This window comes from Oenanthe melanoleuca, chromosome 1A, assembly GCF_029582105.1.
Source record: "Oenanthe melanoleuca isolate GR-GAL-2019-014 chromosome 1A, OMel1.0, whole genome shotgun sequence".
NCBI lineage: Eukaryota > Metazoa > Chordata > Aves > Passeriformes > Muscicapidae > Oenanthe > Oenanthe melanoleuca.
The window spans coordinates 68314778-68560221 of record NC_079334.1 but is presented as its reverse complement, the minus strand read 5'-3'; the positions used below and the strand labels follow the sequence as shown (position 1 = coordinate 68560221).

At 46.4% G+C, this 245444-nt stretch overlaps 15 protein-coding genes and 2 long non-coding RNA genes across 34 annotated transcripts; 10 read left to right on the top strand and 7 right to left on the bottom strand.

Annotated features, from left to right (window-relative positions):
• Window positions 1–11663: 11663 nt before the first annotated feature.
• UBE2H (ubiquitin conjugating enzyme E2 H) lies at window positions 11664–47400 on the bottom strand. Its single transcript, XM_056482326.1, has 7 exons — window positions 47114–47400; window positions 22542–22618; window positions 21954–22028; window positions 19273–19312; window positions 18957–19009; window positions 16967–17095; window positions 11664–13770 (listed from the first exon to the last, which is right to left on the bottom strand). The coding sequence occupies exons 1-7, from the start codon at window positions 47164–47166 to the stop codon at window positions 13646–13648; spliced, it is 552 nt and encodes a 183-aa protein (XP_056338301.1). The 5' UTR covers window positions 47167–47400; the 3' UTR covers window positions 11664–13645.
• On the top strand, window positions 19320–20259 carry LOC130248523 (uncharacterized). Its single transcript, XR_008839641.1, has 2 exons — window positions 19320–19686; window positions 19993–20259. It is a non-coding gene; the product is annotated as an uncharacterized LOC130248523 (long non-coding RNA).
• A 2017-nt stretch (window positions 47401–49417) lies between the features above and the next one.
• Window positions 49418–65647, bottom strand: ZC3HC1 (zinc finger C3HC-type containing 1). Of its 2 annotated transcripts, none has more exons than XM_056482319.1 (10): window positions 65491–65647; window positions 64199–64309; window positions 62674–62825; window positions 57784–57867; window positions 56955–57082; window positions 55884–56044; window positions 53958–54177; window positions 52422–52631; window positions 51099–51308; window positions 49418–49744 (listed from the first exon to the last, which is right to left on the bottom strand). In XM_056482319.1, the coding sequence occupies exons 1-10, from the start codon at window positions 65634–65636 to the stop codon at window positions 49676–49678; spliced, it is 1491 nt and encodes a 496-aa protein (XP_056338294.1). In that variant the 5' UTR covers window positions 65637–65647; the 3' UTR covers window positions 49418–49675. The 2 variants fall into 2 exon arrangements, with proteins under 2 accessions (XP_056338294.1, XP_056338295.1); XM_056482320.1 differs by having other exon boundaries at window positions 52422–52628.
• Window positions 65648–67211: 1564 nt separating this feature from the next.
• KLHDC10 (kelch domain containing 10) lies at window positions 67212–81747 on the top strand. The gene is made up of 9 exons (XM_056482325.1): window positions 67212–67368; window positions 74551–74772; window positions 75347–75501; window positions 76422–76570; window positions 77117–77201; window positions 77780–77846; window positions 78292–78339; window positions 79237–79376; window positions 80328–81747. The coding sequence occupies exons 1-9, from the start codon at window positions 67239–67241 to the stop codon at window positions 80535–80537; spliced, it is 1206 nt and encodes a 401-aa protein (XP_056338300.1). The 5' UTR covers window positions 67212–67238; the 3' UTR covers window positions 80538–81747.
• Window positions 81748–84045: 2298 nt separating this feature from the next.
• On the bottom strand, window positions 84046–90546 carry LOC130248513 (uncharacterized). Of its 2 annotated transcripts, none has more exons than XM_056482311.1 (20): window positions 90387–90546; window positions 89992–90138; window positions 89795–89916; window positions 89592–89700; window positions 89401–89517; window positions 89195–89262; window positions 89019–89117; window positions 88735–88920; window positions 88561–88663; window positions 87738–87879; window positions 87478–87661; window positions 86708–86807; window positions 86500–86618; window positions 86336–86373; window positions 86021–86133; window positions 85770–85918; window positions 85540–85634; window positions 85258–85336; window positions 84886–84994; window positions 84046–84597 (listed from the first exon to the last, which is right to left on the bottom strand). In XM_056482311.1, exons 1-20 carry the CDS (start codon window positions 90544–90546, stop codon window positions 84524–84526), a joined length of 2313 nt encoding a protein of 770 aa, XP_056338286.1. In that variant the 3' UTR covers window positions 84046–84523. The 2 variants fall into 2 exon arrangements, with proteins under 2 accessions (XP_056338286.1, XP_056338287.1); XM_056482312.1 differs by having other exon boundaries at window positions 89992–90147; window positions 90387–90473.
• A 1983-nt stretch (window positions 90547–92529) lies between these two features.
• On the bottom strand, window positions 92530–102738 carry TMEM209 (transmembrane protein 209). 4 transcript variants are annotated; one of them, XM_056482315.1, is made up of 16 exons: window positions 102634–102738; window positions 102475–102494; window positions 101309–101448; window positions 101145–101203; window positions 100392–100523; window positions 99700–99935; window positions 99406–99610; window positions 98154–98329; window positions 97869–97940; window positions 97284–97380; window positions 96333–96458; window positions 95258–95355; window positions 94281–94395; window positions 94098–94195; window positions 93704–93777; window positions 92530–93591 (listed from the first exon to the last, which is right to left on the bottom strand). In XM_056482315.1, exons 3-16 carry the CDS (start codon window positions 101443–101445, stop codon window positions 93537–93539), a joined length of 1680 nt encoding a protein of 559 aa, XP_056338290.1. In that variant the 5' UTR covers window positions 101446–101448; window positions 102475–102494; window positions 102634–102738; the 3' UTR covers window positions 92530–93536. The 4 variants fall into 4 exon arrangements, with proteins under 4 accessions (XP_056338290.1, XP_056338288.1, XP_056338292.1 ...); XM_056482313.1 differs by lacking the exon at window positions 102475–102494; XM_056482317.1 differs by lacking the exons at window positions 102475–102494; window positions 102634–102738 and adding an exon at window positions 102555–102624.
• Window positions 102739–102824: 86 nt separating this feature from the next.
• On the top strand, window positions 102825–112896 carry LOC130248518 (carboxypeptidase A2-like). 4 transcript variants are annotated; one of them, XM_056482322.1, is made up of 12 exons: window positions 102825–102876; window positions 106536–106622; window positions 107467–107548; window positions 108382–108516; window positions 108949–109044; window positions 109523–109621; window positions 109741–109842; window positions 110576–110686; window positions 110996–111086; window positions 111519–111718; window positions 112434–112518; window positions 112614–112896. In XM_056482322.1, the coding sequence occupies exons 2-12, from the start codon at window positions 106558–106560 to the stop codon at window positions 112799–112801; spliced, it is 1254 nt and encodes a 417-aa protein (XP_056338297.1). In that variant the 5' UTR covers window positions 102825–102876; window positions 106536–106557; the 3' UTR covers window positions 112802–112896. The 4 variants fall into 4 exon arrangements, with proteins under 4 accessions (XP_056338297.1, XP_056338296.1, XP_056338298.1 ...); XM_056482321.1 differs by having other exon boundaries at window positions 102828–102963; XM_056482323.1 differs by lacking the exon at window positions 102825–102876 and adding an exon at window positions 104811–104901.
• A 3140-nt stretch (window positions 112897–116036) lies between these two features.
• On the top strand, window positions 116037–121517 carry LOC130248512 (carboxypeptidase A1-like). Its single transcript, XM_056482310.1, has 11 exons — window positions 116037–116246; window positions 117776–117857; window positions 118225–118359; window positions 118525–118623; window positions 119058–119159; window positions 119403–119504; window positions 119614–119724; window positions 120159–120249; window positions 120352–120551; window positions 121122–121206; window positions 121276–121517. Exons 1-11 carry the CDS (start codon window positions 116182–116184, stop codon window positions 121461–121463), a joined length of 1260 nt encoding a protein of 419 aa, XP_056338285.1. The 5' UTR covers window positions 116037–116181; the 3' UTR covers window positions 121464–121517.
• A 681-nt stretch (window positions 121518–122198) lies between these two features.
• Window positions 122199–125889, top strand: LOC130248511 (carboxypeptidase A1-like). The gene is made up of 11 exons (XM_056482309.1): window positions 122199–122299; window positions 122453–122534; window positions 122682–122816; window positions 122893–122994; window positions 123761–123862; window positions 123961–124062; window positions 124179–124289; window positions 124770–124860; window positions 125125–125324; window positions 125443–125527; window positions 125634–125889. The coding sequence occupies exons 1-11, from the start codon at window positions 122235–122237 to the stop codon at window positions 125819–125821; spliced, it is 1263 nt and encodes a 420-aa protein (XP_056338284.1). The 5' UTR covers window positions 122199–122234; the 3' UTR covers window positions 125822–125889.
• Window positions 125890–126494: 605 nt separating this feature from the next.
• CEP41 (centrosomal protein 41) lies at window positions 126495–138232 on the bottom strand. 3 transcript variants are annotated; one of them, XM_056482305.1, is made up of 12 exons: window positions 138109–138213; window positions 137782–137845; window positions 137205–137252; window positions 134027–134088; window positions 133301–133370; window positions 132687–132813; window positions 131673–131836; window positions 130691–130758; window positions 129987–130101; window positions 129196–129411; window positions 127933–128085; window positions 126495–126739 (listed from the first exon to the last, which is right to left on the bottom strand). In XM_056482305.1, the coding sequence occupies exons 1-11, from the start codon at window positions 138139–138141 to the stop codon at window positions 127946–127948; spliced, it is 1107 nt and encodes a 368-aa protein (XP_056338280.1). In that variant the 5' UTR covers window positions 138142–138213; the 3' UTR covers window positions 126495–126739; window positions 127933–127945. The 3 variants fall into 3 exon arrangements, with proteins under 3 accessions (XP_056338280.1, XP_056338282.1, XP_056338279.1); XM_056482307.1 differs by having other exon boundaries at window positions 131673–131824; XM_056482304.1 differs by having other exon boundaries at window positions 126495–128085; window positions 138109–138232.
• A 72-nt stretch (window positions 138233–138304) lies between these two features.
• MEST (mesoderm specific transcript) lies at window positions 138305–146669 on the top strand. Its single transcript, XM_056482308.1, has 12 exons — window positions 138305–138394; window positions 139539–139693; window positions 140511–140590; window positions 140981–141058; window positions 142455–142591; window positions 142798–142856; window positions 143497–143537; window positions 143665–143735; window positions 144349–144450; window positions 144968–145044; window positions 145423–145486; window positions 145813–146669. The coding sequence occupies exons 2-12, from the start codon at window positions 139540–139542 to the stop codon at window positions 145928–145930; spliced, it is 981 nt and encodes a 326-aa protein (XP_056338283.1). The 5' UTR covers window positions 138305–138394; window position 139539; the 3' UTR covers window positions 145931–146669.
• On the bottom strand, window positions 146604–165652 carry COPG2 (COPI coat complex subunit gamma 2). The gene is made up of 24 exons (XM_056482303.1): window positions 165562–165652; window positions 164132–164184; window positions 163593–163673; window positions 163278–163349; window positions 162149–162228; window positions 161399–161474; window positions 160234–160326; window positions 159686–159772; window positions 158566–158723; window positions 157850–157983; window positions 157122–157189; window positions 156506–156694; window positions 155653–155748; window positions 154581–154824; window positions 152494–152569; window positions 151590–151693; window positions 150862–150987; window positions 150271–150333; window positions 149811–149950; window positions 149490–149661; window positions 148511–148608; window positions 148246–148384; window positions 148040–148138; window positions 146604–147023 (listed from the first exon to the last, which is right to left on the bottom strand). Exons 1-24 carry the CDS (start codon window positions 165596–165598, stop codon window positions 146893–146895), a joined length of 2616 nt encoding a protein of 871 aa, XP_056338278.1. The 5' UTR covers window positions 165599–165652; the 3' UTR covers window positions 146604–146892.
• Window positions 165653–165731: 79 nt separating this feature from the next.
• LOC130248507 (uncharacterized) lies at window positions 165732–172881 on the top strand. Its single transcript, XR_008839640.1, has 3 exons — window positions 165732–165922; window positions 169927–169990; window positions 172472–172881. It is a non-coding gene; the product is annotated as an uncharacterized LOC130248507 (long non-coding RNA).
• A 633-nt stretch (window positions 172882–173514) lies between these two features.
• On the top strand, window positions 173515–184214 carry IL15RA (interleukin 15 receptor subunit alpha). 3 transcript variants are annotated; one of them, XM_056482300.1, is made up of 8 exons: window positions 173515–173759; window positions 179991–180182; window positions 181489–181557; window positions 182471–182647; window positions 182824–182853; window positions 183172–183226; window positions 183331–183588; window positions 184128–184214. In XM_056482300.1, the coding sequence occupies exons 1-7, from the start codon at window positions 173696–173698 to the stop codon at window positions 183434–183436; spliced, it is 693 nt and encodes a 230-aa protein (XP_056338275.1). In that variant the 5' UTR covers window positions 173515–173695; the 3' UTR covers window positions 183437–183588; window positions 184128–184214. The 3 variants fall into 3 exon arrangements, with proteins under 3 accessions (XP_056338275.1, XP_056338276.1, XP_056338277.1); XM_056482301.1 differs by having other exon boundaries at window positions 183331–183598; window positions 184128–184204; XM_056482302.1 differs by having other exon boundaries at window positions 173520–173759; window positions 182474–182647.
• On the bottom strand, window positions 183974–214790 carry FBH1 (F-box DNA helicase 1). Of its 2 annotated transcripts, XM_056482298.1 has the most exons (21): window positions 214759–214790; window positions 213037–213203; window positions 211938–212437; window positions 211095–211225; window positions 210025–210154; window positions 208897–209087; window positions 207184–207279; window positions 206554–206648; window positions 205079–205247; window positions 204238–204466; window positions 202847–202934; window positions 201218–201304; window positions 198797–198933; window positions 197384–197483; window positions 195323–195444; window positions 193438–193513; window positions 191751–191948; window positions 189277–189405; window positions 187240–187346; window positions 186419–186559; window positions 183974–185693 (listed from the first exon to the last, which is right to left on the bottom strand). In XM_056482298.1, exons 2-21 carry the CDS (start codon window positions 213200–213202, stop codon window positions 185574–185576), a joined length of 3012 nt encoding a protein of 1003 aa, XP_056338273.1. In that variant the 5' UTR covers window position 213203; window positions 214759–214790; the 3' UTR covers window positions 183974–185573. The 2 variants fall into 2 exon arrangements, with proteins under 2 accessions (XP_056338273.1, XP_056338274.1); XM_056482299.1 differs by lacking the exons at window positions 213037–213203; window positions 214759–214790 and having other exon boundaries at window positions 184354–185693; window positions 211938–212005; window positions 212163–212234.
• Window positions 214791–214900: 110 nt separating this feature from the next.
• Window positions 214901–230175, top strand: ANKRD16 (ankyrin repeat domain 16). Of its 5 annotated transcripts, none has more exons than XM_056482295.1 (11): window positions 214901–214952; window positions 215594–215711; window positions 216067–216215; window positions 217841–218182; window positions 219193–219413; window positions 221923–221965; window positions 222772–222880; window positions 223691–223852; window positions 226967–227045; window positions 228155–228339; window positions 228931–229775. In XM_056482295.1, the coding sequence occupies exons 4-10, from the start codon at window positions 217851–217853 to the stop codon at window positions 228313–228315; spliced, it is 1107 nt and encodes a 368-aa protein (XP_056338270.1). In that variant the 5' UTR covers window positions 214901–214952; window positions 215594–215711; window positions 216067–216215; window positions 217841–217850; the 3' UTR covers window positions 228316–228339; window positions 228931–229775. The 5 variants fall into 5 exon arrangements, 4 of the variants coding, with proteins under 4 accessions (XP_056338270.1, XP_056338268.1, XP_056338271.1 ...); XR_008839639.1 differs by having other exon boundaries at window positions 214911–214952; window positions 228103–228339; window positions 228931–230175; XM_056482293.1 differs by having other exon boundaries at window positions 214911–214952; window positions 215831–216215; window positions 228931–229752.
• Window positions 230176–230783: 608 nt separating this feature from the next.
• On the top strand, window positions 230784–244262 carry GDI2 (GDP dissociation inhibitor 2). Its single transcript, XM_056482292.1, has 11 exons — window positions 230784–231008; window positions 237715–237822; window positions 238344–238443; window positions 238891–239025; window positions 240108–240306; window positions 240524–240655; window positions 241074–241173; window positions 241676–241847; window positions 242653–242797; window positions 242948–243002; window positions 243260–244262. The coding sequence occupies exons 1-11, from the start codon at window positions 230964–230966 to the stop codon at window positions 243413–243415; spliced, it is 1347 nt and encodes a 448-aa protein (XP_056338267.1). The 5' UTR covers window positions 230784–230963; the 3' UTR covers window positions 243416–244262.
• Window positions 244263–245444: the final 1182 nt, after the last annotated feature.

The following is a 245444-nucleotide window of genomic DNA, read 5'->3' as shown; positions in this document are numbered from 1 at the left end:
TCCTTCCAGTTAATTCCGAATTATTCACACAGCTGCAGACCCCTAAAATGTTTCAATCCCTCAAAAGATTGCAACCCCCCAGGATGATTGAAAGCCTCCCCAAAATTTGCAATTCCTCTGCATGGTTGCAAGCCCTCAGAAGGTTAAACCCCCCTGGATGGTCACAGACACCCCCAAAATTTGTAACCTCTCCTGGATGCTTTTGAAGCATCCAGGTAACTTGAATTCTCCTCCAAAACAAAATGACTGTGACCCCCCTGGGAGGTTACAAACCTCCCGGATTGCAAAACGTTCGAGAATACTCTTGTTGGCTTCAGACCCCCCAAAACTGCGACACCCCAAAAAGATAGAACTCCTGCATGGCTGCAAACCCCCAAATGGCTGCAAACCCCCCAAAATGCTGAACCACCCCCCCCCAGATCCTTCAGACCCCCAAAACTCACAACCCCCTGCGCTGCTGCAGATCCTCCAAAAGCAGGAGCCCACCCCAAGGATGCAGAGCGGCTGAGACCCCCCCAAAAACCTGCAACCCCCTGGGAGGGTGGCAAAGCCCCCCCGGCTGGCAGAGCCACCGTCCCCAGAGCGGCGGCGGAGCAGGAGCAGGAGGAGGAGGAGGAGGAGGAGGAGGAGGAGGAGGAGGAGGAGGAGGAGGAAGGCACAAAGTCTCCTTTGTGTGGCCGCAGCCGAGGCCCCAACGAGCCGGGCGGGCCCGGGATGAGCTCGGGGTGCCCCAAATCCGGGTTTGGGGGCTGAACCCCCCTCGAGGTTCGCAGCCCCACCCCTCACACCCCGTCCGGCCTCGAATTTGGGGATGAAGGTCAATTTGGCGGTGAAGGTCAATTTGGGGATGAAGGTGAGAGGGCTCGGCCATGCCCACGCTTTGGGGAGGGGTCACCGCCAGCAGGGACAGCGCTGTCCCCAACCTGCACCCAACAGCAGCACCCCAAAATCCCGGAGAAACCCCAAAAGGCGGTGGCGCTCGGCCGAGGGAAGAGAAGCCGCGGTGGGCACAGCGCTGTCCTCACCTGCGGGACCCCGCCCTGGCGCCGCCGCGCTTGGGGACACGGGGACACGGGGACACGGGGACACGGGCCAGGCCGAGCCGCCATCCTTGGCGTGACTTTGACCGCGACGGCTTCGCCTGAATCCGCGTGGCCGCGGCACCGAGCCAGGGGGGCCCGAACCCCAACTCCGGGCTGGTGACAGCCTTGGGGTGCCCCGTCTGTGGCTGTGCCCCGGCGGGGGTGGCTGTCCCCCCCGGCGGCCCGAGGCCGCTGCGGCAGCCCGGCCCCTCTGCCGCACCCGGCTCATGACGTTGGGAGCTGCCGCATTGCGGATGTTGCCCCCCCGGGGCCCCCCCGGCCCCGCTCCCCCAGCCCCCTCCGAGGCTCCTGCCCAGGGCCCGGCACCTCCAGCGTGGGGACATCGCGGTCCCCTGGCCCCCCAGACGCGTTTTTTGGGGTAAAACGCCATCGGCCCCAAAAGCCCAAAGGCCGCCGGAGTCACCTGCGGATGCTCGTGGGGCACCAAGATGGTGCTCGGGCGCTGCCGCTGCCACGGCGACCTGGTGGCTCCTGGATGTGGCCACTGCCGGTGTCCCCTCTGCCATGGGGGGCACTGGGGGGCACCTGGCCGGCGACACCCCGACACGGGTGGGGGCAGGTGGCCGCCCATGGGAATCGCCAGGTGGGGATCGGGATGGGGACAAGGACAAGGACAAGGAGGACAGAGATGGGGACGGGGACAAGGATGGGGATGAGGATGAAGAGCAGGACAAGGAGAAAGAGGAGGAGGGAGAAGGAGAAGGAGAAGGAGAAGGAGAAGGAGAAGGAGAAGGAGAAGGAGAAGGAGAAGGAGAAGGAGAAGGAGAAGGAGAAGGAGAAGGAGAAGGAGAAGGAGAAGCGCATGGCGATGGAGACACGGTCACAGATGGGGATGGAAACGGGAGAACGACAGAGACAGAAATTTGATCGGGGATACAGACGAGGATGAGGATGGGGCTTGGGATGGGGACAGGGATGGCGACAGTGACGAGGACAGTGACAGGGACAGTGACAGTGCCGGAGCCGCCGTGCGCAGCCGGGAGCCCCATTTCGGGTCAAACCGGGCGGATTTGTGCCGCAGTGCCCGAGGCTCCGGCCCTGCCCCCCCAGGGGAGCCCCCGCACCGGGCCAGGGCCCCACCCTGCCGCCCCCGACCGAGCTTCGGTGTCCCCAAGCAGGGCTGGGGACCCGCCCGAGCCCCCGAGGGTCCCTCCGCGCTCCGCAGCACCAGGGGGGCAGGGGGTGCGCACCCCGAGGGTTGGGGGGCTCGGGCAGCCCCCCAAAGCAGCGCCCCCGCCTTAAGGGGTCCCCCCCAGCCCCGCTTTCGTTAGCGGCGCTATTCGGTGACAGCGGAGCCGCCATCGGGGCTGCAGAGCGGCCACGGACCGGGGCCGGGGGGCGGGGGAGGCACCCCTGGACCCCCAAACAGCCCCCCCAGAAGCGGGGGGCAGCCGCGGCTGCGGGCGGGGGGGCTGCACCCCGAATTCGTTGTCACTAACATCGAACGCCGGGACGCGGCCGCTGCGCCGCCGCCCCGACGGCAGAAGTTTGGGGGAGCCCTGGCAGGACGGGGGGCGCGGGGAGGGGGGGGCGAGGCACGGGGGGCTCATCCCGAAGGGGTTTTGGGGGGACCCTCACGTCGAGGGAAAGCGGAGAGAGCGGGGAACGCAGGGGGCCGGGTCGTGCCGGGAGTGGGCGCGGGGGGGAAGGGAGGGTTCAAGGGGGGGTCCCCAAACCCCGGGGGGGTCCCAGCACACCCGACCCCCCCCCCGCCCCCCGGGGCCGCACTTACCTCTGCTCCGGGCGCTGCCTCGGCTCCGGGCGGGCACACCGACGGGGGGGTCACCGCGGGGCTGGGGGGACACGGAGGGACACGGGACCCCCCCTCGGCACCCCGCATCCCCGGGGGGGTCCCGCCGCCGCCCGCCGCCCCGGCGCTCGCCCAAGTGGCGGGGAGCGGCAGCGGCGGCGGCCTTAGCCCGGCCGGGAGCCCCCCCTGCGGCTCCCAATTGGCCCAGGTGCCCCGGAAGGTGGAGCCGGGCCCGGGGCGGGGATGGGGGGGGGATCCGGGGGGGGGGACGGGCTCACCTTGGGCCACCCCCCCTCCCACGCTCCGCACCCCCGGGGCCGCCCCGGCGGGGGCAGCGGCGAGCTCCGTGCGCCCCGTTCCGGAGGGGGGATGGAGGGAGGGACCCCCGAGTGCTGAGCAGGGAGCGGGGGCTCCTGAACCAGCGGAGAAACCCCCCCGCTCCTTCCCTCCATCCCTCCATCCCTCCATCCCTCCATCCCTCCATCGCTCCAGGGGCGGCGCCGCAAATCCCCGCGGCCCCGGGGCGGCACCGGCACCGGCACCGGCTCCGGCCCGGGGAAAGGCTGAGCCCCCGGCGGCGCTTCCTTCCCCTTGGGGGGGCATTTTTATAGCCGCTGCCGTCCCGCCCCGGGGCCGCCGTCGGGGCCGCTCACCGGCTGTCGGACACCGGAGCCGCGCACCTGAGCCGCCCCGCCGACAACGATCCGGTTTCCCGCTGCCTGAACTCCCCCCACATCCCCCCTCGGGGCCGGGGGGGGGAAGGAAACCGATCCCGAGCCCCCCCCGCGCCCCCCGGCACCGCAACTCGAGAGGCGCAGCTGCCGCCGCCCCGAGGGGACGGGACGGGCGGGGGATCGGGATCGGGATCGGGATCGGGATCGGGATCGGGGGGCGCGACCCCGGCTCGTGGGGTGGATCCCGGGGCTCCGCAGGGGTCCCCTCCTTGTCGCAGCCCCGCACGCCGCCCCCCATCCCGCTAAAATTATATCCCACCCCCCCAAAATTCTTGTCCCCAGTTTAAATTTTTCCTCCACTCCCCGCCCCAAAAATCCCACACAAACTCCCCCAGCGCAAAAACGCGGGTTCTGACCACTTATAAAAACATAAATACGTAAAAACATAAATATATAAAAACATAAATATATAAAAAATAAATATATAAAAACATAAATAGATATAAAAACTCAAATATACAAAAACTCAAACGCATAAAAACTCAAATATATACAAACTCAAATATAGAAACCCACAAATATAAGAGCCCATAAATCTCTCGGGGGGTCAGTGCCGCCCCCCCGCCCCCAAGCTGCGTGTGCCGCGCTGGCTCCAGCGCCGCAAACCAGCCCGACCAGTTTGGGGCCAGGCTGCCCGCTGGGACCGGGATCGGGTTGCCGCGGGGATGGAGGGTGGGAGAAGCCATCGGTGCTTCCCGGGTTTGATTTTTGGGGGGGTGGGGGTTAAACCCCCTGTGGAACAGAGCGGGGCTGGGATGGGGGCAGCCCCCCAAGAGAGATGGGGGGAGAGGGGAGGGAAGGACAGGGGAGGAGGAAAGTGATGGATCCTGGGACTGGGATGAGTTTGGGATGCTGCTCTGTGGGAGAAAGGAGGGTCCTGGGATGGTTCCCAAAACCCGGGGGCCCAGAGTGGTCCTGAAGTGTGGGGGCACCTCTGGTGGTCCCCAAGACCTGGCGTGGTCCCCACGAGCCAGGGGTGGTCCCAAGGATGGTTGGCAAGCAGGGAAGCGCCTGGGATGGCCCCAACATCCCACTGGATTCTTCCCAGGAATTCCAGGAGGGTCCTCACATAGGGAGGGAGCCAGGGTGGTCCCCAGGTGCGAGGATGGACCCCAAGAGGGTCCTGGGGACCTCAAGACACTTCTGGAGCCTCTGAGATGATCCCCAAGAAAAGAAGAACCCCAGATGGTCCCCAGAAGTCGGGATGATCCTCAAGACCCCAGGATGGTGTCCAAGAGCCTGGGATGGTCCCTGAGACCCCAAAACTGTCCCCAAGGTGGAAAGCATCCTAGAAACCAGGATAATCCCTCCCTAAAATCCTTGGGTGGTCTCCAAGAACCTGGAATGATCCCCAAGAGCTTGGGATGGTCCCTGAGTTCCCAGGATGGCCCCAGCCAAGCAGGGACCTTGGATGGTCCCCAAGACCGTGGGATGGACCCCGAACAAGGGTGGTGGTGCCCAAGGGATGATCCCAAAGCTGGGACATCCCGAGCCTGCATGGAATGGGGCTCTCAGCTCCAGGCTCATCCCTCTCCTGGCATCACCGATATTCCGGCTCCACCAAGGCGTGGCCGAAATTTCACGGGAGCCTCGTCCCGGCGTAAATCGAGCGGAGCAAACGGCCCTGTTTAAAAATTTACATCTCCTCCTTTTGTTCCTCCGCCGAATATTTAATGGGGATGGACCTGGAAGAGCCTCTGGAAAGGCGGAGGGGGTCGGGCGGGGGCTCTGCCGGGCCGGGTTTCTCCGGAGGGGGATGGAAGGGTGATGCAATATTGATGTGGAGCGATGAGGGAGAGCAGCCGAGAGCATCGGCCAGGGAACCCTCCCATGGCAAAATCCTCCCCCTTCCATGAGATCCCGGCTGAAAACGGGGTGGGAGCTCAGGGATGGGAGGGGGGAGCTTTGTTCAACCCCAGCTGGGAAGGGCAGGGATGAGATCCTGTGAGTTTGGGGGTTTTGGAAGTGCAGGGATGAGTTCCTGTGAGTTTGGGAATTGCAGGGATGAGTTCCTGTGAATTTGGGGGTTTGGAAGTGCAGGGATGAGTTCCTGTGAGTTTGGGAATTGCAGGGATGAGTTCCTGTGAATTTGGGGGTTTGGAAGGGCAGGGATGAGCTCCTGTGAGTTTGGGGCTTTTGGAAGTGCAGGGATGAGTTCCTGTGAGTTTGGGAAGTGCAGGGATGAGCTCCTGAGGATTTGGGGATTTTGGAAGTGCAGGGATGAGTTTTGTGGGTTGGGGGATTTTGGAAGGGCAGGGATGAGTTCCTGTGGGTTGGGGGATTTTGGAAGTGCAGGGATGAGCTCCTGTGGGATTGGGAAGGGCAGGGATGAGTTCCTGTGGGTTTGGAAGTGCAGGGATGAGTTCCTGTGAATTTGGGGGTTTGGAAGTGCAGGGATGAGTTTTGTGGGTTTGGGGATTTGGAAGTGTAGGGATGAGTTTTGGGGGTTTTCATCTGAAGATGTTTGATTCGGCATCACCGAGCTCAGGTGGGGATGAAAGGCGGAGTTGGGGGGAAAAAGAGCTAAAAATCGGGAAGCAGCAAAGCAGGGAAGGAGAAACCCCGGCTCCAAAAGGCTCAGAATAACCAGTTATGGGGGAAATGAGATATTTATCCCCAAACGTGCCCTGAGCTGGGAGTGCTCCCCGCAGGAGCACTGGTGGTCACCAGGAAGGTCTGGGAAGGTCCATCCTGGCTCCAGTCCGGCCATTCGGGGTCTGGATGGAGGAACAGGGATCCAAACCCTTCCCCACCCCGCTGCCCTTCCCGAGGGGTGCCGGCGGCTCGGGGGGGTCCCGGTCCCGCCTGGGGGGCAGGACAGGGCTGTGTCCCTCGGGAATGTCATGCATTAGTAATGGCCACCGATCCGCCGCCGCTGACGGCATTTCTTCCAGGCGGGAGGAACAATCCGGGCGGTAACCGGAGCCGGCCAGGGGCAGGCAGAGAGGCTCAGGTGTCCCCCAGGGGGACATCGGGGTCACCACCAGTGGCCTGGCTGGTCCTGGTGCCCGCTTGGGGCTCGGGGTGCATCCGGATGGATGCAGGATCCAGGAGATGCTTTGGATGTCCAGGGGGATGGGGAGCGGTTCTCATGGTGGAAGGTCCTGGCGTGTGGCACAGGGACAAAGCCAGGAGGGCTGGGAATGTCCCAGTGCCACCAGGAGCAGCCCCAGGAGCATCGGGCAGCGCTGGACTGTCCCCGTGTGTCACAGGGGCTGTGGGGCTGAGGGTGGCACCCAGAGACCCTTGGGGGTGGCACCAAGCACAGCCTGGTGGCAATGGCACCCGGAGGCCCTTGGGGGTGGTGATGCCACCCAGAGACCTTTGGGGTGGTGATGGCACCCAGATCTTCATGGAGGTGGCACCCAGGTCCCCACAGGGACGGCACCAAGCAGAGCCAGGTGGGAGCAGCCAGAGCCCAATGGAAGTGACACCCAAACCCCGCAGGGTTGGCACCCAAACATCACAGGGAGAGCACCCAGAGAACACCCAGATCTCCAGAGAGTCCTCGGAATTCCACGGGGATGGCACCCAGAATTCCGTGGGCTGGCACCCGAAATCCCTTAGGGATGGCACCGATGAAATGGCAGCCAGAGCCACTTTGGGGTGGCACCCGAAGCTCCGTGGGAAGGGCACCCAGAGCCCGGTGGGAGTGACACCAAAAGTCCTGCGGGAACGGCACCCAACGCTCCTGGGGACAGAGCCCAAAGCCCTGCGGTGGTAAAAGCCAGAGTCCCATGGGAACGTCACCCAGAGTCCCATGGGAATGTCACCTACAGTCCCATGAGGTGTCACCCAGAGTCCCATGGGAACGTCACCCAGAGCCCCATGAGAATGTCACCCAGAGCTCCATGGGAATGTCACCCAGAGTCCATGAGAATGTCACCTACAGTCCCATGAGAATGTCACCCAGAGTCCCATGGGAACGTCACCCAGAATCCTACGGGAATGTCACCCAGAGCTCCATGGGAATGTCACCTACAGTCCCATGAGGTGTCACCCAGAGTCCCATGGGAATGTCACCCAGAATCCTACGGGAATGTCACCCAGAGCTCCATGGGAATGTCACCTACAGTCCCATGAGGTGTCACCCAGAGTCCCATGGGAACGTCACCCAGAGTCCCATGGGAACGTCACCTAAGTCCCATGAGAATGTCACCCAGAATCCTACGGGGATGTCACCCAGAGCTCCATGGAAATGTCACCCAGAGTCCATGAGAATGTCACCTACAGTCCCATGAGGTGTCACCCAGAGTCCCATGGGAATGTCACCCAGAGCCCCATGAGAATGTCACCCAGAGTCCGTGAGGTGTCACCCCCATCCCAGGGAGCCTCAGGCTCAGGGCTTTGCCCTTTGACACCGTCACAGTCCGGGCAGGTGACACTTCTGGGTGTCCCCAGGGCAGGTGACACCTCTGGGTGCCCCCAGGAGCAGCCCTTGCCACCAGCTCTGGGTCCCTGTCCCCCCCGTGTCACCCTATCACTGACCCCCCAAACCACGGTGGCAGCAGGTGGCACTTGGGGACACAGGAGCCACGGGGGCAGCGCCAGGGGACAGGGAGGGCAGCCAGAAACGCGCCCAGTCCGAACTGGGCAGACTGGGAGGCCACTGGCGGGGCACGGGGGCCACCTGCCGGGCTGAGGGGACAGTGCCACCCGCCGGCCCGTGACAGAGGGACACTGCCGGGAGGGGGTGGCACTGTCCCCCCTGCCCGGCTCCCCCCGCAGGGAAAGGCGCAGAGCCCGGAGCGCTGGTGGCCCCCGGAGGTGGCCCGGGGACAATGTCCCAGCCAGTGGCACCCGGGCCAGCTCAGGGCGCTGGCAGCAGGTGGCACTGGCGGGACACCGCCAGCGTGTCCCCGAGCTGGGACAAACAGCCCCGAGCTGGGACAAACAGCCCCGAGCTGCGGAGGAGGAGGAGGAGGATGGGGAGGAAGGTCAGGCTCAGATTTGGGGCGGCAGCTGCAGATTTGGGGACAAGCACGTGCCAGCCATTGTCACCTGCCCCATCCCCACCCCCTGGACTGTCCCCACCCAACTCCAAAATGAGGAGTGATTACCCACAAACAGCCTCTCTGCCTAATTAGTATCCATTAACGACACATCAATTAATGACACACCCATTAATGACACACCCATTAATGACACACCTATTAACGACACATCCATTAACGACACACCCGTTAATGACACATCAATTAATGACACACCCGTTAATGACACACCCGTTAATGACACACCCATTAATGACACATCAATTAAAGACACACCCGTTAATGACACACCCGTTAATGACACATCCATTAATGACACACCTATTAATGACACATCAATTAATGACACACCCATTAATGACACATCCATTAGTGACACATCCATTAATGACACACCCATCAATGACACACCCATTAATGACACATCAATTAATGACACACCCGTTAATGACACATCCATTAATGACACACCTATTAATGACACATCCGTTAATGACACACCCATTAATGACACATCCATTAGTGACACACCCATTAATGACACATCAATTAATGACACACCCATTAATGACACATCCATTAATGACACATCCATTAATGACACACCCATTAATGACACACCCATTAATGACACATCAATTAATGACACACCCGTTAATGACACACCCATCAATGACACACCCATTAATGACACACCCATTAATGACACATCAATTAATGACACACCCATTAATGACACACCCGTTAATGACACACCCATTAATGACACATCAATTAATGACACACCCATTAATGACACATCCATTAATGACACATCCATTAATGACACACCCATTAATGACACACCCGTTAATGACACACCCATTAATGACACACCCATTAATGACACACCCGTTAATGACACACCCGTTAATGACACATCCATTAATGACACATCCATTAGTGACACATCCATTAGTGACACACCCATTAATGACACACCCGTTAATGACACACCCATTAATGACACACCCGTTAATGACACACCGTTAATGACACACCCGTTAATGACACACCCATTAATGACAGATCCATTAATGACACACCCATTAATGACACACCCATTAATGACACACCCATTAATGACAGATCCATTAATGACAGAGCTCCCGTGGCAGCCTCACCTGGGACAGCTTCCCCAGCTGCAAAGGAAAGATGGGATCTGGGAGGAATGGATGCCCCAAAATCCTAAAATTCCTAAAAATCCTAAAAATCAGCTCAGGGGCCGTGGCTGTGGTCACGGGGCATCACCTCAAGAGCTGGAAAAGGAATTTGTGAGGTTGGAAAAACCTCCAAGATCATGGATTTTCCCACCATCACCTCCAGGTGATCATTCCCAGCTGGGAAAACACCCAGGGAATTTTGGGGCTGGTCCCTGAGGATCACAGCTGCTCCTGCTCCAGGGTTTCCCTGCAAGCCCAAACACCAGCCCAGCTTTCAAGGTATATACAGATTTTATTTTTTAAAAAAACGAGAAAAAAAAGGAAAAAAAAAAAAAAAAAAGGTTTACAGTTCTTGAGTTACACACGACTATTGGAGAGGTTCTACCCAGAGCTGTGTCACTTCAATAACTACACGAGAAAAAAGAGGAGAAAAAGGAAAAATAACCAAGAGCTGATTCAACCAAAGGGCAAAACCCCCCAAAATCTCCTCAGGTCTCACCTGACAGGGGCTGAGCACAGGTGGGGAATTGTGGCTGTTTCAGGATGTGGAGGAGGGAAAAAAATAAGAAAAAGAATTTATAAATTTGTCAAAGATATCCCAACGTTCCTGATGGAGGGAAGGGGGTGGCTGGGGTGGGGTTCAGAGCTCTGCACCCCCAAAACCATCCCTGGCTGGGGTGGGGCAGAGGGCTGGGGATGTGTCCACTCAGCTTCTTCCGTGGAAAAACTCGAGGAAAAAAAGAGATTTTTTTTTTTTTTTTTTTTTTTTTGGCAGGTGTAGAAGGCAAAGGTTGTTCCCAAAGCTGTGACAAAGTTTGGCAGTGGGAATTCCCAAAGTGACTCCACCACTGTTTTGTGAAGAAGAAAAACACCAAAAAACACCCTGAAGATGATTAAAAAAAATGGAAATTCTCCAAAAAAACCTCTCTTGCTCCACCTTTTCATCATGAGGCTGCTGGAGATTTACAGATTTATATTTTGTGGGGGGAAGGAGGATTCTTTTGGGATAAAAAAGGGAGATTTGGGGTGAAACAAAAAGAGGAGGGGTGGGACAGGAGCAGAGCCCAACCCCCCTCCAGGACACTCCAAGCAGCTGCTTCTCCCTGCCAGGACAAATCCTGGGATTTGGGAATTGCTTTTCCTGGGATTTGGGAATTGCTTTTCCTGGGATTTGGGAATTGCTTTTCCCTGGGATTTGGGAATTGCCTTTTCCTGGCATTTGCCCATGAATCCATCCTGTTGTGTCTCACACATCCAGCTGTGCTTCCCCAATTTTTTTTTTTTTTTTTTTTTTTTTTTTTTTTTTTTTGGGAATCCCAGCTCAGTGTTTCTCATATTTTGATACCCTAAATCCATGTGGGGTGAATAATGTAGACAAAAAAAAAAAAAAACAAACCCTGCAAGGGAAGGGGGATGAGGGAATTAGAACACTATTTTTATACAATATTGAAAAAATACAAATTTTTATTGTGATTTTTTTTTTTGGTTGCCTTTTTTTTTTTGTCCTGTTTTTTTTTTTTTTTTTTACCCTCGTTTTTTGAAGCTTTTTAAACTGAAATCACCACCCAGCACTGGACTCTACTCCTAAGTAGCACCTACAAGTAAAGGTTTATAGCACAAGCAAAAAACTGCCAGGGCAGCAGGAAAAGCGAGTTCAAAGTGGCCCCTCCCTCCCCAAATTAATGAGCAAACAACGTGCTAGATAAGAGTTAATTACATCATTACATGTTAAATAATTAATATTACCCTCCAACAAGCCACAAATTGCTAGATAGAGAACTTCAGCACAGAACTAGCCACAGCCCTACACCACTGCTGGAAAAGGATGGGGGGGAAAAAAAAGGAGAAAAAAAAAATAAATCTTTGCTTCGTGCCCAGAATTAACAGAAAGGAAATCCAAGGTAGGTTTTTATTAAGGAAAATCATGCCAAAGCCAAGTGGGACTTGATGGAGTTTTGTTTTTTTGGTGTTTTCTCCCTCCCTCCTCCCCCTCAAAAGCAACAGAAAGGAAAGAAACTGATTGTGCTTCATGAATGGAGATGGGATGGGATGTCCCAGCCCCAAGTGGGTGGGAAGGAAAAGGAACAAACCCCAAGAGTTCTGGGAAAATGACAAATGTACCAGTCTGACATTCAAAACTCTGCTTCAGAGTTGCTCAGGGTGGGTTGATTTTTTTTTTTTTTCTTTTCCTGCATCACAAATGAAAAGATTTTGTCCAAACCCCTCTGCAAAATCCCCAAAAGAAAACAGCAGGTAACATTCAGCTTTAAAAATCCATCTCAGTTTGAATCTCTGATGCACAATTATCCCAATTCAAGTATCCCAGCATCCCAAGGAGACATTTACTCATCAGATTTCCAGGAACAACAGCCAAAAAAAAAAAAAAAAAAAAAAAAAAGAAAAATCTCTCAGCTTGCTGCAAGACACCAGGAGAAATCCAACATTCCAATTCCCAAACATCCTGGAGGAAAAAAAAATCAAAACAAAACAAAAAAAACCAAACCAACCAACAAAAACCCAGAGTGAATTCATTTGCTTCCTCAGTTGGTGCTTTTTAGGCTTTTTTTCTTTTTTTTTTTTTATTCAGTTCAAATTTTGTGTGTGTGTTGTTTTTTTTTGTTTGTTTGTTTTCTAGATCATATTTTCAACTCTTCAGGAATTTTTGTTCTCTAGATCATATTCTTAACCCTTAAGGAATTTTTATCCTTTTGTACACACACAAGCAGATGAAAACCAAAGTGGTGCAGAAGGGGAGGAGGAAAGAAAGATTTTAAAAATAAAATAAAATTTAAAAAAAAAAGAAGAAAATGAAAATCAGTGCTGATGGATCCATGGATCTGAAGCTCTGGTGAGGCAAATCCATCTGGTCAGAGAGAATTCCCAGGACACACAGAGAGTGTTTGTCAGCTCTGAACCAGATTTCCAGCAAAAGAGGGAGGAGGAAAGAAAGAAAAATAAAAAATAATAATAATATAATTAATAATAATAATAATAATAAAGCCAACTGGAAGCCATTGGAGGTTCCAAAGTGGGACAGAGAAGAGTTTGAATGTTTGAATTTTGAATTCCAGGTGCTCAGGGATCCCAGTGGCTCCAACCTTCCAGCAAGGGAACAGCTCCTGATGCACAGCAGGGCAGGAACAGCATCCAACTTCTCCAAACTTCTCCAAACTTCTCCAGACTTCTCCAGACTCCCCAGGAATGCAGCAGTGCAGGAGGAGTCCACAGCAGAACTGAAATTCTCACTCTCCAGATCTGGTGCTCCCAGCAGCTCCACTCATTTCCATTTGTTCTTTACTTAAATCTCATTTTTTTTTCTTTTCAAACACAGCCTAGAGGAGCCCCTTCCATCCCTACACAGCTCTAGCACCCCCAAGGTTTTAAATTCCACCATCCCAGCTGGAAACCTCCATCCAACAGCAAATCCCTCTTTTTTTTTTTTTCTGCTCTGTTTGGATTTTTGTTTGTTTTCTCTCTTTTTTCTTTTTTTTTTTTTTTTTTTTTTTTTTTTGTTATTATTCCCTCCCTCCCAGGGCAGCACACAAAAAAAAAAAAAAAAAAATCTCAATGCATGCATCCAGGCTGCATATTGCTACCAGAATGGAATGTTGGGAATACTCTAAATGCACCTTGGGACACAAAAAAAAAAAAAAAAAAAAAAAAAAAAAGAAATTGGGAAATGACTGAGAAAAATCAAGATTCTAAAGGGTGATATATATATATGTATATATATATATCAATGCTATAATTCATAAAAACCTTGTTTAGTAATAAAAAAAATTGCTTTGTTTAAATATGAATATTATAGTCTGCTTCTCATGGTTAGGAAATTAGAGTGTCTCTGAAAAGCAGGTGGCCTCTACTACAACTCCATGTCCTGAGCCTCATCTTCAGAGAAGTCAGACATGGAGCTCTCAGAGGAGCTGTCCCCAGTGCCTTCTTCCTGCTCCTTTAGTGCTTCTTCTGTTGCATATTTCTGGATGTATTCTGCAGAAGGAAAAAAAAATAAAAAAAAAAAAAATTAGGGTAGGTGGTTGATAGTTGTGGGAGGTTGGGTTATAGGATGGTGGAGGAATAGGGAAATTATTTAGGATAAAATAGTGAAATATAGTGAAATACAATATATATTAGTAAAATTAATATAATATAATATAATATAATATAATATAATATAATATAATATAATATAATATAATATAATATAATATAATATAATATAATATAATATAATATAATATAATATAATATAATATAATATAATATAATATATATTATTAAATATTCTCATATAATATATTATTATATATTATATTATATATTAATATATAATATAATAACATATAATTACATAAGAATATTTATATAAAATACTACTATCTAATAATATATACTATAATAATATATAATATAATGATATATTATATATTGTAATATAGTGAAATATCATCATGAATAAAAATAACTAAGGGAAATATCTTCATGAATAAAAATACTACAATTATTAACAATTACCACTGATAAACCATAGAAATTTTCCATGATCCCATTGCCTGTGGCTGCCTGATCCTTGGGAATGTTCCAGGACAGGGTTTGCAGCTCCCTGGGGCAGTGGAAGTTTCCCTGGATGGTTTTTAAGGTCCCTCCCAACCCAAATAATTCCAAAATTCTGTGACACATCCCTGAGGTGGCTGCTCCCTTCCTTTTTTTATTTTTTTGGGAAGGTTTAACCCAGGAAAAGTGAAATTCTTTCCATGCTGAGTGTTGCACTGATTGGGATTTGCATTGGGATTTTCAGTCCATTGAGGTAAAAATAAATAGAATAGAATAGAATAGAATAGAATAGAATAGAATAGAATAGAATAGAATAGAATAGAATAGAATAGAATAGAATAGAATAGAATAGAATAGAATAGAATAGAATAGAATAGAATAGAATAGAATAGAATAGAATGTAAAATAAAATATAAAATATAAAATATAAAATATAAAATATAAAATATAAAATATAAAATATAAAATATAAAATATAAAATAGAAAATAGAAAATAGAAAATATAATAGAATTGAATAAAATAATACAAAATAAAATAATATATAAAATAAAATAAAAAATGTAAAATATAAAATAAATAAATAAAAAATAAAATAAATAAATAAAAATAAAATAAAATAAAATAAAATAAAATAAAATAAAATAAAATAAAATAAAATAAAATAAAATAAAATAAAATAAAATAAAATAAAATAAAATATTGAGAAAGAATCTCCCACAGAAGGGTGCTCAGGAAGGGGAACCATCAAGACACCAATTCCTGCCAGGAAAACATCACTGGGTTCATCTGTGAAGAAGAGCAATTCCAAATTTTGGGCCCTTTCCCCAAACCCCCACATCACACAAAAATTCCCTGTGCTCTGAATGGCAAAACCAGAGGAGAAATAAATAATAAATAAATAAATAAATCATAAATAAATCATAAATAAATCATAAATAAATCATAAATAAATAAATAAACCCCTTGAGGGTTCCCCTTCCTGAGCACCCTTCTGTGGGACAAGCTTTCTCAATATTTTATTTTATTTTATTTTATTTTATTTTATTTTATTTTATTTTATTTTATTTTATTTTATTTTATTTTATTTTATTTTATTTTATTTTATTTTATTTTATTTTTTATTATACTTTATTTTACTTTTTTTTTTTTTAATTATTTCATTTATCCCTGAGTTTCCCAGAGCACAGGATCCACAGCAACCTGAACATGTCCAAGGTTCTTTTTTTCAATTTAGCTCCATCCCATCCTGGTCAGGCAATCCTGGCAAGAGCTGCTGGATTTCTGGATTTCTGGATTTACAGAATGTGCTCCAAGCACCTCAAACTTTATCCCAAGGGATTTCCTGAGAGCTTCCCTGGGCTGAAATCACTTTTTCTGCCTTTTTTCCAAGGATATTTTTGGGTTTTGAGCAGTTTCAGTGCTGGCACTGGAGATTTTATCTGACAAATCTTTTTTTTTTTTTTTTTTTTTCCTGGTATGAAAAAGCAGGGAATGGATTTTGGGATGCTGAGCAGGGCAGATCTGCAGGGAAGTTCCCACAATCCTGAATAATTCACAATTTAAATCAGATTTTGAGAGTTCTACCCTCAAAAATTGGGGATTTCACACCAGGAGAGTGACTCCAGGTTGAAGCACTCCTGGGTGATGTGGCAGAGCTGATCCCAGTACAGAACTCAGCTCCCTAAAAACTCCTCTCAAATCCAAATTTCCCACCAGGAGATGAAATGTGGGTTGTGTTCACTGGATCAGAGGAGAAATAAATTCCATAGGAAAGGGCCCTGCTGATTTTAGGCAAATCTAAAGAACAATTCCTCATTTTTTATCCCAATTCTTCTGTTTCCAAGACTAAATCAGTTTGTGTCTCACTCACCAATTCTATTTATCCAAAATATTTACCCAAAGTATTCTGGGATCCTTCCCTGACCCCAAGGAGGTTCTGCCCCTGTTTTCTCCTCCAAAGCTCCTGAACCCCTTTGGTCCTTTAGCTGAAATTCCTGCAATTCTTCCTTCCCCTCATCTTCCAGTCTTTATTAATTTTTAAAAATTAATTATTAATTTCCCTGCAGCTTCCAGGCATGGATTTAGGAAGTAGCAAGGAAGGATTATTTGGCATTTTCCACAATTCCTGCTCTGGCACAGTGCAAAACCACCTCATCACCAATCCCTTGATTGCTGTTCTCACAACTTTCCAGCAAATCCTTTTTTATCCACTGGCTGTTTAAGATTGGAATTTTTCCTGGTTTTTTTTGGGTTTTTTTTGTTTTTGTTTTTGTCACATACTTTTTCTTCCTTGTTTAACTTCAACACCCTAAAAAAATTCACCACAGGAATAATTCCCTTTGTGGAAAAATGGCAAAGCTGATCTCCCCCAACAAATCCATGCTGTGATCTTCATCCTTGTATTATATGAGGAATTCAGGAATTTTTCTTCCAGATAATTTCTCCCATCTCCCAAAATCCCACTGAACCTTTCCCATTTTAAGCTCTGCTGGTGATTTTTAACCCAGCAGCACCTCACCCTTCCTTATATTTGAAACTAAAAAGGGGGAAAAAACAAACAAAAACCCAAATGTGCAGCCAAGAGCCATCATGGGGATGGGACCCCAGTAATTGTGTTAATTAGGGCTCACCTTTAATTTTCTGTTTGTACTCTTCTGGTCGGTGGAGGTACATGGCTGCAGCATCTCCATTTAGAGGATCTATAGGATTGGGATAAGCCAGCAGCTGGGGCAGGAAGGACTCAAATATATTGGTGAGATCTGCAAGGCAAACAGAATGTTGGTGTTCATGTCCCCAGAGGCACAGCCATCCCAAAAAAAAAAATAAAATCCTGGAACAGCCAGACAGGGAAATGCACTGAGAATCTGGGAATGAGGTGAGATAAAGGGAATAAAAACAAAAATAAAAACAGCAGCTCCTCACAAACTCATCCCTGCACATAAATGCTGATATAAGCAAGGAAGGGGATGGAATTTTTCTGGTTTTTAATCAGGAAAAACTCCAAATTGCTGAATCCTTTACCTCTTCCAGTCTCTATTTAAATGGAAGGTTCCTTGCCCATGGAGCTCAGTCTCTGAGGTGCTTCCAACCCCAAACAATCCATGAAAGCTCCCAGAGCTTTCCATAATCTAATTAATCAATGAATGAATTAAACCAGCACTGCTCCAACTCCCACCAATCCAGGGAATGTGCAGAGCACCAAATAATCCCCACAGGAAACCTCCTGCAAGGGGGAAATGCACTGAGAATCTGGGAATGAGGTGAGATAAAGGGAATAAAAACAAAAATAAAAATACCAGCTCCTCACAAACTCATCCCTGCACATAAATGCTGATATAAGCAAAGAAGGGGATGGAATTATTCTGATTTTTAATCAGGAAAAACTCCAAATTGCTGAATTCTTTAACTCTTCCAGTCTCTACTTAAATTGGTTTCCACTGCATGGATCAGAATTAGGGAATCCCAGCCCAGGATCCACCACAGCAGCAGTTTGGTCACCTCAAGCTGTTCCTTCTCTTGGAAAAAAGTTTTTTTCCAGGTTGAAAAGAAAAAAGGGAAAAAAAAAAAAATCCCATTCCAGAGTCATGACCAAGGTGATGAATTCAACCAGATCCTGGAGCCCTCAACTTCCAAAAAAATTCACCAAAAAAGGGGATGGAGCCACAGAATTCAAACTCCAGCACTGATGTGTGATGCTCAGGTTTGTCCTGGCTGGGGATGGAACACAACAGAACCTGGAAAAATGATTTTAATCCAAAAAAAAAATCCCAAAAACCAGAAGGAATGCTCTGTATGGAAGAGGCAGAGGCAGCTGGAATTTTCAAGGATGGATTCAGGCACGAAGTTGATTTTAATTTGTACAATTTGGGCTGTGTCTCTTCACTTGGCTCCTAAAAAATGATTTTTTTTCTTGAAGGACCCTTTTCTCAAAGCCCCAAATCTCTGCAGGAATTCCACACCTTCCCTAAGGAAGGAGCAGGAATTGAAGCACCAGGTCCTCAGGAATTTTTTGGGGTGGATATTCCAGGTTTAAAGCTCTGCTTGAAAGGGATTATTCCAAATTTTCCATCCCCTTGTGCCACAGAGGGAAAAGCAAAGCCCTGGAGGTGGAGCTGGAATTTTGGATTTGGTGATTCTGGAGGGAATTCTGCCATCCCAGAGTCCCCCTGCAGCTCCAAGGCAGGAGCAAAAAAACTGGAATTATTTATTTTTGTGTGGAAAAGTGGCAATGCTGTGATCCTCATCCCTCCACCACATGGGAATTCCAGCTAAAATCACTTTTCCAGGGAAAAACCTGAAGATTTGGTGTCCACATCCCCCTGAATTTCTTCCACAACTGGAATATCTGAAATTCCCATTTTTCAGCTGTCAATTTGAACAATTCCAGCTTTGCCTAAATTCCATTTTAAGTTGATCTGTTTACTCTAAAAATCAGATTTTGAACCAGAAATGACCACTCTGCAGCATCAGAGGTAATATCACTTCCTAACCTGTAAAAAATGTAATTTTTCTCAAGATCTTGGCTCAGGGAGGAGTTTCAAAATCAGTAAAAATCCCAAAAAAAACTCCAAAGAAATCCCAAAAATCATCTGTAATGCAGAGGAAAAAAGCCCAACTCACCATAGAGAGCTGTCCAAGTCTGATTGATTACATCTAGACATACAGTTCCTGACCTGGAACACATGGAAAAAATGGAATTAACACTGAAAAACACTCTGGGAATTGAAAAAAATCCTCCCCACCCCCTTCCCTAAGGTTTGGGATAAGCCCTGATTTATTTTTATTTATGGATTTTAACCTCTCAATCTTCCCAAGAAGAAATAAATTGGAATTTTACTGCCATGGAAGCACAGGCAGCTCCACATAATTGAAAAATTGGAGGAATATTTGGAATTTTGTTGGATTTAATCCAAAGGTGAAGGAAGGATTCACTCACGCTTCATCAATGTTGGGATGGAAGATTTTATTCATGAATCCTGCAAGGACAAACAGAGGGAAATTAGCAGAAAAAAAATTAAAAAAACAAACAGGCTGGGTCAGGAATGAGAAAATTTTCATTTCCATCATTTCCAGATGGAATTTTTATCAGGAATATCCATTTAATCCCTGAAATTTTCCACTTCCACCTCTAAAAAAATCAGATATTTCCAGAGGAAATTTCTTCTCCATGTTACCCAGAGCTCAGGCTGGGTTAAAATTGGGAAAATTCTTTTTTTCCATCATTTCCAGATTATTTTTTTTATCAGGAATGTCCATTTATGGGCTCTATAATCACTGAAATTCCTCTAAAAATCAGAGATTCCTACAGGAAATTTCTTCCCTCTGAATTCCTGTGTTACCCAGAGCTCAGGTGGGTCAGGAATGGGAAAATTCTGATTTCCATCATTTTTAAATGAATTTTTATCAGGAATGTCCATTTAATCCCTAAAATTTTCCACTTCCACCTCTAAAAAAATCAGATATTTCCAGAGGAAATTTATTCCCTGTGTTACTAAGATCTCAGACTGGGTTAGAATTGGGAAAATTCTTTTTTCCATCATTTCCAGATTATTTTTTTCATCAGTAATGTCCATTTATGGGCTCTATAATCACTGAAATCTCTCAAAAATCAGATATTTCCAGAGGAAATTTCTTCTCTGTGTTATCCAGAGCTCAGGCTGGGTCAGGAATGGGAAATTTCTCATTTTTGTCATTTCCAGATGATTTTTTTATCAGGAATATTAATTTATGGACTCCATAAAAATCCCTGAAATCTTCAAATTCTATATCTAAAAATCAGAGATTTCCACAGGAAATTTCTTCCCTGTGTTACCCAGAGCTCAGGCTGGGTTAGAATTGGGAAAATTCTTTTTTCCATCATTTCCAGATTATTTTTTTCATCAAGAATGTCCATTTATGGGCTCCATAATCACTGAAATCTTTCCCTAGAAATTCCTGTGTTATCCAGAGCTCAGGCTGGGTCAGGAATGGGAAATTTCTGATTTCCATCATTTTTAAATGAATTCTTTATCAGGAATGTCCATTTAATCCCTAAAGTTTTCCACTTCCACCTCTAAAAAAATCAGATATTTCCAGAGGAAATTTCTTCCCTGTGTTATCCAGAGCTCAGGCTGGGTCAGGAATGAGAAAATTTTCATTTCCATCATTTCTAGATGAATTTTTTATCAGCAATGTCCAGACCAGAGATAATCAGGATGGCCCAGGAGGTTTCACCCAGCTCTGGCTGTCCCAGATAAGATGGGCTGGGCCAGAAAAAAAAAAAGAAAAAGAGAATAAAAAAAGGAAAATAAACCCTCCTGGGAGCTTTCCTGAGTCCCAGCATTTTCCTTGGAGCTTTCCCAGCTTTTCCAGAGATTATGGGAAGGAAAAAAGAGATTTTGGAGCAAGAGGGAAGAGTTTGAGAAAAAAAAAAAAAGGATTTTTCAGCAAGAGGAAGATTTTGAGAAGGAAAAAAGGGATTTTCCAGTAAAAGGCAGTTTTTTGGGGAGGAAAAAAGGAGGTTTCAGAAAGAGCTTGAAGAGAAAAAAAGGGATTTTGCAGAAAGAGGAAGATTTTGGGAAGGAAAAAAAGGGGATTTTTCAAAAAGAGGAAGATTTTGGGAAGGAAAAAAGGGATTTTGCAGCAAGAGGCAGTTTTTTGGGAAGGAAAAATGCAAATTGTAAAAGTGAAGTCACAAAAGAACTTGATTCTTCTCTTATAAAAAAAAAACCTAGAGCCAAAACAAAAAGAAACTTCTCTCTCTAAAGGCAATGAAAATAATTATTTAAGTAAAAAAACTAACTAAAGTGTCTCTGTATATTGCTGTGGGGGAGGAGGAAATAATCTAAAAATCTTATTCCAAAAATTTCTTATTTTTTCTCTGTGTTGTTAATAAATTTCCTCTTTATACCCTTTTAAGTTTTAGGCCTGCCTTGTTTTCACTCCTAAATCCTTTCTCAAAAAGAAATTGAGTATATTAAAATTAGCAATTAAATAATTAAATTAAATTCAGACACACCCAGACATCTGAGGTGGTTCCTGCTCCCCAAGGATGGACCCAAGCTAAAAATCATTTCCTAATTCAATTTCCTATTGCTCTCCAAGGTGAAACTAGCCTGACCAGCATTTTTTTTTTTTTTTGTGATAAATTCATTCTTTTCAGTTTTTCCACAAATTTATTCCCTGCTCCAAGAGGGTGGAAGTGGAAATTCTTTTTCAGTGGAAGAACTGCCACTCACTTTTGGACAGAAGACCCCAAAAGTTGGGTTCACCCCAAGAACTTTGCTCCACCATCCCACTATAAATGGAGTTTTATTAAAAACCCCCATAAGGAATAAAGATTTAATTGATCAACACACAAATATGCAGCCAGACCCCACTCCCAGCTCCTCCTTTTTCCAAAATCAGAGGATTTTAATGGAAAATGAGTGTTTGTTACCTGTAGATGGGGATTTGAAGGGTTCACCCCACCCCAAGAACTTTGCTCCATCACTCCACAATAAATGGAGTTTTATTAAAAAACCCCACATGGAATAAAGATTTAATTGACCAACACACAAATGTGCAGCCAGACCCCACTCCCAGCTCCTCCTCCTGCCAAAATCAGAGGATTTGAATGGAAAAATGAGTATTTGTTACCTATAGATGGGGATTTGAAGGGGTATTTGTCAGGAAGGTCGACTCTAACTTTCCATACTCCACCTTCATATGGTGCTGCAAGGGAGGGAAAGCAGGAATTAGACACTCCAGAGCATAAACACAACTCCAACATTTAGGAAAATACACATTTACATCTCTGGAATAACACACAGAGCAAAGCACCCACAGCAAAAACCTTTTTCTTCTCTGCCTCACATGATTTGAAGTGATCCTAGAAAGGATCTTGGCACAAAAATCAAAATTAAAAACTGATTAAAAACTGATTAAAAACAGGCACTTTGAGATCATCTCCTTATCTTTGGGGATGGGGCTAAATTAAGGTGGAAAAGCCATTTTAATGACAAAATCCACTGAAATTCCCACAGTTGATGAAAGTTTTGCCAGGTCAGGAAAGTTTAGGGATGCTGAAGGAGTTTTCCAGAGGGATGGAAGGAAATTCCCTGGATTTTTATCCATCCTCTTTAGATCTGCTCATCTCTTCCCCTCTGGAAAGGCATTTCCTCACTCCCACAAGCCAGTTTTTTGTTGGTTTTTTTGTTTTTTTTTTTTTTTTTGTCCCAAACTTACTTCCTTGTGGTCCATAAAACTTGACGACAAATTCATTGAGTCCTCCTAAGATGGTGACCTCGTGTTTGCTCTCAATCCTGAGGCAGCAAGTCAAGGAAAAATCTTCAATCCAGGAAACAAAACTCATTCACTCAAAGCCCCTGGACACAAATATCCAAAATATCCTGAGCCCCACAGAGAATTTCAGTGTCCTGCCACATCTAAGTGACCACAGCATCACAATGATGGTGGGAAAAGCCAATTTTTCACCCAAAACTGCCCTGAGGAATTTTGGGATGAATCCTCAGTTTTCCATGGTGTAAACTCAGATTTGGGAGATCACTAATATTGCTCTGAGTCCCTGCTTTGATAAATTCCATTTTCCCCTCCCACAGCTCCCATGGAAATCGTGGCAATCTCACATTAATTTGACTTGCAAGACCAAAAAAACTCCAAAAAAAAACAACAAAAAAAAGTCTTGGGAGAAACAGCATGAAAAGAACAACAGAAGAATCAAAGGGCTTCAGAAGAAGGGAACACAAAGGGAAAGGCAGGAAATTTTTATTCCAAGACCATTAGTGGTGGTGTTTCAATGCTGAAGCTTGATAAGGAATTCTGCTGTAAATCAGGATTAATGGATTGGGAATAAATCCTACAGCAATTTTCATCAGTGGTCTGGGTGAGAATTACAAGGGAAGCAGGAGAAAATCAAAGGTTTGTTCCCACCTGAATTTCAGCTGTTATCATTTCAGGGAAGGGGACATGGAATATTTCACAGAAAATCCTTCACATCACAGCAGGGGATGTTCCAGATTTTTTTTCATTATTTTTCACTCAGGTGGAAAAGTTTTCCTGCTTCCATGGCACCAAGTTTGCCCAGGATTGCAGGAATTCCACTTGGATCTTGAAATATTCTGAAATATTCCAAACCCACCAGGAACAGAGAATCCTCACCTCAGACCCCTGATTTTAAATCACAACCTATAAAATTTTTGGATTTCACCAAGGGCTGTGTGAGGCTCCTGAATCCCAACCTGCCAACTCCACACCTCAGTTTTTGTGAGGAGATCCATCAGGATTTTTTGCAATTCCTCAAGTATTTAACTCTCAGATTTTCCCCCAGTGTCAGCTCCAGAATGGTTTTAGGGAAAAGTTTATAGTTGTTTGTTTTGGAATTTTCTTGGTTCAGCACAAGCTGCTCTGCCCTAAAATTCCCCAGCAAGGAGTTTGCTGCACCCAGCTCACAAAGGGCAGATAAATATATAAATATAAAATATAAAATAAATAAAATATAAAATAAATAAAATATAAAATATAAAACAAATAAAATATAAAATAAATAAAATATAAAATATAAAATAAATAAAATATAAAATATAAAATATAAAATATAAAATATAAAATATATTATTCCATGGTCCTGCTGTGTACAATGATGGCCCAGAAAATGTTTAATTCTGGAGGATTTTCACACTCACAGCAGCTTCATGGATCAGGTTAAACACAAATGATTTTACTTTGGACTAAATCAAGTCCTGCTTTTTAATAAAATCCAGCTCTCCCAGCCTGATCCTGAGCAGGATGCTCCTCAGCTCCCTGAATTAATGCCAACTGTAAATTAAAGCTGAGTTTTCCACACTCAGACTCAATCCTGGTGTTGCCAAATTCAAAAAAATATTCAGGAGCCACCCACACAGGGCCACAACTTAACATTGTCCCTGTTGTGGCAAAGACCTAAATTCCTACAAATAAAAAAATAAAATAAAATAAAATAAAATAAAGTAATAAAATAAAATTATAAAATAAAAAAATAAAATAAAAATAAAATAAAATAAAATAAAATAAAATAAAATAAAATAAAATAAAATAAAATAAAATAAAATAAAATAGTAAATAAATCAGTGAATTAATTAGGATCATGAAAGGGAGAAATATTTGGATGAAAGTTTTGGAAACAACCATGTGGTTTATTGACACAATAGCAGAAATTCTTCCCTGTGAGACCCTGGCACAAGTTGCCAGAGCAGCCTCTGGATCCCTGGGAGTGTCCAGGGTTGGACACTGGGGCTGGGAGCAGCTGGGACAGTGGGAGGTGTCCCTGCCCATGGTTTGGGTTGGAACTAAATAATTTTTAAGGTCCCTTCCCACCCAAACCATTCCTGACTCCCTAACTGAGGAGAGACTGAAAATAAAGTGAATTTCAGCAACAAAACCTTTGCATCAACACAGGGGAAATCTCTGCAAGTGCATTGGCAGAAATGAATTCACCTTTTTGCTTGAAATGAGAATTCCAGGTTTTCACCACATTGGGGTGAAACATCTGCCCTCTGCCTCCTCCACCAAGGAAATGTGAAATCTTGGAATGCCACTAAAAACCAGCTGAGAACTCCTGGGAGAACTGCATGGAGCTGGAACAGAAAGAACATTTCCACCCTCTCAGCTTTTTCCATCTCCAGAAACTCTTCAGGGCAGGAAACAGAGGCTGGAATGTGGGAATCCAGGAATGTGAGGGAGAGCTCCAGGACTCTGCATCCCACAGAGTGTCCCAGCAGAAGGGACTGGAGAGCCTGGAGCAGTGAAATTCCCAGAGGGAATCCCAGAGAAAGCTCCACCACAATTCCCAGTGATGAACACAGGCTCTGATCCAATTCTTCTCTCAGCTCAGGCAAAATTTTACCCAAATCCCAGAGGAATTCTGTCCCAAACCTGCCAGGAATTCATCAGCAGCAGCAATCCAGGATTTGTCTGCAGACCCACAGTCCTGAAGGAGCCCAGCTGTGCTGAGGGCACCTGGAATGTCCCCTCCTGCATCCAGGTTCTGGTGATGGATCCTGCAGACATTCCAAGGAATGAAGAATTGCCAGGAATGAGGAATTCCATCCTAGGAATCAAGAATTCCATCCCAAGACTGAGGAATTCCATCCCAAAAATGGGGAATTCCATCCCAGGAATGAGGAATTCCAGCAAGGAATGAAGAATTCCACCCCAGGAATGAAGAATTCCATCCAAGGACTGAGGAATTCCACCCCAGGAATCAGGAATTCCATGCCAGGAATGAGGAATTCCACCCCAGGAATCAGGAATTCCATGCCAGGACTGAGGAATTCCATCCCAGGAATGAAGAATTCCATCCCAGGAACGAAGAATTCCATCCAAGGACTGAGGAATTCCACCCCAGGAATCAGGAATTCCACCAAGGAATGAAGAATTCCATCCCAGGAATTCAGGAATTCATCCCACTTCACCCAGAATTTTTTGGGAAGACAATTTTGGAAGATCATTTTTTTGGACCTTCTAATCCACCCCATCCAGCCCAATCTCTCTGTACCCACATTCTCCCTCAGTGCTCTTCTCATCAGTCAAATTCACAAAAAAAAAAAAAAAAAAAAACCAAGAAATTAATGGATAAAGACAAATTTTACCATTCCTGATTCCAGGGAAAAATTAAGGGAAAAAAGAAAAACCTGGATACCAGCCAGATTTTTAAATTCAAAAGCCACAGAAATGAGGAGTCCTGAGGACCTGAAGATAAATTATCTCAGGATTATAAAGAGAATTTTAACACTGGTAAATACTGGGAATATTGAGATGATGCTATGGAAACTTAATTTTAAATATCAGCTTGAAGGGCTGCTAGGAGATATCCAAGGGAATTTTTCAGGTTCCAGGAATTTTTCAGGTTCCCAACTCCCTGCTGGGATCAAGGCTCTGCTTTCAGGGCTGAACTCATCAGAATAAAAAGCAATTTGAAGCATTTTGGTTTTTCTACATCAGGACAAAATCCCCACAAAACCTTTAAAATCTGAACTGTGAGGAACTGCCCATCAGAAAAAAAAGTGGCCACTGTGGATTTTGCCTGTTCTAGAATCAAATTCCCATTTCCTCATCCTCATGCAGGGCCACCCACCACTGCAGGGCTGGATTTCCCCTGCAGCAATAAAAAAAAAAAAAAAAAAAAAAAAAAAAAAAAAATTGTTAGGATTTGACTTCACACCCAGATGTCCCCAAATCCCAGATGAACATCATGGCCTACAGATGGTCTGTCTGTTCACAGGGTTGAGTGGCTTTTTCCTGGCAAACACTTAACTTAAAAAAAAAAAAATCTTTTCATTAAGTTTTTATAAAATTAACATTAGTTACAAGCTTGTGAAAACGAGTTTTCCAGCTAAAAATATTCAGTGAGCAACACAAGTGGCCGAGAGCAGCCCTGAGCCACAGAGGAGCAGAAAATTGGAATGAAAAATAAAAATAAAGTTGTGGATTTATCTGGGGGTTAGAAGTGAAGTGAGAGATGGGTCATGATGAGGAATTAAGTAATTTTTAAGGATCTCTGTAATTTCCTCTCTTATTTAGACATTTATCTGCAGGTGAAGAACACCACCAGAGAAATCATCCTGAATTTGTAGGAAAATAAACACCACACATGAATATATTTAAAAATTAAAAGAAGAAATCATCCAGCTCTGCCACCTAAGCAGAGAACCTGCCTCTGAGCAAATAAATCACTGTATTTTGTGATTTATAAAAGGTAATTTAAAAATGAGATTAACACTCAGCCAGCTGATTTTTTTTTTCCCATTGTGAAGAGCTTCCCACCACCTGCTCTATGGAAATTGGAGGTGTCAGAGGTGTGAATCCTTCTGAAGCCTTTGCAGCAACACCAATTACCATCCTGAGTGCAACTGATGGTTATTCATGTTTATTTTCTTGCAGAGGCAGATGAGCAACACCAGCCTGAGGATTTACTGAGCTCCAGGTGCGTGGGCAGCAAAGGGCAAGTTCAGCTCAGCCCCTCCCTGCCTCCAAGCCTCTGCAAGCTGCTTTGCCTCCTCCAAAATCCCTTTTCCTGCTACAACATCCCCAGGTGCACCTGAAACCACAGCCAGCACCAGGGGGTGATGCTTTAAGGAATATTTATCCTTATTTTCCCTTTATCCATATTTTCCATTTATCCCTATTTTCCCTTTATCCATATTTTTCATTTATCCCTATTTTCCCTTTATCTCTATTTTCCTCTTATCCCTATTTTCTATTTATCCCTATTTTCCCCTTATCCATATTTTCTCCTTATCCCTATTTTCCCTTTACCCATATTTTCCATTTATCCATATTTTCCCCTTACCCATATTTTCCATTTATCCCTATTTTTCCTTTAACCATATTTTTCCTTTAACCATATTTTCCCTTTATCCCTATTTTCTCCTTATCCCTATTTTCCCTTTATTCCTATTCTCCCCTTATCCCTATTTTCTCCAATTCCCTGCCCATTACTCACATTTCACTTCCCTCAGGCTCCTCCAGCCCTGCAAGACTTTTAGAAATCAAAAATGTTATTAAAAAAAAAAAAAAAAAGTGATTTCTTGGAGCAGCAAGAGGTGGATTCTTAGCACCTGATTTGTTGCAAACTTCTTGAGAACTCCAGGCTAAAATTATTCCAATATTAAAATCCATGGGTTTTCCTCAAGCCAGGATTGCTCCTGGCCACAGGGCACCCTCAGAGTTTCTGGACAAGGGATGGAGGGACAGGACACAGGGAATGGCTTCAGATTGGGGAATGGGAGATTGGGGAAGGAATTTGGGAAGGAATTCCTGGAATTCCCAGCTGTGGCTGCCCCTGGATCCCTGGAAACATCCATGGAAATATCCCTGGGAGGGCCTGGAGCACCTGGGACAGTGGGAGCTGTCCCTGCTCATCATCTTTAAGGTCCCTCCCAATCCACACCAGTCTGGGATTCCCTGACTCTGAACTGGGACTTTTCCAGGAGTGCCACAGCTCTGAAAGGCACAAAACTGATTTAAATCCTACAGAGGACAGAAAAAGGACAGCAAAGCACTCCTGGAAAGCTCAAACACCTTTCCCTTGGCTCTCCTGATCCCTGTGACCCTCAGCACTGAGGGGGTTTCACTCCTTGCAGGACATCACCAGCTCTGTTTGCTGCCAAAACCCCCCTGGAAAAACAGGAATTGTGAATTAATAACTGAACAGCAGCCTGTGCCTGCCTGCTGAGTTTTTCTTTTACTGCACACAAGAGTTTCCTTGTTGGAAATGCAGCTTTGCTTGGGGAAAAAAACCCTTCCTGGACACTTCTCTACCAGGTTTCACCTGCCTGAGGCAAGAAATCACCCAAGAAAAAGAATTCTTCAATTATTCCACATTCTTCAATTATTCTCCCAATTTCACATGAGGATGGTAAATTCTCCTCCTTGGTCACCACTGATCCCATTAAAAGGAACTTCCCTGGGAACCAAAAGGCACCTTTGGGATGAAAATGGGGATTTGGGGAGAAGGAAATGCTGTTCCAGCAAAGTTTCCAGCCTGCCTTGCTTTCTCTGGAGCTCCTGATTTCCACCTGGCTGATTTCCACCCACCTTTGTGCCAAGAAATCTGAGTAATAAGGAGAAGGTAGAAGGAAAAATCAGCTTTTCCCTGGAGACACTTTGCAGAGCAGCTGGCTGCTGTGAAGCCAGCACAAATCAAGTCAGCATTTTCCTCCACTTCAACCTCAAAATCTGGTTTTCCTTCCCCAGAAACACCACAGGAAGATGAGGTGCATCCCATTCCATGCTGGATGGAGCAGAACTGCACTTTTCCTACAAAAAATAAATCAATTCACTGCCCTCCTCAACTCTCTGTGGCTCCTTTAAAAAGTTTCAACTTGAGAGAAAAAAAAAAGAAAGTACATGTTGGATGTATTTATCCATGGAAATGAGCTGGGGAAGGGGCTCAGCCTGGAGAAAAGGGGGATCAGAGATTGTGGCTCTGCACAAGTCCCTGACAGGAGAGGACAGCCCCAGGGAACAGGAACAGGAGGAGAGGGAACAGCCTCAGGCTGGGCCAGGGCAGGTTTAGATTGGATTTTGAGAAAATTCCTTCATGGAAAAGGTTGTAAAACCCTGGTGGACTCCCCATTCCCATTTCAAAGCCCTGTGGATGTGGCACTTGGGGACAGAGTCAGTGGTGGCCTTGGCACTGCTGGGAAAGGTTGGACTGGATGATCTCAGAGGGTTTTTCCAACTCAAATGATTCCATGATCCTGGTATTTTATATTTTCTATTTTGTATTAGAGAAAACAGATTGGAACAGACTTGTCCAGAAGTGTGTTCACCTTCCACAGGATGGGCCAATACTGAACTGCAGTGGTGGCACCAGCAATTCCCTCCATGAAACCAGGACCCTGAGTCCTGGCAGGGACATGCATTAATCAGGGTGAGAAGTTGGCACAGGAATTTTAAAGGGGACTGGGTTTGATGTGAGTTGGAATAAAATTGGGATGAATAAAGCTGAAGTGATGCTCCTGTGTGTGACCACAGTGACAGAGCCACCTCCACAAGATTTCCTAAAATCTCAGGAAAAGCCAAACAGCAATCTAATTAAAGCAACTGTCAATGAGCAAACTCTAAATGGATCCCATTTCTCTGGGATAACTGGAGAGGCAAAAACATCCCAAAAATTTGACTCTGACCTGATGCCTGAGCTTCCCAGGAGAATTCAGAGAGAGTTGGAAACAATCAGAATCCCCACTCTGAGTTTCAGCTGGATCCAGCAGCACTGAGGATGAACTGGAGTCGTTCTGGTGGCCACACATCTGTCCCTGAGCTGAAGCACCACACTGAATGTTTGCATCACTCCAAGCTCCCACCCAGAGAAGTTGTTTCCATGGAGATGGGACAACCTGGTGGAATTGAGTGTTTCATGAACAAATAATCAACTTCTCAAAGCAGCCAGAAATTTCAAGTGTGTTTTCAGAGAAATAGCAGAAGGAGAAAATACAATCTTTGCTCTTTTTTTTTATTTTTTTTTTCCTAGGTGTGCTGGTAACGGTTCATTTCCTCTTTGGGAGAATTCTAGAAGTGCTGAAACCCTTGTGAAAGAGTTGTGAAACCACAGGGCTGAGAGTGACCCAAACCTGGGTAGATCTGACACCAAGACCAAGATTTAAGTGTATTTTGGGGCTGGGCCTCATCACATGATTTACAAGAAGGCAGCAGGTCTGTTAAAAGCAGATTTGATATATTCAAATACTTCTTCATTTTAGTCTTCAGGGGGAAAAAAAAGTATTATTTTAAGATGTGGCCTTTTCCCTTAAGGGGAGTTTGGTTTCTGTAGGTTTTACTGAAATGTTTTTTTTCTAGGTTTTACTGAAATGCTTTTTTTGCTCACAGAAACCTCCAGAGTCATTCAGAAACTGCCTCAGAGCACCTCAGCAATGGTGACATGAACCCCAAAGGGACAAACATCCATCTCCTCCTGCTGGAAAACCCTTGGGATGAGATGCTGGCACTCAAAGAGCTGAGCTTTGGCAAGAGCTTATTTAGGGGGAGGAAAAAAAAAATAAACCTAAAATTATGCCAAGGTCTTGATTTTAAACAAGATAAAAGAGTTTTGTGGCAGGAAGGAGAAAGTGTCAAAGGAAATGTTTGAACTTTAAAAATAATAATAAATAATAAAAATAATAAAATAAGCTTAAATTTAGTTTTGGCACAGAGCAGGTCCAGTTCTGGAGGCAGATTCCACATCCTCTCTTTGCCTCCAGAAGATGCTGAATTGGGCAGAACTGAGGAAGAAGATGCTGATTTCTAACCCTGACTTCAGGAAGTGTGAGACAGGCAATCCTGAGAACTGCTTTAATGAACACTCCATGCTGGGATGCTTCAAGAAAAATCAGGTCTGGGAGAGGCTCCCCACAAAGAAACTGAACCTTGAGCTGCCAAATCATCACAAGGAGGAGGAAACACTTCTACTCTTCCAAAATCCTGCTCAGGAGCAGAATCCTGGGGGATTTTTGTTGTCCTGCTCCCCAAGCCAATACCAAGGAAAATAGAATTTTTTCCAGTGTGAGGTTGTTTTGCAGAGTTCCAACCCCACTAGAAATTCTCAGGGATGCATTTCCTGATCCCACTTTTTTTAAACCATGGTTTTCAGAACTGAGACAGCACCAACTGCTTGAGATTCCAGCCTGGGCAAGCTGGGCTTAGCTCTAAACCAGACTCAGAGCTCTCAGGAATGGACAGTGGCAGTGAAAATGAAGCTCACAAAGCTGCTGCAGCTTTCATTCATCAATTATTGGCTTTTGTGCTTAAAATCCAAACTCCCAGCAGGGAGCTGCCTCTCACCCAGGTGTTTCCTGCTCCAACCACAGCAGCAGTAAGGTCTCCCAAAGGTATTTTGGGGGGATTTGTTCCCTGAAGAAGAAAGAACAACTGATATCTCAGAGAATCATAAAATTTGGGTGGGAAGGGATTTCCAAACCACCCAGTGCCACCTTCCACTGTCCCAGAGTGCTCCAAGCTCCATCCAACCTGGTCCTGAATAATTCCAGGGATCCAGAGGCCAATGTTTCACCATCCTCACAGTGAAGAATTTCTCCCTAAAATTTAATCTAAACTTCTCCTCTCCAGTTTTAGGCTATTCCCAGCTGTTTGTTCCAGCCAGAAGCTCCTGCAGTTCTGAGCTTTCCTGGATCTTTCCTGCCAATCCTCAAAGAAAAGAGCTTTAAAACAAATCTCCAAACCCACTGGGATTTCTCCAGCATGGGTGGAAGAAATAAAAGCCAACTGAATGTGGAAATTAGGCTTGAGATTAGTGCAATTCCTTCAGCCTAAAGTAACACAGAGGAAAATCCTGGTTTGGCCTCACTGGAGATTCCCCACCATCCAGTCTGAAGGAACACACAGAGAAGCTCAAACAGCTACAGGTGTTTTTTTTCAGGGTGAATCATTCCTGAGGCACCTGGGGATTTTTTGTTCCTTTCAAAATACTATTAAAATGATAAATAATAAAATATATTTTCAAGGATAAGTGGAAATTTTGCTCTCCTGATTCTCAGGTGCAGCAGAGAAGGCACAGAGCAGCTTAAAAATCAGGATGAACATCAAGCCTTTGCAAGGGGCTTGCACCCAAAATTCTTCGAGTGCTGAGGCAACACCCACACTTTGGAAACATTTGAAACCCATTTGCAGCCCTGGTCAGGATGTGCCTTTCACAGATCCTTCCCAAACCCCACAGGATGGGATTTGTTCCCTTCTCTCCCTGCCAGAACTTCCAGAGGGATCAGATTTGCTTCTCCCCTCCTTGGCTCTGTTCAAAGTGTTTTAAAGGAGCAGCACTGGCAGGATTTACACACAATTTCACTGGGTTTTGAGCACAGATTCCAAACCTGAATCACAGGCCTGATGAAGTTACAATAACCACAATTTCCCTGTTTTCTCTCACACCAAAGCAGAAAAACCCCAAGTGATTTAGGAACAAGCTCCCTGGTTACACACAGCTGAAATTTATACAATTTTCCTTCTTTCCAGGTCACCTGCAACATAAAAACCCCACAAAGCCACAGACCAGGAAAGTGCAGGCCAGTGTTGCTCCAGGAAAAGGTGCAGGAGTTTCCTGCAGCAATCCAAGATGCCACTGTCACAGCTATTAAATCAATTATCCTCCTCATCCTTCCAAAGGAATGAGGGCAGTGGGGCACTGTGGCTTCCCCAGTGCATCCCATAAACACATCCAAACATCCCAGGGCTGATTTTTGTCCATTTCTATTTAAATGGTCCCATTCATAAATTTCTTCATTTAATAATAAATTTATTCACTTAATAAATAAATTTGAGTTTATCACTCAGCTTTCTGCCAAGTCAGATGGGATTCCACTGCATGGATCAGTGCTGAGAAAATACAAATACACAATTTCCTAGGTTGGGTCAGTACAAGGAGTTCCCACCCATCAAGCCATTAATTGGAAAAGTGGAATCACAGGCTGGTCTGGGTTGGAAAGGACTTTCAAACCATCCATTTCCACCTAGAGGGACACCTTCCACTACTCCAGGTTGCTCCAAGCTCAACCCAACTCTGCTTTAAATGTCAATTAAAAAGACTGACAAGTGGCAGTTAATCACCAAACCACCTGCAAAAAGTTCACTTTTTTTTTTCCCCATTAGTTTTTCTCTGGAGTTCACTGGGTAAGTGGCAATTGTGTGTGAAAAGTTTATTATAACACAACAAACCTATTTTAGAGAATCAGATAATCTTTAAGGTTCCTACCACCCCAAATTTGGTGATTAAAAAAAAGTTCATTTAATCACCAAACTTAAAATTTTCCTTCTTTCCAGGTCACCTGCAACATAAAAAACCCCACAAAGCCACAGACCAGGAAAGTGCAGGCCAGTGTTGCTCCAGGAAAAGGTGCAGGAGTTTCCTGCATGCAGAAATTCCTGCAGCAATCCAACAAGCCACTGTCACAGCTATTAAATCAATTATCCTCCTCATCCTTCCAAAGGAATGAGCTGGGGCAACACCAAAGCCAGGAGTGGAGGGTGCCCAAATCTCAGGACAGCTGTCATGCTGAAGGCAGGCATGGTAAACAACTATTTTTTAATTTTTTTTCAATGGTTTTCAGGTTTTGGAAACTTCCTTTGCTCAGCAGCTGCAGCAGAAGGAAAATGTTCAGGCTGTTCTCAAGCACTGGGGATTTCTCTGACTATGGGAAGCCTCTGATGTCAGTGTTTCCCAGGAAGGGAGGGATGAAAATCATGGTTTGGGTGGGAAGAGACCTTAAAGCTCATCCACATCCCTGGGCAGGGACCTCCCATCCAGCCTGGCCTGGGACACTCCCAGGGATCTCTGGGAATTCCTGCCCAGCCAGAATTCCCTCTCAATATCCCATCTAAAACTCCCCTCTCTGTTTATGGCCATTCCTGTCCCTCCAGCCCCTTCCAAACCCCTCTCCCTCCTTTTTTTAATGTTCATTAAAGCCATTTTGGCACAGGTGACACCACCACAACCAGAGGAGAGGAAAAAGGGGATTTTGTTTTACAACAAGAGCAGAGGGTGTTGGTAAAACACAGGAACACAGAACACAAAGTCCAGGCAGATTTCTCCAAAACAAGCTCCAAGATGCAGAGGTGGGAGGGCTGCAGAAGGATTGGGACATTTCCCTGGAGAGTCTGGAAGCTCTTGGAAATAAAGTTTCCTACCCTGAAGCACCAAATCCACTTGGAGAGGGAAACCAGGACAGAGGGGTGAGTTTGTATCTGCTGGAATCAGATCCACACTCCTGATCCAGTTCTAGCACATCTGCTCTGCCTTAATTATCCCACTTCCCTCCCTAATGAGAGAAAGGCAGAGCCCAGGGGAGCCTCACAAATCAGCCATCCCTAAATTTATGTCCTCGTGTTTTGCAGGAAGAAAAACTCACCTGGAGGTTTCCTGCAGGAATAACAATACCTGGAGGTTTGTTATGTGGATTAAATAGAAAAAAAAATTTAAAAAATACCAGCAATCAATTTAAAATGGAAGTTGAGCTTAGGGTTCTGGAATACACCCCACACTGTCAGGATAAATGGTGGTGTCAGGACATTTAGGCTGAGCTTTGGAGTGAAGGCAGAGCTTTCTCATAATTAGTTAAATTCAGCTGAAACAGAAGATTCCTTGACATCATCTCTTTGAATCACCATTATAGAAGAGACAAAGGAACACCACTGCCACTGCACTAAAAACTAATTAACAGTTTGGTCGTTAGCAGGTGCAGCTGCCTGAAAAGTGGGATTTTGTCACCGAGTTTGAAGTGTCTCCTCCTTCAGAGAGGAGCTGATAAAAAGCCCCTGAGTTTTCCCCAGCACAGAACAAAAACCCTGGAGCCGACCTCTGCCAGATGCTCTGAATTCCAGGTGACCTCCCAGAGCCAGCCAGGCTTTCAAAGACACACATTTATCACAGCCTTCTTAAATAAATCAGAATTAAGCAGCCTTGACACACTTGAAGCTGTTTTGGAGGACAATATTACTAATCCACCCAAAAAAAAAAAAAAAAAAAAATCCAACCCCAATTAACCAGTGTGCTGCTGCAAAGAACCAGCATCCTGCAACAACCAAGGAAATTAAAATAAAGACAGCTTGGAATTACAGAACCAGCACACTGCTCCCAGCAATTTTCCCTTGTGCTGCCACAGTGACTTGTTTTCCTTCCATTTACTCATCTCTGCCATTTGACAATTTTAGCAGAGATTTGGGGCTTGGGAAGGAAAAAAAAAAAAAAAAATAGAAAAAGTGGGAATGTTCCTTATTTGAGATAAATTTAAAGGATAATGAGAAAAGTGGTTTTCTCCCTTTACCTCAAGCTGTCCCCACCCTAAACCTAAATCTTCCAGTTCAGCAAGCCACAGGTTTCATACACAAAAATGGGACAGGATTCTCCTCTTGGGACTCAAACCCCTCATCCAAAAAGCAGCTCCATGTCCTGCTCCTCCTCCCTGCAATTCCTCACCCAGGAACTTCCCCAGCCAAGCTCAGCCCTGTGGGATTAGAAGGAAACAGGGATTTCAGCAGAGGCAGGGCTGGCTGTAGGGCACAGCCCAGATGCTCCAGAAATAGGGACAGGGGCAGGAATTTTGGATATAAAACCTCCCTCTTCTGGCTCACAGGCTAAATTTAGTCCAGCCTGGTAATGACCTAAAAACCAGCTGATGTGGGTTTCTGTGGCAGCTCCAGCCACTTCCTGAGAGAGGGATGTGCACGTGGCAAAGCCCTGCTGCCTCCTGGCTGACTTCAGGAGACCCAAAATGGGAAATGTGGGCATTTATTTCATACCTGGACACAAAGGATCTGCTTCTGATCCATGCTGTATCCTGAAAGGATTAGGGGAATGTTCCTCACTCTTTTTCAGGGGTTATTTTGCTGTTTGAAGCACCTTGAAAAAGAATATCAAAGTCTTCAGCATCCCACTTTTTCCTGGAAAAAAGTTTTATTTCCTGCCCCTGGAAATAAAACAAAATCTGCAGAGGATTATGGAGCTCTCCCATCCCAGGTTTCCAAGCCTGAAGAAAACCAGCAAGAGAAAATCATACACAGAATATCTTGAAATGCCTTAAGGACACTGAACTTTGGGTGGCAACAGAGAAATCTGTGACTCTGGAAGCCACCAAGAGCCACAGAGTACAATTTAAACTACTCAGTCTGGAAAAAAAAAATCCAGAACTCTTTAAAAAAAGCCATTAATGCATCTCCTGAGCCTGCAGAATCCTGTTATATCCCAGCCACACTGAGCAGGAAGCCCCTGCAAAAAGATGAAATCCAAAAAGAAGCAAACTACAGCAAATTCAACATTTATCAGCACAGGACTAAAATTTGCCTCTACCAAGACAGAGAAGCTGGTTCAGATCAAAGCAGGCAGTTATTATGGAATTTTGGGGTGGAAGGATTTATCTGATTGCCTACAACAGGTTTGTTGTGTTGTAACAAACTTTTCACACACAATTGCCACTTATCCAACCAACTCCAGAGAAAAATTAAAGGGAAAAAAAGCCCCACATTGGAGAATGTTGGGAAGAGGCACCAAGAGAATCCCTGCACAAACCCCTCAAACCCATTTCTTGCTACATTTAAACAGTGTAACAAGCAAATTTTTGCTTAGAGCTCAGTCTTTTCCAAGCAATGTTGCTAAATGAGGAAAAATTCTGCTTTTTTTTCCCCAGAGAATTGATACTTTAAAAGCTCAGGCAGTTTGGGACCACACCTGAGGAGCTGCAGGAGTCAAGGTGTGAGTGCAGAATTCCCAAACACATCCCTGTGCTCCACAACCTATTCCCTGAAAGTGGAAAATGGAGTTTAGCACCAGGAGGGGCAGATGGTTTAAATGCAGGGCTTTGCAGATTTCCTGATTTCAGAGCAAAAGCAGAATTGTGGCAAATATTGAAATGCAAACTAGAGGTTCCTGCTCATCAGCTCACTTGGAGGGGATTTTTGCTTCATCTGGCAAGGATTTGACTTCAAGCAGTGACCAGTGACTCAAGCAGGGCTCAGTTTAACTGATTTGGGATTCCATGTGGGAATATTTCTTCAGTCCTGCCAAACTGGGGGGGTTTGAGGCATTTCCCAGCCCTGTCACTGGTTTGGGTTTTCCCCACGTGTAAAACACACTGGTTTTACCTCCAGCCCAGTTTGCAGAACGTGGTTATTTATTTTCTGGGGAATTTTTGCTCCAAACCAGGCAAACATTTAAAATTATCTTTTCATGGCAACACCAAACAAAACACAAAATAATAAAAATGGATTCTGAGTAAGGTGCAGCTTTCTCAGCATTGTGAGCATGACAAAATCTGTTTAAATCCAAGAGCCTGGAGCTTTAGAGGAGGCACAGGAGTTGAAAAAAGTGTGGAGCAGCTCCAGGGTGAGTTAACACCTCCTCACATACCTTCCCTTTCAAGGAACACAGGCTCTGCTCTGACTTAGCAGGATCTGATTTCTGACATCCCAACTTTTCAACCCAGACCCTTCTCAGGGCACATTCTCCTGTTGGGATCTGAGCTTTCTCCAATATCCAGGCACAGATTCCTCCCCTGAGCCAGGAGGATTCAGTTACAACGATGTTAAACAAAGCACTGATCATTCAGCTTCCTTATTTCCACTGCTTCCCTCAATTCAACACTGACACAGCCTCCAAAGGAAAAAAGAATAAACAGTGGGAAACAAAAAGTAGGAGCAGCAGGGAAGAAATCAGTGTAACCACGCTGAGTCACCTCAGAGATGTGACATTCCCAGGATAACTGCAAGGACTGTTCCTTTATTTCTGCCCTGGTGACTCTGGAATTGAGGATTCCCAAATGCTGGAGTCAGTGAGTCAGGGGTCTCTGAATTCTGAGAGAAATCAGAGTGCAGGGATTGAGTAAGTTTTAGAGCGAGTTCTGATGTTTCTAGTAAGTAAAAGGTTTCAAATGCCACAGTAGCAGAAGGTTGCAACATACTGATATCCAAATTTTTAAAAAAGAAAAGAGGGGGAAACATCAGAACTCACTCTAAGACTTATTCAATCCCTGCACTCTGATTTCTCTTTCAAGAATTCAGAGAGACCCAAACACCCAAGCAAAGCCATTCCCAGACCTAAAATCAATCCAAACAAAGTCCCTGCTGGTTTCTAAACCTGATTTTGTGTTTAGAGAGCTCCTAAAATTCAGCAGCAGAGCCAAGGGGGGTGTGGGTCCTTCAGAAAGGATCCCAGTGCTGCTGAGCCATGGGCACAACATGAGCTCAGCAGCAAAGCAGCCAGGCCATTGTGAGCTCTAAAACCTGCCTGGCTGCCATGTGAAACCAGGGCCAGCCCTGTTGGCTTGGGAGATCTGAGGGGGAAGGTCACCCAGTCTGAATTAATGGCATCAGACACAAGAAAAACAAAACCAGTTCCAGTTGCCTTCAGCAGAAAAGGAGAGGGTGACAGAGCAGTGGCTTCCCCTGATGGAGCAGCTTTCACTGGGTTCAGCAGCAGGGAGAAACTTCTCCCTGTTCCCAAAAAGGAAGGAAAATCAGGGAAATGAAAGGATAATTTAAAAAAAATATTTAGATTATAAAGGATTTTCCCTGAATAAATCAGTTTGGGAAGAGCCAGGAGCCAAAGGCAAGTTTTGGGCTCTGTCTCTCACTCATTCCATGTTCTTGCTGTCCAGGCAAGTGTGGGATTCCCATCCCTGGGAACTCCTGGGACAGTGGGAGGTGTCCGTGCCATGGTCTGGGTGGGAATAGATGAAATTTAAGGTCCTTCCCACCCAAAACACCCCATGATTCCATCTTCTGCTCCTCTCAGTGCAGACCTCCTTAAATTATGTTTTAAAAAGCCATCAACTCCACTCCCCAAATGCATTTGAAAGCTAAACCTGGTCCTTCTCAAACTGAAAAAAAAAAAAATTCTGGCTTCACACCACTCACACTCCACTGAGCAAGGCTTAAAGGAGCAGCTTCATTTCATAAAAACAAGAAGAGTTTTAACCCTTCAACCATGGCCATGCTGGTGACCCAAGAGCTTCAGAGCCCAGTTTTAAAAGAACATTTTGATTTAGAAACTCCTTTAAGAGCAAAATGATTTTCAATTTCTGCTCAGCCAAGGCAGGGCTGTGTTCTCATGCAGCTTTCCTGCTCAGAAATGGGGTTGTCTCCTCGGACACAGCCTCAGAGCAGGCCTGGACCTGCCAGCACTGAGACAAAACAAAGCACCACAGCCCACAAAAAGAGAAAAAAAAAAATTGCCAGCGTGGTTAAGTTAATAATTTATCAATCTTTTCAACTTTGCATCCATTAATCTACCACGGTGGAGGTTAATCCAGGACACTCAGGCTCAGTATCACACACTGGTTTTTACTTTTTCAGGGGTTATGCTTGGTAAAAAATCTAAAATCTGTTTTGTTTTATCAAAATCCTGGATTTGACAGCCTTAAAGTCGATTTCAAAGCCACTCCTGGATTCTTCCTCCCTCAATCCCATTCCTTCATTATGCAGGGCACCACCTCAGCCCTGTGCTTGCCTCCCATTCCCACAGCCTGTCCCAAACCAGCCTTTAGAAAAAAAAAATAAAAAATCCACACACCAGTGCCTAGAAACAATCAGCTGTGACACTGAGAAGGCAGCCAGGAACTGCACAGCTCTAATTTCCACCCCAAGTGTCCCCTGCCACTGCTCAAAGGCAGGTAAAAGCCCCCTGGAATTTGGCAAATAATGCAAAATTTATTTAATCATCAGCTGTCAGCTTTTCACCTCAACCTTTCACAGGGAATGACACAAAGCCTCCAGGGTGAAGCTCCTCTAAAAGGCAGCAACTGTCATAAATGTAGACTTTCCCCAAAGAAAACATGAACAAATTCAAACCATTCATTTTTAAGGAAATAACAGCAAAAAAAAAAACAAACTAAAAAACACCCAAACAATTAAATCCAGAGACTGCAAAACCTTTCAGAATAATCCATCCAGACACTCTGTTTGTACAATCCCTGAACAAAAATATTATTTTATGCAGTTTTCTTGTAGTGATTCCAAGGAAAGCATGTACAGGGAGATGCAGCAATTTCTGGAAAGCAGCACTTGACCCTTAAAAAAAAAAAATCCAGAATGGCTCCATCCTTTCCTCAGGCTGAGTCACAAATATCTGGGAGTCTCCATCACCCCCAGGATGTCCAACCCTGCTCTGTAATTCCCACTTTAAAGAGATAAAAGTGGATTCACTGATGTGCAACACCTCATGCCAAGAGATTTGGGAGTGCTTTGGCATCTCCTGGAAGGCTGCATCAGTTTATTCCAGGGCATCTGAAGTGATTTAAGATTAGAGGATGGGCTCTTGGAAACTGCAAAATAAAACAGTGGCCAAGTCCTGCATTCAGAATCATTACTGGATATACAAGAAGCAGCAAAACCACTTTGCAAGAGATTAAATCCATCCTCAATCTCAGATCTCTGAGCATCCCAAGGAGGTGGGGAAAAAAAAAAAATAATTAAAAATTAAAAAATTAAAAAAACCAAAGCAAATCCCAGCCAGGAGCTCATGCAGAGGCTCCTGCTGGAATCCAGTGGAAGGTGGGATGATCCTTCAGTCACGAGAGCTCTGTTTTGGTGAGGAAAAAAACAAAGAGCTGGGGCTGTGTGTTCATGATTCCAGAAATACATGGACAAAACCCACAGGGGAAAGGAGGCAGTGAAAGGAGGAAAGCTGAATGCACACAGCAAGACACACAATGGGCTCTGATACACACACCCACATCTATAATTCACATTTTATATTAAAAAAAAAAGTTATTCAGCGGTTTTTTTCTGTCAGAATAAAGTCCAGGACAGCAGGAAAATTCAGGGAATTCTGCCTCAGTGTGGGATCACCTCTGACTTGAGCAGACAGTGAAAACAGGAGGAATTTGGCTGGGAAACTGCTCCATATGGGAGCCTGTTGATAGACCTTTCTCCTGTTTGTTTTCTTCTTTTTTCCCCCCTAAATTTCAAGTCCTAATAGACTTTTCCTCCTTTTTATTTCCTTGGGTTTTATTCCCAAACTGAAAGTCTTGATAGCTTTGTTTTCATTTTTTTTTCCTTAAATTTCAAGGTTTGATAGATTTTCCCCCTTTTTGTTTTCTTCTTTTTTTTTTTTTTTCCCTAAATTTCAAGAAAATAAACAGGGGAAAAGTCTAGCAAGGCTTTTAATCTAGGAAAAAACATCCAAGGAAATAAAGAGAGGGGGGAAAGTCAATCAGGACTTGAAATTTAGGAATAAAACCCAAGGAAATAAAGGGGGAAAAGTCTATCAAGACTTGAAATTTAGGAAACAAAAATAAGAAAACAAAAAGGGAAAAAAATCTATCAAGACTTAAAATTTAGGGAAAAAAAAAGAAGAAAACAAAGAAGGGAAAATCAGCTACCAAGACTTGAAATTTAGGGGAAAAAAAAGAAGAAAACAAAGATGGAGAAAAATCTATCAAAACTTGAAATTTAGGGAAAAAAAAAAAAAAAGAAAAAAAAAAAGAAAATAAAGCTATCAAGACTTTCAGTTTAGGAATAAAACCCAAGGAAACAAAAAGGGGGAAAATTATATCAAGAATTTCAGTTTAGGAAAAACCCAAGGAAATAAAGAGGAAGAAAAGTCTATCAGGACTTGAAATTTAGGGGGGGGAAAAAAGAAGAAAACTAACAGGGAAAAGGTCTATCAAGGCTTTTAATTTAGATATAAAACCCAAGGAAACAAAAAGGGGGAAAAGTCTTATCAAGACTTTAAATTTAGGGGGAAAAAAAGAAGAAAAAGGGGAAAAAAATCTACCAAGACTTTAAGATTAGGGAGAAAAAAGAAGAAAACAAAGAGGGGAAAAGTCTATCAGGACTTGAAATTTAGAAAGGAAATTTCCAGGGAAACAAAGGGAAAAAAAAAAAAAAATCTATCAAAACTTTCAGTTCAAGCACTTCTTTGCTTTTTCTTCCCCCAGGACACAGGGCAGGGAATCTCCTGCAATGATTTGGGTGTGAGCTCTCAGAAAAATCTTCCAGGATTTCCTCCCTCAACTTCCAGACTGTCTGCTCCTCCTGCTCCAGGAATTAAGGGTGAGTTTGGAGGAAAAACTTATTAAAAAAACCCAAAATATTAAAAAAACCCAACCACCATTTAATGCCATGGATGATGGGCAGGACCAGGCAGAAAACTTCCCATGAAGATTAAATAGAATTTTCCCCTGGTAAATGAAACTATGCAGGGCCTCACTGAGGGACATCTGCTTTATCCAAAATATTGGGACCTGCAGGATGGGGAGCTCAGCTCTGAGCTCCCATTATCAGCTCCTGCTGCTGAGAAATGCTGAGCACGTGGGAGTCACTCTGGGAGATGTTTCCAAAAGCTCACCAGGATTGTAAAATAGTCGTGCTGACACTTAAAAACAATCCCCTACTACAAATCCAGCACAGCTTCCCAGGGAAAGCCAGGAAAAACAGCTGGCACAACCTCCAGCACCCAGGACATCATTAAACAGGGAATGTCTGGTTTTTTTCTGAAATCTCCTGTTCACTTTTGGGGTTTTGAAACTGTTACCACAAAGAAAACACCTCTAGAATTTGTTTAATCAGTATTTAGTGCTCTAATGCCACTTCAGAACTGGGAGTCTGGGAAGCATCATCTTGTCAGACTACTCAGTATTCCAAAAATCTCTGCTCTGAGTCTAGGGAATGAGATGGGGAAATAATGAAAATTACCCATATTTTTATTATTTTAGGCAGGGCTGGGATGTCAGGCTCCAAGCAGCCCTAAGCACAGTCTGAACTCCATGACCATGGCAATTCCATGATTAAACAGGTGCACTTGGGCTTTCAGGTCTGCTCCCAAATCCTCCCCAATCCAACTGACAAGGCAACAAAAGGAAAATGGAATTCCAGCTCCAGCCAATTTTTTGGGGGGGAAAAAAAAGGGAAATGGAATTCCAGCTCCAGCCAATTTTTGGGGGGAAAAAAAAATCCGGCCACCAGTAAACAGACTGAATTCTGCTCTAAAAGTAGCAAGATGATACCCTTGGAAGTTGTCATTTAGACAACAAAGATTATTTATTTCCCTCCAGTTGGTTTGGTTTGGGCAGAGATTTATGGATTTCGAGTTCTCCTCAAGACAGGCACCACCTCCCAAGCCACATTTACCTGATTTGATTTATAAGCCACCACCTGTGCCAGCATTTCTGGGGAAAAGGGGGGCTCTCCCACTTCTGCTGCCACATCTTTTGTGCATTTTGAAGCATCACCACACGATTCCCCTCATCCCTGGAGAGCTCATTAAAAAACCAGAGCCCCAGAAGTGGAGCAGAAAGAAACGTAGCATGACACTTGAAAAAAAATTTACATTCAAAGTTTCCAGAAATATCCATCCTTTAAAGTAAAACAAAACCCTAAGAAAACAACAAAGCCCCACCAAAACCCTACCAAAACAAGACATTCCAGTGCACACGCTCTTCCCTGGGGACAGGCCAAAGAGAACAAAGCCACGTGATGCCATTGCTCAACGCTGCTCTTGGAAGGTGTTCAAGTGGGATGATAAGTGCAGGGTAAGCCTAGAATGACCAGAAAAAGGAATTTATCCCAAATGTAAACTCTGTCCTAGCCTTTGCCTCGACGGAGCAAACACGGTGGGGGAGCTCTGAGGTTACAAAATGCTCTGCAGGTAAACTAAGGAGATTTGTACTTTTGTTCTCCTTGACTCAGGACAAGCCTAAAATTAGCAGGGAGTGCAACACACTGTGAGTTACAGTCCCAAACCCCCAGCTCTGCAAACTGGGCAGCACAGGGACATTCAAACAAAGCTGCCCACTATTTATAATTCCTTTCAGGCACAAAACAGGGTGACGCTTCCCTTTACCAGCTTAAAAATAGAGCTCGGGGACTACAAACCCAGCCAGCAGCGTTGCTCCACAAAAGGAGGAAAATAAATCAGCACTAAATAAACTAAGTAAACTGCCGTGGAACAATGAAGCCTGGGGCTGGAAGGGGAAGCAGGGCTGCGGTTTGGGGGGATGCGGGTGCTGGGGTGGGTCCCCCAGGGTGTAAACAGCCTGGCAGGGGCTCCCCATCAGCTGCAGCCTCGCTCCGCCCCGGGCCCGGTTTCCGGGTAGTAACAGAGCAGCCAATCCGTGGAGTTGGGAGAGATCGAGGCCTTTCCCCTGCAAACACGGCTGCGAGGCTGGCACTCGCCCCAAAACTGGGGGGGACACAAAGGGGAGCCCCCAGTCTGGTGTTCTCAGGGGGGGAGATACCCGGAGAGGCCGGTATGGGGTCTGGGGGTTTCCCAGTGGGATAACCCTGTGATTCCAGGCCACTGGGGAGCACACAGCCTTCCTGCAAAAACCCTACTCTGAAAGGTCACAGGTTACTCAGGAAACTTTGGCTGGAGCCCCCCAAAACGGGGATTTATGATCAATTATTACAGATTATGATTCTCTTTTCCAGCCTCAGCACCACAAACCCAGTCAGAGGGAGACAATGAGTGCCGGGAGTTGGAGCAGGAGATTATTAAACATCAGTTCCAGAGCTCTGCCCTTCCTGCAGCCCCACGGAGAGAGAGCAGCCACCTCTCCCCTCCCCTCCTCACAACGAGGCATCCACAAAAGGACACGGACGTGTTAGGATTGAAAATAGGAATCATAAAAAGACCTTGCTCGGCTCCTAAACCTGTCAGAGCAGGAGAAGGCAGGAGTGTTATTCACCCTGCTCGGTGCCCCCTCCCCACTGGGAAAGGTAGCCCTTGGCAGGCCATAAATCCACACTATTATTCTCTGTTGGAGACGTGGAAAGGGGATGAAAAGGGAAACAGTAATGAAAATGGCAGCAAAAAAAAAAAAAAAACAAACCCAAACAAAAACCCTACACGGCAACAAAACCCTGAAAGCCCCAGGAGGAGCACATTCCTTCAGAGTCCCTTCTCCTCTGGCCACCACCGAGACCTTGCTGGCTGCCACGTCTCAAAGGAGACGCTGATGATTTGAGATCCAGAGGGGGAGATTCCCCAGGGAAGCGTCTGGGGAGCCGGGGCCTAGCGAGCTGCTCACCCCGGGCGAGTCAGGCAGACAAACAAAAAAAGGCTGGGGAGGGAGGGAGGGAGCGAGGGAGGAGTGGTGAGGAGTCATCTGACACATCCAACTTCCTAAGTTTGTTGTCCGCAGGAGACCGACTGCTCTAACCCTCACCCCTCGGAAAACAAGGAAAAAAACGGAGCCGACAACAAGGGCTTTGCTTTTGGAAAAGCCATTTTGTCAGGGGGCAGAAAGAACAGAGCAGGAAACTCCCCAAGCACCGAGAGGAATCCCAGATATTCGGGGATTTCTACCTACCCAGCTCCTAGAAACACACTTCGCAGGGAAAAACCTGCTCTTTGTCCTCCAAAATGCTGCGATCGCTGGAGAAGCCGGCAAGGAACCGAACAAAAAAGGGAAAGAAAGAAAGAAAGGAAAGAAAAAAAAAAAAAAAAAAGGAAAAGAGAGGGGGAGGGGAAAGGGAAACAGAGCAGCAGCCGATCAGGTCGGGCCCTGTCAGGCCCAGAGGTGTTTTCAGGGTATCCCTAAGAAAGGTTTTCCCCCCTCACTAAACAGCTGGAATTCCCGACCCTCCTCCCGGTGCGATTAAGCATCGATCGCAATTGGCGGAGTCTGACATGTGTGTAACTTTAAACCCCCGGATAAAAATAGCTCCGATTCGAGCACCATCAGGACTCATTTCCTATTTGCTTCAAAACAGGGCGAAAAATACACCGAGAGCAGCTTTGTGGGGAGAAAGGCGCTGGGCGAACGTCAGACAAGTTTCCTTCGATAAGCCACAAACAGGAGCGCTGCTGCTGCTCCTCCCTCCTCCCCCCCTTCCAAAAAAACACCACCAAATCCTGATAAGTTTGTTTATCTCTCTCTGGGAACTAAATCAGACTCGTTCCTCGACCCCTGGGCACCTCCAGGGCAGAGCCACCAGCCCCAAATCCTGCTGAGAGAGGTTCAGGCGACAGATCCGAGAAACATTTCATCCACTTTTGTCATTCCTACCCTTTCCCGGCTCACACCGCCACCTTGTAAACAAAAACTATTAATAAAACAATCCTAGAACCCAATTCCCAATGGTATTTTTCAACGCCACCCACTCTCCAGACAGAGAGAAAAAAAAAAAAAAAAAAAAAAAAAAAAAGGGATTCACCGCCCCATAAAGGGCCAGGAATAAAAACAAGGAGGAAAAATATAAACAGATCTATGAAGGAAGAAAGGCAAAAATAAAAAGTAATAAAGCCTAACCAAACCTGGAGGGTTACATAAACCTCTTGGGAGACAGGCTTGGGCCCTGATGCCCTTCACCCACCCCTGGGTCTGTCGAACCAGACCCCGAGGGACCCCCCCGTCCTCCCCAAAAAATTAAATCCCTAAGCCGGCACCAGAAGCTTCGTGAACCGCGGGGTGAAATGGGGGAATAAATAATCATAATAAACCCCACAAAAGCCTTTCTTTGGGCTGTGCCTGCTGGAACTGCTCTCCCCAAAGAGGCAAAAGGGGGGTGCGGGGCACCCAGATTGGGGGGGCATCACCAAGGGGGGGGTCTGCGGAGACACCCCCAGCGCCACAGAGGGGGATAAACCCCAAAATACAGCCCAAAGGGGGGGTTAGGCCTCCCCTGGTGGGCAGGGGGGGCAGATCCGACCCCCAGCTCCGGGGAGAGGCCGAGGGGCTGCGAATGGGGGGATTTGGGGCGGGGGGGGTCCCCGGTGCCCCCCGCCCTCCCAACCCCTCTGCAGGCCCGGCCGTGGGGGGGCAAGGGGGGAATCCTCGTCCCCCGTGGGCCCGGGAAAAGGGGGGGCACGACAAGGATACAGCTTGACCACGTCGGTGTCCATCCGCCTCTTGCCCGGGCTGGGGGACGACATGGTGGCCGCGGCCGCCCCCGGGGCTCCGGGCGGGCTGTCAGCGCCGCCGCCGCGGGCCGGGGCCGCCCGGCGCCGAGAGGAGCGGGGGAGCGCCGGGCCGCGAGGCGCTGGGACCCGCCGCTGTCGCTGTCGCCGCTCCTGTCGCCGCTGTCGCCGCTGTCGCCGACAGGGCCCCCCCCCCGCGCCGCTCGCGCTCCCTCAGCCGCTCCGGCCGCCTCTGCCCCAGCCTCTCTCTGGACCCCTGACGTCACCCGCGGTGACGTCACCGCCCCGCGGCGCTGCCATTGGCCGCGCCCTCAACGCTCCGCCGGCCCCGAGGCACGCCGGGAGTTGTAGTTCCGCGCGGGGGAGGTGGAAGGGCGAAATGATTGATGGGCAGCGGGTTCGAGGCCGCGCTGGGGCCGCAAATTCCAGTTCTTCCTTTTCCAATGTTTCCCGCAATTCCCCGTATTCCTTGTGTCTCCACGGCTTCTGACACTCCTCTTATCCCCCTTTTGCCTATTCCCACCATGGCCTTTTCCCATTCCCATCAGGATCAGGGAACCACCCCAGAGAATATGGATTTAGCCCATGGCCATCCTGTCCAATCCAAGCAGGAATGTGGCAGCAGGAGTCACCATTCCGGATTTCCTCTGTGACAGTGGTAAAACATTTCCTGGTGCCTCAGTTTACCCACCTGAGTGATGACAGCACTAATGGGTGTCACCCAAACCTCCCCACCCCACATTCCTGACCCCATCATCATCCCATAAATCTGCCCTGCTGTTTCCTGCCCCTGTGGAGAGGAGACACAGCCAAAGAATCCCAAAAAACTCCTCCATTTAATGTCCCAACATGCCCTGAGCCTGGCAGGGGCAGGAGGTGACAGCACCTGAGGGGACTCAAACCCACACCCCACATTCCAGGAGGGAATTTGGCATATTTGACCAGAGCAGCTGGAAAATTTGGGATAGAGAATCCTGTATTTCCCAGGCCACAGTATTCCCTGACTGGTTCCAAGCAGATGGGAGAACTGGACAGGGAAAATTAGGATTTTACCATCATTTCTTGGAATGCTTATATTCCATTTTTTTTGCAACAGGGATTATTCCAGGATATCAGGGAGTACAAACAGCACCCTGCTCCTTTCTGGGATACCTTAAGGCCACTCTTACAGCACCCAAACTTTGGAATGTGGGTGCTGAGGGAATTTTGGGGATCCTCTGAGCATTCTCCAGTGTGGAAATTGGGATGGAGGGGCTGTGGCTGGCCTTTCCCTCCTTGGAATGGGAATTTCATCCTCCCAGGATTGGGTGCATCCCATGATTCAACAGAGCAAAATGGAGATGTGGGGGAGATCCAGGAGAATCCATGGATAGGGAATGCAGGGAGTCATAGGAAATTGCTGGAAACCACTGGAAATGGGCAAGCAAAGTTCCAGGGAGCTGTAAGGAATGGGGAACCATGGGGGGCTGTGGGTCCAGGCAGCTGGAAAAGGGGCTCTTCCATCCCAGGCACTTCCCAGGACTGGGGGTATCCCCATCTCCACCCAGCAGGGCCATGGGGTGAAGCAGCCCCTCATTAGGGCCCCCTAATTAGAACCCCCTTAGGAAAGGAAGGGAATCCCCCCAAATTCAGGCCCTGCTGCTTCCTGTGGCACTCCTGCCCCAGAGGGCAGTACCCCAAAATGGTGGATCCCAGGAGAAACCCCAAGTTTTGGGGTTCAGGGAGAGCTGGGATCAGCCCTGCCCAAGGCATTCCCAGGCACAGGGCAGCCAGAATCCCAAAATCCACCCAAGGGGATGGGACAGATGAAACCTGAGAGCTGGGGCTGAGGAAATGGAGGCAGGAAATCCTTTCCCCCCAAAAAAATAAATAAAAAAGGAATGACAAATCCCTGTCATTCACAGACCTGCAGTGAAGTTGTGCCAGGCTGTGTGTGGAACCTCAGCCCTTCCCAAAGCTCCTTCCCCAATATCCTCAAGGATGCAGATGGCACCACTCCCTTCCCAAGCAGCCCAATGGATGGAAACTCATTTTTCCCCAGGTTTTGGCTCCAACCTGGGGGATTTATCACCCCAAACTGGCTATCAGCCAGAGGATTGAGACAATGCAAAAATGCCCAGAACAGGAGACAATAAAATGTGGAATGGGAAACAGGGAGGCAGCCAGGTGTTGATCCCATAATGAGCATCCCAATGAGCAGCTACACCTCCTCCTGCCCTGGGGGAAAAAAAAAAAGCACCAAGCCAGCAAGCAGGAAAAAGAAAAAAACAATAAAACTGAAATGTTTATTCCCACCTGGTGTCCCTTCCAGCTGGACACCACGGGGGTGACGAGGGGACAGTGCCACCCCACGTGTCCCTGGCACATCCCTCAGAGCTGAGGGACACAGCAGCAGTTGGTGAAGGCAGGAGAAGGTGATCCAGTGTGGTCAGGGCTCTGTTTGAGCAGAACTTCCTCAGATCCTCTTCCTGCTGCAGCAACCACAGAGAGGTTTGGCTCTCTCATGATGTCCCCATGCTGCTGCTCAGGAGGAATCCAGGCTCTCCCACTGCCTGAAAATTCTGAACACCTTGCAGGATTTCTCTGAGAGACTCTGGAAGAGATGGGGACAGAGACAGCCAGAGGTCAGGGTGCTGGAGAAGGAGCTGCAGCTGCCACAGGCAAAGGGCAGGAGGGAAACTGCAGCAAAAAAAATCATCCAAAATATCCCAGCTGGATGGGGACAGCAGTTTGTTCCTTGTTTTCATGATCCCAAATTGCTAGCTGGAGGGCAAAATAAGGAGACTGCAAGCAAGAAGCAGGAAGGGATCACAAAAAGCAGGAAAATACCCCAAAAAGCAAAAAGGGACTCCAAAAAAAGCAAAAAGGGACTCCAAAAATGCAGGAAAGGAGCTCAAGAAGCAGGAAAGGAGCCCGAAAAGTAGAAAGAGACCCCAAAAAGCAGGAAGGAACTGCAAAGGCAGAAAGAGACTCCAAAAATCAGGAAGGGACCACAAAAAACAGAAAGGGATCCCAAAAAGCAGGTAAGGAGTCCAAAAAGCAGGAAGGGATCCCAAGAAGCAGGAAGGGATTCCAAAAGCAGAAAAGGGCTCCAAAAAGCAGGAAGGGACCCCAAAAAGCAAAAAGGAACCCCAAAAAGCAGGAAGGAACCCCAAAAAGCAAAAAGGAACCCTAAAAAGCAAAAAGGAACCCCAAAAAGCAAAAAGAGACCTCAAAAAGCAGAAAGGATCTCAAGGGGCAGGAAAGGGACTCCAAAAAGCAGGAAGGGACCCCAAAAAGCAGGAAGGGACCCCAAGCATCCCCTGCTCCAGCTGGGTCTGGTGTCTCTGACTTGTGACTGGTCCTGCTGGACCATCTGGAGCTTCCCTGGCACATGGCAGAATCAGAAAATCATGGAATGGTTTGGGTTGGAAGAGACCTTAAAGATTTCAGTTCCAACCCCCTGCTGTGGGCAGGGACACCTCCCACTAGAAGGGACCTGCTGGGGACACAAATGACAGAAACCCCCAGGACAAATCCTGAAACAGGAATGCTCCAAGCAGGAAGGAGCTGGCAGGAGGAATCCAAGTGGATAATGAGATCCAGGGAGGCAGCAGCTGCTCCACAGCTACACAGGGAGGGAGTTGTGGCCTCAGCTCTGCTCCCCTGGCTTGGCAAACGTGGCAATCCAAGAGCCTGGAGCCAGGAATTGGGATGGCTGCAGAGAGGAGTTCTGGGGACACGGAATGAAACTGGATCTTGGGCAGTGCCAAGCTCAGGGATGTTATTTATAGCTGCCCTCCAGCAGCTCCAGCACAGCCTGGCCTTGGATGGAGCCAGAGCTCAGGATCTGCAGCTTGGTCCTTGTCACCTGCCTGAGCTCATGTTCATCCCAAACAAAGCCCACCCAGCCCAAATTTTTGCTGCCTGGACAAGCAGCATTAAGGTTTGGGATACCCCAGGCTCACCACTGGCTCTGTTTCAGGCACTGTGTCACATTTTTGGATGCCAAGGAGCCTCTTCAGCACCACTTCCCATCCTGGCTCGGCCTTGCCAGGCTCCTTCTCTGTCTGGGATGCAGAATCCTGCAGGGACTCCTCTCCCTCCCCAGTGCTGACCCAGGGACACCAGTCCCGGTGCTGGGAGCTGGGGTGAAAGAAGCTCCTCGAGGAAGTGTCCTGCAAGTGAGGAGGTGACAGAGAAGGGACACAACAATGGGATCTCAGCCCTGAGCTGGTTACAGGGTGTCTTGGGCTGCAATACAGGATGTGCCCAGCAATGTGAATTCTGTCCCCATCTGTTGCAGTGCCCCTGATCTCCTGGCACACATTATCTGCTCATGGGCCATCTTTAAACCAGCTGGGCAATCATCTTTATCTTTCCCACAGCCCATCCTCCCTCCAGGAGATATCTCCTGTTCATGGCCATTGAGTCCCAGGGCATGACTGATAAAATTCCATCATCCCACTGGGAGATGCTCCAGCCAGGGGAGGAGCCAAGCCTTTCCTACCCAGATAAAAACTGACATTTTGGACACCAAGGCACCTTCTTTCCACTGCATTCCAGAGGAAAACCAGACCTTTGCACATCATCCCTGCACCTTCAGAGGAAAACTACACCTTTCCAGAGGACTGTTTTGGCTTGCAAAGCAGGATGTGACCAGCAGTGTGTATTTTATCACCTTTTTAACCAGGTGGAGCAGTGATCTTTATCTCTGTGGGAGACATCTTCTGTTAATGGGGCAGGTGTTAAAACCAGGTAGGACAGTTTTCTTTATCTTTTCCACAAACTATCCTCATTCCACGAGATATCTCCTTTTAATGGCCATTGAGTCCCAGGGCATGACTGATAAAATTACATCATTCCATTCTATAGACCCTTCTACATCATCCCTGCACCTTCAGAGGAAACTGCACCTTCTCCAGGAGCACTGCTCCAGCTGAACCACATCTGCCCCTGCAGGAGGATGCAGCCACCATTGAATGGGACTGTGCCAACACCCTGACTGACTGACGGGTGTCAGCTTGGATTCTGACTCTGGCAGGGGTTGGGATTGTTCTGTGTAATACTGCATTTCTATTTTAATTTTCCTAGTAAAGAACTGTTATTCCTAATTCTCATCTCTCTGCCTGAGAGCCCCTTAATTTCAAAATGATAATAATTTGGAGGAAGGGGGTTCAAAGATAACCTCAAAGAGAAGTTTTCTGCCTTTCTTGTCAGACACCTGTCCTTCACACCAGGACACCAAGGAACTCACCAGAGGGCTGAGGAGCACTGTGTGGGTGACTCACCGAGCTGCTGGAGGAGCAGAGCCGCGCCCGCTTGGCCCTGCGCACGGGACTCGATGGCACCTCCATGGTGTCCCCTTGTCCCATGCTCCTGGTGACAGGGCGGCTCCTCAGGGCAGGGCTGCTCACATCCAGCTCACCCCTGTCCATGGAGCTGGGGGAATCCCAGCCCCTGGGGCGGGACACGGCTGGGGATGGGCTCTTCTCGTGCTGCTGAGGGGGAAATCAGGGATTCATTAATGCTCACCTGAAACACTCATCTTAGAAAATTCAGATTTTAGTTAGCTTGCTAAAAATAATTAAAAGTTAGATTTTAGAAAGGAATAGTTATCTGAAACTTAAATAATTGGTTGTCTGGCATTTTATGTTTGCTCAGCTGGGCTTGCAATGGGAAAAGATGAAACTAGTGAGCAGACCCAAAGGAACATAAACAATGCAACCAGAAATTCATTCTTTGAAAAACTGGACTGTCCCCAGAAATCATTTGTATTTGAGAGTTTAGGGTGAGGAAGACTCACCTTACTTCCTCCTTTTAAGACCCCTCCCCACAAAAATGACCCCAGACTTAATTTAAGAAGTCAATCAGTGCTTAATATCTATTCAAGCTAATTACCATAGGAAGGAGGGGATAGGAGGGGCTGTTATTATCAATATGTATTTATTTGAATCTTTTGTCAATAAATAGACTCTGTGATCACCTGTGATTTTGCAGTGTGTATCAGAGGATTACCTTACAAAAGCATTCACTTTGTAACTGTAAATTGTTAGAGAGTCTTCTGTCTGTCACAGTTGAGTATCTGTGTTAGACCAATACTCTTATTTTGGTAAATCACACCAAGGGGGTCTTGGTCAGCTCCAACCCTCCTTGGCCATCCCACAGGAGCCCTTCCCACCACAAGGATGTGTCCACTGGATTTGGATGAGGACAGCTCAGGATTTGGAGCACCTGGAGTTGGCTAAGTGTGTTGGAATCCTGGATAGTGAGAATTTTAGACTTTCTGTGCTGACAGGCACAGACCTACAAGAAAACACTGCTTTTAACCTGGAGAAGGCTTCCAAAATGGAACGACAGAACTAAAATCACTGGTGTGCAGTTTGAATAGAAGTGTGTAATATCACAGCGTGAAAAATTTAGAATTTGGGGGTTTAGAATATAGCAATATATAAAAAGAAAGATGGAGGTTTTAGGGTGGAGGTTTCTTTCTTCTTCACCTTCTCCTTCATGGGTCTAGGTGGGATTTTGTTAAATTGGATAAAAAGTGCTGCACTGTGGGTCATGGGTGTTTGGTCATTGAGTCAAAAGTAAAAATAATTGGGCAGTTTAAGTTTAAAAGACCTTGTAACAGGAGAGATAGGTAACATTTCACCATTTTTAGCTTGTTGGCTAAACTCTAACACGGATAAGAATGAATAAACATCTGAGTCCAAACACAAAAATACCATCTCTAGAGCTTTTAATCCCGACTCTGGCAAGAAGAAGAAAAGAAAATAAAACCCAATCCAAGTGTCCCTGCACCACCCAGCCGTGCCAGGAGGTACCTGCTCGGATGCTGGGTCCTGGCTCCGTGTCAGCATCCTGCGTGGGGACGTGGGGACGGGCGGGAAGCGCTCGGGAGCGGCTGGGGCGGAGCTGCTGGAGCTGCAGGAATCCAGCTCAGGGCCTGCAGCAGATTCCAGCTGCTGGAAACCCCACAGCCCCACCCTGCGCATGCAGCGGGAGCAGGTGATCACCGGCAGGTTCATGGAGCCGGAGGCGGCGCTGCGGGGACGGAGACAAGGCGTGGGTCACCATGGTATCCTTACGGGATCACCATGGGATCGTCATGGGATCATCATGGGATCGTCACGGGATCATCACGAGATCGTCACGGGTTCATCACGGGATCCTCATGGGATCGTCACGGGATCACCATGGGATTGTCACGGGATCCTCAGGAATCCTTATTGGATCCTCATGTGATACTCATGGAATCTTCACGGGATCACCATGAGATTGTCACGGGATCATCACGGGATCCTCATGGGATCGTCACGGGATCCTCGTGGGATCACCACGGGATCGTCACAGGATCATCACATGATCCTCATGGGATCATCATGGAAACCTTACAGGATCCTTGTAGGATCCTCATGGGATCCCCATGGAATCCTCAGGGGATCGTCACAGGATCCTCGTGGGATCCTCGTGGGATCCTCAGGAATCCTCAAGTGATTGTCACAGGATCACCATGGAATCCTCAGGAATCCTCATGGGATCACCACTGAATCCTTATGGTATCCTCACAAGATCCCCATGGAATCCTCATAGGTATCCTCACAGGATCCCCATGGAATCCTCATGGAACCGTTATGGGATCCTCACAGAATCCTCATGGGATTCGCAGGAATCATCATGGGATCCTCATGGAATCCTCATGAAACCCTCGTGGGGTCCTCATGGGATCCTTATGGAATCCCCATGGGATCCTCAGGAATCCTCATGGGATCCCCATGGAATCCTTATGGGATCCTCAAGGGATCCTAATGGAATCCTCATTAAATTCTCAGGAATCCTCACAGGATCCTCATAGAATCCCAGGATGGGTTGGGAGGGATCTTAAAAATCATCTCATTCCAATCCCTCACAGTTAGGGACACCTCCCACTATCCCAAGGAAAGGATTTTAGGAAAAGGCTGGATCTTAGGAAAAGGTTGGATCTTAGGAAAAGGCTGGATCTTAGGCAAAGGCTGCTCCAAGCCCAATCCAACCCAGTCTTGGACACTTTCAGGGATGATGAAAGTCAGGAAAGGTGATCAGGGATAAGTCTGGGCTTGGAAAAGTCAGGGGAAAAATTCCATTAAACTCCTTCTAGGATTAAAACTGGCTCAGTTGCTTTTTGCCTTGCCAAGAGGGGAAAAGAAGGGAAAAGAGGGGAAAAGAGGGGAAAAGAGGGAAAAATGTGGTGAAATAAGGGATGCAGGAATGTAATGGAATAGTGTGAAAATAGTTAAATAAGGGAAGCAGGATGCTAGTGAAAAAGAGGGAAAATGGGAAAATAATGACACAAAAAAGAGGAAAATAGGAAAAAAAATCAGGTAGGCAGAAGCATGGTTAAAAAAATGGAAATTAGGAAAAAAAAACACACAAAGGAAGTAGGAGAGTAGTAAAAAAGGGAAAATAAAACCAGGTAGGCAGAGGCATGGTAAAAAAGAGAGAAAATGGGAAAATACTGCAGGAGAGTAGTAAATAAGGGAAAATAAAATCAGGTAGGCAGAAGCATGGTGAAAAAGAGGGGAAACAGGAAAACAGTAAAATAAGGGAAGTGAGAGTGTTGTGAAAAAGAGGGAAAACACCAAAAATAGTGAAAAAAGGGATAGTGAACATTGCACAGGAGGAACACTGCACATCCCTCCAGCCTCCCACAGGTTTCATGGCAAGCCCAGAGCAAGGGGGACATTCCAGGCCTCCCCTGCAGCCCTGCCCACCTGCAGGTCCAGCCACACAGTGCCAGGATACAGGCAGGAACCTGCACCTGCAGGATTTCTGTGGAAATCTTCCCAGGAGTCTTTTCTCCCTCTGTTCCTTTGTGCTCCAGCTCCTCCTCGATGAGCTGGAGGAGCCGAGTGATCCTTTCCTCTGTCAGGGACTGTGGAGCACAGGGATAAATTAATTGGTTTTTACTCCCAAATAATGGAGAAAAATCCTTTTTTCACCTCCTAGAATTGCATTGTCCAGCTCCAGTTAATAGGGAAAAATCTCTCACAGCAGTCCTCCTTCCCTCTGGCTCCCCATTCCATGAAATCTGCCCCTTTCCCCAAGCAGTGGAACAGGTTCCTGCTGTGGTTTGGGGAGTCTCTTTGGGATTTCTGAGCTCAGCCAGCCCTAAACCAGCCCTAAACCAGCCCTAAACCAGCCTGTGCTTGTGCTGAATGGATGAAGATTCCCTGGATCCCACACAGCTCCTGGCTGCCCAGAGCCATCTGTTCCCTGGCCAAGGAGTGTCCAGCAAGCCAGACTTGGCTGCAGCACAGCAAAGCCAGGACAGTCCCTACAGGGTGACAATTCCACACTTGTTCCTGGCTTTTCCTGATTTTCCCTCCTGCCTGTGGAGCTGCTTCACCTGCCCAGGCCTCTGCCCACACCTCAGGTCCAGGCCAGCCCCAGATTCCTGGCTCCAGATGTGTGGCATCCCAGCTAAAAGGAAGATCCACGGGCTGCCACTTCTCATGGAATACTTGGAGCTGCCAAGGAGAGATCCCAAAGGAATCTGTGGGATCCCAAATCCCCTCTCCCAGGCACCACAGAACAGCCTGGACACTGGGAAAGGTCCAGAGTGGGAACCACACACACTTCCCAGCTGATGAGCCATCCCAAACTCCTCTTTACATGTTTCCCTGGTGGCAATTCCACACATGAGGAATGTCCAAGGGAAAAAAACTAGATGGGAGTACATCACTCACACACACACAGAGGTTGAAATTCCTGATTTTGGGTGCACCCAGGATCCTCCCAGAAGCCTGGAAAGCTCCAGATTTTGGGAGCAGGAGGGAACTCACCATGTTTTTCAGATCTTCTGGTCTGAGGGAGGGCAGCTGCAGCTCCAGCTGGCACAGGCTCTGGAAACGATCCAGGAAATCCTGGAGGAGAACTCTGGGCTCATCCACCAGCAGCCTGGCAAAGCGATCTGGGGAGAAAAAAAAAATGTGCTCAGCATTCCCAACCCCTCCTCACCCCACAGGGAAAGGCAGCACAGCAGCCCAGCCAGGGTCTGCACCTAAATGCAGCTTTAGGAAAATTTAGGAAAAGGCTGGACTTCTGGAAAGGCTGGATTTTAGGAAAAGGTTGGATTTTAGGAAGAGGTTGGATTTTAGGAAAAAGTTGGATTTTAGGAAAAAGTTGGATTTTAGGAAGAGGTTGGATTTTAGGAAGAGGTAAGAATTTAATTTAAAGTTTGGATTTCTGGAAAGACTCAATTTCAGGAAAAGATTGGATTTCAGGAAAAGGCTAGATTTTAGGAAAGATTGGATTTTAGGAAAAGGCTGAATTTTGGGAGAAGGTGGGATTTTAGGAAGAGATAGGATTATAGGAAAGGTTGGGTTTTGGGAGAAGGTGGGATTTGAGGAAAAGGCCTGATTTTAGGAACAGGAGGGATTGGAGGAAAAGGTTGGATTTTAGGAAGAGGCTAGATTTTAGGAAAAGGCTCTTCCCTCATAGGGAACATAAATGCAGTTATAGGATAAAAGGGAATGACCTTAAGGTGAAAGAGATTTTTTATTTGCTTTCCTGTTGTATTTCACCATTCCCACTGGGAAAAGGATGTGATGACAGGAATAACAATGGAAAGAGGGAAAAATTGAGAATAATGCAGGAATGTGAGGCACCCACCTGGGCAGGGGCTGTCTGGCCAGAAGCAGAACTTCTCATGGGCAGTGCTCAGGGCCCTCCTGAGCTCCTCACAGCGCTCCTTGTCTGCAGGGAAATAAAAACAGGGAATGGGCAGGAAAAGCAAGGCAGGATGGGAGAATTTCCCTTGGATGCTGCCTGAAAATTCACTTCAGTCCTTTCCCCCTTCCCACCAAGAGGAATTCCAGGAACAGCAAATGTCACCTCAGCAGTCCCACCTGCTCACAGCCAAAATCCTCCCCATTCCCAGGCACAGGAGCTCCCAAAGGATAAAAAAAAAAAAAATCTGACATTTAATTTCACTTTTTCAGAACCTAATCGTTTCTTTCCCAGGTTTTTTTTTTTTTTTTATGCTTTCTTCCCAATCTTTTGATTATTTTAGATTTTCCTAACCTGGTGTGATTTCCAATGGAATAATTAGGCCAAGGTTTATTTAACAGAGATAATCTGAATAAACAGGGAATGTTGATACTGAGTGACCCAAAAGGAAAGGCTCAGTATTGCCATGAGCCACATGGCACCTGGCAGGGATGTGAACAGGGTGTTTCACTTCCAGGGGAACTGCAGCCAGGAAAATTGAGAAGTGGGGATGACATTTCCTTGTGGGATAATAAGGAGTTTATTAATTAAATCTCACAATGTAATTTCTGCCTGAATAGCCTTAGTGAGCAGCAACCACCACACCAGAAACGTTCAGTGGAGGATCAGGGAAGCAGATCCAAGAATTGGGAAAGAAAAGTTTTAAAAGAGAATTTTTAAAAAGGATTTTCAGATCCTTAAATGCATCCAGAGGGCAACAAGGCTGGAGAAATGGCTGGAAAACCTGGAAAGAGGCTGAGAGCCTTGGGATTGTTTGGAGAAAAGGAGGATGAGGGGTGAATTCTGCACCTTTCTGAGAAGGGAAGTGCTGAGCTCTTCACCCTGGAATCCTGTGGCAGGACTGGCACAGAATTCCAGCATGGGAATGGCTCAGAGCTGCACCAGGGGAGGCTCAGGCTCAACATCAGGAATTATTTCTCTACCAAGATCATCCAATTCTGGAATATTCCCAATGCTCCAAGACTGAAAGTGTTTCAGATGGTTTTGGATAATCCCCTTGGTCTGATTTAAGGTTTGGAACCTCACTGTGGTTTCCCAGTCCTTAAAGGATGGGTACAGAGAGGATGGAGGGTCTCCTTTCCATGAGAGGACAAGGAGCAGAGGGGACAGGGTGTGCTGGGAGAGGTTTTATCCCAGTATAAAGAAAGACATTTTTTACAGTAAGAATTCCATCATTCCATAGACACCATCATTCCTTAGAACCATCATTCCCTGGGATCATCATTCCCTGAGATCATCATTTCTTGAACACAATTCATTGGAACCATCATTCCCTGAAAACATAATTCCTTTCCTTGGAACCATCCTTTCCTGGGGCTATAATTCCCTGGGACCATTATTCCTTGGAACCATCATTCCTTAGGACCATTAATCCTTGAAAACATAATTCCCTGAGACCATCATTTCCTAAAACCATCACTCCTTGGAACTATCACTCCCTGAGATCATCATTCCCTGAAACCATTGTTCCCTGAGATCATAATTCCCTAGGACCATCATTCCCTGAAAACATAATTCCTTGGAACCATCATTCCCTGAAAACATAACTCCTTTCCTTGGGGCTACCACTTCTTGAGATCATCATTCCTTAGAACCACCATTCCCTGAGATCATCATTCCCTGAAACCATCACTCCTTAGGACCATCATTCCTTGGAACAATAATTCCCTGGGATCATCATTCCCTGAAACCATCATTCCCTGAGATCCTCTTTCCCTGAAAACAATTCCTTAGAACCACCATTCCCTGTGATCATCATTCCCTGAGATCATCATTCCTTGGAACCATCATTCCCTGGGATCATCATTCCCTTAAACCATCATCCCTTAGGGCCATCATTCCCTGAGATCATCATTCCTTGGGGCCAGAATTCCATGAGATCATAATTCCTTTCCTTGGAACCATCATTCCCTGAGGCTATCATTCCTTGAGATCATCATTCCCTGAAAACATCATTCCCTTAAACCATCATTCCTTGGAACCATCATTCCCTGTGATCATCATTCACTGAGATCATCATTCCTTGGGGCCATAATTCCCTGAAAATATAATTCCTTTCCTTGGAACAATCATTCCCTGAAACCATCACTCCTTGGAACCACCATTCCCTGAGATCATCATTCCCTGGGACCATCATTCCCTGAAAACAATTCCTTGGAACCATCATTCCTTGGAACCACCATTCCCTGGGACCATTCCTGGGACCTGCAGCTTTAAGATCCCTCCCAACTCTCTCCCTGCAACCCCACCACCCCTCCCAGCTGGAACTCCCCTACCCCAACCCACCTCCAACAACAAACCAGGACTGCTTATCCCATTCCCCCAAACCCAACATCCATTCCAGGATTTTGAGACAAAAATTTCCAGGATTTTGGGGCCAGAATTCCTGGGGTTTTGGGGCAGGAATTCCCAGGGTTAGGGTCTTAAAATTCCAAGGATTTTTGGGCTGAAATTCCCAGAGTTTTCAGGATGGAATTCTGAGAGTTCTAAGTTTGGAGTTCCCAGGATTTTGGGGCAGGAATTCCCCGATTTTGGGGCTGAAATTCCCAGACACCCCAAACCTTGGCTGTTTCCCAAGACACCCCAAACCCCCAACCACCCCTGGAAATCCCGAAATCCCAAAACCCCAAAAACCTGCAATCCCAAAACCCCGAAACCCCAAAATCCCGCAATCCCGAAATCCTGCAATCCCAAAACCCTGAAATCCTGCAATCCCAAAACCCTGAAATCCTGCAATCCCGCAGTCCCAAAATCCCAAAATCCTGCAATCCTGAAATCCCAAAACCCCGAAATCTTGCAATCCCGAAACCCTGCAATCCCAAAAACCCAAAACCCCAAAACCGTGAAATCCCACAATCCCAAAATCCCAAAACCCCAAAATCCTGAAATCCCGCAATCCCAAAACCCCGAAATCCAAAAATCCCAAAGCCCCGAAACCCCAAAACCCCGAAATCTCAAAATCCCGCAATCCCAAAACCCCAAAATTCCGCAATCCCAAAACACCGAAATCCCAATATCCCAAAATGCCAAAACCCCAAAATCCTGCAAGCCCAAAACCCCAAAATACCAAAATCCCAAAATCTCGAAATCCTGAAATACCAAAACCCCAAAACCCCAAAACCCCAGAATCCCCAAATCCTGCAATCCCAAAACCCCGAAATCCCAAAATCCCCAAATCCTGCAATCCCAAAATCCCAAAACCCCGAAATCCTAAAATCCCGAAATCTCACAATTCCAAAACCCCGAAACCCTGAAATTCCAAAACCCCAAAACCCCAAAACCCCAGAATCCCCAAATCCTGCAATCCCAAAACCCCGAAATCCCAAAACCCCAAAATCCCCAAATCCTGCAGTCCCAAAACCCCGAAATCCCACAATCCCCAAATCCTGCAATCCCAAAACCCCGAAACCCCAAAATCCCAAAAACCTGCAAGCCCAAAATAACCAAAATCCTGAAATATCGAAATCCTGAAATCCCAAAACCCCCAAACCCCAAAATCTCGAAATCCTGAAATCCCAAAACCCCGCAATCCCAAATCCCGAAATCCTGAAATCCCCAAATCCCGCAATCCCAAAACCCCAAAATCCTGAAATCCCACAATCCCAAAACCCCACAATCCCAAAACCCTGAATCCTGCAATCCCAAAACGCCGAAATCCCAATATCCCAAAACGCCGAAATCCCAATATCCCAAAATCCCCAAATCCCGCAATCCCAAAACCCCAAAATCCCCAAATCCCAAAATCCTGCAAGCCAAAAATACCAAAATCCCGCAATCCCAAAACGCCGAAATCCCAATATCCCAAAATGCCAAAACCCCCAAATCCCAAAACCCCCAAATCCTGCAATCCCAAAACCCCAAAATCCCCAAATCCTGCAATCCCAAAACCCCGAAATCCCAAAATCCCCAAATCCTACAATCCCAAAATCCCAAAACCCCGAAATCCTAAAATCTCGAAATCTCACAATCCCAAAACCCTGAAACCCTGAAATTCCAAAACCCCAAAACCCCACAATCCCCAAATCCTGCAATCCCAAAACCCCGAAATCCCAAAACCCCAAAACCCCAAAATCCCCAAATCCTGCAGTCCCAAAACCCCGAAATCCCACAATCCCCAAATCCTGCAATCCCAAAACCCCGAAACCCCAAAATCCCAAAAACCTGCAAGCCCAAAATAACCAAAATCCTGAAATATCGAAATCCTGAAATCCCAAAACCCCCAAACCCCAAAATCTCGAAATCCTGAAATCCCAAAACCCCGCAATCCCAAAACCCCAAAATCCCGAAATCCTGAAATCCCCAAATCCTGCAATCCCAAAACCCCAAAATCCTGAAATCCCACAATCCCAAAACCCCGAATCCTGCAATCCCAAAACGCCGAAATCCCAATATCCCAAAACCTCCAAATCCCAAAATCCCAAAACCCCGAAATCCCAAAATCCCAAAACCCCGAAATCCCAAAATCCCAAAACCCCAAAACCCCAAACCCCCAAAAACCTGCAATCCCAAAACCCCAAAATACCAAAATCCCAAAATCTCGAAATCCTGAAATCCCAAAACCCCAAAATCCCAAAATCCCCAAATCCTGCAATCCCAAAACCCCAAAATCCCAAAATCCCCAAATCCTGCAATCCCGAAATCCCAAAACCCCGAAACCCTGAAATTCCAAAACCCCAAAACCCCAAAATCCCCAAATCCTGCAATCCCAAAACCCCAAAACCCCAAACCCCCCAAATCCTGCAATCCCAAAACCCCAACCCCGACCCCACTCACAGTTGCTGAGGTCGAAGGCCAGCTGCAGGCTCACGCACAGATGTGCCTGGCAGCTGGAGCACCGCAGCATGTCACACTCCACGTTCTGCCAGCCGAACCGGGCGCACACCAGCGGCGACAGCGACGGCGGCTTCCCCGCCCACTTCAGCGGGTCCCGGCGTCAAGGAGAAACTCCCGGCAGTTTTTTTGGGGTGGGGAAAGCTCTGAGAGCGGGATGTGGTTTCTTCAGGAGGGGAAACAAAGGGGCAGGACACAGGGGATGGCTGGAGCTGTGCCAGGGGAGTGTAGGTAAAAGCGGGATTTAAGGAGAAAGTGGGATTTTTGGAAAATGCTGGAATTTAGGAAAGATTGGGTTTTTAGGAAGAGGGTGGATTTTATAAGGTGGGATTTTAAGAATAGGCTGGATCTTGGGAAAAGGTCGGATTTCAGGAAAAGGTTGGATTATAGGAAAAGTATGGATTATATGAAAAGGTGGGATTTTAGAAAAAGGTTGGATTTTAGGAAGAGGTTGGACTTTAGGAAATGGTTGGATTTTAAGAACAGGCTGGATTTCAGGAAAAGACTGGGTTATCAGAAAAGGTGGGATTTTGGAAAATGCTGGATTGGTTTTAGGAACAAGTGGGATTTGAGGAAAAGGTTGGATTTTAAGAAGAGACTGGATTTTGGGAAAAGGCTGGATTTTAGGATGAGGTTGGGTTTCAGGAAAACATGGGATTTTAGGAAAAGGCTGGATTTTAGGAAAAGGTTGGATTTTAGAAAAAGGTTGGATTTTAGGAAAAGGCTGGGTTATCAGAAAAGGTGGGATTTTGGAAAATGCTGGATTTTAGGAAAAGGGTGGAATTTAAGAAAAGGCCTGGTTTTAGGAACATGTGGGATTTGAGGAAAAGGCTGGATTTTAAGAAGAGGCTGGATTTCAGGAAGAGGTTGGATTTTAGAAAGAGGTTGAATTTTAGGAAAAAGTTGGATTTCAGGAAAAGGTAAGAATCTCATTAAAAAGTTAGATTTCTAGAAAGACTGGATTTTAGGAAAAGATGGGATTTCAGGAAAAGGCCAGATTTTAGGAAAGACTGGATTTTAGGAAAAGGTTGGATTTCAGGAGAAGATGGGATTTTAGCAGAAGGTGGGATTTGAGGAAAAGATTGGATTTTAAGGAGAGGCTGGATTTTGGGAAAAGGTTACATTTCAGGAAAAAGTTGCATTTTAGGAAGAGGCTGGATTTTAGGAAGAGGCTGGAATTCTGGAAAGGCTGGATTTCTGAAAAAGGCTGGAATTTTAGGAAAAGGCTGGATTTCAGGAAGAGGTGGGATTCTAGAAAAAGGTTGGATTTTAGGAAAAGGCTCTTCCCCCAGAGGGTGCTGAGTAACTCAGCATTCCCCTGGCAAAGCTCCAGGTGCATTTGCACACCTTTTAGGGACAGGGCAGAATTTTGGGATGTCTGTGCAAGGCCAGAAATTGGACCAATGATCCCTGTGGATCCCTTTCCCCACAATTCCAAGGTGGAATTCCCAGCATCCCAAAGGATATGGTGAATGTTTCCACTCTGCTGAAATAAGCTTCCCTGCTGGCAGACTCCAAGGACAGAGCCTCCATTTGGGAAGGTCCATTAGCTTGCTCTGAGCAGTCAGATGTGTCTTTCCTAAAAGGGAAAAAAAAAAAAAAAAAAAAAAAAAAAAGCACAGAGTACTTCCTAATCCACTACTCCTCAGGTTTCTCCTGACATGGATTTTCTCCAGAGCCCCCCATTCCCAACTTTTCATTAATTCCTAATAAAACAATGAGTGAATAAAATGCCAAGGGCACCTTGAATTGCAGTGAACTTTCCAAATGAGCCAAAATTCAGGTGTGGTTGGGACAAGAGAGCCTCTGAGACACCCCCAAAGCTCAGCCCCCATTGCTCCCAGTGCCTCCCAGTCTCCCCAGTAACCCCTGGCACTCCCAGTGCCCCACCGAGGTGTGACCAGTGTGATCAGCACGTGGCCAGTTAAGGACATGGGGATTTGACAGGTCACTTCACTGGGCTGCCCCCAGTATCATCCCAGTGCACTCCCAGTGTCCCCAGTATCCTCCCGGTGCCCTCCCAGTGTCCCCAGTGCCCTCCCAGCGCCCCACAATCTATTCCCACTGCTGCTTGCTTGTCCTTCCAGTATTCCCAGTGCCCCACAGTCTCTCCAGTATTCCCAGCTCCCCACAGTCACTCCAGTATTCCCAGTGCCCGAGTCCCCCCAGTATACCCAGCTCCCCACAGTCACTCCAGTATTCCCAGTGCCCCCGAGTCTCTCCAGTATTCCCAGTGCCCCCGAGTCACTCCAGTATTCCCAGTGCCCCTGAGTCTCTCCAGTATCCCCAGTGCCCGAGTCTCTCCAGTATTCCCAGTGCCCCCAAGTCTCTCCAGTATTCCCAGTGCCCCCGAGTCACTCCAGTATTCCCAGTGCCCCTGAGTCTCTCCAGTATTCCCAGTGCCTGAGTCTCTCCAATATTCCCAGTGCCCCCAAGTCTCTCCAGTATTCCCAGTGCCCCCGAGTCTCTCCAGTATCCCCAGTGCCCGAGTCTCTCCAGTATTCCCAGTGCCCCCCAATCCCACCAGTGCTCCCTCCCAGCACCCCCAGTTCCCAGTGCTCCCCAGTCGCTCCCAGCTCTCTTTTCCCGTTATCCTTCCCCAATAAAAACTCCCAGCACCTCCCAATCCCCTCCAGCTGCAAATCCTCCCAAATAACCCCGAGGGGTCCCCAGTCCCCTCACGAGCCCCCAGTCCCCCCTCCCCTCACACAGCCGGGCCTGTCCCGGTCCCAGCGCGCCCCTCCCGCCGCTGTCCCTCACCCGCCGGGCCCGGGCCCCTCGGTGGCGATGCCGCCATCGATGAGATCGCGGATCTGCCGGGGGGTGACGGGGGGCGGCCGCCCGCGGTTCCCCCCTGAGGCCGAGGCCGCCGCCGCCATCGCTCCCCCGCCGCTGGGCGCCGCCATCTTGGCCCCGCCCACCCGTCACGGCCCCGGGGTTTATAAATGAGAAATAAAACTTGATATTTACGGGATTAGCTGAAGGGGGTTCTTTCTAACCCCCAGGTGCTCTATAGGCTCCTACTTGTCGGGTAATCTTAAATAAGTAAAGCAGCTAATAGTTAAAAAGGTTATTTATTACACACATCTTATTACAAAGCACATCAGTCTCAAAAGGCAACAGCAAAAGCAATGGCAAAGCAGCAGCAATAGGCGAATGGCTGGAAGCCAGAATGGCTAAAAACAAGTGGCTAAAAGCAACAACTCTCCCAATCCATACTGTTATATAGGATTTCTCCAACAAGCTAAGATGCAAACTCAGACCACCACTCTTTAACCTATTAGAATTCCAGTTTCTTAGCTCACCAGGTTACATATAGAACTATGCATACACTCCATCGTGTTCTGTCTAAGAAATGTCAGCAATATTCTCACTATAACTCTATTATGTCTAAGTCCTGTCTACAGCTGTGGGCCTGGAGCCTCTGCTGAAGATATCAGTGTGTTTGCAACCTTCACTATAACACTCACTGCTACTGTGGCATTTGAGACCTTTTACTTGCTAAAAACATCAGAACTCACTCTAAGATTTATTCAATCCCTACACTCTGATTACTCAAACCCCTGACTCACTGACTCCAACAGATATTCAGCAAAATTTAGATTGCTTTATTTTATATAGACAGAGCAAGCAGCGCTGGGAAAAACGTGAGGGGTCACCGCCCACTCCACACTTCCACCGAACTTGGTTTGCAGCTCTCTTTTTATAGGATGGTTTTCTTTGTAGTCATCAATAATTGTTATTGTTTTGGTGTAGTAATTATGCAATGTAAGCAGTGGTGGTCAAAGAAACTTCCAAACTTCCGTGGGACAGATCTTCGGACAATTGGTCATGGAACCATCTGCTCTTGGTAGACAAAAAACAGAACAAGTGGGAAGTCTGATCTTTAGCAGAGAGTTTGTGATTGATCACACACAAAGGCAGGAAATCTGATTCTGCAAAAAAACCTTTCAGACTGTGAAAACCCCCCCCCCTTTTTTTTTTTTTTTTTTCTTTTACAAACTGGTATACAATATTCAATATACAAAATTCATAACAGGGGGATTTAAACAGAATGGGTTTAATCATATATTTCCCTTTATCTATGTCCATGTTATTTTCTTTTTTTAAGCATTCTGGTTCATACAAACTCCAAAACTTCGATGATTAACACAAATCGCTTATCAATTATCACAAGGGGAAACGCGGCCCCGCACCAACGTTCCGCTCGCTGCGCGTGGGTCGTTCATAACCTCCCGCAACACCCGCACGGCCTCTGGAAGGTCGCGGAGGGATCCTCCTGAAAACCCCCGCGAATGTCGCCGTGAGTGTCGCCGGGAATGTCGCCGCGAATGTCCCCACACCTCCCGCTCTCGGCGCTCTATTGCTCTAGCTTAGCTCTCCCACCAGCGGCGCCTCACCGCTGCCTCCCCCCACCTGCCAACAAGGCCGCAGCTGATAGGCCGCGCCGGAAGAAGCTCGCCGCTGATTGGCGGATCGCGCCCGGTCCCTCAGGCAGCGGACGGGCCATGTCGGCGGCGGCCGCGGCCCGGGACGGGCTCGGGGAGGGAGCGGGCGGCGCCCTGGGAGGCGGCGATGGCGGCGGGACGGGGATCCTGAACCGCTTCGTGCAGCTGCCGGGCAGGCCGCGGGCGGCGGGTGAGTGGCGATGACCCCGACGCCAAGGCCCAGAAGGGATTTGGGAGCGGGGCAGCTCCGAGCCTGAGGGGTCTGGGAGCAAAGCATCGCCATCCCAGGGGGACCGGGATCGGGGCACCCCCATTTCCATGGTCCTGAAGGATTCAGGTTCGGGGACCGGGACAGCGCCGTCCCCAAGGTCCTGAGGGTTCTGGACTGGGCACCCCCACCCTGAGGATCAGGGACTGGGGCAGGTCCATTCCCTGTGGTTGGGAATTAGCTATTCCTACAGTGTTGGGGACCGGGGCACCCCCATTTCTAAGCTCCTGAGGGATTCGGGCACCCCCGGATCTGGAGGTCGAGGAGGGGACAGCGCTGTCCCCAAGGTCTTGAGGGGTTCTGGACTGGGCACCCCCATCCTGGAGGATCAGGGACTGGGATAGATCCATTCCCTGTGATTGGGAATCAGCTATTCCCACAGTGTTGGGGACCTGGACACCCCCATTCCTGGGGGTCCCTTAATTTGGACATCCCATCCCCATTCTCCAGAGAGGTTGGGTCACCCCATCCACAGTGTCCCAGGTGTGTGAGACTGGGACAGGGACACCCAGTTGTCCCTGGTTCTGGGACATTCCCAGAGGGAGCTGGGGTACCCCAACAGGCTGGGAATGATGGGGTCACCCTGTCCCCAAAGTTTGGGAATGCTGTGAAGAGGAATGGGGTGTTCCCATCCCAATGGTCCTGGGATATAGAACCTGGAATCAGGGATGGAGGGGAGCAGTTATCCTTTAAAAATGGATTTAGGGTCACTCCCTCCTATAGCCTGGTGGATAGCAGCTCTTCCATGCCCATTCCAGTGTTTTCCAGGTTTGGGGAGATGCTTGGATGCCCCCCCAAGGGCTTTTCATCCCCATGGATCCCCACAGGGATCAGCCCCATTTCAGTCACCCTGGAATAATCCCTGGTGATCCCCCTTCTCTGCAGTCCCAGTGTATTGGGGTTTTCTGGGACATCCCCACAATCCTGGGAAGGGAGATCCAAGGGTAGGGATGTGATATCACCTTAGTTCCCTGGGAAAAGTGTTTCTTTTCCACCTCTCTATTAGCAAGGTTGGATGCTGAAGGGTTTCTGGATATTTGGGTCACCCCAACAACTCTTGGATATTCCTGGAGGAGGCTGAGGTTACCCCAGGATCACAGGATTCCCACTTGGTGTGGCAATATCCCTTTTTTCCTTATCTCTGTCATTCCTCATGACCTTGAGCTGGATATCCCAGGATCAGAAATCCTTTCCCTCCATTCATGTGGGACATGAAGCCCCTCACCCCTCAGGGATGGGAGCAGCAACAGCAGCTGGGAAGGGCTTTTCAATCCATGTTCCCATCCCTGAAACCTGGATCAGCCTTCCAGCCTCTCCCAGAATTTGCTGAGTGGCTCCACACCTTCTATTTTTGGGCAAATGCTCAGCCACGTTTCCTTCCTTCTGTGGAAAGTCCCTTTTTTGGCAACACAGGTCCCTTCCTGAAGATTCTCTTCCCCTTCCTGAGTTTTAATCCTTGGCTGGAGCAGATTGGAAGTGCATCCTCCTGATCCTGCATGGATTCTGGACCTGCACAGGAACCACCCCTGTCCAGCTCAGCCTTGGCACTCAAACCAGCCTAAACAAACCTCAAACTCCTGGAAAAATCCTGGATTGATGGATTTTTCTCCCACTTTGACACCTGTTAAGATCCTATTTATAGAATTCCAGCAGCAGCCCTTACATAACCATTGAGAGGGGAATTTTTTCCCCCCTCATTCCATTTTCTCCAACCAGATTTGTTCTCAAGCTCCCAATTCTCTTCCAGAGTTTCCAGGGTTTTTTTCTTATTCTTAGCTCCCAGTTCTCCTCCAGACTTGTCTGGTTTTATTCCTCACCTCTCAGTTTTCCTGCAGAATTTCCAGGTTTTCTTTTCTTACTTCCCAGTTCTCTTCCAGTTTCCAGGTTTTTTTTCTTAGCTCCCAGTTCTCCTCCAGACTTGTCAAGTTTCATTCCTCACCTCCCAGTTTTCTTGCAGAATTTCCAGGTTTTCTTGTCTTACTTCCCAATTCTCTTTCAAGGTTTTCAGTTACCTTCTAAATTTTCTTCCAAACTTTTCAGATTTCGTTTCTTACTCCCAATTCTCTTCCAGAGTTTCCATTTTCCCCATGCTGTTCCATACCCTGGTGTTTGTAAGATTTGGCAAGATGAAAAAAAAAGTCAAACACAGGTGGTTTGTGGTTTTTTCTTCTTTTCCTGTCCACATTTTTCAGTGTTTCCATCAGACTCCTGGGATTAAGGGAATTGGAACAATCTGGACACTTAAATGGACTTTTTGCCTCTCCTGGCTCAGCATTCCTGCTCTTGCCTTCAGCTGTAATTTTCCCAGTCACAGAAGGGTTTGGGATTTTTTTATGGAGATAATTTTTAATATATATTAAAAAAGAGCAGAAATTCCAAATATCCCAAATCCCTTTGTGTCATGGAGAATTTTGTGTTTGTGTGATTTCTTAATTAATGGGATAACATTCCTGCTCAGGCTGGAGGAGTGTGAAGTGTACCAAAGACAAAATTCCAAGTGCAGCAGCTGGAATGACATCCCAAGAGTCCAGCACAGGGACATTGAGAGGGAGAGATGGCATCTACCCAGTGCCCCTGGAATTCTGTGTCCAGTTCTGGGCTTCAAGAAATTCACAGCCAGGCTGGAGAGGATCCAAAGGAGATGGAGTGGAATGATCCTTAAGCTCCTTTCCAAGCCTGGAATTCCATTCCATGATTCCATGAGAAGAGAAGGCTCGGGGGGAACCTCACTGGGGTTTTCCAGTCCTTAAAGGATGGATACAAAGAGAACAGAGGGTCTCCCTTCACATGGAGAGGATGAGGAGCAGTGAGGACAGGGAGGGTTCATCCCAGTGGGAAAAAGACATTTTTTCCAGTGAGAACCACCATTCCCTGAAACCACCATTCCCTGGGATGTGGTGGAATCCCTGGAGGGTTTCAGGATTTGGCTGCTCAAGGTGTTGAACAACCTCATCCTTTTCCCACAAGACATTTTACCAGATGATCTTCCCAGTTCTATGGTTTTCATCCTCCAGAATTCCTTTATTTTCTTTTACGCTTCTTGGGAACAAACAACCTGAGGATCACTCAGTTTTAGTGGTGTAAAATCCTTTAAAATATTATTTTGGAATATGGTTTTGGAAATAAAAAGACATTGATCCAAACCCAGGAGCTCTCCCAGGATGATCCATTCAGGAAACACTGCTCTGGAGGTCTCAGGAATATCTGGAAATCTCTTGGCTAACCTGCAGCTTCTGTTTGGATGGATCTTGTGGCTTCTCCTGATTTCCCTCAGCCCTTTGGAGCCCCTTGACCCCTCTACAGCTGGGAATTTTTCCTCTTGGGAATTTTTCCATTTGGGAATTTCTCAGGTGTGGGCAGCCTGCCCAGGAAGGGAAGTGTGGGATCTGCAGAGGCTGAGCACAGCTGGGATGAACAAATAGGTTTTAAACCTCACTCTCAGCCATGCTTTCCCAGCCCTGCTTATCCAAACATTCCTGAGGGGCTCCAATTACACAAGTTCCAAACTTACTTTGTCCAGCTGTTGTGGAAAAGATGAAACTTTGAAGATGGGAGTCAAAGTCAATATTGACTTGTCTTGTTCTTGGGTTCAGCCCTTGACCTAAATGCCCTTCAGGATTCCTGCAGGAAAAAAGGAAAGGGAGAGATTGAATCCTGCTGTTGTGGATGTTGAAAAACCAGGCAGGAGGAAAAATAATACCAAAAGCATCTTTAGAAAGCTTTAAAAAGCAGAGAAAAGGACACGTGGGATATTCAGCAGGGATGTGGCACTTGGAACAGAGGAGGATCCAAAACCATGTTGGATTTGTTGGTTTTACACCCTGTAGTTATTCCATTTATATTTCTAAAATTAGGGCTTAGAGTAGAAGTTCTGCTGCTGGTGGTGATGCTGGTGTAACACACACCTCATGGGATGGGCTTGCACTGGGATTTGTGGGATGGAAATCATGGATTGATGGGAAGAGCCAGCATTGTTTGGGATTGGTGCTGTTCCTTTTCCTGTTATCCTGACAGGAAGAACTTTAAGATACTCAAAGTGCTGCAGATAAACCTGGGCTGGATATTGGGATTAAATTAGGGGGAAAAAAGGGAGCTGATAAAGGAGTGTAGAATTGTGGGATGGTTTGGGTGGGAAGGGATCTCAAAGCCCATCCAGTGTCACCCCTGCCATGTTTAGGGACACCTCCCACTGTCCCAAAGTGCCCCAAGCCCATCCAGCCTGGCCCTGGACATTTCCAGGGATCCAGGGGCAGCCACAGCTTCTCTGGGAAGCTTGTTCAGTGCTCCATCATTCTCAAAGTGGAAGTTTTTCCTCATATCCAGCTGGAATTTCCTGTGTTTCACTTCATGTCCATTGTCCCTTCTCCTGTCACTCAGCAGTCTGGCCCCGTTCCTCTCCACACCCACCCTTGAGATATAAATTGATTTATCTGGGGTTTCTGACAGTCTTAACAAAAAGGATGGTTTCAGGAGGCTCAAAACAACTTGATATTCATAGAATCATGGAATTGTTCAAGTTGGAAAAAGTCTCAGACCAGTGAGCCCAACCTTTCCCAGCACTGCCAAGGCCACCACTGACTCTGTCCCCAGGTGCCACATCCACAGGGCTTTGAAATCCCTGCAGGGATGGGGACTCCACCACTGCCAAGGGTTTCACAACCTTTTCCATGAAGGAATTTTCCCAAAATCCAATCTAAACCTCCCCTGGCCCAGCCTGAGGCCATTCCGTCTCTTCCTGTCCCTGGAGCAGAGCCTGACCTGGGGCTGTCCCTGGTCCCCCTTTTCTCCTGTGTCACATCTGGAAACACTTTCCTGTTTCATGTCCTAATTCCAGCTCCTTCTGGAGAGTTTAATTAGGAATAGCTTGGAATTGTCAGTGCAGCAGCTCCTCAGAGCTCCAGGAGTGAATCACTGCTGAAGAGGGAATTTAGCAGGGTGTTGGCAGCACAGTGCCCAGCCAGCCACTTGCTGTCCCATGCCTCAGCCCTTAATTAGGACTTTTCCTTAATTATGTCCCTGTTGTGATGTTTCAGCCTGGAATCACTGAATCCATTGGCTTGGAAAAGCCCTCCCAGACCATCCAGTCCAAGCTGTCCCCAAAGCCCTGAGTGCCACATCCAGGAATTCCTTGGACACCTCCAGGGATGAGGACTCCAAACCTCCCCTTCCAATGTTTAATAATTCTTTCCATGAGGAAATTCCTGCTGAGAATTTCCTGCTGAAATGTTCAACCTGAGCCTCCCCTGGCACAGCTTGAGGCTGTTTCCTCTCATCCTCTTGTTAAATTTCATTCTGATTGTAGAACTTACTCCCTGAAAATTTTACTTTTCCCATTTTTGCCCTCAGGATTAAAGAAAAGGAGTCTCCTTGTAAATTCACCTTCCCATCCTTCCTTCCTGCTTCTTTCTGGAATCTTAAAATAGGAAACAGGTGCTTCCCAGATTATATCCATCCATCCATCCATCCATCCATCCATCCATCCATCCATTTTAAAGCCATTTTTAATAATTTTACAACCTCTTCCCCACATACCTTGTACATCCTGCTGCTTTCCATGTCCAGCATCAAGGATTTCACAGCAGGACTTGGTGAATTTTAACTTTTCACAGGGATGGGGCCTTGCTGTGTTTCACTGAGCTTTGGCTGTTTTGGGGTTCAGCTCTGAGAAAATGGGTTTTGCTCAAATCCTGGGATTTTTTTTAGATGGAATTTTCCCATCTAAAAGTTACCTTTATTTTATTTGCTTTATATAAAACTCAGCCTTGTTCTCCTCTTTTCCCTCTGGAAAATTTTCATGGCAAGTGTTAGAACTAGAGAGAAATAAAACCTATATTTAATATAATATCTGAACTCCTAATTCCTTAACACCTTTTAAATTAGGACATTGAATATCCCCCTGTTCTGTGCCCCTAAATCCATTTCCCCCCTACAGATTTTTCCCTTAATTCCTTAGCTTCCTTCCTTTTTTTTTTCCAGCCAATGCTTATTAGTTTTCTAAGTGGGAATTGCTGCAAGACACAATTATTCCTGGAAACACCCCAAATCTGTCAAAACTTTGTCTGAACCTTGGACAGCAGCTTAATTTTGGACCAGAGTTGGACATGATTAAGCAAAGCTGCTTGTGCTCAGCTCAAGTTCATTATTTGGTCTGGACAAATAATTTATTTCACTTTTCCTGTAGGAAAAATGCTTTATGCTTCATTTTTTTGGGTTTTTTTTTTTTTTTTCATTGTTGGATTCACTGCTGGTAATTATAACAGAAGCAACCATGCTGGGTCCTAATTAGATGCTTTCCTGGCTCCTTTTCCATCCTAAAATCCATAAAAAGTCTGTGGGAGCAGGTGGGAGGTGAAGGTCACTGATTTGTTTGGGTTTATTTTGCTCACTTTTCAGCCAAGACCTCAATTTCTGTTGTCCAGGAATATTATTGGGTAGGTTTTCCTCGACTGAATCCATCTTTTTTTTTTTTTTTTTTTTTTTTTTTTTTTTTTTTTTTTTTCCTAAGTCTACTCCAGTTGAGAGCTGAGCTGGAATTGTGCTCCCTGCTTTTTATTTCCATTGAGTTTTAGGGGTGAGATTTTTGGGAATCTCAGCTGGATTCTCTGCTCCTGCCCAGAGCAGCAGATACCTTTATTTAGGAGCAGATTTTCCCTGTTCTGTCAGACCTATGACACTTAAAATTTAGTGACAAAATCATCTTGAGATCCAAGGAACAAAAAGGGAAATCACAGAGAGAGGAGGGAAAGCAAATCCTTAATTTTCTTCTCTATTGAACATTATTTTTCTGTACTGTTTGTATTTAAATACAAACATTTGGCATTTTTCTGAATGAGATTTGCCAAACAGAATGAAAAAAGAGAGATTTTATCAAGTACATCAGGAACTGTTGTGGAAAGATTCCACAACAATCCAGGAGTGAGATGGTGACACACAGATTGTTTCTTTTTCCAGTTTCCACTTTGTCCTTTCCTCCTGCTGCACAGGCACTGCTCTGTAAATTCCCTGTGGATTCAATACATCCCATGGGTGGATTTCTGACCCTGACACACACCCTGAGCTCTTGTGGAGCTGTTTTTAATTTTTTTTCTCTTTTTTCTCCTGCAGGCCACCGGTGCCCCCCGGCCAGGAGCGGCCATCGCTGCGTGGCCGACAATTCCAACCTCTATGTCTTTGGGGGCTACAATCCTGACTATGATGAGTCTGGAGGGCCAGAAAATGAGGATTACCCCCTCTTCAGGGAGCTCTGGAGGTACAACTTTGCCACAGACACCTGGCACCAGATGGGCACCGAGGGCTACATGCCCAGGGAACTGGCCTCCATGTCACGTACGTATGGAAATCCAACTCCTTGGGTGCCTACTCCTGGAGCTATTTTAATCCTTGGCTATTTTAATCTGGAAATCTGGATCCTGTTTTTCCAAGTATTTGGGTTGAGTAGGGTTTTTTTTTTCCTGAGGTTGGGTTGGGTTTGGGATTTTTCTTTCCCGTTTTGCTCGGTTGAGGTGGAGAGAAAGAAGAAAAAAATGGGGAAGCAAAAGGTGTTTTCCAGGTGTTTTACCTTGCTGGCTGTGCTTTCAGCAGGGTGCAGACATCTCAAAGCTTCCAAAAATAGCTGTCTTTGTTCACTTTTCAAAGCAGACCTTTGGTTACCATGGTTTTAGGGATCTTTTCTCTTTTAGAGCCTCTCAAAGCAGGGAATTTGAACAACACTGAGCACTGCTGTCCCCAGAGCATGGAAACATGGAATGGTTTGGGTTGGGCTTAAAAATCATCCAGTTCCATGCCATGGGCAGGGACACCTTCCCTAGAGCAGCTTGCTCCAAGCCTGGAAAAACCATTCTGTTCTGATCTCACAGCAATGAGCATCCCTGTTTTCCCTCCCTCTCTCTCTTTCTCCCAGTTGTTTTACATGGCAACAACCTCCTGGTGTTTGGGGGCACTGGGATCCCCTTTGGAGAGAGCAATGGCAACGATGTCCACGTGTGCAACGTCAAGTACAAGAGATGGGCTCTGCTCAGCTGCCGTGGCAAAAAGCCCAACCGCATCTACGGCCAGGTGGGGAGCTCAGGGCAGCCCTGAGGGGCTCCCTCAGGGCTCAGAGCACCAAAATCTTCTCTGCTCCTCGCCAGAGTTGTTGTTTCTGTGTAACAGCACAAAAAAAAGCAGGTGTTCTTAGTAAAGAAATAAAGCAGCCATGGTTCTTTGAGATTTCAGAGAAAATCCGAGTTAGAATTTGTTCACTTTGCTGAAGGGTGGAAGGAAATGCTGGTTTGTATTTCCTAGGAGTGTTAATTGTGCCAATAAAAGTAAGGCAGGAGCTGGGAGATGCTTCCAGTCCAGCAGCAGGATTTGGCAGATTTGGCAGCCTCTGAGTTGAGAACTTGGGCAAAGCTGAGAGCAAGGCAGGACTGGGAGCTGGGGCTTAAAATCCCTGTAGCTGAATGAAAAGAATCTGATTTAAGGAGAAGGTTGGGTAGTCAAAAACCTTCAAACCCCAAAACTCAAAATGAAAAAGTGATTTAAGGAGTAGTGTGTAGTCAAAACTTTCAAAACCTAAAACTCAAAATGGAAATTTGTAGGATTCATTTATGTTAGAATTACAATTTCAATGAAGTGGGTTAACGAGGTGGACAAAGAAATGGATTCACCCTCACAGCAGGACTGGGAGCTGGGGCTTAAAATCCCTGCAGCTTAATGAAAGTAATCTGATTTAAGGAGTAGGTTGATAGTCAAAAACCTTCAAACCCCAAAACTCAAAATGAAAAATTATCAAAACTTTCTGAACCTAAAACTCAAAATGAAAATGTGTAGGGTTCCTTTATATTAGAATTACTTTCCATAAAGTGGATGAAGGAGGTGGACAAAATGGATTCACCCTCACATCAGGACTGAACTTTTTTGCTTTGGAAGAGCAGGAATTCCCTTTTTTCCAGCCCCAGCTGTGCCAAGTCCTTTCTGACTGGTTTCTCTGGCAGGCCATGGCCATCATCAATGGGTGTCTGTATGTGTTTGGAGGAACCACTGGCTACATTTACAGCACTGACCTGCACAAGCTGGACCTCAACACCCGGGAGTGGATCCAGCTGAAGCCAAACAACATGTCCTGTGACATGCCAGAGGAGAGGTGAGCAGCCTCAGGGAGCTTTTTTTGGGAGGCAGGGAAGGGGAAGCTTTGGGGTACCTTGCTCTGGTTGGAATTTCCAGCCTTCCTTTGCCTGGGAGTTGTTGTGGCATGGGGAGAATGGATTTTGTTTGCTCTCATCAGTGGTTTGGTGTGCAAGTGAGAAGAGGGAATTGGGAATAGGAGAATTTCAGAATGGTTTGGGCTCATAGGAATCTTAAAATAAATCCACTTCCACCCCCCTGGACACTTTCCACTATCCCAGGTTGCTCCAAGCCCTGTCCAGCCTGGCCTTGGACACTTCTACTTTAAAAGGAGATGGAATATTGATAATATTCACTAATCCTTGCATTTAATTATGTAATAATTGCTCTGCAATCAGAAAATGCCTTTCAGATTTCTGAGCACAGGAAAACTTCCACATCTGCTGAATACTCCCAGCCTGATGCAGCAGAGCCAGGAGTTTCTGCTCAAATCCTTGGAATTTGATGGTGATTTCCAGAAGGTTTTTTTGTTGTTGCTAATTTTGGTGTTGCTTTGCACCTTCAGGTACAGACATGAAATTGCTCATGATGGTCAACGGATTTATATCCTGGGAGGTGGAACTTCCTGGACAGCTTATTCCTTGGATAAGGTGAGGCATTTGGAACCCTGGACAGGAGATTTTCCACACTGAGGAGCAACCAGCACAGCCTCCTCATCTAGCTTTGCCTGGAGAGCCTGATAAAAAAAAAATTTTAAAAAAAATTAAAAGAGATATTTGGGAGCAGATTGTTCTATTTCTGTAAAACCTGGATTTGCCACACAATGTCCTGGTGATGAATCTGTGGTCACTTTAAATAGTGCTCTGCTTCCAAAAAAGTGGAGTCTGCAGCACTTAATGTGACATTTTATCTCTCCACTGTCCCATTTTTCTTCCTGTGTGCAGCAGCAGGAAGGTATTTCTAAATCCTTCTGAGAACAAGAGGGTGTGGATTTTAATTGGTCCAGCTCTTTTAAAAAGCATATTCTTTTCTTTTTTTCAGCTGTAGGGCTGAAATAGCAAAAGCTGGGATGGAGCTTGGAAGGTGATTTTAGACCTGCTTAGTCACTGGCTGGGATCAGCTATTTTTGGGTTTGCACTTAATGAAAAAAACGGATTTATTTCTAGAGGGTCAGAGCCTGTGGCTGCACCATCCTGGAGGATCTCATGGCTCCTCTTTTTCCCTCCAGATCCATGCCTACAACCTGGAAACCAACACCTGGGAGGAGATTACCACAAAACCTCACGAGAAAGTTGGTGAGTTGGGAATTTCCCTTCTTTCCCTGTCAACCAGAGTGGCCAAGGTGCTTGAAGGTGCAGTTTTCTTGTTCAATGTGTGACTTTATGCTGGAATTTGAGATCCTGCTTGTGCTTCAGCACAAAGGAATTTGGCTTCCCTCTCTCCCTGCTTGGGAAAGGTGTCAGTCAGGATCCAGGTCATCCCTGCTCCCTTTGGGCATTCCCTGGAATCTCACATCTTGCTTTTCACCAAGCCACAGTTGGAAAACAAAATTCCAGCATTTTTCTTCCTTCCTTGGAGAGGAATTAGGAATCAAACCTGAAACCTGCTTAAAATGACACCTTTTATACCTGGGATTGCAGGAAAGCAGAGCCTCTTAAAAATTAAACTCAGTGGTTAAATCACCACTTGCACAAGCATTTTAAAACAATTATTGCTGATATTTAAATTTATTCTCCCCAGGCTTCCCAGCAGCCAGAAGATGCCACAGCTGTGTGCAGATAAAAAATGGTAAGATTTGCCTCTGGAAAATTGGTGTGTCTTGTACAACCTGAAGGGGCTCCAGGAGAGCTGCAGAGGGACTGGGGACAAGGGATGGAGGGACAGGACCCAGGGAATTGGGAAAGGGGAGACTGGGGAATTAGGAATTGCTGGCTGGGCTGGAATTGCCAGAGAATCCCTGGATCCCTGCAATGTCCCAGGAAGGATTGGAGCAGCCTGGGATGTGGGAGGTGTCCCTGCAATGAGCTCTGAGCTCCCTTCCCAGCCAGGGCAGCCCAGGATTCTGGGATTCAGGACACTCAGAATCCATCCAGAGGGATTTTGATGGACAGTGGGCATGGAAAAGAGAGGAAAAGGGAAGGGAGAGCCTTGATGGTTCCCTGAGATTGCAAGTGAAGGCCCTGGATCCATCAATTCCTTGGAGAGGAGATGGATCCAATGTGAGGTTGTGGAGAGCTGGGAATTGGCAGCTGGAGAAGGGAAGGATCCAGGGAGAGCTTCCAGCACATTGCAGGGCCTGGAGGGGCTGCAGGAGAGCTGGAGAGGGACTGGGGACAAGGGATGGAGGGACAGCACACAGGGAATGGCTTCAGACTGGAAAAGGGGAGATTGGGGAAGGAATTCCTGACTGGAATTGCCAGAGAATCCCTGGACCCCTGCAATGTCCCAGGCCCTGGGACAGTGGGAGGTGTCCCTGCCCATTGAGCTGGAACTGGATGGGCTTTGGGCTCCCTTCCACCCAGACCAGTCTGGGAATCTCTAAGTGACCTCTGCTTTGTGATGGGCCTGATCTGGGAGATCCTGAGAGCCTTTGTTGAGTGACTGATCCCAAAGCTGTGTGGGGAGGGGATCCCTGTCCTGTCCCCCCATGGTTCCTGGCACCTCCCCACTCCTCCTCTCTTGCAGACGTGTTTGTGTGTGGAGGCTACAATGGAGAGGTGATCCTGGGAGATGTTTGGAAGCTGAACCTCCAAACTTTCCAGTGGGTCAAGCTCCCAGCTGCAATGCCAGAGCCTGTGTATTTCCACTGTGCTGCTGTCACCCCAGTAAGTGACTCCTTTTGTTCCTTCATCCAAGCACTCTGACCTTGGTGACATTCCCAAAGAAGTGATGCACCAAATTTTGGGAAGCTCTTCCTCCTGCTGCTGTTTGAAAATCCACACCATGGGTTTTGCTTTCTGAAAGAAATGATACAGAATTTGAGCTTTTAAATTCTATGTGGGAACAGCAGTAAAAGGGAAAAAAAGAATCACAAATACTCCCAGAGTAAAGTGATTTTATCCTGAGAACAGCTTGAGGATAAAGATTACATGAGGTTGTTTCCATCCCTTTGGAATGCTGGTATTGCCAGAGCTTTTGGCCATAAGTAGAAGGCTGGAAACCTAGGATTGATAATAAGGCAGCAAGAAATGCCTTTGGTAGTGCCTTCACCTCCTTCAGCTCATCTCCTTAGGGCAGAGATCACATTCCTTGATGTCACTTATTTGGGGAATGTTATAAAAGCTGCTTTTCCTGGGAAGCCTGATAAAGGTGTTTCCCAGGCAGCTCAGTGACTGCCTGGACAGCAGGAATGCCCTTTCTTTGCCAGCATATGGGAAAAAAAAAAACAGCAGCTCAGCAGCTGAGGTTTTCCCATCTCTCTGTGTTCCTGTCATCTCTGGAGCAGGGTTGTGCTGAGCCAAGGGAATGCAGGATCTCTGTGTGAGGTGGGTGTAGTTTAAAAATACATTCTTTTCAGCTTTATCAACAGTTTGCCACACTCCTAAAATGGGTTTCTTGGGATAGAAATCACCTAAAATTCAGAGCAGAGCACACTGAGGTGGTGGATGTGTGGTGTAGGATGAGACATGGCTCCTCCAGCAGTGATTCCTGCCTTGATTCAGAGGATCCCAGAGTGAAGGCCTGATGCAGGGACAGCTCTGCTGAAGGGTTTGAGGTGGCAATTCCTTCTTTTGCTGCCTCTATAACCCCTGTCCCCCTTTGTTTTCCCCACCCAGGCTGGCTGCATGTACGTCCATGGAGGGGTGGTCAACATCCACGAAAACAAACGGACTGGCTCCCTGTTCAAAATGTGGCTGGTGGTGCCCAGCCTGCTGGAACTGTGCTGGGAGAAGCTTCTGGAATCTTTCCCTCACCTAGCAACTCTGGCCAGATCCCAGCTTTTGCACCTTGGACTGACACAGGGACTCGTGGAGAGACTAAAATAAGAACATCTCCCACTTGTGTCCAAGACTCACCACAGTGAAGAATTCCCCCTCCCACCACCCCCCTATTTATGGATTCCATGGATGGTCTTGCTAAGAACATGGAGGAACCTGCCCAAGGCCTTACTCTGCAAATACATCAATGCCTTTCCAGACATTGTTACTTTTAGTCATTGGAAAAAAAAACCAAAACAAATCCCCTTTTTATTTATGGAGCTAAGTTACATCACTAATCCAAAAGTATTTTCTGAGACTAAGCAGCCAACCAGCAACCTGTCATCAGCACAATGCTTGCAAATTAATTGGGGAGCTTAATGAGCTACTGAATGTGCTTCACCTTGGTATTTCCACCCTTGTATCCAACGAGGAACATGCAGAACCACCACCAAACCTGTTCTTTGGCTTTGGATAACCTCCCACCCAGCTGAGCTCCCCTTCTCCAAACCCACCCAGTTCCTCCAGCCCTGCATGTTTTCCATGGAATGTTCCCATCCCTGAGCTCTGGAGACGGCTGGAACGTCCCCCCTGCAGCTTCCCTGGTGCACTGTCTGTGTTTTCTCCCCTTTCCACACTGAAAGCTTTGCTTGGAAAAGTGGGAAAAAGTTGCTACTTAAGGGACTGCTGTGTAGTTTACTGGGGGTGGGGGAGGGAAGAGGTTTTACTGAGGGTTTTTGAACGTTTTCAGCTCACTTTGCACCCAGAATGAGCTACAGCAAACCCTTAAAGTTCAGAGTTCTTTGAACCTGTTTAACCAAGCCATGGTTCTCTGCATCTCCCAGCTTTTGGTTTTCCTTCCTCCCACACATGCCAAATTCCCTTTTTCTTGTTGTTTCATGTTGCCCTGAGGTTAGGAAATGTTTAAAGGTGATTTGGGGAGTGGCTTTGTGGATTGCTCAGCATCCAAAAAAGGGGAAAGGGAACATCTCTGCCTCCTGCTGGGAACAGGGATTGTCTCTGCACAGGAAGGGGTGGCTCTGCTCCTCTTGTGCTCTCTACACTGAATTTATTTAAGTGGCCACTGAACTCTCAGCAGCTCCAGGCATGAGGTTTGTGCAAAATCCTTTTCAGTTGGAGCCCATTTTTAAGTGCCTTTTGTTTTTAAAATCAGCTTTTCCCAATGCTTTTCTCTTCATCAAAGGCAGAGGTTACACTCTGGGGTTTTAGTTTCTTTTCAAAAGATTGCATTTATGTTTAAATAAACCATAGCATTGTCTTCATGTTGTTAATCCAAAGGTGCTGCCTGCTGGAGTCACTGCCCCCACTTAAGGAACCCAGATTTTGCTCACAATTAAGCTTTCCCTGGTCTTGGGAATATTTTCCTCTTTCCCCAGCTCCAGTTGCTGCTTTTCTTCCCCCCAAGGCTCAGAAAACAAAGGCTGGGCATCACAGCTGAGGCTTTCTCAGGTGCTTGGACCACAGGAACTGCTGGGAGCTCTGCTGTCTCCATCCCCTACATTGAACCTTCACAGGAATTGTGCATTTCAACCCCTGGCTGCTGAATCCAGAGCCTGCTGGCAGCTGTGGACAGGGCAGGGTCCCCTGCTCCATCATTTCTCCAGCTTCTTCCATCCCAAACTCTGAGCCTGAATATCCACACTTCTATCTTTGCCTTTTGGACCTTGGTCATCCCTGTGCTGGTTTTTGTCTCACCTGCTTTAAAGAGCATCTTCCTCATCTCCAAGGTGATACTGGATCCATCCAAGCCTGGATCTCTGAGGTTCTTAGGTTTTCCTTACTGGGAAATCTCTGGAGCTCTCTCTGAGGTTGTCACAAAACCTTTCTCAATGATTTTGGAGCAGTCTTAGGACTCTGGAAAGGTCTCAGAAAATTGGAAGTTGGTCCCAATTTTCAAGGGACAACGTTGGAAACCACAGGGCTGTCAGTCTCACTTCAGTGCCTGCTAAAATCCTGGAAAAGATTATTCTGGGAAGCATTGGAAAAAACCAACACAGACATCAATCACAGCCAGCACAGCTTCAGGAGAGGGAAGTCCTGGCTTGGCCACCCTGATTTGCTGCTACAACAGCACAACCCACCTGGATGATCCAGAAAAGGCAGGAGATGGAATCCTCAGACTTCAGCAAAGTGCATCCAGGACAGGCTGGGGAGCAGCCTGGGGCTGCTGGGTGATGGGAAGCTGGATCTGAGTCAGCAGTGCCCAGGAGGGACATCTCAGTGGGGACAGCAGTGACAGCAGCAAGGGAGGGCATTGTCCTGCTGTGAACAGGCCCCCCAGGGAATGGGCACAGCCCCAGGGCTGCAGGAATCAGGGTGGGGTTGTTGGATCCCTGTGGATCCCTCCACCCCCAGCCCACAGGAGCTGGGAAAGCATCACCAAGAAAACCACAAAGCTCCAACAACTTCATTTTGGGCTGATAAAACCCATACAAGCACCACCACTGATGGATTTCCAGGGGTCTTTCCCATTTCATTGGCTGCTCATGAGGGACTCTGGAGATCTTTGGAGAATGCTCTTCCTAAAAAATATATATTTGGTTTAATCACTGAGCTCACAGCTCCTGCTGAGAGGGGCTTTAATTGCTGCTGGGCTACTGCCTGTGGGTAAAAGCCTTAATTATAAGATATTATTAAAAGATAGATATTATTAGATTATAATTAAATTTAAGGGAGAGGGAAAGGATCTGCATCCAGCATGTGCAGCAAGCAATGGAGAGGGGATAAGAGCATCCACAGTGCTGCCTGGGATGGGGACAGGATGGAAGGAGACAGGAAAAGCAGCTCAGAACAGAATTCCTGAGCATCCCTCACCCCAGGAGAGCTGGTTTATTTAATCTCAGTAAAATGATGGCACTGAGCAGGTTCTTTACAGCTTCTGCTCTCCCATCCCCATCCCTTTTCCATCCTTCCCTGTCCTGCCATCAGCAACTCCAGCTACTCACCCAGCAAAGCTCCCAAATGTCCCAAGACTAATGACAGCAGGATTGTCTGTGCTGATGCCTCACTAGGAAAACAAAAAGGCTTAATAAAGCAGCTTCATTAATCCCTAACGAGCTGCTGCCTTCCCAGGCTGCTTCCTGCCTGCTCAGGGCTGTCCATCCTTTCAGAGCCCAACATTCCTGTGCCAGCATTCCCTGGTTTTCATGTGAAGGACATCCCAATGGGACAGGGGAGGGGAAAGAGGCACCAGAGCCTCCTTGCCTGTGTTAATGGAGCTGTCAGTGTTTTGCTTTAGGGCTGTTTTTGTTTTTAAAGATAATAAATCAATCCAAGCCCCAGCTTTGTCCTCTCACCACATCCACCAGCATTTCCCTGCGTGGAGGGAGATGTCCATAGGGTGGGACAGGTTGGGGACAACACCAGGAGCATCCCTGACCCTTCTCTCAGTCTGGTACAGACCTCAAAGGCAGGAGGAGCAAGGACAGGCAGACAAGCAGGCTGGAATGAGCTGGAGCTTTGGGAGGCTCACAGAAAACTGGAGCCACAGCCACCCCTGTGGCTCTGTCCCTGGGATGAGGTGACAGAGGGGCCCAGGCTGGAGACCAAGGCTTATTTAAGGAGAAACAAACTTGTTTCTGATTTGTACAAAACTGCTTTAATGACAAAACAGCTGAAAATACCTTTGGGTGCATTTCTGGTGCCATCAAACATCCCATGTGCAATTCCCAAGGTTGGGAGGATGAGGAATTTCTCAGGCACCTTCTCCCAGTGCAGCACATCCCCAGGGACGGGTCTGTCCTCCAGACACACCAAAATCCCCTTCAAGACCCTCCACTGAGGACAGTTTTCCTTCCAGCCACTCAAGTGTGGGCTGGAGATGCCTCTGTGACGTGCTCTGGCAGTGAGGCTCCTCACGTTGGGAGCAATTCCATTGCCACCACCCTTGTGCCACACAGGGGGAGCCCAGCAGCAGCTTCAAGGAAACTGCACTTCCAGACTGGAGCCAGCCCAGCCGAGTCCCTGAGACACTGGAAAAGGTCTTGATGGGTGCTGAGCCCAACAAAGGGGCTGGAGAAAGGAGAATCCAAACCTCAGCAGCCACTGGGCGAGGGGGCGAAGAAATACACGGCCAGCAGGATGAAGTAAACCATCACCAGCACCGTGCCTGGGGACAGAGAGGGGTGGGGGGAGTTACTCCCTGGAACAAGGAGGGTCTGGATGAGCCCCCTCTAGAGGGCTTGTCCATGAAAAGGGAGTTAAAAACCTTTTAAAGGGGGAAATGGAGTGATCCCCCTTGGAGCTGCTGCAGGGAACAGCTCCAAGATGAACCCCAGCATCACTCAGGTCACACACACCCCAACAGGCAGATGGACCCAGGGATGGTCCCAGGAGCCCCCCATCCCTCATCCCAGGGAATACAGGGATACTCCAGGTCCCTGTGGGAGGTGGTCACCTTGGAAATAGTCACATTTGCCATCCATGAAGATGTAGTTCATGAGCACCACGCTGAACATGCTGGCGTAGACGTGGAGGTCACTGAAGACCAGAGTGAAGTTTGTTGGCTGCAAGGAAGAGGATTTCGGGTTTATGGCAAATCAGGACAACCCCACACTGGCTCTGTCTGGGGACTTGTGTGTCACCCCCTAAATGTCACCCCCTAAACCCCCTGTCAGGTGTCCCCAGGGTGGGGACAGCACAGGAGACATCAGACCTCTCTTCCCCTGCACTGAGCCGAAGGGAAGGGCAGCTGTGTCCTTTCCATGTCCCACAGACACCGTGTCCCCAACCCTCAGGAGGTCCCCAGGGCTGTCCTGGGGCTACTCACATAGAAGATGGTGAAGAGCACCAGGATGGGGATCTGGAGCATGCAGACCTGCACAGCAATGCAATTCCCAATCTCGATGCTGGGGAGGAAGGACAACTCACTGGGTCAGTCTCTGGGTGAGAAAATTCCAATCCACACAGCCCACCCCAGTTCTGGCAGCATTTTTTGGGTGACTAAGCCTCCTTAAGGACAAGCTGACACACAATCTGACCCAGCCCATTGTGGGCACCAAGGCACAGGGTACAGGAACCACCCCAAAACTCATCCTTGCAGCCAGCTCACCTCAAGCTCAGATTGTTCTGCAGGGCAAACTGGATGCCATTGACAATCTCTGGCAGCTCAGGCACCATTGCCAGCACGGTGACACCGATGAAGTACTGCAGGGAAGAGGTGACATCAACCTGTGCAGAGCATCTCAAAATCTTTTACCCCACACACACAGTGCTTTTGGGGTTCCAACAGCAGCCAGGGCAGGTCTCCATCCCTGGAGGGCACAGCCAGAGGCAGCTCACCTGTGAGATGGTGGAGTTGGTGAGGATGGGGCTGATGTGCTCGGTGGCCAGGTCAGCACAGGCTGACATGCAGAGGGTGGAGAGCAGGAGGATGAGCAGGGCCCGCCAGCGGGACCAGTGCACCACGGCACTGTGGTGGTGGCCAGGCACTGGGGAGAGAGCAGAGCTGTGTGGGACACTGCAGAGCAGTGACAAGAGCCAGCCCTGCAGGCAGGACATCTGGGGACGCTCGCTGGGTGAGTGACACTCACTGTGACAGTCGCTGATGTGGATGTCGTAGATGTGTGTGTGGGTTTTGAGGGTGAAGAAGAGCCCGATGAGGTAGGCAGCAGGGAGCAGGATGGACACTGTGTACACCAGGGGTCTGTGGGACACAGGTGACACCGTCAGTGCCACCAGGGGCTGGCAGGGACACCCCAGGGAATTCCCCTGGGGATGGAGGGGATGGGGTGCTGGATCATTGGGGTGGAGAGGGGTTTGGGAGGGATATGTGGGAACACAACCAAACCCAAGAGATGCCACCCCAATTTGGGGACAGCTCTGTCCCCCCTGCCATGGACACTCACTGGACGTGGCTGTAGTAGAGGGTGCCATTGTTGTCCATCTGCAGAGAGAGCACCTGTCACCAGGGACACAGGGACAAGGGACAGCCCCACTGCCACCACCCAGCATGAGAGCCAGGGGGGCTCAGAGCATCCCCCACCCCAAACCTGCCCTGTCTCCCACTCACCAGGTCAAAGAGACAGTTGTGGCACAGGTAGTGGCCCAGCGGGTTCTGGGTGACGTTGTGGCACTCGCCGCACACCAGCTTCCCGTACACCTTGGAGAAGAGTGTCGGGGCAAAGACACCTGCAGGGACAGCACATGGAGCACACACCCACCCTGAGGGACCCCCAGACCTGGGGGACACCTTGGGGACACCCCTGTCCCCAACTCACCTCCCACAGAGAGGAAGAGCAGGGCCGAGCTGACGCCGGCAGAGCGGCTGTTGAAGCGCTGCTCCTGGTGCCGGATGCCCCCAATCACCATGCACAGACCCTTGGGGACAGGGAAAACCCCCCAAAATATCCCCCATCAGTGCTTTGCTCACAGTGATTTACCAAAATAAGAGTGTTGGTCTAACACTGATACTCCACTGTGACAGACAAAAGACTCTCTAACAATTTAAAGTTAGAAAGTGAATGGTTTTTATGAGGTAATCCTCTAATACACACTGCAAAATCACAGAGTCTATTTCTTAGCAAAGGATTCAAACAAATATATATTCATAATAACAGCCCCTCCCATCCCCTGCTTCTTATGGTAATTAGCTTGAATAGCTATTAAGCATTGATTGACTTCTTAAATTAAGTCTGGGGTTGTATTTGTGGAGAGGGGTCTTAAAAGGAGGAAGTAAGGTGAGTCTTCCTCATCCTAAAATCTTGACCTTTTCTATCAATGACAATACAAATGATTTCTGGGGAGAGTCCAGTTTTTCAAAGGATAAGTTTCTGGTTGCATTGTCTATGTACCTTTGGATCTGCTCACTAGTTTCATCTTTTCCCATTGCAAGCCCAAAATGCCAGACAGCCAATTATTTAAGTATCAGATAACTACCCCCTTCTAAAATCTAACATTTAATTCTTTTCAGCAAGGTAACTAAAACCCTAATTTTCCAAGCTCAGTGTTTCACCAGCACCCTCCCATCCCTCAGTGCCACCCATCTCACCGGCACGAAGAGGACACAGCCCACCAGGGTCCCTGTCAGCGCTGACTTGACCACCTCGGCGTAGCAGCGGTTGCCCTCGCGCGAGCCCTTGATCAGCGCCGTGATGTAGAAGGTGAGCTCGGTGATGGAGCCGAACGTGGCGTTCACCACCGCCCCCACCGCGAAGTTACTCTGGGCTGAGATGCTGGAGAGGAGAATCAAAGGTGTCACAGCACGGCTGGAGTGTCCCCACTCACCCCCAGGTGTCCCACCCCGCTCACCTGGCGATGGCCATGCCGATGTAGTAGGAGAGGGGCATGATGGAGAGCAGGGCCAAGGTGAACTTCACAGCAGAGCCTGTCAGGTGGTTGGGGCTGTCCACATAGCCCAGCACCAGCGTCACCAGCACCAGGGGCAGCAGGTCTGGGGTGCCCAGTCAAGGACACAACAGAGTGGGGGTGGATTTGGGGTCACTCCCCATCATCCCACCCCTGTGGGAGCCTGGGGGTGGACAGTGGTCAGGACAAACTCAGGCACTCTCTGTATTCTGGTCTTGAAGTTTGCAGTTTATTGCACTGGGTGTGGATGAAAAGGGCTGAGCTGGGAGCTGCCAGCTGCAGCTCAGAGCAGGGCAGAAAGAGAGTGGAGGGGGGTAGGAGTTCTGAGAGATAAGAGAGGGAAGCAAGAGAATGAAGCAAGAGAGCTAAGAGAAGGATTTTCCCATTTACAACACAATAAATCTCCTTCTCTGTTGAATATTCTGATTCCCACTAACCAATCTAATACAAGATACAAATTCTCTAATATTTACATACAACCTATAGGAATGGCTACATTACCATGTTTTACTGCTTTCTTACCTCTAAACCTTATCTTGGACCCTTCCTGTCACACCTGGAGAGGGTCTCTGCTGCTCTCTGGTATTTGCAGCAACTGGTGTCATCTTAACAAAGGGAGAAGATCTTCAAGCATCCACATTGCTGCTCTCAGCCACTCAGTTTTCATTTCAATCTCACTTATGGTTTCCATATTCTCAAAGTCTTTTGCTAGGCACTCACATTTATAAGGTTTTCCTGATTCATCCCCCCATCTCCAGAAGGATACTGACAGCGAAGACGTTGATGCCATCCACGGCGTATTTGTAGTAGTAAGGGTTGGCAGCTCGGTAGCAGCAGAGAATCACCTCCCCCTCCAGAGGCACCTCTGTCTGCAGGGGGACACGGGGGTCACCCCCATCCCAGCCCCCCAGCAGGGTCTGTCCCCCCCCCAGTCACGCACCCGGCCGAGGCGGCGCACGAGCAGGCGGCGCGGGGGCAGCAGCAGCAGGCGGGCGGCGGCGCGGCCGCTCAGCTTGGCCACGGGGATCAGCACGATGAGCAGCCAGGCGGTGACACACACCAGCCCGTGGGCCAGCGCCAGCAGGGGGTAGCCCAGGCACAGCCACACTGCAGTGCTGGCGTGGTGCTGTCAACGAGAGTCACCTTCAGGGGCTGAGCCCGTGGGCACCTTCCCCTGCGGGCTGGGGGCTCCGGGGGTGGTCAGCAGTCCAGCACGGGGCTCACCCAGTGTCCAGTGCCCAGCCAGCGGCGTGGTGTGGGACCCCCCAGCAGGGCTGAGCTCTCCCCCGTGCCAGCATCACACACCTGATGGGATTTGGGGACCTGGGGAGAGGGAGGATGTCAGGGGGTGCATAGAGCACCCCACACCCCCCAGAGGATTCCCAAGGCACCACCCTTACCTCCACTTTCTGGATCACTTTGCCAAAGGGCCAGAGGAAATACCCGGCCAGCTGCCAGCAGAGCCGCCCTGTGGGGACACAGCCATCAGTGTCCCTTCAGCTACAGGGACATCCCGTGGAGAAGGGAGCCAGGAGCCCCCCACGCCCATCAGCACAGCCCTGAGCTCATCCAGCCCTCACACGGGGGTCCCACACTTGGAACTCACCATAAGGAGCCCCCATGACACTGAGGAACATCACAGCAGCCACCAGGACGTAGAGGAGTGAGAGCCACCAGCCGAAGAGCAGCAGGTAAAGGACATTGCCACACGTCAGTGTGGAGCCTGCAGGAGGGGAGGCACCAGCTGGGACCAAATCCACACTGCCACCACCCAGGGCTGTCCCCAAGGCCACCCACCTCCAGAGGCTCGGATGACATTGAGGTCAGAGTAGAGCTCCTTAACTATCTCGGATCGATCCTCCCAGGGCCGTGCTGTCACGTGGCTCTTCCATTTCTTGAAGCCAAACTTCAGAGAGAGGAGATTTTTTGGTTTTTTTCGGGATGAGTGAAGAGAAAGAAAATTAAAACCCATGACAGCACCCATGGGTGCCCCCACCCACCTTGTAGTTGTTGGAGAGCTTGTTGGCCTCCACGGCGTTCTCGGCCGTCAGGGTGGTTTTCAGCACGCAGCTCTCGCACACCTCCTCCGAGTGCTGCTGGCAGCAGGACGGGGTGGACGCGGCTGCGGGTGACACGCGGGGTCACGGCAGGTGTGGGACCCCCGGACCCGCATCCAGCCCATCCCACAGCCACATACCTGGGGGGACGCGGGGCCGGTGCAGGTGGCAGCCCAGCTCGCCCAGCTCGCCGTGCACGTTGTTGATGGCAGCGCAGTGCCGCTCGCAGAGGGAGCCCCGGCGGGGGCCGTCACTGTCACCGCGGGAATCCCGGACCTTGGGGACATCTGCGGGGGCTGTGGGGGTCACACTGGGGCCATATCCCCGTTCCCTGTGGGGTGTCACGGTCCCCAAACCCCACAGGAGGGACACAGAGCGGTACCCAAGGGATGCTCAGGAGGGGAGACCCCACCTGGGGGGAAACCCCGCTCGGTGCCCGGTGTGCGGGTCGGGAAGGTGCGACCCGGTGGTGCCCAGGGATGGGGGAACCCCTCTGGTGCCCCCCAGCCCCAGAGACCACCCACCCCCAGCTCACCGGGCGTGTCCTGCGCGCAGCAGCGGCGGCGGCGCCCGGGCTCGCTGTCAGTGGCCATGGCGAGAGCAGCAGGTGCGGGGCCGGTGGTCCCGGCCCGGCCCGGCCCGCCGGAATTTAACGGGCGGGGCCGGACATGCGCGCCCCCGGGAGCCACCCCCATCCCGGCGGGAGGGGCCGGGCCGGGCCGGGCCGGGGGGGATGCACCTGGGAACGGGGCGAGAATGGGGGGCGCGGGGACCGGGATGTGCGGGGATCGGGATGTGCGGGGGGACCGGGATGTGCCGGGGATCGGGATGTGCGGGGATCGGGATGTGCGGGGATCGGGATGTGCGGGGATCGGGATGTGCCAGGATCGGGACGCGCGGGGATCGGGATGTGCGGGGATCGGGACGCGTGGGGATCGGGATGTGCGGGGATCGGGATGTGCGGGGATCGGGATGTGCGGGGGGATCGGGACGCGCGGGGATCGGGGTGAGCGGGGATCGGGATGTGAGCGGGGATCGGGATGAGCAGGTGAAAGGATGCAGAGATTGGGGTGTACGGAGACCACGGTGCAGGGTGGAACGGGGTGCAGAGAGAGCGCGGTGTTTGGGGGTGCAGAGAGACCAGGGTGCGCGGGGTTTTGGGGTGCAGAGAGACCGGGGTGTAACGGGTGCAGAGAGAGTGGGGTGCACAGAGTTTTGGGGTGCAGAGAGAGTGGGGTGCAGAGAGACTCAAGTGCACAGAGTTTTGGGGTGCAGAGAGAGCGGGGTGCAAGGTATGTGGGTGCACACAGGTGAGAGGGTGCAGATATTGGGGTGCCGGGGGACCAAGGGGCACAGGGATATCGGGGTGCCCGGGAATTGGGGTGCACAGGGGTAGGAATGAACAGGATCTGGGGTGTGCCAGGTATTGGGGTGCAGGGGGATGTGGGGTGCAGAGTTAGGGCCTGCAAGAACAGGAGTGTGTGATGTATTGGGGTACACGGGGAGCAGGGGGTGTGCAGTGTTGGGGTGCACAGGGAGGGGGTGCAGGGGGAGCAGGGGTGTGCAGTGTTGGGGTGCACAGGAAGCAGGGGGTGTGCAGTGTTGGGGTGCACAGGGAGGGGGTGCAGGGGGTGTGCTGCAGAATGGGAGCAGGAATGGGGTGCACTGGGAGGAACTGGGGTGCACAGGGTGTCAGGGGCACCAGCACTGGGGTACAGGAATGTGGGGTCTGTGCTGGGAGTGGGGTGCAGAGTGCAGGATGTGTGATGTACTGGGGTGCACAGGGACTGACTGGGGTGCACAGAGAGTGGGGTTTGTGATGTATTGGGGTGCACAGGGAGCAGGGTGTGTGATCTCTTGGGGTGTGTGATGTATTGGGGTGCACAGGGACTGACTGGGGTGCACAGAGTGGGGTGTGTGATGTATTGGGGTGCACAGGGAGCAGGGTGCACCAGGGGCTGAGAGTGTGAGGTATTGGGGTGCACAGGGAATGAGGGGTGTGATGCAGAGTATTGGGGTACAGAGGAACTGGGATGTGTGAGGTATTGGGGTGCACAGGGACTGAGGTGTGTGATTTATTGGGGTGTGTTGATATATTGGGGTGCATAGGGACAAGGGTGTGGGAGGTATTGGGGTACAGAGGGACTGAGGAGTGTCATTTATTGAGGTGTGTGAGGTACTGGGGTGTGTGATTTACTGGGGTGTGATATTGGGGTGCACAGAGACTGGGGTGTGATGCAGAGTATTGGGGTACAGAAGGACTGAGGGGTGTGATCTGTTGGGGTGTGTGAGGTATTGGGGTGCACTGGGACTGGGGTGTATGATTTATTGGGGTGTGTGATCTCTTGGGGTGCACAAGGATCCATCTGGGGGCTGTGTGGGAAGAGGCTGTGCAGGATCCTGGGGGTTCTGGGCACCCCAAAAACCTGCAGGGCCCTGGGGTGCAGAGCCCAAGGTGCCCTATGGGATGGGCTCCTCCTGAGGATCCCCATTTTTGGTGAAAAACAGATTTCTGCACTTCAAGTTTTTAGAAACCAACAGCTCACAGGGCTGTGCAGTCCTTGAAGGGGGGAGTTTTGGGGTAAAACCCAACTAAATCTGGATCTTGAACTTTTCTCTTTGTACAGGGATGGATGTGGTGATGCTGAATGCCAAGAAAAACCCCAAAAAGTCTTGGATAAAACAAACTCATTTAATGCAAGAACTAAATGAGCCAGCTTGTTGCCAGTTTTTTGGGAAAACCCAGGTCCCCCAGGGAAGAGAGACAATCACCAAAACCAGTCAGCTCACACCAAAATCCCAAAAATCCCTCTTTCCCTCCCCTCAGTAAAAAATACAGTACAATGATTCCATGTGCTTATGGTTCTATTTACACTTCTAAAATACTCCTTTACCAGAATTTACAACAAATTCTTCCCCTACCCCTCAGAGAAATCTGTCAAATATTGATTGATCCTTTCTTTGAAGCAAACCCAAGTGCTTGTACCAAAAAAGGTACATTCCCAAAAACCTGTGGGTGTGTCCAGCCTGAATTCCCACCAAGGTGCATAAAGCTCCCAATTAGGTGGTGATTAGTGAACAATTAAATTCCAATTTAGGCAGGTGAGAGGTGGGGGCAGTGAAGGAACCCCTAAAAGGGGAGGCCACACTGGTTTTGTACAAAATAATAAAAATAAAAATTGAAAATAACATAAATATTCATATTTGCTGAACTCAGCAAGACAAACATGGTTTTGGCCTTCCTTTTAAACTGCAGGGGTCAGAAATCACAATTACACCAATAATCAGGGAGAAAATGAATTGGTTTTTATCATGCAGAATAAAGTGAAGCAAAACTGAGTCTGAGCTTCCAAACTTGGAATTTCTTGGATCCTGAAGTTGTCCAGGTTGTTTTATCCTTCCAGGTGCTCACAGCTGTGCACAGCCTTGGGGAGGCTCAAAGGAGGTTTGGTTTGGTTTAGTCTGAGATCAGTAAAGCTCAGTTTAAACAGCACTGGTTGAGGTGAGGAGCAGGAAAGAGAAAATTCCTGCCTGGAGTTCATTCCCACAGTGAAATATTCTGTGTAATGCCTTGACAAAATCCAGACTGGAATAATCACAGGCACTTCCTCCTTGTGTCCACAGAGCTGAGTTTTAATGATGCTGTTTTGTGGAAATCCATGTTGTCCTGCAGAGCTGAGTCCCATTACTCCCCAAAGATCCACAGGACGTTGACTCCTGATAAACCCAGATTTACACGCCTGCAAAAAAGGGATCAGGGTTAGATTTTTTTATTTATTTGATTTTAAAACCATTAATTATCACCCCACTGTGGTGGTTTTGGTCTGACACCATTCCTCATGGGATACCTACCCCAACATCCCAGATTCCTTTGTCTTTATGATGTACAGGAACATCAGCAAGGTGTGGAACATGTTGTTCCTGCCCTGGAGCCACAGAAAGAAACAAGGATTGAAAATCAAAATAATCAAAATCTCAGACTTTTCCTAGTTTGGAGTTCCCCTTGGAGTGACAGTGACATCACCCACCAGGGATTGTGACTTGAGGTTTTACAATCAAATGGCAGAAAATTAAGAAGAGGAAGGAACTCCTGTCTCCTGAACAGACACCACAGGTATTACCCAGCAGCAGAGTGCTGGGCAAAGACCAAGCTGTGTAAATGGACCAAAAATGTGTTTAGGGTTTAAAAAGACCCCAGAGCAGCCCAGGAAATGATTCTGAGAGCAGGAGGAGCACAAAGCTGTACCTTGGGCAGGCTGTAGACGTGGCACTCATAGATCAGCTCATAGTGGGGTGGGTTGATGCTGCTCTGGTAGATGCAGAACACGTTTTCATTGGAAGTGTCTGAATTAAAAATGAATTAAAAACAACCTTTCAGAGGTGCTGCTGTGATCTCAAAAGAAAAGAGCAGCTCCAGGGCAGCCCATACCTGGTTTATCTGGAGTCTGGATGAAGTGCTGGGAGGTGAAGGTTTTGCCATCAGGATATTTGGGGTGAGGAGGGAGTCTGGAGTCCAGGTAAGTGCAGAACACGTGCATCAGGATCTGGGCAAACACAAGCAAACCTCATGGAATGGCCCCAAAACAGCAGCTTCCTCCCATGATCCCAGCAGTTAATCCCAGAATTGATAATCTGTGATTACAATGCTGTTTTAGGAACAGCTTCATACCTAAATCTCAATTTCAGGTTTGGCTGAGAACAGCAAAGGAGCTCAAAAACCAGCTCTGCCCACCCCAAACCCAGCAAGGAAACTTCTCCCTTTCCCTCATGAAAACCACTGGAAAAATCTGGGCTGGTCACAAGTCTTAGGAATGCCAAAATTGTGAAATAAAGTCTTAGGATGAGCATCCAAAAAACCAGGGACCAGCCTGAGTTATGTGGGTAACATCAGAAATTATCTGTGATCTGGTGCTTTCTGTGCTCCTTATACCCAACAGGAGCTGTTTGACAGGTAAAAATGGAAGATTTGCTGGAAAAAAATGCCACAAATCTTAAAAAATCTGGGATGCTCACAGCATTGTATTACCCACAATTAACAAAAATGTGAATTTGTTTATTTTTTCTTTTTATTAATAGCCTCAAATTAACATCCAAATTAATATCCATTATTAGTTAATATTAAATAATTAATAGCCAAACTTCTTTATTTGCATTTTCGAGCTGTTCCTGTTTACCAGGACACTCAGAGCTGCTCCACAGCTGGAAATTCCAAATACTTAACCACGTTCCCAAAGAGAAAAATCAAATCCTATTTCAAGGTCGATTTTCTACTTGCAGCAATGGAATCTCTTGAATTAACCAGCAGCAAAGCTGCAAAGCTCCATTTTCTGATTTTTCCCATGTTGCTTAAAGACTCCCTGGCTGCTCCCTGCAATTCCCATCCCCAGATCCAAAGTGGGAACTCACTGAGGAGTCGGTGGGAAGGTCTGTGTCCCATTTCCTGCCCTTGAAATCCCCTCCTCCATTCCAGCGGAAGGAGCTCATGCAGCCCCCCTGGGAAAGCTCTGCAAACAACAATTTGTCATTTTTGGGGGGCTGGAAGTGCATCTAGGTGTAGAAAATGGGGAAAATTCAGAAGATGTTGGTAAAAGGGGTGGTTACAGGATGATTTTTGTGCACCCTGAGCAGGCAGGAGGAAATCGTGGCATGGTTTGGATTGGAGGGTGTCAAAGGGTTAATTGCACCACTTAATTAGTGGTTGTTGCTTTTTAATTTTTTTGTTTCGTTTTTACTTAAAGATTAGAAATATGAAGAACAATTTTAGTGTTTGGATTTGGTTGTTTATTAGATTGTATTTAAAGTACAGAGAGTTTTGCAACACTTCAAGCTACCAGCTAAAAGTGAGCAAAATGGAAATTAATTTAGCTAATTACAAGGTCTTTTAAAGCTAAATAGTTCAATAAAGAACATTTATATTATTTATATTTTTGACCTAATAACTAAACACTTGTGACCTGTATTGCAGCATTATTTAACCAAAAGCAAAATGAAACTGAATTTAGCTGGTTACAGGGTCTTTTAGAGTTAAAGAGTTCAATAAAGAACATTTATATTATTTATATTTTTGATCTAATAACTAAACACTTCTGACCAAAAACTACTACTTGAAATCATGAAGAAGGAGGAAAAAGAAAGAGACAATGCTCAAGAACTTCAATTTTGTTCTGTATCTATTACTATATTTTAAAAACCCATGTGAAATCAATCATGTGAAATCACACACTTCTATTCTAATTACACACTTGTGGTTTTAACTCTATTTCTCAAATTTGGAAGCTTTTTCTAAGGTCTCAAGTCAAAGCAGTGTTCTGCTGGGTTCAGTGCCAAAAAATACAGAAAGTTCAGAACTGCCAGGTTTGTGGGATGCAACAGGAGGGAAACTGAGGATTATCCAGGGTGCTCCAAGCCTGGCCTTGGATCTTTCCAGGGTAAAGAAATTCACTGCAGCATGGAAATGTTTGCAAATCACAACAGCACCAACCTCTGATCCTTTCCACCAAATATTCCTGGTTTGGGGTGAGATCCAGGTACTGCACCAGGGCATTGAGGGTGGGGATGAGTGGAGCTTTCACCAGGGCTGCCTGTTTGAGGCTGCTGATGCTGGCTTCTGCAACACACAACTCAACTCAGCCACGGGAAAAAGAAACAAACTCAGGCACTACAAAGTAACCAGAGCTCCTTCACATCAGCTACAAGGAACCAGCAGGAGTTTAAGGGATGTGGGAAAGAAACAAAGAGGAAATAAAGCAGCTTCTGATGGTTTTAAAGCAGTTTGTAACAGTAGCTTTGGAGGAAACACTCTAAGAACAACCCAAAAAGAGGATTTCATTAAAGGCAGCACATCAAATGCACTTCTCAGTTAATTTGAAACAACAGGAGAAGCAGCTGCTACAAAATCCTAACTTGACATAAAAAACAACATCAGCATTTTAAAAAATCAGACACAATTAAAAAAAACCCAATTCTTTCAGAAAATGGGTGATTTGAAGGAAGAACTCATCAGTGCAGACATTTCTGGGATACACTGAGAATTTACAGCACATCTGTCTTTGAAATTATTTCTGACTGATTAAACATCAATTACTATTAATGATAATTTGAGCTGTAAAATTAAATTTATGGAGAGAAAAAAGAGGCATTTAAGAATTTTACCCAATTATCCAAGCACTCATATTTATAGATATGATAGATGTCTATATCATATTATTGTAATAGATATTGATAGAAGTATTAAACATTCATATTTATAGATATTATAGATGTCTACATCATATTATTATGATAGATATTTATAGAAGTATTATGGAAAACCTTCCCAGCTAAACAAAATGCAGGAGGTGGAACAAAAGACAACACCACCAAAACAAAAATATTCCCAGCCCTGATTTATGTAGCAGCCATTCCAAGGGAATTGCCAGGCTGCTGATCCCACCTCCAATCTGCAGCTCAGGACAGCCCATCCTCCTCAGCTGAGTGCTCACAGATTCCATCTCCTCCACAAGTGGCACCAGAATGGTGTCATTGATCCACTAGGATGGAAAAAGGGGAAAAGTCAAGCTCAGAAGCAACAGGAATGTTTAATCAACCTGAATAAATGTTTGTTAAACAGGAATGTTTAATAAATCCCTCAATAAAACCTGCAATCATCCCCACCACAACCACAAAGCAGTTCAACAGAAACACTGAATCCAATCAAGGAGGGAAATAATTTAATTTAATTATCAAGCCAGGCAGAATTTAAGCTTTAACAGCTCCTGAAAATGCAATGTATGGGAGTTGGGAAAACTGATCTGCAGCAGGTAAAGCTTTTCTGGACAATGAGGAAAGGGGATTATGAACCACAGCCCTCCATGGATGCAGTTTGATGGATCCCTCCCCAGGATATCAGGGAGGTGATAAATTTGTGGGATTTGTGTGTGACAGACCCCAACCCCCAGACAGGAACTGCAATACCTCCCCCATCCCAGGCACAGAGGATTTTCCCACTCCACCTGGAATTCCTCAGGGAGGGACTTACATTCCTGAATTTGGCTGTCCAGGAATCCATGTGATCCAGGAGCTGCCTGTTCATTGTCACCCGTGCCCAAACCTGTGGAAAAGTTAATTAAATCCATGAGAACATCACAGAAACCAGAGGTTTTATGGTCTGTGACAATTCCTGTAAAAATTCCTTGCAAAACAAAGGAGTTGGCTGAATGCTTCAGCCCCACACTCCTGACACAGCTCAAATCCAAACCTTTGCACAAAGGTACATTTTAAAATCCCATTTCTCAATCTTGACCAATTTTTCTGTGGAATTTACCTCTTCTGCAGCCTGTTTGGAGCTGAGATCAGCCTCATCCTTGTGTGCAGAAGGAGCCTGGGACCTGCAGGCCAGCTGGTACTGGAATTTCCTCAGGATCTGGGCATGGTCTGCCATAGAGCGGCTGTAGTTCCAAAAAGTTGGGCTGCTGGAGGGAGAGCTGGAATCTGAGCTCCCTGAAAAGATTAATTCATTAAGAAGTTAAGTTCAATTATTGCCAAGTAATTCTGGAACAAACAGCACAGGGACAACAAGTCAGTGTGTGTGAATACACTGAAGTCACTCTGCAGAAACACTGGATTCACCCTTATCTGGATTTTCTCAATCCAGGAGAAAAATTTACTGGGTGTAGCTCATCCCCTCAATCCTTATCTGGATTGTCCCAGTCCAAGACAAAAACTTATTGGGTGTAGCTCATCCCCTTTTATCCTTATCTGGATTGTCCCAGTCCAAGACAAAAATTTACTGGGTGTAGCTCATCCCCTTTTATCCTTATCTGGATTGTCCCAGTCCAGGACAAAAATTTATTGGATTCAGCCCCTTTATCTGAAACCACCTGGACAAAATCCCCCTCTTATCAGGTGATCTTATCTCAGCCTATTACAGTCAACAATTACAGAGATAATCCATCAGCATTCCCGTGCTTAAATCCTGTTCCAAGGAATAACTGGAGGAAGGAGAAACAATGGGGTTCTACCTCACACCCCAATTCCCCACTAGGAACAAGATTTCCAAACTCACAGGTGATCCATAAATTTTTTTTTTTTGTTTTGTTTTTTTTTTTTTTACTGCTACTTCTCCCATCACAAAAACCAGTATTGGATAAAACCAACACCTCTTCCCTTCCAAGCTTTTCCCAGCAAATCAAAGTCTAATCTGGAACAGAGACCAGGCAGGGCAAAAGGAATAAAAAGGGGAATTTATTGGAAGGATTCACCTTGGGCAGTGCAAGAGGGGATGCATGCAAATCAAATCCAAGATGGATCCTGGTCATGAGTTTTTCACTTTTATAAGTTTTGGTTCATTATATCTTGGGGTTAATTATCCAACCAGAGACCCAGGTTATGGAGTCTCAGCCCCCTGAATTGCCCCCTTTTGGGTACCAGTTGTCCCTGATTCTCTAGCTAGGAAGGAATTGTTTGGTCACTACCCTGTGAAGAGACCTCACTAACACCCAATATGAAGTTTCAGAGTAGCACACGAGATTCTGAATAATATAAAAGCTAAAAGCCAGGGCCTGAGCCCAGTTTACCCAGCTGAACTCTGTGCTGCTTCTCCTCCTCATTCCTCAGGAAGGAGTCCAGGGATTTGACATCAGTGATGCACTCATCTTTGTAGGTGGAATTGTTATACCGAATGGGGGAGAACCTGTAGTGAGACCTCATCCCACTGCTGTCCACAGGCCCCACACTCATGGAATAGGGAGATCCATTGGGAGAGTGGCTGAAGCTGGAAACCTTGGGAGAAAACAAGAAAAAATTAAGTTTTTTTTTTTTCAATTTTACAAGGCTCAAGCTGTCCATTTAGGATGTGTCCTATCCATTACCTTGCTGTAGCTGCTGGGTGAGTAAGTGACAGAGGGGCTGTGAGAGGGGCTGGCCCCTGCCAGAGCCTGCAGCTGGGGGCTGTAGCCACTCAGGCAGCCCCCAGAGAATTTGGGGCTGGCACTGGGCGAGCGGGAGGGGCTGTAGCTCAGCACACACTGGCCCTGGATGGGTGGGGAGGGGGTCAGGGACAGCACTCTCTTGGCTGCTGGCTCCCGTGGAGGGGTGATCTGCACAGCTGCAAGGAAAGCACAGGCAGGGTTACAAGTGGGGATGCAGCAGCCCCAAATTGCCCTTAAACACATATCTGTGTTATTTAGGGCAATTTTTGATGATCACTGAAAACCTGATCCTTACAAAACTCAGATAAAACTGAGATCTGTGACCCCCAACTCAGAATAAACCCCATGGGAGGCTTCTCTAATATTCCATCAGCTTTTCTATTGAACCCACAGTTCCCATCTCTACCACACTAATTAATGTCTCAATTATCTAAAACACAATCAGTTCCACCTCAAATGGACATAAATTAAACCACAGAATGAGGAACAACATTGAGCCCAGATCCTGCACCAGACAACCCAGCTCAGCTCAGAGCTCTTGTAAAATCAGGTAATTCAGAATAAAGAATCCAGAACTGGAGAAACAACAACAAAAACCATGAAAAAGATAAAAAAGAGGGTTTATTCCCCACCTGTCCTGCGCAGCCAGCCCATGATCTGCTGGCTGGGACTCGTGACCAGGCTGGTTGGTGCTGCTGTGTAGGTGAAGTATCTCCAAAAATCAAACAGGGCATTGAGGCTGAACAGGGCTGCCAGGGCAAATTCTGCAAGAAACACATGAGTTTCTGTCATTGAGCAAAAATTACATTATTTGCAAAAGCAGGCTAGGTCTGCTAAAAAAGGTCATTATTAGTGCTACCAGTTGGGGAGGTATCTAAGATTTCTTCACTTTTCAGGCAAAAGAATTGGACATAATTTTTCTCATTGTTGAAATTAGTTTATACATTTTAAAATGGAATTGTTATTTTTCAAAAAGGAAATATAATGATTTTTGTTTCTTTCCAACCTGTTTGACATAGCTTATAGTCTCCTCCTCTGAAACCAACTTGAATTGTTGTAAAACACCCCCCACACCCAGAGCACAACACAGCAGGAAAATAAACCTAAGGCTTTCTGAAGCCTTCATCCACTCATTAACAAAGATCTCACAAATTAGATAAGTCCTTCCAGCCCTTTTATCATAGAGAAAAAGCTGTTAACACTTCTTATCTGCCACTAAAAAGGTGATATTCCTGCAGTTTCAAGGGAGATCACAGAAAGCAAAACAAAGTTTTGGTTTAAAACTCAAACAGGAAAAAAACAACCTGCCTTAAAAACGATCTCCCAGCGATAAAAATGAGTGAAAAACAACAATGAAATTTGATTTAAATGCTGCAACGACTCACCAATGTACCAGAGTGGAAAGCAGCTGATGTTGTAATACGTGCTTAGGAGTTTCCCAGTCCTAAAAAGCAAAACAGGAAAGGAGAATTGAGCAAAAATTTCATCCTGGGGGATATCTGGGGCTCCACACAGTGGAATCTTTGCTGGTTTGGAACAATTCACTTACATTTCAGTGTAGATCATGCCTGCTACAGATATATTGAGCAGCCCCCAGGCCAGCACCACCTTCCTGCTCTCAGCCTGCTTCCTCATCTTCACAGCCAGGTCGATGAGGGAGGTGTCTGGACTCTTGTTTGGTGTCATTGTCTGTGAGAACAGAGGGAAAAATCTGTGAATTTTTACTCAGCAGGAAGATTCTCAGCCTGAGGAACAGCATCCATCTTCTCCCTCATTTTTGAATAATAATATAATTAAAAAGGAGGAGGGAAAGCTCCTGCCTCCTCCAGGCAGGACCAGCGTTTTTATCAAAAATTCTCACTTATTTCAGTAGGTAACAGAGAATTTCCTGTCATATGAAACCCACCGATTTTATTTCCTCCTTTATGCCCAGTAACACCTAATCTGAAAGAAATAACTCTGTCACAGGCAGGCAGCCCTCACATATCCCCCAGATCTCAATCCCCTCCCCAAACTTCTCCTCTCCCTTCCTCAAACCTCACCTTTCCTCCACGCCAAAGGTCTCACCTTCCTCACCACAAACCTCTCTGATCCCCCTCCTCAAATTTAACCTCTCCTGCTCCTCAAACTTCTCTTTCCCCGCCCCAAACCTCTGCTCCTCCCAATCCTCGAACCTCACTTCGCCCCTCCTCATGTTTCATCTCTTCACCGTCCTCCTCCCCAAATCTCTCTGCTCACCTTTCCCAAACCTCATCGGTCTCCCTCCCTTCGCCCCTCCACCTCCCTCTCCAAATTTCACCGCTGCTCCTCCCCAAACCTCCGCTCTCCCCGTCCCCAGATCTCCCCTCACCTCTCTCCAGATCTCCCTTCAACTCTCCTCTCACATCACTCCAAATCTCCCCTCACATCTCCCTTTACCTCTCTCCAGATCTCCCCTCACATCTCCCCTTACCTCTCTCCAGATCTCCCCTCATCTCTTCCCAGATCTCTCCTCACATCTCCCTAGATTTCACCTCACCTCTCCCCAGATCTCCCCTTACATCTCCCCAGATCTCCCCTCACATTTCCCCAAATCTCCCCTCACCTCTCTCCAGATCTCCTCTCACCTCTCTCTAGACCTGTCCCGCTCTCCCCAGATCTCTCCTCACATCTCCCTAGATTTCACCCCACCTCTCCCCAAAGTCTCCCCTCACCTCTCCCCAGATCTCCCCTCACCTCTCTCAGGATCCGCCCCGCTCTCTCCTCAGCCCGGGCTCTTTTCCCCTTTTCCCGCCCGGTGTCTCCGCTCCCCTCACCGCTCTCCGGATCCGCCCCGCTCTCCCCTCAGCCCGGGCTCTTTTCCCTTTTCCCGCCCGGTGTCCCCGCTCCCCTCACCTCTCTCCTCAGCCCGGGCTCTTTTCCCCTTTTCCCGCCCGGTGTCTCCGCTCCCCTCACGCCGCCGGGGCCCGGAGCTCTGTGCGCATGCGCGGGCGCTTGAGTCGCGTCACCAGGCGCGCGCCGGGGGCGGGGCGAAGGGGCGGGGCTCGCGCGCGGGTTTTGGCGGGAATGCGTGGGGGCGCCGCCATGTTGGGGGGGGGCGGAGGAGCCCTCACGGGGACGCGTTTCGCGCTGTTTTCGGTATTTTTTTAAACTTATCTTTATACTTAAATTATTTAATTACACGTTGCCATGTGTGTCAGAGCAGCACGTTGCCACAGTCAGCAGGTAAAATTTTAAGGAATTTTAGGTCGATTTGCGTGCTGTACAAATGTAGTTTAATCTTTCTATGTAGATTTAACTTCCTATTTCTGTGCAAGCACAATTTCATATTTCTGTACAAGTGTCACTGAAACCCTGAGGATAAATAAGACTCCTAACACTACCTTTTAAAAAATATTAGCAAGTCTGATATTTATTCTTGGACAAGGTTTGTGTGTGTGGCTGGCAAAGTTCAGGCCTCCACATGAGCCCCAATATAAAACTTTTTCACTTTTTAATATTTTAACAAGCAAAGGCACAATCCTCTTCATTATTTAGTATTGCGTTCCCTATTAATTTCCTCACTTTTTATACTGATCTGGTCCAAATTATTTACTCATTTTGTTATCTTTTTCTCAGACATGGAGTCTCCTACCTTTAAACCTTAATTTCCCCTAATTTTCTGATTACTTCAATACTCTTGAAGTGCCATAAATTTAACATCCCCAAATTCTTTGGGTCTGTTCATTGAAGTTTGTCAGGTTTAGATTTAACAAACTTAATTGATGATTTAATAATCAAAGTTATAATAAAAGTCTGTTGGTAAGCTTTACTAGTGCTGGTTAAAAGTGATCACTGCTCATAAATAACTAAAATGACCAATTAAAAATGAGTTAGGAAAGTGATTTCATTTCCAAAACATGCAGAACTTCAAATCTTTTTAGAGGTGTAACTTCATATTTCTGCTTTGAAATGGAAAGAGTTTTCTGTCTGATGATAACTTTTCAAATTTGAAGGTCTTGATTTTTAATTTAAGGAAAACTGAGTTGGAAATATGTGGCTCCATTGCAACCAGGGTCATTACACTGACATAAACATCAAAAATATGGGTCCTGCTCCCAAAATTAATTCTAAGTGTACAAATGGTAAACCACATACTGAAATCCCTGCTCATTCCTTATCCAGGGCATTTCCAAGGGGAACTAGGGACGTAGAGGCAATCCATTATTTACAGAAATAATAGTTCCCTCATCAGTAATCCAAAATAAATTGGTGCTATAGCAAATGAACTCTGAATATCCAGGAGATGAGTTGCCAGTGGAGCCCTTTGCCATGTCAATGAAATATTTCTATCCAAAGGTGAAAAGTTTTTTTTTGAGTCCCAGGGCATGACTGATAAAATTCCATCATCCCACTGGGAGATGCTCCAGCCAGGGGAGGAGCCAAGCCTTTCCTACCCAGATAAAAACTGACATTTTGGACACCAAGGGACCTTCTTTCCACTGCATTCCAGAGGAAAACCAGACCTTTGCACATCATCCCTGCACCTTCAGAGGAAACTGCACCTTCTCCAGGAGCACTGCTCCAGCTGAACCACATCTGCCCCTGCAGGAGGATGCAGCCACCATGGAATGGGACTGTGCCAACACCCTGACTGACTGACAGGTGTCAGCTTGGATTCTGACTCTGGCAGGGGTTGGGATTGTTCTGTGTAATACTGCATTTCTATTTTAATGTTCCTAGTAAAGAACTGTTATTCCTAATTCCCATCTCTTTGCCTGAGAGCTCCTTAATTTCAAAATGATAATAATTTGGAGGGAGGGGTTTTACATTCTCCATTTCAAAGAGAAGCTCCTGCCTTTATTGGCAGACTCCTGTCCTTCTCAGCAGGACACTCAAGTGTCCCCAGGTGCTGCTGACTCACAGGGTGACTCCACAGCCCCAGCAGGGAGTGTGGAGAGCACGTCCCACCCTGCAGGACAGCCCTGCCTGCCCTCACCCACGCACCCTCCACCCACCCTGCAATGCATTTAAGCTCAGCCCAGTTGTTTGTGGGGCTTGCTTGAGCTGCAGTGGGTTCAGGGGGGGTTTGGAGCTGTGCTTGGTGACATCCTGGGAGCTGTCTGAGGACCTGCACCTGCTCTGCTCCTCTTGGTTGGATCCCTTGGGGCTCTGCTGCTTGTGGTGAGGTCCCTTCTCCCACCTTTGCCTCCCTGCTGCTCCCCTTTTGGGATCAGCACCGTGGATGTTTTCAGCCTCTTGAAATCTTTGATTGGTTTGGGTGGGAAGGGACCTCAAAGATCACCCAGTTCCAACCCTCCCATTGTCCCAGGTGCTCCCAACATTTCCTTGGACATTCCAGGGATCCAGGGGCAGCCACAGCTCCTCTGGGAATTCCAGGCCAGCCAGGAATTCCTCCCCAATATCCCTGTGGCAGTGGGAAGCCACTCCCTATATCCTGTCCCTCTGTGCCTTTCCCAAATTCCAGCTCCTTGGAGCCCCTTCAGCCCCTGGAATGTGCTGGAAGCCCTCCAGACCTTTCCTAGACCCTTCAGGACCTCCTGGCTCCAGCAGGAGGTCATTGCTGGGGTCCCTGCAGCCCCCAGGGGATGAGGAGTGAGCCGAGGTTTGATTTGGGTGCAGCTCCTGAAATGCAGTGGGTGGAGGATGATGCTGGTCAGGCACTCAGAGCTGGTTGGGATACTTTGGATCCTGACGTCAGGTTTGGCAGGGTTTCTTGGCAGCCCTTAAATCCATGTGGGATGTAGCATGAGTAATGAAACCAGCTCTAATTTTACCCTAGATTAAATCCCTCCTTCCTGTTTTTCAAAGAGTGACCTGTGGCAGGTGCTGTGGACAGTCAGCTGATTCCTTATGAAATATTGGAGTCTGGAAGCCACAGGTGGGATTTGCTTCCACCAGAGCTGCTGTAGCTCCAGAAGCAGCAGAAATTCCTGTGATGGTTCCTGTCTCTTGGGACAAATTTTTGTTATTTGGTTTAGGTTGAGGGAGTGGAGAACTTTTGGTTAAACTCCTGGTGCCCCCAAGACACAGCAGTTACAAAATGACTCAACCCTCCAGACCAAAGCAGGACTAATCCCTGCCTGGAGCTCCCTTTGTTCCCAAAAACATGAGACAAAGAACTTGCCTGCAACTGTGAACACAACTCCTGTAGGGTGGGAATGGAGCTGAGAGGAGACTCCTCAGGAAGGTGCTGACAAATGCTGAGTGATACAGCTGAGATCTTTATTAAAACTTTCCTCTGGGAATTCCTTTCCTGCTTCTCCTGAGGTGGATTGAGCAGCTGAGCATGTGACAGCAGGGTCAGCTCCAGGCTTTCCCTCAGAAACATTTTGGTTTAGATAAACAAAAAGTTTATCCAGCACTTTACCTGAATTGTGGGACAGCCACAGCTGGGTGTTCCCATGGGAGATTATTCCCAAAACTCAGGAGTCTGCTCTCCCTCCTGAATAACAACCACTTAAATATCCTTTGGAACAAAAAATGGACAACTGGAAATGCCCCTGACCAAGAGCAGAGCTGGGATGAGTTCTGTTTGTCCCTGTTCTCCCCTGCCCTGAAAAACGTGTGAAAGGACACTCACATTTTTGTGGTCAGAGCATTGGGATCGACTCCTCCCCCGCCCTGGCTTGGATGTGTCAGTGGAAAATATTTTTTTGGAGGTGAAATCGGCCTCTTGTCTGCTGGTGGCCTTGAGGGCTGTGATAAATGTGAGAATTTGATCACATGGAGCGATAGGTTCTATCAGATGGGTTTTATCTGAAAACTGAAGCTCTGTATAAATTCCCCTTTGCCAGCCCCAGCTGAACTTCCAGAACCATGAAGCTGCTCTTGATCTTCAGCGCCCTCATCGGGGCTTCCCTGTGCCTGGAGACCTTCGTGGGGTGAGTGACGTTTTTGTGGAAAACCTTTCATTTAAGTTGTTGTTTTTCATGGTCTCAACTTCACCAAATCTGCTCGGGGCACATTTTTTTGGGTTTTGTGGCTGGTTGTTTTTGTTGCTTTGCTGCTCAGCTGTTTGAGGGAACATCTGTTTACTTCTGTTTGGGATTTCTAAGGAGAAGGGTCCAGCTGTGGAGTTGAGATCCTCAGTTCCTCAATTCCTGTTCATCCAAGGCTTGGATTTGGCTGGAGCTGAACCTCAGTGCAAAAGCAGAAAGTTCACCACTTTCCCTTTTCCCCCTCCCAAGTTTCTTATTTCTCTTCCTTCCTCCTCTTTATGCCTTTCTAAGCATTTCAAATCCTGATTTCCAACCATTAAATTCTAAAGGTTTGTCTTTGTATTGCATTGCAAAAATTATCCCGCGGGGTATTTCCTAACAGCCTCACCGATAATTTTAATAATGAAAGATTATAAAATCCTACTGGATAAATCCAGAGGTGCAGTGAGTGAGCACTAGATTCCAGTGAATAATTCTATGTATGAAGTTTTAAGGATTAAGAACAAAAAATAATGTCCCAAAACTCAGGGATTTATAAAGCTAGGAGGGGCCATTTTGATGATTTAATCCTGAAGTGAATCTCGTGAATCCATTCCTCAGCAGCTGTGGTTAATTCACAGCAGAATCCAAACCCTGTGATTTAAAACTCATCCACATTGTTGGTTGAACTCTTGGGTGACACCAAATCAAGTGATTAAATGAGCCATTAACACACAATTAACACTGAATTAACGATCTCGGGAACAAACCAGTTCACCCAGGTTCTGAAAACACCGATTTATTGCAGGCACCAGGTTCTCCGAATCAAGACCAAAAATGAGGAGGAGGTGAAGCAGCTGCAGCTTTTGGAATCGCTGGAACACCTGGAGGTGGGTCATGGCCACAGAGGCATTTTGGAACAATTCACACCGGGCAGGATTTGGGATTTGCATCTCATTCACAACACGGTGTGAATCTGCACCCCATCACCCTGGGGCAGCTGCCATAAATAAGTTTATTTTCTCAACACTTCAAATTTCACCTGCAAGTTCAAATACCCGCTCAGTGTTCAGAACTGATAAATTTTTCTTATTGGTTTTACATCATATTTAATTGTTAGATTTTAATCTTAGTGTTGAAAAACTTGTTTTCCCAGTGGGAATGGCAATGTTTTATCTCCCAGAGTTATGGAAGGAATTTATTAGCCTACAGTGTAAAATTCCAGGTTGTTACTGTTTCTTATTGCCATTGGTGAGAAGTTTTAACATCACTTTTTTAAATCACTGGCTTAAAAAAATATTATATGAATAATTTAGAAATTAAAATTTAGAAAAGTCCTACCAAAGGAGAGATAAAAGGAGAAATAAAAACAATGGGTTTCATGTTACCTAAGACTGGAATATGGAGTTTTTTCTTGAAATTGTTTCTAGTAAAAGGGAGAATAATAAAATAATCATCAGAGACAACTAAAATTTCCTCTTATTTTTGTGACCAAAGCCTAGAAGTCAATGAAAAAACTGACTCAAGGCCCTTGGAATTTGTTATTTTATTGAGTTTATCAACAGAACTGATATAAGGTTGTGGTGAGGGCACAGAGAACATTCCAGGGCTCTTCTCTGCAGGGGATGTTGGATTTGGGAGAAATCAGCATTTCTAAAACCCTGCAAGAGCTGTTTGCAGGATGCCTTCCCCAAACCAAACCCATTTTCCTGTTTGTCTCCAGCTGGATTTCTGGATCAACCCCTCTGCCCCTGCCCTGCCCGTGGATGTGAGGATTCCTGCTGCCAGTGTCCAGTCAGTGAAAGCCTTCCTGGAGTCCCAGGGCATTGAGTATTCCATCCTGATCGAGGACCTGCAGGTGGGCAGTGCCACTGGCACTGATTCCTCACATCTTTGGAAACACTGATTGACAATTTGGCCTCATTCCCACTTTTCCATGCTCTGTTTTCCCTGGGATCCTCCCCTTACTTTTGTACGTTCTGGATTATTCCTCCAAGACAATCCATGGATTGCTGTAGGTGTTCTTTGAGTAGTGACATCAATAAACTCCACAGGGCTCTTCTGACAACCCCTGAGGAATCACACCTGGATTTTTTGGGAATACAAACAATGAAGTTACTCATCATTCAGTAAACTGATAAAAATCACTCACTTGGGCACTAATCTGACATTTCCTCATGAGCAGTAATCCCCAAAAAGCATCTAAACCAGCATTAACTCACTGCTTTTGCATTTATTTCTCTTTCAGCAAGTGAAGCAGACACTTCTCACCATTTGAATGTTATTTTAGGATGTTCTGGATAAAGAAAAGCAGGACATGGCTGAGAGTACCCAAAGGCAGCGTGGCGCCGGCTTCGATTTTGGTGCTTACCACACTCTGGATGATGTGAGTACCTCAGGGGAAGAGTATTCTGATTTTTTTCTGATATTTTTGCATGCTGTCTTCAATTCAACATCCTGTATTAAGACCTAAAATATCCTTGCAGCTTTTGCTGGCATGTGGGTTTGTTTTTTGCAATATTAATTTTGTGCTCGAAGCAATCAGCCAGCGCTGTCCCTGACAGTGTTGATTGAAATTCCAGAAACTCTCCTGTCAAAAAAAAAAAAAAAAAACAACAAAAAAAACCCAAAAAACCAACAACCCTGTCCTTCAGAAGAAAGAGAAATTAAAGGGATATTGAAATTGGGAAATAAAGAATTTTTTGCCCAGAAAAGCTGTGGCTTCCTCATCTTGGGAGTGTCCAAGGCCAGGTTGGAGAAACCTGGGATAGTGGAAGGTGTGTGGGAATCAGCCCATGACTCTCTGGAAGGAGTGGCAGAACACATAAATATGATTTTAATGTCCTTGTGTCCCTTCATTTCAGATTAATGAAGAGCTGGACCACCTTGCATCCGAGTACAGCTTCGTGGAAAAGATCCAGATCGGGGAATCCTACGAGAAGCGACCTCTGTACGTCCTGAAGGTAACAACAAAAACCACGGGCTGTGTGCATGGGGATGCATGACAGCACAGCCCAGAGCATATTCTGGGCTGTCCTTGGCTGGGAGGGGCCAGGTTTGAGTGCTCTGTTTCTGGTTGCAGTTCAGCACCGGAGGCTCCCGCCGCCCGGCCATCTGGCTCGACGCCGGCATCCATTCGCGCGAGTGGGTGACGCAGGCCAGCGCTCTCTGGATCGCCAACAAGGTTCCTGCAAGGGATCCACCTCTGCTTCTCTTGCCAATGCTCCCTGGTATTTCTGACAATATCATCCCTCAGAGTGTTTAAATTCACCTCCCACTGAGGTGACTCCCTGAGGATGTGGCAGCTGGAATTGGAAAACTCGGTCCTGTCACAACAGACACATGTAGTGGTTCAGGTGGAATTGGTACACAAATAAGGTTATTTTGCTGCTTTAAGCTACACAGAAAAATGCAGTGGGGTTTGTTTCCTTCCATAAAATGCCCAGATTTCCAGCTGTCTATAAATGAGGATTTAAATCCTGCTGGAAATGATAGAGAAGTCACAGGATCACAGAATAAGGGTCCAACTCCTGGCCCTGCACAGAACCGTCCCCAGGAGCCACCCTGTGCCTGAGAGTGTTGTCCAAAAGCTCCTTGGGCTCTGTCAGTGCAGCACAGTTGAGAATTCCCAACCTGGCTATTCCATCTCAGCCTTGGCCTGTCCTCTGGGACAGGGAGGAGAAAATTGTTGTCTTCTCCCATTTTATTCTAAAGACCTCCTGTTTTCAGAATAAAACAATAAACCAGATTCACTGCTCACTCCATGTATAACAAGGAACAGTTATGGCCAGCAGATAATGGATGTTCCTTGTTTCCCTGCCCCAAAATCCAGCCTTTCCTCTGTCCCAAACAATGAGGGGATGAACATTTGGGAAGGAATTGCTCTGCTAAGCAGGGTGTGCTCTGTCTCTGCCTAGATTGCCTCTGACTATGGAACAGATGATTCCATCACCTCCCTCCTGGACAAGATGGATCTTTTCCTGCTGCCAGTCGCCAACCCTGATGGATTTGTGTACACTCACACCACGGTGGGTCAGCTCAGGGACATTCCTGGCTCTTCCAAGGAAATAATAAACATGAGGGAAGTGGGCTCTGAAAGTCTGAATGCTGTGAGAGGAGTTACCAAAGAGTTGGGCAGACCAAGATCCTCATTATTTGTCTAAGCCATCCCAACCCCCTGTTTTAGTAAATACATTTAATTTTTGACTCTTGGCAGTTCTGATATACACTTGGGATCATTCCTAGGATCAGTCCCTCATAGGTGGGAGTTTTCTGGGGAGCAGCTGTGGTGCCAGCAGCTCACTTTGCTCCATTTTGGAAACATTTCTCTGTTGTAGAATCGCATGTGGAGGAAAACCCGCTCCAAGATTCCCGGCAGCGTCTGCGTCGGAGTGGATCCCAACAGGAACTGGGATGCAGGTTTTGGAGGTAGGGATAAACTTCTGGCTTCTGGATCCTGGTACACAGAACCAGCAACTGCCTTTAAAAAGGGGATTAATCACCCTGAGCACAGGAGGAGGCAGCATCATGGAATTATGGAATCACAGAATGGTTTGGGTTGGAAGGACCCAAAATATTATTTAGTTTCACTCCATGCCATGGGCAAAGACACCTTCCTCTATCCCAGGTTGTTCCAAGCCACAGAATACCCCCAGGAATGGGGATTCCTGAGTTTTCTGGACAATCTGTTCCAGGTTGCATTGTCTCAAAGCACCTCCCATGAACATTCCCACTGTCACTGCTGTTTGAGCACTTATCAGCATTTACGGCCTTGCTTTGGCTGCAGCCCAGCTTAGTGTGTCTGCCCTGACTCCCAGGAATTCCACTCCTCACAGGTTTGTTCCCTCCTTGCTCCACCAGGTCCTGGAGCCAGTAACAACCCCTGCTCCGAGTCCTACCACGGGCCCAGCGCCAACTCCGAGGTGGAAGTGAAATCTGTTGTTGACTTCATCAAGAATCATGGAAACTTCAAGGCCTTCCTGACCCTCCACAGTTACTCCCAGCTCCTGATGTATCCCTATGGATACAAATGCACCAGGCCAGATGATTATGCTGAGCTGGTGAGACACAAGGACTTGGCTTTCCCTTCTTCTCTTCTGTCCAGCTGCCTTTCTGTACTTCCCATACTCTTCCCTAACCACAGCTGGAATAATATCTCTGAGGCAATCACAACCAGAATTCCAATGGGAAAGACCTCTGGAGGTCTCTGTTCTAACCCTGTGCTGAAAGGGCTTTGGAGTCAGAGCCAATTTCAGTCTGAGTTTGGATTAATTGTTTTGATATTTCTAAAGAAGAATTCCACAGCTTTTTTCAAGCTCATCCCAAAGTTTCCTGAATCTCTTTGTCCTAATACCCAATCTACCCTGTGGCAATTTGCTGCCTTTTTCCCCCTTCACAAAGAACTCAGCTCTGTTTTCCATCCAACCCCCATTATTCAGTTGAAATGAGCACAAAGTTGACCTTGGAGTCTTGGAAATTTGAGTGGTCCTCACCCCCACCCCCCTACATTCTATGCCCCCTTCTCAGCCTCATTCCCTGGAATTTTGGAGTCTTGGGAATTTCTGGTATCTCTTGAGCCAGTGAGAGAAACACTGGATGAGCACTGACAGAACCTGCTGAAGTTACCTCACCTGCAGTGGCACCTCCCAAAATCCTGTGGCTGCTCTTGGTGTGAATCATCTCCACAGCAGTTTGGAGATTTCTGGTGAAATCCCAATGTTCAATCTCAGGAAGTGTGGCTGCTTCTTGACCTTCCCTTCATCTCCTCCCCTGCAGGAATCTCTGGGAAGAGCTGCTGCCAGTTCCATCCGCTCCCTCTACGGCACCACCTTCCAAGTGGGCACCATCTGCAAAACCATCTGTGAGTATTTGGCCCCTCAGAGCTTTTAGGGGCTGTCCCTAACACCAATCCCTGTCCTCCCCTCAGGGTCTGCATCATCTCCTTTTCCCTTCCAGACCAAGCCAGTGGAGGCAGCATTGACTGGAGCTATGACAATGGCATCAAATACTCCTTTGCCTTCGAGCTGCGGGACACGGGGCGCTACGGCTTCCTGCTGCCTGCCAACCAGATCCTGCCTGCAGCCAAGGAGACCTGGCTGGGCCTCAAGAGGATCATGGAGCACGTCAGGGACAAGTCCTCCTGAGAGCTGGGCTGGAGTTTCTGCTGCAGCAGCTCTTGAATCCTCCCTGCTGGCTGCAGTGATGGGAATGGCTGAATAAACCCCCTGTGCACCCCCTCTATGGTGTTTGATGTGTTCCTGGTCCTTGTGTGTGACACATCCCCCAGGAGATTTTGGGACACCTCCCACTGCCCCAGGTGCTCCCAGCCCCAATGTCCAACCTTGGGCATTGCAGGGATCCAGGGATTCTCTGGCAATTCCAGCCCAGCCAGCAATTCCTAATTCCCAAATCTCCCCTTTCCCAATTCCCTGTGTCCTGTCCCTCCATCCCTTGTCCCCAGTCCCTCTCCAGCTCTCCTGGATTCCCTGGAAGTTTTCCCTGGATCCTTCTCCAGGCTGAAGGGGCTGGTGCAGAGGGCCTGGTGTTAACCAGCATAATCCAGGCTATGGAACTGATTAAAGTAATTTAATTTCCCTTAATGAGCCTCAGGGCCCTGCCAGGCCCCCGACCACTGCCCTCAAATGTACACCCCCATACATCTGGCTGCCCCTTTTCTCCCTCCCACCCATTCCCCATGGGTGTGGTTGGAGGGAAGATGGAGATGGGAGGAGACACCTCAGGAGCCCCTGTTCCACTGTTAATCCTGCAAATTTCTTGGGGATTAAGAGCAAAGAGCTCAGGAGGCCCTGAAGGATCAGAGATTAGCACTGGCTGTTGCTGCTGTGGTGATTATCGAGTCTAACAGGTTTATCTTGGTGTCTTGTGACCCCCCAGCAGCTGGTGAGTTACTCACCCTGGGGAGCCTGGCAGGAGAGCAAACAGCACTGATGTGGCCGATAAAAACCGATAAAACCCTGCGGGGTGGAAAAGGGGAAGGCACAGAAGTGCCACAGGGGGCTGGGTTTGGGTTAGAAGCTGTTGGTTTGGAAAGCAAACCCATGCTCGTGGCAGTGTCCCTGTCCCCTCTGTTCATGGCTTTATCCAGAGGTACCTGCTTCCTAAACTGACCAGCTTTCCAAAATCCCATCCTCTGCCCCCTGATTAAAAACCACTGATGGTAAATCCCAGGGACAGGGCACACAGGTGGCTCTTGGAGCTGGATGAGCTCTTGCCAGAGCCTGAGGAGCCTTGATGGGAATGTGGAACTGTGACCTTGTCCTGGCTTGGAAATTCATTCCAACCATCCAGGGCTTGAGGTTCCCTGTGCCCTCCTCTTGAAGTGCCTCTGTGAGGAGAGCTCATCCAGGTGTGGGGCCCTGACTCCAGAGATTTGGGGTCAGAGCAGTGGATGCCACCCAGAGGAACAGGAGGGTTGTGCCATGGTGGGAGATGGGCTGGAGATGACACAGTGACCTTCCCATGCCAAGGAAGGAGACAATTGAGGAAACAGAGCCAAGCTCTTCACCACACAGAGTGATGGGAGAGACACCAGCATCAGCTGGAAGGGGGAGAGCCAGGAGGGACATCAGGAAATGCTTTTCTCACCAGCAGAAGCAGCAGGACCTGGTGCCAGTGGGGCTGTGCAGCCTCCATCTCTGGAGGACTCCAAGATCCAGCAGGGAGGGAGCTGGTGGGTGCCCAGAGCTGACCATGCTTCACCCAGGTCAGACATGTCTTGGGCTGCAATACAGGATGTGGCCAGCAATGTGAATTCTGTCCCCATCTGTTAAACCAGCTGAGGCAGTGACCCTGATCTCCTGGCACACATTATCTGCTCATGGGCCATCTTTAAACCAGCTGGGCAATCATCTTTATCTTTCCCACAGCCCATCCTCCCTCCAGGAGATATCTCCTGTTCATGGCCAGTGAGTCCCAGGGCATGACTGATAAAATTCCATCATCCCACTGGGAGATGCTCCAGCCAGGGGAGGAGCCAAGCCTTTCCTACCCAGATAAAAACTGACATTTTGGACACCAAGGCACCTTCTTCCCACTGCATTCCAGAGGAAAACCAGACCTTTGCACATCATCCCTGCACCTTCAGAGGAAACTGCACCTTCTCCAGGAGCACTGCTCCAGCTGAACCACATCTGCCCCTGCAGGAGGATGCAGCCACCATTGAATGGGACTGTGCCAACACCCTGACTGACTGACGGGTGTCAGCTTGGATTCTGACTCTGGCAGGGTTTGGGATTGTTCTGTGTAATACTGCATTTCTATTTTAATGTTCCTAGTAAAGAAGTGTTATTCCTAATTCCCATCTCTTTGCCTGAGAGCCCCTTAATTTCAAAATGATAATAATTTCCATTTGAAACAGAAGCTTCTGCCTTTATTGGCAGACAAGTGTCCTTCAAACCAGGACAGATTTAGACCTCCCATGGTCCCTTCCCACCTCAACCACACTCGAGGAGGATCCTGAAACCAGCTCTGTTCCACAAACCTCAACAGACCCCAGCACCTTCCCCACGGCACCTCCTGCTCTGGGTGCAGCCAGAATCCCCAGATTTAGTGGAGAAAACCACGGCCAGAGGGTGTCAGCTGTACAAACCTGCCCTGGGAGGTGCTGCCAGCCTGGGAACACAGCCCAGACCCTGGAGCATCCCTGACAAGCACGGTGGGAGCTCGGGGCAGCACAGATAAGGCCCAACAAAGGCCCTGCTGTAACCTGCAGAACAAAGACTCTGCTTTAACTGGGGAACAAAGACACCTCTGACAAACTGACCTCCTGGGATAGCCCCAGCTGCTCCAGAGCCACTGCTCACACTGAAAACACAAAAATAATTCATTTTCTACCCCAAAATGAGCCTTTCTCTCTGAGCATTACCCCAGGTGAACGTCCTTGTGCACCTCTGAGCTCCACAACCTCCATCAGCTTTGAAGTGAGATTTCATCCACCATCAAGTGGCCTCACTGCTGGGAATGGTTTGATGAATAATTTGAATAATATATTTTACATTTTATATATTTATATATAGATACATGGATGCATAAGCCAATTAATCATAACTACGTCTACGTTTAAACGCTTGCTTTTTCTGTGAGTGACTTTGTAGTAGCTTGCATTACACACACATTACTAATCATAATTATGATTGACTTACTCATAGCAATGTGCAGTGAAGAAATCCGTGGGAACAAAGAGGTGTTTCCTTGTGGTTTTGGGGCTGCTGTGCCCACGCCATCCCATGGGCTGGGAGCCGCCTGTACCCGCAGCAGCTCGGAGCTGGGAGCGGGGCCACTCAGCCAGGACCCGCTCACCGAGGAAGACGTTATCAGATCCTCCCTAATTTGGCTGCTCTCGTGTTGACTTTGCCAAATAAAGCAAACATTTGGGCTGGGAGCCCTTCCTGCCGGCGCTGCTCGGCGCTGCGACGCCGCGGGGACGGCGAGCGGCTCCGGGAGGGACCCGAGCACCGAGGGGGTTCTGTCCATCCTCGGGGTTCTGGTTCTGCTCCCAGCCACCATGGAGACCCTCCTGGTGTTCCTCACCCTCCTGGGGGTCACCAGCACCCAGCAGCTCTTCGTGGGGTGAGTCCTGCTGGATCGGGGGTGGTGGGAGCATGGCTGGGATGGGGATCCAGCTCCGCCATCGGGTGACATCCCAAAGGATGGAAACCCCACAGGGGATTTTCTCAGCTAGGAAAGGGTTGGTTTCACCCCAGGTTTGGAGCATGCAGCAGGTGGAAATGGGGGAATGCTGGACCCCGAGGGCATTGCTCCAAGCTTTGCCAGGCTGTGGAGTCCCAGAGGATTTGGGATGGCTATGGAGCCATCCAAAGATTGCTGGGAATGAAAATCCAAGGATTTCTGGGAATGACAGACCAGGATTGCTGGGAATAAAACCAAAGGATTTCTGGGAATAATAGCCAAGGATTACTGGGAATAAAACTCAAAGATTGCTGGGAATAACAGCCAGGGATTGCTGGCAATAAAACTCAAGGATTGATGAGAATAAAACCCAAGAACTGTCAGGAATAAAACCCAAGGATTACTGGGAATAACAGCCAGGGATTGCTGGGAATAAAACCCAAGGATTGCTGGGAATAAAACTCAAGGATTGCTGGGAATAACAGCCAAGGATTTATGGGAATAAAACTCAAGGATTTATGGGAATTACAGCCAAGGATTTCTGGGAATAATACGCCGTGGGAAAGAGCAAGATGTGACTGGAGAAGGGGCCCTGTGGAGGGAGGGCAGCATTTTTTCCAGGATGAACATCCTGCTTGTAGCTCCTGGAGATCAGAACAGCAGAGCCAGTGCAGGAATGAGGCTGAAAAGGGGCCATGGGATGCAGGGGGGTGGGGGTGAGGACCACCCAAAACTCCCAAAGATTTCAATCCATTTCCAGAAAGGTCTGAATGACTGGACTGACAATTGGAAAGTGAGAATTCCATGTTCAGAGTAGGGAAAAATCTATCCATAAAAATGTACCCCCAGGATGTTGGACATGCCACCAGCATGAAAGGGATCCAAGCTTGTCCAGGGAATGTCAGAGCTGCCCCCTGATTTTGGCAAAAATCACAAGGACTTAATGCCTGCCTGAATCCCCCAGACATTTCCTAATGGGCAAATGGAAATTGTTATCACCCTGGGGAGGTGGTTAAACTGATAAAGGAGGAGTTCAGAGGATGAAAGGTGGGAAAGGGGAAAGGTGAAGGAATTTTGTGCCATTTTGGGAGGGGCTTGAAGCACTGCCCAACAGGAGAGGCTGGAGGATTGATCTGAGCTGACAAAACCTCTGTCCCATAGAACATTTCCTCCTCTGCAGGGGCTGTGCCTGTCCTTGGGCAGCCCAGCCAGACTAAATCAAGAATAAATCCCTAGACAGAGAACAGATCCATGTGAGATATTCCCCAGAATATCAGCAGCTGATCAAACAAGGCTGATCATCATCTAAAGCTCCCCAGCATTTACTCTTTGCCATCATGGCTGCTCTGAACCTGCTTTTTTTTTTTCTTTCAACACCAACAATTGATGCATTTTCCAACCCTCTGAGATGGTGTGGAGCCTCCCCCCAGGCTGAGTCCCCTCCCTGTGACCCCTGTGCCTCCCTGCAGGGACCAGGTCCTGCGTGTCACCGCCAGGAATGAGGAGCAGATCTCCCTGCTGGGGGTGCTGGGGGAGCAGGAGGAGCTGCAGGTGAGCTCTGAGGGGTCCTGAGGTCACAGACCTGGTGAATCCAGGCCTCCCTCCATCCCTTTTCCTCCCCATTTTGGAGATGTTTCATTTAGAACCATGTCAATATCAATTTAACCTGGGGTTTCTTGAGCTCAGAGCTCCTGTTTGGTGTGAACTGGGAACACCCCACAAATACTCCCAACAACTTGGGCTGAAGTATTTCTGTAGGTCCCTATCCAGACATTCATCTGTGGCCCAAAATTTGTCCAAAAACCTTTTTAGGTTCTTCATGGAAACTCCTGTGAGACCCCTGGGGAGCTCAGTGGGTGAGCACCAGCACAGGATGGGGCTGAGTTCTCTCCCTTTCAGCCCAAATTCTTCTTCCCAGGTGGATTTTTGGCGTCACCCCAACAGCCCTGGCCACCCCGTGGACCTGCGGGTGCCCTTCCTCAGCCTCCAGGGAGTCAAAAAATTCCTGGGTTTCCACAATTTTTCCTACAGCATCATGATTGAGGATGTGCAGGTAATAGCTATGATGGGATCAGGATAAGCTCCTGCAGCTCAACCCTGAGAGAAAGTCCAAAAAGTTGGAAATCAAGAAATGGAAGAAAAATCCAATGCCCTGCTCCTTTCAGCCCGTCTGATTTGGGGGGTTTTGGGTTTGATTTTTTTTTTGCCTCCTGACCAGGAATTACTGGATGAAGAAAAGGAAAGCATGAGGAGGTCTAGGAGGATAAAGAGAAGCTCCAGGATGTTCGATTTTGCCTCCTACCACACCATAGATGAGGTACCTTCCTCTGCAGAGCATTGGCTTTGTCCTGCTGGGGTCACTTCCATGTGGGGAAGGTCGTGGTGGGTTCTTGAGCCTCTTTGGGACACTTTTCTCCTCCTTGCTTGAGCTTTTAGCTGAGATGGGAGACTGGGAAACCTTCCACATCCAGCCTGGAATCTCCCAAGCCTGTGGAAGACATTTTCAGCTTCACTGTGGGGGTGCCTGGAGCCCAGTTTGGGCCTGCTGGGGGCTGTGATGGTGTTGAGAGCTTTTCCCCTCACCATTCATTCTGCTTTCCCAAAAACCTTGTGATGTGCTCACACAGAGCTCCAACCACCTCGTGTTCTCCAGGGAAGCATGAGGTCTTCGCCAGGGAGGCTTTTGTTGCATCCAGTGCTGGATACCCTCAACCAGGCTGAGCCTCATGACCCAGCAGCTCCTTTTTCCAGATCTATGACTGGATGGATGTGCTGGTGGAGGATCATCCCAGCCTCGTCAGCAAGATCCAGATCGGGCAGAGCTACGAGGACAGACCCCTGTACGTGCTGAAGGTGGGTCCTGCCTGGAAAATCCCCCCTCAGGATGAGAACTTGTGCCAAGGGAGATTCTGGGGGGACAGCAGCAGGAATTTCTCCATGGGAAGGGTGGGCAGGAGGTGCCCAGCGAGGATTGGAGTCCCCGTTTCTGGAGGTGTCCAAGGGCTGTGGGATGGGGACAAGGTGGGGATGGGGCACAGCTGGGATGGGATGATGCTGGAGGGTTTTTCCAGCCTCAGTGATCTGTGATTTGCACAGTTCAGCACCGGGGGACGGAACCGCCCGGCCGTCTGGCTGGACACCGGCATCCACGCGCGGGAATGGATCACCCACGCCACCGGCGTCTGGACGGCCAACAAGGTGACATTGGGGTCACCTGGGGTGTGGGACCCCGATTCTCACCCTGCATCCATCCCAGCCCTCATCTCTGAGGGGCACTGGGGCAGCTGCTGCTCCTCTGCACGCACAGATCGCCACAGAATACGGGCAGGACCCCTCTGTGACAGCCATCCTGGACAGCATGGACATCTTCCTGGAGATTGTCACCAACCCCGACGGCTTTGCCTTCACCCACAGCTCCGTGAGGGCGGGGACATCGCGGGGGGAACTTGTCCCCAAGCATGGCTCTCTGTGGTTTTTGGGTCCCAGGAGCGGAGATCACTGCTTGGGCAGGGTTGGGATTCCCAGGGTGGATCTTGTCCCAGTGCTGTCCCCAAACACATCTGTCCATGGTTTTTGGGTTCCATGAGTGGAGATCTCTGGAGATGCTTGGGCAGAGGTTGGGATTCCCAGTGGATCTCATTCCAGCACTGTCCCCTACCATGGCTGGTTTTTGGGTCCCATGAGTGGAGATCACTGCTTGGGAAGGGGATGGGATTCCCAGGGGATCTCGTCCCAGTGTTGTCCCCAACCACAGCTGTCCATGGTTTTTGAGTCCCATGAATGGACTCTGCTCCCTTGGGCAGGAGTTGGGATTCCCATCCCTGCTCTGCTCTCCTCTCCATGTGCTCCTAGAACCGCCTGTGGCGCAAGACCAGGTCCATCAACGCTGGATCCCGCTGTGTCGGAGTGGATCCCAACAGGAATTGGGACGCTGGGTTTGGAGGTGAGACCTCAGCCACCAAAAAACATCAAAACTTTCAGCTAGAGGAGAACCCAGGGATGGAAACCCTGAGGGATCCTCTCTGGATCTCCTCCCCTGCTCCAGGTGCTGGCTCCAGCAGCAATCCCTGCTCTGAGACCTATCGTGGTCCTCACGCCCACTCCGAGAGGGAAGTGAGAGCCGTCGTGGATTTCATCCGCGCCCACGGCAACGTCAAATCCGTCATCTCCATCCACAGCTACTCCCAGATGCTGCTCTTCCCCTATGGATACAGGAGGGAACCCACTCCTGACCACCAGGAATTGGTGAGATGGCCCCAAAACCAGCTGGGAAAATCAATCAGAGCATCCCATGAGCTTCCCTGCTCCTCTCGTTAAGATACAATCCAAATATTGAACCCCTGCACCTGGGTCCTGGTGGAGGGTGGCTGTGAGATGGACCTCAAATATCAAAAATTAAAGGTTTTTTGGGAAAATCTAGAGAAGGGATGGGGAATGATGAGCTTTAGATCCCCCTGCCTTTGATCCATCAGATCCCACCACTTTTGGTGGTTCCTTTGCAGAATGAACTGGATGGACCTCAGACATGAAAATTAAGATTTTTTGGGAAATCCAAGAGCAGAAAGGATTGGGATTGATGAGCTTTAGATCCCCCTGCCTTTGATCCATCAGATCCCACCACTCTCATTACATACAACCCAAATATTGAACCCCTGCACCTGGGTCCTGGTGGAGGGTGGCTGTGAGATGGACCTCAAATACCAAAATTAAGTTTTTTTTGGGAAAATCTAGACAGGAAGGATGGGGAATGATGAGCTCTAGATCCCCCTGCCTTTGATCCATCAAATCCCACCACTTTTGGTGGTTCCTTTGCAGAATGAACTGGCCAAGAAGGCTGTGAGTGACTTGGCCGCCGTGTTCGGGACAAAATACAGCTACGGCAGCATCGCCACCACCATCTGTGAGTGTCCCTCCCTCATCCCCTCAATCCCTGGGGAATGGGCTCCCAGCTGAGCTCCTCTCCCTGCAGACATGGCAGGAGGCACCACCATCGACTGGGCCTACGACAACGGGGTGAAATATTCCTTCAGCTTGGAGCTGAGGGACTCGGGGCGTTACGGATTCCTCCTGCCCAGCTCCCAGATCGTCCCCACCGCCACCGAGACGTGGCCAGCGCTCCTGGACATCATGGTGCACGTCCTGGAGCATCCATACTGACCCCAACACCCCCCACAGCATTCCCTCCTCTCAATAAATCCTCCTGGAGATTCAGTGCTGTCAGCCACCCTTGTTTCTTTCATGCTAAACTCTCAAAAAAAGGGTGGAAAAGGACTCACAGCCTTGCAGGTGTTGATTTTCACCTTGTGACTTTGGCTCAAAGTCCTCATCCTTTGGAGCTAACAGACAGCAAGGGATAAAATGGTTTTTTGGGCAAATAACACCAAATCTGTGGGGTTTTGACCAGTTTTGCTTCATCCTTCCCTGGGGGGCTACGAGGAGTGACATGGGGCACCCCCAGGGCCATTGCTGGGTGCAAGGTGCTCCCAGGCATTTGCTGTTTATCTTTGGCTCCTGGGACAACTGCCACCTGCTCTGACCTGGGCCAAGCTTTACACCACTTTCCTCAGCCAAATTTCAAACCATTTCCCCACCACTGTGGTTTAAGGATCCAGATCACCAAGTGAAAATCTGCATTTTGAGCATTCTCACCCCAAATTGATCCTTTCCTTCCTCTCAGCCAGTGCTGGGGGCTGTGGGATTTTGGCACCTCCTTGCTGGCAGCTGACTCACCACGGTCCCAGCAGGTTCCTGGGACAGGTTTGGCTGGGACTGGGACGGGGACAGCGCGGTCTGACCTTGGCTGGTGGCAGCCAGAGCCTTCCCAGGGCCCTGGGAAAAGGGACAGCTGGAGGGGCCGGGCTGGGGCCACCACCCCATGGGATTTAAGAGGCCCCAGGGCACTGCTGGGATGTGAGACCAGCTCTGACCATGAGGCTCCCCGTGCTCCTGGCTGCCCTGGTGGCAGTGGCCACCTGCACCGAGACCTTTGTTGGGTAGGGGGACTGGGATGGGGCTGGTGGCATTGGGTGGGGATGAGGAGCTGGTTCAGTTTGAGGGGGCACAGGGAGAAGCTCAGGGGGAATCCCTGAGGGGATTAGGCTGGACTAACAGGGCTGGAGCTCGTCCCACATCTCCCAACCCCACAGGCACCAAGTGCTGCGTGTGCTCCCCCAGAGCGATGAGGAGCTGCAGAAGGTGCAGGAGCTGCAGGAGCTGGAGCATCTGCAGGTACTGGCTGTGGAGGTGGATTCTGGGGACACCCCCCAGCCCCCAGCACAGTAGGGATGGGGCTGGATGTAGGAATATGGATGAAAAGCAGGACAGACTGCTGCTGAGGCAGGATCTGACCCTTTGTCTCCATTTTTCTCCACCCAGCTGGATTTCTGGCTGGCTCCCCGTGGGCTTGGGCTGCCCGTGGACATCCGTGTGCCCTTCCCCAGCCTGCAGGCGGTCAAAGCCCACCTGGAGGCTGCTGGGGTCTCCTATTCCATCATGATCGAGGATGTGCAGGTCAGTGGTGGCACAGGGGAGAGGGGGTGCCACCCAGTGGGAATGAGGCTCATCCCAGCCCTGGCTCATCCCCCAGGCCCTGCTGGATGAGGAGAGGATGGAGATGCTCCGCAGCAGCCGCCAGCTGCCGCTCAACACCAACACCTTCAACTACGAGGCCTACCACACCATAGACGAGGTGGGAAAGCACAATGTTGGAGTCAGTGGGTCAGGGGTCTCTGAATTCTTCAGAGAGAAATCAGAGTGAAGGGATTGAATAAGTCTTAGAGTGAGTTCTGATGTTTTTAGTAAGTAAAAGGTCTGGATTCCACAGTACTAGCTTGTGTTCTAGTGAAGGTTGCAAACACACTGATATCTTCAGCAGAGGCTCCAGGCCCACAGCTGTAGACAGTGCTTAGACATAATAGAGCTTTAGTAAGAATATTGCTGACATTTCTTAGACAGAACACGATAGAGTGTATGTGTAGTTCCATAGGTAACCTGGTGTGCTAAGAAACTAGAATTCTAATAGGTTAAAGAATGGTGGTCTGAGTTTGCATCTTAGCTTGTTGGAGAAATCCTATATAACAGTATGGATTGGGAGAGTTGTTGCTTTTAGCCATTGCTGCTTTTAGCCATTCTGGCTTCTAACTATTTGCTTATTGCTGCTGCTTTTGCCATTGCTTGCTATTGCTGTTTGCTGTTGCCTTTTGAGACTGATGTGCTTTGTAATAAGATGTGCTTTGTAATAAATAACCTTTTTAACTATTAGCTGCTTTGCTTATTTAAGATTACCTGACAAGTAAGAGCCTAAGAGCTCCGGAGTTTGGTGCCTAAGAGCACCTGGGGGTCAGAAAGAAGCCCCACATCTGATGCCACAGCACAAGATTTGGGGCATTTTGGTAGGAAATTTGCTCTTGGGAAGAATGTGAGCTAGGAGTGACCCCCACATCCCTCATTCCCAGATCTACAATTTCATGGACATGCTGGTGGCCGAGAACCCCAACCTGGTGAGCAAGCTGGAGATCGGCCGCTCGACTGAGAATCGTCCCCTCTACGTGCTCAAGGTGAGGATTTGGGGATTGTGGAGGAGAAATCTGGGGATTTCCAGAAGGGAAAGTGGTGATGGGGACAAAGCCAACCCTGCTCCTCTCTGCTCTCCCAGTTCAGCACAGGGGGCACGAAGCGCCCGGCCGTGTGGATCGACACCGGGATCCACTCCCGCGAGTGGGTGACACAGGCCAGCGGGGTCTGGTTTGCCAAGAAGGTAAAACACATCCCAAAAGGGCCACCCAGTCCTCTGGTGCTCTCCCAGGAGCTCTGGGATGCAGCTGGGTGATCCCACAGGGAGGACAGGCAGCCCCAAACCTCCGTCCTCTCTAGATTGTCGAGGATCACGCGAATAATGAAGGTGTGGCCTCCATCCTGGAGACCATGGACATCTTCCTGGAGATTGTCACCAACCCAGACGGCTTTGCCTTCACCCAGACCACGGTACTGCCCTGCATTTCCTCCCCCTGCTTCCTACAGCCGTGCTGGGTGGGGCTGGGGAACAGCATTTGGGGTGATGGATCCAATCTGAGGTTCTGGAGAGCTGGGAATTGGCAGCTGGAGAAGGGAAGGATCCAGGGAAAACTTCCAGCACATTCCAGGGCCTGGAGGGGCTCCAGGAGAGCTGGAGAGGGACTGGGGACAAGGGATGGAGGGACAGGACACAGAGAATTGGGAAAGGGGAGATTTGGGAAGGAATTCCTGGCTGGGCTGGAATTGCCAGAGAATCCCTGGAATGTCCAAGGCCAGGCTGGACATTGGGGCTGGGAGCAGCTGGGACAGTGGGAGGGCTGGAACTGGATGATTCTTTTGGGGTGTTTCATACCCCTGAGAGGGCAAAGCCTCCTCATCCATAGGATGGGAAGGGGACAAAGGGGACAGCAGGAGCCCTGGGCACCAGCTGAGGTGACTCTGCCCTTGCAGAACCGCATGTGGCGCAAGACCAGGTCCAAGTACTCGGGCAACCTCTGCGTGGGAGTGGACCCCAACCGCAACTGGGACGCAGGTTTTGGAGGTCAGAGCTGTCCCCTTCAGCTGGAGAGTGGAAACGCTCCCCAGGGGCGAGGCTCCAAAGCTGTTTCTGGCTCCAAGATCCATTGATGTCCCCTTGGGAAGAGGTGGGATTTGAGGGTTTGGGTTCCACTTTGATGTCCCCCAGTGACAAATCAAAGTCACCACACAAATCTCTAGGAGGAGCCCCAAGAACATTCCTTGAGGAACTGAGGGGTGAGAAAAACCCCAAATTCCCACTGTGTTCTCACCAGCCTTTTGTCCACAGAGGCTGGAGCCAGCTCCAGCTCCTGCTCAGAGACGTACCACGGACCCTACGCCAACTCGGAGCCCGAGGTGAAATCCATCGTGGATTTTGTCAAGAGCCATGGCAACATCAAGGCTTTTGTGTCCATCCACAGCTACTCCCAGCTCCTGCTCTACCCCTATGGCTACACCTACACTGCAGTGCCAGACCAGCAGGAACTGGTGAGACCCCTGTGCTTTGAGGGGTTGGATTCTGACATCTTTCTGTACCCCAAAAAAGCTGTGTCCCACAGGTTTTTCATTTCTTTGGCTCATTTTTCTCTTTTGTCTGTATTCCCAGCATGAGGTTTCTGCCAAGGCTGTGGCAGCTCTGTCCTCTCTGTATGGCACCCAGTACAAGTATGGCAGCATCATCACCACCATCTGTAAGTGCAAAAAAAATCCCAAACCCATCCCTCACACCAATACCCCACAGAATTCCTGTCCAAAGACATCAAGGCTCTGAACCCCTGCTGTTTTTGACTCCCTCAGACAGAGCTAGTGGAGGAACCATTGACTGGACCTACAACCAGGGGATTAAATATTCCTTCACCTTTGAGCTGAGGGACACGGGGCGTTACGGGTTCCTGCTGCCCGCCAAACAAATCGTTCCCACTGCTGAGGAGACCTGGCTGGCACTGAAGGTCATCATGGAGCACACCAGGGACAACTTGTACTGAGCTGCAGCAGCTGGAGAGGAGGAAGAAGGCAAGCAATGAATAAATAAATGGCAAGAAGGATGAGAAAAGCCTTGTGGTTGTTCTCTCTTTTTCTGAAATCGGGTGGAAAAGTCATTTCGGAGCTGGAGTTGGTGCCAGGACAAGCAGGGTGTGCTGGGGCAGTGGTGTGGAAAAGGAATTAATGGAAAGGGTATGAAAATAGCAAGGACAAAAAGGAAGGAAGGTGGTGGTTTTGCTTTTGCTCTGGCAGAGGATGGAAAGGGAATTGGGGTCTGGGACATGAGGTCAGCAGGATTTATTGGGGATCCAGGAGAGCTGGAGAGGGACTGGGGACAAGGGATGGAGGGACAGGGTACAGGGAATGGCTTCAGATTGGAAAAGGGAAGATTTGGGAAGGAATTCCTGGCTGGAATGGAATTGCCAGAGCAGCTGTGGCTGCCCCTGGATCCCTGGAATGTCCAAGGCCAGGCTGGAGCACCCTGAGATAAGTGAAGGTGTCCAAGAGTTGGAATTTGCTGGGCTTTAAGGTCCCTTCCCACCCAAACCTTTCTGGTTTTGGGATCTCTCCTCACCTGCTGCCATCCCTAGGGAATGGGGAGCTGAGCACTCCCAGCTTTTCCAGGCTCTCCACAGCTCTCAAAGCTGCAAAACAAAAAGTCACCCGAGCAGATGCTGTATTTTATATTTTATTAAATTAAACAATTTAACCTCTCAGCCTCTGCCGAGTTTGACTCTGCTCCAAACAACACCAAGAGTCCAAATCCACACAAATCCATCGAGATGGTGGGAAAGTACATCCAGTCCTTGCTTTGATTCCTTGGATTTGGAGGATTTCAAACAGCTCAGGCCAGTTTTGTTTTGCCAGGAGGTTTTCACGCAGCACAGAGCAGCCAGGGATTCTGGATCTGTCTCCCACAGCTGGATAGCAAAATCAGGATTTTAGCCAATGCAATGACAATTCCAAGAGCTCATGGAGCTGGAAAAATCTACTCCCACAGCAGCAGGGCCTTATCAGACTGATCCTGCCAGTCCTGCAATCAGCATTGTCTGATTTCACACTCAGAGACACAATAAATGACAAACGTGCTCAGAGATGTGGAGTCCTAAGGTGCCAAACTGGAAATTATGTGCCATTTCTCCTACTTTTTGTCTTTTCACCAGAATGATCCCCAAATCATCAGTGAGTTTTGGGATGTGTTGAAGATTGTCAGCTTCCAAAAGGGGGAAAAAAACACTGAATCCAGAAATACACACAAACCCCACAAGACCACGATAAACAAAGCAGGAGCAGGCACAGCAGTGCCAGACAGAAAAACTGGAAAGCAGAATCTGTCCAAAATCACCTCCAAAGTGTCCCAGATCAGGAAAATCAGAGGATTCCCAGGTTATCCAGAAGCACCAATTTGAAGAAAACTGTGCTACTCATTTTCCAGAAAACCTTCACCCTGTTCAGCTCCACATTCCAGGTCCCTGCTGGGTTTTAGGGATCCTGGTGAGGCAATAGCAGCAAATTTTCCTTCAGCCACCCTAAAGAAGCTTCTAAAAAACCTCTGGCAAAGGAGTCACTGGGAAAAAAAAATTCCAGTTATTCTCCTCCAGTTCATCTTGAAAAAGACACAATTATTCACAAAGTGTCCACAAGCAAGCACGACTCACAGCACCAATAAAAAACATCTTCATTACAAATACTTCTGTTCATTATCATAATTTATTTTAAAAAAACCACAAAAAACCCTTCCAGGATTTTCTCTCACTTTTGGCAAGATGCTGAATGCCTTTATCTCTGCTAAAACCACCAAAGTTTGTCTGTGAGCACAATCTGTGGCCTCTTCACTCTCACAGCTCCAGGCACAGCCTGGGAATGCTACAGACACAAAATTCTTCAGCTGGACTAAAAACATTGTGGAACAGTTTCTACTGGTCCCAGTTTTCTCCCTCCCCTACAAAACCAGTTCTATCTCCTCTGTCCTGCCCTGCTCCTCAAGTGATCATGTAGGAAACATCATTGCACTGCCCAGCCTTACCCCAGCTGCCAATTCTCACCATGGCTGCTTTTCCCTGCCGATTCCTAAAACCACAAAGGGGCTGCACTGCCCAGCATTCCCAAAAACCTGGATTACTCCTTTATTTCCACGGCCTGTTCTGGATGCTGGTCCTGCTTTGGGAGCGGCTGCTCAGGGATCCCAGGGTGCCAGCAGTGCTGGGGTGGCTCCTCACAGATGAGAGTCTGGAATTGTGGCCTGAACCACCCTGGGTAAGGCGGCCTGTGGGACAAAAAAAATACCCCAAAATCAGAAATTGGCTGTGCATAAAGTGTGGCTGCCCCATCCCTGGACTGTGTTGGGTTGATGTGGCCAGCAATGTGAATTCTGTCCCCATCTGTTAACCCAGCTGGGGCAGTGACCCTGATCTCCTGGCACACATTATCTGCTCATGGGCCAACTTTAAACCAGCTGGGCAATCATCTTTATCTTTCCCACAGCCCATCCTCCCTCCAGGAGATATCTCCTGTTAATGGCCAGTGAGTCCCAGGGCATGACTGATAAAATTCCATCATCCCACTGGGAGATGCTCCAGCCAGGGGAGGAGCCAAGCCTTTCCTACCCAGATAAAAACTGACATTTTGGACACCAAGGAACCTTCTTCCCACTGCATTCCAGAGGAAAACCAGACCTTTGCACATCATCCCTGCACCTTCAGAGGAAACTGCACCTTCTCCAGGAGCACTGCTCCAGCTGAACCACATCTGCCACTGCAGGAGGATGCAGCCACCATTGAATGGGACTGTGCCAACACCCTGACTGACTGACGGGTGTCAGCTTGGATTCTGACTCTGGCAGGGTTTGGGATTGTTCTGTGTAATACTGCATTTCTATTTTAATGTTCCTAGTAAAGAACTGTTATTCCTAATTCCCATCTCTCTGCCTGAGAGCCCCTTAATTTCAAAATGATAATAATTTGGAGGGAGGGGGTTTACATTCTCCATTTCAAAGAGAAGCTTCTGCCTTTCTTGGCAGATACCTGTCCTTCACACCAGGAGTGTCCAAAGCCAGGATGGATGGGTTTGGAGCAGCCTGGGATAGGTGAAAGTGTCCCTGCCCATGGAGTTTTAAGGTGTCTTCCCGCTCAACCATTCCATGATTCCACAATGAGGTTGAAGCACATTCTGACAATGCCTTAGAATTTTAGCTTTTATATTTTCCAAATGCATGATTCTAATTTCCATATAAAGTGTTAGTTAACTTCATCTGCCCTTAATTAAATATATTTAATTCTATCAAAGGCCTTTCATTAAATATATCCCCATTTATAATTTTAACTTTGTCTGCCCTCTGTTTCTAGGCAAGCCCAAGAAGGCATCACTGGACTCTTACTGGCAGTGTCTGAAGGAATCTGCTCCTCAGCCAAGTAATGCCTTAACTTCTGCAGATCATCAGCAGAAAACCTCCATTTGTTCTCTGCAGGGGTGGGGGGCAGCCTGGGAGCTGTTTTCCTGCGGGCAGTGCCCGTGGGAGCTGGCACCTGGCAGGACACGGGCAGGGTGCCCGTGATCAAACCCTCTGGGATCTTCTGGGCCAGCACCTTGAGGCCTGCAGGGACACAGAGCAGCTGTTATTGCAGCTGGAGGGGTCAAGAGGGAGCAGTTTGGGGGAGGAGCATGGAGAGGGAGGTACAAAAAGTTTGGATGGAGAGACGTGGGAATTCTGTCCCCCTGTGCTGGGCTCAGGTGAGATCCCACATGGAATCCAACTCTGGGAATAAGAGCAGGAGGATGTGGAGCTGCTGAAGGGGTGGCACTGGAACTGCTTCCAGCACATTCCAGGGCTCCAGGAGGGGCTCCAGGAGAGCTGGAGAGGGACTGGGGACAAGGGATGGAGGGACAGGACACAGGGAATGGCCTCAGACTGGGAAAGGGGAGATTGGGGTGGGATCTTGCAAAGGAATTCCTTGCTGGCCTGGAATTCCCAGAGAATCCCTGGAATGTCCAAGGCCAGCTGGACAGGGCTGGGAGCAATCTGGGAATGCTGGAACTGGACAATTCTCCAATTTCCTTCCAACCCAAACCATCCCACGATTCCACAACCCAGATCTTTCCCACCTCCAGCTGCTCCCCACCCTCCTTTTCCCCAGGAGGGTTTTGGGGATCTCTCCCAGCCCCACCTACCCCCAGAGAGCATGAAGAGGTTCTCAAAGCCCCTCTCACACATGGTGGTGGCTGCCTGGCTCGCCAGGCGCTCGTCGTTGTCGTACACGATGATGATTTTCCCATGGGCATTTTTCTGCCATGGCAACTGTTAAGGAGTCACTGCTGAACTTAAAAAGAAGATATTGAAACATTTTAGGAAGAAAAAGAGATAATTTGGGAAGGACTGGAGAGGGAAAGGCTCCATACTTGGCTTGCCAGCATCCAGCAGGAATGTTCTCCCTGTGGAATTCTCAGTGGGACAGACACAGCTGAATTCCCACTGGATCCAGCATTGCTTGAAGACTGGGAATTGTGACAGCCTCCTTGTTTACAACCTCCTCTGAGAATCAACAGCCTGGGAATGAGCAGCCTAATCCCACTTAATAATCCTCTGTCTGTCCCCAATCCCATCAAGGTGCTGACAGGAAGCCAAAGGATTTGATGGATGCATCAGTGCCCAAGTCTGGCTTGGCCTTCCAGCAGCCAAAATCCTGGGAAATGCCAAATCCAGGAGTCAGAAGGAGCTTTGAGGAAGCAGAATTCAGCACCTGATGGAGGCAGAGGAGCTGGAACTCCACCTCCTGTCCCACCTTTTTTTGAGATCCCTAATTCTACTTGGATAAGCTCCAGCTGATTTTGGGAGCCCCCACCAACATCCCCTCATGTTTCCATGGAAAGGATACATATTCCAGAATATTATTTGTGTATGGATTCATGGTTCTGGATAAGGTTGCAATAGGGTAGGAATAAGCTGCAAAAGGAAAAAAAAAGGGGAAAGTCATCCAGAGGTTGAACACCAACAGCCTGGGATACAACAGCCTTGAGAACCCACTGAGGATGGGACTGAATCAGCTCAGGGCCCTCATCCCTTCCCAGGCAGGAGGGATGTGCTGGGTGAGCACTGAGAACACCCACTGATGTCCCAGCTGGGGATAAAATGCAGCTGAAATCCATGCCCAGGTGCCTGTGGCATTGTGGCTGCTTGTTGGAAACAGAGAATTTTAGATTTTCTGTGCTGACAGGCACTGACCCCTAAGAAAACACAGCTTTTGACCTGAGGCTGGGGAAAGCTTCTAAAATTAAATGACAGAACTGGGATTATGTGTGTGTAGTTTGAATAGAAGTGTGTGATATCACAGGGTGGAAAACTTAGAATTTAAGATTTTATAATACAGTAATATACAGAGAGCAAGATGGAGATTTTGACCTTCTTCTTCATGGTCAAGGTGAGATTTTGTAACTGGACAGAAAAATTCACATTTCAGACCACAGGTGGTTGATTATTGGGTTGAAAGTAAAAATCATTTAGGTGTCATTTCTTAACTGGACAATTTGTCCTTAAAAGACTTTGTGGAGAGAGAGAGACACACATCTCCATTTTTAGTTTGTTAGCTTGAAGTGCTGTAGCACTCACTGTAACATAGATAAAAATTAATGAACATCTGAGACAAGAACTAATGAAAATCTGAGATAAGATCTAATGAACATCAGAGTCCGAACTAGAAATACTGTCTCGAGTATTTAATCCCAACCTTGGCAAAAACAAAATAAAAATAAAAATAATAAATTAAAAAATAAAAATAAATAAAAATTAACTAAAAAGTAAAAATAATTAAAAAAAAATTAAAATAATAAAAATAAAAATAAAAAGCAATGTTTTCTCACCCCCCACGATGTGGCACTGCTCGTAGGCGTCGCGGTCCCGCACGTCCAGCAGCAGGAAGGGGCAGTCAGGGTAAGGCCTCTCCCTGGCCTGGCTGTCCTCTCTCCTTGGAGAATCCTTCTCAATGTCCAGCTCCCCAACCCCACTGATCACACTGCAAAGGGAACTGCAGGTTAAGGAATGTTTTTGTGTCTCTCCATCAGCTCCAAGGTTGGGATAAAGATTCTTCTTCCAGCACTATCCTGGGATCCCTTCATGTGGTGGGTTTGGAATTGTTCTCAATCCCAGAATGGTTTGGGTGGGAAGGGGCCTAAAAGATCTCATTTCACCCCCAGCCATGGGCAGGGACACCTCCCACTGTCCCAGGCTGCTCCAAGCCCTGTCCAACCTTGGACACTTCCAGGGATCCAGGGGCAGCCCCATTTTTCCTGGGAATGGGTATGGGTATTCTATTCTATTCTATTCTATTCTATTCTATTCTATTCTATTCTATTCTATTCTATTCTATTCTATTCTATTCTATTCTATTCTATTCTATTCTATTCTATTCTATTCTATTCTATTCTATTCTATTCTATTCCTATTTCTATTCTATTCCTATTTCTATTCTATTCCATTCCATTCCCAGCCAGGAATTCCTTCCCAATATCCCTGTGTCACTTTGAGGCCATTCCCTGTGTCCTGTCCCCCACATCCATACAATAACAAAAGCATCACCAACAGGAATGCACTGAGTTGACCACAGCACTGTGTTATCCCCAGAATTCTGCAATGTGCCATCCCAAAAACACATTTCCTTGTCAGACCATCATCAGGTAACAATGTTGTGTTGCTGCCTCCACCCAAACCCAACAGGAAATCCTGCCAATCCTCTCCCTCTCACCTACAAACCCAGCCTTTAACAATGAGAAATCCAGCAGAAAACCACTTAGCAGCAATTTAAAAAACCAGCAGCTGGGCTCAAAGAATCAGCTGCTAAGACAAGACAGGAAGAAAATGAAGTTTTTTTGAGGCACCTCTGCAGGGTGGAGCGTGTGGATTCCCCAGCTCCAGAGTTGTTCAGGAACAGGACAGGGCTGGGTGTCCCCTCAGGGCTCCCTTTGCCATTTGTCCCCTCTGCACTGTCACCTGCAGCATCAGCATCTGGGGAGAGAAGAGGGCAGAGGAGTTAAGGAGCTGCAGGAGGTAAACAAGCAGGTTTTAAGGGCAGCTTCTATTCTTGGAAAGAAAAGTGTGACAGCTTTATCTTCATCCTCTTAACAAAGAGAATTTACCCAGAGCTTCCTATTTAAAATAATAAAGAGAATTTATCCAGAGCCTCTTATTTAAAATAAGAGAATTTATCCAGAGCCTCCTATTTAAAATAATAAAGATAATTTACCCAGAGCCTGATATTTGAAATAATAAAGAGCCAACAGATTTTTTAGGGCTTGACATCTCATTTGAAAAAGTCAATAAAATAGAATTTTTGTTGTGGGTGATGTTACTACAAATCTGTCAGCATGAGGATTTTCCTACCTGAAAACACTTGGGGTTTTTTTTAGGAGTGTTTCTATTGCCTGCCTGGTGAAATTTTATTTTTCCTCCCTTGGCAGTGACCCCCAGCTCTTCCCTTTTTCCCTTTTGTCACCTGGCAGCCTGTGCAGCTCCTCATTTGTCACTTCTAAGGTTTCATTGGACAGAGAGGCGACCTGGAGAACCTGCAGGGCACAAAACCACAGAGACACTGATCCCCAGACCACAGCAGGATCAGCTCCAGGAAAACAATCCAGGGGAAAAAAAATCCCAAGTTTGTAGAATCCAACATCTCCAAGTTTAACCTTTCCTTTCCTTCCCTCCTCAGAAGACAATTTGGGGTTTTTTTTTCCTAGTTTGAAGCAGTTTTCTTGAAATATCTCTGTTTCCTGATCAATTTTTCACTTATTTAAATATTATGATTCACTGCTTTTAAATAAAATAATCACAGAAAGCCTTGAAATCCCAACTGCCCACCTTCTGCAGTTAAACCTGGGCTCAGGGAGGGCTTCAGGCTGTGACAGCTTGACACAAAAATTCACATTTAGTGCTGTTTTACACAGCTTTTTTCTCTTGCAAGATGCTTGAAGATCCTTTTAAGTTAATGGACAAATAAAATAAGGAATAAATTTAAAATATGGAGTCACCACAAACTTTAATTTGTAATTAAAGGCATTTGGCCACTGTGCAAATGAATGATTTGGTTTTCTTAAAGGCAGAGAGAAGCCAAGACAGAATAATTACAACTAAAGCTAAATAATTAGAGAGGAATTTTTATTCTAGGAAAATTTTTTTCTGCTCTTGGAAGATTTTGGAGGGCAGAGAAGGGATCTGTACATACCAATTGAGCAAAAGTTGTCACCTTCAGCCTTTTAAACAGCTCATCCTTTTTATACCTGTAATCTTCAAAAACAAAACAAGGGACAATGTAAATTTTCAGTTTATTCCCAGGTTTTTTTAGGCACCAGGTCATGGCTTAAACCCAGCAGCCAGGCAGGAATTCAGGTTTGTGCTGAAGGATGAGAGCAGCAAACCTGGAGATTTTGTAAAATGCCAGTTATAAAGAGAGGGTTTGATTAACAGTTATAAAGAGAAATTTTAATTAATACCAGTTACAAAGAGAGATCTTGTCCAGGTATGATGAAGTGGAGGAGGCAGATTTAATTGCTTTTAGACTCAAATATGAATTTATGTTTTCCATGGTGCTGGGGCAGGAAGCAGTTCAGGAATTTTCCCCTTTCCCTGCAGAGTTTTGGAGTCACAAACTCCTTAAACCAAAAGATCCATTTACCTTAATTTTTAATTTGCATAAATTACAGCAGAACCATGTATTTGCCAATACCAAGCAACTCAGGTTGCACCTTAATTTAAAAAAATCCAAGATTTTATACTTTATCAGACAATTAAATTCTGATTTCTTTAATATGGATCTCTCAAGAAACAGAGAGCTGACACAAGAAACTGGACTAATTGAGTCTTAATGGGTAATTAACACAAGAAACTGGACTAATTGAATCCTAATCCTGAAAACAAGCTTAGGGAGGAAGAAAACTGAGCAGGGCTGTTGGCAAAGATCCAGAGCAGAGATTCCCAGAGCCAAGAGATAGGAGCTGATCCCATCCAGATCCTGGAGGTGCAGAGGAAGGGAAAAACCTCCTGGAGACAAAAACCTGGAATGAAAGAAAAACCTCCTGGAGTGAAAGAAAAGGTGTGAAGAGGGAGGGAGAAACCAGGATGGGTATCAGGAGGAACATCTTGCTATGGAATAATCTCTCCTGTCCTTTGGGAAATGCAGGGCTGGTCCCTCTCCAGAACAATGGAGCACAGGATCTTTGGCAAATCCACTCAGTTCAAGGATTTTAAATCCTCTAAAACCATCTGTTGAATGCTCCTTTAGCTCAGGGGAGATGAGGGAGAAGGGGGAAGGGTTCCTGAGCACATTCCTGCAGTCACCTCACCAAAAAAAAAAAAATTCCCCGTGGGACTGGTTTATGGAAATTCTCAAGCTGTGTTTAGAGAGCCATGAGAATGCTGGAGGCCAAGATATTCAGAGTTCCTAAATTCTCATCCTACACTAAATAATTTAGATTAGGCTGCAAAACAAGCACCTCACAAGTTGTCCTAGAAAAAAAAGAAGCCCTTCCAAAATATTCACATTCAAACCATGGGGCTGAAAGCACAGGAGGTGAAAAAACAGGATTGGAGGATGAGGTGCAGAAATTGAATTTCAGGATGTCAGTCAACTGGGAAATAATCCTCGTGGTTCTTGCAAAACCACCTGGGTTCAAGCTGAGGTTGTTAAATCCCCCTTTAACTCCAAAAAAATCCAGCAACAATTATCTCCTGTAATTATTTCCCTTTTCACCTGCTCAAGGATTAAAATTGCCCAGCCAAGAGCCTTTCTGTCATGGCAAATAAACTTCATTTAGAAGGAGAAATAAAAGCAGCAAAGCTTGGGAAGTGCTGGATGGATAAAAACAGTGGTGAGGCAGAACTGCTGTCAAAAAATGGGATGGCTCCTTCCCACCTCAAATCAGGATTTTTTATCCCAAAAAAACCCTCTTTGCCCTAGATCTTGTCTTTACCACCCAAAATTCCATCCCAGAGAGCTCAGAATTGCTGCTCCCAGCTCCAAAACCAGCCCCACGTACCCGGCCCGGTCCTGGCGGATCCGTTGGAATTTTCTGACATGGTTCTGCTTGGAATGATTCTGTTTTCCAAGGATGGGCTTTGGAGAGGAGGGAAATGAGCAGAGAGAGGGAAGAGACTCCTGTGTGTCCTCAAGTCAATCCTCCAAAGGATGGATCATGGTGGGTGCAGCTCTTTAATTTTTGATGGCGTGGATTTAAATCTCTCTCGGGTTACATAAGGGACAGAGAGGTGCCTGTGCTGGGGATTTCAATCTGCATCCAAAGGGTGTCATCTATCCCTGAGAAACCAAGGGGGACAAGTTTCCTCCACTCCCTGGGAACACAACGTGGCCATTCAGCACAGAATGAGAAAAGTTCCTCCCTCCCAATAAAAAAAAAAAAAAAAAGAGGGAATAAAAGAAGTGCATGGAACAGATCCGTGGTGAGATTGGAAACCCACCTGAGGCACAGAAAAAAAAAAAAAAAAAAATCAAGATTTTCAACAGAAATAAAAAGCAAAGCAGTGTCCAGCACTGAAATCTCAGTCAACAGAGCATTTTGGAAAGCTCAAGGTCATTCCTCTTTTCATTTTCCTCCCAAAAGACCTGCAGTGTTTGGGAAAAAAAAAACCCAACCCAACAAACAAACCACAAACAAAAGCCTGTTTTGCACAAATAAATTCCCGTGACCTGCCTCACAAAGTGGGGCTGAGAACTAAACCTGAAGGTTTCAAACCTTAATTAATCCTCATTAATGGAGGTTTCTGTTCAATTCAGGTTTTTTTGTTTGCCTCTATAAATGGAGCTTTGAGGTGGAAGAGTTTTCTTGGCTCCTTGTGTGAGAATAGTCTGGGAATAAAGTCATAAATCATTGGTTTTATTGGGGAAAAAATATTTGAAAAGCCTGGTTTTGGTGAGAAAAATAGAGAAATAAAAATAATTTAGGACTTCATTAGCCTGAACAACCTAAAGTTTCCAAAATACCAGAGTTTAGTGCTGGTGAAATCTATGGAAACACAAGGAATGAACTTGGTTTTTTCCTGTCTTGGAGTATTGATAGAAATCTAAATTGATAGGAATTTAAATTAAATAAAGATAACAGATAAATTGATAGGAATTTAAGTTATATAAAGATAAAAGAGCTGAAGTTGTGACCGAAAAGTGAAATAAAGTCTCAGAAATGATCCATTAATCTTCCCAGATGAGTCTAGCCTGGATTTCTTAGCTCAGAGAACTTCCAATAACAAAATCCAATAACAAAACTGCACAAAGAAGGATCTGGAAGATTTCCTGCTCGGATTCTTAAATTAAATCTGTGGAGATTTCCAAGGAAAACCTGCTGGAATTCATCTCCTGCTCTTTGAGTTTTGAACCATCCCCAGGTACTCACTTCTTTTGATCTCTTCCAATTTTTCCATGTATTTTGACAAACTATTTCCTGTAACAACAACAAAAAAAATCAATTTATTACAATTATTTATTTCAATAAGTCCATGGACAGGAATTCCAAGATCAGTAATTTCTATGGAAACCACCACAACAGTGCTGACCCAGTTTAAATCTATTTAACTTCCAAATTCTTTTTTAAAAAAAGTAGAAAAAAATAAACAAATTTTAAGACAACAGAAGTTAAGCATGTGGTCATCTACACATAGAGCATTTAATCTCAATTTTCAGAGGGTGAACACTGGTGTGTGAAGATAAATATACATAAATATATTTAAAAATATATAAATACACATAAATATGTATAAATCGTGCTTGTTTAAATTCCAGCTTTGAAGGAAAATTTTTAGGAAATTTTTATAAGCTGCAAACATTTGGTGAGACAAATCATAAGCACAATAAGGATTCTGCAGTGATAGGATAAATTAGCTCAGGGCAGAGGTAATTAAGATATTAATTATATTTTTTCTGTCATCCTACAGCCATTTTGGGTGGTTTTACCCCACAATAATTTCACTTACCAGTATCCAGACGAGTTTTTATATGTTGATACTTGGGATTCGAGGGGATTCGCCGGGTGAGAAGCTGTTTCAAAACCAAAAGACGAGAAGGCAAAATTTTAAAAAATAAAATTAAAAAAAAAAAGCGCAGAAAAATGATCAGAAAATGCGATTTGAAGGGGTCTTGAATCCCCATCTGGCTATTAAACCCCGCTGATTGAAAGCCTCAAAAGGAGAATTTCTCCTCACGCGGAGCTCTCCCAGCTCCGGGAGCTGCACCAACCATCCCCCCCGGCTCTGCCCCGTGGTTCCCGGAGGATGTTCAGAAGGAAAAGCCCCTCACGGCACCTGAGGGTCGCCGAAGCCGCCCCGAGCCGACATCTCCCCTCACGGCGGCCGGCCCGCTCCGCCCGTCCCTCACGCGCCCACCCCGCAACTACGCCCGCCGCCATTGGCCGCCCCCCGCGGCCTCAGCCAATCAGAGGCGGCGCCGCGGGGAGCGCGCGCGTTGCCAGGCAACGGGAGGGACGCGGCGGGCGGGAAACAGCTGCGCATGCGCAGGGAGGAGGCCACGCCCCCTCCCTCAGCGCAGAGCGCGATGGCGGCGCGCGCCCGCGGCAGCACCTGAGCGCAGGTGAGAGCGGCGCGCGCGCGGCCGCGGACACGCCCCGGCTCCTCTTCCCTCCCCCCGCCGGCTCCGCCCCCCCGCCCTGAGGGAGGGGCGTGGTCTGTGGGTTTGTTTGTGGGCGGGGCTTAATGGGGTGTGGTATTGGGGCGTGGCTTTGGTGGGTGTGTCCCCTCAGGTGGGTGTGTCCCCTTCCTTTGACTTCCGTTGGCTCCCTGAGCCACGTTGGGGTCGTGACCTCTCAGACCCCAATAAGCTTCTGACCCCCCCCAATGACCCCATAACCCCCCCAATGACCCCATAACCCCCTCAGGCCTCCCAGTTAGCCCATGGCCCCACTGACCACCCCTAATGACCCCATAACCTTCCCAGTGACCTCATAACCCCATGGACTCTCCATGGGGTCATGCCCCCCAAGAACCCCCTTTCACAACCCCCCTTCAGACCCCATATGATCCACATCCCCCTTCTACCACCTCCCAATCACCCCATGGTCCCCCTCAAACCCTAAATGGCCCCACAATCCCCCTGAACCCCAAAGAGGATCCTTATTCCCCCTCAAACCCCAAATTGTCCCACAATCCCTTTGTACAGGTTATAGGAATGGGGGAGTTTTGGGGACCTGTAGTTATAGGAATAGGGGAGTTTTGGGGATATGCAGGTATGGGAATGGGGGAGTTTTGGGGACATGGGAGGGGTTATGGGAATGGGACAGTTTTGGGGACATTCTTGGAATGAGGGAGTTTTGGGGACATGCAGTAATAGGAATGGAGGAGTTTTGGGGACAGGGAAAGTTTTATAGGAATGGGACAGTTTTGGGGACATGGAGGTGAGTTTAGAAATGGGGGCGTTTTGGGGACATGGAAAGGTTTCTAGGAACAGGGCAGTTTTGGGGACATGGGAAGGTTTGTAGGAACAGGGCAGTTTTGGGGACATGGAAAGTTTAATAGGAACATGGCAGTTTTGGGAACATGGGAAGGTTTCTAGGAACAGGGCAGTTTTGGGGACATGCAGGTTATAGGAATGGGACAGTTTTAGGGACATGGGAAGGTTTCTAGGAACAGGGCAGTTTTGGGGACACAGAGCTGGGTTTTGGGGCTCTGTGCAGCCCTGTGGGGGCAGGAATTGGGGTGATGTGTGGCTGTGCCCCCAGGATGAAGGAGTGGTGGCTGCAGGTGGGGCTGCTGGGCGTGCCCCTCCTGGCCGTGTACCTGCACATCCCCACCCCACAGCTCTCCCCAGCCCTGCGCTCCTGGAAATCCTCTGGCAGCTTCTTCACCTACAAGGACCTCAACATCTTCTACAGAGGTGACACAAGGGTGGGGACACTCCTAAAACTGGGCAAGGGGGGCACACATCCCTCCTGGATTTTGTCGTCCTGGATCTGGCAGGGATGGATCAGAACATTTCACTGGGAAAAATTGGGGGAAAATTGGTTCTTGTACCTTGGTGGAAGGATCCCAAGAGCCTCTGATGGAAGCATGGAAAAGACACTGGAAACCTTTTTTGCAGCAGCACAGAGGCTGCTGGAATTAATTTGGGCTAATTAAATCCCTTGATTGATCACCAAATCACAGTGATCAATCACGGATTGATCACGGTGAGGTTTCCAAAGGGGAGCTGCAGGGGGAATCAAACCCATCCTTGGTTGTAGGATGGATTCCTAGTGGAATGATCTGCAATTCCTGTCCTAGAAGGGAGGAATTTTGGGAAAAGCTGCCTCTGAGGTGTCATGTTCTCCCCAGAGGCTGCTGGAATTAATTTGGGTAATTAAATCTCTTTATTGATCACAGAGATGGTTTCTGAAGGGAAGCTGCAGTGGGAATCAAACCCATCCTTGGTTTTAGGGCAGATTCCCAGTGGGATAAGCAATGATTCCTGTGCTAAAAGGGATGAATTTTGGGAAGAGCTCACTCTGAGGTGTCCTCCCCACAGGCTGCTGGAATTAATTTAGGATAATTAAATCCCTTGATTGATCACGTGTGGTTTCCAAAGGGAAGCTGCAATGGGAATCAAACCCATCTTTGGTTTTTGGGTGGATTCCCAGTGGGATGAGCAGCAATTCCCACCCTAGAAGGGAGGAATTTTGGGAAGAGCTGCCTCTGAGGTGTCCTGTTCTCCCCAGATTCCAGTGGTGCCGTGGGCAGTTCTGATGTCGTGGTGCTCCTGCACGGCTTCCCAACATCCAGCTATGACTGGAGCAAGGTGAGGGGCTGGAATGTGACAGCAAATCCCAGGATTTTCAGCTCCTGGGGATGAGCAGGCCATGCTCCAGAGGAGAATTCCTGATTTCTGCTGGAGCTGCACCTTGTTTCCTTTCCCAGTGTGAAATCTTTCCACATTCCACAGTCCAGGAAAACAGCCACAACTATTCCTTGGCTTTTTTAGGGGGGGTGGTCTGGATTTATTGGGAAATTTTGGCCTCCTGCTGTTTTCTTGGAGCAGGAATGTTCTCCTGGGATGGTGGGGAGGAGCACATCCATCCATGGCTGCTCACCACTGCCGATGTTTCCATTCTCTGCTCCCTCTGGATGCTCTTAAAATGCATTTTAATACAATTTAATGCATTTTTTAATGCATTTCTCCTCTTCCCAGATCTGGGAAGGGCTGACCCAGCGCTTTCACCGGGTGATTGCCCTGGATTTCCTGGGATTTGGATTCAGTGACAAGCCTGTGAGTACCTGCCATGAGGATTTTCAGGGTTGCTTTCAGCCCAGCACTCCAGAAAATTGTTTTTTTTGCTATCCAGGAGACAAATTGGTTTTTCTCCCCCCATTTAGCTCTGGAAAAGGGATAGGTCGTTACAACAGTGGAAGGAATTGGGGAAGGTTTGTGCTGGAGCTGGGTTTGATGGGACTCCAAAATGCACCTTGGAGCATGGACGGTGCTCCCACGTGGAACATCCCAACCACTGAGTCCAGGCTCACAAGCTGTTCCTTTCCATGTTCCCAATTCCCACATTCCTTCTCTGATGTGGATGATACAACTGTCCCTGAAAAGGGCCCCTGGGATTTTGTGAAACCTTTCATGAGAGATGCTCCCCCTCCCTACCAAAACCCCTGTTATCATTTAGGATTTCTATTGGTCTTTACTAAATGATTGGTCTTTTCTCACCTAGAATCTTAAAGTAATTGGATAGTTCTCAACTTATAATTTTACTGATTAGAATTTCAATCCCCCTAAAACCTATAAAAACCCCTTGCTATGCTATGTAACTGGATTTTGCTGGTAGAACCCTTTGAAGAAGTAAATCTACCTTCAGAATCTCTACAGCATCTCCTGAAGTCTCATTCCTTGCTGGCTGAGAAGCTGAATTCTGCCTCAGGGGCTCCTGGAGCTATCCAGACCCCACAGCAGCCCAAAGCTAGAACTACCCTAGCCCAGGCAGCTACACCCTTGGGGTGTTTATTCTGGGATCTACTGGCTCAGGCTCTCACTGGTGAAACACTAATCTTAGAAAATTAGGATTTTAGTCACCTTGCTGAAAATAATTAAAAGTTAGAAGTTAGAAGGGAGTAGTTATGTGAAACTTAAATAATTGATTGTCTGTCATTTTATGTTTGCTCAGCTGTGCTTACAATGGGAAAAGATGAAACTAGTGAGCAGATCCAAAGAAACATAAACAATGCAACCAGAAATTAATTCTTTGAAAGACTGGACTATCCCCAGAAATCATTTGTATTGTCATTGATAGAAAAGTTTGAGAATTTAGGGTGAGGAAGACTCACCTTAATTCCTCCTTTTAAGACCCCTCCCTACGAAAACAACCCCAGACTTAATTTAAGAAGTCAATCAATGCTTAATAGCTATTCAAGCTAATTACCATAGGAAGTGGGGATGGGAGGGGCTGTTATAATCAATCTGTATTTGCTTGAATCCTTTGCTAATAAATAGACTCTGTGATCACCTGTGATTTTGCAGTGTGTATCAGAGGATTACCTCACAAAAGCATTCACTTTCTAACTTTAAATTGTTAGAGAGTCTTCTGTCTGTCACAGTTGAGTATCAGTGATAGACCAATACTCAGTATTTTGGTAAATCACTTGGGACCCCTCTCCCCCTTTTGCAGAGGCCCCATGGCTACTCCATCTTCGAGCAGGCCACCATCGTGGAGGGGCTGCTGCGACACCTCGGGCTGCGGCACCAGAGGATCAACCTGCTGTCCCACGACTACGGGGACACGGTGGCCCAGGAGCTGCTGCACAGGTCCCTGCCACCCCTCCTGCCCTCTGATTTCCAGCAGATAAGTGGAAGGATGTGGCTCAGAATCCCCTTTCCTTGTGCCTGAGGTTTCCATCTGTCCAGTTCCCAAAGGAAATGGAGATGATCTGACACAGTTTTATCCTGCTCGGTCGTTTCCTGCAGCCTGGAGAGGTTGGGTTGTGTTTCAGCTTCTTCTCTGCTGTCCCCAGGTATGAGCACAATCAAACTGGGAGCATCCTGATCAACAGCCTCTGTTTGTCCAATGGAGGTAAGGATTGGGATGGGATCTATGGGATTGAGATCCATAGGATGGGATCCATGGGATGGGATGGGATCCATGGGATAGGAGTCTTGGGAGAGGATCCATGCGATGAGACCCAGGGGGTAGGGATCCATAGGATGGGATCCCATAGAGGTGGGATCCATGGGATGGGGATCTATGAGATGTGATCCATGAGATGGGAATCCGTGGGATGGGATAGGATCCATGGGATAGGTATCCAGGGGATGGGATCCATGGGATGGGGATCTATGAGATGTGATCCATGAGATGGGATCCATGGGATGGGAATCCATGGGATGGGATGGGATGGGATGGGATGGGATGGGATGGGATGGGATGGGATAGGATCCATGGGATGGGAATCCATGGGATGGGATGGGATAGGATCCATGGGATAGGTATCCAGGGGATGTGATCCATGGGATGGGAATCCATGGGATGAGTTGGCCTTCCCACCTCCAGCACCCAAATCCCAAGGGTTGCAATCAAGGAGCTGTAATTAACCAGGAGCATCACTCCTAGGGCTCCCTGGGCCACTTTCATGGCACCATGAAGGGGGGGACAAACTGGGAGATGTGGCACAGAACAATTCCAGCCTTACAGCTCCATTTTTCTGTCCTTCCAGGGATTTTTCCAGAAACTCACTACCCCCACTTCACCCAGACGGTGAGCTGCTCCTCTCTCTGGCCAATAAACACCCTTGGGGAGGCTCTGAGGGTGGGACAAGCCCTCCATGGATTTATCTGTGTCCCATGCTGAGCTGTGCTCTCTCCTTCCTTCCTTTCTTCCCCAGCTCCTCAAGGATGGGGGGTTGCTGTCCCCCATCATCCTGCGCCTCATCAACTTCTTCTTCTTCTCTGGAGGGTGAGTTGGGTGCTGGGCACAATCCAGACAGATGTGAACCAAGTGGGAAATGCAGGAATTATCAGGAATTCTTGGCTGGGAGGGTGGGGAGACCCTGGAATAGAATTCCCAGAGAATTCCCTGGAAGTGTCCAAGGCTGGGTTGGAGCAACCCTGGATAGTGTTAGTGAATGATCTTTAAATTCCCTTCCATTCCATGATTCCATAAATCAGGGATTTGGCAGGGAGCAATTCCCTGGCACTGTCCCCAGGGAGGTGGGACTGACCTCTGGACCATTCCCTCTCCACACTGGCCAAGCATTTCAATTTAATAATAAACCAAACTTTGCCCTGGACACCAAAATCCTCCTCTGCCACAGCTGTTGGAATTACACATTTCAGAGGCAACAAAACCCCTGCACAATCAGGTTTTATATTTCTAGCAGTGTTAAAAACCCTTTTTTTCACCCCCAAAAAAGCCCTTTGAGGCCATCTCCATTTATTTGGGGGGACATCTCAGCACTTGGAGTTTTGCTGTGGAAACTGGAAGTGCTGGAATTTTTCACCCTTGAGTAGCTTTGAGTGGTTCCCTGACACAGCTGCTGTTGTGTTTCTCCAAATTGCATTTTTTCCAGGCTTGGGGCAGTTTTTGGGCCCTACACTCAGCCCTCCCAGGCAGAATTTTGGGATATGTGGACAGCAGTGAGGAATAACGACGGGAATCTCGTTATGGACAGGTACCTCAGCATGAATTCCTGCATGAGCTGCTGCTCTGAGCTTCCCAGCCTCTCCACAACTTCTTCTGGAGTCTGGGGTCAACATTACATCCCAAAAAACAGCTGGGGGTGATGCTGGAGCAGGGATTCTCTGGATGATGCAGGGAAATCTGAGATGTGGAACCTGGGGATTTTTTTTTTTAAATCCAGGGCTTGGATTTGGGGGAATTTTGGTACTGAGTGAAGCTCAACCTGTAGCAGATATTTGTCCCAGCAGAGATTTGCTCTGGATTTGAAACTTCTGGGCCATTCCCAGAAGTCCCAATGCCAAATTTTCAGCTTGGGAATTTTGGAAGGACATGTTTCTTCCAGTTTGTGGCTTTTAAGAGGATCTTGGGCTGGTGGGGTTGAGTTCAGTTCCTTGTCTCCCTGAGCCCAGGGGTGATGGTTTGGTGCAGGAGATGCTGATCCCACCTGGATCTCATTTTATCCACACACCCCCAGGAGCAAATTCCATTTCAAATAACTTTTCCTTCAGTGTTTTACAGTACATAAACCAGAGAAAGAAGCACAGAGAGCGCTGGGTTGGGGCTTTGATGTCTACCTCAGTCCCATGTGAGTAGGAATCCATTCCTTTCCTGCTTGGGATTTTTGGGAATTACCCCCCTCCCTTCCAGAGGCTCCTTCCACTCATCAACCTATGGTTATTCTGAGCTCCACTCCAGGTTTTCAGCACAGATAACATTCCCTGGTTCACAGCTGGTTCTCCAAGTGCTGCTCCAGGGGGAAGCTGAGGAGCTTTTCAAGCCCAAAAAGTTGCAAGCAGGGAAAAATTCGGGGGTTGGAGGCTGAACTTGACTCCATTCAGAGCTGTTCAGTGCTCCACTGGAAGCTTCCCAAGCTTTGTGTGAGGAGGGAAGAATCCTTGAGGATGTTCTAATTAATGAATCCATTAATTTATGGAGAGAAAAGCTGTCTGTGCTTCCCTTGCAGTGCATCTCATCTATGGGCCCCTGGACCCTGTGAATCCACACCCAGAGTTCCTCCAGCTTTACAGGTAAGACAAAAGTGGGAATGTGCATTCCTTCATTCCAAGGGATTTTTACCTGGTTATTCCTTCAATTCCATCCTCACAGAGGCTGTTTTTAATTCCCACTGTCACCTGCACAGCCAGAGCAGTTTGAAAATGGGTTCTGTATTTTAAGAACCAAAATCAGGATTTTCAGTCCATCCCATGATCCATTTTAAAACCACACAGGGAAGATTTGTGATTTCCTCCTCCAAACTAACCTGGGTCAGATGGAGATGCTCCAGTTTTTTTTTTTTTATCCCAAAAAATGGGCTGTGCAAGAGGGCTGAGTCTGCCTTGCTCTGTTTTTCCAGGAAGGTGCTTCCCATGTCCACAGTGTCTGTGCTGGATGATCACATCAGCCACTATCCCCAGCTGGAGGATCCCACAGGATTTCTGAATGCCTACCTGAACTTCATCAACTCCTTCTGAGCTGCTACAGCTCAGTTCTCACTCTTTTTTTTCAGAGTCAGGCTTTGGGGGCAGGAAAAAACCATGGATTTTTCTCTTCACACCCTCATCCTGGGCTGCCAAACTGAGTGAAATCCTTGGAGAATTGGAAAAATGAGGGGAAAAGCAGGATGCTGGCAGCTCCTCCAGCCCTGCACTCCCCTTCTTGCTCAGTTTAACTCTCTAAATAGAGAGGCAGAGGTTTAAATTAACATTAAATCAGAATTTCTTACTTCCTTCATCACCCTGAGTTGGGAAGAATCAACCAGAAGTTCCCTTATAAAATCCCTCCATCCCCCTCCCTCCCCAGTTTTCCATATGGGATTTTTCCCAGTTTAACCCAGGAAAAGGCTGCCCTGAGCTTTGATTATTATTACCTGACAAAGTTCAGAGAATTGAATCTGCCTCAAGAGATGGAGTTTAATCTCTCTCTGTACATTGATTTTTCTGTGTGGAAGAAGAGACAGTCACAAAAATGTTGCAAATTTGGAGGTTTGAGGTGATTTTTAATTGTTTATGTTGGGAATTTAATAGCATCCCTTTAGCAATAAGGGATTTTTGCTTAATAAACAGCCACTATGGGCTATTTTTTTCTGTACTGGAGCAGACAGAATTAGAACAAAAAAAAATTATATTTTATTAACAGTGATTCATATGAATTCCACCACTTGAACCAGTGTTTATTTTCTGTTAATAAAAAGCAATTTTGACAAAAATCTGATTCTGTTTTCTCCTATCTTTTATCTTCCCTGCTTGAGATAAGTTAGGTGGGAACAATGAGGGAAAGGACATGGGAATGGCTCAGCCACTAATGGAACATCATACAAAAGATTTTTTTTCCCAAATTGAGGAATAAAAACTACATGCAGAAGAACAGCAAAAATAAAAAAAAAAAAAAAAAAAAAAAAAAAGGAGGAATTGCAGGAATTGCAGAGCTGGAAGTCTCAGCCCACAGAAGCCAGGATGACATCGACGGACGTCTCGTCCTTGCTCCTGACTGTCACCTGCATGGTGACACCGTCCCCAAGGGCCAGCCTGGACCTGACCAGCACGTCACTGCCACCTCTGTACACACCTGGGACAAAGCAACAGGGACAGCTCACTCTGGAGAGGCTCAGGGATCCAGGACAGGTTCAGTTTTTGCTCAAACCCCATGGAATGCTCCAGGGTGGGAAGCTGGGAAAGGCCCTGGGGGTGCTGTGACAGCAGCTGGATGTGAATCCAGATGTGCCCAGCTGGATTTCAGCAGGAATGGAGTGGCCAGCAGGATCAGGGAAGTGACTGTCCCCTGTGCTGGGCACTGCTGAGGGAACACCTGGAATTTGGGGTCAGTTCTGAGCTCCTCAGCTCAGGAAAGACATGGAGGGGATGGAGAGTGGCCAGGGATGGAGCTGGGAAGGGTTTGGGGGAGCTGGGAAGGGGCTCAGCCTGGAGAAAAGGGGGATCAGGGGGAGCTTGTGGCTCTGCACAAGTCCCTGCCAGGAGGGGACAGCCCCAGGGAACAGGGACAGGAGGAGAGGGAACAGCCTCAGGCTGGGCCAGGGTGGATTTTGAGAAAATTCCTTCATGGAAAAGGTTGTAAAACCCTGAGCAATGGTGGAGTCCCCATCCCTGCAGGGATTTAAAGCTCTGTGGATGTGGCATTTGGGGACAGGGGCAGTGCTGGGAATGGTTGGACTCTCTCAGAGGGCTTTTCCAACCTGAACAATCCCACAATTCTAGAAGTTGTGGGTGCTGCAGGGTGACTCAGGATGTGACTTCAGCAGCAGAAACTTGAGAACAAGGCACTGCCAGAATCAACCTGCTGAAATAAGCTCAGGCAAGGGATTTCATGATGCAATTTCTGCTCTGGAAGTTCTCAGATCAGAGTCTCCACCATTCCCACAGAGGAATTGCCCCATTCTAAGAGCTTGGCCTGAGCACATCCAAGGCAGAGGTCTCCAAGTTAGGACCAGCTGCATTCAACACACCAGGTCACTTCAGAGAAAAAAAACCTCCCAGAATAAAGCAGGATCTCCTAAACTATTTATCCTCATTTAGAAAAATCTGTGTGGACATGGGAACATGAAATTCAGCAGCAGGAACACTTACCAGCCAAATAGAGGGTGTGAGAATTTTTGTTTTCTGGCACTTTATCTGACCTCTCACAGGGCTGCATGCCCAGGAACTTGATGATGTTATTGACAGCTTCTGCATTCAGAGATTGAAGAAGGAAATTATTCCAGGTAATGATTTATCACACTGAATAAAAGCCCAGTGTGGCAGGTGGGTGATCAATAAATGAGTGATGATCTCACCATCCAGGGTTTTGATGGAACTGAGTGCAAAGGTTTCTTCTTTCTCAAAATCATCTCCCACCTCTTCCCAGGCAGCTGAAAAGTTGGGTTTTAAAACCTTCTGGAGATGATCAGACACTGTCACCTCCAAATCTTCCAACTGGGAGAAAAATTAAAAAAAAAAAGGAAATTTTCAGGCCAGTTATCAAGTTAAGAAAACTTGATCCAATGGCCACATTGATCCCAAATTAGTGATAAGGGAATAGAGGAGAAATTCTGGACTCACCACATACTCATCCTCATACCCATCCTCTTCTGGCACCCCTGTGTTGGGGTCACAGTCCCTCACTGTGAACTTCATGGTGCAGCTGAAGGTACAAGTGACTGGGAAGAGAGAGAAATCCTGAATAATTGGGGAAGATTCCTCTGCTGGAGCTCTCTCTTCCCAAAAAACAGACTGAAATTCCCATCAGTTTTACCCCAGGAATACAGATGTGGCTGGGACACACACTTTAATATCATTTTTCCCTTTGATTTTAAAATAAAGGCCAAAGCATGAGCTCAGTAAGAAATCACTGATTGCAAATGAAATCCAGCAGTAGCCACCAGGAAAAATTCCACAAGGATTTCTGACAAATGGAATATGATCCAAACTCACAATTCAGCAAATTCAGATTAGTTCTAATCTTCCCTGGTATTAAAATAACTTAAAAATCCACTTCACTGGTAAGTCACATTAAATAACTGCAAACCCAGTGGTGTTTAAGTGAGACTAAAAAAGGAAAGGGAAGTTTCATGTCCAACAAAACCTTATTTTATAGTAGTTTCAGATTCTCTAAAGAAAGGAAAATTTAATTAGTCCATTAAATAAAGCCTCAAATTAGGAATATTTTTATTCTATTTTATTAGGAATATATTTATACCATTTTATTTATTTTTATTCTATTATATTTTTGTTTTATTGGCTCTGTTCTTGAACACTACAAACATTCATGCTTTTAAATGTGTCCATTTCATTGATTCCAGGCAATAAACCCAAGTTTCCATGACCTGCATACTCTGCAATCTTCTTTACCACCCCATTTTTAATCATCCAACACCAATGATCATTTCTAAGGATTATTTTGCTAAAAATAAAAATAAGAATGATTTTTGTGACACACAGAAAAGAAACAACCAAGGATTTGAGGATGAACCAAACCCCACATCCCCAACTCTTGGAGCTCCCCCAGACTTTAATTTGAGGGATTTTTGGGATTTCTCACCTGCAGTGGGGTCATCCTGAGGGATCCTGACCAGGGTGTAGCACATTCCAGGCTGGTTGTAGGCCAGGCTGGGAGCTGGGATGCAGCAAATCACATCATAAGCATCTGCTGGCTCCATCTGCACTGTGACTCTCTCCAGGAGCTGATCATTCAAGGTGTTTGTGCAATCAAACTGCAGCAGCAAACAGGGAAAAGGACTTGGAAACATTTCCTCATCCAGAGGGTTTTTTTTTCTCCTCAAATCAGCTAAAAATTCTCCATGGCATGCAGCAATTTTTCAGTCCAAATCCTGCTTTGGGAAAAAGGGGTGGATTCCCTCACCTGGAAAACAATGTGGTTTGGGAAGATGTGTTTGATGCAGCGAACAAAATATTCTGTTTCTGCTTCTGTGAGCTGCACTGGCTCTGAGGACTTGAACAAAGGACCCAGGCCCTTAAATTCTGGGATGGCTGCCAGTTGTTCTGTGCAGGAAGGAAAAAAAGATCAACAGGGACAGGCTCTGATCCTGCCATCATCACAACACTTCAGAGAATCCCAGAATGGTTTGGATTAAGGATAATTCAGTTCCACACCCTGGACACTTTCCACTGTCCCAGGGTGCTCCAAGTTTGGTCTTGGACACTCCAGGGATTCTCTGGCAATTCCAGCCCAGCCAGGCATTCCTTCCCAAATCTCCCCTTTCCCAATCTGAAGCCATTCCCTGTGTCCTGTCCCTCCATCCCTTGTCTCCAGTCCCTCTCCAGCTCTACTGGAATTCTGGACAGCCACTGATCTCTCCTACCTTGAAATATATCCTGGCGTGAAGGAGCCACTTTCTCAGGTTTGCTGGTCACCAGGGCAATCTCTGTGGAGAAAAAAAAAAAAAAAAAAAAAGCAAAGATTTTGTGCTCTGTCTCAACTAAACCATGCATGAGGTTTAAATGCCATTAAATCTCCACTAAATATTCCCTATATTGTGCTCCCTATATGTTTCACACACTCTGCTGCAAACACTGCCAGCCTGGCTCCTCACACACTGATTTTTTATTTTTTATTTTTGATTGAAAGTAGAAGAAATAAGTCTAAGTTATGAGGAATAAACCACTTAGTCCTTGAAGAGCCAGCAATAAAAATAAAAGGAGGAGAAGGGAGACAAAAGAACCCAACCCAAAGTTGGTTGTGCTAAGTGAAGATGTTCAAGAATTGTGCAAGGACATGGAAGGAAGCCAGAAAAGTGACTGACAGCTCCTGGAATGGCCTTTTCCCAAAGGTTGTGAACCAATAAATTGTGACTATGCACAGGCTTGTCCTTGCTAATGAGATCAGCAGAACAAGAGCAGCCCTGAGGCTCTGAGCTTTGCCTCCAGCCCATTTCCATGAGCCTGGGAGTTACCTGCTTTCTGTTCAAAGACTGGGGCTGTAGCCAGGGGAACTGTTTTCATGTCAAAGGGTTTCTCTGAAGGTTCCAGTGTATATTGATGCAGAGCTTTCTCCATCCCAGGAACAGAGACTGTCAGCCCTGCAGAGGAGAAAAGCAGAAAAATTCAGTTTTAAGAGCTGATACACAGGAAATAGAACAGACAAAGCAGAAAAAAAAAAGCTGCTCTGAAGAGGACATGAAATTGCCAAGACTAAATAGCTCACTCCCAAGAATTTTACAAGGATTAATTAATCCTCTGCTCAGTTTCAATCACAGACATAAAATGGTTTTATAACCAACCCTCATCTTCATTTCAGATTGGAAAAGATGGAGCTAAAAATGAAGAAATTTGTGTCAAGTGAAGGAAAAGCCAATGAGAAAAGCCCAGCTCATACTGTTGGCTCCAGTTCCCAGGCTCAGGCTGCCCAGGGCTCCCCAGACTCAGGCTGCCCAGAGTCCCCCAGATCCAGACTGTTTAGAATTCCCAGATTCAGACTGCCTGGAACTCCCAGATCCAGACTGTTTAGAATCCCAGAGCAGCTGTGGCTGGCCCTGGATCCCTGAGAGCGTCCAAGACCAGGCTGGACAGACTCAGGTTGCTCAATCTGCCACTCTCAGCACAAGCACTTGACAGAGAGGTGCTAAGGCCAGAAAAACCATGTGAATGAAGAGCTCAGAGTGGTTTCCTTTCTCTCACTGACCATTAAAAATGTAGGCAGCATTCAGGGCCAGCTGTCTCTGCTGCAGCACATTCAGGTAGAACGTTGCCCTGTCCCGGACTTCGTCGTCGCTGTCCATCATGCACCTTTTTGGGGACAAAAGGACAAGGTCAGCCAGCTCTGGGCATCAAAGAACTGAGCTAAAAATGGCACTGACAAAACTGGCTTTGATACTGCAGTGACAGAGATTTTCAAATTGTGTAAAAATGTGTTTGTACAAGAAGGGAGTTGGTTTAATTTCAATTAAATCATTAACGCCACATGTCTTAACAAGAAACGTGAACCTGTGACATGGGAACACCCAACTCTGGGAACACAAATGTTATTTATAAGTAACCTGCACAGGAATTTTTTTGCATCAAGGGGTGATAAAAAAAGTTCACATGCAGAAAAGCTCTGACTTTTTATATGGGCAGATACCAATAGGACAAGGAAGAATAACTTTAAATTAAAAGATATTTAGGTTGGATGTGAGGAACAAATTCTGTCTGTGAGAATGAAGAGGCCTTGGCAGTTGTGGCTGGAAGATCCAAGGCCAGGTTGGATGGGGTTTAGAGAAACCTGGGCCAGTGGAAGGAGCCCCTGCCATGGCCAGGGTGGCACTGGATGGGATTTAAGGTCCTTCCAGCCCAAAGCAGTCACTGACTCAGTGATTTATCACCCCTTGAGCAATGTTCTCAGCCCAAATTACCATCACATGTTTCCATGACTAATACAATCCCTCACTTCCTTGTGATCCTTCCTTCCTCCAGCAGTGCAGGAAAGGTGGGAGAAGCATTTTCCAACTCCCCAAACTGGGATTGACAACTTCAGCCTGGTGTGACCTTGCTGTTTCCAGGGAATCAGAATTTCCAGGGATCACATTTCCTGTGTCACCCCCACTCACCTCTGCAGCAGCACCAGGATGCTGGGGAGCAGATTCTCATTCTGTGCCCCAAACTTTGCCAAAGCACTGACAGCAGCTGCAGAGAGAATAGGGAGGTGTCAGAGGACCCCAAATTCTGCACAAACAGCCCTGAATTCTCAATTTACACATTTCTCATTTCTACACCATAAACCTTTCAGTGATATGGAGAGACTAAACTATTCCTGCACTTCCACATGGAAATAGTTTTGTGATCAAGGCTCTGAAAATCTCTTCTGAGAGAGTTCTCCACCAGACATTTGTTGGAGCTCTGTGGAATATTCCAGCTGTTGGCATTTCTGCCACTTGCAGCAGCTCCCACACAGATAAATCTGTTTTCCACACAAGAATCCAGTGGTGACCAGGGCCAGGCTACACCCAGAGGCTCAGCTGAGGGGTTTGAGCTCCCTGCAAACTCCCCAAAATAATTAAATTTCAGCTTGGCAGCAGCTTGGAGACAATCCCCACCCAGAAAGAAGAGGAAGCAGTTTCAGGAAGTAGAAAGTTATGACAGTGACATTAAACAGGGAAGTCACAGTGTCCTCTCCTTGTGTGTCACACCTTGAATTCCAGCAGCCATTCAGAACCAATCTATGACTTATGTTCTGAAGCAGGAGGTCAAGATGATCTGAGGATAAAAAAACCCTCAGGATAAAACCACATCCACAGCTCTGCACAGGGGCTGGGGAGTAACCATCACTCCCCACACTACAAACCCAGATTCAGCCTGGGAATTCCAGCAGAGCTCAGCCTGATGCCATTTTGGTTTTGCCTTTTTTCTTGGAACCTTATAGTTTTGTTGGGTTTTTTTGGTTGGTTTTTGGTTTTTTTTTCTTTGCATATATATTTGTAGCTCTATGGTTTATTATATTAGTGGCTAAGGGTTTTTTATTAATTTTCCATGACCTTTCTCTAAGTAAAAAGACAAAACAAATTCTAGAATGTCAAGCCTCAGAGAATACAAAACTCCAATGCTATCTTGATTTTTTTGGGAACCAAGGTTAAGAACAACTCTTTGAAATACATTTTTAAGAACAAAACACAAGGAGAAGACTCCAGAAAAAAGACTTGACCTGGTGGAAAATTGCATCACCAATCGTTGTCTTAGGTTGCAATGCAAGATCTAACCAGTTCTGGGATTCACCCACTTCTGTTTGAATTCTGAATATTGTGTTGACAGTTTTGTTAACTTTTTGGTGGATATATTGAAGTAGATAAGGTATAGATAATATAATTATTATGGTGATAATTAGTGTATATATATATTTATTTTATTTTTTATAATGGTGTGAGACTTAGTTTTAGTTTTTTTTTTTTATTGACTATAATTTTTTTTGAAGTGTGGATTCTATCGCCAGATGTTAAAACCAGGTGGAGCAGTGATCCTTATCTCTTCCATGACCCATCCCTCATAACTTAGGAGGAATATCCTCTGTTAATGGGCCAGTTGTTAAAACCAGGTGGGACAGTTTTCTTTATCTTTCCCACAGCCCATCCTCCCTCCAGGAGATATCTCCTGTTCATGGCCAGTGAGTCCCAGGGCATGACTGATAAAATTCCACCATCCCACTGGGAGATGCTCCAGCCAGGGGAGGAGCCAAGCCTTTCCTACCCAGATAAAAACTGACATTTTGGACACCAAGGCACCTTCTTTCCACTGCATTCCAGAGGAAAGCCAGACCTTTCCACATCATCCCTGCACCTTCAGAGGAAACTGCACCTTCTCCAGGAGCACTGCTCCAGCTGAACCACATCTGCCCCTGCAGGAGGATGCAGCCACCATTGAATGGGACTGTGCCAACACCCTGACTGACTGACGGGTGACAGCTTGGATTCTGACTCTGGCAGGGTTGGGATTGTTCTGTGTAATACTGCATTTCTATTTTAATGTTCCTAGTAAAGAACTGTTATTCCTAATTCCCATCTCTTTGCCTGAGAGCCCCTTAATTTCAAAATGATAATAATTTGGAGGGAGGGGGTTTACATTCTCTATTTCAAAGAGAGGCTCCTGCCTTCATTGGCAGACACCTGTCCCTGACAGCAGGACACAGGCCTGGAGCTGCACTCACCAGCCCTGACAGCCTCGTTCTCCAGCACCACCCTGTTGAAGATGAAGCGGATGTACTTGGAGGGGGAAGGGGTCCTGGGCCCCTCCTTGCCCAGCAGGTGCAGGATTTTGGTGGCCAGCACGGTGTGCTCGCAGTCCTCGATGAACTCGCACAGGTGAGCCAAGCCTGACTCTTTGCTCTCGGGGTTCTCCTCGATGATGCTGATGATGCAATCCACAATGGCTCTCTTGTACTCAAAGCCACCCTGGCAAAAGGAAATTAGGGACAGTGAGGCTCTGGAGCAATGCCTGCCTCACACTTCAGTGATTGCTTCCCATGGAGAAAACAACCATGGGGGTACAAAAAAGACAGGGCATTCCCAGCCCCCTGAGCATCCTCAGCTCCAATGATGCCTCAGGATTTTAGCTTTTATATTTTTCAGATCTCTTAACTCCAAAATGTGTCTTCACATTTTGGTCACACCAAATAATCCCTCTAGGCCTGATATTAAAGGACACCCCAGTACAAATAAAAGTGACTTGGGGTATATGACTTCATTACCTGAACTTGAAATTGGTGGATTAACCCCTGGTATGTAAATAGACCAAACTTATAACTGTCTGAAAAAATTGTGTCTTGGGTGTAGCCTCTGGAAGGCTTCTGGTGTGATGCCTTAAGTTTTAGCTTTTTTATTTCCACATTCTGCACTGTATTAGTATAGAACTCTGAATTTCATATAAAATATTAGGAAGTTCTCCCCACAGCTCAGTCAGACAAAACAATTCTTTTCTGGCCCTACAACCAAGGACACTGTTACAGCTTTGGGTATAAAAAGTGTAATTTATACAAAAAGTGAAAACATTGAGTTGAAGAGAGCAATCTGGGAGGATGGGATTTCATCACCTGGAGCTGGAATTGGACAATTAACCCCATATTAAACCTCATAAAAATGTGAAACTCGTGACTCAGGGTCCATCTTGGGTGTAGCCTCTTTCAGGCTCTTGTACTGCCCAAGGTGAATAATCTGAAGGCATTTTAATAAATTCCCACTTATGTGCCCAAAATCCCTCCCCAGAGCGAGTGCCACACGTACATCATCCCTGAGCATGTTGGAGAGGAAGGTCATCATCACACTGTGCTTCCTAGGGTACTTCTGGCACAGGGCACTGATGGCCTGCACCACCACAACCTGCAAAAAACACAGAGGGATGTGGCTCATGGCATTATTGCTCAGGAAAAAAAACAGGTTTCTATCTCAGGTTGTCACCTTGATTGATTAAATTTCATGTACAAAGATAAAAATCAGGTGGATACTCAGTGTGGAACAGCTTTGTGCAAGAGTGTTACAAGGGCTCTGCTAAAAAGATTGGATGGAAAAAGATTTAGGATGGAATGTGTTAACTCACAGGCCTCCCCTCCTCCTTCCCAGGCATGATCATGATGCAATCTTAACTGTCAAGTTCTGTTTTTAAAACTCTTTGCAATTTCAAACTTGTCTAATACTTGCTTTTCTCATAAAAACAAGGACTTAAGATTACTTTAAGCAGACTGATTTTGCAGAGCTGTGCTCCTCATGGTACAACTGAACCAATTAATTAGTCACTATAAAACTTACAAATTAGGTAAAAGTTTATAATTAACAGAGTTTTCTAATAATGTATCAAGACTCGAAAAGAACACTTAAAATCCTTCTTCCTCTCTAAAACAACCAGAAATACAGGATATTGCACAGGAGGCAGCAATCCAACAAATTATTTTTTTTTTCCCTTTCTTGGAGTGGTGGGAGGAAAGCACACAGGATATTTAAGCTGGAAAACACTTTCTGAACTTTACCCTGCCACACTAAACCACTGAAACATTAACAGAAAAAGTTCATAAATAAAATAACAACCAAGAATGGTAGAAAAACCTGCAGCTGGAAAGAGCAGAGGCCTCCAATGGCACACCTTAAACTCATCTGAGATTTCTGACACGAAGGAGGAGATCTGTTTCATCAGCCTGTCCACACTGCTCTCACTGCCTGTCTTCAGCAGGGTGGTGATGGCCAGGGTGGCAATGCTCCTGTTGGAGTCTGTGATGAGGTTTTCCAGGTCCAGGTTGCAGGCAGTGACTGCAGATGGATGTTTCATGGCTACCTGCAAGGAATGCAATTCCAAAATTATGTGGGAGCATCTTGCAGATCAAAGCATTAGATGCAGTCAGAGCTCAGGGGTTTAGATTGCAGCATTTTAAATGAATTTTAAGTTGTGGGTTTGACAATCATAAATTTTTGTGCAGTTCTGAAATCAGAACATTTCCTTCATGTGGATTTTGTAATATTAAATATCCACAGATTATCAAACTACAGCTTGTTATATCCCTGTGCTCCAGAAATGAGCAATCACAGCCAGAATGCAGGAAACATTTCTGTCCCACCAGCAGATCTGGTGTGGAAAAGCCAATTCTCCAGCATATAATTCCAAATGAAGTCATCACTCTGCTTGAGGTAACACATCACTAGGCACTGTTGGCTGGCTCTGATCTCAGAAAATGAAGCTTTTTGGGAGGTTTTGATGCACTCACTTTATTGAGGGTCCGGACGGCTGCGTAGCGTAGGACAGGTTTGGGAGAACTGCAGAAAAGCTGCAACACTGGGGGAAAAAAAAACAACCAAAAAACAAAAATAGATATAAAGCAAAGATATGGCCTCTTTCAAAGACAAGGAATAAAGTCTAAATCTCCATTCAACTACACACTGCTAAAGATTCATGCAGTTCTATGCATAATTTATCAGGAGTTTCACACAGGTTAGAAGGAAACTCCTGGTTTTATCCCATTACCAAGAACAGGGGATTGGCATGATTGCCTCTACATTCCAGTTCTATATTCCAAGTGGAGGAAATTTTTCCCAGTTTTTGATGGTTGTTTCATCCCTGGGAATGTCCAAGGCCAGGTTGGAGCACCCTGGGATAGTGGGAGGTGTCCCTCCTGATGGAACTGAATGATCTTTAAGGTCTCTTCCAACCCAGAATTCCCTCCCATCCCAAATTCCTGCAGCTGGATGAAGACAAGCACCACCTCATGCCACCTCTAAACCATCATGTAAATGGTTTTATCTAAAAACCATTTATCTAAACCTCTGGATGAAAAAGGGAAAAGGGATCTCATCCAAAAGCCCTTAAACTTAGGATTAAAAGGCTTTTAACCCTAAGTTGTCTGAAAATTCAGAGTTTGGGAATTCTAATTCTGCTGGATTTTCTTTAAATGTCTTTATTTCAGCTGTTTCAGGGGTACAAAGGGCTGTGACCAACCTGAGACAGCAGGTGCCAGCTCCCTGGCAGTGCAGTTTGGCAGGTGGATGATGGCAGAGGCAGCCTCATAAATCACCATCTCGTGCTTGTTCCTCAGGCAGCTCTCAATGAAGTCAAACAGGGGACTTTCATGGCTAAAAATACAAAACCACCAGGATTTTAGGCTAGAAAAACCCTTTAAGATCAAGTCCAAGATTTTCATGGCTACAACACAGAATCCCAGGATTTTAGGCTGGAAAAACCCCTTAAGATCAAGTCCAAGACTTTGAAGGCTACAAACACAACAATCCCAGGACCTCTTAGGCTGGAAAAACCCCTTAAGATCAAGTCCAAGATTTTCATGGCTACAACACAGAATCCCAGGATTTTAGGCTGGAAAAACCCCTTAAGATCAAGTCCAAGATTTTGATGGCTACAAACACAACACTCCCAGGATTCTAGGGTGGAAAAACCCTTAAAGATCAAATCCAAGTTTTTCATGGCTAGAAACACAACAATTCCAGGATTTTAGGCTGGAAAACCTCATTGAGATCAAGTCCAAGATTTCATGGCTATGAGTACAGAATCCCAAGATCTTAGATTGGAAAAACCCCTTAAGATCAAATCCAAGACTTTCATGGCTACAAGCACTCCAGTTCTGTCTCTCTGATTTCCACAATGCTGCTGTTCCCAAACTTTAATTAATTATTGTGATTTAAACCCTGCCTGTTCCTTACCCCTCTTCAGATTCCTTGAGCAGTTTGCTGGCAATCCTGATCAGCATGCAGTAGGCAAATTGGGATTTCAGGCCAGATTTGGTGAATTTATTCAGCATCTTGGAGACAGCCAGGCGGTCGTTTTTCCTAAGGTGATAGAGCAGCCCCAAAGCATGATACTATGGGATGGGAAACAGAGGGGCAGGCACTGAGTACAGCTGCAAAATCCACATTAAAACATCAAAAGAAGGGTAATTATTGCTGTTTCCTGGCAGAAATACCTTCTAACCTCAACTGAGACCAGCTGCAAAGATCTGCAACATTTCTTTGCCCTTTCTGTGCACTCTCAACTATTCCTGAAGATCCAAAGAGCCACAAAGTTAATTTATTTCCTTTTTTTTTTTTTTTCCCAAAAATATCATAACTTCAAAGGTTTCAGCTTTGCACAGACCTGAAATGACAGCTGACCTCACAAAAATCCTTGAGGCCTTTTTGATGGAGTATTTCTAGTTCCTTGCTAAGTTATTTTGGGGTTTTTTTCCCCCATAAAACTGATTTACTGCAAGGCTTCATGAAGCTGCTAAGTGGGCAAGAACAAAGCTGATTTTAGAGAATCTTTCTGATCATGTGTCTGCAACAGAATAATTCCATATTCTGAACAGATAAAGTAATTTCATTTCCACAAAAGAAATCTCTGGAATATCTGTGCAAAAAATTTCCTCTTGTGGAGATCTTACTGATATTTGGGTTCATCTTTTGCATCTGGCAAATTTTTTGAAAGCCAAGGGATGCTCATTAGGAGGCAATGAGACAATTTCCCAAGTGTTTTGAGCACTCAGATTGAAATCTCTTCTGCAAGAATCCCTGGGGGACAGGCAGCAGCATCCCACCTACCAGAAATTTAGCAGGAAAAAGGGAAGAGAACTCCAGAGCAAGCTCTTAATTAACAATCTTGTGTTGCCATCATGGAAAAATTCATTAATTTTTTTGAAACTGTCAAGTTGTTTCCCACAAATCACAATTCTTACTTTTAAAACACTAAAGAAAAAGAAGATTTTTTTTTTCTGAAGCTTCCTTAAAACTCCCAGAATGCCACTAAGCCCCTCCCAGCATTTTTGGGAACAGCCACCCTCAAACACACCTGTACCATGATGTTGTCACTGGAAGCTGCTTCCTGAGCTTCATTAATCCACCTTTTGACCACATCATAGCTGATCTTCATCATGTGCTGCAAAAAAATTGAGATTGGAGACAAGCTCTTTATCCTACAGCTCTATAAACTGTGGATTCCCTTCTATCTCAGTCCCAAATTATTCCACTTCTAGTCATAAAAATATTAACTAATGGGATTTTCCCAGCTTTTTCTCCCAAAAAAAGGGAGAGGAAATCAGAGTGGATGCCTTCATTTAGTTTTCATGCTATTAGCAGAAATAATCCTGAATTGCAGTTTCAGCAGGTGATTTCATGGCCCCTTCCCCAGATAAATTCATGTTTTACACTGCAGAAATATGAGCATTTTGCACTAGAAATTATTATGCATAATGTACCCAAATGTTAGGAATTTGAGGAGAGAAAGGAAATTCTGCTTTATTCTTATTTTCCAGAGACATCTCTGAGAAAAACCAAAACAGAGTGGACACCTTGCCAGCCTGATAAAAGAGCAGATTTACAAAAATCTGCTTTACTTACCAAGGAAGACACTAGAGCAGAGCTGGACACACTGGGGACTTTGTCCACAATGGCCTGTTTCATGTACCTCTCAATGGCCTGGAGCATGGTACCCTGGGGAGGGGAAAACAGGGAAAAAGGGACAGGGGGATGCTTTAGAGGAAGAGCAGAAAAACAGCAGGAGGAAAAAATCCATGTGCAAAGGACACTCAGCAAAAATCTGGAGTTAATTCTGCAAGGTGAGGTTTGAGCTGCCTGGTTCTGAAGGGTCAGTGACAAAGTCAGCAGCAGAGAAATCCCAGATGGAAATTGGAGCTCCCAAACATTCCAACTGCACATTCCCAGTGTCCAGCTTCACACAGCTGCTGGAAATTGCACAGGACACCGATCAGAGCAATCCCAGATAGAAACTGGAGCTCCTAAATTGCACATTCCCAGTGTCCAGCCCCCCAGAGCTCCTGGAAACTGCAGAGGGCATGGAGCAGAGCAATCCCAGATGGAAACTGGGGTTTCCAAATCTTTCAAGTGCACAGTCCCAGTGCTCCAGTCTCACAGAGCTCCCAGAAATTGAATAGGACATTGAATGGAGCAATCCCAGATAGAAACTGGAGCTCCTAAATTGCACATTCCCAGTGTCTAGCCCCACAGAGCTCCTGGAAATTGCTGAGGTCATGGAGCAGAGCAATCCCAGATAGAAATTGGAGCTCCTAAACATTCCCACTGCACATTCCCAGTGCTCCAGCCCCACAAAGCTCCTGGAAATTGCAGAGGGCACTGATCAGAGCAACCCCAGATGGAAACTGGAGTTTCCAAATCTTTCAAGTGCACAGTCCCAGTGCTCCAGTCTCACAGAGCTCCCAGAAATTGAATAGGACATTGAATGGAGCAATCCCAGATAGAAACTGGAGTTCCTAAATTGCACTTTCCCAGAACTCCTGCCCCACAGAACTGCTGGAAATTGCACAGGGCACTGATCAGAGCAACCCCAGATAGAAACTGGAGCTCCTAAATTGCACGTTCCCAGAGCTCCTGCCCTACAGAGACCATGGAAATTGCACAGGGCATGCAGCAGCCCTCCATAAAGCAGCAGTTCCACCACTGCTATAAAATGCATGCTGCAAGAGAGCAGATTTGGGGTTTTCCCCCACTCACCCCTGTCCCACAGACTGACCCCATGTGTACTCACATCAGTGATCCTGCACAGAGCTCGGATGGCAGGGCCTCGATACACATCCTCCTTGCCTGTCATGTCTTTGGTCAAACTGAAACCACCAAAAACATCCTCTTAGCACCTCTGCCTTTAGGTGACATTCACCTCATTTAGCTGCTGCAGCTCTGGTTAGGAACACCTTTGTGATAATCAGCTTAATTTGAGTTATCAGCATCAAAATCTGGGGAAATACAGAGCTAGAAAATGCACATTTTGTATTGCTTTGCCATGGTTTGTTTAGCTCATTCTCCTGCTTGGTGGTGTTGCTTGTCCCACATGGAATTTTCATTTAGAAATAGAGACCAAAGTTCAGTTTGGATTATTTTATATTTTTCTAAAGCTGTTCAGCAATCCAATAACAGGTCCAATTTTTGCTCTTGCAACAGCTGCAACGTCTATTTTTGTAGTGAAAAAAATGGAGAGTTCAGTTGAGAGAATGAACTGGGCTTTGCTCTGATTTTTTTAAATTGTGAGAAAGCAAAGCCACAGCCTAAATTCTGCTAAAACAAGAATTAAAAAACCAGAGAAAACAAAGTAACAACTACTTGATAAACCGAATTCTCTCACAGAGTGGCAAGAAAATAACATTTCAGAGGGGGGCACATACAGTGTATCACAGAACTGCTGTATCCTTCTAAAACCTCAACACTGTAGCAGCTCAAACAAACCCAGGGAGCTGCAGCCCCTTTTGCAAAGGCTGATCCCGGGTCCTGGAGGGTGTCCCACCTGCTGGTGACAATGATGACATCCTCAGAGATATTGGCCATCTCTTTGATTGTGAAGTAACACATTCTTCTGAGGGTTTGCTGTGGAAATGTGGTGCAAAAAAAGATGAAAATTGATGGTAATTAGAAGTTTTAAAAGAGAAAACATAAAAATAAAATATTACACTTTAAAAGAGAAAGAAGCTTTTAAATAAAACACATTCTCTTCAAATCAAAGTTAACACTTTCTTTTCAATTCAAAGTGTAAAACTACATTTGATAAGAGTCAAACTCCCTAATATCAAACAAATCAAAAGACATCAATATTCTGTAAAATGATAAAAACTAATACAAAAATCCATGTTAATTATCAAAGAAGTGATGCAGCACACTCAGAAATCGCCCAAAATTATCAGTTAAAAGCTTTGAAAATAATTTTGTTATTGTAAAAAATAATAGAAACACATGTGGAGTGTTGACATTAAGTCTTTGAAAACAATTAACTTTATATTTTAAAAATTCCTCTACTTTGCAAAATGTGGATATGAGAAACATTCCAAACCCTCTGCATTTCCAAAAATGTTATTACATCTTTGAACAGCTACCCCTTCCTTGGAGAAATCTCTAACAAGCAAACCCTTTTTAATTAAAATTAATGAGCCCCAACACATGAAACACACTCAGAGTCTGCAGAAGAGATCACAGAAGGATTTTACATTCTGCTGAGCCCAAAGCTGAATTCCCAAATTCAATTCCCAAATCATTCTATGATTTTTAGGGCATTTGACTCAATGCTGATCCATGTTCTAAGGAACAGCAGCCTTTGATCTGCAGGCAATTTTAAAATTCTATTTTGAATTAAGCAGATGGTGATTTACAAGTGGAAGCAACAACCATCAAGTGATTTGTAAATTAAGGCTTTGTCATTATCCCCACTTTTACAGCTTTAATTAACTCAGAACCCACCTCCACCCCCAGCCCAACCCACAGAATAACCACGTGTTATTATTCAGCCCTTTATTTCTAAAGCAGGAATTGCCTCCAGAGCTCCTCCTGTGCACTGTTTGCCTCCCACATCCCAAAATCCAAGGGTTTGGCAGCTCCTGCAAGCCCAGACAGCAGCAGGGAGAGGTAAAGCACCAGCTCCTTACATCATTAGACTGAAACAATCTGGTCATGGCAAAAAAAGCTTCTGTGGCTTCTGTGGTTCCAAAATGTTCACCCTGGAATGAGCAGAGAGGAAAACCAGGAATTATCCACCTCCTTTTTCTAATGCCCACCCACACATCAGGAATCTAGATTTTTTTCTGTAAGAAACCATATTTTCCTCCTTTCCTTCCCAAGCAATCCACAATTATCCCCACTCTAAATGCCCTCCATAAGGATGGAATTTTCCCAAGGAATTTTCCTTTTTATTCCAAAAAAAAATTATTCATTCTGGATGGAGAGAAATCCTAAAAAGTTACCTGGTTCAGCAGGTACAGGATCTTGGTAAGGATGTGAAGGCATCTTCGTGGGTTTATTGGGGTCTCATTGAAGAGCCGTGCCTGGAAATCAAACAGAAATTCTCCTTAAAATATTCCCAACAAGAATTAATTCTCTTTCAACAATAAAATTAAAAGAATCTGTTTCCAGCCATGCAGCTGGTAATTTTTATTTGTATTAAATATGTGTCTCAGAGAATGTGTTCTTGCATCTTTAGTTTGCAGCCATCTGACAAAAAAAGCACAAGCAACTCAATTTGCCATCTGGAACTAGCAAAAATGCCTCAAAATAAAATATTTTTTTTCTTCAGGAAGAGCCCCCTGAGATGCCACATGTCCATATGGAAGGCAGGAGCCACATGTCATCTAATTACCCTAAAAAACCCTTCATTAACTGTCGATTAAAGTAATTTATTTACACTCTCTGTGATTTTCATCCACATTTCCCCACAATGGTTCTGCAACTCTTCCTGGAGGAAAAGTTAATTAATTATACAGCATTACCCTATGATTATTCCTACCTCCTGAAGCACAGCACTCTTCTCCAGATGCTGGAAAGGATTGGAGCCACTACCTGAGGAAAGAGAGATCTCTCAGCTGAGGAACTCCTCCCACACCCCAAAAAGTCTGAACATGCAGGAACTGCCCCAAAATTGCACCAAACCACCTCAAAACAGTGACATTCCTCTTTGAATAACTGCTGGTGGCCATCAACAGCTTTGAATCCACTTTAAGTTGTATGTTCAGAGTTATAAAAAGAATAAAGGTTAAAAAAAATAGGAAGAAGAAAATAGCTTGATACTTAATTTGTCTTTATATAAAACTATTTCCTTTTTCTACTTCCCTAATCCACTTATTTTCAGACCTTCAAGCACTGAAGGCATCAACACAAGAGCTGATCAGGATGTGGAACAGAGCTGAAATAATTTTTCACACACACAAATCCCTCCCCAGCCTCACTTCTGCCCCTGATCCTCTCCTCCCAAGCAAGAATCCCTCATTCCCAGCTCATTCATTCCTCAGCTCTCACACCTTAAGCAGAAAGAAATTGAAAATGAGACAAACTCAACCCTAGCTGGGCAAATTTGGAGCTCAGAGGAGCAGCACAGAAAATTCCAGTATTGTAGGGAACATGGATTTAACTTCCAGACTTTTGGAAGAGATTTTCCAGGGATAACTCCCATTATCCCAAGATGTTCCAAGCCTCATCCAACCCGATCTTGGACATTTCCAGGGATCCAGGAGCAGCCTCAGCTTCTCTGGACACCAAGATTTTATCCCCCTTGGGTGCTGCTGAGCACTGGGAGATGGGGCCAGAGGTTGCCTAAATTCCCTGTTGGGAATTCCAGATGTGCAGGCAGAGAAGGTGTGGAAAGGCTTCTCTGAAAGTTTATTTTCTTTATATGTATCACACCGTTCAGGTAGTGATATAAATAGAAATACACGTAAACAATTATCCTTTTTTTTGAGGGATAAAACATGTGCACTGAGCAGAGATGGGGATAAAATCCTCTCTAAAAATCAAACAGAGCCCAGTTCCTTTGGATTTGTCACCATAAGTGGGAAATACTTTGGCAATCAGTCCTTACAGCTGAAGCACAAATTCCCCACGAGCTGCGAGAGGTGAGAGACCGCAGATCCAAGGAACGGCTTGGGCTGGAAGGAGGTTTAAGGATCATTTTATCATCTTAAACTATCCCAGCTTTGCTCTAAAGTGGCCTTGGACACTTTCAGGTCTGCAGAAGTCAGAGTTTCACTGGGAATTCCATCCCAGCCCCTCCTCACCTCAGCATCCCCTCATGATCCCCTCAGCGTCTGTCACCACAGCGTCCCCTCAGCTCCCTCACCGCCACCCCGCGTTCACCTCAGCGCCCCCTCACCTCAAAGCCCGCTGTCACCTCACCCCCTCCTCTTCCCAAAACCCTTCCCCTCACCCCCAGCCCCCTCGTACCGGACTCCTCGTCCTTTTTATCGAACTTCTTGATCATGGCGGCCCCGCTCCCGCTCCCTCCGAGCGCCGCCGCCTCAGCCGCCCCGCCGGAAGCCCCGCCCCCGCCCGGATCTCCGCCCTCTGACTGGACAGAGGAGCTGTCAATCAACCCCAGCGCCTTCCGCCTCGCTGAGGGCGGGCGGCTCTTAAAGGAGCCGCGCCGTTATTTTGTGAGGGGAGTGAAGCTGCGCTGGCGGACAGGGAAAAATAAAGAGATAAATAATCCATCCGAGTTTCTGGAGAAGAAATGGGAACTCTCACATGGAATTTATGTGGGATTCAAGTGACAATCTCACCCTCTGAGGCCTTTGACAAAACTGAGGTAAGTCACAAGTAGCTTCTATGTAACTTATGTAACTCACATTTAACATTTTGCAGACCAAACATTGAGCGCCCCTGTACAAAAAACAAATTAATTCCAATGTAACTCATATGCTAACAAGTTAACTTTCACTTAACTTTCCAGAAAAAAAACCACTTGAACTCACTGGCAAAGATTCCCATTAATCTCCCATGTAATTCATGTGTAGCCCACACATAACTCCCATGTAAATCTCATAATACACAAACCATTGAGCACCTTGGCAAAAAAATAAATTAATTCTCATGTAACTCACATTTTAACAAGGTTACTTTCACATAACTCTCCAGACAAAATAATCATTTGAACCCAATGGCAAAACAAAAGGATTCCCATTAATCTCCCACGTAACTCATGTGTAACTTGTAAATAACTCTCATTTAACTCTCCAGACAAAACAACCATTTAAACCCATTACATTTTAAAAAAAGGGTTTTTAAAAAAGGCAATAAAATAGGATTCCCATTAATCTCCCAAGTAACCCCCACATGTAAATCCTAAATAATTCCCATGTAACTCATGTGTAACTCAAACATAACTCCCATGTAAATCTCATAACACACAAACCATTGAGCCTTGTGGAAAAAAAACTAAATTAATTCCCATGTAACTCATATTTTAACAAGTTAATTTTCACTTAACTCTCCAGACAAAACAATCATTTGAACCCAATGGCAAAACAAAAGGATTCCCATTAATCTCCCATGTAACCCATGTGCAACTTGTAAGTAACTCTCATGTAACTCTCCAGACAAAACAACCATTTAAACCCATTACATTTTAAAAAAAGAGTTTTTAAAAAAGGCAAAAAAATAGGATTCCCATTAATCTCCCAAATAACCCCCACATGTAAATCCCAAGTAACTCCCAAGTAATTCCCATGTAATTCATGTATAACTTGGAAGGAACTTACAAGTATCTCTCATGTAACTCTCCAGACAAAACAACCATTTAAACCCATTAAATTTAAAAAAAGTATTTTTAAAAGAGACAAAAAAAGGACTCCCATTAATCTCCCAAGTAACTCCAATGTAATTAATGTATAACTTGCAAGGAACTCACAAATTACTCTCATGTAACTCTCCAGACAAAACAACCATTTAAACCCATTAAATAAAAAAAAAAAAAAAAAAATTAAAGGAGTCCCATTAATCTCCCAAGTAACTCCCATGTAATTCATGTGTAACTCTCATAACACCTCAACTATTTGAGCTCCTTGGCAAAAAAAAACCAAACCAAACAAAACCTAGCAGCAGTGACCTTGGAGAGGCTGCAGCACAAAACCACCACCACATTTTTAAAGGATTTTCTTTCCAAAGCTGATTTTTCACCGTATTTTAGGCACCTGATGATGAAAAACTGTTGAATTCCACCCCAATTTCCCTGCTTTTAATCCATGATCCAGGGAGTTGCAAAATCTCCTGAGGTAATTAAATTTTTAAACTAAATTCTGGCTCTTTGCTGTGCTGCTGAGGCATGTTTAAGAGCCCAGACAAGAATTTTGGGCAGGACACCAAGAGCAGAGTGACCTTTCCTGCTCCAGTGGGAATGTATCCAACCCTGACACAATTCCCTTTTCCTGAATAATTAGGAAATAAATTAAGATAAACTCATTGGTTTCCAGTGAAGTTATGAATGAGTTCATTCAGTGCCTTCCCTCCTCCAACAGAGTGGGAAAAAAAAAAAAAAAACAAAAAAAAAAAAACAACCTCAAATTGTCAAAGGATTATTTCAAATTTCTGATTTCCCTTCAGCATTTTTGGAGTCTCTAGTCCAGAGAATCATCTGGACTATACTGAGAGATTTAAAAACTTTTAACAAAAGGCTGAGACACTCTTCCCTTCTTTTTCCAAAACCTGAGTGACAGGAAAATTCAGAGCAAACTGGGTTGTTTTTTTTTTCCACTGGAAAATTGGAATTGATTTGTCCCAATTCCCTGATATCACCCTTGTTTCCATGGAATTGTGGATTTGTGCCTTCTGAGGGGAAAAATTCCAGTGGTTTTTGCTTGGAGCAGAGGGAAAGGAAAAGGTTTTATCTTACTCCCCTAAACACCAACAAATTTCTGAAACAAGGAGGGTACAGGATGGGTTTATTTCCTAAAATAAAATGTGTCATATAACATATAAAGTATAAAATATAAAAATATATTATTATTATTATATTACACATTATATAATATTACATATTATAGTTCACATATATTTTACATAATAAACTCAATTATATATTATTTTATACATTATTATTGTACATATTATATATAACATGTATGCATCATTATAATATATAATATATATTATACATTACAATATATGACATTATTATGTTTATTCTGTTGCTTAGTATATTCTAAATTATTTTATTATTTATATAATTATTTTATTCGATAGTATTATATACTAATATATTATATATTATGTAGTATGCATAACATTAGATATATTACAAAATGCAATATATAATATAATAAAATATATTTAATAGACTGTATAGTATATTATAGATTATTTTAATTCATACAGTTATATAAGAAATTGTTATATATTACATGTTATATGATTTATATACTGCATTATATAATATTAATTACATATATATATATATTAATTGCTCTCTCAAATAATTTTAATAAACTCTGGGGGCAACTTTTTATCTCATGTTTATCCCCTGAATCCTCTGCTGAAGAACTTTTAATGACAAATTATTCTTTTATTATTTTAATTACTCTCTCCAAATTCCTAGGGGAATATTTGGTTTTTTTCAAATTTTTCTTTAAGCTTATATTCAAGATTCCTAACTCATCATAATTCACAGCTGTTGACAGCAGAGCCAAGTGGAATTTGACAATTATTAACTTCAAAGATCAACTTGACAAAAGTAAAAGTTTCTCCACCTGGCTGGAATTTTTTATAGAAGGGAAAAAGAAACAAACCTTAAGTGCTGGACTTTTATTTATTCCTAGAAAGTGAGGGTGGAGAGAGCCATACAAAACTTCCTTCTCACCCTCAGGGAATACAAAAATGTGTGAGCAGAATTTATTTTGTTTCAGACAAACCCTCTGGGAATGTTATTTGAAAAAGAGAATTCCAGCTGGAATTTTCACCACCTCACATTTTGTCACTGCTCTTCCCTCCTAGAACAACATCAAATAATTGATCTGCATTCAATAAAAACTTGTGAGCAAAACCTGCTCGTTGTTTTTGGGAAAAGGCTGATTCTCACATCCAAGAACTGAAAGTCCCCAGATCAGCAGTTGAGACCTAAAGAAACCTCTGTGGCCAGAAACCCCCGGGTGCTTTCAGGGGTGCTTCCCCATCCCACAAAAAATGAGCTGAATTTCCAAAAAAAAGAGCTGAAGTTCCAAAAAATTTCCCCTGGAGATCCCCTGAGCTGAGCACAGCCCACCCTGCTGCTCCTCAGCTGTAAGGTCACTCTTCCATCACCCCAGGATGCAGAAATTTCCCTTGGAAAGTTCTGGAAAACATGGAATTTCTGCAGCTTGAGGCCATAAATGCAGCAGTGGCTCATTCCTGCACCTGGGTGTTCTGTTGGGCAGCAAAGAACAACAATTCTTATCTATTCTGCCAAATTCCAGCCAAAATAAGACATTTTTGTCTGTAAAATTGTAGCAAGTGTTACATGTGATGTGTTTTAGCTTTTATGAGAAAATTACTTTGACTACACTGGATCTCTTCCTCCTCCTTTTTCTCCCATTTCTTCTCCTTCTCCTCCCCCCATTTCTTCCTTTTCTTCTCATTTTTCTTCCTTTTCTCCTCCTCTTTTTTCTTCTCCTCCTTCTTCCTTTTCTCCTTCTACTCCTCCTCCTTTTTCTTCCTCTTCTCCTCCCATCACAGGCACTCCAAATTTTCATCATCCCCATAACACAAAATGTTACCACTGGAATTTTTTCCCCCCTTTCTCCATCCCTCTTAATTTCCAGGGCAATATTTTGACTTTTCCAGGTGTCAGCACCGCTTTTGGACAGAGTCCAGGCCCAGCAACTGCTTCTTGCTGGATTAATAACAGGTAATTAAAATGAAAGTAATTAATTTGATAGGAAATCATCCCAGGCTGCCAACCTGAGCTTTACAAATTGTGTCTTGGAACCATTTTTACTCAGCACCTAATTAATGGAATTAGCAGGGATGAAGCACAGTCCCAAATACTCCTGGGAGGATCAACTCACATCCTGAGCTGGTTTTATGTGCAGGAACCTGGGAGAGCTGATAAGAAATGAAGTCATTCCAGGTTAAATCCTCAAAGGAAAACAAAAGCTGAGTAATTACTGGAGTTTGGACTGTTGTGCTCCTTCAGGCAGAGTTTTGGTTTCTGTTTGCTGGAAAATGAATGCACAGGAATGTTTTTGTCCTGGAAGGAGATGGATCCTCATCCCCAGTGCCAGTGTCTTTGGACACTGAACTGATCTCTAGTCCTGACTTAAAATCCAGCTTTTCTTAGCTAAAAATCTCCAGTTCAAGAGATTTTCATGAGCTACATCCAAGGAGAAACCCAGAACTCCTCAACCACTTGCACTTGTGGTGGTGCTTCCCCTTCCTTGGAGCTGCTCTGGTGCCTCAGGAATTCCCACCTGGATGGTGAAATGTCCCTTGACCAAACCAGGAACTTGTGCATGGAAATAGTGACAGAAATTATCCATATCAAGAGTCTCAGTTGTCTGAGCAAGGTGAGGAACAAGGGATCCTTTGTTCCATGAAGCTCTTGGAATAAAACCTTCTGGAATCAGCCCAGGTGGAAAAGTGCCACTGTTAGTAGAGCTCTGAAAAAAAACCCCTCCAGTAATTCCCAGTTCAAATTGTGGCCAGGGTGGAAACTACTTGATGATTTCTGGGAAGTCATGGAGTCAGAGAAGGGCATGGAAATTATCTAATGGATCACCCAGTGTCACCCCTGCCATGGCAGGGACACCTCCCACTGTCCCAGCTGCTCCCAGCCCCAGTGTCCAGCCTGGCCTGGGACATTGCAGGGACCCAGGGATTCTCTGGCAATTCCAGCCCAGCCAGGAATGCCTTCCCAATCTCCCCTTTCCCAATTCCCTGTGTCCTGTCCCTCCATCCCTTGTCCCCAGTCCCTCTCCAGCTCTCCTGCAGCCCCTCCAGGCCCTGCAATGTGCTGGAAGCTCTCCCTGGATCCTTCCCTTCTCCAGCTGCCAATTCCCAGCTCTCCACAACCTCCCATTGGATCCATCTCCTCTCCAAGGAATTGATGGATCCAGGGCCTTCACTTGCAATCTCAGGGAACCATCAAGGTTCTCCCTTTCCCTTCCCCAGATGTAAGTGGTGTATGAATGGATTTAAATCCCTTCCAGCTAGTATAGGATGAATGTTTCCACCTGAGGTCTGTAATTAAATGGGTTGTAATTGGAGCTAACCCTATCCAAGTGAATGTTGTTAGTCAATCACTAAGTGCTGCTAAAATCTTTTGTGTCCTCAGCCTTTTGATCCCTCTCCAAATCAGCCTGTCATGGAAAATTCCCTGTCTGACCATCCTCAAGCTGCTCTGGAACTTCCTGAGCTGGGAATGAATCTCCTTCCCAGCTCCACCTCACACCCACAGGGTCACACCAGGTCTCTCCAATGTCTCAATCCTTAAAATAATTTAATCTCAGTGTGATAATTAAATAGTAAAGTAACAGCTTGAGCTGGTGCCTCTCAGGAGACAAAGATACACGGGATTTTCACACCCTCATGGAAAACCTGGATTCCTCAGCTCCTGCCATGGCTCTGAGTGTCCCTGTCCCTTTGCTGCTCAGTGCCAGCTCATGTCCTCTTGTCACCACCCAGAGCTACACCAGCACTGAGTATTCCTCAACAGCCAGCCATTCCCTAGCTCTGATTTTTCATGGAAAAGCTCGAGGATTTTCACAGCAAAGTGTTGCAAATGTGCCATTCCCAGGGATCACAACCCTCCAGTCTGACCTGTTAAACTCTCACCCACTTGTGCTTATCTTCTGCAAGATTAGCAGCTGCAGAGTTCATTTGCATCAGCAGCACCAAAATCCTCACCTGCAAATTCAGGACACGATTGGATTTTTTACAGCTTTTGAAGGAATTCATGACAAGAAAGGCAAAGTCTTCCCAGACTGAATTTTATTTACCAAAACCCGAGATTTTGCATAAAATCACTCAGCTCTTGCATAAACTGCTATGAACCCTGCCCTGCTGATTGTTTTTCATAACTGTCATCATGAGGGATCCCAGCCCATCCAGAGTACAAGCCCAGCTGTCACCTGGAATCTGGGATAGCCCTGAGCTGGAGTGGAACTCCTGCAGCATTTTCACCTGCAATGTTTCTGTGCATCTCCTGGCTCTCCAGGCTCACAAATACATTTGGCTTGGTCCAATGTTTGTCACTTCTACTTCAAGGAGGATTAATTGAGGTTAATTCTCTTTCCAGGATGGCAGAGGGAGAATTTGTTCACCTCTCATGCAGCTTTGGTGATTGGCCATGAAATGTTATCCAAGTAATCCTTTGCTTTCACTTTTCTAGGCATGAGGAGCTGTTTGCTGATGGTCACTGCCAAAATAAAACCATGTGAAAATAAACAGAGGCTACAAGCAAGGAGCTGAGTTGGAGAGGATTTGTTGTGAGCAGGATCTGTGGCATCTGAGTCCTGGAAATATTTTGGGATGGAGCTCAACCACAGGATCTTGGTTAGATCATAGCTTGTTTTCCAGCTTTGAGGTTTGTGTGGGGACCTGAATGTTCCAGCTCCAGCACTGGGATTCCTGCATCCCCAGCACATGGAATTCCCCCAGACCCATGCCAGGCAGAGGAGGGAGGAGCTGCATTTCCCCAGGACACCACGATTCCCACGAATACCACATTCCCCCGGGCAGGATTGCATCCCTTCCCAAGATATTGTATCCCAAGAGTACCACCACCCTCCTGGGTGTTTCATGACCCCTGATATCACATCCCCCCAGGCAATGCTTTCTCCATAGACATCCCATCCCCTCTCCCCCACCCCCAACATCACAAACACAAATATTTCACCCTTTGCCCCTCAGGGGATCTCACATCCCGTGGATGCATCTCCCCACTCGCCGAGAATCGCGTCCCTCTTTAGGTACCAAATTCCACAAAATTCACACCCTCCCCTCTCCCTCAGGCTTTGCATTCCCATCTATTCCATCCCTTCAGCTATTGCATCCCACCCGGTATTGCACCCCCACCCTCCCGGTATTCCATGTTCCAGATATCTCACCCTCCCGGGAATCTCTTCATCCCCCCGGGCATCTCATCAGATCCCCGGACAATGAATCCCCCTCATCCCCCCGTATTTCATCCCTTTCCGGGTATTGGAATTCCCCTCGGGTACCGAATCTCCCCTGGCATCGCCATCTCCACTCGCCGCTCCTGGACACCGAATCCCTCCCGGCATTGCCACCCCCGCTTGCCACTCCTGGACACCGAATTTCCCTCGGGTATCGAATCCCCCCTGGCACTGCCACCCCACTCGCCGCTCCTGGACACCGAATTCCCCTCGGGTACCGAATTTCCCCCGGCATCTCCACCCCGCCCGCTCCTCCCGGACCCCGCATCCGCCCGCTGTCCCTGGCTCCCCATCCCGCCAGGGCGGCGCGTCCCTGCCGGTGGCCCCGGCTCGAAAGCGAAAGTGAAAACAGCTCGAGCCACACCGGGACAGCGACAGCGGCCGGGAATCGCCACGGAGCTGCCGCCGGAGCCCGGAGCTGGCCCCGGGCCGCTCCCATGGCGGGGCCGCTGCTCTGCGCTACCATCGCTCTCCTGCTGCTCCGCGCCGCCGCCGACACCGGTAAGCGGGGCTGTCCCGGGCTCGCCACCGGCTTCTCCGAGCCCTCCCCGGGGAGTTCACACCCTCCCCGAGATCTCTACACCTTCCCCGGGGTGCCCACACCCTCCCCGGGGTGGCCCCTCTGTCCTCACCCCGCTCTCCGGGATGCCCGCTCCCCTTCCTGGGTTACCCACGCCACTCTCTGAGGTGCCCGAGCCTCCTCTCGGGGTGCCCGCTCCGTCCCGAAGCTGCTGGCTCTGTTTATCCCGGATACCGGTGCTATTCCCCGGGATGCCGCTGCTACTTCCCGGGATACTCGCTCTGCTTCCTGACGAGCCAGCTCCGCTCCCAGGTGAGCCCGCTGGACTTCCGCAGGGAATGACTCCACTCCCCGAGGTTTCCAGGCTCTCACTGGGGTGCCCGCACTATCCCTGGGGTGCCCACGCCATCCCTAAATTGTACCCAAGGTACTCGCTCTGCTCCCCGGGTGCCAACCCCCGGGATGCCTGCTCTGTTCCTGGGATGCTCACTACCCTCCCTGGGCTACCCACGCTATTCCCCGGGCTACTCAAACTCCACGTTGCTCCCGGGATGCCCACATTGTACCTGAGGTGGCCATGCCATCTCCAAGGTTTTTGCTCTGGTCCTTAAGATGCTTTCTCTGCTTCCTTGGATACTTGCTCTGCACCTTGGGATGCCCATGCTACTCGCTGGGGTAGCCAAGCCCCCACTAGAGGTGCCCAGGCTGCTCCCCAGGGTGCCCATGCCATCCCTGGGGTGTCCATGCCATCCCTGGGGTGCCCAAGCCTGGACTAGAGGTGCCCAGGCAGGTCTCCAGGGTGTCCATGCCATCCCTGGAGTGTCCATGCCATCCCTGGGGTGTCCATGTTTCTCCCTGAGATGTCCAGTCTGCTTCCCTGGGATGGCCATGCTACTCTCTGGGGTACCCAGTCCCCCACTAGAGGTGCCCAGGCTGCTCCCCAGAGTGTCCATGCCATCCCTGGGGTGCCCATGCTGCTCCCTGGGACATCCACTACACTTCTCTGGGTTCCCAGGCTACTGCCTGGGGTACCCAAGCCCCCACTTGAGGTGCCCAAGCAGCTCTCCAGGGTGCCCATGCCAACCCTGGTGTGTCCATGCCATCCCTTATGTGCCCACTCTGCTCCCTGCATTCCCAAACCCCTCCCTGGGTGTCCCCTCAGACTGCCCAGGCTGCAGCCCCGTGTTCCTTGGGTACCCACCTCACTCCTGGCTTTCCCACACCACTCCTCACAGTGTCCAGGAAGGCTGGGGGTGGATTTTAGGATCTGTGGGATGGATCCATGGAGCTGCATCACTGTGGGATTGCAGCTGGATGTGCTCTGTGGGTGTTCCATGCACTGGGAGTTGTCCATGGCAGCTGAGCCTGGTTACATCATTGTCTGGCCTCTCCAGAAGTCCAAAATCCTGGAATCACTGGACCATGACAGTTAAAAAAAAAAAACAAACACTTTAAAAGTCACTGAATCCAACAATTAACCCAGCACTGCCAAGGCCACCACTGACCTCCCCAGGTGCCACATCCACAGGACTTGGAATCCCTCCAGGAATGGGGAGTTCAATCCTGCTGCTGAATTTCATGTTCCCATGTCCACACAGATTTTTCTAAATGAGGATAAATAGTTTAGGAGACCCTGCTGTTATTTTGGGAGTTTTTTCTCTGTAGAAAGAGGTTTTTTTTTTTCTCTGAAGTGTCCTAACTCGGAGACCTCTGCCTTGGATGTGCTCAGGCCAAGCTCTTGGAATGGGGCATTCCACTGTGGGAATGGTGGAGACTGATCTGAGAACTTCCAGAGCAGAAATTGCATCATGAAATCCCTTGCCTGAGCTTATCTCAGCAGGTTGATTCTGGCAAGTTTCTGCTGCTGAAGGCACATCCTGAGTCACCCTGCAGCACTCACAACTTCTTCTAGAATTGGAATTGTTCAGGTTGGAAAAGCCCTCTGAGGTCAGAGAGTGCAACCATTCCCAGCACTGCCAAGGCCACCACTGTGTCCTGGTTTAAGGCAAATTTGGGAGGAATCTTCCAAAGGAATCCCTCTAGGAAACAGATTCAAGCATCCCCTCCCCCTACTGGCTGGGGAAAGGATTTCCTTGGAGAAAAGTGGATAAAACCCCATTTATTTAACAAGCAAAGTATTCACAAGCATAAACAAAAAAAAAATATATTAAGCAATAAAACCTCTTGCTGTTCTGAAGAGATGGCAAATTCAGAAAAATCCTTTTTGTGGGGTGTAGCTGGGCTCAGTCTCTTATCAGTCCCTCCCATGCTGGAAAATGAATGCCCAGGCCCTGCTGGGTGTGAGCTCTTGGCATTTTTTTGGGTTTTCAACACAGGACAGACTAAAACCAGTTCCAAGAAAAATAAAAGTCACAGATTGGAAACTTCTCTGCCTCAGCTACAAAGTTAAAAGCAAAGGAGAGTTCTCTCTTTGGGAAAAGCTTTGAGAAAAAATCTCATCACAGCTCAAATATTGGAAATATCCCTTGATTCATCTTCACACTGGAAGCAGCAAGACTGTTAGGAAATGTTCAATTCACTGAAAATGTGGGAATCTGTGAAATAATGCTGGAAGGGAACACAGAGTTTTGGTGCCTGCTCTTCTCCAAGCTCCTGTGTGCTCCTGAACTCCTGGAAAATGAATTTATCCCTATTTAAAAAGGGATGATGGGAATGGCATCATCATTTACAGGACTGTAAAATTATCCTGGGTGACAAAAATAAGCCAGAAGAAGCCATGTGCTGGGCAGACATGAGCCCTGAGTTCAGGAATGAGCTAAAAATAGCCTTCCTTGCAGTCTGACCACCCATCCCAGGCCTCCAAACAGCATTCCAGGCAGCAGTGCTGCACCAGGATCAGTTTGGGGCAAACCCTGTGGGTTTAGGGGATGTTAGGGAAAATGAACAATATTTATTTCTTTTAGTTCACTTGATGCATAATGTGGGATGTGCAGCTGCATCCCACCCTCTCCTGCTTTCCATCTTTTTGAGTTAAAGCATGGAAGTTTTATTAATTTCTGTGATTTTGGCATTCCTTTACCGATTTTTCCTTCATCCAGATTTGTGAGATTCCTCTTTTCTCCAGTTTTTTTTTTTTTTTTTTTGTTTATGGCTTTTAAATTTTGATCAGGAACCCCCCACCTCTCTAGGTCTTTTCTCAATAATTTTTTAAGGAGAACAGCCAAGTTTTTCCTGGTGTGGATTCTCCAGTGTCCAGCTGTGGTTTTTTTGGACATGGGATGACATCACATGGGATCATCCTGGCTGTGCTCCATGTTCTGCTTCCCAGGTTGCTGGAATGAGCTCATCCTCCAAAACCAGCATTGTTGGAATCACTGGTGCAGAAAGACCAGAAAAATCCAACTAAAAATCCATGGAAATGCAAAATCCATGGCTATTGGGCACATTTCCAGCCAGATGTTTAATCCCAGCAGGATGCAGAAGGAAATAAAGCAGCTGGAGGTGTTTTCCTGGCAGCTCCTTTGGGAGGTTGGCCAAGGATGGGATGAGTCTTTGAGCACCTGGGATGATCCATTCATGAGAAATTCCAACTCACTGCTGAGGGATAAAAGTCTAAATCCTGCATCTCCAGCTGATTGCTCCTCTTTCTCCCCTTGGAATGATTTTTCACATCAAACAAGCTGAAATCTATGGATGGCACAAAACACCATCATGATCCCAGAGAGTGGCACTGCTGGGATCTTGTTTGAACAACTTGGATGTTTTTTGGAAGAAGATATTCCAACCAACTGGAAAAAAAAACCTCTTTGGAAGGACTGGGATGAGGAGAACAGGTTTAAAAGCTCCAGAGCTCACAGATCCCTGGTTTTCATGGATATTTCTGGTGTTCCTGGCTGGATTTCCTGCTGTGCTCCCTTGGGATGAGTGGCTGGAATTAGCACCAGGAGGGTTTTTCATTCACTGAAGGCACAGTTCCAGCTCTGCTGACTCGTGAGGCTGTTGTGTAACATCCCCAGTGGTGTTTCCTTGAATCCCAGTTCCAGGAACTGCTGATTCCAGGAATTTTACCCAAATCTTGAGAGGAGACAAAGAGCTGCTGTGCTCAGCACGTGTAACTCCTGTCCTCTGGTCACACTGGCCAGGATCACACCTGGATCCACCCAGGCACTGAAACAGAGCAAATTCCCCCTGGGATGCTCTGGGGATGCACCACAGATTGGGGCAGGAGTTTCTGAGGCTTGGGATTTTTATCTCTGCATGTTTTGGGGATTTTTATCTCTGCATGTTTTGGCTGCTGTGGGAGCACCTCATGCTCCTGTCCCCACTGCTGCTGTGCCACTGTCCCCATCCCATCCTGCTCCCATTCCCACTGTCCCCCTCTCATCCTGCTCCCATTCCCACTGTTCCCAATTCCCCATCCTGCTCCCATTCCCACTGTCCCCATCCCATCCTGCTCCCATTCCCACTGTTCCCAATTCCCCATCCTGCTCCCATTCCCACTGTTCCCAATTCCCCATCCTGCTCCCATCCCCTCCATTTCCATCCCTATCATGGTCCCATTCCCACTGTTCCCATCCCCATCCTGTTCTCATCCCTGCTGCCACCACACTCCTGTCCCTGGTGGCTGCTGCCCCTATCACCAGCATGTTCCCATCCCTGTGTGCTGCTGTCCCCACTGCCATGGCATTCCCATTCCCATTCCCATTCCCATTCCCATTCCCATTCCCATTCCCACTCCCACTGCTCTTCCATCTCTATTGGATGATCCCAGCCCAGCTGTGTGTTCCTCCTGCCTGGACTCTGCTCCATCCCAGCTAGACATCATTGCACCCATGCCAGGCATCAATTCATCCATCCTGCCATGCTATCCCTGCTTCCCATCCCAGATCTCCATCCTTCCACCCTATCCCTGCATCCCATCCCAAATCTCCCTCCTTCCATCCATCCCATCCCAGTTTTCCATCACTCCATCCCATCCCATCCCATCCCATCCCATCCCATCCCATCCCATCCCATCCCATCCCATCCCATCCCATCCCATCCCATCCCATCCCATCCCATCCCATCCCATCCCATCCCATCCCTATTTTGTGTTATTCCCACATCTGTCCATCTCTCCCACTGGGATACAGGATCTTCCAGCAGCCAGGATCCTGGATAAGCCATTCCCACACCACCACAGGGATCCAGGTGCTGGCACAGTTTTGGAGAAACCAGGAAATTTTGGCCCTGGGAAATTTCACCACTCTGGTACAGACCCCAGCTCATCCTGAGGCCGAAGGGGAAGCAGGAGCTGCTTTGGGGAAAAGCAAATCCACAACTCAAAATCCATCCCTGTCCCACTGCCTGGGATATTTGGATTTCAGCTGCCACCTTCCAGAGGGGGGGAAAAACCCTGGGAAGTGGCAGGAGGACTCAGCAGCAGCTGGAATTCTTCATGTCCAGCTGTGCAATGAGTGGAGAAGGACGGGGGTGGCGAGTGCAGCTGGAATTCAGCAGCTGGGGGCAGATGCAGCCACTGCAAGGGGATGGAATTCCATAAAAATTCCCTGCTGGCTGCAGGAGCTGCTACAAGTGACCACAAACACACTGGAAGCAAAGATTTCCTTTTCTCCAGCCTCTGGAGGAGCTGCTACAAAAACCCCAAATTTAATCCTAAAAACGCTGGGATTATTTCCCCTTTCTCCATTCCCTGTGTCAGGCAAGGAATCTCTTTATTTTTGCAGGATGGGTGAATCCCTACATCCACCCCTAGGCAGGATTTTCTGGAATCATGGAAAGGTTTAGGTCCTTTTATTTTTGCAGGATGGATGAATCCCTACACTCACTCCTAGGCAGGATTTTCTGGAATCATGGAAAAGTTTAGGTTGGAAGGGAATTTAGGGATCACCATGAGGTGGCAGGGACACCTCCCACTATCCCAGTGGACATTTTTTGTACAATATTTTCTTGTTTTCATCCTTTAAGCTCAACTCTCCAAAAATTGCTGCCCATACCACCATTCCACATGCATGATTTACTGGACTTAGTCTGAGGGTCATCTGTTAAGTATGGTTGTTATTTGGTTGGCTTTATCCTCTGCAATGCAATGTTTTTGTGTAGGAAAACCAAACTTTTGCTGCTTGGCAACCTTAAATCTTATTTATTTATGACTACTCCATTCTAACTGGTGTTGGGATGAGGAGCTAGAGCTGGATCTCGCTGTTGTGATCCCGTATTTTATATTTTATTTTTTGCTTTTCCCATCGCAGCTCACTGCAGCCCCCCCAAGGCCGTGGCCAACGCCCACATCGACGCCGGGAACCGCACGGAGCTCAACTCCCGCCTGCGCTACTCCTGCAACCCCGGCTACAAGCGCAGAGCCGGCACCTCCAGCCTCATCCAGTGCGTGCTCTGGAACGGCTCCGAGCCCCGCTGGACCCAGCCCACCCTCCAGTGCATCCGTGAGTCCTCACCGGCAATCTGGGAGCTGGGACACCTCTGGAAATGGAGGTGGGGATGTGGGAGCCTTTGTGGGGGACGGTGGTAAGGACAAAATCAGACATTCTCTGTATTCTGGTTAGAAGTTTGCAGTTTATTGCATCGGGTGTGGGTGAAAAGGGCTGAGCTGGGAGCTGCCAGCTGCAGCTCAGAGCAGGGCAGAAAGAGTTGAGAGGGTAGGAGTTCTGAGAGATAAGAGAGGGAAGCAAGAGAACAATTTTCCCATTTACAACACAATAAATCTTCTCTGTTGAATATTCTAATTCCCACTAACCAATCTAATACAAGACACAAATTCTCTAATATTTACATACAACCTATAGGAATCATTACATTACCATGTTTTACTGCTTTCTTATCTCTAAACCTTATCTCAGGCCCTTCCTGTCACACCTGGAGAGGGTCTCTGCTGCTCTCTGGTATTTGCAGCAACTGGTGTCATCTTAACAAAGGGAGAAGATCTTCAAGCATCCACATTGCTGCTCTCAGCCACTCAGTCAAACACTGCTTTCATTTCACTCTCACTTATGGTTTCCATATTCCCAAAATCTTTTGCTGGGCACTCATATTTATAAGGTTTTCCTGATTCATCCTTCCCAACATGGGGAAAAAACGCGAGTGCAAAAAACACCCCCAAAAAATTTCTGTTTCTTCCAAAAGAATCAGAAATGGCAGGGGGAAATCACAGAATTTTATCTGTGGAATTTCTAATGGTGATGTCTGTGGGTTAGGAAAACAAAAGTTTACAGTCTCACATCCCTCAGTGCTCCCAGACCTGGGGCAGGAAGTGAAAACCTGGGAGAGGAATTTATTGCTGAGGATGGAACACCAGGAATGCAGAATTCATAAATCACAAAGAGACTTTGCATAAATCAGAGATGCCCAGTCTGGGAAAACATAAATATTAATATTAATATTAATATTAATATTAATATTAATATTAATATTAATATTAATATTAATATTAATATTAATGTTAATGTTAATATTAATATTAAATAAAATTGATTAATTAGGATAATTTAAAAGGGACAAATTATTAATCAGTAGAAGACAGAATGGTAATTAATAACTCAAAGCCAATAAACATTAGTAAAAAAGGAATTAAAATGTAAAAATTCTTAAAATTTGACAACGAACTTCTAAAATTTGTGGGATTTCCCCCAGACCTCAATGTTGGATAAAGTAATTTTGACTCTCTAACTTACCAAACCAAGTGGAGAGTTCATTTCCCAGCTGATGGTGTCTCCCTGTTGTGTTTTCCCAAAGGAGATCCGGCTCTTTCCTGGGAAACCCCCGGCCCGGAGCTGCCACACACGGAGAGCACGACCCAGAGGGGTGAGGAACAGGACTGGGGTTGGGTTTGGAGCTGCCATGGCACAATCACAGCTCCAGGGTGTGGGAACCACAGTGTTCCCATGCTGGGATCAGATTCACCCCATGGGTGAAATCCCAGTGGTCTTGTCCTGGTGTGAAGGACAGGTGTCTGCCAATACAGGCAGGAGCTTCTCTTGGAAATGGAGAATGTAAACCCCCTAAATCCAAATTATTATCATTTTGAAATTAAGGGGCTCTCAGGCAAAGAGATGGGAATTAGGAATAACAGTTCTTTTCTAGGAAAATTAAACTAGAAATGCAGTATTACACAGAACAATCCCAAACCCTGCCAGAGTCAGAATCCAAGCTGACACCCGTCAGTCAGTCAGGGTGTTGGCACAGTCCCATTCAATGGTGGCTGCATCCTCCTGCAGGGGCAGATGTGGCTCAGCTGGAGCAGTGCTCCTGGAGAAGGTGCAGTTTCCTCTGAAGGTGCAGGGATGATGTGCAAAGGTCTGGTTTTCCTCTGGAATGCAGTGGAAAGAAGGTCCCTTGGTGTCCAAAATGTCAGTTTTTATCTGGGTAGGAAAGGCTTGGCTCCTCCCCTGGCTGGAGCATCTCCCAGTGGGATGATGGAATTTTATCAGTCATGGCCTGGGACTCAGTGGCCATGAACAGGAGATATCTCCTGGAGGGAGGATGGGCTGTGGGAAGATAAAGATGATTGCCCAGCTGGTTTAAAGATGGCCCATGAGCAGATAATGTGTGCCAGGAGATCAGGGGCACTGCCCCAGCTGGTTTAACAGATGGGGACAGAATTCACATTGCTGTCACATCAACCCAACACAGTTCTGCAGCTGTTGTATGAGGGCACAGAAATACCAGCACTGCCTTTGGATTTGGGGAATTTAAAGATCTCCCGTTGTTTTCCCAGCAGGTGCCAGCCCCAATTCCAGCCCCTCTCCAGCTTCCAGCCAGCCACCTGTGCCAGCAGCACCTGATGTGTCCCCAGACACAGCCAGGCCACCAGAGATGGTCCCAACCCCAGACACGTCCTGGCTGGGAGAGGGGACGCCCCCGCCGCCCATCCCCCCCACGGATCATGCTGCAGGTTGGGCCAGTTCCCCAGGGAATACAAACCTCCCCTGGGGCTTCTTTCATCCACAAAGGCTCTTCTGCTTTTCCAAGGGAATTTTTCCTTCTCTCCACCCTTTTTAGTGAGGCTCCTCCCAGCATCCCTTTCCTACCTTTGCAGCTCAAAATTTCCTTTTTTCTCCTCTTTTCCAGTTTCCATCCAGGCCATGGCTTCTTCCATTGGTAAGCTGGGGGAAAAAAACTTACTTGGGAAACAGGGTGTTATTTTATTTTTTTAAGTTTAAAATCCCTTTTGGGGGCTGTGGGAGTTTTATTCCATGGGAATAAATTCCAATGGGAATGCCACTGTGTGGGGGGAAGGATTCAGCACCCAAATTTCTTCCTGGAAAGAAGAATTCCCAATTCCCTCCTTCCAGGGGTGGGGAGGGCACTTTGTGGTGGTGCCTGGAGTGGTTCTGGCTCCTTGTGGAGCTGTTTTGGTGGAATTTATCAGGAATTCATGGGTTGGGAGATGCTCCTCACTCTGTGTCCCTCCCACAGGACTCCTGGTGCTGCTGGCCACTGGAATTACAGCTGCCTGCTGCTGGAGGAGGAGGTAAGTGCCATCAAAACCAAGCCCCAGGAATGAGTTTTCCAAAACTTCTGTGCTTTCCAAAGAAAAACCCCGGAATGCCACTGATGCTCCTTTTGCCCCCACAGGTGCAGCAGGCAGGGCTACATGGTGACAGAGACAGACATTCCCATGGGGGCTCTTCCCTCTGGGAATGAGGAGGTGGCTCCTGCTGTCATTGTCCCCACGGGCTGAGCACCCACCCTGGGGCCACCTGGGGCACCCACCATCCCCAGGGATGCTGGAGATGGAATTCTGGATGCTCCCCTGAGCACAGGGAGCAGCCAGGGAGGTGGGGCTGCTCTTCCCAGCCTGAACACGGATGATTCCCAGGGATGATCCCAAAGGTAGGTGCAGGTGGGTGCCCTGCACTGGGAGCTGGGATTTGGGGGAATTGGCCCTGGGGATGCTGCTGGTGGGCAGGGAGGGGGTTGGGATGCTGGGATGGGGTTTGGGATGAAGCTGAGCTGCCCTGCCCCAGGTAATTCCCATTCCCTGTCCAGGAGCACAGATAGAGTTGGAGTAGCTGGATAAATCCCATCCCTTTCCCAGCTTTGTACCAAATCCCAGAAAATGTTTGGAGAGGGATCCAGCCAGGAATCCCCCCCACATCATCATCCCTTTTCATGTTTTGTCCACAAATTGCCCCAAAACCCAGAAAATGTTTGGAGAGCACCCAGCCAAGCATCCCCCCACATCCTCATCCTCTTTCTGGCTTTGTCCAGAAATTGACCCAAATCCCAGAAAATGTTTGGAGAGGGACCCAGCCAATCATTTCCTCACATCCTCATCCCTTTCCCAGCTTTTTCCCCAATCCCAGAAAATGTTTGGAGAATGACCCAGCCAAGCCTTTCCACATCCTCATCCCTGCCCTGCTCTCTTCCAGGCACTGAGCCAGAGGTGCTGGGACCCTCCCAGGCTCACACACAGCTCAGGGATCCTTTGGAAGCACTTCCAGCACTGATCCCAGCTCTGGATCCAGTCTCTCCACAGACACCATCAGGGACCAAAATACACAATTTAGGGAATATTTTCCTGTGTATGTTTTCCCTTTATCCATTAGCAGGTTTTCTCCACTTGTTTCTTTACACTCCAGAAAAGGCAGCACTCTATTTTTATGTATAAATAAATATATTTTATATAGAAAATAACAGAGCAGTGATTCTTTAACTGGATGTCTCAGGGAAGGACTGGATTGGGATGAATCCATTCCCACTGGACAGCACAGAAATGAAGGGTTCATTCCCATCCCCCAGAGGTGTTGGCACAGTGGCAGCTGCCAGTTCTCAAAAAGCTTGGGAAGCAGTAGGGATCCAAATTCCACGGAATTCCTTCTCCTGGCTGCTCTTGTCCTGTTGGTGTCTCTGATCTGGGCTGATCCAATTCACTCCTGGCTTTGTGGTTCCACCCAGATCCAAGAATTTGGGGGAATTCCCACAAGGGAATACATTCCTGGAGTCAAAAGTGCAGCTCCATGAATGGGAAAAAAACAGGATGCCTGAGATTCCTGCAGCAGGCACAGCCCACAGCTCCAGGCAGTGTCCAATCCCCTTCCTGCAACCACTTTCAGTTTTGATTTCCTGTGGAAAACAGCTCTGGAATTGTGGCATGAGGCAGGGTGATCCACCTGAGCATTCCCAGGAGAGCTGGGAAATAAAGGATATTTAAGGGCAGGGAAGAGACACAAAGGAAGTGCTCAGGCTTTTTTTGGCTACAAATTTAATTTTAGGATTGGAAATCCCTCTCCAGTTTGTCCCTGAGTTGGGCTGAAACCAAAGCAAAGGAATTTTCCTGCTGCTGCCTCATTTCTTCCCTCCTGGTTGGCTGCAGGGAGAAGGGAAAGAGTCCAGGGAAATCCCTTGGCTGCAAGGATGGAAAATTAATTCTCTGGGAGAGATTTATGATTTCCTTCCATGGCTGGGCAGGAACACTTCATTTCCAAGACATAAACTTCCTCTGGATACTTTCCAGCATTGTGCTTCCTCTTCTTCCAGTGGATCAGAGGGGGAATGCTCCAAAATGAATCCTGTTCTGTCTGATCCCATTGCTAAAGTGCAGATCCCTCTGGATATCCCATCCCCAGCTCCTGGAGGATGAGGCAGGGCTGGAGGAAAGGAATCACAGAATTCCCAGGAATTTCCTCTGGAGCTGGGAACATCCTGCTCTGAAATCCACCTGGAATTTGGAGCTGGGCTGAAATCCTGCCCCAACATCTGCCTGATTTTAGAGCTGGGCTGAAATCCTGCTCCACCATCTGCCTGATTTTGCTGCTGGGATGTGCAAGAGGATTTTTCCCACAGCCAGGATGGCTCTGGGAAGCTGGAGGGCTCTGCTAGAGCTGGATGTGCTCTTCCTTGATTGCTGGGACAGAGATGAGTGGAGTCAGGCAGCCAAAGAACTGCTGGGTGCAAGCCTGGCACAGGAATCCCCCTGGATCCTGGCTGCCATCGCTCTGTGGGAGGAATAAAGGAGATTTCAGGGAGGAGGAAGCTGCAGGAACACAACCTTGGCTTCCCAGCTCTGCCACAACCCAGGGAAGGGAGCCATGATGTGCCCAAAGCAAGGAAATCCCACACAGAATCATGGAATGGCTGGAAAAGCTCTGTAAGGACACCCATGTCCCCAGGTGCCACATGCACAGGGCTCTGAAATCCCTCCAGGAATGGGAATTCCACCCCTGCCTTGGGCAGCCCAATGCTTGGATACCTTTTCCCTGAAGGAATTTTCCCCAAAATCCAGCCTCAAGCTCCCCTGGCACAGCCTGAGGCTGTTCCCTCTTGTCCTGGACGTGGAGCTCCACAGGTTCCTGGTGTTCCCTACAGAGCTCAGCCTTCCCAGCAGCCTCTGGAGAAGGATCCAGGTGGCACCAAACCCAAACCTGCCCCAAAAGTTGGATTTTCACTGGGGCCAGGGCTGCTGTGCCAATCCCACAGAGGATCTGAGACAGCAAAACCCCAAAGCTGGATCCATCTGAGGTCTCAGATGGGCTGTTCAGGATTGAGGGGATCTGTGGGAAGTGATCTGGAATCACCCTTGGAATTCACCCCTGGTTGTGAGCACAAGGAAATGGATGGGGAGCTGAGATCCCTGCTCAGAACAGGACTGGAATGGCTTGGGAACCCAAACCAAACCCCAAACCCCAAATCCCAAACCCCAAATCCCAGGGAAGTGACATACATGAGTCAATGGGAGCTTCTTCACCACCAGCCCAAAGGTGAATTCCAGGGAATTTGCACATCCTGACACACAACAAGTGACAGCAGCTCTGTTCTTGTCCTTCCCAGCCTCACTCAGCAGCTCCACCCGCAGGAAACGCTCCTAGGAAACAAAAAAGGGAATTTCATCCCTCAGAGGGAGCTGAGGCAAAATGATGGTTGTTCCATAAATTTTTTTAACACCTAAGGAAGTGACTTGGAGCATGATGGGATTTAAGGAAGGAACAAAATCACAAATTTCTGGTGAGGAAAAAGCTCCAGCAGAAATGAAGGGAAGAAGGGAAAGGGAATAAAGGCAAAGGAAATGGAATAAAGGAAAGGGAATGGAATAAAGGAAAGGAAATGGAATAAAGGAAAGGAAATGGAATAAAGGAAAGGAAATGGAATAAAGGAAAGGGAATGGAATAAAGGAAAGGGAATGGAATAAAGGAAAGGGAATGGAATAAAGGAAAGGAAATGGAATAAAGGAAAGGAAATGGAATAAAGGAAAGGAAATGGAATAAAGGAAGAGCTGGAAGGTCCTGAAGGCAGAGAAAATGAAACCTCCACACCTCCAAGGAGATAAAACCCCAGGATCTGTGGAAAACAACACCCAAATGCAAGAACTATGGAAAAACCCCACTGCAATCCTGTGTCTTCCTACTGGAATGTCTGATGGAGCAGCAAAATGCAGGAATCAAAGTGATTCCTTGTGATTCTCACTAGGAGTGCTCCATGGCAGGAATCCCAGGATCAGGATGGAATTTGGGATCATGACCCCACAGCAGGGATGGTTTCACTCACTCCAGCCAGAGTCAGGAGGTTTTCCAGGGATCTGGACAGCAGCAGGCACCTCTTGGCTCTGGTCACAGCCACATAGAGCAGGTTCCACTCATCCTCAGCACTCCTGCCTGCAGGGAGCAGAGACAATCTGAAACACTCATCTTAGACAATCTGGATTTTAGTTACCTTGCTGAAAATAATTAGAAGTTAGAAGTTAGAAGGGAGCAGTTATGTGAAACTTAAATAATTGGTTGTCTGGCATTTTATGTTTGCTCAGCTGTGCTTAAAATAGGAAAAGATGAAACTAGTGAGCAGATCCAAAGGAACATAAACAATGCAACCAGAAATTCATTCTTTGAAAAATTAGACTGTCCCCAGAAATCATTTGTATTTGAGAGTTTAGGGTGAGGAAGACTCACCTTACTTCCTCCTTTTAAGACCCCTCCCCACAAAAACCACCCCAGACTTAATTTAAGAAGTCAATCAATGCTTAATAGCTATTCAAGCTAATTACCATAGGAAGTGGGGATGGGAGGGGCTGTTATTACCAATATATATTTGTTTGAATCCTTTGTCAATAAATAGGTTTTGTGACCACCTGTGATTTTGCAGTGTGTATTAGAGGATTACCTCACATAAACATTCACTTTCTAACTTTAAATTGTTAGAGAGCCTTTTGTCCCTCACAGTTGAGTATCAGTGTTAGACCAACACTCTTATTTTGGTAAATCAAATCCATGGATTTAGGGATCAGGGATCAGCAGCTCTGTGCTCCTTCAATGTTGCACCAGCTTGGGTGAGGCTTAGAGATTGTGGGAAGTGTCCATGCCCATGGAATTGGGTGGGATTTAAAGTCCCTTCAAAGCCAAACCATGCCAGGATTCCAGTTTTGGAAGGGCAGTGAGGGTTTCTCTGGAAAAGCAGGAATTTGTAACTCCCTCCAGGCAAAGGCAGGACTCTGAACATGCCCAGAGAAAATTCCTGGTTTCCAGTTTGAAGCCCTGGATTCCCTTTGCTCACTGGGAGAACAGGGAAGCAGAGAATTCCCAAAGCTGGATTGGCCTTTGCTGCCACACAGCTCCAAGCTTGGCTGCAGGAATATTTATGGAATGGGAAAATCCTTAGGGTTGGAAAAGGTGTGCAGGAAAATGAGGAGGGAGAAGCTGGTTTAATGGGAAAAATCACTTTTTGTACCTATTTTAGAGCCCCTAAAAACAAGGAGGGCTCTAAAAATAGGTACAAAATAACAATATGTACTTGACCTTTTTTTCCTTATTCTGTTTGGACACAAGATTCTGGAATCATGGAATTATTTAGGTTGGGAAAGCTTCCAAGACATGGAATCCAATCATTCCCAGCACTGCCAAGGCCACCCATGTCCCCAAGTGCCACATCCACAGGGTTTGTAATTCCTTCAGGAATGGAGATCCCTGCACAGTTCTAATGCCTGACAACCTTCTCCATGGAGAGATTTTCCCTAAAATCCAATCAAATCTCCCCTAGCACAGCTTGAGGGTAAAAATGGGATCAGAAATGAGATCAGGGAATGCTGAGCTGCTCCAGAGCTGGAATTGCCTCTGGGCACAAGAGTGGGATGAGCCTTCCACACAAATCCCACTGGGAATGGCTTTATCCCACTCCTCTCCTTGCTTGGATGGGATTATTGCAGCCAGGGAAAAATTTTGGTTGGAAAAGATTTTCTAGGATGGAATCCAACCATTCCCATGTCCCCAAGTGTCACATCCACAGGGCTTGAAATCCCTGCAGGGATGGGGACTCCACCCCTGCCCTGGGCCCATTCCAGAGTTCCACAGCCCTTTCCAGGATGGAATTTCCCTAAAATCCAACCCAAACCTGCCCTGGCCCAGCCTGAGGCTGTTCCCTCTCCTCCTGTCCCTGGCAGCAGAGCCCAAATCCCTCCAAGAATTCAGGGATTGTGCAGAGCCACAAGCTCCCCCTGATCCCCCTTTTCTCCAGGCTGAGCCCCTTCCCCAGCTTTTCCACGTTTTCCAGCCCCTTCCCCACTTTCTTTCCCACTTTTTGGAGCTGTCTCCTCACCCAGAGCCACGTTCATCCTCCTCAGCAGAGCCCCAGTGACAGGAGAAGGGATTTGCACAAAATCATCAGAGACACAGACAGTGTCAAATTCCAGGCCCTTGGCTTGGTGCACGGTGCCCATGAGGAAATCTGGGAAAAACCAAGAGAAAGGATCAGTCTTGGCAGCAATAATGGGATTTTTTGTTTTGTTTCATTTCATTCTGCATCCATTCTCCCAAATTTAAATCAGGTTCATTTTCCAAACATCTCATCCCAGGCATCCCATCCTGGAAAAAATCTGGGATTGTTTTCCAATCATCTCATGCTAAAGAAAATCCAGGATGAGATAATTGGAAAACAATCCAAATTTTCTCTTGGGATGAGATGATTGGAAAATGATTCCAGATTTTTCCAGGATGAGGAGATTGGAAAATCATCCCAATTTTTCCCAGGATGAGATAATTGGAAACAATCCTGGATTTTTTCCAGGATGAGGTGATTAGAAAATTATCCACATTTTTTCTAGGATGAGATAATTGGAAAACAATCCAAATTTTCTCCTGGGATGAGATGATTGGAAAATTATCCTGATTTTTTCCAGGATGAAGAGATTGGAAAACAATTCTTGAATTTTTCCAGGATGAGGTGATTAGAAAATTACCCAAATTTTTTCTAGGATGAGATAATTGGAAAACAATCCCAATTTTCTCCTGGGATGAGATGACTGGAAAATTATCCTGATTTTTTTTCAGGATGAGATGATTGATGTTGGGGTTAAATTGTTGGTTGGATGGTTGCTGGACAGACTCAGGAACTCTCTATTTTCTGTTTTTTAGGTTTGTAGTTTATTATAAAGGTGTGGGTGTAAGAGAGAGTGTAGAGCATGGAGAGTAAGAGATAAGAGATAAGAGCAAGGGGGTGAGAGAGAGAGCACAATTTCCCATTTACAATACAATAACTATTCTTCTATGATGAATATTCTAATTTCCAATAACCAATCTAATACAATATACTAATTTCCTAATATTTGCAACCTATAGGAATCACTAAATTCCCATGTTTTCTGGCTTTCTTATCTGTAACCCTTATCTCCAAACCTTTCCTGCCAGGCTGGGGACAGGATGTCTGTTGGTTCTTTGCTATTTGTGGCATTTGGTATCATCTAAACAAAGGAAGAGGCCTCAAACCTTCACATGATTGTTTTCAGCATCTATGTTAAATTATTCCAACATCTCTATTTCATCTCTTGTTTCAGAACTACTTGCCAGGCACTCAGAAGATTTTTCTATTCCCTCCCCAACAGATTGAAAACAATCCTGGATTTTTTCCAGGGTGAGGGAACTGCAAAATCATCCCAATTTTTTCCAGGAGGAGATGATTGGAAAATGATCCCAGATTTTCTCCAGGATGAGGTGATTGGAAAATAATCCAAATTTTTCCAGGATAAGATGATTGGAAAACAATCCTGGATTTTTTCCAGGATGAGAAGATCAGAAACCAATCCCAAATTTTTTTCCAGGATAAGATGATTGGAAAATTATCCCAATTTTTCCAGGATGATGCGATTAGAACATTAACCAAAATTTTTCTAGGATGAGATAATTGGAAAACAATCCAAATTTTCTCCTGGGATGAGATGATTGGAAAATTATCCCAGATTTTTCCAGGATAAAGAGATTGGAAAACAATCCCAGATTTTTTCCAGGATATGAGGACTAAAAAATGATCCTGATTTTTTTTTTTTGGATGAGATGATTGGAAAACAATCCAGGATTTTCCCCAGGATGAGATGATTGAAAAACAAACGTGGATTTTCTCTAGGCTAAGAAAATCAGAAAACCTGATTTTCTGATTTCTTCCAGTATGAGATGACTGCAAACAATCCAGGATTTTTCCAGGATGAGGAGATTGGAAAATTATCCCAATTTTTCCCAGGATGAGATGACTGGAAAACAATCCCAATTTTTTCCTGGGATGGGATGAGATGATTGGAAAACAATCGTGGATTTTTCCCAGGGTGAGATGATTGGAAAATTATTCCAATTTTCACCTGAGATGAGATGATTGGAAAACAATCAAGGATTTTTCCAGGATGAGATGATAGGAAAATGATCCTAATTTTTTTCCAGGATGAGATGATTAGAAATTTACCCAAATTTTTTCTAGGATGAGACGACTGAAAAACAATCCTGGATTTTTCCAAGATGAGGAGATTGGAAAATGATCCCAATTTTTCCCAGGATGAGATAACTGGAAAACAACCCCAATTTTTTCCTGGGATGAGATGACTGGAAAACAATCCTGGATTTTTCCAGGATGAGATGATAGGAAAATTATCCTAATTTTTTCCAGGATGAGGTGATTAGAAAATTACCCAATTTTTTTTCTAGGATGAGACGATTGAAAAACAATCCGGGATTTTTCCCAGGCTAAGAAAACCAGAAAACCACTCTGATTTTTCCCAGTTTCAGATTTTTTCCAGGCTGTCCCCTCACCTGCCAGCCCCTCCTGGCCCACGTGGCAGCTCTGGATCCTGCTCAGCAGCTGGGGGATGCTGTCCCTGTGCCTCTCCACGATGCAGATTTTCCCCTGCAGGTCTCTGTCGTCCACGCGCAGCGCGAATTCCTTCAGCCCCTCAAACCCTTCAGATTCCTCCCACTTCTTAATAAAAGAATCCTCAATCTCCAGATTTGCTGCCAGGAAGGAAAAAAAAAAATTTAATTTAATTTTCATTAAAAGTTTTTCCATGTTGTGTCATTTCCCAGGTGGCGAAGGGATTTTGCGCGTAAAAATTGGGAATAATTGTTGGTGTAATTTAATTTTTTGGGTTTTTTTTGTTTATCATAAAGAACTCAACTGGTGCTGTTGGATTTTAAAGGAATGGTTTTTGTCCTGAATTTTATCAGGGATTTTATCCTGGTTTTTATAATGGATTTTATTCTGTATTTTAAAGGAAATCCTGAATTTTAAATGAAATCCTGAATTTTATCCTGAGTTTTATTCCATATTTTAAAGGAAACCCTGAATTTTGCCCTGAGTTTTTTTCCCTGTTTTAAAGGAAATCCTGATGGAAATCCTGAATCTTTTTCCTGAATCTTTATCCTGAATTTTTATCCTGAATTTTTATGACATATTTTAAAGGAAATCCTAAATTTTTATCCTGATTTTTATTCCATGTTTTAAAGGAAATAGTGAATTTTTATCCTGATTTTTACTCCATGTTTTAAAGGAAATCCTAAATTTTCATCCTGATTTTTACTCCATGTTTTAAAAGAAATCCTGAATTTTTATCCTGATTTTTACTCCATGTTTTAAAAGAAATCCTGAACTTTTATCCTGATTTTTACTCTATATTTTAAAGGAAATCCTGATTGAAATCCTCAATTTTATCCTGAATTTTACCCCATATTTTAAAGGAAATCCTGAATTTTATCTGGAATTTTATCCTGACTTTTAAAAGAAATAATGAATTTTTATGCTAATTTTGCCCTAGATTTTATTCCATATTTTAAAGGAAACCCTAATTTTATTCTGAATTTTATTCCATATTTTAAAGAAAATTTGGAATTTTATCCTGAATTTGAAAGGAAATCCGGAATTTTATCCTGAATTTTAACCTGAATTTCATTCCATATTTTAAAGCAAATCCTGACTGAAATCCTGAATTTTAAAGGAAATCCTGAATTTAATCATGAATTTTAACCTGAATTTTATCCTGCATTTCATTCCATATTCTAAAGGAAATCCTGATTTTTTTAATCCTGATTTTTATTTCATATTTTAAAGGAAATCCTGAACTTTAATCCATATTTTAAAGAAAATCCTGATTGAAATCCTGAATTTAAAAGAAAATAATTAATTTTATCCTGAATTTTTGTCTTGAATTTTAAAGGAAATCCTGAATTTTAACCTGATTTTTATTCTGAATTTTATTCCATATTTGAAAGGAAATCCTGAATTTTATCCTGAATTTTAAAGAAAATCCTGAATTTTATCCTGAATTTTATTCCATATTTTAAAGGAAATTTTTTAAAAGGAGCTTTACACCCAAAACAATCCAGGGAAAGCTGAAGATTAATTTTATATTTCCTAATTAATTTTTCAATTTATGATTCAAAAGGGTTTTGATTTCCAGGAAAACCTAAAAAATTCTGGAAAAAAGAAGGAGAAAGGAATACTTACAATTTTTCCTGACCTCTGCAGGTTGGCTCAGCTTCCAAATGTCCAAAATTTTGCTCAGGCCAAATCTCCCCAGCCCCTGAAATAAATAAAAAAAAAAAGTATTTTAATAATAAATTAAATTAAATTAAATTACATTTTATTAAATTAAATTACATTAAATTAAAAAAAATAAGATAAAATAAGAATAAGATAAAACAAGATAAAATAAGACAAAATAAGAATTTTCTTCTTAATACAATAATTTTAGTATTAATTCATTTAATCTTTAATTTAATTTAAATCTTACTAATTTTAATAAATTAAGACTCCTATTACAAAATAAAATAAATTTATTTATTTATAAGATGAAATAAAAATAAAAAAAGGCAAAATAAGACAAAATCAAATAAGAAAAATAAAATAAGACAAATAAAATAAGAAAAATAAAATAATACTTAATTTTTATATAATAATAAATAATAATAATTTATATAATAATAAATAATAATAAAATATATAATATTTTAATTTAAAAAAATATTATTTAATTTATTGCACTCATAAATTCAATTTATTCTAATCTGCAGAAGATTTCCATTCCTGAGCAATCCAAGCCCTCCTTGAATTAGAATTTGGGTAAAAATTTGAAATATCAGCCTGAAATTCCCCAGGATGAGGCTCCAATCCTGCTAAAATTCCCAAAATCTGGTTCCAAACCTCCTTCCCTGCCCCATCCCTGAGAAAAATGGGACAAATTATCCTAAATTTGGGATAAATCATTATAAAAATGGGATAAATCATCCTAAAATTGGGAAAAAATATCCTAAAAATGGGATAAATTATCCTAAAAATGGGAAAAAAAATATTATAAAATGGGAGAAATGATCCTCAAATTGGGATAAATGATCCTAAAATTGGGATAAATTATCCTAAAAATGGGAAAAATTATTATAAATGGGAAAAATAATCATAAAATTGGGATAAATTATCCTAAAAATGGGATGAGGCCTGCACAGATTGGAACATAATGGCATCTCTGGGCACAAAAAATTCCAGTTTTTTTCCTGAAAATTCCTGTTTTTTCCTGGAATATTCATTGAAAACCTCAGAACAACTTGTTCCATTCTTCTTTCACAGCCTCATCCCTCATAAAAATGGGATAAATTATCATAAAAATGGGACAAATTATCAAAAAAATATTTGATGAGGCCTGCACGGGTTGGAGCATAACGGCATCTCTGGGCATAAAAATTTCCTGTTTTTTCCTGAAAATTCCTGTTTTTTCTAAAAAATTCCTGTTTTTTCCCCTGGAATATTTATTTTAGAAACTTGGAACAACTTGTTCCATTCCTCCTTCATTGCCTCATCCCTCATAAAACCAGAAAAAATGATCCTAAAAATGGGATGAGGCCTGCATGGTTTCGAGCATAATGGCATCTCTGGGCACAAAAAATTCCTGTTTTTTTCCTGAAATTCCTGTTTTTTTCTGGAATATTCATTTAAGACCTCAGAAAAACTTGTTCCATCCCTCTTTCTCTGCCCCACCCCTCATAAAAATGGGATAAATTAGCCTTAAAATGGGAGAAATTATCATAAAAAATTGATGAGGCCTGCATGCTTTGGAGCACAATGGCATCTCTAGGCATAAAAATTTCCTGTTTTTTCCTGAAAATTCCTGTTTTTTTCTGGAATATTCATTGAAAACCTCAGAACAACTTGTTCCATTCCATTTTCATTGCCCTATTCCTCATAAAAATGGGATAAATTATCCTAAAAATTTGATGAGGCCTGCACGGGTTGGAGAATAACGGCATCTCTGGGCACAAAAAATTCCTGTTTTTTCCTGAAAATTCCTGTTTTTATCTGGAATAATGCTTGAAATCCTTGGAATTGGAGTGGGCCTCACCCCAATGATGTGGATTTTGGCAGGGGGGTCTCTCCCAGAGAGTTCCACGGCGTCCTCAAACACGTTCAGGTTGCTGCGGGACAGCAGAGCCACCGTGCCCAGCCGGGCGCCCCCCACGTGGCCTGCAGGAGAAACTCATTCCCAGTTAGCCAGGAAACATCCCAGTTAGCCATGGAAATTCCCAGTTAGCCAGGACATTGCCAGGAAACATCCCAGTTAGCCATGGAAATTCCCAGTTAGCCAGGGACATTGCCAGGAAACATCCCAGTTAGCCATGGAAATTCCCAGTTAGCCAGGACATTGACAGGAAACATCCCAGTTAGCCATGGAAATTCCCAGTTAGCCAGGACATTGCCAGGAAACATCCCAGTTAGCCATGGAAATTCCCAGTTAGCCAGGGACATTGCCAGGAAACATCCCAGTTAGCCATGGAAATTCCCAGTTAGCCAGGACATTGACAGGAAACATCCCAGTTAGCCATGGAAATTCCCAGTTAGCCAGGGACATTGCCAGGAAACATCCCAGTTAGCCATGGAAATTCCCAGTTATCCATGGACATTCCCAGGAGAAATTCCCAGTTATCCACAGCCATTCCCAGTAAGAATTCCCACTTATCCATGGATATTCCCAGGAGAAATTCCCAGTTATCCACAGCCATTCCCAGCAGAAATATTCCAGTTATCCACAGCTATTCCCAGTTATCCACGGCCATTCCCAGCTAAAATTCCCAGTAATCCATGGATATTCCCAGGAAAAATTTCCAGTTAGCCATGGAAATTCCCAGTTATCCATGGACATTCCCAGGAGAAATTCCCAGTTATCCACAGCTATTCCCAGTTATCCACGGCCATTCCCAGTTAAAAAATTCCCAGTAATCCATGGCCATTCCCAGGAGAAATTCCCAGTAATCCATGGCCATTCCCAGTTCCACTGCCATTCCCAGAAGGAATTCCCATATCCACGGCCATTTCCAGTAATCCATGGTCATTCCCAGAAGGAATTCCCAATTATCCATGGCCACTCCCTGTTATCCATGGCCATTCCCAGGAGAAATTCCCAGTTATCCATGGACATTCCCAGTTATCCATGGACATTCCCAGCAGAAATTCCCATTTATCCACAGCTATTCCCAGGAAAAATTCCCGGTTTTCCACAGCTATTCCCAGGAAAAATTCCCATTTATCCACAGCTATTCCCAGGAGAAATTCCCATTTATCCACAGCTATTCCCAGGAAAAATTCCCGGTTTTCCACAGCTATTCCCAGGAAAAATTCCCATTTATCCACAGCCATTCCCAGGAAAAATTCCCATTTATCCACGGCCATTCCCAGGAAAAATTCCCATTTATCCACAGCTATTCCCAGGAAAAATTCCCAGTTATCCATGGCCATTCCCAGGAAAAATTCCCAGTTATCCACGGCTATTCCCAGGAAAAATTCCCAGTTATCCACGGCTATTCCCAGGAAAAATTCCCATTTATCCATGGCCATTCCCAGGAAAAATTCCCATTTATCCACGGCTATTCCCAGGAAAAATTCCCATTTATCCATGGCTATTCCCAGGAAAAATTCCCAGTTATCCACGGCTATTCCCAGGAAAAATTCCCATTTATCCATGGCTATTCCCAGGAAAAATTCCCAGTTATCCATGGCCATTCCCAGGAAAAGTTCCCATTTATCCACAGCTATTCCCAGGAAAAATTCCCATTTATCCATGGCCATTCCCAGGAAAAATTCCAAGTTATCCATGGACATTCCCAGTTATCCATGGCCATTCCCAGCAGAAATTCCCAGTTATCCACAGACATTCCCAGCAGAAATTCCCAGTTATCCATGGCCATTCCCAGGAAAAATTCCAAGTTATCCATGGACATTCCCAGTTATCCACTGCTATTCCCAGGAGAAATTCCCATTTATCCACAGCCAAGAACTCCCAGCAGGAATTCCCAGTTACCCTTATCATTAATCCCCATAACTAATGAACCAATCCAGATTTCCATCCCAAACCTGGGATGGCAATTTTTTTGGGAATTTTTTTTGGGAATTCCCATTCCCAGCTCACCATGCTGGCTCCCTCCCAGCAGGGTTTTCCCCCGGATCCCTTTGCACACATCCAGGATGGTGGATCCCACGTAGGCGATCTCGGGCCCGAAGCGGAAACTCTGCTCGGAAAAAAAATCCCAAAATCAGCAGCAAAATATTTGGAATCTACAAAAAATATTTCCTCTGTATGGAATTATGGGGTTGCCAGCTATATTCTGGATAATTTTTTCATAGAAAAAATAGCAAAGTTCTGTCAAAATATTCCTGGATATTCTGGTTGGTCTTAAAACCTTCTGGAGAATTTTTCTCTTGGAAAAAGGGAAAAAAAAAGTCCCTCCAAAATATTCCCAGAAATCCCAGTGATCCTTAAATCCAAATGATGTGACTCAAACCAACCTCCTGGAGAACTTTTCTCTTGGAAAAGGCACCAAAAATCCCCAAAATATTTCCATAAATCCTGGTTGTTCTTTAAACCATCTGGAGAACTTTTCTCGTGGAAAAAGGATCCAAAATCCTTCCAAAATATTCCAAATTATCCTTAAATCTAAATTATGTGATTCACACCAACCTTCTGGACAAATTTTCTCATTGAAAAAGAAAAAAACTCCCTCCAAAATATTCCTGGAAATCCTGGTTGTTCTTCTAAAGAACATTTCTCTTTGGAAAAAGGATCCAAATCCCTCCAAAATATTCCTGAAAATCCTGATTAGTCTTAAAACCTTCTGGAGAATTTTTCTCTTGGGAAAAAATCTCTCCAAAATATTCCTGGAAATCCTGGTTGTCCTTTAAACTTTCTGGAGAATTTTTCTCTCGGGAAAAAAAATCTCTCCAAAATATTGCTGGAAATCCTGGTTGTCCTTTAAACTTTCTGGAGAATTTTTCTCTTGGAAAAAGGATCCAAAATCCTTCCAAAATATTCCTGGAAATCTTCTGGAGAACTTTTCTCTTGGAAAAAGGAAAAAAAAAAATCCCTCCAAAATATTCCAAATTATCCTTAAATCCAAATTATTTGATTCCCACCAACCTCCTAGACAAATTTTCTATTGGAAAAGGCACCAAAAATATTCCTGGAAATTTTGGTTGTCCTTAAAACTTTCTGGAGAACTTTTCTTTTGGAAAAAGGGAAAAAAATATCCCTCCAAAATATTCCTGGAAATCTTCTGGAGAACTTTTCTCTTGGAAAAAGGATCCAAAACCCTCCAAAATATTCCTGGGAATCTTCTGGAGAATTTTTCTCTTGGAAAAAGGATCCAAAACCCTCCAAAATATTCCTGGAAATCCTGATTGGTCTTAAAACCTTCTGGAGAATTTTTCTCCATCCTAAATCCCAATTTTCCCAGGCCAGGATGGGATCACTGCACTAAACCTCACAATTCCAAATTTCCCAAATTTCCCAAATTTCCCAGTTTTCCAGGATTTGGGATTTTCTCACCTGGGTCAGGAAGAACAGGTGGGTGTGGGGCAGCAGGTGCAGGGTGTTCACAGCCCCCCTGAAGGTGTAAATTTGTTGGTGAGGGTCCCCCACCAGCATCTTCCCACATCTCTGGGATTGCACAATGTCCACAATGGCTGGGAGAGGAGAAAAAATAATAAATTGGATTGTTGGGAAAAAAAAAAAAAAAAAAATTGGGTTATTGTAATAAAAAAAAAAAAAATTAAATTGGATCGTTGGGAAAAAAAACCGAAACATTTGGTTACTGTAAAAAAAAAAATTAAATTGGATTGTTGGGAAAAAAAATAAAAATTAAAAATTGGGTTATTGTAATAAAAAAAAAAATTAAATTGGATTGTTGGGAAAAAAAAACCAAAACATTTGGTTACTGTAAAAAAAAAAAATAAATTAAATTGGACTGTTGGGAAAAAAAATAAAAATTAAAAATTGGGTTATTGTAATAAAATAAAAAAAATTAAATTGGATTGTTGGGAAAAAAAAACCAAAACATTTGGTTACTGTAAAAAAAAAAATTAAATTGGATTGTTGGGAAAAAAAAATTTAAAAATTGGGTTATTGTAATAAAATAAAAAAAAATTAAATTGGATTGTTGGGAAAAAAAATAAAAATTAAAACTTGGGTTATTGTAATAAAATAAAAAAAAATTAAATTGGATAGTTGGGAAAAAAAATTAAAAATTGGGTTATTGTAATTAAAAAAATAAATTAAATTGGATTGTTGGGAAAAAAAAATTAAAAATTGGGTTACTGTAATAAAATAAAAAAAAATTAAATTGGATTGTTGGGAAAAAAAATAAAAATTAAAACTTGGGTTATTGTAATAAAATAAAAAAAAATTAAATTGGATTGTTGGGAAAAAAAAATTAAAAATTGGGTTATTGTAATTAAAAAAATAAATTAAATTGGATTGTTGGGAAAAAAAAAATTAAAAATTGGGTTACTGTAAAAAAAAAAAAAAATTAAATTGGATTGTTGGGAAAAAAAATTTAAAAATTGGATTATTGTAAAAAAAAAAAATTAAATTGGATTGGTGTAGAAAAAATTGGATTGTTGTGAAAAAATTAGAAGTGAGGCTGTTGTTAAAAAATTTAAAATAGGATTGTTGTAAAAAAGTTGGATTATTGTAAAAAAAATGGATTATTGTAACAAAAATTGGATTACTGTAACAAAAATGGGATTATTGTAACAAAATTTAAAGTGAGGTTACTGTTTAAAAAAATAAAAATTGGATTTTAGAAAAGAATTGGATAATTGTAAAAAAGTTGGATTATTGTGAAAAAATTAAAAGTGAGGTTATTGTTAAAAAAATTAAAATTGGATTGTTGTAAAAAAATTGGATTATTGTAAAAAAAATTTAAAAATTAGGTTGTTGTAAAAAAATTGGATTGTTGTAAAAAAATATTGGATTGTTGTAAAAAAATTGGATTATTGTAAAAAAAAAGAAAAAGATTGGATTGTTGTAAAAAAAATGAGTTATTGTGAAAAAATTAAAAGTGAGATTATTGTTTAAAAAAATTTAAAATTGGATTGTTGTAAAAAAATTGGATTATTGTAAAAAAAAAGAAAAGATTGGATTGGTGTAAAAAAATTGGATTATTGTAAAAAAAATTTAAAAATTAGGTTGTTGTAAAAAAATTGGATTGTTGTAAAAAAATATTGGATTGTTGTAAAAAAATTGGATTATTGTAAAAAAAAGAAAAAGATTGGATTGTTGTAAAAAAAATGAGTTATTGTGAAAAAATTAAAAGTGAGATTATTGTTTAAAAAAATTCAAAATTGGATTGTTGTAAAAAAATTGGATTATTGTAAAAAAAAGAAAAGATTGGATTGGTGTAAAAAAAATTGGATTATTGTAAAAAAAATTTAAAAATTAGGTTGTTGTAAAAAAATTGGATTGTTGTAAAAAAATTGGATTGTTGTAAAAAAATTGGATTATTGTAAAAAAAAGAAAAAGATTGGATTGTTGTAAAAAAAATGAGTTATTGTGAAAAAATTAAAAGTGAGATTATTGTTTAAAAAAATTCAAAATTGGATTGTTGTAAAAAAATTGGATTATTGTGAAAAATTTTAAAATAGGATTGTTGTAAAAAAATTAAAAATTGGATTGTTGCAAAAAATTGGAATATTGTAAAAAAATTAAAAATTGGGTTGTTGTAAAAAAATTGGATTATTGTAAAAGAATTAAAAATTAGATTCTTGTTTAAAAAAATTTTAAATTGGATTGTTGTAAAAAATTGGATTATTGTAAAATATTGGATTATTGTTAAAAAAATTTTAAAAATTGGATTATTGTAAATAAAAAAAATTATATTATTGTAAAAATTGGATTATTGTAAAGAAATTAAAACTGGATTATTGTAAAAAGAAATTTAAAAAATTGAATTATGTAAAACAAACTCACCTGGAGTGCAATCCTGGGCTTCATCCACAAAAATGGCATCAAACCCTGAGAGCTGGGGCTTGCTGAGCTGCCAAAGCTTTAAATATCCTGTGAAAAAAATCAGAAATTTTAGGGAGAAAGGAATTTTGAAATCAAATCCTTTTTATTTTTTTTTTAATTTTTAAAATAAAAATATTCTAATTTTTAGAGTATTAAATATATTAACTGTAAATAAAAAAATACAAATTTAAAATTAAATATATTTTAAATATTAATATATATTAACTTTAAATTAAAAATGTAAAATTAAAGTTAAGTATATTTTAATTTTTAAACTATTAAATATGTTAACTGTAAATAAAAAATATAAAATTAAAATTAAGTATATTTTAAATATTAAATATATTAACTATACATTTAAAAATAGAAAATAAAGTTAAATATATTTTATATTATTATTAAATACATTAACTATAAATTTAAAAATAGAAAATTAAATTTAAATATATTTTAATATTTTAAATATTAAATATATTAACAGTAAATATTTAATTTTAATTTCGTATTTTTAAATATTTTAATATTTTTAGTATTAAATATATTAACTATAATTTTAAAAATAGAATATAAAGTTAAATACATTTTAGTATTTTAAATATTAAATATATTAACTATAAATTTAAAAATAGAAAATAAAGTTAAATATATTTTATATTTTTAATATTAAATATATTAACTTTAAATTTAAAAATACAAAATTAAATTTAAATATATTTTAATATTTCTGGCCTCACTTCCTGCTTGGATTTTCCAGGTTTGGAAAGATTGCAAAAAAAAAAAGAAAAAATTTCTGGCTGCCTTGGCAGAACAAATGTGATGATTTCAAATTTTGTAATGGTCACAGAAAATTCCAGGAAAATGCCAAAAATAGTCCGAAGAAATCCAGGAAAATTAAAAAAAAATTTTGAAAAAATTCCTGGAAGATGCAAAAAAAAAAATTCCAAAAAAAGTCCATAAAAATGCCCAAAAAATTTCAAAAAATATAAAAAAATGCCAGGGGAAAAAAAATAAACCAAAAAAGAAAAAAAAAAAACCCAAACCAAAAAAAAATCCAAAAATTTTCCAGGAAAATGCCAAAAAGATAATAATTTAAAAAAAAGTAAAAAAAAATTAAAACCAAAAGAAAAATACATGAAAAAAATTTTAAAAAGTCCAAACAAATTCCAGTTAAATGCCAAAAAAATTGTAAAAAAAATCCAAAAAAATTCCCCAAAAAATTCCAGGAAGATGCAAAAAAAAATTAAAAAAAAAAAAAAAAAATCCAGTAAAATGCCCAAAAAAAAAAAAAAAAAAAAAAAAAAAAAAAAAAAAAAAAAAAAAAAAAAAAAAAAAAAAAAAAAATAATAATAATAATAATAATAATAATAAATTGAAAAATCAAAAAAAAATCCAGGAATTTTTTTTTAAAAAATCCAAAAAATAATCCAGGAAAATCCCAAACAAAACCCAAAAAAAAAAAAAAAAAATCCAGAAAAATTCCAAAAAGTAATTTCTCTCTTTCTGGATGCTCAGGCAGAGCAGGAATAATAAATCCACTGATTTTTCCAGCCCAAATCCCATTTTTCCCAAGGATTTTCCAGCTTTTTTTACCATCACAAGTCATCTTGTATCTCCTCTCTGCATCTCCATCCAGCTTCTTCATGTTGTGCCAGATCTCTCTGGCCTCTTCCACACTGATCTGAAATGGGGAAAAATTGGGAATAAAATTATGGAATAAAAAATAAAATAATGGAATAAAAAATAAAATCATGGAATAGAAATAAAAACCTGGAATAGAAATAAAATCCTGGAATAGAAATAAAATCCTGGAAAGGGACTCAAAGCTCATCCAGTCCCATCCCATCCATGGCAGGGACATTTTCATCTAAAAATTCCCCAATTTTTGATTCCTCTTCCCAATATTTTTATTCTTCCTCCCAGTCTTTGATTTCTCCTCCTAATTTTTGATTCTTCCTCCCAATTTCTTATTCCTCCTCCCAAACTTTTGATTCCTCCTCTCAATTTCTGATTCTTCCTCCTAATTTTTTATTCCTCCTCCCAATATTTTAATTCCTATTCCTAATTTTTGATTCCTCCTCCCAGTCTTTGATTCCTGCTCCCAGTCTTTGGATTCCTCTTCCCAAGATTTTGATTCACCCTCCCAATTCTTGATTCCTCCTCCCAAACTTTTGATTCCTCCTCCCAATATTTTTATTTGTCCTCTCAATCTTTGATTCTTCCTCCCAGTCTTTGGATTCCTCCTCCCAATATTTTTGAATTTTACTCCCAATCTTTGATTCCTCCTCCCAAAATTTTGATTCTTCCTCCCAGTCTTTGATTCCTTCTCCAAAACTTTTGATTCCTCCTTCCATTATTTTTATTTCTCCTCCCAATCTTTTGATTCCTCCTCTCAATTTCTGATTCTCCCTCTAATTCTTCCTCCCAATTTCTGATTCCTCTTTATCATTGATTCCTCCTCCCAATTTCTGATTCTTCCTCCTAATTTTTGAATCCTCCTCCTCATCTTTGATTCTTCCTCCCAGTCTTTGATTCCTTCTCCCAATATTTTGATTCCCCCTCTCAATTTCTGATTACTCCTCCTAATTTTTCATTCCTTCTATCAATATTTTGATTCCTTTTCCCAATCTTTGATTCATCCTTCCAAGATTTTGATTCCTCCTCCCAACCCTTTTATTCCTCCTCCCACTCTTTGATTCTTCCTCTCAATCTTAGATTCCTTCTCCCCCCAATCTTTTGATTCCTCCTCCTAATTTTTGATTCCTCCTCCCAAACTTTTAATTCCTCCTCCCAATTCCTTTGGAGTGTTGCTTCCCTCTGCAAGGGGGATGAACACAAATTATTTATAAAATCCTGAAATGGTTTGGGTTGGAAAAAACCTCAAAGCCCACCCAGTGCCACCCCATCCATGAGCAGGGACATTTCCCACTATCCCAGAGTTCTCCAAACCCAAAAATTCCAGAGGCTCCATCCCAAAAACTCACTCTCTTTTCCTCTCTGCTCATGAGCTCCATCTGCCCATTGCTGTTTTTGAACCACAGGGGTGTGTGCTCCTCACAGATCTCCTCATCTGAGGAGGAAAAGAAATTTTCCAAGGTCTGGGACACCATTTTCCCTCTTATAAACAGGGATTGGCCTTTCCTGTTCTGGAGGAGGAAGCTGATGGAATAAACTGACAGCTTGGAGAAGTTCAGCTTGCCTTTGTCTTTGTAGCTGTGCCAGAGATGATAAAAAGACAAAAAAAACATGTTAAACCACACAGAAATCAATTTCTTTGGTGCACTATCCCTGGAAAAAAACTTGGATTTATATCTCAATTCACCCTAATAATGGAATACCTTTAAATCTGCACAGATTTGTCCTGGTGGAAGCACAGATTTGCTGATTTTCTGCATTTTAGTGATGGAAAATTTGGCTTGTCTCTGAAATTCCAGAGTGTTTGCAGAGCCAGGGAATGGCATTTCCCTCTTTTTTCAGGTCATGGCTCATTTTCCTTCCTATCTCCAGCTTAAATGGGCCAGAATTGGACAGAAACTGGATCATTAAAACAGCTCAGCATGAGAAAATGGAGCAGGAAAAGCAGCACCTGGAGCAGTTGTAGCATTCCAGTGGAAATGGGAAGTGGGGAAACCTCATTCCCAGTGGATTTCCACCTCCCTGGGAGGAGCTCCTTGGCTTTGAGCTGCTCCCAGGGATGCTAAAACCATAAATCACAAATTAGAAATCATAAATTACAAATTTCCCCTCATTATTTTTGCTGCCTCAAAACTTTCCTTTCCTCATCCTTCCCCTGCTTCCACCAAGGAATTTGAATTCCTCACTCACTGTCTCCCAATGCTTCCAAAAGCCAAGGAGTGGAAGGTCTTGCATGTGACATTCCTTGGAAAAACCTTTTTGCCTTTCTCTGCTGCAGCTTTGTTAAAAGTCAGGTACAGGAATTTCAGCTCCTGGAATTTCTCTGCATACTTGACCAAGGTTGAGGTTTTCCCTGTGCCTGGAGAGGAGAGGAAAATAAGGAATAAAATATCCACAGTTAGGAATTAATTATTCCACGTATTTATATTTTTATTTAAACCTCCCTCTCCTGCTGTCCCAACTCCAATATTCCACTTCATTCCTGATTTCAGAGAATCAGGGAATGATTTAGGTTGGAAAATTTCTTTTAAGGTCAAGCCCAACCATTCCCAGCATTTCCAAGGTCATCCATGTCCCCAAGTGCCACATGCACAGGGTTTTGAAATCCCTGCAGCAATGGGGATTTATCCAGCTGTGCCAGGGCTGGATGAACCTTTGCATGGAGCAATTTTCCCAAATCCAACCTAAACCTTCCCTGGCACAGCTTCAGGAACTTCCCACTCCAGCCTGGGTCCCTTTTTCTATGGGGTCAGTCCCTTAGGAATTTTTCTAGTGTGGATTCCTTTTCCATCTGGTCAGTCCTTCAGGAACTGCTCCAGCCTGGATCCCTTTTCCATGGGGTCACTACTTCAGGAATTTCTCCCTTTTCCATGGGCTCAGTCCTTCAGGAACACATTTGCTCCACCCTGAATTCCTGGTTTTTTCCAAGCTGTTCCACCCTGGATCTCTTTTTAAATGGGCTCATTCCTTCAGGATTAGGCTCTTCCAGCCTGGATCCTTTTTCCATGGGGTCACTACTTCAGGAATTGCTCCCTTTTTCCATGGGGTCACTTCTTCAGGAACACATTTGCTCCAGCCTGGATCCCTTTTTTTTTCCAAGCTGCTCCAGCCTGGATCCCTTTTCCATGGGGTCACTACTTCAGGAACTGCTCCCTTTTTCCATGGGGCCAGTCCTGCAGGATCAGTCTCTTCCAGCCTGGATCTCTTTTCCATGGGCTCAGTCCTTCAGGAACACATTTGCTGCAGCCTGGATCCTTTTTCCATTGGGTCAGTCCTTTAGGAACAGATTTCCTCCAGCCTGGATCCCTTTTTTTTTCCAAGCTGCTCCACCCTGGATCCCTTTTTAAATGGGGTCAGTCCCTCAGGAATTTCTCCCTTTTTCCATGGGCTCAATCCCTCAGGAACTGCTCCTCCAGGGAATCCCCCCTCCTGGAGCATCTCCTCCTCCTTTCCCAACCTCAGGATCTGCAGGGCTGTTCCACATTTTCTCACTCCTCCCTCCCCTGTTTTTATTCTGCCTCAATTTTTGGCAGATTTTCCCTTAAATTTGTTATCCCAGAGGCATAAATTGGGATCTTCCAATCCCTTGGGGGATCAAGGAGGGAAGGAACAGATTTGGAATTGTCCAAAATTGTCATTTTTCCAACATTTTTTTGGGCTCTTACCTGCAAATGCCATGATTTTCACTGTTTGGCCAGGTTCAATTTTGTGATTCAAAATCCTCTGCTGTTCATGGGTCAGTTTGACATCAGCCCCTCCACTAAACACAGGGAAAAAATTTCAATCAACAAGTGGGAAAGGAATGAATCCTTTAAAAATCCCTGAAATAAATCCTCCCACATAAAACAAATTAACAGGGAAACCAGGGATTGATTGATCCCATCCAATTTTGGGAGCAACTTGGGAAAAGGGGAAAAACATGGAATAAGAAAACATTAGAGATAAAATAAAAAAATCTTGGAGAAGATTTTTTAAGGGAATATAGGAAAATATCACACACAAACAAAGGAAAATATCTTTTTAAGGGAATTAAGCTGTGTTTTAAGAATTAATTTGGCACTTTAAGCTCATTAAAACCAGTTTTATCTTTGCTAGACCTCAGTGATGGATGAATTTATCCCATTCCCTTTCTCCAAGTGAGGATAAGGAATTAAATGACTCAATCCAGCAGCAGAAAAGGAATCAAGTTTGGATTTTTAGAGGCCAGGGAGGTGTTTTATTCCTAATTGATTGGGAGAGCTGGGAATGTTCTCCTGAAGAAAGGGAACATTCCCTCAGGACACTGCTTGGATCACCTGGAACTCAAATTCACCCTTCCCTCTTCCAGAGGCTGCACAATTCCAGAGGCATTTTCCATCAGAGACAAACAGTAAAAAATATTGTAGTGAATCCTGAAAAAAAAAAAAAAAAGAAAGATAAATGAGAAATCATTAGTTACAAATGAAACCTCTGCAGCCACTTAAACACCAGAAATATCTTGGATAATTAAAAAAAGGAAAAAACCTCAAGCTCTGCAGGGAATTATGAATAATTTAAAATGTTGTTTTAAAGGAAGAGCAAAAAGGTTGTTTGGTTTTAATTTTGTTAACAACAACTGGTTTAAAATTAACCTGGATTCTCCAGCAGGGTTTTCCCACTGTGGTTTTCCCTCTTTTAGGGAAGTTTTGTTCCGTTTTTCCCCACAGATTTTGTGTCTCTCATCATGATTTGGACCCTCAGACTCATTAATTACTGCAAACAGGCAGCAGGCAATTCCTGCAGGACACATTTTCTCCTCATTCCCACTTTTGAGGAATTCCCACTTTTTGTGTCCAAGGAGATGGAAATTCTAAAATTTTGACCTGGATCACAGCTCTTGCTGCTGCCCAAGGCTTTCTGCAGGTTAATTAATTTTCCCAGTAATTATAAATCATTAACATTCCCAACACACATCCCAATTTCTCTCAGGAAGGAGGGGATGAACCTTTCCCTGTCCCACAGCCTCCAGAGCCATCTCATCCCTGCCTGTTTTCACTTCCCACTCCAGCTCCTCCCCAATTTTCTCCCAAGAAGGATTTTCCTGTGTCCTTCATCCTTATCCTCACTGCAATGCTGAAGGAATCCCTTGTTTTTTTTGCCAGATCCCTTTTTTTTTTAGGAACTGTAGCTGGGAGGTGGGGGAAAAGAGAGAGGGAAAAAGGGAAATAGAGAGGAAAGAAAAGAGAGGATGAAAAAAAAGAGAGAGGATGAAAAAAAAGAGAGAGGAAATAAAAAAAAGACAGGAAGAAAAGAAGGGGGAAAAGAGAGGAGGGAAAGGGAGGGGGGGAAGGGAAAAAAGGGAGGGGAAAAGGAAAAAAAGATGGGGGGAAGGGAAAAAAAGAAGGGGGGAAAGGGAAAAAAAGAGGGGGAAAATGAAAAAAAAAAAAAAAAAAAAAAAAAGAAAGGAATTAAAAAGAGGAAGAAAAAAAAAGGGAGGAAGAGCTGGAATGGAACTCCAGAGAAGCTGCAGCTGCTTCATCCCTGGAAGCAGCCAGGGCTGGTGGGTGGATGGATGGATAGATGGATGGATGGATGGATGGATGGGTGGATGATGGATGGATGATGGATGGGTGGATGATGGATGGATGGATGATGGATGGATGGGCAGATGATGGATGGATGGATGATGGATGGATGGGTGGATGGATGGGTGGATGGATGGATGATGGATAATGGGTGGGTGGATGGATGGATGGATGGATGGGTGGACGGATGGATGGATGGATGGATGATGGATGGATGGGTGATGGATGGATGATTGATGGATGGATGACGGATGGATGGATGGGTGGATGATGGATGGATGGGTGATGGATGGATGAGATGGGTGGATGATGGATGGATGGATGGATGGATGGGTGATGGACGGATGAATGGATGGATGGATGGACAGACAGATGATGGATGGATGGATGGATGGATGGATGGACGGACGGATGGATGAGGGATGGATGGACAGACAGATGATGGATGGATGTGCAGCTCCTGACCTGCTGGAGATGGGGATGCCCCTGTCCCTCATGGCACAGAGCAGTGTGGCCATGCAGTGCAGCACCTCTGTCACCTCCTGCACGCCCAGCCTGCACTGGGGGCTCCCAAAACACCCCAGCAGCCTCCGGATGTCACCAACACTGCCAGAGAACAGCACCATGACTGCAACCACTGCCCACAGCTTCTCAGCCTGAGGAGGGAAAGAAAAATAGAGAAAAAACACTCTTGAAGTTTCTATGAATATGGAAAATCCTATTGATTTACCAAAATAAGGGTATTGGTCTAACACCAATGGACAAAAGACTCTCTAACACTTTAAAGTTACAAAGTGAATGTTTATGTGAGGTAATCCTCTGATACACACTGCAAAATCACAGGTGATCACAAAATCTATTTATTGATACAGGATTCAAACAAATACATATTGATAATAACAGCCCCTCCCATCCCCTGTTTCCTATGGTAATTAGCTTGAATAGCTATTAAGCATTGATTGACTTCTTAAATTAAGTCTGGGGCTGTTTTTGTGGGGAGGGGTCTTAAAAGGAGGAAGTAAGGTGAGTCTTCCTCACCCTAAACTCTCAAATAGAAATTATTTCTGTCCAGTTTTTCAAAGAATGAGTTTCTGATTGCATTGTTTATGTTCCTTTGGATCTGCTCACTAGTTTTGTCTTTTCCCATTGCAAGCCCAGCTGAGCAAATATAAAATGACAGACAATCAGTTATTAAAATTTTAGATAACTACCCACTTCTAACTTTTAATTATTTTCAACAAATCCTTATTTTCTAAAATTAATTTTTCACCATGAGAAGCGGTTAAATCTTAAATCTGAATTATTCCAGATAACACTGGAGAGGGAGAGGTTTGGGATATTTGAGGGAAGAGTGAACCCAAGCAGAGTTTTAGGATGTGTTAGGGAAGGAGGAGACATCCCATATTTGCATCCCATCCATCCAAATTTAAGAGAATGGCATGGAGGAAAATGATTTCCCAAAAAAGTTTCTTCCCCTGAAACTGAGGTCAGTTCTTAAGGGAATGGTGAGTGACTGGAGCAGTGCTGGCTGTTCCCAAACCACTTTTTGTGGGATTTTGGGATCATTCCTGCAGAAATAAAAGTGAAACTCACCCCAGGCTTGCTGTATAAATCTGGGAATTTGTTGAGGACACAGAGTTGAGCCTTTGGGAAGAGGGGATGAGTTCCCAAAATCTGGAGAACTCCACTGGGATCAACCTTGGCTCCTGTGGATGCCACCAACCTGTGCAGGAGGAAAAATGAAGGATTGACAATCCAAGGAAATTGTGGCTCCTCCAGAGCACCCCAGTGGGGCTGCTGAAGTTTTTATTAATCCCTGCTGTGTTTTCCATGGAATTTTCCATGGATTTCCAGCCCATCCCAGTGCCAGGAGCAAGAATTCCCAGTTTGTGACAAAATAAGCTGGAATAAATTCCTGCATCCAGCTCTGAACCTGGAAATTCCTTCTGGCCTGGTGCTGCACAAAGGGGAATTTGGGAAGGAATTCCATGAAAATCAGAGAATGAAGAAGAATTTGGGGAATTGGGGATTTTGGTGCTGGCCTGGTGCTGCACAAAGGGGAAAAGTGGGAATGAATTCCATGAAAATCAGAGAATAAAAATGAATTTGGGGTTTTGGTGTCACATCCCAGTTCAGCCTGGTGCTGCACAAAGGAGAAAAGTGGGAATGGATTCCATGGAATCAGGGAATGAAGAAGAATTTGGGGAATTGGGGATTTTGGTCCCAGCTCAGCCTGGTGCTGCACAAAGGGGAAAAGTGGGAATGAATTCCATGGAAATCTGAGAATGAGGAAGAATTTGGGATTTTGATTCCAGTCTGATGCTGCACAAAATGGAAAAGTGGGAATGAATTCCATGAAATCAGGGAATGAAGAAGAATTTGGGATTTTGCTGCTGGCCCTGGGAATGGTTGGACCCCATGTCTTAGAGGCCTTTCCCAACCTAAATAATTCCATAATTCCTGGATCCTGTATCCAAACAGAATAAGGAAAATTAAAGTTTTGTCCCTTTTCCAGCATTTTTCCCTATTAAAATCCCTTTTTCTGCACATCTCCCACCTATTTAGAAGACAAACCCAAAAATCCCAAAATCTGAAAATCCCAAAACTCAAAACCCAAAAAAGCAAGGCAAACCTGAGGATGCACAGGTGCAAAGAGGACTCACCTGACCAGCCCCAGCACACATCCCTGCTGATCCTTGGTGATGGAAAATTCCTGAAGGATCTGATCCACTCTCTGCAGGGCCCCCTCCTCCCCCTTCAGGTAGTGGTGGTAGAGCTTTTTCCAAGGAATAAACTGGAATGGGAAGCACAAAAAAGTGGATTTTATCTCCTGGCATTCCAAAATGGGATTTTCAAGGGGGAAGAGATCAGCAAGGGGAGTGTCAAAGTGATGGGGTTGAAATAGGAGATGAGTGGGAAGAGGAGGTGGGGAGGAAAGAGGGAAAAGGGGGGAAAAAGAAAAGAGAGGGAGGTAAAGAGAAAAGAGAGGGGAAAAAAAAGAGAGAGAGGGAAAAAAAAGAGAGGAAAAAAGAGAGAGAGAGAGGAAAAAAGAGAGAGAGAGAGAGGAAAAAAGAGAGAGAGAGAGAGGAAAAAAGAGAGAGAGAGGAAAAAAGAGATTTTCTGGAAGCTTCCACACTTTTTTTTCATGGATGGGAAGGAATGTTGCTCCAATATGGATTTTGGATGTAGAGCAGCAACTTTTGGTCCAGAATACAAAAACAAAACCAAAACAGGTGACATAAAAATTCCTGGATTTTGAGAAGAATCATGGGAGATTTTCTGTAATCATCCAGATTTTTTGGTTTTTTTCATGGATGGAAAGGAACATTGCTCCAATATGGATTTTGGATATAGAGCAGCAACTTTTGGTCCAGAATAGAAAAAAAAAAAAGAGACAAGAGATCTAAAAATTCCTGGATTTTGGGAAGAATCATGGGGGATTTAAAGGCACAAAGGAAAGGCAGATCATGGATGATCCCATGGGACAATCCCAGAGCTTTCCTTACCTGTGGATCCCGAATTATTTCCCTCCAGAAGTGACACACCAGGCTCAGGTTCTGGTACAGATCCAGCACTGGCAGGAAGGCAAAAATATTCCTGAGGATTTCAGCAGGAAGATCATCGATGGATCCATGAGGAATTTCCCAGTTCAGAGTGCCCAGGAGCCCAAAGTGGGAATCTGGAAGAGGCTCCACCTCCAGATCTTTCCATTCCTGCTTGATCCCACTCACTCTGGGAATTTTCTCCTCAGTTTCCTCCCCCAGATGCTGCTCTGGGTTGGGAATTCCTGAGGTTGGAGTTGGAATAGTTCTTTTCCTGGAATGTGCACTGGGAGCTGGCACAAAGTCCTGGGAATGCAGGAAAAGTGAGGAATTGCTGCTGGAATGGGGAGATCCAAGGAAAAAGGGATCCAGAGGTTTCTCCTTGATTCCACAGCTCTGCATCCCTGCAGGTTCCACCTGGGGCTTTGGGATCCCAAAGAAATCCAGGATGTTCCTCTGCTGGCCTGGGAATAAACACAGGGGAAAAGTGGGAATGAATTCCTTAAAATCAGGGAATGAAAAAGAATTTGGGATTTTGGTGTCATCTTGGTGCTGCAGAAAGGGGAAAAGTGGGAATGAATTCCATGGAAATCAGGGACTGAAGCAAAATTTGGGAAATTTGGGTGTCATCTTGGTGCTGCAGAAAGAGGAAAAGTGGGAATGAATTCCATGAAAATCAGGGAATGAAGAAGAATTTGGGATTTTGGTGTCACTTCCAGCTCAGCCTGGTGCTGCAGAAAGGGGAAAAGTGGGAATGAATTCCATAGAATCAGAGAATGAAAAAAATTTGGGATTTTGGTGCTGGCCTGGGGCTACACAAAAGGGGAAAGTGGGAATGAATTCCATGAAAATCAGGGAATGAAGAAGAATTTGAAAGCAGAATCTGAGATTTTGGAATACAAAAAAATTAAAAAAAAAATTTAATTAAAAACAAGAAACTAAAAAACAGAAATTAAACACAAATCTGATATAAAAGAAACACGAACAAATAAAAATAAAAATAAAAATAAAAATAAAAATAAAAATAAAAATAAAAATAAAAATAAAAATTGAAAAGAATCACCTCTGGGATGTCTCTGTGTGCTGTGGGTGGGATGAAGGCTCTGTTTTCTCCCTCCTCTGCCTCGGCCCAGGCTCAGGGGCTGCCTCAGGGGGGACAAACCCTCACTGCTCTGAGCCAGAGCTTGGCACTCTGGGGCTGTCAGGTGCCTCCTCTTGGACCCCCTCATCCTGCAAAATTCAACATAAATTCCATTTTCAGCTGGAAAAATGAAATAGAAGATAAAAACCCCCAAATCCAAGCAATAGGGAACAAGGACACTGAATCCACGTGCACAAAATTGTATTTTCCCCCCAGTTTTTGAGATTTTGGATTTTTAGTGTTTGGAGTGATGGTTGAGAGAAGATTATTTTGGAGATGGGGAAGGAATTCCTGCCTGGGAGGAGCTGGGATGGAATTCCCAGAAAAGCTGTGGCTGCCCCTTGCTATTAATGAAATATAATTATTGATTTCACATTTAGGTATTGGCTGTTGCAAGTCATTATTAATCACAACAATTTTAATATAACAATATATAAAACTTCATGTATTTTAAAATTTATAAAATATTTATGTAGATATACACATAAAAATACTTATATATGTTATATTATATATATATAAAATATAATATACATATTATATATATTATATATATTTATACATATAACATTTATGTATACACATATATAATTTACTGCTAAATTGATTTTATTAAATATAAATAAATTAATTATTTGTAGAATTAAAATAATGTATATATATTTATGTACACAATTTATAATCCCTTTTAGCTACTTTACATGTCAGCTTTATGTGCACTTATAGCTTATTAAATAGTAATTAGCTTATATAAATAGTAACAAAGTAATTATATGATCATATTTTAGCTTATATATTTTATATATCTATTATAGCTTAGACCTTTGCATAGTATTAAAATAGAAATTATGCAATATTAAATCCTTTTATTTATATAGAATAACTATGTTAAGTAACATATTTATTTACATAAAACACATTATTTATATAAAATAATTATGTTAATTCAATATATTTGTGGATTATCTTATCTAAATGGTAACAAGAATCATGACACCTCCATGACTCTCCAGTTATCAACAGGTGTCAAAACAACAAAACAGAGCCTCAAGAAAAAGTAAAAGATATTAATTTAATCTACAGGACAACACAAATTTAAGTCAAAAGTAAGCAAAAGAATTCCCAGAATATATAAACTCATAAAAATATTTAAATATATATAACCCTCATTAACTTGCATTTAACTTAAGAAATTATCCAAGGGTCCCCTCACGCCAAAGGAGCCCTCAATGCCAATGCCCCAATTCCAAGAATTCCCTCATTCCCAAAGGGACCCCAACACCAAGGAATTCCCTTTTTAACTCCTGTTCACTCCCCCATCCTATTAACAAGGGGCCCCTCATTCCCAATCCCTCAATTCCATGGATTTTCCAAAATTTCAATGCTCCCCTCACGCCAAAGGAGCCCCCATTCCCAAGGCCCCCCCAATGCCAAAGGTCGCTCGTAGTGCCAAAAGCCAATTGGAAATCAATCCCCCGTCACTGCCACGGCTCCCCTCAGTGCCAATCCCTCAATTCCAAGGATTCCCTCATTCCTAAGGGACTCCACATTCCCAAAAAAAACTAATTTCCAAGGAAATCCCTCCCCTACCCCCCCCCCCCCCGTCGCCCAGAAATGGTCGCGCCCTCCCCTCCCCAACCTCACCCGTCCCCGGCGCTCGCGGCCCCTCGCGCTCCGCCGGCCCCGCCCCCTCCGGGCCGACCAATCAGAAGCCGGCGCCGTCCTCAACATTATCCAATAGCGCTGCACTTCCGGGTTGGGCGGGGTTTGTTTACTGCCCCTTTGTGATGATGTCACGCGCCCGGCGTGTGACGTCACGAAGGCTCGGCGGTGCGCGGGTGGGTTGGAAAAACTGGGAATTTTTCCCGCGGGAATCTCGCGGTTTGGGATGAGCTGGGGAGGGAATATTGGGGTGGGGGAATCCCCCCTTTCCGGGAGCCGTGAAGGAAATGGGAATTTCTGTTTTTTCCTGAGGGAAAAGCGAATTTCTGGTTTTTCTTGAGGGAAAAGCGAATTTCCCGATCGTGTGAGACGAAAAGGGAATTACTGCTTTTTTTTTACTATTTTTCCTAAGGGAAGGGTCAGCTCCTGGATTTCCTAAGGAAAAGGAAATTCTCTTTTCTGAAGGGAGAGACCAGATCCTAATTTTCCCAAAGAAAAATGGAATTTCTGCTTTTACTGAGGGGTGGCTGCTTTCTGAATTTCAGAGGGAGAGGAAAATTCCAGATTTTCCTGAAGGAGAGGCCAATTCTCGCTTTTCTGAAGGGAAATTTTTCATTATCCTGAGGGAGAAGGAAATTCCTGCTCATGCTGAGGGAGAGGCTGGTTTGTGGATTCCTGAGGGAAAAATTCCCGTTTTCCTGGAAGTAGACACTGGGCTCTGCTTCTCCTGAAGGAAATCCTCCTTCCTGCTTATCCCAACCCTCCAACCAACCAGAATATCCCCCAAAATCCCAATTTTTTACCTCTTTCCCCTCAGGCTGGGTTCCATGGCAGAGCAGGAGAGGCCACGGCAGCTTCTGAGTCTGGTCCAGGAGGAAAACCTGGATCTCCTACAGGATTTGTGGATTTCCTGAGGGAAAAATTCCCATTTTTCTGTAAGTACACACCAGGCTTTGCTTCTCCTGAGGGAAAACCTCATTCCTGCTTATCCCAACCCCCCAAACCAACCAGAATATCCCCCCAAATCCCAATTTTTTGGCCTCTTTCCCCTCAGGCTGGATTCTGTGGCGGAGTGGGAGAGGCCGCAGTGGCTCCTGAGGTTGGTCCAGGAGGGAAACCTGGATGTGCCATGGGATTAATGGATTTACTGAGGGAAAAATTTCCATTTTTCTGGACATAAACACCAGGTTTTGCATCTCCTGAGGGAAAATCTCATTCCTGCTTATTCCAATCCCCCAAACCAACCAGGATATCCCACAAATCCCGATTTTTTTGCCTCTTTCCCGTCAGGCTGGGTTCCATGGTGGAGCGGGAGAGACTGCAGCAGCTCCTGAGGCTGGTCCATGAGGGAAACCTGGATGTGCTGTGGGATTTGTGGATTTCCTGAGGGAAAATTCCCATTTTTCTGGAAGGAAACACCAGGCTTTGCTTTTCCTGAGGTAAAACTGGCAGCTCCTGAGGTTGGTCCAGGACGGAAACCTGGATGTACTGTGGGACTCATGGATTTCCTGAGGAAAAAATTCCCATTTTTCTGGAAGCAGACACTAGGCTTTGCTTCTTTTGAGGGAAAAGCTCATTCCTGCTTATCCCAACCCCCCAAACCAAATAAGATATCCCCCCAAATCCCAATTTTTTGGCCTCTTTCCCCTCAGGCTGGGTTCCATGGCAAAGCAGGAGAGGCCACGGCGGCTCCTGAGGCTGGTCCAGGAGGGAAACCTGGATGTGCCATGGGATTAATGGATTTCCTGAGGGAAAAATTCCCATTTTTCTGGAAATAAACACCAGGTTTACTTCTCCTGAGGGAAAACCTCATTCCTGCTTATTCCAATCCCCCAAACCAACCAGGATATCCCACAAATCCAGATTTTTTTGCCTCTTTCCCCTCAGGTTGGTATCCATGGCAGGGCGGGATAGGCCACGGCGGCTCCTGAGGCTGGTCCAGGAGGGAAACCTGGATGTGCCATGGGATTAATGGATTTCCTGAGGGAAAAATTCCCATTTTTCTGGAAATAAACACCAGGTTTTGCTTCTCCTGAGGGAAAACCTCATTCCTGCTTATTCCAATCCCCCAAACCAACCAGGATATCCCACAAATCCAGATTTTTTTGCCTCTTTCCCCTCAGGTTGGTATCCATGGCAGGGCGGGAGAGGCCGCAGTGGCTGCTGAGGCTGGTCCAGGAGGGAAACCTGGATGTGCCATGGGATTAATGGATTTTCTGAGGGAAAAATTCCCATTTTTCTGGAACTAGTCACTGGGCTTTGCTTCTCATGAAGGAAAACCTCATTCCTGCTTATTCCAACCCCCCAAACCAACCAGAATATCCCCCAAAATCCCCATTTTTTTCTCTTTCCCCTCAGGCCGGGTTCCATGGTAGAGCAGGAGAGGCCACGGCGGCTCCTGAGGCTGGTCCAGGAGGGAAACCTGGATGTGCCATGGGATTAATGGATTTCCTGAGGGAAAAATTCCCATTTTTCTGGAAATAAACACCAGGTTTACTTCTCCTGAGGGAAAACCTCATTCCTGCTTATTCCAATCCCCCAAACCAACCAGGATATCCCACAAATCCAGATTTTTTTGCCTCTTTCCCCTCAGGTTGGTATCCATGGCAGGGCGGGATAGGCCACGGCGGCTCCTGAGGCTGGTCCAGGAGGGAAACCTGGATGTGCCATGGGATTAATGGATTTCCTGAGGGAAAAATTCCCATTTTTCTGGAAATAAACACCAGGTTTTGCTTCTCCTGAGGGAAAACCTCATTCCTGCTTATTCCAATCCCCCAAACCAACCAGGATATCCCACAAATCCAGATTTTTTTGCCTCTTTCCCCTCAGGTTGGTATCCATGGCAGGGCGGGAGAGGCCGCAGTGGCTGCTGAGGCTGGTCCAGGAGGGAAACCTGGATGTGCCATGGGATTAATGGATTTTCTGAGGGAAAAATTCCCATTTTTCTGGAACTAGTCACTGGGCTTTGCTTCTCATGAAGGAAAACCTCATTCCTGCTTATTCCAACCCCCCAAACCAACCAGAATATCCCCCAAAATCCCCATTTTTTTCTCTTTCCCCTCAGGCCGGGTTCCATGGTAGAGCAGGAGAGGCCACGGCGGCTCCTGAGGCTGGTCCAGGAGGGAAACCTGGATCTCCTACAGGATGAGCTGAGGCTGGATGAGCTTCCAGAGGCTCCCTGCTGGCGCTGGGGACGTTTGGGAGACTCCCTGCTGCACCATGCAGCTCGCTCAGGACACCAGGATGTGCTGCAATTCCTGGTGCAGGAGCTGGGCATGGACATGGAGATGGCCAATGGGGACTACAAGAGGCCCATCCATGAGGCTGCTTCCATGGGACACCAGGAATGTGTGGCCTTCCTGCTGGAGAGGGGGGCGAGCGTGGACTGCTTGAAAAAAGGTGACTGGTAGGTGCTGGGATTTGGGATTGGGGGGGAAGGCGGGAATGTGGCTGCTGCAGGTGGAGTTTGGGATCATGGAATGGATGGGGAGGAGTTTAAAGATCATCCAGTGCCATCTGGGACACCTCCCACTATGCCAGGCTGGCCTTGGACATTCCAGGGATCCAGCTTCTCTGGGAATTCCAGCCCAGCCAGGAATTCCTTCCCAAGATCCCACCCTAATCTCCCCTTTCCCAATTCCCTGTGTCCTGTCCCTCCATCCCTTGTCCCCAGTCTCTCTCCAGCTCTCCTGGAGCCACTTCAGGCCCTGGAATGTGCTGGAAGCTCTCCCTGGATCCTTCCCTTCTCCAGGGGAACATTCCCAGCTCTCCCAGCCCTGGAGCAACTCTGGGGACTCCTCTGGATTTGCTCCAGAAGCTCCAGGTCCTTATGTTGGGATCCCAGAGCTGGACTCCATGTGGGATCCCAAGTGGAGCAGAGAGGCAGAATTCCCTTCCCCTGCTGCCCACACTGTGGATCCAGTTGGATTTTTGGGAGAAATTCCAGTCCTATCCCTGCTTTCCCCCCATTTTGACTAAAAGTTGTGAATTACTGCACCACTCTTCCCTTAGGAATGGGAATTTCTGGAAAAAGAAAAGATTCCCAGATGAAAGCCTGGGAAGGTGCTTTTAGCTGAACTGCCACAAATCCAAAGGCAGCATTCCAGAGCTGGAAATTGAGGCTCAGCTTGGAGCTGAGGCCAAGATTCCATGAGCTTGGATTTGTGTGGCAGTGCCATGGAATAAAACCAGGGGAGCTCTGTGCTTCCTAGGGCATAACCAAACCTTTGGAAAAAGTCTCATTTGCCTCAAAAACACAGAATGCTCTGAGGGACTGCATGGAAAAAAACCTGGAGTATTCCCAGCCTGGAAAAACTGCTGTAAAATCTCCTGGCTCCTCAGACAAAGCACTTGAATCCAGGTGGGACATCAGATTTGTTGTCCCAGGTTATTTGATTTTATTTTGTCTTCTTGCAGGACTCCCCTGATGATGGCTTGCACCAGGAAAAACTTGGAAGTGATCAAAACTCTGGTGGAGCATGGAGCCAATCCCTTGTTGAGGAATAAGGATGGCTGGAATTGTTTCCACATTGCCAGCAGGGAAGGACATCCTGAGGTGCTCCAGTACCTCCTGGATGTGTCCCCAAACTGCTGGGACACAGAGAGCACCACTGGGAGAACTCCTCTGCACACAGCAGGTACAGCAGCCATGGATCCAGGGAGAGTCAGGGAAAAGGGAGAGGTGGAGCCATCCTGGGATCTTCTTTGGGATCCTTGGATCAATTCATCTGTCCCTGGCACAGATGGATCTGAGCTTCCTTCACTTGGAATGTGGAAATGATTTTCCTTCCTGCTGTGTAAAGCTGGGAACTGCTCTTGGAAAACCTCCCCATCTCCAAGCACATCCCAGCATTGGAAATTCCTAAAAGCAGCAGAGCTTTCAGGAATTTCAAAGAAAGGAAACTTTTGGGATCTGTCTGGGAATGTATTTCTTTATCACAGCCTCAAGCTGTGATATCAGGTTGGATATTGGGAAAATTCCTTCATGGAAAGTGTTGTAAGCATTGGAATGAGCTGTTGGAGTCCCCATTCCTGGAGGGATTTAAAATCCACCTGGATATGGCACTTGGGAATGGTTGGGCTCAGGCACTTTTCCAACCAAAATGACTCATGATTCCAATAATAAATTCCAAATTTTGGAGTTTCGCTCTTATCCCATGGTGAAAATTCCAGAGGAATTCTGGAAAGGAGAGGGACAATCCCTGCTGGGAATACACAGGATTGTTGGAGCCCACCATGTCCAATCCCTTTTCTTTGCTTTTAAGGGATATTTAAAGGGAATGGGCACGTTTAGGAATTCCAGCCATCCTCAGGATTGTTGGGAAGCACAAGGGCTCAGACCACACCCAGAGTGGGAATCAAGCTGTGTATTCCAGGTTTTTACAGGAGAGATGAGCCCTGGCTTCCCAGACTCCTTTCCCAAAGAATTTAATTGGGATTGACTCCCTGGAAAACCCCGAGCTGTTGGGAGGAGCCCCTGCTGTGCTTTTCCAGCCCTTGTTCCTCACTCTTGGCTCATCAGCAGTGACAATTCCAGCCCTTGGGCACCACTGAGTCCTTGTGCTTGACCTGGGAATGAAAAAAACATTTGTGGGATCACAGCAGGTTGCCTGAAGTGGCTGATCCCTATTTTTTTTATGTTCTCCCATCCCTGCCCAATTCCAGGTGTTGTTTCCATGGAGCTGGCAGCTCCTCTCCCAGCAGGAGGTAGATTTTGGGTTGGGATCTGGGACAGGTTCCTCTGGGATTTGGATTTGGGATGATCCTATGGGAAAGGGAGAATTTTGACCTTGAGCCAAACTCTTCTCCCTCCCTGCCTTGAGATATGGGAATACAATTGGGATCCCGCACCTGGATTCTGCTTCCTAGGGGTGTCTCCACCTGTGTTTTCTTTGGCAAAGCCACCAATCCACAATTTGGGTGGATTTCTGGAATTTCCTGATCCAGCCAGACCTTGGAGCAGCAGCTGGAGTGGGAATGGGAAAGGCTGGAATGATGGAATTAGGGAATTCTGTTCCCAGTGCAGTTTGATCCCAAACTGCTGCTCCCTGATATCCCAAATTTATCCCAGTGGATATTCCCAGTTCCTGAGGCAGGAGTGAGGGACCAGAGATGGTGCTGGAGCTGCCAGGGGAAATCATGTCAGGACAAGCTGCCTTTTCCATGGAAATCCCAGGGGTGTGGATTTGAGCACATTAACCCATGACCAGGCCAGCTGCCTTCCCAGATTGCTGAAGGGTCATTATCTCCCTCCTGCAATTATTTTTTATATTAATAAGGGTTGATTCCTTCAGCTTTGTTGCTTCTTCTATCCCAAGGGAGGAGGTAATTGTGAATCCCAGCTTTCCCCTGTCTCTGTTCCTGATAAAAGATGGAATTGTGTTGCCTGGAGGGATTTTTCTTCCCATGACTTGGATTTTCCATCAGCTCAGGTGAAGAACAGGCAGAGAACAGGAGCAAAGAGCCAAAATCTGGGTATCCCTCACTGGGATCTCAGCTGAAAGTTGAACACACATTTCCCAGGAACCCTTTTTCCATCACCTGATGGAGCAGCTCCAGCCTTGGTTTGATATTATTTTTCTCTTGCAAAACAAATGGATATATTCAAAATGACCTGCAGGTAAAAAAAAAAAACAAAAAACAAAAAAAAAAAAAAAAAACAAGCTGTGTGAAGTGAAATATTTAAAAAATCAGGAAAAAACCTGGCATATTTCAGTGCCTCAGGCTCAAATCCTCCCCCTTTGTTGTTGTTTTCCCTCTGAGAGGGATGAGGATGATGAGATGGGAGTGGCTGAGGAGGGCTGGGAATGTTATCCAGCATTTCCCCAGCTGCCTGCTTTGTGTTCCTTTTGCTTCTCCCACATCCCAATTCAATGAACAAACTGGGAGAAACCCTCTTTGTTCCAGCTGAACTCTGTGACAGACAGATCAGGCAGTGCCCATTCCACACCTTTTCCCTGCTTTACCTCCCATTTCCCATGGGATAGAGGAAGTGAAGCCTTTTTTTTTAACCCCACCAAAAAACAGATGGGACTAAAACCCCTTAGAACCCCTTCCCTCATCCCAAAGGGATCAGCAGCCTGAGTGTGAAGGATCACAATGCCACAAACAATCCACATTTTTCCTGTTTTTTCCCATTTTTCCCAGCAATGCACGGCTGTTCCCAGGTTGTGGAGCTGCTCCTGGAACGGTAAGCAGCCTCCTTCCAGCTTTTCCTCCCCCACCTCCCATTCCCTGCCAGGGTTTGCACACAAAGGATGCTTGTGCTGCTCCAAGCACAGCACAGCTGCCCTGCCCTCCCATCCCCAGGCTGTTTCCTCCTGCTCCAGGTTTTTCCCAGCTGGATTCCCTTGGGATGGGCTCCCTCTTGCTTATGACACAAATCCCAGTTATGTAACTCAGCCCTGGCTTTGTTTTCCCTGCTGATTCATGTGACAATGACCAAAAGGATTCCTGGGAGCTGCTTCCCTAGGCTGGGCTTATCCTTGATTTCCTGGGAAATTGCTGGGAAATGGCTTTAAAGCAGCTCTGTTCCCTTCCCAGAGCTGGAGCAGCTTTCCCTGGGAATTCCAGCTCATCTCAACCTGTCCAGCATAAACAGCCCTGTGATCTAAGCCAGGCTTTAATTCCATTTTCTCTCATTTCACTGAATGAGATTGGTGAGCTCTTGATTTTGTACATCATTCCATGAGGTTATTCTGGTTATTCCATCTGGTTATTCCCTGCTTCCAGTGTACACCTGGGCCCTTCTGGAAACCCTCTAGTCAGGGAAAAAGGGAATTATAAATTATCTTTAGAGCCCAAATGAGCTGAACCAGATCTCTGATCCCCCAAAAAAACCCCATAAATCATTCCCTAGGCCCTAAAACACCAGGACAGGTTTATCCATGAGCTTTATAAATTCCATTTTCAATCCCAGCTGCTGAGAGTCTCCTTCCATAAGGGTTTTGGAGCTGCCAACAGCTGTGTCCTGGTTTTTTCTCCTCTCATTTCCAGGTGCCAGTACAAAGCTGACAGCAGAGACAGCTGTGGGGTCACTCCCTTCATGGATGCTCTCCAGAATGGGCACATTGGAATTGCCCAGCTGCTCCTGGAGAAACACCAGGTGGGTGCCAAAATCCCTCTCTGTCCCTTCCAGGAGCTGAGCCACATGTTCATCATGACTGGAGTGCAAGGAAACAAATTCCCAAATTGTAAATAAAGAAAATGTGTCAAAAGGCAAATTCCCCCTGGAGATGGGAAGGATTTTGCTGAGTGAGGTCATCAGGAATCATGGAAAGACCTTAAAAACCATCTCATTCCTCCATGGCAGGGACACCTCCCACTGTCCCTGGTGACTCCAGGCCCCATCCAGGCTGGCCTTGGACACTTCCAGGGATCCAGGGGATGATGGGGTGGGATGGTGACACCAGGCAGTGGCAGGAGGGGACAGGACATTCCCAGCACTCCAGGGGCAGCTGTGTCAGAGCCAAAAGCAGCTCTTGGAATGCCAGGACTCAGTGTGGAGACTCCAGTGGCCATGGATAATGTGGAAATGTCCATCCTTGAGTTATCCAGAGCTCCTCCCTCTCTCCTGTGCTGTCTCCCAAAAAAATCCCTGATTTGCTCCAGGGAGTGCCATTAGAGCCAGTTGTGCACAGCAGGAGCCAGAACACTGCAATCAATAATTTATAAATGATTGATTGCTTGATTGATTAATGGATGATCCCAGCTGGTTGGGGCGCCCTCATGGCTGATTCTCCCAGAGATTTTGGGAAGTTTGTCCTGGTTTTAACCTCACATTACAGGCACTGAGGGTGGGAGAGGTGAGGAACCTCCTGGAGGTTTCCTGGTGGTGCCAGCGCCTCCAGAGGGTGCTGATCTCATTTGGGATGAGTGTACTTGTTGTTATTTCCATTCTGTTCCTCAATTTCAGGCCTGTCCCACAGCTGTGGATGCCCTGGGTGCTCAGGCCCTGCACAGGGCAGCTGTGACAGCCCAGGATGGCTCCATCCAGTTCCTGGTGTCCCAGCTGGGTGTGGATGTCAACAGGAGAGCGACGTCCCTGCAGCTGCCAGCCCTGCACTATGCAGCCAAGGTTTGTCCTGGGCCCAAATTCCCTGGGAAAAGCTGTGCCAGGCACCTTGTCTTGGTTTGAGGGACAGCTGTCTGCCAATAAAGGCAGAAAACTTCTCTTTGAAATGGAGAATGTAAACCTCCTTCCTCTAAATTATTATCATTTTGAAATAAAGGGGCTCTCAGGCAAAGAGATGGGAATTAGGAATAACAGTTCTTTACTAGGAACATTAAACTAGAAATGCAGTATTACACAGAACAATCCCAAACCCTGCCAGAGTCAGAATCCAAGCTGACACCCGTCAGTCAGTCAGGGTGTTGGCACAGTCCCATTCAATGGTGGCTGCATCCTCCTGCAGGGGCAGATGTGGTTCAGCTGGAGCAGTGCTCCTGGAGAAGGTGCAGTTTCCTCTGAAGGTGCAGGGATGATGTGGAAAGGTCTGGTTTTCCTCTGGAATGCAGTGGAAAGAAGGTGCCTTGGTGTCCAAAATGTCAGTTTTTATCTGGGTAGGAAAGGCTTGGCTCCTCCCCTGGCTGGAGCATCTCCCAGTGGGATGATGGAATTTTATCAGTCATGGCCTGGGACTCACTGGCCATGAACAGGAGATATCTCCTGGAGGGAGGATGGGCTGTGGAAAGATAAAGATGATTGCCCAGCTGGTTTAAAGATGGCCCATGAGCAGATGGTATGTGCCATGGAGGTAAGGAAATCACTATTCCACCCAGCTTCAACAGATGGGGACAGAGTACACATTTCTGGCCACATCCACCCAACACACACCTAAACCAGGTATCTAAACCAAGCTGGATCAGGTCTTTGCCACCTTGGAGGATTTGCATTCCTGGCTCATCCTCTACCACAGTCCATCTTCTTCTGACCAGTCCCATTCCCTGTTTTCTGGGCATCAGAAAAAGATGTGGGCAGCAGGGTGAGGGTGGGATTCTTCCCCTCTGCTCTGCACTGGTGAGATCCCACCTGGAGCACCAGATCCCAGCCCTGGGGACAACAGCAGCAAGATCTGGAGCTGCTGGAGAGAGTCCAGAAAAATCCATGGAGCTGCTCCAGGGCTGGAGCCAGACTGGGGGAGCTGGGAATGTTCCCCTGGAGAAGGGAAGGATCCAGGGAGAGCTTCCAGCACATTCCAGGACCTGGAGGACTGGAGAGCTGGAGAGGGACTGGGGACAAGGGATGGAGGTAATTGGCAAAGGGGAGATTTGGGAAGGAATTCCTGGCTGGGCTGGAATTGCCAGAGAATCCCTGGATCCCTGGAATGTCCAAGATTGGACATTGGGGCTGGGAGCAGCTGGGACAGTGGGAGGTGTCCCTGCCATGGCAGGGGTGACACTGGCTGGGTTTTGGGGTCCTTCCCACCCCAGGAATTCCATGTTTGGGTCTAGTTCCTGCAGAGGAGGGACAGGAGATGTCCAGAGGTGGGAAAGAAGAGCTGGGAAAGTAGGGGGAGCTGCTGGGATTTTATCTGTGTCCTTCACTCTGGAATTGTTTTGAATTCCAGAACCACTGGAACCTTTCTCCTCCTCCCAGCCCATGTGGGTTCTGCAACATTCCCTGGCAGTGCAGAGCAGATCCCAAAACTTGACCAAGATCCTTCCTGGGATCAGCTGGCAGCACAGGAATGTCCCTGCTCAAATGCAGGGATGTTAAACCCAAGATTTTAACAGCACTGAGCCTTGTACTGGGAATAAAACCTCATCCCAGTGCCCTGCTCCTACAAAACCATTTGTGCCACTCCCTGGGAATGCTGGCACCATCCAGCCCTGCCTGCTCCCACAAAGAAACCCTTTCTCCCATTTTCTTGGCCTCCTGCTCCCAGAAACCTCGTTCCAAGCCCTTCTGGTTGCCAAGGGCACGTTGAACAGCAAGGCTCTGGGGTAATACAATGTGCCTTGGAGAAATTCCCAGCTCCTGGCTGACTTGGGAATGACTGGATGGGATTCTCTCCCTTCCCCAGGCTCAGTGTCACTTTGTATTTACAGCACTGTTTGTTTGCCTGGTGGGTTGTGTTTTTATCTCCCTCTTTTTCTTATTATTTTGTATTTATAAACACATGAAAATCAAGGTTTTTTTAAAAACATTCAATTTGCTGCCAGGGCTGTGGCAGCTACAGCAGTTCCATTGGGTTTGCAGGGAAATGGGAGATCTGGAGTGGGGAAGATGCTTTGGAATCCTGTGGGAATAAGGAAAAAAAGAGTGGGTGAGTGGGAGAGATAAAATTAAGAGTTTTCTATTCCCAGACTGAAGGACAAAGACCAATTCATGGCACTGAGGATGTAATTCCAAAATCAGTCGTGTTATTTTAGGGAGAAAAGATTGATTTCTGGAAAAGCCTGTGCAGGGTGGAGGGAGCTGGGGGCTGTGCTGGGTTTTTCCCTGTGGAATTTCAAATTGGCTTCTGGCAGAGGAAGGAGGGAGGACACTGTGGATCCTGGCTGGGTCTTCTCCCAGGGCATCACAAATCCTGGAGGAATTCTTTGGGAAATGTTGGTGTCTGAGGGAGGCAGATGAGCAACAGCCCAGATCAGCAACAGGTTCTGTTCCTTGAGCTGGAATAACCCTGGGAAAATCAGCTCCAGATCCCCTGGGAACGTGAGGGATTTGAAACTCAAAGTTGGAGAGACCTCAGAGCCCCTTGCAGGGCTTAAAGGATTCCAGGAGAGCTGGAGAGGGACTGGGGACAAGGGATAGAAGGGACAGGTCACAGGGAATTGGGAAAGGGGAGACTGGGGAAGGAATTGCTGGCTGGGCTGGAATTGCCAGAGAATCCCTGGATCCCTGGAATGTCCCAGGAAGGATTGGAGCAGCCTGGGATGGGGAAGGTGTCCCTGCCCATGGCAAGGGTTGGAATTTGATGATCTTTAAGGATTTTTTCCAACCCAAACCATTCTGGGATTTTAGGAATGTGCCTGATTGCACCTTTCTGATAATTCCCATGGGATAACAGCAGCTGGAGCAATTCCTGCCTCATGGATCTGATCTTCCCAGCCTGATTTCCATCTGCTCCAAGATCCTCCAGAGCTCCTGGTGCCCCCAGAGCTGAGCAGGACAGAGCAGATCTGTGCAAATCCAGTTTGGTCATGGATCTGACACAGAGCTGACCCCAAATCCCACATTCTGCAGGAAGGACATGGACACACCATCCAGACCCTGCTGTCCCTCGGTGCTGACATCCAGGCTAAGGATGGGAAGGGCCGTTCTGGTGAGAATTCCAAACTTTTTCCAATTTTATGTGACACCAAGAGCTTCCATGAGCACATCCCAACCTCAGATGCCAAATCCATGGATACATTTGCTCTGGGAGCAACATGATGGATCATCCCAGGGGCTTTTTGGCTTTCAGTTTGCTGGAATTTCTGCTGGGCCTTTTCCCTTGGGGGAAGAAATTGGGAATTCCCAGCTTACTTTTCACCTGAGGAGTTCCAGTGCTGCCTCCTCCCTCTCTAATTTGCCTGGAATGATCCTGTTGAAAGCAAGTTGGATGGACAAACCAGGATTGAGCTCTCCAGCCTCAATTCTTTAGCAAACAGCCTGGAAATGGCTGATGAGCAAATAATACCAGAGAGCTGGCACGGAAATAGGGTTGCTATAGTGATCTGGAGAGTCGGCATTCCCAGTGGGAAAGGCTCAGGCAGCTCTTGCATCAGCATCTCCCAAAAAAAATACATTTAAATTTAAAAATAAAGGACAAATGGTTTCATCAATTGGCAAAACTGGCAAATTCCCCAGCCCTGGGGTTTGGTTAGAGCCAGGTTTTAGTGTTGCCATCTCTCCCTCCACCCCCTCAGTGATTAAATCCGAGCTCTGCTGAGCTCATCCAGACCTGGGATTTTTTTTTTTTTTTTTTTTCCCTGTGGTCCCTCCTTGGCTGGCTTTGGGTCACTGCGTTCTTGGGAAGCTTCTCATCCACATCAGGATTATCCAGAGCAATCAGGATTGGATTAGATGGAAGAAAGTTTTTTTTTTTTTACAAGGGAGGGTGGGGAGGGGCTGGGATGGGATGGAATTCCCAGAGAAGCGGTGGCAGCTCCTGGATCTCTGGAAGTGTCCCTGGAAGGCTGGACAGGGCTTGGAGCAACCTGGGATAATGGAAATTTTCTCTCCATGTCAGGAGGGTGGAACTGGATGATCTTTAGTGTTAGACTCAATAATCCCAACATTAATTCTTTGATTCTATCCCATCCCACACCATGAAAACTCATTATTCACCAACCCCATGTATTTATTCCCCCTGGGAATCCTGTTTCCACCCAAATCAGGATGGGCCAAGGCCAGGAGGTGACCCCAGCTCTGCTGTGTGTGTGTCCCCAGCCCTGCACGTGGCCAGCGCCGGGCAGCACGTGGTGGCCACTCAGATCCTGCTCCAGGCTGGGCTCCAGGACACTCCAGATGCCACAGGAATGCTGGCACAGCAGCTGGCCAGGAGGCCAGAACTCATCCAGCTCTTCCAGGGAACACAAGGCAGCACGTGAAGAAGAGGAATTTATTTCCACATGGTATATTGGTTATCTCTTGCCTGATTTAAATGGTGGGATTTTTACACAAAATTGAGCACAGCAGCCAAGCTTGGCACTTGGGAAATAGATTTAGGAGAAATGTTTGAAGGAGGATTATCTCAAATTATGATGGAAATGATGGGAGACCCTGGCACAGGTTTCCCAAAAAATTGTGGCTGCCCCATCCCTGGAGGTATCCAATCCCAGGCTGGAGCAATCTGGGATAGTGAAGGTGTCTAATTTGGAATTAAATAAATGTTGGGATTTTTCCCCAAAATTGATCAGAGGAGCCAAGCTTGGCACTTGGGACGTAGATTTAGGAGAAATGTTTGAAGTAGGATTATATCAAATTATGATGGAGGTCATAGGAGGATGGGAAGGCTCTGGCACAGGTTTCCCAAAAAGTTGTGGCTGCCCCATCCCTGTGAGTGTCCAAGGCCAGGTTGGAGCAATCTGGGCTAGTGGAAGGTGTCTAATTTGGAATTAGATAATCTTTAGGTCCTTTCCCACCCAAACCATTCCTTGCTTTTGTCACATCTCTTTTCTGATCCATTTTTTAATTTATTTTCTTCTTTTACTTCCAAATTCCAGGGCTGAGCTTCCTCTCTTGCTGTGCAGCTCCCTGAAGCAGAACCATCCAAGGGAAGTTCCACTTCTAGGCAGTTCCACACACTGAACATCCCAATGGAGAAGATCCACCTGGATCATTGCTTTTCCAGCTCTTCATGGACCTGCTCTCCACTAATCCCTTCCATTGCTTTAATTTCCAACTTCTTGGAAAGACTCTTGAAGCTGCATCAACCTTTTAAAACCTTTTTGTGGTCTCAAGTTGATCCCAAAACCTGCAGGAATCCATAGTGGGACCTCAACTTTGTGAGGACATCAGGGGTCTTTGGATCAGACTAAAATAAGGAAGTGTTTTATTCCATTTATTCTATTTTATTCCATATTGGAATGCTGGGCAATTCCCAGCACTGCTGAACTTTAAATCCCAATAATCTGCTCTTGGAAGCCTGGAATACATAGCAAGGTAAGAGCAGCTGCAGCTGGAATTGTAAATTATATATTAAAAAAATGATGTGTCCTTGTGTATTCCTAATGCCAAGACTTAAAAATGGGTGGAATTCTGTTTTTTTTGGGGCATGGCAGATGTTAAAAAGCAGAAAGGGATTGCTGGGTTTGAGCAGGAAATTCCCACCTTGCTATCCCTGGAGCAGGAATTTTGGTTAGAGCTGGATCAGCCCCTGGGTGGGTAAAGAAATGGTTTTATTTCTCTAAAAATCCTTGATCCTTCCATTAATCCAGCTCTGGCCTCCCTACAGCAGGAAATGCAAGGAGCTGCTTCATTCTCATTTTTTTATAATTTTAATAAACTATGGAATAGCTGGAATAATAAACTGGAGTTTTTTGAGGAGCTGGAATTGCTGATGAGCCTGAGAGAAAGCAGCATTGGGCTATTTTTCCAAAATAGGGTTTTGGGAAGTAGGAACACAGCCTAATTATGGGATTTTAGCAAAATTTCCCATCAGAATTGGTTCATGGGGTGCCTGGGATGTGCTGGACAAGCACTGGATGTGGAAGGATTTGAGGTCAAATAAATCCCCCCTAAATGAGGAACCCCCAAATTGAGGAACTTCACTAAACTAACAACCCCCTCTAATTTAAAGGCGTAAATTGAGGATGCTCCCCAGAGCACACCCTAAATTGAGGACCTCCCCAATATTAAGAACATCCCCAAATTGAGGATCCCCCTTTAAATTAAGGATCCCCCAAATAAGGGACTTCCCCCAGAGAACCCCCTTAAATTGTAGCCCCCACTAACGAGAGCACCCCCCCAATATTAAAAATCTCCCCCAAATAGAGGATCCTCCCTAAACTGAGAAAAAAAAAAAACCAATTTGAGAACCCCTTAAATGGAGGAACCCCCCCCTAAGACGGAAAACTCCCCCAAACTGATGAATACCCAAACAGAGGAACCCACCAGGTTAAGGAGCCCCCCAAACCAAGATCTGTCCCCAAATAAAGAACCCCCTATAAACAGAGGGCCCTACTCCAAGTGGAGGAAATTCCCTAAACTGAAGCATCCCCTAAATTTGAGATCCATGAAAATTGAGGAGCACTCCCCGTTAAAGAACAACCCTAAACTGAGACCACCCCAATAAAGAACTCCCCCAAAATAAAGGGCCCCCCAAATTGAGGGCTCCCTAAACTGAAGTGCCCTCCCCCAAGTAAATAAAGGATCCCCCCCAGATGATAAGCCCCCATAAATTAAGACCCCCCCAAATTTAGGGGGTCCATATAAAGGATCCCCCCCCAGCGCAGTCCAAGCCCATAGGGGGCGGCCATTGATCTGCGCATGCGCGCCGCGCCCCCACCACGGTGGCAGCGCCGCTCGCGCGCGCAGCGCTCCCGCCCCTTGATTGACGGCGCCGCCAGCCAATGGCGTGGCGGATCTGGCTGTGATTGACAGGCGCGTGGGCGGGGCGCGGGCAGCCCGGCCCCGCCCCTCCCGGCGCGGTCCCCTCACGGCGGCGGCTCCATTTTCTCGCGCTCCCGCGGCCCCCGCGTAGCGCCCGCTTCGCTTCAGCCCCGGCCGAGAGACCCCCGAGACACCGCGCGCCGCCATGAATGAGGAGTACGACGTGATCGTGCTGGGCACCGGCCTCACGGTGAGGAGCTGCCCCCGTCCGCTCGCCTCTCGGGCCTGCTGCGGGCGGCCGCCGCCCTGCCCCGCCCCGCCGCCCCCCCGCCGCCATCCCCCGGTTCCTGCGGCTGACCCCCTTCCCCATCTCTCACCCACCCCGGCGCCGCTGGCCTTTTGCTGGTTTATCACCTGATCCTCTCCCCCCCCAGCCTGGGTTTGAGACCCCCCCCCCGCCTGGGGCCACAGGTCTTTATCCCCTCCCCCAGGGTGTGCGGTCCCCTCTCCAATCTCTCACCTGATTATCACCTCATTCTCCCCATTCAGGTCGTTTCCTTCAGCTGTCACCTGGCCATCGTAGCCCCCCCACCTCTGTCTGGGTGCTTCCCCCCATCCCCCTCCCCAGTATTATGTGTATGTGACCCCCTTGGGGACCGCTGTGTGCTTTCCCCTGTCATTAATTATCACGGCACCCCCCCGGCTTCAGTCCCACCCCCACCCTGGATCCTTTCCCATTCATCTCCAGCCCAGCCTGGGATCCTCCCCCTCCTCCCCTCAGCACTACCCGGGGGGTCTGGTGTGTGTGACCCCCCTGGGTTATTTCCCCATCATTAATTCTTAATTCTCCAATCCCATCCCCACCCTGCATCCTTCTCCCCATCCCTACCTGCACACCCGGGTGGGGTTTTGATATGATTTATATATATATTTTACAACAGCTCCTCGTGTTTGGAGGTGCCCCCGTCCCCGATCCCCGCCGTTCTCAGCGGGCCCCAGGAAATGCGGTTGTTTTGCGGATGGAGGGCGTGGGGAGACTCGGACAATAAAACGCCCACGGGTCATTTAATGCCTTTTATTTATTTTTTACATTATTATCTCATTTTTTCCCCTTCACACATCTCTTCCCCCACCCCCGTAGCACAAACCTGAGGTGGCTGCAGGTCCGTGCAGGGTGGAGGCAGCCGTGCTTATCCCCCCCCTCTCCATCCCCATTCCCGCTCCGCCTTTGCAGCCTTCGGCTCCATCCAGCCCTGACTGCAGCAGGAGGGGGATGGGAGGCTGGCGAGCCTGTCAAATTTCCCTTATGCCCCCCTCCAAAAAAAACCAAAAAAACCCCCTTTCCTGCCATGTCGCTGCATCCTAGTGATCCCTAAGGAGAGCTGACAGCTGATGGGGGTGCGGCGCAGGGAGGGGGATGAGGGCTTTGTCCTATTGTGGAGGATGCAGCCCGCGCCGCAGGGGAAAAAAAACATGGCAGTGCCGGGTTTGAGCGAGCATTTCTGCCGGTTCCTGCATCCCTGAGGCCGGGAGATGCCGCGGGAGGGCGGATTGCAGCTTTCAAACGCAAGGCATTGTTTGGAGAAAGGGGGAAGAAAATCCAAAATGGTGAAGAGGTTTTCCTCCTTGTACGTCAGGCCTTTCGTGCTTTTGTTCCCTCCTGTTGGTGGGGAAAGGTGGCTGGACAAAGGGATCTCTTTGGGGTTCCCCCATTTCCCCTGGGGATGGTGACTGAATTGAAATGCACGCGTTTCCTCCTGTGGTTTGGGCGCTGTGATTGATGGGTGGTTCCTGACACAGGACCCCACCGAAGGCAGAGCTGCATTATCATCCCCCTCTTTTGGGTCTGGGAAGAGGGGGAACAAACCTGGAAGGTGGCACAAAGGAAATGGGTAACGTGTGGGAGTGTCTGCTGTAGGGGACACCCAATTTTCCCAGTGGCTTTCATTCCTTTCAAGGCTCTTCCTTTGAGGTGGAGAAAAAAGCTTCTTCCCTTTGATAGGAGTCTGTCCTAGAGCCTGGCCCTGGCTCAGCAAAGCAGGGAAAGGGACTTTTGGGGAGGTGAAATATAATGAGCTTGTAGTGAAGGGGCCTCCAATAGATCTGAGCTCCATTAAAATGTTAATTTATGCTTTAGTGTGAGCGGGGTATCAAGTTGGTGAACACAGGGCTTAATCTAAAATTGACAAATGCCAGTGTAAATTTGACAAAAGGCCTCTTGTGAAATCACTTTTAAGACAAGCTCCTGCTAATGAGCAGCAGTTGAGGTGAAAGGAATAAATTAGGGCCATATTTAAGGTGTGCTGACCAAACTCCAGAGCCTGGGAATGTCCAGGATTTTGCTTCTGGTGTGCTGGCTTTCCCTCTGAAATACCAATTAGGGTGGACTTCATCTAGTCTTGAGCAGCTCACGTGGAAAAGAGTGGAAAGCAGAGGTCGTGGTGCAGCCATCCTGGAATTGCTGGTGTTGGCTCAACCATTGTGGCTGCCAGTGGTGTCAGAGACTGAAGGATGAGCACTGTGGGCACTCAGATGAGGCTGGATCTGAGTTGGTACCAACTCCAGCTTTGGTGCCAGTGCTGGCACAGTCAGGCTTCCTGAGGAAAAAGGACTGGAAACACATCCAGTTGTTCCTTCCCTTTTCCAAAGGAGCTGTCATGGAAGTTCTGGTGATGGTTGCAACCTTTTCCTTCAAGCTGGTCCTGGATTATAGTACTGGAGCCCCTGTTGTAGCTCTGAGGTTATGTCTCTGCTGCTGATCTGGAGGTTTTAAAGGGAAAGTTGAGTTGGTTTAAAGAAGAAGAATGAGTCGTTGGAGGCTTTGTGAAAGAGCACAAACACGTCCATTGTAGTGGTCGTTCTGGTTGGGTCTGTGGGGCCAGTGAGTGCACGTGTAAATTCCACCGGGATGGATCTAGAAGTGCAACATGAATATTTCAGGTGTTAATCTCTTCCTCAACCAGTAATGAAAGACTAAAGGCAGCTTTAGGACTGGGATTACTGGCACTCAAACTATTTCAGCTTTTCCCTTCTGTGTGTTAATCAGAGACCCCATTGCAGTGGCAGCTCATAGAGATGGGGGGAAAAATAATCCTGAATTACTGCTGGTAGAATCCCTCAGACTTGCACCAGCTGAATGAACTCCTCCTGCATGGAGCAGTGTGAGGTGCCAGGCCCTGTTTGCAAGGCACTGGCTGCATGAGAGCTGCTGCATCTTCCAGCTGCCTCTTTCCTGGTGGGAATGGCTTCTCCAGGTTATTAAAGCTGGAGCTTTAATAGCTTTAAGGTCCTTGTCTTAGGCTTTCCATGTGCGTCGTGTGTGGCAGATTAGGGATCATCTTCCTGCAGACCTAGTGCACAAACTCGTTTTTAATCTGGTGCAGTGCTCACAGACTGGAGAGCTCCTCATGGCTGTGTTTTCTCAGCTCTCTTTTCAGTTCACTGTAATTCCCCAGGTCACTGTAATTTCCACCTCTCTGTGGAGGTGGCTCAGTACTTCCTCACTGTGTTATTTCAGAGTGACAGGCTCTGTTATCTGCCCTCTGTGCTTCTACAGAGTTATTTCCCGTGGATTTTAGGGGTAGTTAAACCCTCCAGTTCAGCCCCAGTAGGTGAATGCTGTGTTCCTGCTGAGGTTTCACTCTTTGCAGACTGAACTAAGCTTCTTACCTGCCAGCTGCCTCCCCATGTTAAAGCTGTTCCAATCCATCACAAAGATACAGATTCACTTTCTGTGGCAGCAGAGGAGCCAAACTCACTGGTTCAGGATATATTTATTCGTACAGGACTAGAGGAGCCTCAGAGTGGCTGTGGGGACCATGTGGAGTGTCAGTGTGTCAGCACCATGTGGAGTGTCATCCCCTGGCAGCAGAGGGGATTGTTGCAGTGCAGTGAGGAGTTTTTGTGGGATGAGCGTTGGCTCAGGCGGTGACAGGTGGAATTGCCTGCTCCAGGTGACCCTGCCTGGGTTGGCCCAAGCATCTCCAGAGGTCCCTTCCAAGCCCAGTGTGTGGCTCTGTGGGCACAGCCTTTCGAAGAACGAGCCTGGCAGTGCCAGGGTTTGCTGCTGCAGGGATTGTGCTTGGTGCTCAGTGCCCAGTCCTCCCCTCGGCGCTGGCTCCATTTCCATCGGGCTGTCTGAGCCTTTCTGAGCTGCCGCCCTACTTGGAGGAAATCCACGGGAACCTCCCTGCTTCCCTCCATTCCTCAAGGCTCTGCATGCCCCAGGTCTGCTCAGGAGCAGCTCCTGCACTCCAGGGAGGAGCCAGTGGTCTAAAGCAAGCATGGAAACAATCATACCTCCAAGTCACTCCTTTTTTATTTCCACGGATCCCCACTGGATGTGCTGTCTCCACATTCCCAGAGCTGCTTTCTCCCTGGTTCCCCGGCCATTTGCAGAGACATCGATGGCTCTCAGACTTCATTCAGCAGCACAATGAGCTCCTGGGAGCCTCGTAACCTGAGCTGGCTGGGGCAGTGCATTGTAGTAGCAGCGTGACTGCAATTTGCATGAGATTCTCTTGGATCTGGCTACCCGGAGCTCTCTCTCCCTGTTGTGTCCTGCTGCTGCTGTCAGCAGCTGCTCCCTGTTCCTGTTTGCTGCTGGCCACGTTTAGAGAACAGCAAAAAACGCACAGATTTGGACTCTTAACGCTTCCCCTTTTTGTTTGCACTCTGAGCTCCTCTCAGCCCTTCCCTTATCAGCACAGGCTGTTTGTTTTCCTCATCCCTGACCCAAATGACAGTGTCACACATCAAGGGATTCCAGCATCCAAAGGAATTGCTGAGCTGAGGATAAATGCATTGTGCAGCCCGTGTGCTTTCTGGCCATCATGGCTGCAGAGGGAAGTGCTGGGCAGGATTTCAGTGCCTGGCTGGTGGAAGGGATGTTCAGCGGTGTAATAGCTCCACCTCAGCCCCACAGCGGTGTTTAATGGGTGGGAAAGAGGAGTGAAGAGCTACTTAAGGCCTCTTAGATCTTCTGCTGGTGCAGATTCACTCCAGGGGGTGCTAGTGATTTGGACAGGTGACCTGAAGAAGGGAGGCACACTCTCTTCTGGGAAGACAGACCAAGGAATACTTTGATGTTAAGTGGGTGACTGAAATCAGCTGACATCCACACCAAAGGATGGAGCTTGTGCAGCTTTTACTGGAGCTCCAGATCCTGCTTGGCTTCCTTGTGGCTCAGCATGGACACTTGCAGTGCTGTGCCACCATCTGGCAGGGTTCTGGGAGATGTTCCAGGGGGGATAAATCACAGAGTCCAACCACAGGGCTGTGTGAATTTAACTGGTTGGTGATGGTGTGACACTCCTGCCTTGGGTGTGGTTAATCATTAACCTTGCAGCCACTTTCACTCCTGTGGTTACTCAGCGTTGTAGGCCTTGAGTAGTGATTTCACACGGGGTTGGTGCAGCTGTATCTGCTGGGAGGGTCTCTGTTTGCTCCAGCCTGTGGGAAAAAGCAGCAGGGACCTTGTAGGATCCTTAGAAGGAGCAGCTGATGGATCAGAGAGCTTTTGTGGCTCACTACTCCCAGTCCACGTGGTGATCATGAAGCCTTGTGGGCACTTGCTGGAAATCTTCCATGGCTTGAGGCACTGAATTCAGAGTGTTCTTGCTGTGCATGAGGCAGCTCCAGGTTTGCTCCTCAGCTCCTTGGCTGGGTTTTGGTGACATCCTGGTGGGTGACAGACTGGCCAGCAGTGTCCTGCTGTCCCAGTGGAGAAGGTTTTTCCACAGCAAATCCTCAGCCAGTGATCCCTGCCAAGCATCCCTGCACCTCCAGATGTCTGCCCTTGAGAGCAAACCAGCCCCTGACAGCTGCTGTGGCTGGGGAAGTTGATTTTACAGCTTCCTTTGCACTGAGGATTGACTGGAGTCAGGATTTACACAAACAGTCCCCAGTGGGAAGCTCCTGGTGTTGGTGCTTTTCCTGCCTGACACCTGCACTGCTCAGTCTGGAGCTGGAAATGAACCTCCTGCACTCCAGGGGAGGGGGAAGTGACACAGGAGGAGAATCCTGGCTGAGGTGCTGGTGGAGTAAACAGGAAGGATCTCCTGGAGACTCCAATCCTGCCTGCAGGAATCCTGTCAGATACACTGCTGGCATCTCCCAGCAGCTGGCTGGGGGTTTACAAACAATGTAAAAACACCTTAAAAACCACCCTGCCACTGTTGGAACACCTTCCACTGGAGCCCCCTCCAACAATCCCCACCCATCACGTGAGATGTGGCAGGGACCTACCAGTGAGTTGAAGCTGAGGCAGAGCAAGAGCAGTAAAAGCTCCAAGATAAGCTGTGCTAAGCACACAAACATTGAAGTTTTTGTTAAGCTCTTTGGCTGGGGAATGGCAGCGCCGGTGCAAAGTCTTGTTTGAATGGGGATTTAGTTGTGCAAGGCCTGAGCTGGTTCTGCAGCCTGGCTGTGCTCAGACACAGCAGCTGAGCTCAGTTCTGCTGCTCCAGGGAACCTCAGTGGGCACAGAGCAAAGCAAAGCTGAGCTCATCAAGCACCCAAATCCCTTCATTTATTCTTTGTGCTTTCTTCTCTGAGTGTCCCAGTGTGGCAAATATTAATAATTGAGGTTCTAAGCAGACTGATTGAAGTCCAGGTAAGATTTCATCAGCTCCTGCTGCCTCTCTGTGGACATCCTTAAACTGATAGCTGATGCCTTAGAGGACAGATGTTTCTTTGGCTCAAATGCATGGAATTCCCTAAAAATTCCTCTGGGAATCCCTGATAGCTGGTGGTTGTATAGCTCTAACCCTTTACTTGGCTTGCCCAGAGCAGAAAATAAATTTATTAACAGGTTAATCTGCCTAAGTTCTGAAATGAGGCGACTGCTGTGCTTGTTTGGGCTGTGTAGGTAGCTGAGCATGCTCTTCCTTAGAAAAAAGGGAAGGAGGAGGCTCCAGTGCAGCTGACCTGTCCCTTGCATCCTTTCCTTGCTGCAGGAATGCATCCTCTCCGGGATCATGTCAGTGAATGGCAAGAAAGTCCTTCACATGGATCGGAACTCGTACTACGGAGGGGAGAGTGCATCCATTACACCCCTGGAGGATGTAAGTGTGCAGAGACACCCAGCCACAGAAAGGGGATTGATCCCAATTAGCCTTGGGGTGGTACTAATTAATGGCTCTTAAAGGTTCCCTTTGAGTGAGGAAGTTTTATGTGAGGTGTTTGGAGTTGGTGGATTGTGCTTGTTGCCTGTAATTCCCAGTTGGGATCTGAGCAAATCCTAGCACAGAGCATTCCAGAGCTGTTACAGCTGGATGTTAAAAACTCCTCAGCTGAATTGTAAATTGGACTAAGAAATGTCATGCTAAACAGTTCATCAGGTTCATAAATTCCCAAATCCTTGGATGAGCTGAATTGCACTGCCTGGTTCTTACTGTAACAATTCACTGGATGTGTTTGTGTTTTCCAAACTCAGACTGGAGCTGAAACTGCAGCCAGAAGCTGCCTCTGAAGAGCCTGTGTTCAGCCTGGAGCTGTGGGGGTGGAAAGTGTGTGCATGTGTGGGAGAAATGACACCCAGACAGATTTCCTGGGCTATAATAAGTTCTGTATTCTCTCTCCAAAGCTCTACAAAAGGTTTAATCTCCCGGGAACTCCACCAGAATCTATGGGGCGGGGAAGAGACTGGAACGTGGACCTCATTCCAAAATTCCTTATGGCTAATGGTGAGTAAATTCCTTATGGCTAATGGTGGGTGACCCTGAGCTCCCAGATTTTCCTTGGTCAAGTGCTGGGTGCTGGAATAGGACAGGTCTGTCATTCCTTATCATCCTCATCCTTGAATCCATGTGTGCCAGTACTGGCTTAGACTAAATCAGGGAAGGGGTTACCAGTGCAGGGCCAGCTCCTGTGCCTAAAACCAGCCCCTAGCTGCTGGAATCCCATCCTGGAGCACAGGGATGGATGGATGGATGGATGGATGGATGGATGGATGGATGGATGGATGGATGGATGGATGGATTGTGCAGTGCCTGGCTCAGGGCTCCTGCAGTGGAAGAACTGATGGATCCCAGCCAAGCCTTGCTTGCTTTAGTCCCAGCTTATCTTGGAATTGAGCATGGGGAAGGGTTTGTTGTGTGTGTCTGTCTCTGACTGTGCCAAACCCCCTGCAGGTCAGTTGGTAAAGATGCTGCTCTACACAGAAGTCACTCGTTACTTGGACTTCAAGGTGATCGAGGGCAGCTTTGTCTACAAGGGAGGGAAGATCTACAAAGTTCCTTCCACTGAGGCAGAAGCTTTGGCTTCCAGTGAGTAGCTGCACCTTCTCTGTTCCCTCTGAATCCCCTAAACAGAGGCAAACCCATCCCTTGGGGTATTCCTGGTGCTCCTCATGTGTTCAGGAGGTTCTCCTGCACCTCTTGGACTTCAAACACCCCTTGGGATTGCTGAGCCCTGTTTTCCTGCAGCTTCCAAGCTGTCTGTTCAGTGAGATTCTGGTGAGAACCTGGCAGTGTTTTCCTCCCTCAAGAGGTTCCATTTGGGGTTTGTCCTCCCAGCTCTGCCATAAATATTTGATGTCGTGTCCTTGTTGGAACTGTGTGTGTGAAAAACATTGCAGGCAGATTGGAATGACTAATTCTGACATGTGGCACCTCAAACCTTAATTGTTGCCTACTTCAGTTTCACTCCTCAAATAAAACTAATAACAGTGTGGTGAAATCCATTAGGATCTAGAGGGCATTCCATGAGCTCCAGGTGTGGGATGTGTTCAACAGCACGTCTAAAAAATCTGATAGAGACTCCTGCAGTTAAGGCCCCAGATCTGCAGGTCTGAGCCTTTCTCATGGCAGATACACCTGAAGGAGCCAGGAGTTCCTGCAGTTTGAAACAGAACACTCATCCTGGCAGGAGTGGTGCTGCCTCTGCCCTTATGTTTTCAGCAGGTCCAGTCTTGTTTCTGCAATTTGTGGAGAATTCAAGTGCAGAAATGGTGCCATGTCCAGCCTTGTGTTTGGGGGTTGAGGGGCAGGATAAAGGGGAATGGCCTTAGGCTGAAGGAGGGCAGGGTTAGATGGGTCTTGGGAAGGAATTCCAAGGGTGGGGAGACCCTGGAATGGAATTCCCAGAGAAGCTGTGGCTGCCCCTGAAACCCTGGGAGTGTCCAAGGCCAGGCTGGACATTGGGGCTTGGAGCAACCTGGGACAGTGGGAGGTGTCCCTGCCATGGCAGGGTCCCTTCCAACCCAAACCATTCCTTGTTTGAACACTCAGTGGGTTCTTATCCACTGCTGATAATGGAAAAGCCACAAAAGTCACTGACTCTGGATCCTGGTTCTGCTGGATTCTCACAAAACCTTGGTTCTGATGAATTATCACAACCCTGGTTTCAGGTTTGATGGGGCTGTTCGAGAAGCGCCGCTTCAGGAAGTTCCTGGTTTACGTTGCCAACTTTGACGAGAACGACTCTCGGACCTTCGAGGGCGTGGACCCCAAGAAAACCACCATGAGGGATGTCTACAAGAAGTTTGACCTGGGCCAAGATGTCATTGACTTCACAGGCCATGCCCTGGCTCTCTACAGGACTGATGAGTAAGTGAGGGGTCAGAATTTGGGATTATGATGGATTGATTGGTTGGTTAAACTTTGAGTGTTCCTGAGTAAAGCTTGTGCCACTGAGTGCTCCTAAAAGGGAACTCCCAGGGTGGGGAAGGAAGAGTCATGGGAACTCAGTGTTTGGCTTTCCAGAGTATTCTGCTGGAAGTGCTGCTTAGAGAAACATCCCAAATGATGTAACTGTCCTTCCCAGCTATCTAGATCAACCCTGCCAAGAAACAATCAACAGGATTAAGCTGTACAGCGAGTCCCTGGCTCGATATGGGAAGAGCCCCTACCTGTACCCCCTCTATGGCCTTGGAGAGCTGCCCCAGGGCTTTGCAAGGTGAGAGCTGGGCTTGGACTCCAGGGTTCCTCCAGTGGGGTGGGGGGTGGATGTGGAGCTGAGTTGGATGTGTGGGGCTGAGCTGGGTGTGTGGAGCTGGGTGTGTGGAGTCTGTGCTTGACCTTCCAGAATGTGGTGCTGCATAAAACACTGTGGTCCTTAATGATTTTATTCACTTAATTAAGAGGTGGTTCCTCCAGGTGAGATTCTTTCTTTGTGGTTTGTTTGCCTCTGGGTTTGCTCAGAGATCTGTTGGCAGAGCATTTCCCCCCTGTGTGTAAGCAGAGGGTTTTGAGGGGTTTAAGCCTGAAGGGGGGTTTAAGCCTGAGGTGGGGTTTACCCCAGTGGAGCAGAGCCTGGGGGCTGAAGGGCTGTCACATCCAGCCCTGGGGGTGCTGAGGGTGTGTTCCTGTTGCAGGCTCAGTGCAATCTATGGAGGCACCTACATGCTCAACAAGCCCATCGAGGAGATCGTCATCGAGAACGGCAAAGTGGTCGGGGTCAAGTCTGAGGGGGAGGTACAGACCCTTCCCCCCTCCCTGCTCCCCACCCACACCTCCCCTCACAGCTCTGATCTCTTGGGCAGATACACAGAAAACCCTTTTTAAGAGTTTTTAAGGGGCTGGTGTCCCTGTGCCAGCTCGCTGAAAACCCCATGTCCTGCTGGCCAGACATGCTCCTGCTGCAGGAGCTGGGATGGAATCTGATGGGCTGGCAGTGAATAAATCAGGGTGGGAGCTGCTCCTTGTGGCTGACCTTGTGACAGCTGGCACGTGGCCTTGCTGCAGCTTCTCCTGCAGCTGGGAATGCTGCAGGCTGCTCTGACTGGAGCAGGCACTCACAGCACACTTCAGCACTTGGGTGTCCTCGGGGTGGGAATGGCAGGTCCTGGCCTGGAGCAGAGGTGACAATCCATGCTGGAGAGTAAAGTGTGTGCAGCCTGCAGGCTTCAGATTGATTGATATGAAATGATTGCTGTTAAGTCAGTGTTGGATGTGACTGGGTGGTTTTGGTGCCCAGGTGGCTCGCTGCAAACAGCTCATCTGTGACCCCAGCTACGTGTCAGACCGTGTGACCAAGGTGGGCCAGGTGATCCGGGTCATCTGCATCCTCAGCCACCCCATCAAGAACACCAACGATGCCAACTCGTGCCAGATCATCATTCCACAGAACCAGGTCAACCGGAAATCAGGTACAGGCTGCTGCCCCGGGCTCTCTGGGTGTGGTCACACAGGGAAATGGACACCTCGTCCCTGCTCCAGGAGCTTCGTGGGGTTTAGTTCTCAGCCCAGCTGAGCTTTAGTTCAGAGCAGTTACGTAGTGGGGAGGAGCCTGTGGTTGGAAAAGCTTGTGAGGAACCTGCAGCAGGAAGTGCCCCAGACTGGGAGAGGGGGGTGAGGGGTGTCCCCAGGGATGGGGGGCTGGGGGACACAGCACTGGGAGCCACTGGGATTGCAGGAGCCATGGTGGGAAACGGAATGTTGGGGATCTCCGTGTGCAGGAGATGAGAGCACATGGGGCAGGGATGGGACTCACTCCAGGGGCTCTGAACAATTCAGGGGGTGCCAGGGGTCAGGGCTGCAGGAAGAGGGCTGGGCAGGGATTTGGGATGAGGCTGAGGAGGTTTTGGGATGGGGCTGAGGGGATTTTTGGGATGAGCATGGAGAAGGTTTTGGAATGGGGCTGAGGAGGTTTTGGGATGGGGTCGAGCAGGTTCTGGACTGAGGCAGTTTTTGGGCTTGGGCTGAGGAGGTTTGGGCTGAGGCTGAAGAGCTTTTGGGCTGAGGCTGAGGAGCTTTTGGGCTGAGGCTGAGGAGGTTTGGGCTGAGGCTGAAGAGCTTTTGGGCTGAGGCTGAGGAGGTTTGGGCTGAGGCTGAGGAGGTTTGGGCTGAGGCTGAGGAGGTTTGGGCTGGGGCTGAGGAGGTTTGGGCTGGGGCTGAGGAGGTTTGGGCTGGGGCTGAGGAGGTTTGGGCTGCAGCTGTGCCCTGTCCCCCCAGACATCTACGTGTGCATGATCTCCTCTGCTCACAACGTGGCGGCGCAGGGCAAGTACATCGCCATCGCCAGCACCACGGTGGAGACAGCTGACCCAGAGAAGGAGATCAAACCTGCACTGGAGCTGCTGGAGCCCATCGAGCAGAAGTGAGGCCCAGAGAGCCCCTCCCTGGGCTGGGGAGCTGCAGCCATTGGTGCCAGAAGCTGCTCAGACTCAGCTTCCCCAGCACCCTGAGCGCTGCCTCGGCTCCAGCCATTCCTGCCCTAACCCACACTGAGCTCTGTGTCCTTTTCCAGGTTCGTGAGCATCAGTGACCTGTTTGCACCGACCGACCTGGGCACCGAGAGCCAGGTGAGTGAGGGCTGAGCGGGCTGGGCGGGGACAGGCTCAGCTGGGAGGGGACAGGGACAGGCTGCAGGGGACAGGACAGGCTGCAGCTGGGACAGGGACAGCTGGGAGGGGACAGGGACAGCTGGGAGGGGAGAGGCTCAGCCGGGAGGGGACAGGACAGGCTCATCTGGGTGGGGACAGGCTGCTGTTGGGAGGGGACAGGGACAGCTGGGAGGGGACAGGGACAGCTCGGGGCTCCAGCGCCGCCTCTGTTGCAGATCTTCATCTCGCGCACCTACGATGCCACCACCCACTTCGAGACGACGTGCGACGACATCAAAGATATTTATAAGAGGATGATGGGATCAGAGTTCGACTTCGAGGAGATGAAACGCAAGAAAAACGACATCTACGGGGAGGAGGAGCAGCAGTAATGAGAGGCTCTAATTAGGAGGAGTTTAAATCGGCTCATATGAATATATAAGGAACTTAATGAACACTGTACGAAATTCAATATTGTAAGGCCTGCTTTTGTAATCCCATCTCTGAGAGATTGAAGAGTACTGCACTGGTAATGTTCCCTTTTTGGATATCATGTGTTAATTATTTCATTCTAGTAGGGCTGCTGTCCAGAATCTGGCAAATTCCTGACTGATTCCTGACTAACCTCGTAAGCGAAAGGCAGACTGAACTTATTATTATTATTATTATTATTTTTGCAGACGTAGAAGTGGGTGCAGATTTGAAATAACTCATTGACAGCTGTGTCTTACCTTGTCTTTTTAATCATTTGTAAAACATCCTTCACAACCCTGTGCTTCTGGTGAGCTCGTAGATGTGACGCTGATGTCACTCAAACCTGATATCAAGGAAAATAGAAACTGAGCACTCCATTATTGTGGACAGCATCCCTAAAAGTCTCTCCCATCAATCTTAACTCTGTGGCAAAGTTGTATCATGGACAAAGCCCACACCTATTGTAGCAGCAAATGTTGGCTTCGTTCTGGGCACAGAACTTAACCTCCACTTAAGCTTCTAAACCTGTTTACATCGGTTGGGACACAGCTGTGCCTAAGGCTCCTTTGTGTTTTAATCTTAATAAAATTGAGAGAACAAATTACAGAGCAGGCAAGATGTGGAAGTATTTTGTGTCCCCTGGTGGCTTCTCGGATGGACCAAACGGCGCTGCGGTATCGGCATGACAGAGCCTGTGCTTCTCGTGTCTCCTCAAGGCTCCACATGATTTCTGTACTGCAAAGTAAAGCCAAATTCTGGAAACCAGTCCTGCCTCTGGTCTGATTCACTGCAGCTCCGGGCTGGGATCCTGCAGGGGCTCTGTGGGAGTGTTTCCTGCAGGAAAGCCTTTCCTGCTGGCAAACATTTCCTGCTTCCGTGATTCTCTCCATGCAGGGCAGGTGGGGGCACAGTCCCTGTTCCCTGCAGCCACAGCAGTGAATAATTCCTGTTTCTGAGCTTCCTGCTGCCTCCATCCTGAGCAGCTGTTCCAGTCCAGAGTGATCCTTCCCGATTCCCTGGCTGGCACCGGGCAGAGACAGCAACACCAGGGCCAGGAACTGAGGAGAGCCTTGGAGCAGCTCCCAACAGGAACTGGGGTTTGATCCATCCCATCACAGCCCCAAAGCTGAGCCCAGCCTGGGGCTTCCCCTCTCCTTCCACCCAGCCAGAGCTTCTGGCACTTCTCCTCCTGAGCTGCCACTTCCAGGAACAATTCCTGAGTGCCACTTCCAGGGACAATTCCTGAGTGCCACTTCCAGGGACAATTCCTGAGGTGCCATTTCTGGGAACAATTCCCAAGGTCTCACTTCAGGAACACTTCCCCCCCTCAGCTGCAGAAGTTCCCCCCATGCAGTGCCCACCAACCAGGCCAGACCCAGTGCAAGTGGAAAATAAACCCTGAACTGATCCCATTATCCCCACCTCCTGTAACCTGGTTCTCCCTCTGGTTATTCCATCCTTCCTGTGATGGGATCCATCACCCAGGAACCCACTGTGGTCTTGCTCACTCCTTGCTGATTCCCAACCTCTGTCCCAGCTGGAAAATCCCCTGCCCTCCCTTTCCCAGTTGGAAAATGCTGGATGCTGAAGGCAGAGCTGTGTGAAACTTTTGTTATTTTGCAGGTTTTATTAATCAAACTCTTTACAAAGTTTGTACACAAGGGGCTGGCAGTCTCAGATTTAAAAAGGAACCCAAAGGCTGCCCCTGCCCTGTGGAGCTGGGTGGGAATGGGGCCTTTCCTCCATAAATAGCTTATTCTGTTCCTGCATCCCAGGATTCCACCTGCTGGAGTGTCCCAGCAGGGAACTGGAACCAGGAGGCAGCAGGGCTGAGCTGAAATGTAGTGTGGGCCTGTACAGCAATTACCACATTTTTTATTTATTCTCATTCCTGACCTTCAAGTACATTTTGAGAAATTATTCTGCTCCATGAAAATCCTAAAACCA

Coding starts and splice junctions, on each gene's coding strand:
- UBE2H (XM_056482326.1), bottom strand. CDS start 47,166: ATGTCGTCCCCCAGCCCGGGCAAGAGGCGGATGGACACCGACGTGGTC. Junction 19,313..21,953: donor CTTCAAATCCCCATCTATAG/GTAACAAATACT, acceptor TTGTCCTTGCAG/GATTCATGAATAAAATCTTC. Junction 19,010..19,272: donor CATCCCAACATTGATGAAGC/GTGAGTGAATCC, acceptor CATGTGTTCCAG/GTCAGGAACTGTATGTCTAG.
- ZC3HC1 (XM_056482319.1), bottom strand. CDS start 65,636: ATGGCGGCGCCCAGCGGCGGGGGAGCGATGGCGGCGGCGGCCTCGGCC. Junction 62,826..64,198: donor AGCAGAGTGGAAACATTCAC/CATATCCTTTGG, acceptor TTGACGCCGGGA/CCCGCTGAAGTGGGCGGGGA. Junction 56,045..56,954: donor CAGAAGATCTGAAAAACATG/GTGAGTTCCCTC, acceptor TGTGCTCCACAG/TCCCTGACAGAGGAAAGGAT.
- KLHDC10 (XM_056482325.1), top strand. CDS start 67,239: ATGTCGGCGGCGGCCGCGGCCCGGGACGGGCTCGGGGAGGGAGCGGGC. Junction 67,369..74,550: donor GGGCAGGCCGCGGGCGGCGG/GTGAGTGGCGAT, acceptor TTTCTCCTGCAG/GCCACCGGTGCCCCCCGGCC. Junction 74,773..75,346: donor GGAACTGGCCTCCATGTCAC/GTACGTATGGAA, acceptor TCTTTCTCCCAG/TTGTTTTACATGGCAACAAC.
- LOC130248513 (XM_056482311.1), bottom strand. CDS start 90,546: ATGGGGGTGGCTCCCGGGGGCGCGCATGTCCGGCCCCGCCCGTTAAAT. Junction 86,808..87,477: donor GCTGTGTCCTCTTCGTGCCG/GTGAGATGGGTG, acceptor CCTGTCCCCAAG/GGTCTGTGCATGGTGATTGG. Junction 85,635..85,769: donor CCAACTCCACCATCTCACAG/GTGAGCTGCCTC, acceptor TCTTCCCTGCAG/TACTTCATCGGTGTCACCGT.
- TMEM209 (XM_056482315.1), bottom strand. CDS start 101,445: ATGACACCAAACAAGAGTCCAGACACCTCCCTCATCGACCTGGCTGTG. Junction 97,941..98,153: donor CCAAACAGGCTGCAGAAGAG/GTAAATTCCACA, acceptor ACTTTTCCACAG/GTTTGGGCACGGGTGACAAT. Junction 93,778..94,097: donor ACGTCTACAGCCTGCCCAAG/GTACAGCTTTGT, acceptor CTGTGGCTCCAG/GGCAGGAACAACATGTTCCA.
- LOC130248518 (XM_056482322.1), top strand. CDS start 106,558: ATGAAGCTGCTCTTGATCTTCAGCGCCCTCATCGGGGCTTCCCTGTGC. Junction 108,517..108,948: donor TCCTGATCGAGGACCTGCAG/GTGGGCAGTGCC, acceptor ATGTTATTTTAG/GATGTTCTGGATAAAGAAAA. Junction 109,843..110,575: donor CTCTCTGGATCGCCAACAAG/GTTCCTGCAAGG, acceptor GTCTCTGCCTAG/ATTGCCTCTGACTATGGAAC.
- LOC130248512 (XM_056482310.1), top strand. CDS start 116,182: ATGGAGACCCTCCTGGTGTTCCTCACCCTCCTGGGGGTCACCAGCACC. Junction 118,360..118,524: donor TCATGATTGAGGATGTGCAG/GTAATAGCTATG, acceptor CCTCCTGACCAG/GAATTACTGGATGAAGAAAA. Junction 119,725..120,158: donor TTGCCTTCACCCACAGCTCC/GTGAGGGCGGGG, acceptor ATGTGCTCCTAG/AACCGCCTGTGGCGCAAGAC.
- LOC130248511 (XM_056482309.1), top strand. CDS start 122,235: ATGAGGCTCCCCGTGCTCCTGGCTGCCCTGGTGGCAGTGGCCACCTGC. Junction 122,535..122,681: donor AGGAGCTGGAGCATCTGCAG/GTACTGGCTGTG, acceptor TTCTCCACCCAG/CTGGATTTCTGGCTGGCTCC. Junction 124,861..125,124: donor CTGGGACGCAGGTTTTGGAG/GTCAGAGCTGTC, acceptor TTTTGTCCACAG/AGGCTGGAGCCAGCTCCAGC.
- CEP41 (XM_056482304.1), bottom strand. CDS start 138,141: ATGTCGGCTCGGGGCGGCTTCGGCGACCCTCAG. Junction 130,102..130,690: donor CAAATAATATTCTGGAATAT/GTATCCTTTCCA, acceptor TTGCCATGGCAG/AAAAATGCCCATGGGAAAAT. Junction 128,086..129,195: donor GATTCCTTCAGACACTGCCA/GTAAGAGTCCAG, acceptor TTTGTCCCACAG/GCCGCCTTACCCAGGGTGGT.
- MEST (XM_056482308.1), top strand. CDS start 139,540: ATGAAGGAGTGGTGGCTGCAGGTGGGGCTGCTGGGCGTGCCCCTCCTG. Junction 144,451..144,967: donor GGGAATCTCGTTATGGACAG/GTACCTCAGCAT, acceptor CTTTTCCTTCAG/TGTTTTACAGTACATAAACC. Junction 145,045..145,422: donor GATGTCTACCTCAGTCCCAT/GTGAGTAGGAAT, acceptor CTTCCCTTGCAG/TGCATCTCATCTATGGGCCC.
- COPG2 (XM_056482303.1), bottom strand. CDS start 165,598: ATGATCAAGAAGTTCGATAAAAAGGACGAGGAGTCCG. Junction 154,825..155,652: donor CCAACATGCTCAGGGATGAT/GTACGTGTGGCA, acceptor TCCTTTTGCCAG/GGTGGCTTTGAGTACAAGAG. Junction 151,694..152,493: donor ATCCTGGTGCTGCTGCAGAG/GTGAGTGGGGGT, acceptor GTCCCCAAAAAG/GTGCATGATGGACAGCGACG.
- IL15RA (XM_056482300.1), top strand. CDS start 173,696: ATGGCGGGGCCGCTGCTCTGCGCTACCATCGCTCTCCTGCTGCTCCGC. Junction 180,183..181,488: donor GCCCACCCTCCAGTGCATCC/GTGAGTCCTCAC, acceptor GTTTTCCCAAAG/GAGATCCGGCTCTTTCCTGG. Junction 181,558..182,470: donor GGAGAGCACGACCCAGAGGG/GTGAGGAACAGG, acceptor TTGTTTTCCCAG/CAGGTGCCAGCCCCAATTCC.
- FBH1 (XM_056482298.1), bottom strand. CDS start 213,202: ATGAGGGGGTCCAAGAGGAGGCACCTGACAGCCCCAGAGTGCCAAGCT. Junction 211,226..211,937: donor AAATAATTCGGGATCCACAG/GTAAGGAAAGCT, acceptor TTCCCATTCCAG/TTTATTCCTTGGAAAAAGCT. Junction 201,305..202,846: donor ATACAAGATGACTTGTGATG/GTAAAAAAAGCT, acceptor TTTTTTTCACAG/GATATTTAAAGCTTTGGCAG.
- ANKRD16 (XM_056482295.1), top strand. CDS start 217,851: ATGGTAGAGCAGGAGAGGCCACGGCGGCTCCTGAGGCTGGTCCAGGAG. Junction 222,881..223,690: donor TGCTCCTGGAGAAACACCAG/GTGGGTGCCAAA, acceptor CCTCAATTTCAG/GCCTGTCCCACAGCTGTGGA. Junction 223,853..226,966: donor CCCTGCACTATGCAGCCAAG/GTTTGTCCTGGG, acceptor CACATTCTGCAG/GAAGGACATGGACACACCAT.
- GDI2 (XM_056482292.1), top strand. CDS start 230,964: ATGAATGAGGAGTACGACGTGATCGTGCTGGGCACCGGCCTCACG. Junction 237,823..238,343: donor CCATTACACCCCTGGAGGAT/GTAAGTGTGCAG, acceptor CTCTCTCCAAAG/CTCTACAAAAGGTTTAATCT. Junction 240,656..241,073: donor CTGCCCCAGGGCTTTGCAAG/GTGAGAGCTGGG, acceptor TTCCTGTTGCAG/GCTCAGTGCAATCTATGGAG.